The sequence below is a fragment of the Gopherus flavomarginatus genome, chromosome 1 (assembly GCF_025201925.1).
Source record: "Gopherus flavomarginatus isolate rGopFla2 chromosome 1, rGopFla2.mat.asm, whole genome shotgun sequence".
Taxonomy (NCBI): domain Eukaryota; kingdom Metazoa; phylum Chordata; order Testudines; family Testudinidae; genus Gopherus; species Gopherus flavomarginatus.
Window position 1 is genome coordinate 327,907,617 of NC_066617.1, and position 270,313 is coordinate 328,177,929.

General features: G+C 42.2%; 2 protein-coding genes across 5 annotated transcripts; one reads left to right on the forward strand and one right to left on the reverse strand.

Moving 5' to 3' along the window:
• Window positions 1-18,839: 18,839 nt before the first annotated feature.
• On the forward strand, window positions 18,840-20,844 carry GPR12 (G protein-coupled receptor 12). 2 transcript variants are annotated; one of them, XM_050937291.1, is made up of 2 exons: window positions 18,840-19,020; window positions 19,761-20,844. In XM_050937291.1, exon 2 carries the CDS (start codon window positions 19,776-19,778, stop codon window positions 20,778-20,780), a length of 1,005 nt encoding a protein of 334 aa, XP_050793248.1. In that variant the 5' UTR covers window positions 18,840-19,020; window positions 19,761-19,775; the 3' UTR covers window positions 20,781-20,844. The 2 variants fall into 2 exon arrangements, with proteins under 2 accessions (XP_050793248.1, XP_050793249.1); XM_050937292.1 differs by having other exon boundaries at window positions 18,945-19,020; window positions 19,764-20,844.
• A 62,831-nt stretch (window positions 20,845-83,675) lies between these two features.
• WASF3 (WASP family member 3) lies at window positions 83,676-243,028 on the reverse strand. Of its 3 annotated transcripts, none has more exons than XM_050937260.1 (10): window positions 242,956-243,028; window positions 175,654-175,743; window positions 128,687-128,829; window positions 114,125-114,259; window positions 108,549-108,702; window positions 106,480-106,597; window positions 91,187-91,353; window positions 90,033-90,296; window positions 87,496-87,872; window positions 83,676-86,351 (listed from the first exon to the last, which is right to left on the reverse strand). In XM_050937260.1, exons 3-10 carry the CDS (start codon window positions 128,817-128,819, stop codon window positions 86,194-86,196), a joined length of 1,506 nt encoding a protein of 501 aa, XP_050793217.1. In that variant the 5' UTR covers window positions 128,820-128,829; window positions 175,654-175,743; window positions 242,956-243,028; the 3' UTR covers window positions 83,676-86,193. The 3 variants fall into 3 exon arrangements, with proteins under 3 accessions (XP_050793217.1, XP_050793215.1, XP_050793216.1); XM_050937258.1 differs by lacking the exon at window positions 91,187-91,353 and adding an exon at window positions 99,003-99,178; XM_050937259.1 differs by lacking the exons at window positions 91,187-91,353; window positions 175,654-175,743 and adding an exon at window positions 99,003-99,178.
• Window positions 243,029-270,313: the final 27,285 nt, after the last annotated feature.

Sequence of the window (270,313 nt, forward strand, 5' to 3'; positions counted from 1 at the left end):
CTTGATATGGGAGGTGTAAGGAATGGGAGAAAGTGGAGACAGAGATAAAAATGGCCATGTGAGTGACAGTAGAGTTACAGAAAGTTTTGAAGGTGAAGAGGAGCAGCTTGAATTTTACGACGAAGAAGAAGTGAATTTGGTGCAGGGATTCGAGAATTAGGGAGTTATGGTCAGAGCAGAAATAAAGAAAGATGATTGTTGTAGAAAGAAGGAAAAGGAGTAGTGAATGATTAAAGGAAGAAGCAGGCAACAGGAAATGCAAAACAGAATTTCTGCTATAGTCACATTAGAAAGAATCTTCCATGATCTTCATATTTAAGAAGGAATATTTGAAGAAGCTGTAGAATTAACAACTCGTCTAATGCATTCAATTATTTACATTAAGACCAAATTTTTCTCTCTGATGCGCACTGCAGTCAATGGCAGTTATGTTCATGCATTAATTTGGTCTTTAAAAGCTATATGTGATGCTACCTGTCCAGCTAGATATGAGTCTAGAGTAGGGATTCTGAGGACAAATTTTTGGTGGCCTCAGAGTGCGGCCACCAACTCTTGCTGGCGGTCACTCTCACACTTTTCCCTAAAATACTTAGTTAGCTTTAGGAAAAACAAATAAATATACACACATACACATCCAAATCATTGTAATTTATTTATTGCTAGCTAGTAAATACATGGTGAAAAGCGATATTAGCAAACATACAAGTATCACTTTTCACAGCAGACTTATTCAGCCCTGCCGAGCCTGGGGACAAATTAAGCCCTGGATGGGGAGTCGGGGGAGGCAGCGTGGGGCCAGAGCCTAAAGTCCCGCAGCCAGGACCCGAAGCCCCATTGTCTGGGCCTGGGGACGGAGCCCGAAGCCATGCAGATGGAGCCTGCCACCTCACCACTCCAGGGCTGAAGCCCAAAGCCTGAGCCCTGCCACTCCTGGGAAGGTGGGGAACTCACCAGTTGCCTGCTCCTTCAGTGTCGTGCACCAGGTGTCTCCAGAGGGGGGCAGGGCCCAACCCCTGCTGGCACCCCAGCAACCAACATCAAGACAGTGCATCCAAGAGCAATAGGAAGGGGGAGGGGCCACTACTTCCTCTCCTCCCTCCTCTTCCCTTCCCCGCCACATCACAGCCCAGGAGGCTGTGGCCACAAGAAAAGCCCCTGGTGGCCACATGAGGCCATGGTGGCCACATTTGAGAAATGCTGGTCTAGAGGTCTTCAAAGAAGCAAGCAGGATTCAGAAGAGGCTGTTTCACTAGAGTTCACATTCATGATGTAAATCAGCTACAGAAAGAGTATTGTGAGTACACTGAATCACTTACTCTGTCTTAATAGAATATCTTTGGCTTATAGAAAACAAGAAAGCATTTGAAAGCATTGCAAGGAAAAGAATAAGTGCATTCAGCTCCTTAAAAAGCAGTTGTGCAAGAAAGCAGCAGCTCAGCACAAATATCAAAAAGGACAATTAGAAAATTCATAGACTGATAGAGTTTAAGGCCAGAAGACACCATTCAGTCATATAGTCTGACTGTATATATATCACCAGCCATTAAATTGTACCCAGTTGCTCCTGTATTGAGCCCAGTAAGTTATGTTTAACTAAATTATAGACTTTAGCACTTCCCCCTCAATTTAGGGATTGCACTAATAAATAAAGGAAACACTGAGTTTGGAACAACATCTTGTTTATCTCACTTTATTAAAAGGGGACAAATTTAGTCCTGGTACAAAACTACTAATTAAAGCATTGCTTTTTAAAATATGAGTAAAAAAATACAACCTACAAATTGAAACAGTTCCAAACAATGATCTTTGCCCTGGGTTTCTTGAAATGTGTTCTTCTGCAACATCTGTAAGACATCAGTTTTGTCCTTGTGTACGTGTAAAATCATACATCAGTTGAGACATGATTGGCCCATTGTGGATCGAATCCATCTTTTAATACAACACTGACCTCTTAAACTACCCTTACAGCATTGGTTGCTGGTACCATCTGTCATAAACAGATAGCTAAGGGTTAATGTCTCTTTCACCTGAAGCACCTGACCAGAGGACCAATCAGGAAACCGGATTTTTTCAACTTTGGGTGGAGGGAATTGAGTGTCTAAGGTCTTTGTTTTCTGGCTGCCTGCTTTCTCTGAGCTTTGGAGAAGTAGTTCTACTTTCTAGTCTTCTGTTTCTAAGTGTAAGGACAAAGAAATCAGATAGTAAGTTATATGGTTTCTTTTCTTTGGTATTTGCATGAATATAAGTGCTGGAGTGCTTTGATTTGTATTCTTTTTGAATAAGGCTGTTTATTCAATATTCTTTTAAGCAATTGCCCTGTGTTGTATCATCTATACAGAGAGACTATTTGTATTTTTTCTTTCTTTTTTATATAAAGCTTTCTTTTAAGACCTGTTGGAGTTTTTCTTTACTGCAGGGAAATTGAGTCTGTACTCACCAGGGAATTGGTGGGAGGAAGAAATCAGGGGAGATCTGTGTGTGTTGAAGTGGCTAGCCTGATTTTGCATTCCCTCTGGGTGAAGAGGAAAGTACTTTTTGTTTCCAGGATTGGGAACAGAGAGGGAGATTCACTCTGTTTGGATTCACAGAGCTTGTGTCTGTGTATCTCTCCAGGAGCACCTGGAGGGGGGAAGGGAAAAAGGATTATTTCCCTTTGTTGTGAGACTCAAGGGATTTGGGTCTTGGGGTCCCCAGGGAAGGTTTTTCAGGGGGACCAGAGTGCCCCAAAACACTCTAATTTTTTGGGTGGTGGCAGCAGGTACCAGGTCCAAGCTGGTAACTAAGCTTGGAGGTTTTCATGCTAACCCCCATATTTTGGACGCTAAGGTCCAAATCTGGGACCTAAGGTTATTACATGGCGGCAGCTGGTGGGAGATAGACAGAATCCAGAAGCCAGTAGAAATATTATATTTTTCGTTTCTCTGCTAAGGGCTTTTTAGCAGAGAGAAACAGTTTGGTTTTAAAAGGGAACCAGAGAGAAATTTTTTTTTTCTGCTCTCTCTGGCAGTTTGTGGCTTGCATGTTAAGCAGAAGTCGTTAAGGACTATTAACAGTCTTTTGTCACACAATAGCCCTCCCATTAGGAGTCAAGTACCAGCACTTATAGGCATGCAAATAAAGTGGTTTTTCTGGTTTCCCTTCATTGAACATTAGCTAGAAAGAGAAAAAGAAAAAAGGCACTGTTGCTAGGCAGACTTCAGGAGGCAACAGAGAACCTGCAGTTCAAAAGATAAACACCGGAGGGCACCCCAACACAAGAAAACAGGAACCATGACTTCTAAGGCAAAAATAGACGCCGAAGAACAAATCAAAGAAGCTGAACACAGGCGAGAGATGGAAAAACACAAACAGCAACTGGAAATAAAACAAAAAGAGATGGAGATGAAAGAAAGAGAAGAACAGATCAAAGAGGCAGCCTACCAAAGAGAACAGGCAGCCTACCAAAGAGAACAGGCAGCCAAAGAGGCAGCCAAGGAGGCAGCACACAGAAGAAAACTAGAAGAAGAAGAGGTGGCCCACCGCCGAGAAATGGAAAAACCACCACCGAGAAATGGAAAAAACAACAAAAAGAGAATGAAGAGAAGGAAAAACAGAGAAAACATGAACTGGAGTTGGCAAAAGCTGGGCTGCCTGTGCCAGCCAACCCTAACAACCCGGCGCCAAATATTACTCCACAGCACAGGAAATTTCCCACCTACAAGGCAGGTGATGACACCGAGGCCTTCTTGGAAAATTTTGAAAGAGCCTGTCTTGGGTACAGCATTCCCGAAGACCAGTACATGGTAGAATTGAGGTCACAGCTCAGTGGACCTTTAGCAGAGGTGGCAGCTGAAATGCCTAAGCACCAAATGAATGACTATAAACTTTTCCTAACCAAGGCCAGATACAGGATGGGGATAACCCCAGATCATGCCCGTCGGCGTTTAAGAAACCAAAAGTGGAAACCAGAGGAGTCATTTCCCAAACACGCCTACTGCATTGCAAAAAACTATGAGGCCTGGCTAACAGGAAACAACATTCAAACCTTGGAAGAACTGAACCTCCTCATACAAATGGAGCAGTTCTTGGATGGTGTTCCTGAAGACATCACACGGTACATACAAGATGGAAACCCCAAGAATATCGCTGAGGCGGGGGAGATTGGAGCCAAATGGATGGAACTGGCAGAAAGCAAGAAAGCTACTGTCAAGGGGAACGATTACCCCAGGGGGCACACAGACCATAAACCCTACAACCGAGGACAGCCAAAGACCCCACATACCACCCAAGTAAAGCCACAGATACCCTACCCTTCAACCTCACCAGTCTCCAGTAACTCACCTCGGCCCAGGGACCCATCAGATGGAAGATGCTTTAAGTGTAATGAACTGGGACATATCAAGGCCAAGTGTCCCAAGAACACCATGCGAGTGCAATTCATTACACCACCATCACACCAAAGATCCCCAGGCCCGGATGCCTCTCAAATACCCTTGGAGCGAAGGGAAAATTTGAGAGTGGGCGGAAAGAAGGTTACTGCGTGGAGAGACACGGGGGCACAAGTGTCAGCTATCCACCAATCCTTCGTTGACCCCAAATTCATCAACCCAAAGGCCAAAGTTACAATTTACCCCTTCATGTCACAAGCTGTAGACTTGCCTACAGCTCAACTGCCTGTCCAGTACAAAGGCTGGTCAGGAATGTGGACTTTTGCAGTCTATGACAATTATCCTATCCCCATGCTACTGGGGGAAGACTTGGCCAACCAGGTGAGGCGGGCCAAGAGAGTGGGAATGGTTACACGTAGCCAAACCAGGCAAGCTTCCAGACCCATTCCTGTTCCTGAACCGTCCACAGAGGCCCCGTCTGTGTTACCAGAGACCCAGACAGAGGTAGAGGACCCGGATTCCATGCCTACCACTGAAACAGCCACAGCATCTCCAGTCCCAGGCCCGGAACTGGAACAGCAACCAGCACCAGCAAGTGCAACTACATCTTCAAACTCAACGCCAGAGGGCGCCAGCGAGCCAAAACTGGCAGAAGCAACAGACAGCCATACCCAAAAGGCTCAGCCAGAGCCTGAAATACCCTCAGGTGCACCAGCGGAGAGCGGTACACCAGCAACGGAAACAACCCCATCACCTACATCGCTTCCAGAGGGACCAAGCCCAAGTCCACAGTCTGAGGAAGAACTGGTGACCCCAGCCTCAAGGGAGCAGTTCCAGACTGAACAGGAAGCGGATGACAGCCTTCAGAAAGCGTGGGCGGCGGCACGGAGCACCCCACCGCCTCTCAGCTCTTCTAATCGATCCCGGTTTGTTATAGACCAAGGACTTTTATACAAGGAAATTCTTTCTGGTGGACACCGGGAAGAATGGCAGCCGCAAAAACAGTTGGTGGTTCCAACTAAGTACCGGGGGAAGCTCTTAAGCTTAGCCCATGATCATCCCAGTGGCCATGCTGGGGTGAACAGAACCAAGGACCGGTTGGGGAAGTCCTTCCACTGGGAGGGGATGGGCAAGGACGTTGCCAAGTATATCCGGTCTTGTGAGGTATGCCAAAGCGTGGGTAAGCCTCAAGACCAGGTCAAGGCCCCTCTCCAGCCACTCCCCATAATTGAGGTCCCATTTCAGCGAGTAGCTGTGGATATTCTGGGCCCTTTCCCAAAAAAGACGCCCAGAGGAAAGCAGTACGTACTGACTTTAGTGGACTTTGCTACCCGATGGCCAGAAGCAGTCGCTCTAGGCAACACCAGGGCTAACACTGTGTGCCTGGCCCTAACAGACATCTTTGCCAGGGTAGGTTGGCCCTCTGACATCCTTACAGATTCAGGGTCTAATTTCCTGGCAGGGACCATGGAAAAACTGTGGGAAACTCATGGGGTGAATCACTTGGTTGCCACCCCGTACCACCATCAAACCAATGGCCTGGTGGAAAGGTTCAATGGAACTTTGGGGGCCATGATACGAAAATTCATCAACGAATTCTCCAATAATTGGGACCTAGTGTTGCAGCAGTTGCTGTTTGCCTACAGGGCTGTACCACATCCCAGTTTAGGGTTTTCACCATTTGAACTTGTGTATGGTCACGAGGTTAAGGGGCCATTACAGTTGGTGAAGCAGCAATGGGAGGGGTTTACGCCTTCTCCAGGAACTAACATTCTGGACTTTGTAAGCAACCTACAAAGCACCCTCCGACACTCTTTAGCCCTTGCTAGAGAGAATCTAAAGGATGCTCAGGAAGAGCAAAAGGCCTGGTATGACAGACATGCCAGAGATCGGTCCTTCAAGGTAGGAGACCAGGTTATGGTCTTGAAGGCGCAACAGGCCCATAAGATGGAAGCATCATGGGAAGGGCCCTTCACGGTCCAAGAGCGCCTGGGAGCTGTAAACTACCTCATAGCATTTCCCAATTCCTCACTAAAGCCTAAAGTGTACCATGTTAATTCTCTCAAGCCTTTCTATTCCAGAGACTTACAGGTTTGTCAGTTTACAGTCCAGGGAGATGATGCTGAGTGGCCTGACGGTGTCTACTACGACGGGAAAAAAGACGGTGGCGTGGAAGAGGTGAACCTCTCAACCACCCTGGAACGTCTGCAGCGGCAACAAATCAAGGAGCTGTGCACTAGCTTCGCCCCATTGTTCTCAGCCACCCCAGGACGGACTGAACGGGCATACCACTCCATTGATACAGGTAATGCTCACCCAATCAGAACCCCACCCTACCGAGTGTCTCCTCATGCCCAAGCTGCTATAGAACGGGAGATCCAAAACATGCTACAGATGGGTATAATCCGCCCATCTTCCAGTGCATGGGCATCTCCAGTGGTTCTGGTACCCAAACCAGATGGGGAAATACGCTTTTGCGTGGACTACCGTAAGCTAAATGCTGTAACTCGTCCGGACAACTATCCAATGCCACGTACCGATGAGCTATTGGACAAGTTGGGACGGGCCCAGTTCATCTCTACAATAGACTTAACCAAGGGGTACTGGCAAGTACCGCTAGATGAACCTGCCAAGGAGAGGTCAGCATTCGTCACCCATGCGGGGGTGTATGAATTCAATGTCCTTCCTTTTGGCCTTCGTAATGCACCCGCCACCTTCCAAAGGCTGGTAGATGGTCTACTAGCTGGACTGGGAGAATTTGCAGTTGCCTACCTCGATGATGTGGCCATTTTTTCAGACTCCTGGCCCGAACACCTACTACACCTGGAAAAGGTCTTTCAGCGCATCAGGCAGGCAGGACTAACTGTTAAGGCCAAAAAGTGTCAAATAGGCCAAAACAGAGTGACTTACCTGGGGCACCAGGTGGGTCGAGGAACCATAAACCCCCTACAGGCCAAGGTGGATGCTATCCAAAAGTGGCCTGTCCCACGGTCCAAGAAGCAGGTCCAATCCTTCTTAGGCTTGGCCGGATACTACAGGCGATTTGTACCACACTACAGCCAAATCGCTGCCCCACTGACCGACCTGACCAAAAAGACCCAGCCAAATGCAGTTAAGTGGACTAATGAGTGTCAAAAGGCCTTTACCCAACTTAAGGCAACGCTCATGTCTGACCCTGTGCTCAGGGCCCCGGACTTTGACAAGCCATTCCTAGTAACCACAGATGCATCTGAGCGTAGTATAGGAGCGGTGCTCATGCAGGAAGCAACAGATCACAACTTCCATCCTGTCGTGTTTCTCAGTAAGAAACTGTCTGAGAGGGAAAGTCACTGGTCAGTCAGTGAAAAGGAATGCTATGCCATTGTGTACGCCCTGGAAAAGCTACGCCCATATGTTTGGGGACGGCGGTTCCAACTACAAACTGACCATGCTGCACTAAAGTGGCTTCATACTGCCAAGGGGAACAACAAGAAACTTCTTCGTTGGAGTTTAGCTCTCCAAGATTTTGATTTTGAAATTCAACACATCACAGGAGCTTCTAATAAAGTTGCTGATGCACTCTCCCGTGAGAGTTTCCCAGAATTCAGTAGTTAAAAAGTGTTCTTAAAATGTACAAGTCTGTTAGTTATATACTTAGGAGTATATGTAAAGGTGTATGTGTTGTATTAATCTGTTTATTTTCAAGTTCTAGAAGGAAATCGCCGCCAGTGAGCTTCCCCACTGTCTGCAATTTGGGGGGCGTGTCATAAACAGATAGCTAAGGGTTAATGTCTCTTTCACCTGAAGCACCTGACCAGAGGACCAATCAGGAAACCGGATTTTTTCAACTTTGGGTGGAGGGAATTGAGTGTCTAAGGTCTTTGTTTTCTGGCTGCCTGCTTTCTCTGAGCTTTGGAGAAGTAGTTCTACTTTCTAGTCTTCTGTTTCTAAGTGTAAGGACAAAGAAATCAGATAGTAAGTTATATGGTTTCTTTTCTTTGGTATTTGCATGAATATAAGTGCTGGAGTGCTTTGATTTGTATTCTTTTTGAATAAGGCTGTTTATTCAATATTCTTTTAAGCAATTGCCCTGTGTTGTATCATCTATACAGAGAGACTATTTGTATTTTTTCTTTCTTTTTTATATAAAGCTTTCTTTTAAGACCTGTTGGAGTTTTTCTTTACTGCAGGGAAATTGAGTCTGTACTCACCAGGGAATTGGTGGGAGGAAGAAATCAGGGGAGATCTGTGTGTGTTGAAGTGGCTAGCCTGATTTTGCATTCCCTCTGGGTGAAGAGGAAAGTACTTTTTGTTTCCAGGATTGGGAACAGAGAGGGAGATCAAAATCATTTTTTTTCAGCTTCACCACAACAGAAAACAGATGACATTTGGTTTGGTTGAGTGTGACCCCGTGTGCCTGGAGTAGCCCTCACTTGGAAATGCCAAGGTCCGGGTAGGCTGCAAAAGGGAGAGCAGATACTCCCAAGACTGGTGGGTAACACTGAAGTTTAACTCCCCAACCAGTCACAGACTGTGCTTCTGATCCCCCACACTGGTTATAAAGAAGCAAAAAGAAATCATACAGCCCCCTTTATTGCAGTCCAGTTCTCTGGCTCCCAATCAGCACCTAGGTCCAATACAAAAAGAATTTAAGTTATTTAAAAAAACTCTGCTCACATATACAAAATATTCTTCTGACCCCAAAGGGTCAGCCACATTATCAGGTCAGTATAGGTTTGGATCTTACTCAAAATACCATGCTGACAGCCAATCCTTTTGTATCTAAAACTAAAGGTTCATTATAAAGAAAAAAGAACAAGAGATATGTTAAATAGTAAAGCAGTCGCATACATACAAATGACTGCTTTACTATTTAACATATCTCTTCTTGTTCTTTTTTCTTTATAATGAACCTTTAGTTTTAGATACAAAAGGATTGGCTGTCAGCATGGTATTTTGAGTAAGATCCAAACCTATACTGACCTGATAATGTGGCTGACCCTTTGGGGTCAGAAGAATATTTTGTATATGTGAGCAGAGTTTTTTTAAATAACTTAAATTCTTTTTGTATTGGACCTAGGTGCTGATTGGGAGCCAGAGAACTGGACTGCAATAAAGGGGGCTGTATGATTTCTTTTTGCTTCTTTATAACCAGTGTGGGGGATCAGAAGCACAGTCTGTGACTGGTTGGGGAGTTAAACTTCAGTGTTACCCACCAGTCTTGGGAGTATCTGCTCTCCCTTTTGCAGCCTACCCGGACCTTGGCATTTCCAAGTGAGGGCTACTCCAGGCACACGGGGTCACACTCAACCAAACCAAATGTCATCTGTTTTCTGTTGTGGTGAAGCTGAAAAAAAATGATTTTGATGGTACCAGCAACCAATGCTGTAAGGGTATTTAAGAGGTCAGTGTTGTATTAAAAGATGGATTCGATCCACAATGGGCCAATCATGTCTCAACTGATGTATGATTTTACATGTACACAAGGACAAAACTGATGTCTTACAGATGTTGCAGAAGATTTCAAGAAACCCAGGGCAAAGATCATTATTTGGAACTGTTTCAATTTGTAGGTTGTATTTTTTTACTCATATTTTAAAAAGCAATGCTTTAATTAGTAGTTTTGTACCAGGACTAAATTTGTCCCCTTTTAATAAAGTGAGATAAACAAGATGTTGTTCCAAACTCAGTGTTTCCTTTATTCACATACATACAAAGATTCAAAGTCCATGAAGCTCCTAGCAGTATTGGATGGGTCATTCAATCCTTAGTTCAGAGCTTTGTTTGTAGAAAAGTTACTCCAGAGATAAGAAACACGACTGAAGACAAGAAGCAGGACTGAAGACAAAATGGAGAAGTTGCAGCTGCTTTTTATAGCCTTTTGCAATGTGGTTTGTGCTTCCTTTGTTCCAAACACAAGCTGCCCAGCACATGGCCTGGAAGCCTTAGAGTTCTGCCCATAGTCATGCCCCTGCATGCCTTGCTGAGTCATAAGGTGTAGCCCTTACCTTCTCTCAATGGGTCAGTTGTATAGCTGATGGCCCTTGGTGAGCTGTCAAGCTGGCTAGGCAGTGCTGATGCCAAACTGTCTCGGGGTGTCACAAGTTTGAAATATAGAGATACATACATATCTATAACTTATAATACAAAGGTGATACAAACATATAACCCAGATTATCATATTTGGCAAATTATAACATTTTTGCAGATACCTTACATGGCATATCTGGCACAACTCATTGCAATTTTACAATATTGATATTCATAATATCCTCAAGTGTCCCCCAAATTTCATATAGCGTCACACTGAGCAAACTGAGATATTTCTGAACTGACTACCTTGATTTTTCTGTAAACTGACAGTTGGTTTGCAATAAATGAAGCTGAATAATTAACCCATCATGGTTGAAACTGGAAACATACGCCAAAGAATGTCTTGATTTTGCATTCTGTTACATTTGGAGTTATGAGACTGTCAAGATTTTGAATAATTTTGTGGCCTTTCTGTTCACATCTTGATGGAATACTAGATATTGTAAAATCAATTACTTCAAATTAGATATCCTTATAAAAATTCAATTTCTATATTCGGGTAACTCGGTTTACTTGTCCCCCTATTTGCATTTTCTTGGGAACTTTTGTCTTCCTTGGAAGCATAGGCATTCCAATTATCTCCAATTTTAAACTGTTCCAGTGGATTTGCTCACACAATAAGTTGTAGTTTTTATCTGATTTGATGGACTGAAGTGAATTGTCATATTCATAACCAACTGGCCTTCCATTGCAGAAACGTCTGACTTTTGCAGACTTATGGACAGATTGTCTACCATGATCAGGACTTTTCAAGCTAGTTCAATACCAAAGAGGAAGTTAAATTTTTTCATTTGAGATGCTAGGCCACCAATTCAAGCTCTCCTCAGGATCTTTCACTGCATCCTTTGCAACCTCCCAAGTTCCAAACAATGCAAGGTAGTTCTCAGAAACTGATGTCAATACTTCTGCATAGAGAGTCCATCTTCTTGGATGCCTAATGATGCACTTAACACTTCATATATTATGCTGAAATATAGTATCTTGTTAGGGTGATTTTTAAAATATTTTTTATCATTTCATAAACAGTTTCAAGAGCATCTGTTAGATTTGTATTATGTTTAATAGTGTCCTGACATACCAAATTCGAAGTATGCCCATAGTAACGAGTATACGTAGCTCATGGTTCATCCTTTTGCTCTCTGATTGCTACATCTGATACTCAGATGTACTAATGGTATCATCATAGCATTTTCTGTGATACTTGTTTAACCTCGGATTTAGATGTAATGATATAACTTCAGTTACTCATCCAATTATCTCTGCCGATGTACAGGCTACAACATACAATCCAATGGACTCTTCAGGAACATTCATGTCATCATCCATATATAGTCTGTTCTTCCATCTAGCATAATTACATACCACTTTCTGAAAAATTTCTCAGAAATATCCCTCATGATTTTAAGATCTATGATTTCCATTATCTCATTTTGAAGTACAGGACTTCTAAGTGGCCTAGTGGATAGGGAGGAAGAAATAGATGTGATATAACTGGACTTTAGTAAGGCTTTAGACACAGTCCCACATGACATTATCATAAGCAAGCTAGGGAAATATGTTCTAGATGATATTACTATAAGGTGGGTGCATAACTGGTTGAAAGATCATTCTGAAAGAGTAGTTATCAATGGCTCACTGTCAAACTGGGAAGACGTATCAAGTGGGGTCCCACAAGAGTCTGTGCTGGGTCTGGTAGTATTCAATATTTTCATTAATGACCTGGATGATGAAGTGGAAAGCATGCTTATAAAATTTGCAGATGACACTGGGCTCAGAGGTAATGCAAGCCCTTTAGAGGGCAGGATTAGAATTCCAAAAGATCTTGATAAATTTGTTCCTGTTATGCCTTTTTCTACTAAATTATAGAGCTCTTGTGTACCTGATATTTTCTCCCCTCTGAATCTTTTTTCTGATAAGTTAAACAGATTGAGCTCCTCAAACTGTTCAGTGCAAGGCATTTCATCCAGCCATCAGCTCAATTTTGTGGTTCTTTTCTGGCCTGTCATCTTTGTTCATAGACATATAATGTTATCATTACCTGTATTTAAATGCATTTCATGTGAATGGGCTAAGGTTACCAAGCAATCTAGAAAGCTCTGTATGACTGTACTATCCTAGTCATTATTTACAATCACACCAGTCTGTTATCTGTAGATTTTATGAGCAGTGATTTTATGTTTACTTCTAGATTGTTGATGAAAATGTACCATTCCCTATGGTACATGACTAAAAACACCCCCATTTGATGATGATTCCCCACTGACAACCACTTTTTAACATGGGTCAGTTAGCCAATTGTTAATCCATTAAACGTGCTTATTGATACTGAAGACTGCAATTTTTTAAATAAACATGCCACATAGTACTAACTCTAAGTATATTACATCTACACAGTTACCTTTATCTATTAAATTTGTAATCTCATCACAGAATGAAATCAGGTATGTTTGACAAGACGTATTTTCCATAAAACCGTGTTGTCTGGCATTAATTATAATTTTTTATGCAATAAAGATAATGGACTGATTAAGGTCAAGGAATAAACCCAAATCATCACAGTGAAGCCTGCACTTAAGCAAATTCCTGTTGTCTTCGGCCTGAGTGATAGCTGAGAAAAACTGAGTTAGAAAGTTGGCAAAAATGAGACTGCACTGCGGGAAGATGGGGTACATAGTATCTAAACAAATTCTAATTTGAAGATTCTGGAAAGTCAATAGAATATGTATATACCTGTTCAAGGGCAGAGTTTTGCATAGATTCTAAAGCCAAAGGATAGGACTGTGAACATCTAATCTGACTATCTGAATAACACAAGAAAATTTAAAGGTACAGGATCATGCCTGGCCTTTATAAGGGCTTGTCCAGGATTTGAACCTGAAATCTCCAGGATTTGAACCTGAAATCTCTTACACCATAAGCAGGAATTATATTACCAGACCTATAAGCCACTTGTATTTTGGCCTATTGCATTTTGTATTTAGTGAGCATCCAACTGACACTTATATAATATTAAACTGAGGTGAAGCTCTCACTCTCTGGATGAAGAATCTTGGCAAGTAGAAAGAAATTTCAAAGAGCTGCTGAATACACTTATGAAACCTTCTCACTTTGCAGCTGTGAAGAAATTAAGAGGACAGCCCAAGCCGGATGGAGCACATTTGGAAAGATTAATGCAATTTTTTAAAAGAAAGCCTACCCATATGTTTGAAAATAAGTATATTCAATGAATGTATATTTGCTGCCATCTGGAATTACATATAATGAGCAATTGCAGGAAATATGGAGCTATAACCTTTGAGAGGCTAATTGATAGGGTTTGTCTTAATTGTGGCTTATGCCTTATATTGTGCTGATGGTTGATACAAGTTCGGTCTCTCAATCAGCTACAGTATCAAGAGCAACAAAGTGAGTATCACTAGCAGAAATAAAATAGAGACCCTAGTAACAAACGAGAAACACTCACAAGTAATCACATCTGTTTCTTAATAATTTCACTAAGCAGATAAACAATGCTACAAACAAGAAACCATAATAGAAGCAAGTGAGATAATACAGAATGCCCAGAATTAATACTTGCAGTACTCATACCTCCATGTGGGGAATCTCAGAGTATGGATAATCATCAGATGGGCATCAACTGGGCATCTTCTGATGCGTCCCCCACAGCACACAGGCCAAGTGACACCTTTAGCATGAGTTACGCTAATGTCCACAGAAGCTCATACATATGCTTACAGGTTTCCACCTCTTTCCCTTGTTTGTATTTCCACATCCCATTAACTTTGGTGTGTCCTGTTTTTCATAGACTAAATTATTAATTCCTCTTATGCTCATTAATATACTTATGTCAACTAATCATCATAGTAACTTGCAGTTAACACATTGCTGACTGACACCTTATTCCTACAGAAATTTTTAAAAAAATATTACAAACGGCTTTAACTGATTTCTTGTACATTTTGATACATTGCAATACAATCTTCACAAACATCAGCACTTAACACATGTATTTATTGTAACAGAACATTTTATGGTTCAAGGTTATTCATCAGTCAGCTCCTCAAGTCAACCTGTTTCTAGGCTGGAAACCTTATTTGGCTACAATAAATATCTTATAGGCCTGAAGCCTATAGGCCTTGCATTCCTGCCTTAATTCATACCTATACCTTATCTATCTTATCCCTACAGTAGGCTAATTCTCCTGTCAGTCTTATACCCTACTACCATTCTACTTTTTCCTAATCACACAAGCTAAGCAATTTTAACAAAGCCACAAATACTCTTACTTGCAAGGTCATACGCTACAAAGATTCAGAGTAACACTGCATGCATACATGTACATTAATGATACCTTGCATATTATATATACAGTAGAACCTCAGAGTTACAAACAAAAGAGTTACAAACCAACCAGTCAAACATTTAGCACTGGAAGTACACAATCAGGCAGCAGCAGAGACCAAAAATAAATAAATAAATAAAAATAAAAAAAGAAGCAAATACAGCACTGTACTGTGTTAAATATAAACTACTTAAAAAAAAGGAAAGCAACATTTTTCTTCTGCATAGCAAAGTTTCAAAGCTGTATTAAGTCAATGTTCAGTTGCAAACTTTTGAAAGAACAACCATAACATTTTGTTCAGAGTTATGAACATTTCAGTTACAAATAACCTCCATTCCTGAAGTCTTCATAACTCTGAGGTTCTACTGTATATATTGACTAGATGTTATTTTACTGCATTACATGACTTATTTGGTTCAAAATGTTTTACATCTCTGAGGTTCACCTTTCACTAAGGTTTTCTGTACCTTTCTGGAATTATAAACATATACTTTAAACTACTTCAGATATTCCCATTTGTAGAGAAGAGTCAATTGCCAAAGAGTGCATATTGATGGCAAGAGTCAAGTCAAAAAAGTACGTGTGGGTTGCTGTGACAGATCTGAAGCTGTCCTGTAATAATTTATTAATTAGCTTGGTTATTGAGATGTTTACTGTATGAATTTACTTGTTTAGCTCAATAGTGGAAAAACAGTCAGGAAGGAAATGATGGTTCAAGGCAAGCCACCGATCAGCAAACACTTGAGAGTTACTAAGGAACAATGCCAGAACCATTGGCTCTGAGGACTATCTCCTGGTAAACCTACAGGACTGAAGGATTGCAGGCACAGCCCAGGAACACAGAAGAACTAGAGAAAGATTTAAAAGGGACCATCTCTCAAGAGAAGGTGTTAGTTGTCCATGGGAACAAGATTGAGACATAGTACCCCTCTGAGTGTCTGGAGATGCTAGGTCTGTCTAAATCAGCATCAAAAGATGGCATGATGTTAGGAAGAGAGAGATCCAGGTAGAGTGTTGTTTTAAAATCCTTTTTTCTCTTTAAGCTTTGTTCCTACTACTAAAATAAATGTTACTTTGATTTTGAAAGGGCTGTCTGATCGCTGTATACCACTGATCACAAACTCCCGAAGGGGAGAACTGCAGGTGCCTGAACACAGTTGGACCTGCTGTGTAATAACAGTTGACACACAGGGCACAGTCAGGGCACAGTCTCAGAGTGGGAGAACTGCAGAATTCCACCCTGGGATAGGCAAAGCATGAGGCCTGACATGTGAGGGGGTGCACTCAGAGAGACCAGGGAGGAGACAACGGTGCAGCTAGTTCTGTAACTCTGACAGCTGCACTAATTCCAGCAACATGACTATGATGGGATATCTGGGATGCCGCTCCAAAAGATAATTGTGATGTATTTCAGCAGAGTGAAATCTGTGCCACTAGCCACCTGTCCTAATGGCCAGTACCAAATGATAGATCATTTACAATTTTCCATTCCAATTAAGCAATCATTAAAATAAATAAAAGAGCTTCAAAGTTTAAAATTAACCACTTTGTTAAAATATTAGGTTTCCCCCAATTGTTATACAAGTTTTAAAAGGTAATGAAAACAGTATTTGGCAATTGTAACTATTACAAATAACATTGTGACCGAGCTAACAAATGATGAAAAGCACCAGACATATTCAATCTAGATTGCAATAAAGCATTCTTTACACTATCACATGAAAAGCTGGTGGATAAATTAAGAGTACAGGCATCAGTCCTATTGTGATATCTTTTCTGAATCCATGTTATGAGCTAGGATGCAATAGGTCATTGTAATACAACTGAATAATCTTAAAAAGAATACATACAGAATACCTGAAACATGTGACTTCAAACAGCCTATTTTCCGTTTTGTCGCTAACATCAAAACTAGCACTCTGAGCTTGGTTCCCCCTAAGCCTGGCACCCCAGGCGGTGGTCACCTGCCCCTAAATCTGGCCCAGGTTGAGGCTCAGTATTTGCCAGCAGCAGTAAAGGCAGAGTCATAGGGTCAAAATCAGCCTGCTTTAGAAATAGATGTAAATGACACTGAGGTTGCAATCCCTTTTAGGGCAGGGTTTATCTTTATCTTTTTGCCTAGCACACCTCCAAAGATACACTCAGCACTAAACAACAAAAAATAGTAAATAATAACAGGGTTGCTTCCACTTATTCCAGGCCTGAATTTGACCTTTAGTATTCAGTATAAGGGGGTGCTCAGGGAGGTGGGGGGCTGTAGCAGAGTTGCTCGGAGGATTAATTATAAGTCAAGGAAGATTTGTATTATTATTGCACACATTTATAACGTGCCACTGTGGTATTTGGATGTCTTAAACTGAGGCACTAACATTCTCAATAAGAGCAGGAAAGCACCCACATATTTCTACTTCTTGTAGGTTTGGGGCAGACAACGAAGAAAGATATGGCCAGTCGGCTAAGCACCAGAATTCATACTTCCTTATATGAGTGCATGACATGTCTTGGCCAGGCTACCCGCACAGTCATTCTAATGGCGTCATGTGTGACATTTATGACCAGATGGAATATGCCCCCATGTGGGGAAAATAAGACAGGGCCTGCCCAGATAATCGGGTGCTCACTTTCAGATCAGGTGCCCTTAGGGTTGCCAAGTTGCAGTGCCTAGGGGCAGAATCCTCTTGGCACCACAGGGACTAGGGCTGGGGTAGTGGGTAGTTGGAGGGAGCTATAGCAGGGGGATGCTCAGCAGCAGCAGGTGGGGATTGGAGCCCCTGGCTCAGGGTGGTTGGGGGCAATGTAGCAGGGGGATGCTCAGGGAGGCTCAGGGTGGCTGGGGGCGGGCTCAAGGAGGCTGTAGCAGGGGAGACTCAATATGGCAGAGAGCTGTTGCAGGGAGGGCTCAGGGAGGCGGGGTGCTGAAGCTGGGGATTGCTCAGTGAGGCGGGGTGCTGTAGCTGTGGGATGCTCAGGGAGGTGGGGGGCTCAGGTGGCAGCGGGGGGTGTAGCTGGGGGATGCTCAGCAAGGCAGAAGGCTCAGGGTGTGGCAGGGGGCTGTATATGGAGGATGCTCAGGATGGCAGGGGCTGTAGCTAGGGGATACACAGGGAAGCAGGGATGCTCAGGGTGGCAGCAGGGGGCTATAGCTGGGAGGGCTCAGGACAGCAGGAGGGTGTAGCTGGGGGATGCTCAGGGGGGCTCAGGGCAATGGTAACGGGGGAGGCTCAAGGAGGCAGGCGGCTGCAGCTGGGGGAAGCAGGGATGCACAGGGAAGCAGGGGGCTGTAGAGGGGATGCACAGGGAAGCAGGAAGTATCAGGGATGCGGGAGGCAGGGGGCTGTAGCTGGGGTGGGGGATGCTCAGGGAAGTGGGGAGCTGTAGCTGGGGTGGAGGTGCTCAAGGAGGTGGGGCTGTAGCTGGGGGATGCTCAGAGAAGGGGGGAGGCTCAGGGAGCTGGAGGCAGGGGGCTAGCTGAGGGATGCTCAGGGAGGCAGGGGCTGTAGCTAGGGTAGGGGATGCTCAGGGAAGGGGGAGGATCAGGGAGGCGGGAAGCTAGCTGGGGGATGCTCAGGGAACCGGGGGGCTGTAGCTAGGGTGAGGGAGGCTCAAGGAGGCGGGGGGCTGTAGCTGAGGTGGGGGCTGCTCAGGGAGGCGGGAGCTGTAGCTGGGGCAGGGGAGGCTGTAGCGGGGCTGCTTATGGAGGCGGAGGGGGAGGGGCTCAGAGCGCAGCACCCGGCGCTCGAGCCCAGCGGGGCGCGCAGACAACCCCTCATTCTAGCCCTCCTCCCAGAAGGTCGTCTGGGGGCAGGGACGGCTGCTTCTGCGCCGGCGCACCAGGGAGCAGCAGGTGTCTCCCTGTCAGCGCGTGCCTCAGCTCCTCCCCACCAACTTGGGTCCGTGCGCGCGCCGCTCACGCGACCCCTTTCCACTGCTGCGCACGTGCCTTCAGCTGCTCTTCCCGCGGACTGGCAGCGCCGCCCGGCGCGCGCCCCCGCCTCTGTTCCTGTGTTGTGCGCGCGTGCCTGCGCCTCTCTCTGCCTCAGCCCCATGCACCAGGCACCGCGTCCAGGGGCCAGCGCGGAGGGGATTGCACCTGCGCTCCCTACTGCACAGCCAGGAGCTGGCACTGCCGCCCCCTCCCCGTGTCTGTGCAGTGCTAACAATGAGCCTGCCAGGAGCAGCCTGCTCTGCTGCATAGAAAGGACCTGGAGACTCTCCTCTTCCAGCAGGGGAGAAGCCAAGGTGACCACCATGCAGGGCTAGTCCCGCTGTCTGTCTGTCACTGTCTGTTTCCATCTGTCTGTATGAGATTGTGTTACCCTCGCACAGATGCTTGCATGGCATTGCTCTGTCTCCCCCACCTCATCACCTCCATTGCTATTAATTCACGGCCAAGGATGCCCTGCAGGGTAAATATCCCCCAGCCCGAATTTCTAGCTGAGGTAAATAGGACGGTGGCTCCGGGGGTTAAAAGAATTTTGCAGTATTGTCTGCTCCAGGTTTGAATCATGAGCATTCTTAACAAAATGGTAAAAAACCTTGATGTTTAATTGCAAACCCAGCTGGTGACATGATTTTATTTCATGCATCATGCAACAATTGCTCTTTTTCGGTATTTAAACTCATGTGCTGTGGGTTTTGTTCATCTTGTTAAACCAAAACACCTTTCAAACAGTTCTAGCTATGTTAACGGGTTTTTATTTCTTTAGTTCAGTACTATGTGTCCATACCACATTTCACTTGTTCTCCTCTTCCATTTAATGAAGAAAATCTCTCTAATTACTTCATGTCCTGTTCTTTTGTTTTCTTTAAATAATTTTAGGCAATTTTAAATTACATATTTTTCTTCATCATTTGTACTGTCACGTTTATGTAACATGTGCCTGCCTGCATATGAGATTAATAGAAATAGCTAAGGTATTGCATGTTCTTGAATTCACTAGTACTGTATCTGAACATTAAAAAATGTCTTTTCATTGAAGAAGACAGGGGTTAAAATGAATGAAGATCTGAAGGTTAATTTAAGCTGGCTGCCTCAAGATCACTTAGAAGCCAGCTCTCCAGAGAATGTCTCAACTGCAGTCTCCTCCCTGATTCCTGTCGTAGACCCAGAACCAGAGCTCATAGTAAACCCCTGGGACATTGTTTTGTGTACTTCAGGAACCCTTATCTCCTGTGAAAATGCCATTGTGGTCCTTATCATTTTCCAAAATCCTAATCTTCGTGCCCCCATGTTCCTTCTGATAGGCAGCCTGGCACTTGCAGACCTCTTAGCAGGAATTGGATTGATCATCAATTTTATTTTTGCCTATCTTCTACAATCAGAAGCTACAAAACTGGTCACTATTGGACTGATTGTTGCCTCCTTCTCTGCCTCTGTCTGCAGCTTGCTGGCTATTACTGTTGATCGTTACCTCTCATTGTATTATGCTTTGACTTATAATTCAGAAAGGACTGTCACTTTTACTTATATCATGCTTATTTTGCTCTGGGGAGCATCTATCTGTATTGGACTGCTGCCTATAATGGGCTGGAACTGCCTCAAAGATGAATCCACCTGCAGTGTTATCAGACCGCTCACTAAAAATAATGCAGCTATCCTTTCAGTCTCTTTCTTGCTCATGTTTGCTCTCATGCTGCAGCTCTACATTCAAATTTGTAAAATCGTGATGCGCCATGCCCATCAGATTGCCTTGCAACACCATTTCCTGGCCACATCCCATTATGTGACCACCCGAAAAGGAGTGTCTACTTTGGCCATTATTTTGGGGACCTTTGCTGCTTGTTGGATGCCTTTTACGCTCTATTCTTTAATAGCAGATTACACATATCCTTCAATATATACCTATGCCACTCTCCTGCCAGCCACCTACAATTCCATCATCAATCCAGTAATATATGCTTTTAGAAACCAGGAAATACAAAAAGCATTTTGGCTCATCTGCTGTGGCTGTATCCCTTCTAGCCTGTCTCAAAGAGCAAGATCACCTAGTGATGTTTGATTAACAGCTAAGAGGACTTTATTTAGCATTTTGTTTTTCAGAAATTCCTGCAACGCTCTTTGGTTAGATACATTCCTTAGATTGTACATATCTAATTCATATTCAAGCCACAGGATGCACTGACCCTTTTGTAAAGAGAAACGCCATTAACCAAAATGAACTCAGTGGTTTAAGGAAGATTTCAAAAATCAAAATGATTAGTGTTCTTTCAAATTGTATTGCTGCTCAGGTTCTATCAATAGACTAAACCAGTCATTCACATTCACTATGATTCTAAGTTAACTTTATTAGTTAAAAAAGGTAGACTGAAGAGTTGTAGCCTTTTTAAAATAGTTTATGTGCTTGAGCTCAGTTATACTGCATGATTTTTCTGTTGTCAGAAATTCTCTCTCTTAGCCTTAGTGAAACAGTAAAGAAGACTATGTCCTTCGTTCTGTTGACATAAACTAAAATGTATATCATCAATTTAAAACAATGATCCAATAACTACTGATTCATTTGGTATTTATTGTAATACTTTCTGGGCCATTAATTTGCTAAAATGAGGAAGTACTTGTGCAGGTTTACTGTTTTATATCTCAGTATAAATTGATCAGTATTTTAAAATGTTACCTATTTTCTCATGAGTTCTGGATAGATGCTAGAATAGAATGTACATTTTGTCTTTACTGCTGTTTTGTTTCTTTTAAAAAATCAACTATACATTTTTAAAAATATAAAACATCAGGGCCTATTATAACATTGATTTTTACGCAGAATTCCTCATTTAAATTGATGTGGAGTTCTACTCAGAAATCTATGGCACAATATGGCCTCTAGGAATTCTGCATTGTAATAGGTGCAGCATTTTAAGTTTCTTTGACAGATTAATATTTTCAGAAGTGTATGAGGAAATATTTAATAAAATAACTTGCTTAAAATAGTATATTTTTAGTACCTACAGTAAATGGTTCCCTAAAGTTTGCTATTGATACACAAGTGTTATTTCATTGTTCTGCTATGGTTTCAGATTCTGAAGTTTGAAAATTCTTTGAGGATGTCAGGTGCATAATCGTATATAGCAAAAATGCCTACAGAACATACTTTCTGCTATTCTAACAATTTAATCTTTGAGTCCATCACATATTATGATTCTCAGTACTATATGCATATCATTTCACTTCATTCTAAGATAATACTCCTTGTGTAAAAGGCAAAGCTTCCTTTCATGAATGGTTTAATTTAAGCTGCTTCTGATCTTTTCCCTGAAGCCACATTAGATTATTAGAACAAAAATGTTGTTTTCTAATAACAAGGTTGTATTGACAGAAGAAAAAGCTTACCGGAAAAAAAAAACCCTGATTTTGGATTTCTGTGTTAAACTTGAGGTATATTCTTTCATCAGTGAATGGGAATTTATAGTAAAACTTCCATTAGTGCTGATGGAAGTTACATGTGTAAATGCCTAGGCACCAATATTGGGGTGTAGTCCCCTGAATGTCAAAGTAAATAAACTATATTGTTGCTTTAGTATCTTCCATTATACTTTAAAAAAAATCTCAAATTTTGATGAAAAATACCTGTACAGTATAGAGAGTATACACTACTATACTGCTGTCACTCAATCTTTTCAACTGGTATCTTTCCTTTCATTTAAACTTTTGGAACACTGTAGCTTTTGTGGCAAAGTTCTGTGACATTAATAATCCATATGCTATACCCAGAATTAAATTTCAAATGTGAGTCACTTCTATATTAGCAATAATTTATTTTAGTTTCAATGCCAGATTCAAATTCCATTATTTACTTGGTTCATGATATCTGGCTATTACTTTACATTAATCTAATCAAATTTAATATTGTATGGTGGCGGCCTTATCTTGACAGGACTGTGCTCTTGCAACTCCCGTTGGCTTCACTGGGATTTGTAGGTGCTCAACATCCACTGAAATCTCCCCTCAAACTATATAGGATATTTGTGTTCTTTATCTATCCCTGAATATTAATGAAGTTCTAGTAGTTACCAGTTTTCTATTGTTTTTAAGAAATCATCACTTCATAAATACCTATGATGTATATATACCTGATTGTTTAAAATGTAGATATACACACATGCACACACACACAAGTATCAAATATTCGAAATCGTTGCTAGGATAATTTGTTAAAATTTTGAAATGAATTATGCATAAGGGTCACAAATGCTATTTGCTTGTTAACAAACACAGATAAGACTTGTTAAAACTATACAAACAAAACCTACCCCTCTCTTCCTCTTTCCTTTCCATGAGTTTGGTCAGTTGCATCAAAGTGCCAAAAACTGATCAGGACAAACACCTACAGTTGTGACTAAAATTCTATCCCAAGAGGAACTGAGTTTTGCTCCAGTTCTGTCTAGGTACTAAAATGCCCCTCCATTACTAGAGTATCTGAGCACCTCACAATTATTTTTATGTCTTTATCCTCACAATAGCCCCGTGAGGTAAGGAGGGACTATCATCCACTGTTTACAGCTAGGGAAGAGAGACACAGTGACACCCACTGACTTGCCCAAGGTCACACAGGAAATACATGGCAGAGCATAGAATTGAGCCTCAGTCTCCTGAGTAGCAATCTAGTTTCCTAACCACTGGACCATCCTTCCTCTGCTCTTGCCCCCCTTCTCTTCCAGTCTGGATCACGCCCTCCTGTGGCAAAACCCATAACATGGGGCTCTGGAGAAGAGATCTGTGATTTCATTGGTTGTTCCATCAGAGAGATTCCCACCCCCTTGCCCAAGTAGGCCATTGTACTTACCAACAAATCTGGAAGATCTCCAGAGATCTGTAGGAGGCCGCATCTTACCACATAGAGGCTGTATGCCTCTGCTCTGGTCTGATAGGAGGATTCAGCAGAAAATATCCAAGGATGCCAGAGGGGGACAATGTGGGTCCCCACCATAACCTTACCCTCTCCTCCGCTTCTGGCTTACCTGATGTTCACCTCTTCACTCAGTGTGGAACTTAGACCTGTAGATCAGCCAGGGAAGACACTACACTCTTCTTCCATGCAGGATCAGAGAGATTTGTACCCAGAGGGTCCTCTTCACATGCAGATCTCAGGACACCATCTGGGCTGAATTTAGGATAGAGAAGGATTAAAATTACAGAGTAATGTTCAGATAGGGCTAGATTATAGAAACACTATTTGCCCCAAGTGAGGGGCAGTGCCTGTAGGTGCACTGCTTCAGAAACAGACCAGCAATTGAATTGTGACTTCAGAGTCATTACCTTGCCCTTGATGTTACTATGGTCATTTTAATAGCTTGAATGATCTGGACTCTTCAGTAATAGTCCTGACAGAGGCCAAAATTCTGCTAGAAGTCAGTAAGTTTGGCCTATGTAGGACTACAGGATTGAGTCCAAAATTATGTAACTGTAAAACTAATAGTCCTGAGGTAAATACTGCATAATATACATCCGAATGACCTTGTGTTCATATCTGCGTATTAAACACTTGCCTCATCAGATTCAATAGTTCAACGAGAAGAAATGCTTCTTAAAAACCAGTTGACCTCACAGAAATAGATGGTTCTGTCCAACATTCTATTCAAGTTTCTGTATCTAGACAGTTCTGTCTTGGGCCACAGTTCTGCAAATTGTTCCATGTGGGCAGAGCCCAGCACCACATGGAATCCCCCTGAAGTTAGTGGGACTCCACACAGACACAGGGACCTGCCCCCATTGAACAGTTTGAAGGAACATGTAATATTGAACAATACTAGTCCCAGAGGTGTTAAATTGACCATTCTTAGCAATATTGGGATTCTTCACATCTCAGTCATCAATTCAAGTGTTTTAAAAATGCACATGCACACTTTAATTAAAAGAATATTTACTTTGTTTTAAATTATTAACATGCTAGATCTATGGTTAGTAATAACTTGTATCTTTAATGTTGAAACCTGTTGCAGCCCGTGGTTTGTGTACCCAACCTAAAAGCTTTTGCTAGATTTTTTTTATTTTTCCTAGCATTTAACATTTTAGCAATAATGCAAAAAAAGGCTTTTGTTATAAGAGCAATAAAGTCCCAATAAGATACAGTTTATATAAGCTGTAGAGTCAAAGCAATAGTGAGGAAGCAATAAAATCATTAGATAAAATATTGTGTTTCAATAAGCAAATCTCACCTGTGCAAGGACTTTATGTAAGCAGAATTCATACTTTACTGTTAGGCACTGATTATAGTATTACATGGGACATTGTTTCAGGCTGGTTGCATTATGATCATTGAAGTTATTGTGTTGAAATTTTTGTGGATAACTGTTTATCTCAGTTTTCGTATCCTGAATTCATAATATTTCCAAGAGAGCATTATGTTAATGTAGTAGGTATTTCTATGGATTGTATTCTTTTATATCGTTTAAAATTTAGTTTATAGAACAGTGTTAGCATAATTTTAATTATATGCAGAGTTTCAAGTTTTAGGTTAATCTAAATAAAAAACCATAGGTTTTCACAAGACCTGCACTGAAAGTACCCCAAATTTACAGTGTTTGCAATGTTGAAAATAGTGGAGGGGCCAGAGGACCCTAGAGATCAGATTATCCATGCTCATTGGCCGCTGAACCCCAATTTTGGAGTATGAAAGGAACATGATTTTGGTATAATTGAAGAACACATCCTCCACCTCCCGCATGCCCAGCCCTGTTTAAAGCAAGCAGAAAGCTCTGCTTTGCAGTGTGCAGGGGATGCTGGCACACCATCATTTCTCGCTTCCCATATCTCTGTAATAGAAGCTAAGTGGTGTAAAGGGCCTTGTTCCATCCCTCATCATGGAGGGGCCTACTCTGAAACTTACTGAAGTCAGTGGAAAGTCTCCCATTGTCTTCAGTGGGTTTTGGATCAGGCTCAGGTTGAATTTCACACCCAGCTCATTCTTTTCTCATTACCCGCTTTTCCTCCCTACTATAGTTACTAAATATTGGACATTTGTGGTTTGATTTTGCAATGTTGCTGAGCACCAGCAGCTCCCGTTTGCTTCAAGGAGAGCTGGGACTGCTCAGCACTATTGATAATCAGGCTGTTCATGCATAATTGTCAGTTTCCTCACTTATGTAAATTTGTGCTGGAGCCAAAGGACCATATTTTCAAAATTGGGGAACTGACTTTCATCCACAGGAAGGGCGTGCGCTCCTGCTTTTGAGTGAAAATATTGTGTGGAGAGGTCACCATTTAAAAATCAACTGTTTTCACATAGTTATATCCAAGACACCAATTGTTTCCCTGTGTTTAAAATAGAAGATAATGCTGATAGCTCAGGTACCATCCAAAAATAAAAAAAGGTAATTGCATACATAACAGCGTGAAAAGCTTGAAAGCAAAAATAGGAGAACTAGAATGTCTGGCAATAGAAAGAGATTTTGACATTATAGGCATTTAGGTGGAATGGAGAAAGGAATGATATACCTGGCTGTATACTATATAGAATGGACAGACTACGTAACAGAGGCAGAGGATTATCACTTTGCCGGAAAGACTGAACAGCATCTCATGAGATCAGATTTCTGACCATAAGAGTATCTTACTGGATGCAAATCTTAAGTATAAGACTAAAAGTACACTGTTAGGGTACCACTGACCTCCTGATCAGGAGAAAGATATTGAGAGCTGTCATAAACAGATAGCTAAGGGTTAATGTTTTTTTACCTGTAAAGGGGTAACACCAGTAATCTGAAACACCTGACCAGAGGACCAATCAGGAAACAAGACTTTTTCAAATCTGGGTGGAGGGAAGTTTGTGTGTGAGTTCTTTGTCTTTTGTCTTGTGTCTGTACCCTCTCGGCTCTGAGAGTGATCTTTCTGTCTCCTGGCTTTCTAATCTTCTGTTTCCAAGTTGTAAGTACAAGGGTAGTAAGACAATAAATTTATATTGTTTTTTTTTGTATTTACATGTGTGTAGTTGCTGGAATGTTTAAATTGTATTCTTTTTGGATAAGGCTGGTTATTCATTCATGTCATAACATTTTTTCCCAGATCTGGACCTTAGCATCCAAAATATGGGTGTTAGCATGAAAACCTCCAAGCTTAGTTACCAGCTTGGACCTGATAACACTGCCACCAGCCAGGGATTTATACAGTGCCTAGCTCACTGTGGTCTCCCCAAAACCTTCCCTGGGGGACCCCAAGACTCAGATTCCTTGAGTCTCACAACAAAGGGGAATAAACCATTTCCCTTCCCCCTCTTCCCCTCCAGGTGTTCCCTCCCTGGGTTCCTGGAGAGATATACAGAAGCAAGCTCCGTGAATCTAAACAGAGGGACTCCACCCTCCCTGTTTCCAGTCCTGGAGACAGAAGTACTGAGAGAGCTAATCTCTCTTCCTCCCTCACCCAGAGGGTATGCAAAGTCAGGCTTAGTAAATCTAACACAAAGAGATTTCCCCCCTGACTTCTTCCTCCCACTAATTCCCTGGTGAGCTGCAGACTCAATTCCCTGGAGTCCCCACTAAAGAAAAACTCCAACAGGTCTTAAAAAGAAAGCTTTATAAAAAGAAAGAAAAATACAAAAAAATGGTCTCTCTGTATTAAGGTGACAAATACAGGGTCATTTGCTTAAAGGAAAAAAATGAATAACCAGCCTTATCCAAAAAGAATACAATTTAAACATTCCAGCAACTACACACATGTAAATACAAAAAAAAAACAATATAAACTTATTGTCTTACTACCCTTGTACTTGCAACTTGGAAACAGAAGATTAGAAAGCCAGGAGACAGAAAGATTACTCTCAGAGCCGAGAGGGTACAGACACAAGACAAAAGACAAAGAACTCACACACAAACTTCCCTCCACCCAGATTTGAAAAAGTCTTGTTTCCTGATTGGTCCTCTGGTCAGGTGTTTCAGATTACTGGTGTTACCCCTTTACAGGTAAAAGAACATTAACCCTTAGCTACCTGTTTATGACAAGAGCACACTTTAGAGAAGAATCAAAGATGCAATTAAATATAACAAATGAGTAGTAATGGGTGACCTCACCTACCCTCATATAGACTGGTTAGATGTCACATTGGAAAGAGGTTTAGAGCAGTGGTTCTCAAACAGGGATCCGGGGTTGCAAGTAAGTTTTAGGGGTTCCGCCAAACAGGATCAGTGTTAGATTTGCTGGGGCCTAGGGCAGAAAGCTGGAGTTCCACTGCATGGGGCTGAAGCCTGGGGCCCTGAGCTCTGCCACCTGGGGCTGAAGTAGAAGCCTGAGCAACTTAGCTTTACAGTGCCCCCTGTGGCATGGGGCCCTGGGCAATTGCCCCGCTTGCTACCCCTTAACGCCGGCTCTGGCTTTTAGATGCAGAAAACCAGTTATTATGGCACAAGTGGGCCGTGGAGTTTTTATAGCATGACTGAGGGGGCCTCAGAAAGAAAAAGGTTGAGAACCCCTGGTGTAGAGAATCAATTTCTTGACAACTTGATGGATCGTCTTCTTAGAACAGCCAGTTCTAGAGCACATAAAAGGCTATTCTTGAAATAGTTCTGAGCACTGTAAAGGAAATAGAAGGGGTAACTAAAATTGAGCTAATATATAAATTAGCCATAGTGTCTAAACTCCTCCCATTTTCCTTTCTTGTTCATCTGTGTCTACATTTCCCCTTGCTTCCTCTTCAGTCTAAGCTTTATTGCTGCTGTCAGTGTTAAACACCCTAAAGGAACAGAATATACAAGGTCTCTCCAGAGCAATATGTGAGGGTGGTGTCATTAGGCCAGTATATCAAACAGGGCCAGAAAGTGACCATCCACAAAAGAGTGGGACTAATTGCACAAAATACAGTCAAATGCACACGGTAAACAGATTGAAAACATAGAGCCAAGTTAAAAAAATCATTAATATTTTTCGGCTATAGTGATCTTAAGAGTGTTTTTCAATAATAGTGGAGCAGATCCAGTCTATTTCAAGTGTGTTTGTTGATCTTCAGGGTATACTTTACCCAGGCTTTTGAGGAAGGTCAGTCTTAATGTGTTGAGGCTACATTTGTTGAGGCTACATTTTGCTGGGGACCGCTGGAAGACTAGCGTTGAATTGATAGCAAAGCACCTAGAGCGTGAATAGGTGCCACTTCTGCACATTAGAAATCAAAATGAATAAAATATTTCCAATCAAATGCAATTCCCAAGGTGCAGCATCTCTGAACATTATGGTGCCCCAAGGAGCCCTAGTAAGACAATGCTGTTAAATACATTGATTTATGAACTGGAAACGCGGCTGAACAATATGGCAAAATTTGCAGGTGGCACAAAATTGGGCCCCTATCATGCAATGCATTGTGTATGTACCATTAACATCTACAAAGCTAGACAACTGGGCAGCACGATGGCAAGTGAAATTCAGTGTTGATACATACAAGTTACTGGTAGGAAGGAATAATACACTAGAATACATTGGAAGGAATAATTTGAACTACTTACCATCATTCCTTGGTTCTAAGGGTACGTCTACACTGCCCACCGGATCGGCAGGTAGTGATCGATCTATCAGGGATTGATTTATCGTGTCTAGTGTAGACACGATAAATTGATCCCCGATCGCTCTGCTGTCAACTCTGGAACTCCGCCATGGCGAGAGGCGGAAGCAGAGTCAACGGGGGAGCAGTGGCTGTCGATCCCGCGCTGCAAGGACGTGAAGTAAGTGATTCTAAGTTGATCTAAGATACATCAACTTCATCTACGCTATTCTCATATCTGAAGTTGCATATCTTAGATCAGTCCGCAGCCCCAGTGTAACCAGGCCTTAATGACTTGCAGCCCCTCACAAAAAAAGACTATGGCCTGGTCTACATGGAGGGGAAGGGGAAATCGATCTAAGATATGCAACTTCAGCTACAAGAATAGCATAGCTGAAGTCGACGTATCTTAGATCGACTTAGAATCACTTGTTTCACATCCTTGCGGCGCGGGATCGATGGCCGCTGCTCTCCCATCGACTCCACTTCGCCTCTCGCCGTGGTGGAGTTCCAGAGTTGACAGCAGAATGATCGAGGATCAGTCGCTACCCACCGATCCGGCGGGTAGTGTAGATGTACCCTATGGGTACGGGGGAATTTTTGTCAACAGCTCAGTAAAAATGTTGGTTTAATGCTCCAACAATCAAAACTTGGAATGCTGTGTTCAATTTTGGCCACTAGCAGTTCAGAGATGTTCAATGAAAATCATTAAAGATTGAAAAGATTAGGGCTATTTATTATAGAGAGTAAACTAACAGGGAAATAATAAAGGCATAGCTGCAAAATGCACAAATGTGATTGCAAATGAGCTGCCACTTTTCTGAAAATTTGACCGGGTGGGTTGTATTTTAATTATGAATGGCCTTGATCCTGCAATCCTGACATGCATAACTTCAGTTAAAGTCAGTGAGAGTTTTCTGCCAATTTAAGAACAGGCACAACAGCAGATTATTTTTTAGGGTGCCTCATAATACATTCCTATTTCTTCTGAAGAAGAGATGAGCCCTTAACTTTATTGTAGTTGTTTCCTTGAAAGTGATTTTAAATGTGCTACCAAACATATTACACAATAAATGCCTATGCTGAAGTTTATTATTTCAACTCTTGCAGATCTTGTAGGCTAAATTAGCCCTAGCCTTCTAGATGACATGAAATAAATATATATAGTACAAAACCTTCAGTAATAAGGGAGCCTGATGAGACTCAAAAGAGAAGGTAACTGACCCCCCCAAAAAAAAAATCTTGTTACAAATAAGTATTATAATACTTATGTGAAACAAACCTTTTCAGTGTTATTGAAGTTTTTCAGTGTAATTTGTGGGTCGATATTCAGCAGTATCTAGGGTTCCGAGGAGCACAATTCTCATTGAAAATTAATGGAATTTGCAATCCTCAATTCCTTAGGTACTTTTGAAATTCTCCCCCCTGAATTGCCTACTTTGTAAACTAACTAGTTTTTATGCAAATATTAAAAATAGTAATTGTATCACTGTATATTTAATCAAACATATCAGGTTTATCAATATCAAATTATTTTAATTAATTTTAACGTTCATTTTCAATAGAGCTCAGATTGAAAAAAGCCAGCAAGGACAATATCTGCAAGAGTCGTTTAGTCTTGTTTAATGTAATTTCTAAACAAAATAATTCATAATATAAACAAAATGAAATATAAAACAGCAGAGTACTATAACAACAGTTACATATTATGGGTTTGAGTCTCCTCACTTACATCAGCTTTATGCTGGTGCACTGCAATTCTAATGACTGCAATGAAGTTACTTTTTATTTACAACAGTGAGAGATCAAAATCTGGCCTCATATCTTTAGCTCCAAGGATCTGTCTTTTTATAATTCAGAGGTATCATAATCTTGCATAAGTAAGAGATCTACATTCTTACATTTGGAAGCCAAATGGTAGTACTTGTATATGTACATCCAGAAACCTTCTTTTTTTTTTAAACAAAATAAAATGCTTTAAAAATTATTTCACTCATTTTCAAATTTCCCAAAGACAAATGGATTGCATTAGATAATTGCCTGTACATTTGTGATTGACTATTATTCTGCAGTTTGCTATAACACTTTCCTATATATCTGTAGCAAATTTACAGTGAAAAAAAATCTGTATCAGTGGATGTTTTTCTTGCAGGAGATGTCTGTTTTAATTGCAAGGAAAAGTTCACGTGAATTGCTGCTATATTGATTATATTTATGTCGGTAGTATGTTCTCATCCTATTTAATCCTAAACTGCAAGGTATCCTACAACTATTTAAAACTGCAAGGATGTCTCAGTAAGGGCCTAATCCTGGAGTCCTTCCTCAAGGAAAACTGCAATTGTATATTAAAACACAAAATTCTAAGGACTCCACCCTGCAAGGTGCAGAGTGCTGCTCATCTTGGAATTGGAGGTGGGCAGCACTTTTTAGGATTGGAATGCAACAATAATTATATTTTCAGAAATTCAAAAAAGTAATGCATTAATAAATCTCTTTTACATATGCAAACTGACCTAAAAAAAACCCCCTAAATCCACTCTTCATTTTAAGAGCTCAGGCAATAAAACAATTATATATAGTCTGCTTTCTTGAAAGGACAGAAAAACTGTGTTCTAGCACATTTTGGTATCAGTTTAAACTAGATCTGTTGATTAATGACAGTTTTAATTGCTCTACTAAATAATAGAATACCTATTGAAATTTATTATATATTTTTGGATGTTATTCTACATTTTCATATATATTGATTCCAATTACAACACAGAATATGAAGTGTACAGTGCTCACTTTGTTATTTTTATTACAAATATTTGCAGTGTAAAAACGATAAACAGAAGAAATAGTATTTTTCAATTCACCTCATACAAGTATTGTCAGGGCTGGCTCCAGGGTTTTTGCTGCCCCAAGCGGCAAAAAAAAAAAAAAAAAAAAAGAAGCCGCGATCGGCTGCAGCTCTACTGCGTTGCTTTCTTCTTTGGCATCAATTCTGCAGCAGGTCCTTCCCTCCGAGAGGGACCCACTACCGAATTGCCGCCGAAGAGCCAGACGTGCCACCCCTTCCCCTTGGCCGCCTCCCAAATACCTGTTTGCTGAGCTGGTGCGTGAAGCCGGCCTTGAGTACTGTAGTGCAATCTCTTTATCATGAAAGTGCAACTTACAAACGTAGATTTTTTGGTTACATAACTGAACTCAAAAACACAACAATGTAAAATTTTACAGCCTACAAGTGCACTCAGTCCTACTTCTTGTTCAACCAATCACTAAGAGAAACAATTTTATTTACATTTAGGGGAGATATTGCTGCCGGTTTCTTATTTACGATGTCACCTGAAAGTGAGACAGATGTTTGCATGGCACTTTTGTAGCTGGCATTGCAAGGTATTTATGTGCCAGAGATGCCAAACATTCATATGTCCCTTCATGCTTCGGCCACCATTCCATAAGACATGTTTTCATGCTGATGATGCTCGTTATAAAAATAATGCGTTAATTAAATTTGTAACTGAACTCCTTAGGGGAGGAGTGTATCTCTCCTGCTCTGTTTTACTCTCATTCTGCCATATATTTCATGTTATAGCTGTCTCGGATGATGTCCCAACCCATGCTGTTCGTTTTAAGAACACTTTCACTGCAGATTCGACAAAATGGAAAGAAGGTGCCAATGTGAGATTTCTAAAGATAACTACAGCACTTATCCCAAGGTTTAAGAATCTAAAGTGCCATCCAAAATCTTGGAGGGATGAATTGTGGAGCACGGTTTCAGAAGTCTTAAAAGAACACTCTGATCCAGAAACTACAGAACCTGAACCACCAAAATGGTGGCATCTGACTCAGATTATGAAAATGAACATGCATCAGTCCGGACTGCTTTGGATCATTATCAAGCAAAACCTGTCATCAGCATAGATGCATGTCCTCTAGAATGGTGACTGAAGCGTGAAGGGACATATGAATGTTAGTGTATCTGGCATGTAAATATCTTGCAATGCTGGATACCACAGTGCCATGTGAATGCCTGTTCTCACTTTTAGGTGACATTGTAAACAATAAACAGGCAGCATTATCTCCTGCACATGTAAAGAAACGTGTCTGAGCGATTGGCTGAACAAGAAGTAGGACTGAGTTGACTTGTAGGCTCTAAAGTTTTACATTGTTTTATTATAGAATGCAGGGGTTTTTTGTACATAATTCTGCATTTGTAAGTTCAACTTTCATGATAAAGAGATTACAGTACGGTACTTGTATCAGATGACTTGAAAAATACTATTTCTTTTTTTTACAGTTAAATATATGTAATAAAAATAATAAAGTGAGCACTGTACACTTTGTATTCTGTGTTGTAATTGAAATCATTATACTTGGAAATGTAAAAAACACCCAAAAATATTTAAAGAAATGATATTCTATTATTAACAGTGTGATTAATCACATGATTAATCATAATTAATTTTTTAATTGAGTGATCTCAATTAACTTTTTAATCGCTTGACAGCCCTAGTTTAAACGTATCTCTTCTATGTCATGGATAGCTGAAGTGTGATCAGTGGACACTGAGACCAACAGTCTAATGGGATTCAAAAAAAGATTGGATGTTCTCGTTAGTCATACATTTCCAGAGTTACAGTGGCAAGAGTTTAAAATATAAACAAAAAACACAACCAAGAGTGTGGAAGGGATATAAACCCTCTTGCTTCAAGAGGGATGGGAAGAAAATTTCCCCACAACTGCCTGCTGTGAGGTTTCAGACACAACTAGTACTGCCCACTGTTGGAGATAGAATAAAGTGAGTAGATGGACCAGTATGTAGTTTCTGTGTTCCTGCATGCAGCATTCCATCATCACATCTCTGTCTCTCACTAGGAACGTAGATAGCTGCCATCACTACAGCATCTGAGCCTATTCCATGCATTTAAAAATAGAAGTAACAATTTTATTTATACACACACAGACATATAATACACATACACATGCAGAGTTTTCAGGGAAAATCCCACAGAAAGGAGTAAATCTTAAAATATCTGCATCTTGGGCCGAATCCTGAGAGTCATCAGTTGTCCTCAGTTCCCATTGAAGTCTCCTCTTAGATGATTCTGAGCACCTCCTGGGATCAGGCCCATTAAAGCCACAGAAAACTCAGCCAGTGCTCTTTTCAGGGTAGCGGCTATAGGAAGGGGGCAGGGATACCCCAAGATCTGCCAGGAACATACTGTTTTATGGCATTGGAATGTGGGGAATCGGTGTGTTGAATCAGCCCCATTTGTGCTGCTCCCTGACTCTGTCCTGCAGCTTGCTTTGCCCATTTCAGATCTGCGTAACTGTTGTTAGAGTAGTGCCTGCATGTATCTAATAAATCAAATGGAATGAGTGCAGAGATGTTTCTCCAGACCTGATAGGAATAGGGGATCATACTTTACTTGACTTGCCATGAATTCCTGCTCCTTTCTTCTGTCCCCCTCCCACCATTTTGTGCTTCCCGCCACTGCAAACAGAGAGCTATATCAGACCCAGGGTGCTCAGTGCGTCAGTAGACATGTTCAGATGTGTGGCTTTCTACACAACAGCTCTTCCAACATGGGTAGCACCTTATACATACAGTTATCTACTTTCATTTATTCTTGGTGTTCCTACAAGTTGTTAAGGATCGGAGTAGGAAATGGGTCGAGGAGAAAGCAGAAATAATTTAATGGTGTTTGCCAAAATATAGGCTAGAAATACAATTGCAGATAATTTTACTAAGCTCTATAGTATAAATCAAAGTGCAATAACAAGCCTATGGGACCAATTCCCCAATGCTCACACAAAGCCTGTGAAAGCCCTGCACATGCACTGGGGGGCATAATTTGGCTTTGTGTGTATTGGGCCTGATCCAAATCCCATTGAAGTCAATGGGCCTTTTATTTTGCTTGTTACTTTTAGGAGTATGTACAGTAGACCTCTGTCCACCTTTTATTCTGTACCCCTTCCTTCTGAACCAGTTTGGGGTTAAAACCTACAGTAGTTCTTCCTTTTTTCTCTCAGCCTTACTGTACTTGCAAAAAAACTATGAAAATTGATAAATAGGTTTATAAACAAATTTCACAGCACATAAATATTAAGACTGTGTCTATGACATCAAATTTAACTCTAGCCCATCAGTTTAGAATCCCCTGGGCTAATAGAATCATTTTACAATTTTCTAGAGTTATATACATGTTCACGAACCAGATCCCAGGGAACATTTCTTTTCACTACCATATGCAGTAAAAAAAATACTTTGTATAATTTACAGTGCTCATCCTCTTACATACGTTCAATGGGACAGCATTCCTTAAACTGAATATAATTCACCAAAATACATAATATTGGTGACTTCAATATGAGCATTGCATACTGTATGGTGAAATGTTTTAGCAACAGCAGCTGCATGGAGATGCTTTCTGAAATACACATATCACTAGGAGCCAAACAGCTTTAATCCCAGTAGTTTGAATTTTTGCATGAATTGCTTTTGATATTAATCCCAATTATTGGCTTAGTATACAAAGACCTGTGGTTACTTCTTAGACGGCCTATTTTTTTAATTGTGGTTAAAGTTTGAACCATAGGTTACTAGTGTGTAAAGAAATTTACAAATTTTAAAATTTTATTAGTTTCCTCCAAGGTAAAGCTTTGGATGGCAACTACAGCTCTTCTTGTTGTATACATGAATATTATTTAATGCACTTTATTTAAATAAAAATGGCACAATTCTTTATTTATAAAATGTTACAATTGCACTATGCTATAAGAATCAGTTACTAAATTTAAAATTGTACAGTTTTGTAATCTATAGTGTAACTGCTTATTCATAAATGATTGAAACAATTAGGTCTGTTTCAGTTATTGTTAATTTTATATGTGGTACATGTAACTTAAATAAATTTTCCTTTGTAAAAATGCTGTGTATGTCATCATACTGATTGGATTTTATCTATCTTCATTCTTTTTCCCACAGGAAAATAGTTGTGCTTTTTTTTTAAATTGAGTTAATACATACACAGCAGATACACAGGATTATCAAAAGGTGTTTGTATTTTTCCGGAATTCTAAGGATCAAATGAAAATGGAGAAGACCCCGCTGGATGCCCATAGAACTCCTGACACCCAGTGTACAAAAATCTAAGTTAGTGTCATTACCACCTTCTGGCTCACTGGTGTGAAAATTCAGGATGCGATTCTAACTTGCACTTCCTTCCACCTACAGTTTTGCCGCTTTTCTTGTTCCACTGCACCTCTCTTCTAACACCTTGATATGTGTCATCAAATTACACTCATATACAGTGAGCCAAATTCAGTGGGTATGTAAGATGTACTAGGTGCTGGGGGTATAAGTTGTATCTTGGTAAGTGTAGGAGAGTCTTAATACATGAGTTGTAAGGTTGAATAAGATGGGAAACTGGGTTATGAGTCCACCCAATTTAGAAATCTATTTTTACCTTTATTTGTAAATTTTAAGATAGGAAGATTGTCATGTACAGTTTCTGATAATATATTTATGACAGAGAATAAACAGATACAGTGGAACAGGTAAGGGTCCAAGTTGCCATGTTCTGGGGTACCAGAAGGCTTTTCTGTACTTCATGGCTTCTGGTCTGATTCTTCAGTCTCATTCCTTCAGTTTCCAGTCAGGTATTTCTGACTTGGGTCATTGATCACTTGTTTTCTTACATCTTTTCATATTACATATTCATTAGCTTTCTTCCAATCAGTGTCAAGCATTGTGTCTGACATAACCCACACAATATACATGCAAGCTTGTATGTACACAGCTTTTGCTGTCTACACTGTACCTTTAAAGTCAATATTTCTTATCTTCTCCAAACCAAAATAGGACATTTAGTACCTTAGTCAATGAATAAATTACCTGTGAAACTAAAGACCACTGATAGTTGTATTTATTATGAAATACCTTATATACTTTTTATAAAATACATTTTTGTGATTGTTTCCACCGCGACCCCCCAAAAAAAGTACTGATAGAACAGATTTTTTTAAATGATTTATTATTGATGCTAGTGCCAATCAAGCCCATTGTGCTAGGCATTGTCAAGTCAAGTAACGAAGAAGATAGTCCCTGCACCAGAGAGCTCATGCCAGACAGGATGCAACGGTAGGATGAAACAGGTAAATAGGACAGGGTGGTTTGGAAGGATTTAGTTACAATGAAAGAGTTTATCAGAGAAGCAGGGGTCTCAGTTTAGAGGTCAGTGTCAGCTGGGAGCAACTTAGGCATTGTGCTGAGTTGGGTTTTAAGGAGGATTTAAAGGAGGATACGGTGGCAGCTTAATGAATTTTGACAGGCAGTTTTCCCCATGCACAGGAGACAGCATATAAGATAAAGCATGCAGGTGCCAGAGAGTTAAATAGACAAGCAAGCCATTGAGGCTTATGGTAAGTGATACATCTTCATTTCTCCCCAGCCTACTGTGACAGATGTTGCAAATGTGTGCAGTATCTTTGAGGGAACATACTGTATGAAGTGTATGTATCACTGTGGGCCAGAATTGTATGTATAATTGTGTTCTACTTCATGGAGGAGAGTTACCACACCTCCTTCAGGACCTAAAAGAGTGGGGAGGGGGTGATTAGGGTGAATCTCTGACTTTGTAAACACCTCCAAAGAGGTACCATCTGCTAGGGAGGCTCACGTATGCTGGTTCAAACTGGGTTTCTAGAGACTTTGAGAACAAAGGGCTTGTGGCTTTAAAAGGCTGCATTTGAATTATCTCAGGGCCTTCATTCTGATCCAGCAGAAAGACAGGAACTCATGTCCAGTGGGTGCCTCAGCTCGTAAAGGGTTAGATGGATTTTGGCCTACTAGGGCCCCATAAGATTGATGGTGACAATTGCTAAGCTTTCAGCGTGTTGATAGGAACTTCTATTTTTTTTTTAATGTTTTCTCTAATGCTTTTACTTTAATAATAAATGTGCTTGCTTGGAGAGAACTATGTGTAATTTTCAACTGCTGGCGGTACACTCTTCACAGCCCTTGGAGAGAAAGCAAAGCATAAGCACTGGTCTTTAGGCAGGCTGGCTTGCTGGAGATATCAAAGTTTAAGGCAGGGAGTTATGCGGCCTTAACCCCTGCCCCCAGCTCCACCCCATGGTTTGAAGGGAATGGAACAAGGGTCCCTGCCCAGAGACAGGTGACAATATGGTGGCAACATGTATGGGATCTATGACAGTGGGGAATTGCCGGTATAGTTACAGCCACAGTGAAAGCAGGTACTATAGACAGAAAAATCTCAGTCTTTTCAGGAAAGGAATAGCAGAAGGGGAGGGGGGAGTAATGAACAGCTGCAAAAAGGAGCTGGTTGAGAAAAAGGCAGCTCAAAACTGAGAAGTGGACAACAGCACAACTAATTGACCTGGTATACTTTGAGGACCAGAAAAGGAATGATGGTCCAGGATTGCATGAAGCATCCAGCCCACTGACAGAGAGACCAGCAGTTGGGAGAAATCTTGGAGCCAACTTCCTGAAGGGAAGCAGGGAAGACGCCGACAGAGGCAGCAACCATGCTCCATCCAGATTGAATGCACCATTGCAACAGGGATCATGGACAGAACAACAGTTAGAGCAAGAGAGACTGCAGCTAGAGAAGATCAGAGTGTACCTGGAAACCCAGCTGCTTGCAGAACAGGAGAAGCAGCACCAGCATGAGCAAGAAGAGGACAAAGACCAGTAACATCAGCTCAAGATGGAGAAACTGTGACAGGAAAACCCATATCTGGTAGGTAGTGCCAGACCCCATGTACCTGTCCCAGCAGGTGACATGGGCTCCAAATTATTTCCTTGCTTTAAAGAAGGGGATGTGTTTCTAAGTGCTTTTGAAATGGGATGTGAATTGAACCAGTTGGAGCGGGCAAACCTGGTCTGGTATCTGGCTCTACCACAACCAGGGACAAAGACTTTAGACATTTTTGCCCACATAGACATTGAGACTGTAAAGATTTGTTGCAAATGTTTAAATTGACCCCCAAAGTGTACAGGAGGAAGTTTCAGGGAGTTCAGGGGGAAAAAAGGGGAATAGGACCTATGATCAGGTGTCCACTCAAATTAGAGATTATATAAGGAAATAGGAAACTAGCTGTGGGGTTACCACAGTCAGTGAGGCCTATGGGTTTAGAACAATTCTAATCACTCTGCTACCCCGACCTAAAACCATGGTTAATTGACAAAGATCTTAGAGATGTAACCACAGCTGGGAAATAGGCAGACCATTATGTGGATAGGACGCCTGGGTTTGATACAGACCTAGTAGGGATGGAATGGGATCAGAGGACAGGGATTCAGTCCAAGCCAAGACCTGCACCTGCAGGGTAAGGCATCATCTCCAAGAACCTCTGGGATGGGTGGGGAAAAGTGGTATGCCATATGTGACCAGCTGGATCACTTTGCCTAGGGTTGCCCTCTTTGCCCACAGAGGCCCGATGCAGTGCCAGAAAGGCCAGCTGCACCCCGAACTCACAGAGTTAACTGTGTGACTGAACCTTCAGAGGTAGGGAGTCACAGCTACTCCACCAATAGCATATAGTTTTCATGCCGAGGCATTCACACGCCAAATTACTGCCCACATGTCCTGCAGCACCCTCCTGGGTGCAGATCCATTGGATCTCCTGTGGGAATGGAAGGTGGAAATTAACAGAGAGATATTCACTGAATGGAGAGATACTGGGACTGCTAAGTAAGACTACAGTTAAGACGCATGTCATGAAACCCCATCAGATGCTACCAGGATGTGAAGTCTGGATTAAAGTTCCTGATGTAAAAGCCTTCGCTCTTCTTACAGCACAGATTCCTGTACGTACCCATGAAGGGTCAGATGTGTTGGTTGTGGTTGTATAGGAAGATATTTTTATTTTGTGCTTTTGGGGAATGATATTATGGCTTTAAATGCCAAAAGGGTGAATCAGACCCTCTTAAAGTTGCTCCAAACCTGCATGGGACTGTTAGCGAAAGTGCAAATGGAGTAGCTGACAGGGAGGAGGGATGATGTGGTTGTTTCCCTGCTGCCAGTACACAAGAGGAAAAGCTGTGGAGATGATCATAATCAAGTTACCTTCCTAGCGTATGCAGCCAAATACCTGAGACTGAGGGAAGGGTGTTGAGAAGTTTCCTACTCCATGGGAGCGAGGAACCATACTAACCTGAAGGGAAATTCTCTGAGTCCTGTAGCCCAGGAACCAAAGGCAGTAGAGAGCATGGTGATGGCAGTATCTCTAGCCAAAAGTGGGAGCACGGAGGCAGCTGCAGTGCACTGCCAAATCTGACACCCACTCATTGGTAGGACATGCCCAAATAAGGTGTACGACAGCTGCTTTGAGAGAGGATGGAGGTAACAACAGCCAGGAAGAAAGGGGAACATCTCCCAGTCTATGACTGCCTGATAGTCTGTGAAAATGTAAAGGACCCTGGAGGAAGAACGGCTGCACACCTTGACTCAGTATGTGAGTCAAAAGGTCACCTCAGAGGGGTGAAGGATCAGTTCTTTTCCCTTTCTCTCTCAGAGAAGCTGAGGTTAGGTCAAAGAGATCCTCTGGTGACCCTCTGAGGGGGTGGGTCAGAGAAAGGAATTTGACTATGGAAGAAGTTTGAAGATTCTCCCTTGCCCAACTCCTGTGCTATTAAAAGTAGTGCATGATTAAGAGCTGCTCCAGGAAGAGCCAGCCCTTCCTTGTTTCTCCCTTTTGTGTAAAGAGATGCTTCCTGAAATATTCCAGGGGAGGGTGGAGAACCCCAGGAAGCGTCACAGTTAGGGATGCTACAATCTCCCTTGATAACCTATTCCAGTACTTAACTTTCCTTATAGTTAGAAAGTTTTTTCTTCTAATTTCTCACCTAAATCCCCCTTGCTGCAGATTAAGCCCATTACTTCTTGTCTTATCTTCAATGGGTCTGGAGAACAAATGATCACTGTTTTCTTTATAACAGCCCTTTTAACATACTTGAAGACTTATCAGCCCCCGCCCCCTCCCGCGTCTTTTCTCAAGAATAAACATGGACAGTTTTTTTTTCTCCTTTCCTCATTAGATCATGTTTTCTAAATTTTTTTATCACTTTTTGTTGGTCTCTAATAATTTTCACTATCTAATAATCTTTATGTTTTGGGAAAAATACTGGAAAGTGTCATAATTCTTTGACATTAGGTTTTTTTGGAAAATGTTAGTGTGCCTTCAATTTGGTCCCAGCAGTGCTTTGCGTTTATAGGGATCACTTAATTATCAAAGCCAGATGCACTTGGTCTCGGCTTATTGTGTTGTATCTTTCCATGGTTGATTTTGCAATGGAGGCCATGGAGCACTTCTGGCACACCCATACAAGGCTTTCAGGCTTTGGTGTCTCATCACATTAAATATTTTTTTCAACATTTAGAAAATTTGTCTAAGAAATATGTCAGTTCTTCTGCAGAGATAAAATGAGGTGTTACTTAGGGCTCATAAATTTTCCTTTTCTGTTTAGCATTTTTCTGGTTCCACTTGATTCCATTATAATCTGGTTTGATGAGTGCTCATTAAACTTAGATGTATTTCAGTCTCTCCGTAGACCGTAAGCATGAAATCTCTGTGGTACATCATTTCCACAACTTCCTTACCTCAAAATGAAACCGGGCTTCATTCTAATAAGGTTAAAATGAAAGAACACATGGCTGTTTTTCTTTCCATCATTTTACCTTTAAGGGTGATTAGAGAAATGAGCCTCTTCTGCTCTAAATGTTAGAAGTTATTTTTGACACCTTTTAAATTAGAAGGCATCTTTTCCAGGCACATGTCTAGTCTGTCTTGCAAAATATAAGAGGTTTCCATATTTAACAGTAGAAACAGCTGCTTTGCAAGGATGGGTGACGTTACCCCCATGAAACATTTGTATGCTACTATTGTATCATCATGAAAAGCCCTTTAACAAGACACTCTATAAACGTTAGACCATAATTAAGTAATTCAGGAAATTTATGCTAAAATTTGAAATTTTGATTTAAAAATAGTTGTGAGACCTGACAATGTCATCTGAGCACTGATAGTAACTGGTACTATGGTGATCTGGAAGCAGGCTCCTCAAGCCATAACAAAAACCAAAGCCTACTAAAATGTTGACTATTCTTGCTTATTTGCTTGAAAAAAAATTATGTTATGAATGCAACATGAATGACTTGCATGTTTCAGTTACTATGGACTTGGTGGGTAAGTGCCTAAGATCGTGTCTCATATTTAAGTTAGAAAAAATTTGTTTAAACATTTTGAATAATTTCTAGTCTAGATAGTGATGCAAGTCTGTCAACAAGGTAGGGGTTTCAGAATGTTATCATGACTACCAGTTAGTTGCTTGTGTTTTCTTTGGATAACATTCTTGATATAACTGTGCAGTATTCAGAAAGCATAGAACAGTTCCTCCCAACCCTGATATTCTATGATGATGATAACATTCAACTATGGAGTATTCCCAAAACTGAGGACATGAAAGGGCCAGTCAGCAGAGCAGGTTATTCAGAAGTAGTCTCTGTTAAAGACAAGGTAGACCTACCAGCACACTGGAGTTTGTTATTCCACTGTCTGATCAGTTTGCTTTAATTTAGTCAGTGGCAAATAAATAGGGATCAAAAATTCAAACACTGCTTACTTAGATTGTCTATCTGAATGTCTATCTTATTGAGTCTGTTTCAGAGTACATAACAAAAGGAGAGAAAAAGCTAGTATCGGTTTTATCTAACAGACTCTAGAGTATTGTTGAGTAATAAAAATATGCTTTTCAATGAACAAAACCTTTAATATTTATTTCTGCTACCTGGAACATTTTAAGAGCCCCAATGAGTATATTGGCAGTATGCTTGCTGAATCCAAATAAGAACATCACAAATCTGAATACCACATCTACAACTGCCTGTGCTTAAGAGAAGTGAACAAGAGAAAATATTTATGCTTATTTCTATTAACTTACTTTCTTTCAGTTTAAACAATGATTTATTAAAAAAAAACCTACCCCAGGACCCAAAGGCATATATTCCAGCTCAAGGAGACATTCCCCCACTAGTTTCAATTGAACTAGTGCACTAAAAATAGAAGAGTAGCCATGGCAGCATGGGTAGTGGGAAGGGCTAGCCACTCTGAGCACAATCCCTTCCAAGACACTAGGCATGTACTTAGAGGCCTGTGCATATACAAAAATATGGATCCACATCCACCAGGATCAATCCACAATCTGATCTGCTAGCCATCTTTTATGTGTATCCGCACCCGTAGCAGCAAGCCCTCTCACAAGGGCGAGTGACGGGCAGGGGCTGGAAGGGAGTGAGGGGGAGGTGTCTTGTAGCAGGGCCGCCCGGGGGGGGGGCAAGAGCGGCAATTTGCTCCGGGCCCCGCAGGGCCCCCCCCCGAGAGATTTTCGGGGCCCCTGGAGCAGGGTCCTTCACTCGCTCCGGCGGCCCCGGAAAACTCTTGCGGGGCCCGGGCCCCCGGAGCTGCTTCTGCTCCTGATCTTCACTGGTGGGGGGTCCTTCTGCTCCGAGGTGGAAGGACCCCCTGTCGGCAAATTACTGCCGAAGGAGTACCCACCGCCAAAGTGCCCCGAAGGCCCGTGGCGGGGGCCCCTCACCGCCGAAGACCCAGCTGCACTTTGGCGGCGGGTCCTGCTTCGGCTTTAATTCAGTGGCGAGGGGCCCCACCACGGGTCTTCGGGGCACTTCGGCAGCGGGTCCCGGAACGGAAGGACCCCCTGCCGCCGAATTACCGCCAAAGCGGGGGCCCCCCGCTGCTGAAGACCTCAGGCTCCCGGAATCCTCTGGGCAGCCCTGTCTTGTAGGAAAGATGCAGTGCAAGAGTCGGGACTAGGAATAAGGGGCAGCGTGGGGCTGAGGTCTTGAGAAGAAGGGGTGGTATGGGGGGGCTGGGAGGAAGGGGCATTGCATCATTTGCGCTTCCAGGGGTTTGCGACCAACAACACATGGCAGCAGCAGTGCCTGTTACCTCACAGTGGGATGGGGCACCAGGGCCCTGCCTGCTCCAATCCCCATGGCCAGGGTGGGCCCTGCTGCCCAGGAGCCAGCGGGCCAGGCCCAGGAGCGCAGCCCGTGCTGCTGGCCCAGGCCATGGTGGGGATGCTGGCACTGCCCGAGGGGTCCAAGTTGCTGGACAGGAAGCGGTGTAGTTAGTGGACAGCCCCGATTCCACTCAGACCCAGCCACTGCGCCTGTCCCCGAGCACACTGCGCCCCCTGGGCTGCCCAAGCCGGATGTCGTGGGCCAGGTACTGCCGATGAGTAGAGCCCTGAGCAGTTGTATCTGTGTCTGATGCACTATGCGCAAAAATGGTCCGTGGATATGAAGAGGATATCCACAGATTTGAAGGGCTCTACACGTACTCAGGGCAGCCAGTCCCTACCACTGCTCGTGCTGCCACAGCTACACTTCTACTTTTAGTGTGCTAACTTAATGAGAGAATCACACTCCCAACTCTAAGTATTGACAAACCCTAAGTGTGTTTGACATATATTAGAAACACAATTAAACAAACATACAAAACAACTAACAACCTCTCCTCCCTCCCCACCTCCAAAAATAACCAAATAAAATTAAAATCAAACCTAAACAATACCCCACCTCACACCACGTGAATACCAGCTTCTAACACCTCTGCCCCCATCCTCAGTAGCCGGGAAATAGATGAGATTTGCAATGTGCCCAGAAAGACCCTGTCTAGACAAGGGAACAAGCAATTCTGCAAATGTATTAGCTAACACATTCTATATTCTAGCCAAGCATGCCCGAAGTCAGTAGTACAAGATTACTTCAGGTGTCGGGAATGAGTTCCAAAGTGAAGGGCTTTCATGGAGAACACCTTTCCAGCGGCCCCATCTCTTTTACACCAATGGGCATCTTCACTGGGAAAAGAAGGTGTTTTCTTAACTGGTACAAGGTAAAATCCTAGTGAACACAAGGCAGTTTGTAGACCAAGTGAAAGACTAGAGGGGAGCCTAGGGTTTACCTTGACCTGATGACACTTGTGAAAACTACAAATCACCATGTCTCTACTGGGATTTTACCTCATGCTAGTTCACTTGAGTTAAGATTAGAACACCTTTTTGTCCTAGTGACGACAAGGCCCAAGAGGGCTCAGCCACCCAGCTTCAGTTACTACACCTGCAGCAGTATCACATGGAGAGGGGTGGTCTCTCAGGTAAGAAGGCCCCAGTCCATTTAGGACTTTATAAGTCAAAAATCAACATTTAAAACTCCATCCAGAAACCAACAGGCAGCTTGCATGAATCACCCTGTATAATACTGTAATTGAACAATGTGCTTTGCAACAGTTAAATATGGAAACCAAAACCAGAAATCAGAATCCTGCCTGAAGAGCAAGCCATCAAGTATGACTGGGTGAAAACAGAGAACCAGATTCTGAACTCACACTGTGTGACAAAGTTCCTCCTCTGTCTTGGTGCGCCCTGCGCTTATTGGCGGATTTGCTCGCCTCACAGATTCACCATGTGGGTCAGGAAACAGCCCAGAGACCTTCCCCTCTGGTAGAAACCACAGTCCAGGTCAGTTCGTCCTGTGTCTGATCAGGAGTTGAGAGGTTTGGGGGGAACCCGGGCCCGCCCTCTACTCCGGGTTCCAGCCAAGGGCCCTGTGGATTGCAGCTGTCTAGAGAGCCTCCTGGTACAGCTGCGTGACAACTACAACTCCCTGGGCTACTTCCCCATGGCCTCCTACCAACACCTTTTTATCCTCACCACAGGACCTTTTTCCTGGTGCCTGATAATGCTTACACTCCTCAGTCCTCCAGCAATATGTCTTCTCACTCTCATCTCCTCTTGCTCCCAGCTCCTCACATGCATCCCACAAACTGAAGTGAGGTCCTTTTTAAACTCAGGTGCCCTGATTAGCTAGTCTGTCCAAACTGATTCTAGCACTTTCTTAATTGGCTCCAGGTGTCTTAATAATCCTGCCTGTCTTAATTGGTTCTAGCAGGTTTCTGATTACTCTAGTGCAGCCCCTGCTCTGGTCACTCAGGGAACAGAAAACTACTCATCCAGTGACCAGTATATTTGCCCTCTACCAGACTCCTGTACCCCACTAGTCTGGGTCTGTCACAACTGTTATAAACCCAGGGGAATCTCACTGGCTTCAACAGAGTGAGATTTACATAAGTATGAAATCAGGATCTGGTCCAAATAGCGACATGCAGACACTGTTGCTGCTAGGCTTTGTGGGGTGTTGATTTTCAGAAGTAATTTCGAGGATGAAAGGGGAGACATTTGTTAATTGCAAGGCTGTCCCATGCATAAGGGCACAGAAGAAGTCGTTGAGTAAGAAGTGAATAGAAGCTGTGGGTAGGAGGAAAGCTACAGAGAGCTTTAAAAGTGAGTTGAAGTCTGAACTCTCTGTGAAAGATGATGGGATGTCAGTAGAGAGATTCAGAAGGGAAAACTTGGCCAAATTTGTGGGAAAGGAAAGATGATCTTGGTCCAGTGTTTTGAATAGGATGGAAGACAGAGAAGTTGAAGGAGGAGAGACCAGAGCAAAGGAGTTACAGTATTCAGGACAGGAGAATTAACAGTAAATAGTGTTAGAGATATAGAGGAAAAGAGCAGAACTAATGGTAAACTCTATCATTATCATAAAAATATAATTTTAAAAACAGTGCAAGTGTACCCAGGGCTTACAGACTTCTGGATAAACTTAAAAACATTAAAACATTTTAAACAATTCATTACATAAATTTTGTTCACATTCAGCAGTGCCACATTTTTTAAAAACTCTATGCTGGGGACTATCTGACCTGGTTCTAAGGTTCTTTGTCACCTGCTCAGGTTCTATGCCAGCTTAGGCACAGGAGCAGTAGCTCAGATTTTCATTACTATTCATGTAAGTCAAATTAATTATAGATTTCAAGGTAAGAAGGAACCATTGTGATCATCTAGTCTGACTGTAGAATACAAGCCATAGAACTCTCCCAAAACAGTTCCTAGAGCATATGTTTTAGAAAAACATCCAATCTTGATTTAAAAATTGTGAGTGATGGAAAATCCGCCACAACCCTTGGTAAATTGTTCCAGTGGTTAATTAGTTTCACTATTAAAAATGCATGCCTTATTTCTAGTCTGAATTTGTCTAGCTTCAATTTCTAGCTATTGGATTGGATTATGCCTTTCTCTGCTAGATTCAGGAGCCAATTATTAAATATTTGTTCTCCACATAGGTACTTTTAGACTGTAATCAAGTCATCCCTGAACCGCCTCTTTATTAAGTGAAATAGAATGAACTAACTATAAAGCGTGTTTTCTAACCCTTTAATATTCTTGTGACTCTTCTCTGACCCCTCCACAATTTATCAACATCCTTCTTGAATTCAAGTATCAGAGGTGTAGCCGTGTTAGTCTGGATCTGTAAAAGCAGCAAAGAGTCCTGTGGCACCTTATAGACTAACAGACGTATTGGAGCATGAGCTTTCGTAGGTGAATACCCACTTTGTCGGATGCATGATGAATCTATAAGGTGCCAGAGGACTCTTTGCTGCTTCTTGAATTGTGGACCCAAGAACTAGACACACTATTCCAGCAGCGGTCACACCTGTGCCAAATATGGAAGTAAAATAACTTCTCTTCTCCTATTTGAGATATCGCTGTTTATTAATCCCAAGATTACATTAGCTCTTTTAGCTACAGCATCACACTGGAAGCTCAAGTTCAGTTGATTATCCACCACAACCCCCAAATCTTTGTCAGAGTCACTGCTTCCCAAGATAGAGTCTCCCATCATGTAAGTATGTCCTACATTCTTTGTTCCTAGAAATATACATTTATATTTAGCCATATTTGCTTGTGCCCAGTTTACCAAGCAATCTGGATTGCTCTGTATTAATGACGTGTCCTCTTCATTATTTACCACCTCCACATTTTTGTGTCATCTGCAAATTTTGTCAGTGATGATTCTATGTTTTCTTTCAGGTCATTCATAAAAATGTTAAATAGCATAGGGCCAAGAACCAATCCCCACTAGAAACACCTCTGTTCAATGACTCCCCATTTAAAATTACATTTTGAGACCTATCCAGTTAGCCAGTTTTTAATCCATTTAATAGGTGCCATGTTAACTCCATATCTTTCTAGTTTTTTAATCAAAATATCATATGGTACCAGGTCAAACACCTTACAGAAGTTGAAGTATATTACATCAACACTGTTGATCAACCAAACTTGTAATCTCATCAGAAAAAGATAAAGTTAGTTTGACAGATCTACTTTCCATAAAACTATGGCATTAATTATAGTACCCTCCCTTCATTCTTTATTAATCGAGCATCTTATACATAAAAATATCAATAATCAGTTACAATTTTCTGTAGTCTTAAAATATGGGAATAACTGGTATTGACTCTTCCCATCTGTACCATACAACATTTTAAAACTTGTGATGACATGTAGTATGTGAGAATTACAGACCTTTTCACTAGCTAAGCTCAATTATACTCCTTCTGCAAGACCCTTTGCTTGCAGATGGTGCTGGCTAATTATTATGCTACTATTTCTGTCTTGGCCTGAGAGGGCATCTTAGTTAGCTGCCCAGCATCCCTGATTCCTCTAGAAGAGATGGAAAGGATAAGCGTAACAGTCTCCTCTGCCAGAACTAAGATCCTGAGTCTGTTCCTATTGATCGCAGTGCGGTAGGGTTAAGCCCAAGTTGAGTTGCTGATGCCTCAGGTTTAAAACTGTGCTGCTCCCTAGTCAGTTTTATTATTAAGACAGCAATTGTCTCCATTCAAAAGGTGCTATATAATTGCACGTGCAGGGAACTAGGCAGTCATTAAAAATCTCTTTTTTTAATCATTTACCAATTGGTGGACTGGCAATAAGAAATTCAACCATTGCTCACTGCTGCCATGTATAGATTGTTGTCATTTTAGTAGCATGAGAGAGATTTTGGACAGGATTGATTGCATGAAATGTAATGGTCTGTGATATATAGGAAATCAGACAAGAAGATCTAATGGTCCTTTCTGCCCATAAGCTGTATGAATCTATGAAACTATGATCCACTGTAGCTGCAGAGTAAAGCTCGTATTGTGCAGTCTCTAAGTTAAATATTGTACCACTTCTCATTAAATATTAACGCCAAATGCCTTTGTAAACAAAATTAAACAAATGGCTTCACCATCTACTCTTTTAGGACCCCTTGCCACTTTATTTTAAAAAATTATGCCCTTTTTGTTTCTAAAAATATTTTCCCTGTGAGTTTTCTTGTACTGTTAATTTTATTATATTTGTAACCAGACTGAATTTTAAACAGGGCCTTGTACTGAGCTCCTTAGTGGAGTATGACCTTCAGAAATAAATTTACTTGAAAATATTATTAGATCCAGGTTTTCCTTGGTTCCCTATGTTTTATATACTGCATCACTGACAGAAATGCACCATGATGACGACTGATTTCATTAAGGAGAGAAGGTTAATATTAATAGTCTGTCTCATGATACTAATGACTTAGACTATAAGTTACTTGGGGCAAAGACCATCTTTTGTTCTGTGTTTGTACAGTACCTAGCACAGTGTGGTCCTGGGTCCATGACTAGAGATCCTAAGCACTGTGGCATATAAATAAATAAATAAATACAAATGACTGAAAGCTGCTACCATCTACCCACTGTTTGTTGCTCTCTGTGAAATGAGTTGATGTTTTCACTCTAGTTCATAGTGGTCCAACCCAAAATTTCCTTCACCATTGGCCCCTTTATTCACAGTATCAGTAGGACTGAAAGGAGAAATACAAAACAAATAACTTAAAAGATATTTCATCCAGTGCAGTAGCTAATATAGATAAAGTGAACACTTCGCTCTCCAGGGCTGTCAGAATGGCATGTTTGGGAGCCCTGAATTCATGGAGAAGAAAGGGAAATGCCAATCCTAGTACTAACAATAAAGTATCAAGAATCCATTTATTAACAAATACTTTTCTTCAGTACTCAATATCTTATTCTACTATACATTCACTAACATTGCTTTTTCCTGGAGTAATATCTCATTAACATCCAAGTGCAACATAATTTTGATCAACTAGTAGAATTAAGTGCTACACCTGTGCATTTCATAGAAATTCCTTTCGTTAGTTTCACAGTGGGTCAAAATATCCATATAATTTGAGACCTCTCTCAATGAAACAGTAAAAAAAGGTAACAGCTTATTAATTGGAGACACAGCTACTCTATAAATTACCTTCTAAATGTACCTGTTTGTAAAGAGCTTTGCTAAAAAGAGCCTATTGAAGAGTTTGGCTGATAGCCCTGAAACACCAATCAAGAATTTCAACCAACATGTGCGCCATAAAGTTTTAAAAAGACAGTATTTAACTCTAAACAAAAGTGCACGGAAAATCTAAGGGATTAGAGCATGACCATCACCATGGTATCTGAGCAATACCTGCTCATGCATCTGCCTCATTCTACACTTGATTAGAAGAGACATATTCAATCACTAACGTGCTAGTTTCCAGAAAATCATTGGAAACCGCAATGGTTTGCAAGCTTTGTGCCCTTCCTGCAGATCCTAAAGCACAGAACAGCTCATTTTGGAGCATAAAAGAGGATAGTCTTCATTTAACTTAATCCTGGGTAATACATATAGGAGTTTGTTCCAAGCAGTGAATATCGTCCAACCACTAACTGTGGGAACAATGAATACAGTGTAGATATGATTTTTTTATCCTTATTCCTTATACAGGGAAGAGAAGATTGAATTAGAACTAACAACTTATGTCAAATTTCAAGAAGAGATACTTCTTAAAAAATGGCAGAAGACAGAAACAGTTATTTCCTAAACTTTCTATGGGGAAAGTTAGGAAATAACAGTGGAGGAATTCTTCTCCTCTTTATCATGTTAGCAATCCCACTGGATTTGTTTGGACTACTGATAGGAATTAAACAAATAGAATTTTGCCCAAAATCAGCACAGGGCCACTAAAAAAATATGTTGTTAGAGTTCCAGAGAGTGTGCCTAAACTTGACACAAACAGAAGGTAAAAGTGAAGTACAATGTGGCTAAATGGCATAGTAGAAAAGTTTATTCAAGCCTCCCAAAGTATCCTTTAAAATATGAAATCTAGCCTAACTATACGAATAGAATGGAACAAACTCAAGTAGGGAATGCGCACGACAGAGATTGAGGACAGAGAAAATCTGAAGAGCTGCAGATATCAAGATAAATAGTACAAGATTATGGAAGTGCCTCAGAAGTAAGAACCACATGGATGTGTCTAAGAGTCCACTTGCCCACGAGGATGTGAGTAGGAAAATTAAAGCAGATACAATGATTATAGAGAAGTTACTGGTAAATAATACTTAGCACTTAGAATGTGCCTTCCATACTGGAAGTGCTTTATAGCTATTATCTAATCTTCACATCATCATCTATCTGAAGTAAGTAAATACTATTAATCTCATTTTAAAGATTGGGAAACTGACACAAGGAGAAATTAGGAGTTTTGCCTAAAGCCTCAGAGGGAGTGCCAGAGCTGAGATGAAAACCTAAGAGTGCTTGTCTACCAGTTTGTGTTTAGACCACCAGGATTGTCTCTCTCTTCTACCTGCATGGATCACGAGATTTATGGAGATACATCTGCCTCAAGGTAATAAAAGTGAAGCACCACTGTCTGAGAGAGTTTATTAGAGAAGGGATGGAGCAACAAACAAATATCTGTAGAATAAATGTGACATTTGCAAATCATCACATAGTTCTCTTTCTCTTGTCTGTCTGTCTGTCGCAGTGTTGTTGTGGCCATGTCTGTCCCAGGATATGAGAGACAAAACAAGAAGAGGTCTAAGGAGCTCTAAGCTTGTCTCTTTCACCAAAAGAAATTGGTCCAATAAAAGATATTACCTCACCCACCTTATCTTTTTTTGTCTGTCTTGTCTATTTAGATTGTAAGTTCCTCAGGGCAGACACTGTCTCTTATTCTGTTTGTGTCATGCCTGAGACAATGGGGTTGTGTCATCAGTTGAGATCCCTAGGTGCTGCAATAATAGTAACAACAATAAATAATAATAATAATACTACTACTAAGCCACATGGATAAGTATAACAGGCAAACTATTGCAGACAAACACACAAGTCAGGTGTATCTGCTTCACTACAACTCTCTTGAGAGATAGCTCAGTGGTTTGAGCATTGGCCTGCTAAACCCAGGGTTGTGAGTTCAGCCCTTAAGGGGGCCCACTTAGGAATCTCGGGCAAAAATGAACACTTCATTGCTAATGAAGGCAGGGGGCTGGACTTGATGACCTTTCAATGTCCCTTCCAGTTCTAGGAGATTGGTATATCTCCTATTATTATTATTATTATTAACTCTTTCTCTCTATGCCTCTTCCTATCTCTCTCTCATCTTATACCTTCAGTGTTCCAGTCTGAGACAGAAGGGAAGGTCTGGCTTGTGAGTTCTGCCTGCCCAATCTAGTTAACTAATGCAAAGGTTATCTTAGTAGCATTAATTCCTTCAAATCCATACAAAGCAGTGGATGCAACCAAGAGCATGGCTCAAGCCCGCCCAGAGGGGGAGGGCAAGTGGGGCAATTTGCCCTGGGCCCCACAGGGGCCCCCAGAAGAGTTTTTTGGGGCCCCTGGAGTGGGGTCCTTCACTCACTCCGGGGCCCCGGAAAACTCTTGTGGGGCCCAGGCCCCCAGAGCTGCTTCTGCTCCGGGTCTTCGGTGACAGGGGGTCCTTCCACCCCAGGGCAGAAGGACACCCCACTGCCGAATTACTGCTGAAGCGGGACCCGCCACCAAAGTGCCAGGTCTTTGGCAGTAATTCAGTGGCGGGGAGTCCCCGCCGCAGGTCTTTGGGGCACTTCAGCGGTGGGTCCCAGAGTGGAAGGACGCCCCACTGCCAAATTACCACCAAAGCAGGGGGCCCCCACCACCAAAGACCCCAGGCCCCCTGAATCCTCTAGGCAGCTCTGGCATGGCTTCCCTGTGAGTTGCTTTTGTAGCCAACCTTTTCAGGAGCTACTGGAAGGAAGATGGCTTTGAAGGAGTCACTTGCTCTTTTACACCCAGCTGTAGGGTCACATATTTCCATTGGTATCTCTAGAGGCTATTAAACAGAAGTCTACTGAAGTTAGACATTTTAAAATCAGCAGGTCCAGGTAACTTGCATCCAAGAGTTTTTAAAGAATTGGCTGAGAAGCTTCCTAGACCATTAATGTTGCCTTTCAGTAAGTCTTGGAGCACTGGGGATGTTCCAGAAGATAGGGAATAAGCTAATATTGTGCCAATTTTTAAAAAGGATAAACAGGATGATTCAGGTAATTATAGACATGTCAGCCTGATATCAATCCTGGGCAACATAATGAAGCAACTGATACAGGACTTGATTAATAAAGAATTAAGGAAGGGTAATGTAATTAATGCAAATCAAATGGGTTTATGGAATATATCCTGTGACATTAACTTGATATTTTTTGATGAGATTACAAGTTTGGTTGATAAAAGTAATAGCGTTGATGTAATAGACTTATGTAAGGTGTTTGATTTGATACCTACACAACATTTTGATTAAAAAGCTAGAATATAAAATTAATATGACACATTAAATGGATTAAAAATTGGCTAACTGATAGATCTCAAAATCTAAATGTAATTGAGAATGGAGGAATCACTGAGCAGCTCTGTTTCCAGTGAAGTCCTATAGGGATTGGTTCTTGGCCCTATGTTGCTTAACATTTTTATCAATGACCTGGAAGAAAACATAAAATCATCACTGAAAAGGTTTGCAGATGACACAAACTGGGGGAATGGTAAATAATGAAGAGGATATATCACTAGTACATAGTGATATGGATCACTTGGTAAACTTGGGTGCAAGCAAATAATATGCATTTTAATATGGATAAAGATATATGTATACATCTAGGAACAGAGAATATAGGCCATACTTGTGCAATGGGGACCCTACCGTGGGAAATAGTAACTCTGAAAAAGATTTGAGGGTCATGATGAATAATCAGCTGAACATTAGCTCTCAGTGTGAATCTGTGGCCAAAAGAGCTAATGTAATCCTTGGATACATAAACAGAAGAATCTCAATTACATGTAGAGAGGTTATTTTACCTCTATATTTGGCATGAATGTGATCACTGCTGGAATACTGTGTCCAGTTCTTGTGCCCACAATTCAAGAAACTTCTTGATAAATTGTAGAGGGTTCAGAGAAGGGCCATGAGAGCGATCAACAGATTAGAAAACATGCCCTCTAGTGATAGACTCAAGGAGCTCGATCTATTTAGCTAACGAAGAGAAGATTAAGGGTGACATAACCTTAGTCCCAGATTTGGACCTTAGCGTCCAAAATATGGGGGTTAGCATGAAAACCTCCAAGCTTAGTTACCAGCTTGGACCTGGTACCTGCTGCCACCACCCAAAAAATTAGAGTGTTTTGGGGCACTCTGGTCCCTCTGAAAAACCTTCCCTGGGGACCCCAAGACCCAAATCCCTTGAGTCTCACAACAAAGGGAAATAATCCTTTTTCCCTTCCCCCCTCCAGGTGCTCCTGGAGAGATACACAGACACAAGCTCTGTGAATTCAAACAGAGTGAATCTCCCTCTCTGTTCCCAATCCTGGAAACAAAAAGTACTTTCCTATTCCCCCAGAGGGAATGCAAAGTCAGGCTAGCAATCCAACACACAAATTTCCCCGATTCCTTCCTCCCACCAATTCCCTGGTGAGTACAGACTCAATTTCCCTGAAGTAAAGAAAAACTCCAACAGGTCTTAAAAGAAAGCTTTATATAAAAAGAAAGAAAAATAAGTACAAATGTTCTCTCTGTATTAGATGATACAACACAGGGTCAATTGCTTAAAAGAATATTGAATAAACAGCCTTATTCCAAAAGAATACAAATCAAAGCACTCCAGCACTTATATTCATGCAAATACCAAAGAAAAGAAAACCATAGAACTTACTATCTGATCTCTTTGTCCTTACACTTAGAAACAGAAGACTAGAAAGTAGAGCTACTTCTCCAAAGCTCAGAGAAGGCAGGCAGACGGAAAACAAAGACACAGAGACACAATTCCCTCCACCCAAAGTTGAAAAAATCCGGTTTCCTGATTGGTCCTCTGGTCAGGTGCTTCAGGTGAAAGAGACATTAACCCTTAGCTATCTGTTTATGACAAAGGGGTGACTTGATTATAATTGTGACATTCTGCTCGGGTCACCCAGAACTATCTTAGCAAGAGTGAACTTTACTGGAGATTAGATTTGATGTGTCAGCTCCCTGCCACACCACTCTGTCCACTTCAACAGCAAATTCCTTGAGACTCTGGCAGGCTAAACCTTGCCCTGCAGATAACAGACAATGAACTCTAGTTCCAGAGTTCCCCCCAGACATATTTTTCTGCTGTGTCCAGCACCTCTTGTCATATCATAGATTATTAGGGTTGGAAGGGACCTCAAGAGATCATCTAGTCCAACCCTCTGCTCAAAGCAGGACCAATGCCCAAATGACCCCCTTGAGGACTGAACTCACAACCCTGGGTTCAGCAGGCCAATACTCAAACCACCTCTTACTGGACACTCACAGAAATTATCAAGTTTGCTGCCACAAAAAGAGACAAAGTATACATCAGCCTGTTAGTCTAGCTGAAGATGCACACTTTACTTCAATATGACAGCACTGAGATACCTTATAGTAAAACTATTAACAAAGAACAGAGATTTATTCATAAAGTTAAGTGATACTAAACAAGAGAAAGAGACAGGTATAGTTACCAACAAAAGAAAACAAAACACGCTCTCTAGTGACTAAAACTTAATTACAAACTAAAACAAGTTATAATCTTTATCTGAGACTTTTTTTTCCCCACTTACATTGAGCTAGCAGCAGCTCCTGCTCTTCATGGGGGGAGGAATAGCTCAGTGGTTTGAGCATTGGCCTGCTATACCCAGGGTTGTGAGTTCAGTCCTTGAGGGGGCTATTTAGGGATCTGGGGCAAAAATCTATCTGGGGATTGCTCCTGCATTGAGCAGGGGGTTGGACTAGATAACCTGCTGAGGTCCCTTCCAACCCTGATATTCTATAATTCAGGCCAAGAAAGATTCAATTTTCTCAGGCTCAGAGGGGTGCTGTTCCCTATATCTCCTAATTGATGGCTAACAAGAATGGAAAATATAAGAGGGCACAAAAAGACAAAAGTCCAGGAAGACTTTTTTGGATCCCTGGTGTGCTCACTAAATTGTTCCCTCCATTGTTTGTTAGCTCAATTGTTTTACCTTATCTGTAAATGTACTTTCATTGTCCTCTGCCTGTAATCAAGCCAGTCACACACATGAATCCACACTCCTTTGTCTAGGGCAGACCTGGTTTATGCACTGCTTCCCAAACACATTTTAAGAACATATTTCCAGCACACACATACAACTCTTCATACACAATCTGTACGTACATCATACAATGATTTTCAGGACCAGCTGTCACCAGTTTATATACGATACCTAACATGACATCTTTTAGATACATATTATGATAACAGTATGTTGGGGATAATAAGTGCGTAAGACCTGATATGAGTTACACTGTGGTAGGCCTTCTGTCAATGGGCACAACAATCTATAAGTATCTACATGAGGAACAAATATTTAATAATGGGCTCTTCAGTTTTGCAGAGAAGGATGTAACATGATACAATGGCTGAAAGTTGAAGCTAGACAAATTTAGATTGGAAATAAGGTGTAAACTTTTGACAATAAGGGTAATTAAACATTGGAACAATTTACTGTACCCAAGGGTCGTGGGGGATTCTCCATCACTGACAATTTTTAAATCATGATTGGATGTTTTTCTAAAAGATATACTTCTAGGAATTATTTTGGGGAAATTCTATAGCCTATGTTCTACAGGCTGTCAGACTAGATGATCACAAGGGTCCCTTCTGGCCATGGAATCTGTGAATCTGCTTTGAGGAGCAATGCTGATCTGGGCTCACATTGCCCTTCTCCTCTGTGCCCCCTAGACCAGTCCTCCCCTTCCACCCACCCCCAGGTTTGGAAACACCATTGTCATCCAGTCAAACCAGTCAGACCAACAGCCTACGTGAGTCAGGCAGAAACTTCCACCCAGTGAAATTTCCATCTGGGAGCACAAGCTAACTAATTTAAAATTTAATATCTCATTCAAGCAAAAAGAAAAAAATTACAGTAGATTGAATCTTATTGTATCATGCATCTCATCACAAAACGAACATAGCAGAAACAGAAAAATTCAGAGAAAGGCAGCAAAGATGATTAGATTTTACTCTAAAGACCTACTGGGAAAAGGTTTCCAAAGATTGAGAGATTAAAAATACTCTAATTATGTAGCCTGGAAAGGAGAAAAGTAAGAGGAGATATGACCGGAATATCTACAGTAATGAATGGGAGTGAGGATAAGGCAGATGTTCCTGTAACCTTTATTGATTATGGTATTGAGTAATATTGGTAACCCTTTTAAACTCTAGTATTAGACAGAGGTCCTATCTCCATGGCTACAACAGTATTCAAAACATCCAGGCTAACACCACCACGTTGGCTAGCATCACTGTTTGGGTTGCAGATTTGAGGAGCATGCAAGTAAAAACAATTACAATCACAGGAGCATGCAAGAAACAACAATGTACCTTTATTAAAAACCTTATCACATAGAAAGAACCCAGTAAATATAACTGCCATGGAGATTGCAATGGTTTGAAAGTACAAAATGTTCAGCGCCAGTTTTTCTAATTCTTTCATCCTCCTATAGCCAGATAGAATCCTGAAGAAAAGTGGAGGTGGCTAACTCCTGTTGAGGGTGAGGAACGATGACCCCCGGGAAGTGACTGTCCTAGCCATCAACTAGGCCCCATTTATAGTAAGTTACGCAGAAGATCACCAAAGCTTATTTAATATGCATGAGGATTGAACCCCTTCATGTTCATCTTTGAGGATGTTACCCCGATATTATTGGGAGGCTTATTACTTGATAGGCCAATTGGATAGTCCTCCTTTCAACTAATTAGCATTTACGTCGCCTTATCACCATAGTAACATATGGTTACCTTAAGGAAGTTTCCAACATTTCCCCCCTAATCTTAAAGAGACGATGAAGTTTTACCTTGAAAAATGTACATTTGTTGTTTCTTATGTTGTCTACTGATCTCTCTTAGACATTATTATCCAAATTCAGCAGTTATTTTCAAAACATCAGCATAACACAAACAGACACAAGCTCTGCATGTTTATTATTAACCTCACTTATGTTAACTGATCTTTATAATATAGCTAACTTATCCTAAGGCCTAATTTGACTAAGCTAAATATCTTATAGACCTAAACCTGTAGATTTCTTGAATTTCAGCTTTAAACATTAAGCTATCGTTTATCTGTTACCTATCAGTTGTTAGTCTCTTATATCCAGCTCTTATAATGCATTCATTTATTAGTTACAAGCTACACTTCCATCTACCCGTATCCATCATTCAAGAGCAAGGAGACTTCTTTTGTATTAACTAATTAAAGGACTGGGCCAATCTTGCAAGGCCCAGACAGGTGATTTCTTTAATGAGAGATCCATGATGACACCTTTCCTAAAGTGTCTTCAAAATAAAAACTGTTGGCATTTGTTTTGTACAGAATAACTTACAAATCTGAGTCTGAAGTGACCCAACCCTAGCCAGCATGGCTGCAGCTCTGAGTGCACAAGCATAGGCCTGTTCATTTCTCTCAAATGTCTCCCTTCACCACCCCCTTATTATCTCTCTCCCTCCCCTCACTATGGTTACACACCACTTGGTCCCTATCCCCATTATCTCTTTTACCGCCCTGCCTGGCCTGCTTATGTGCTGACTCATGCTGAAATGGCTCAGCTGAAAGCTGTGCCTCCTGAAGGGATTCAACTCCGTGACTGAATTAAATAGAACATTTCTCTCACTGTTAGGCAGGAAGAGGGATTTTCAGTCAAGCCACTTTAGCAGCTGAGCATTTCAGCATATCACTGGAGTAGGTGTGTTTATACAAAGTATAAAAACAGAGGGCATCATGAATAGCTGATATACATGTGTGCAGCTAAGCATTCTCTCACCATGACATAGTAACGATGGGAATCTTAAATTCCCACTGTAGTTCCCTAAATCCAAAATTTAGGTACCACTGAGATCCTCATAACGCTTGCTCAGCTGCTGAACTCTGGATGCACCTAATGTCCCTTGACACCCATATTTTTTCTGTAGAAGTCCCCTAAACACATAGGTTCTTCCTCTGGGCAGGCGCACAACGTGTCACTCTAAATCAGGTGGACAAAATATGGCCTGCTGGCCAGATCAGCCCATCTAACATTTCTGTCCGGACCGCCAGGCTCTTTGGCTGCCCCCTTGTGATCTCTGGGCTGCTAAAAGTCCCATGGCATGGCGGGGCGCTCAGGCAGGCTGCCTGCCTGCCATGGCCCCCCACCGCTCCTGGAAGCAGCCGGCTGCTGCTGGCATGTCTCTGCGCACCCCTTGAGCTCCATTATCTTTCTGGGTACTGAAGTTAAGTTGACCTTGAAACTGTCCAACATTAAACAGTTTTAAACAAAGTTCAGGATTTGTTATGCAGAGACCTCTTCCTGCTTAGTACCATGGCAAATGTACCATTAAACTTCCTTGTAACCTTTTATTAAAGATACCAAAAAGAAGGAAAACCAGTAAAAGCATTTGAAATGTATCATACTAAGTAAGGCTTTCATTTTAACAACATCCCTTGTTCTGTAGCTGGAGAGTCTTGGACAGCACAGAAATGTATCTGATCAACCCACAAATAAAGAAAATTGCAAACGATCACTTTCTAGACTATAGGATTGTCAAAAGCAGCAAAGTGATTTAGGAACAGTAATGCCATTAAAAGTCAATGGGACCTGCATTCTTACATCACTTAGGCACTTATGAGTATCTCACTCCAGATCAGGGGTCGGCAACCTTCCAGAAGTGGTGTGCCGAGTCTTCATTTATTCACTCTAATTTAAGGTTTAGCGTGTTGGCAATACAGTTTAACCTTTTTAGAAGGTCCCTTTCTATAAGTCTATAATATATAAGCAAACTATTGTTGTATGTAAAGTAAATAAGGTTTTTAAAATGTTTAAGAAGCTTCATTTAAAATTAAATTAAAATGCAGAGCCCCTGGCCTGGTGGCCAGGACCCGGGCAGTGTGAGTGCCACTGAAAATCAGCTCGCGTGCCATAGGTTGCCTACCCCTGCTCCAGATCAAATTCAAATGTCTTGGCCTCACTGTTAGGCCCTTCAAAATTCTTCCCTTACCTACAATTGTATTTTATTGAAGTCTCCCACCCCCGTTCTCTTCACTTTGCCAATGCTGCCAGCCTTGGCAGGCTGTTTGGCCACTTCTCCCACAACTGCCTTCAACAGGCCCATATAAAAAGAGCCTCTGGGCAGAGTAGGGTCAGTAGCTGCCTGAAGCTTGAAAGGGAGGATTGTGGAAAAGGCTGCAACCCTGTAGCACCTTGGACAGCTCAGTGCAGGCAGGAACCCAGGGAGAAGAGCGGGAACTCCAGACAGGCTGCTGAGACTGAGGAGGGTGTTGTGGCCGCGGGGAAGTGGCCCAGGGAAATGCAAAGAAATGCAATAAGTGACTGAGGTTTGGAAGGTCCCTGGACTGGAACCCAGAGTAGTGGTCAGGCCCAGGTGTTCCTGCCACTTGCGAAGTAGCAGCACAATTGACTGCAGTTGCCACTGGGGAGGTGGCTGAATTAGTAACTAAATTCCCCCGGAAGGGGGAACAGAGATAGTGACATGGCCGGAGGACTGTATCACGAAGATGACTCCACAGTTCCTGATGCTGTGAGAGGGGCCGCAGGCCAACAGTGGAGAAGGACTGACAGTGTGCAGACTGCGGACAGGGGTGTCGATCTTGAGCTAATCCTCAGAGTGACCTGGAGGAGGTGCCAGTCCAGTGGTGAGTGACATGCTCCATGACACTCCCACTCCACCACCTCCCAGCCCCAAAAGTAGAAGGAGTAACTGCAAAAAAACTGAGGCATGACCAGTGCATATCTGTGATCTCCACCTCTGGAACAGCCTTTGTGGGGCTTTCAGCAGCTGATATAAAGCAGAGCGGCTTAGACACAGCTCCACTTTATAATGGGGAGGAGACCAGCCCCAGGTTAGAGCAAGCAGTAAAGGCTGCATTGCTGAGACACAGCCCAATCTGGGATCCATAATTCTATGAAGTTTTGACTTGAAAAATGTACATTTGTTCGGTAACAGAGTCTCAATGTTCTAAAGACATAACCTTGTCTTTTCCACTAGCATGAATCACAATAAACCTCACTGCATAAAATTTTATGCAGCAACCATGGATGTTCACTCAGTTTTAATTTTATTTCATGTTGTGACAAGTTATTGTAAAAAGGTACTTATTATGATGGAAATGTTGTATTGCAGTGGCACTTTTCCCCCCTCTACTAGGGATCAAAGCAAACCATTGAACATGGGAGCCTAAAAAACAGCAACAGTTGAAGCAGCTTATTGTACGGCTAGCTAACATCAACAGCAAAAAGAACAGCAACACTGTCAAGATATGTCAATCTGCTTCCAATACACAGTAATAGAATGACGCTGTAATTACCCTACAGCCAGGTCTGCGCTAGGAAACGCACTTTTATGCCAGTGCAACTGTGTCGACAAGAGGACTTTCACTGATATAGAAATGATACAAAAAAGTCCCACCCCATAGCCAATATTGCTAGACTGGCAAATCTTTCTAGTGGAGAGCTGACTGACAGCACACCTATATATTCATGGTAAAGCCCAGGTTCCTGTAGAGGACCTTGCTTAGCTGCCATCACTACAAGTATGCAGGGTTCTCTGCTCGGTGCCCCATCTAGTTCCCTTCATTTGACCCTTTGATCGCACTCCTGTCCCTGTTATCTCATTAGTTGTCCCCCGGAATTACTTGGTTTCCAGGTCCTGTGGATCTCCCTCTTAGGTTGAACGGGGGATCCTTAAGCAGTGGGTGGGCGATCCCAACAGGAGCACTACAACTGTGATAAATAGACCATAATCTCTCTGGGGCAGGGACCTTTTAGTTCTTTGTTTGTACAATATCTAGCATAAAGGGGCTCTGGTCCATGACTGGGATCCTAAGCACTGCCTCAACAGAAAGAAAGAAATAACGGTGCCCACTCCAGGTGTCATTGCTGTGACTAAAAACTCTCTCCAAAAGCTGTCTGATAATCATCTGCATTCATCTCAAGTATACTAGGTGAGGAAAATGGATCCTTTTATATTATTAGCACTATTGGTTTGTAATCTCTCTATAAACTTTAGTTATTATGGCACTCTGGACTTAATATTCTATCCAGAGAATGCCACAGAAGCCTCTATTGATTTCCATTCTCTCTGAGAGCTGGCTTCATATCTACTTAAATTAAAGGTTATATATATTCCAGCTATGGATTAGTTGTCATTCAAGTGTTGTTCTCTTGTTATGAAGACAGGCTGACCTACTAGCAAGTTCCATTTTAAATAGGCAATAACACACCTAATGAAATCTATATGAAACTAAGCTAAATAAAGAATCTTTATGCCTTAAATAAAACATCTCTGGATTGACAGCATATTTGCTATGGAAAATTTGGGATAGATTCCTCCAAAGCAATGAAGAATGTCTTCAATATATACACTGCAAAACCATGAATTCAGTGTCTGTGTTCATACAGCATCCAGCACAAAGGTGCCTGCTCCCCCAGACTAAGACTGAGCTTCTCTTTCCTCTCATCAGTTGGGGGACAGCGTAAGGTGCATTGTAAGGTGTGGTTTGATCTGCGTGTGGTATCACCATTCTGGTCCTACAAATGCTTGGGTCAAACCTACCCCTTCAAAAAAGCAATGCTCACCTGAGATTTTTTAAAATACAAAATAACAAGCACACAAACTTTAAAAAGAGTCATTAAAGCTGTCTGCATTCATCGTAAGGGAGCAGGGACACATCATAGTCTAGTCTCTTGTGGGCTGTAATTCTTAGGTCTCATTTCACTTGCTGGGTGTAGTGTGTGGGTGCTATGATTCTAGGTAAGGAGACAAACTTTGGCTTTTGTTTTTAATTCACAATTCTCCATCTGAAATAAATCAAAGGCACTTCCATAGGCCCAGGGAGCAGGAAGCAGAGAAACTTGCAAAATAAACTTGCAATTTCCAATCTTGCCCCAAAATTACTTAAATGCTTTTCCATTGCCTACAATGGTACGTGTAATTAATTAGGGTTTTGTTATAAGCTTTCTGCTTAGAAAGCTTTGTTTTCCATTCCACTGATGGAGGAGGAGGCAGTTGAAGGCAGCAGAAAAAACCCCTAGCACCAGCAAACAATCATCTCTTGCACTTTGGGAGGGGAAATTTAAAACCATGCCTACGATCCCCACTGGCTCAAGAGGAAACTCTTGCAGGAGTGGAGGGAGGATAGATATAAGTATCACCCCTCTGGTTCATCCGACCATCACACACAAACATTACTGCTCATGGGGATGGGAGAGCTCTGCATCTTATTGCCTTTGAATGTTGTTCCTACCCAGCTTGGGGAGATTGGTCCCAGTTGCCTCTCCACCAAAACCTATTCCTGGTCAGGAAAGGAGAGGAAAGCTCTTAGACCTACGAGACCCTCTCTCTGTCCCTCACCACATACCAGACCTTCTCCTACAAGATAACCTGAAGCTCCTTCCCTTCTCCTTGAAAAATATTCCTGCCAGGCTGAACTTGGGCACCTAAAGATGTTTCCCAATTGAGTGTTGGTCAGGGTTAGAAAAGAATCTCCCAAATTAGCAAAACCAACACTATGGCTACATCTGCACTATGAGCCCAGGTGTGATTCCCAGCTTGCATACATATGTACAAGCTCAATTCTCAACGGGGGGGATGTTACCAGTATAGATAAAGCAGTACAACTTGTGTGTAGACAGGGCCTTACCTGTGGCCAGTCAGAGATGACCTTTTGCTCCTATCCATTTTTATGGGTTTTATGAATCTCTGGAATTCAGACCAAGAGTCTGCATGCTGAGTTTCTGCCATTTCTACCTGCTCTTTCTTCTCCTCTTACTGACAGAGAAAACACGCCATAAAAATCTGTCTCCAGATGGCAATTCCCAGTTTCTCCCTCTTTGTCCTCTGGGAGGGGCTGTTGGGAATGCTCCCCACACAATCATACTTTAATAGTTGAAGGTTTCCTACTTCAGGGCTGATTGTGTGCATTCAGAGCTATTTGCTTCCAGGGATAATCCTTCAGGATGAAAGATGCTATACAGATATTATCTCACAAGAACATTTAAAGATTTTAAGCACATTGGAGTCATATTAAGTTATGTAGGAACAAATATTTCCAATTAGATGGTGTGTCTTGTGTCATGGAAGAAGAAATTGGTAGTGCCTGAGCTGTTAGTTGCATGTATGACCCTGGCCTCGTCTCTGCCATGCACTGCTGCTCTACTCTGGGCCTAACGAACAGCTAAATGTTGATTCTGAATAAACTATAATTGCCCCATCTGGCCACTGGAGGTCAGTGTCTTTCCATTGAAATATAGCTCCTTTTACCTGTTGTGTTTGCAGGCAAGTCTTTAATCCTCTCAGGCCAGCGCTCAGTTTATCTGGTAGTGGAACTTTTTAAGGCTGCAGTCTAAATGCAATGAAGACAGCAGACAACAGTTTTTGGAGATGGCCTCTGTTGCACTACAGGGACTGCAGTGGGATGGATTCCAGCTGCAATCTTTCTCCTTCAGTTTAAGGACCTGTACTTGCAGCCTGGACTCATCTGAGCCATATCATTCAGTGTGACTCAGTACTCACGTGAGTAAGAGCTGCAGAATTGGGCCCCACATTTGTCCTATTCCCCCAGTGGTCCCATAATAAACAGAAACTTCCAATCAGAATTCCACAGGCAGCTGTGTCGTTCCCCATCCCCCACTCCACGCTTTCCTAGTTTTATTTCTATTTTTTAAAATTTCAAATGTCTAGTCATCCTAACTCCCCCCCCCCACCGCCACCCCCCTCCGTGTCTCTTGAGACGTGACATCTAGTGTGGCACAGGATTCCATGGCATGGTGAACATATGTTCACAAATGTTTTTCATGCTTCCTGTAATACTTATCCTCATGAGTATTTTCAGTCAAATAATGTTGTAATTACTAGATCCTTGATACTTCCCAGCTTCAGTCTAATTAATCCTGCTTGGCTCATTTTCTAGGATTAGCTGCTGAGAAGCTGCCTGCTTAGGTGGCAACACAAGATGTATACGACAGCAATTCTGCATTGCTCCACTTCTAGAAACACTTTTTAATATTACTATTGTTTACTCATTAAGTGCCAAAAGTGTGCTAAGAACATATAGCAAAGACACAGTCCATGCCCCAAACAGCTTGCAGTTTAAATGATACATGATGCAATGGGGAGACAAAATAAAAGGTGGGGCAGGAGGAACAGTAACACAACAGCAAGATTACATAGTTGCTCAGCAAAGCTAAGTGGACAGTAAGGTTGAATCATTACTTTAAATTACCACCAGACCTCACCATTACTGGCACAGTACTTATGCTTAGCACTACAATAACACTTTTCATCTCAAGATCTCAAATCAATTGGGATCAGACTAATTTTTTCCATGGAGCACCCACAAAGTCAGCGCCTATGTATCAGAGAATAATAAAAAAATAGGGCTGAATTTTCATTTAGCAGGATCCAGGAGAATGTCCTGAGAGTTAGGACTGAGATTCCAGCCACATAGGGCCTGACAAAGCAGGAAAGGCCCCAGGAAAGGAAAAAAAATACACTTTATTTTGTGCGGACATTTTGATGGACTTTGTTTTGGAGTTTTGAGTATTATTTGAAGTTTATTTTATATTAAAAATCCCAGTCCCCCAGGAAAGATATTTTGACTACAAAAAGCTTGGGTGACATTTTATTTGAAGAGTTCAAGAGGGAAAACCGAGGCAGGCTACTTGTAGTGTGACCCTAGGCCACGAGGGAGCACATAGGAGGTGGCTGACCTAATGTCAACTTCATGTCTAAAAATCCCCTCTCCATAAAGAAAGTGCTTAATATTTTGTCTTATTCTCAAATCTATTGATTTTTTCTTAATGCAGCCACATGCTCTATGACATCACACAAAGAAGCTCCATTCTTTAAACATTACTATAGTTCCAAAGCGAAAGAAGATAAGTGTTTATTCTGAGTTATTGTGGAGATTTGGCCTGGCGTTAGTGCACTGCAACACGGCACAACCACAATTAGGAGGAAGATCCAGACTCCAGTTCTAGGTATCTGGAGATCTAGCATTCCACGTTGACTTTCTAAATCTGCGCTATTTTCCTTGGCCCCTGCACTAACAAATTCATGTTGTTGGCAGTAACTTTAGTGCTGTCCTGCCAAACAGATTGGTTCTGGGGTTAGCTTGCCTCATGGCTTCCCAGTACATGCCATCTTCTCTGTTACATGAGAAGTTCTTTGAGGCAGTGAATGGCTTCATTTTCTGTCCTGTACACCAGGGAATTTATTGTCAGCTCTTGACAAATAAATAATAGATGGAGAAGGATAAATAGTATCTCAGAATAAGAGGGGGAAGAATGCCAATGTAAGGTTGGGAGCTAGAGAAACTGCAGTAAAACTCACCCTTGGAAGCTTTGAAAATCGCTTTCCTTTATGAATTCAGAGCATTTGCCCTCTGTTCCTGAAATGACAGACGTTCCTGGATGCCCATATTCTGACAATTTTTCCATGAGAGAATCTGCCCAGATTACTACACTCTCCTCTTTAAAATTCATGACTTAAAAAAATTGATGAGGTATTTCTTTTTAATGTCATCTTTAAGATGGCATGTCCCAATGGGGTAGCAAGGCCAGCAGTTACTGCCAATGCTATTTGCCCTCTCATACATCTCAGCTGATTGATGAGGGAAATAACAGCTGAAAGAAGCAGATGGGTGAACAGGGAGGAAAAAATCATTAAGTACTGAAACAGATCAAGCAGACAGAATAAAAAGGGGAAGGTGATCTTTAGGAAAGAAGGTTTAACAAATTAAGGTTATCACTTAAAGGGCAGAGTTTCTCAGCATGTAATAAAATATACATGAAATAAAATGAAAATGTATGAATACACTGTTCACTCTGATGTTCTTACAGTCCTTAGCATAGCATGACGCCTGGTTTCTCACTTATTCCCTGCCTCACTCCTTTAATCTCTGCCTAATATGTTTTCCTCTCTCTCACTTATTTATTAAACTGACTAAAACCTACATAGTTCCTTTCATCAAATTGCTCAGCAAAGCTGGATAAACATTATTCTACTAATCTTATGGATGAGACACTGAATGGCTAAATTACTTGTCTAAAGTCACGGAGTGAGTCAGAATCAAAATTCTAAGTAGACCCTCTGATATCCTGTGTGTGTTCATTCCAGTACCTCACAGGTGCCTGACAGTTCTCTATATTCTACCTGGCTCTGAAGCTCCCCAGGGCTAGGGGCATTCTCCTATTTTTCTGCAGAGCACCAAGCACATCTCTGGTGCCATGTGAATAATTAATATGAATTCCAGAAGCGTAGCAAAGAATACGGAGTGACTAGAAGCACTCGGGTGATCTCTTGCTTTGTTTAAAATGCATGCTGCTGTGGGAGCCAAAATCAGTCTCTGAGACAGACTATCTAAACAAACTGAAAAATGGAAAGTGACCAGATGGTAAAGGGATGGTTTGGAATAAAACTCAAACAGGAGTCTTTGAAGGGAATCGAGATAGGATAGAAGTACTGTAGCTCAAAATGGATTCCAAAAAGAGAGAAAGTCAGTACTACGAATTTTCCTTACACAATCCAGCTAGAAGAGATACGAGACAATTAGAGTAACATTTAAAAAAAAAAAAGGTGGAAAAAATACTAGTGAGAACAGGAGATTTCAGCAAACAGGACAAACCATTGACCCACTGTGTCAACATGGACAAGGGACAAGAATTGATTCAAGAAAACAAATTAAATTGAAAATCCTGCTAAAGTGCTGCTCATAGAAAGGAAATATCTTTGGCAAGTAAAATGTAAACTCAGGCCCTTGGAGGGCTAAGGGTCTGTCTACACTGCAATTAGACACCCGCAGCTGGTCTGTGCCAGCTGACTCAGGCTCACAGGGCTAACAAGCTGTTTTATTATGATGTAGATGTTTGGACTTGGGCTGTAGCCTGAGCTCTGGGATCCTCCCATCTCACAGGGTCCCAGCTGTGAGTTTTTAACTGCAGTGTAGACATACCCTAAGAGGAAATATAAAGAACTAAGAGTCCAGTCTCCAGCTGATACAAATTCCGTTGACTTCAACAGTATTACTCCACTTTATACCAGCCAAGGAGCTCACCAAAATACCTGAAAGCTCAGAAGTAGGACGTGGACCCAGTCAGTCCACCATGTTATAAAAGGGACAAAGATGATGATGGTGGTGGCGGTAAGAAGATTGCTGGGAAGTTAAATTCACTGGCAGAAATGGAAACATTAAAGAGATTTTCAAATCACAGGCAAGAGATTGAAAAGACCTAATTAAATCTTTTCAGCCATTTTCCCATATAGCTACTGGGAGTAGCATAGGATTAATCCGTACTATCTATTTTTTCATGCTTTTCTTACCCTAGTGTAGCTATAAATGTCTCAAGCAATGATTCTTCCCTCAGTTCTCTTGGGAAATAAATCCTAAGATCACCTAGAGATCAGCTGCTCCTGAGATAATGTTGGGGTTCACAGGCTGGTTAATATTTGTCACCATTAGGCTGTGTTCCCATATTCGTTTTCCCATGCCCCCATTTAGCATCTAAGATGATAGGTAACTGTGACCACTGAAGGGATCAGAAAAACATGCCAACTGCTTGCCCCCTGAGTTCAAGTCACTTGTTTTTGACTATTACCGAGCACTCTGGCACACCAGATATTTTTATCTCAGTAACCTGCCCAAGATCTCAGATCCAATCTCAGCTTCCAATTTCAACTCTCCAGCATCCTTTTTATATGGCCTCTGACTCAAGATCCAAGCACAAATGTATTCCAGACCACAGCTAATCAGGCAAGTATTTCTGTATTTAACTATAACAAAGAATCTTTAACTTTAATTTTAACTAAGAATCCCGTAAAGGCTACTTGCTTTCTTAGGTAACTGAACAAAAAATCCAATGCAATGTGAATATGTGAGAATTCCCTTTATGTGTACAGTAATCACAAGTGTTATTCATAGACAGGCACACTCATTTCTCCACTACTCTTTCATTGTTACAGAACACATGGGCCTTCCTCAGTAAAGAGGACAGCAATCCTCTCCTCCCACTCAAGCAAGGTTATTAAAACACACCTTTTAGATCATGAACACTCATGGATTCCCTTCTCCCATTTCTTTCTCCATAGTACATTTCCCCACACTGCTGCCCATGCATGGAACACCCCTTCCATTCATCCCAGTTCTCCAAGCCACCATTATCTCTTCATTCAAGTCCTTCAGAAGACCTCACATCTTCCATAAGGCCAGCAAGAGCTGAGTTATCCTTAAACAAACCTCTAAAATCATCGCCTCCTTGATTTCCCAGTGCCTCCCATCTTCTGTGCTTCTCTAAGGTCTTCAGATCTTTGTGTATCGTACATCACTGTGCACATCATCTGTGCTAAACAAATAATAAACAAATTCCAAGTCTTGCACAAATCCAAACTGTTTGATGTTTGTAACCAATATCCCAGAAAAAACTGTTTCCATTCCTGCTCTGTCGGAGGAATCTAAAGTGATGTCAGAGACTCTCATCATGTGCTCAGAGTGTAAGCTCTCTGGTACAGGGACTGTCTCTGTTGTACCTGTGTACAGGGCATAGTAGAATGGGGCCCTGATCCCTGACTGGCGTATCTGGGCACTGTTACAGTATCACTAGTATGAATAATAATGTTCAGAGTCATAAATTCTCTAGCACGTATTAGTTGAGGAACAAATGACGACTGTTCTGTGTGTGTCCTTTGCGGGTTTTTCTGTTACTCGCTGCAGTTTGGCTGGGCATTGCCAATACTATCTGGAATTTTTACATACCTTGTGACAGAAGCAGCTTGTGCCCTACAATATAGCGATCTGGGTTGTGCAGACCATCACAATGGATCCCCATGACATGTCCCAGTGAGCGCCTTCCTCATGCTCATCAGCTGTCCTGATAAATATATATTTTATTTTCTTAAAAAAACAGAAAACAAACAACATAAGAATGCACTTACCAATAACCCAAGAGCCATACGTTAGATGAATCAAGTAAAATTATCAAGAGCTACACTACAAACATTATTAGAAACAAAAGAAAGAACAACTAAGCTCAAATATAGGTCCCACATAATCTTAAATGTCTCCGGCTGACCCTAGAGAGGCAAAGGGGATGAGGTAGTAGCTTCTGTTGGACCAACTTCTGTGGGTGACAGAGACAAGCTTTTGCGCTTACACAGAGTTCTTCCTCAGGTGGATGACCTGGGCATTGATTGGTCATTTGTTCTAACGTGATGTGTGCATTCATACCCGTAATCCATTCTGACACTGAGGGAAATGTCCTTTGTCCACTGACTCATTATCAGGGCCGGCTCCAGGCCACAGCACGCCAAGAGCGTGCTTGGGGCGGCATGCCACAGGGGCGCTCTGCCAGTTGCCGGGAGGCTGGCAGGCGGCTCCGGTGGACCTCCCACAGGCATCTGTGCGGAGGGTCCGCTGGTCCCGCGGCTCCGGTGGAGCATCCCCAGGCACGCCTGTGGGAGATCCACCGGAGCCACAGGACCAGCGGACCCTCCGCAGCCACGTCTGCGGGAGATCCACCGGAGCCACGGGACTGGTGAGCGGCAGAGCACCCCCCACAGCATGCCGCCGTGCTTGGGGCAGCAAAATGGCTAGAGCCAGCCCTGCTCATTATGCATGTTCTTGCTGGTCCCAATAGTTGTCCCATATATTTCTTTGATGCCTGTTTAGCAGGACTTCTAAATGATTCCGAATGCATACATCTGGATTAAATAAACAAAAACCATCCAGTAAACCTGCCTGGCTCTGACATTTCTTTTTTTCTGGTATTTTCTCAGGTGCCTGGCAAATTCTTTCATGGTTCATTGTACAGGCTATGTTATTGCTTTCGTGGCTAGATAAGGCCTCATTTCCCCCCACAGGACACATAATTGGCTCCTTGAAATAGCTTCCCTTTGGGGTATCTCTTTTTTTCAGAGACCAACATAAGGGACCCTTCGTGCTCAGACCTATTCTTGACAGAGAAAGCAACAAATCAAGCAGCTGCACAGTACGATTGACAGGAGAGATCTCAACAAGCCGCAAACATCTGTCTGAGGCTGTACTGAGTGGTCTCTGGAGCCCCTCTGTGTTGAGGAACCCTTCCTCCTCTGAAAGGATGGCTTATGGCAGAGGAATTTCTGATACTCTGATGCCAGTGGAGTCACACTGGCCAAGAGCTGGAGGGAGAAGCAGCAGAGCCCATAGCTGAGGCAGAGTTCCTGTCTTCCTTAATTCATTTGCATGTTGCAAATTTATTTCACTTTGAAGGCTTGTTATTTTTTTAAAACAGAATACACATCTCCTCCTAAGAAAGTCAGATTCGATCCCTTCATTTATCCAGCTCAGATAAGAACTGCTGGAGTCATTTGATGCCTGTTAAAACAAACATGTCAACATAATCACATTGGATTGGATCTCCAAATATTCAGAAAACTAAAGGCTAACACTGAAAATGGAGGAAACAACATGGCATGTGGACGTGGGCATCCATACTCATCAGCCGTCCTAACTCCAAACCACAGCTGGTTTACAATACACGCTTATGTTGTTGCTGAGGGCACCAGCCTGATTGTATTAAAACAGCCTTTAAGTGCCCAGAAAAGCCTAGTTTATTAGGCAAGTTTGCATTTAGAATAGGCGTCTTTGTCCTAAATTATTTGAATTCAGTTTAAATCAGGCATGGAGAGGGTTAACGGAATAAAAGTAAAACTAGAGCTGCATGCCAGAAGGGCAGGAATTGTCAGGGGAACAGACCTGAGATGAATTAATTTTCCCAGTAAGTTATAAGGCCTTATCTACACTACATAAATAATCCCACTTAATCACAGTTGGGCCACAATCACTTTTCACAAACTGTTTTATGAGATGCATTCTTCTTTCCAGAAAAAAACAAAAGACCTATTAGCATATCAGGGAATAAGGTTTTAGCCGAGGGCTTGGAGCCCCGCCATGCTTTACAACCATGTTTATTTAAACATGAGTTTTGCTAATGCAGCTAGGCATGCAGGGTTCATGATCTGGGAAGCTATTTCTGGCTGCCATTAATAACCACACCCTTCCCTAGAGAAAAGGCTTTTGCAGCTAGTAATTTCATCCCCTTTACACAAATGTTGGCTGCAGAAAGCCACGTTTTTTGTTTAATTTATTTAAATATTAAGGAATCTTTGGCTGAAAGATTAGAAAGGGCTCTGAAAAGAGCTACCAAAATGATTCAAGGGCTGTAAAACGCCTTGTAGTGGGAGACTTAAGTATCTCCTTGGTTTAGTTTGTCTGACAGAAGGGTAAGAGCTGAAAATCACAGTCTGCAAGTACCTACCTGGGGAAGATTTCGGATAGTGAGACTGATCTTTAATCTAGCAGAAATAGGCATAACAAGATGCAATGGCTGGAAGCTGCAACTAGACAAAAGTCAGATTGTAAATAAGACACAAAGTTTCAACAGCATTGGCCAGCTGTGCTAGAATAAGTACAGGAGACACTGGATGTGGTGTATTTAAGCCACAACTTTATTCCTAAATGTCTGGGGGTGGGGAGGACCCAGCAGAGAAAAGTGTACATTGCAGGTAATTCCATAATCATTTACATATATCCGGGGGAGAGGGTATTGTCAGTCCTCCCTCTTTATCCATCTTGGTCCTCAGCCAACCCATGGCTGGGAGACCCCCCCCTTGAATGAGGCTTCGGGGGGAGGGGTGGATTGGCTCCCTGCTGTATCAGTCATAGAAGCCCTGGACACACTGTTTCCATGTCTTTAAAGAATACCTTCTTTAAATTATTTACCAATCCATTTCATCTGATCATCGTATTCCTGCCCTAGGCAGTACCTGCACTGGACAAGGAGACACCAACAAATAGCTTGGCTGCCTCCCCACCACACCTAGCCAGATTCCGAGACATCTACTAATGCCCTCTTTAATATTGGCCAAAAAAGTGTTAGTTCCCATGTCTGACAGGTGGATCCCATCCTCTGAATAATTCTGGTGCCCCATATGCTATGTCCAGAGGAGAAGAAATTACCAACCCCGCTATGCCACCTATGAATTTGTCCACCTCCCTATTCATGTGTCTCCTACCATCCTCAGCCCAAAGGAGCTTCACAGCTCTCTGCCACACCCTGCCCAATACACTTGATACCAGACACCTCTGTTCTTGGGGAACCAGGGTGCAGTATCCAGCCTGACTCATGAAAGACACCCCACTCTCCAGCCTCTCCTTAAACCAAAACCCATCAGAGGGGAAAAAAAACTTGCAGAGAACAGTGAAAGGCATTGGGAGACACACCTAGACCCCTCCTGACAAGGGTGATAAAATTAAGACATCTCTATTAGCATACAGAATGGAGAGCAGAGACAACTCCCCTTGCCTCATCTGCATGAAAGATGGTACAGGAAGAGAATGGAGAACAGAGAACTACACTGAATTCTGGGACCAGAAAAGGCAGGGAAGCACTGCATCATGGAAATCTCTGCTCCAGATGCTCATGAACCTATGTCTGCACACATCCAGCTCAGCAATTATCAGACCAATTCTAGTAATGAATCCTTAACTGATATCCAAATAGTGAAGCCGCCTAGCTGCATTGTGAGCTCCCTGGAAGAAACCACCACCCATAGCCAAGAGTGATCAGCTCCTTTTGTCTAGTCTAAAGAAAACCCTTGAGTTATCAGCCTTACCTATAAACAAATCTATTGTTCTCCCTTGAACCATTGTATTTTCTCTACAAAAATCCCTACTCACCCTCCAGTCAGTGTTCTGATGCTTAGATCCAAACTCTGCATCAGTTCCACTGGGGCCATGGCTACACTAGAGAGTTGCAGCGCTGGTGAGGGGGTTACAGCGCTGCAACTTAGGATGTGGCCACACTTGCAAAGCACAGCCAGCGCTGCAACTCCCTGGTTGCAGCGCTGGCTGTACACCCGGTCGAGCCTCGGGTGTAGCGATTCCAGCGCTGGTGATCCAGCGCTGGTCAGCAAGTGTGGACCCCACCAGCGCTTTTATTGACCTCTGGGGTATAAGGAGGTATCCCAGAATTCCTGTCCACAACAAACCGGAAGAAAGGGAGAGCTCGGAGTTCAGCCAAACTGCTTATTTAAAAAACAAACACAGCTCCTGTTTGCTGAGCCAGCGGAGGCAGGCAGGGGAATTACTTTGGAATGTTCACAGCTGTTTGCTTGAAGAGAGAAACAGCACGCCCACACGGCAGAGGGGGAGGGGGAAGTCCATGTTGAGCAGATGCTTATCTGGTCTGACGGCTATTTAGGAGTACATAATTTGCATTTAGTGAATGAGAGAGGGGTGGGGGAAGGGGGTCAGAACTTTTAAAATGATTGAAGGTAGGCACTGTGTGTCTTCCAGTCCTTAGAACTTGCAAGGCAGGGAGCTGAGAACAGTGTCAACTCCAAAAATCCATTCTGTCTGTCTCCTCCATGCTCCCTGTCACATTCCACCCCACCCCCCTCTTTTGAAAAGCACGTTGCAGCCACTTGAATGCTGGGATAGCTGCCCACAATGCACCACTCCCAACAGCGCTGCAAATGCTGCAAATGTGGCCACACTGCAGCGCTGGTAGCTGTCAGTGTGGTCACACTGCAGCGCTGTCCCTACACAGCTGTACGAACACAGCTGTAACTACCAGCGCTGCAGAACTGTAAGTGTAGCCATGGCCTGGGACTCCATACTCTCCTGACTGATCATACTGGAGACTCTGCCTGCCTCCTGCCATCAGGACCTTCGGCTAACAGCATCATCTGGGAATCCCGAGCAGTTCAAGCTTCAGAGAGCGGTGAGATCCCCTTCTCTCTCACTTTTCATTTTTCCTTTCTATCTTAGGTATTAACCTTTAATAATGTATGTTATGTTGGTTTAGCCCTCCTTGTGTAGTTATCACTAGTATTCAATAAATAACTTCTATGGTTAAACTGGTTGCTTCTCTCTCTCTTGCTGAACCTTACTCTTTTGTGTTTTTAGCTTCCCCCATTCACTCTACAGCAACGCTTCTTTTACCTAAGCTAAAGATCCCTGCAGCACCCAAAATACTGTGGGGTTTGCTCATCAAGTAGGTTACTGCCAGTACGATTGTGATGTGAGAGTCGGGATAGAGACGTGCTGAATCTGGGACACATAAGGGTAACAGCTTGAAAGTGCTGCTTCATCCATCCCAGTGAGTCCAGGGACATATAAGGGGTCAGCTTGACAGTGCTGATTGACCCGGTCCGCTCAGACTTGCTCTGTTAATGTATGTGTGGGTGGGTGTGTGCTCATCCGGTTTTGGAGCTGGAGAAACCCAGCCCTAGGGAAACTAGGTCCTGCAGGATAGCTCCATTGGGAGGGGACTTGCAGAAGGGAGAAGTAGAGCTCCATATGAAAATACACGTGACACAAGCAGTACATTGATAGAATTACAGAATCTCCTTCCCCAGAAAAGTGACCCAGATAAATGAGCATTCCCCAAAGTAATGGGCAAATCTGGTAAAACATGCTCTGATCATTAATTCCACCCCTTTACACGTTCCCAAATCATTTCCCCCAAGGTGAACCATAAGCATATCTGGTGCCTTCTCACAGGCCACCACCGTGTACAGAAGGAGCATCTGCTAGTCCCGTAACATGCCCCTCCCTTCATGCCAGCTCAGGACTGCTTCATGACTAAAGCCCAGCTGCGAAACTCCAGATAAACTGTAAGCCTGCCTATGCGTCTAGTAAACAATACTGCACCTGAAGAGTCACACCACCTTCTGCTAGGCCTGTCTGCCAGCATCTGCAATGCAAACACAAACACTGATTCCCCAGCAGGGTTCTCCCATGCGTTCTGTGTGCTCCAGAATGCCAACATCCAACTGCCTGAATTGTGCTAGGCCCCAGACCCAGGTGGGCCACACTTTTTGGCCCCCAATCCTGAATGAGTGGGAACCAAATTCACATGCTGAAAGCCCCACCCTCATCAGTCCCAGTCTTAAAATGGTAAACTACTATGTTGTAAGGGGGGTCCTGTCACCATGAATCCAGAGGGACCCATCCCTCCCTGGCCTTATTGCCACGTATGCCCTCACAGCCTCCACAGGGCAACTCCTGGGCTCGCCACCCGCCAGTAGAATAATGGATTCATCCTGGCCTCTGATCCATTTTGACCTCCTCAAGGTTGATGTCACTAATCACTCCTCCCAATGTATATTCCTTAATTCCAAAGCCTGTCCAGAAGAGTCCCTACAGGACCCAGGTATTAGTCTGCTTATCCTAAAAGCTCAAAAAAATGCTTCCAGAAATGCTGCCCTTAAAAAGGCCACCCTTGTCACAATGACATATGGTCTCTAGGATCCACACCAGATCCATAAGCGTATTACCATCAGTGGGATGACGTGCATCTTCCATATGGTGCTTCAAGACCACCCACCTACAAACCTCATACTAAAAACCTGAAACATTCCACTCCTAAAGGTAGCATTACATGCCTGCCTGATTATAACCATACATCTGAACCATGCTGGGCTTCTCTCTGGGTAAGGCTCTGCAATAACATCTGCATAGATCAGGAACGTGGCTTCCCAGTTTTCCCATGTTCCAGCCACCCATAGCCATTTGGGCATTTCATTGTCCAGCTGGTTCTGCCCCAGATTACTCTCTGTCAGCATGTCCCCTATGCAGCAATGAGAATATCTATACAGTCACTTCTAAATATTATATCTTTAGTAGTACTGAACAGGTGAACTCCCATCGGGTCAGCCACCCCAGAGTGACTGACCACTGGGGCACCCTCAGGGTTGCTCCTCAGCTACTACCAGAGCAGAAATTCTATCCCATGAATTCACATTACCCATCAGTTGGTGAGGTGCAGCATGCTAATAAATTAACCCCACCCCAATTAAGGGTTCCCACTCCCAGACAAGGGGTCTGCCCTGCTTAGCACGTGACTCCCAAACTTGAGCCCATGATGCGTTTCCATTATTTCCACTTCTTGATCTCCACACTCCTGGAAGATCCCAGCTGCTGCAACAACCAAAGGTTAGCTTGCAACTGCAGTGTAACGCCATTAGTTTCTCTAGGCATGAGTAACCCAGACATCCCTGACGCAGCCCCTAGGACACCAGAGCCCTCCATAGCCTATATACTAGTTCTGCTATTACAACAGGTTCGATGTCTCGTCCCCTCCAGGCCTGGGGGAGGGTAAGTGACCACCTCTTCCTCTCCCACTTAGGTCCCCTGAGAACTAAAGTGAGCAAGTTCCCTGAACCACACCAAGGACCCCCCTTACAAACATCCATTGCAGCACTGGATGGAAGGGACACTTTCACCCCATCTGTGCAACCTCCATCTGGCATTGGTCACACTCACCCTGGCCAGCCATGTTGCTTTCCTCTTCTTCAACCTGTTTGTTCAAATGTCCTGGCTCTGGGCTACTCACTACACCTTGTAAGCCTTGTAGTGCTGTGGGAACAATTTTGGAAGCAACTTCCCAGACTTAGGGTTACCAGTTTTGATTGGACGCATTCCTGGAGGTTTCATCACATGACAATCTTTAATTCCTGGAGACCCCAGGACAATCCTGAAGGGTTGGCAACCCTACTCAGGCTACTTGAATCAATTCTCTGTTGGCTCCCCCTCAACCCCAAACGCAGCTAGTTCACCATTGGGGCATTTGCTTCCTCAGGATCCATGCTACTTCCCAGTAGGGAGGAACCCATTTGGTAGAGAAGCAGACCACACTGGGATCTGCCTATCCCAGTCCTGGGTCCAATTCCTTGCCTGTGTGGCCAGGATCCCAAACCTTTATCTCCCATGGCCCCTCAAGCCCCACTTCACCCACCCTGAGCTGGGTTTGGAATTCTCAGCCAGATCTGCTTTCCCACAACTGGTATGGCCAGCTGGCAGGGCGGTGGGCGAAGACACCTCCCACCTCCTGTTTTCACCAGCCTGCTACAGCCCCACCCCCGAGTGTGAAACTCCCTCCCCTTCTGCTACCACATGCCAAAGAGGAAGAGGGGAGGGCTCTCTCTCGCTGGTCTGCTACCAACTGGTGCCATGGGAGAGCAAAGCTTCCTGTGCTGCTGTTCCTATTGCTTTGCCAGGCACAGGTAAAAGTGGGCTTTTCCTGCACCAGCATGGCCTTAAATAGCCCCCCTTCTCTTCCGGTCACGTGCAGGGGGATGGGTCAGTATCCCTGCTGACGCTGCCACACTGAGTCACTCTGGCTCTTTAGCCCTTAAAGGGACCACAGACCTTTTCCTGTAGACTCATAGACTCATAGGTCAGAAGGGACCAATCTGATCATCTAGTCTGACCTCCTGCACAAGGCAGGCCACAGAACCCCACCCATCCAATTTTATACAACCCCTATCCCAGGACCGAGTTATTGAAATCCTCAAAAATGGTTTGAAGACCTCAAGCTGCAGAGACACCACCAGCAAGCGACCCGTGCCCCACGCTGCAGGGGAAGGCGAAAAACCTCCAGGGCACCTGCCAATCCGCCCTGGAGGAAAATTCCTTCCCGACCCCAAATATGGCGATCAGCTAAACCCTGAGCATGTGGGCAAGAGTCACCAGCCAGCACCCAAGAAGGAGTTCTCCGCAGCAACTCAGTACCCATTGCATGCAACATCTCCCCGCAGACCTGTCTGGTGGTAATTCAAGATCAATTGCCCAAATTAACGATCCTATCATAACATCCCCTCCATATACTTATCAAGCTTTGTCTTAAAGCCAGGAAAGTCTTTTGCCCCTACTACTTCCCTCGGAAGGCTATTCCAGAACTTCACTCCCCTAATGGTCAGAAACCTTCGTCTAATTTCAAGTCTAAACTTCCTAATATCCAGTTTATACCCATTCGTCCTCGTGGCTACATTAGTACTAAACTTAAATAATTCCTCTCCCTCCCTAACGTTAACCCCCTTGATATATTTATATAGGGCGAGCATATCCCCCTCAGCCTTCTTTTGGCCAGGCTAAACAAGCCAAGCTCTTTGAGTCTCCTTTCATAAGGCAGTTTTTCCATTCCTCGGATCATCCTCGTAGCCCGTCTCTGAACCTGTTCCAGTTTGAATTCATCCTTCTTGAACATGGGACACCAGAACTGCACACAGTATTCCAGATGGGGTCTCACCAACGCCGTATACAACGGTACTAACACCTCCTTATCCTTGCAGGAAATACCCCGCCTGATGCATCCCAAAATCGCATTTGCTTTTTTAACAGCCGTATCACATTGGCGACTCAGTCATCCTGCTATCAACCAGTACCCCAAGGTCCTTCTCTTCCTCCGTCGCTTTTAACTGATGCGCCCCCAACGTATATCCAAAATTCTTATTATTAATTCCTAAATGCATGACCTTGCACTTTTCACTATTGTATTTCATCCTATTTCTATTACTCCAGTTTACAAGGTGGTTCAGATCTTCTTGAATAGCATCCCTGTCCTTCTCCGTGTTAGCAATACCCCCCAGCTTCGTGTCATCCGCGAACTTTATTAGCACATTCCCGCTCTTTGTGCCAAGGTCAGTAATAAAAAGGTTAAATAAGATCGGTCCCAAAACCGATCCTTGAGGGACTCCACTGGTGACCTCCTTCCAGTCCGACAGTTCACCTTTCAATACGACCCTCTGGAGTCTCCCCTTTAACCAGTTCCTTATCCACCTTACAACTTTCATATTCACTCCCAGCTTTTCCAATTTAACTAACAGCTCCCCGTGCGGAACCGTGTCGAACGCCTTACTGAAATCTAGGTAAATTATATCTACCGCATTTCCTTTATCTAAGTAATCCGTCACCTTCTCAAAGAAGGAGATCAGATTGGTTTGGCACGATCTACCTTTAGTAAATCCGTGTTGCAATTCGTCCCAGTTACCATTGACCTCTTTGTCCTTAACTACTTTCTCTCTCAAAATTTTTTCCAAGACCTTACATACTACAGACGTCAAGCTAACAGGCCTATAATTACCCGGATCACTCTTTTTCCCTTTCTTAAAAATAGGAACTACATTAGCAATCCTCCAGTCATATGGCACAACACCCGAGATTATCGATTGCTTAAAAATTCTCGCTAACGGGCTCGCAATTTCACGCGCCAGTTCCTTTAATATCCTCGGGTGGAGATTGTCCGGGCCCTCCGACTTCGACCCATCGAGCTGTTCAAGTACGGCCTCTACCTCAGTTGCAGTAATATCCACTTCCATATCCACATTCCCGTTTATCATCCCTCCATCATCGCAAGGTTCCTCACTAGTCTTATTAAAAACCGAGGCAAAGTACTTGTTTAGATGTTGGGCCATGCCTAGGTTATCCTTAACCTCCATTCCATCCTCAGTGTATAGCGGCCCCACTTCTTCTTTCTTTGTTTTCTTCTTATTTATGTGGCTGTAGAACCTTTTACTATTGGTTTTGATTCCCTTTGCAAGTTCCAGTTCAATGCGGCTTTTAGCCTTCCTCACTTTATCCCTACATGTTCTGACCTCAACAAGGTAGCTTTCTTTACTGATCCTGCCTTCCTTCCACTCCCTGTAAGCTTTCTGCTTTTGTCTAATCCCCTCTCTGAGTTGCTTGCTCATCCAGTTTGGCCTGCAACTCCTGCCCATGGTTCTTTTCCCCTTTCTCGGGATGCAGGCTTCCGACAGTCTCCGCAGCTGTGGAGCCAGACTGCCTCCACTGTTCAATGTGCAGTGAGTTCACTGGAACAAGTTACCTTGGGATGTGGTGGATTCTCCAATCACTTGAAGTCTTGAGAAAGACAGACTATAGCTCAGACATTATGGGATTGATGTACAAGTTACTGGATGAGGTTCTAGGGCCTATGGTTATGGAGGAAGCCAAACTAGATGATCATAATGGGCTTAAAAACCTATGAATCTATATTCTAAGCTCTAAGTTTCAAATCTGAACTACTGGACGTTTGTTAGGTTTAACCACATTCTGAAAACCCCAAAAACTTTGGACAATTGAACTCTTAGGCCTTGTCTACACTGGCAAGTTACTGAGCAGTAAAGCAGCTTTCTGCAGTGTAACTCCTGAGGTTTACATACTGCCAAGCCACTTAGTGTGCAGAAACTCTGCAGTTGCAGCATTGCAAAAACACCACCTCAAGGAGAGTTGTGACCCTTAAAGCGCGGAGGTTCCAGCACTGTATTGGCAGGGTAAACACATTACAGCACAGAAAGCAATCAATTGGCCTCCGGAAGTGTCCCATAATCCCTCAAGTGGTTGCTCTGCTCATTGTTTTGGACTTGGCTGCCCCTCCCCTTTCAAAGCTCCATTTGTGACAGCCTTTGCTTGCTGGGCTGAACTGCTCTGGGAAACAAAGCAGATCATTAATGTGGAATGCTCCTGCTGTTGAACACGCAGGCAGCCACGGGGAGAGAGGAGGGAGCTGATGTTCTGGTTTCCTTCTCCCCCTGCTTCAGGAATGGTTGCTTCCTGCCACTGTCTGAACTTACAAGATAGCATGCTGACACACTCTGCCCCCCAAAACACATTTCTCTCCCCCCTCCATACACACACACACTTCCTGTCATACACTGCCATCCCCCAGCCAACTTCAGTTAAAAAGCAGGTGATGATGTAGTAGGATGCCCATGGAATACTGGGATTGGGAAACCTGCATCATGTGATACTGTGCCTGCCCCATGAGGCATTGCAAACTTTTCCCAAAGCACCTGTGGGTACTTGCACAGTGAGATAGCTACCACAATGCATTGCTCTCTTTGCCGTTGCAAGAGCTGCTAATGTGGATGTGCTCCACTGTCACAAGCAGCACAGTGTGGACATGCAACAGTGGTTTAATTCCAGAGCTTTAATAAAAGTAGTATAACTTGTTACACAGAAACTTACCAGTGTGGACATACCCTTAGATGACAAATATTCATTTCCCGTCCAATAAGAGTTTGGCTGACCTGTTCCCAGAACAGAATATTTTGGTACATTAACTTACTCTTTTGTAAATTACTTATGTGCCACCTGAAATGTTTTGAAATCTCCCTAAGAAGCATTGGGTGTTTCTATGTTGCAATTTATCCAAGAATGCATAATCTTTATAAGACGTATTCACGAGCTCTGTATGTTTGTCTCTAAATATTTTAGCATCCACAAGTCATTACGTAAGGCAGTACAGTAAGGAAGGTATTTTCTCATGTGGGCAACCTGAAGTCCAGATACATATTGTAGCTTGGCAGCAGTGGCTAAAGGAAAGCTCTGTAAAGAAGGAGTATACTGAAAATCAAGTTCCCGTTATTGGAAATGAAAGTTTGAATTAATAGTGCAGCTGATGGCTGCAAGCCAGCCTCTTTTTTTTCATAAATATGAACACTGCCCCATCTAGGAGTCCTTCACTGTGTCAGCATCACCAAAGTCAAACTCCAGCATCAGCAGCCCACCCCTTCCCTGCCCAGCTGGGGAGTAAGCAGAAGTGCCACCAAGGAAGACGACGTTGGCTGGTGTGTCAACAGACAACTTGTTCCTCCTGCTGCTTGAATCACGGTGGCAGGAGAAGCAGCAGCCCAGCAATGTCCCCTGCAGGCTAGCAGAAGCGGCTGTCCCAACAAGAGTCTGGCTTCACAGGAGGAATGGCAGCTCGTTACAGAGACAGTGCACCCAGCTTCCGACAGTAGCGTTTTCTGGGCTGTGGAAGAGGCTTGTAACAGTACAATATATCTATTGCTTCCCTCGCCCAATATGATCACTGATTAAAATTACAAGTCAAAATGACTTAGCAGACTATCTACATTGTGTGTGCGCACAAATTTTTGAACGTCGTCTTCGAAACAGTGTCAAAGGGCATCTTTCTTACTATACTAATTATTAACTCAATTAGAAAGCAATTTTCCTCTGCAGTAAAGATACCTCAAGCCAGTTGCATTCTTTAGGATTTATTATTAATTAAATTATACTGTTTTGGCAACTGAAAAACACAACTGAGTAGCTATTTGTATAGGACAAGCTGGTGGAAACAAAAATACTATAAAACTGATGAACAAGTATCTCTATTAGTCCATCTTTACAAGTGAGTGAGGCAGGAGGAAAAATTAAAGGGATATTATAGGAGCATAACTATTACATAGTGGTTCAAAAGTATCAGGTTATCACTGATGCTATTATTTAGCAAACCAATAAACTAATCAAGCTAAAAATAAATTAGAAGCAAAACTCATGCAATGTATTCCAAGGAAAGAAACACAAAGGCGCAAAAGTGATACTTTATTCATATTTGTTACTTTTATATACCCAGAGTAAGATATACAAACAAATAAAAATGACCTAAGAGTTAGTTAGTTTACACATCACTAAATTCAATTTCAATTTGTATTGATAAAATACTGAACGGAGATGACAAAATACTCCAAGTTCAGAAAAACAGATTGGCTACTATGGCTGAAAAATTCCAGTTATCTTTAACTGATTACAAATTATCACTTGTTTTATATTTATCATTTAAAATTAACTGATGCATATTACAAAATTTCCATGGTACACTCAGTCTCTGTGCTCATAAAATATATTTTAGTCATATCAAATTTCATTACAATGGAAAGAATTATTTGTGATATCAGAATATTTCACCTCAACACAAAATCAAAAGAATATTGAAAGTACCTCTCTCACCCATACAGTGACACTGGATAATACTGCAGTATTAGCTAGACTTTTATTCATTTTATTTGCTCACCCACAGAATCATTTTAGTGCATTTCGCAAACTACTGTATAACACTTATATCCTTATGACCAACACACTGTCTCTCACATGTTAATGAGGAACCACCAGCCCAAAAGTAGAATTTAGCCCCGTGTTTTAAGGCAAAAACAATCCTATAAGGTGCCGTGTGCCCTCCTTTCCCATTGGCTAACCATCATTCAGCACCTCATAGGATAAGGTCCTTAATAGGCAGTTACACAAACAGGGAGGCAAAGCCATTTTTGCCACACTAGTATAAATCATAGTGAAATCAGAAACTCGCATGCAGATTAAACAGTAATAAAGTAGCCAATAATGTAATATGCGAACATTGGGACAGGCTGAATATTATTCTCTTTGGACAAAAATACAAACTACTGTGATTGGACATGGATTAACAGGAAGGGAGGTTCAAAGTGAATGAAGATAAAGGCTAGATGCATGTTCTTCCCTTCCTTCTTAAGAACAGAAGGGCCTTGCAGAACAAAAGAGCTTTACCAAATATTTGACCTGGAATTAGAGAGATCTCTTCTGTTACAAAGATTAAAATTGTAATCTGGGAAGGAAAAAAAAGACCAACCCTTCCCACTCTCTCACACACCATAAAAAAAGCCTTATTAGGCAAGGAAGCAGTCTGAGTCGCAGTGTACAAAAGAAAAAATACATGCAAATTTCAATATTGTATTGAATAAAGTATTAATTATTTTTACAGGGAAAAGAGAAAGAGCAAAAGCAGACTGTATGGTAGCCTTCTTTTCTAGAAGAAACTGAAAATATATACAGCATGGTAACTAAACACCAATTAAGCCATTTTAATTGTCAGTGTTATATAAATGGGATATACTGGGATAGAAATACATTCAAGAACTAAGAGCCTTTAATGAGTGAGTTATAAGAAACTGAAATGACATTACATGACTACACACATTCCATATAAGCAAAAGTCTATCCACATACATTTGTATCTACAGGAATAAAAAACTAAGTTTAGTACTTGTGAAATGTATCCAATTGCTAGCACTGAACTGAAACCATTCCATTCATCCACATAACAGACATAGTATTACCAGTAGCCGAGTAAGCTTCCCACTCTGTACTGACAAAGTGGCTCCACTCAGGTATCTAAAAACTACTCCTGAGTGTAACAGGGCATTTCAAACTTCAAGTATAGTCAGTCCAGGTCCAGAGACTGCCAAAAAGACTGTCAATTCCAATTGTGGTTTCTGTAGTATGGACACGTGTCTACTACATACTGAACTGAGACCATTCTGTTATTTTACTGTCAAACCACCAGCCAGCAACCTCCTGTTACTGACCGAGTCATCCAGTCCTCTAAAAAATAACGAGTAAATCCTGTGAACTGACTCTTCAAATTTACATTTCATTTGTGATTTTTTAATGGCCAGGATGGGTAAAGGAGATTAAAATAATATAAGCAACTAAATCAAGAAATTACTTAAAAATAGTATAGTAAGACGACATTTCGTTGCTGTCTGTTACATTTTAAGGTTCCATGATTAATTTCTGAAAAATGCTAAAAAGATGACATTTAAGGAACTGAAGACATTGCCCAGTCATGTATCATTAACTTTCCTCAAATACCTACATGACTAACACCCAGACAGTTTCACAAGTATCCAGATTACATCTTATTCTTTACAATGTTGCAAAGTAAAAGTATATAGTTATACCTTCATGATCAAGAAAGTAAAACAAAATGCTGGTTTTGTAACAGTGCAACAACTGCAGCTTACTTTGCGTGCAGCACACGATTTGCTACTAGTGGCACTTAGTATTATGCAGTAAATACTGAAAATAAGACTGAATTTTTGGATCTGCATCAGCATAATCACATTATTATTACAAGAACTGCTAAGCTACATCATTCTGGATACCACCAATCCATATTTAGTACTTAGATCGCTAGTTTTAATACATTTCAACACCCTGCCTTCTGTCCTGCTAATGGTGTGATTATTGGAGCAAAGCATTTCATGAATTCTGCTTCTGCACTTGGACCAGGTCTTAGTCTGACCAATCATTTTCATCAAATTCTGAATCATCATCAGAATCGCTGTACTCCACAGCAATGCGCCTTGAAAGAATAGTTGCCACATCATTTCCAACAGGTTCTCGCTTTGCTTCTTGTTCACGCTGCTCTTGTACCTTTTTCAGCTGAATTCCTATAGACAGGTAGACAAGTCTATTCACAAACAGTTCTTTGCACCTAAAATATAATTTACGGTTGCTGCTGCATTTTCTATTTTAACTAAAGTTGAGAGGCATTTCCAACAGGTGAAGGAAAAAAGACAGATTGGAAGTCATGAAAACTTTCTTGATCAAGAAAGAAAGACACACATACGAAGTGGACTGACATCAGTTTTTCCAAGAGTACGTGACCGTAACTTTCTAAAAAACGCCTGCTATGGTTTAAATTAATGTTCTAAAAGACTACAGGACACTTTCAGTAGGAGTGATGTCAAAATTCTGTCTGGAAGCATTTTAAAGAGTTATGCTTTTTAAAGCAAGCATAACTGAATGAAGGCTGCAGCACCTGATTACAAAATATTTTTCAACTGTTAAAAAAAAGCCAAATCAAATGCACTGGAGTCAATGTTTGGATTTCACAGCTGTTGCAAGTGACCCCATGGAACCTGCACACTTTTTAAGAGGCTACATCATATACTGAAGATGAGTAGAAGTTTTCATTTGACTTCCTTCAAACAAGCACCTGAATTCATCTTAAATCAGTTGTAAGCCTTGGAATGTATGACTTGATGTACAGATCCCACCCCAAGCGTTGCAAGGAGGTTAACACCCTGAGGGCTTGTCTTCACTACCAGGGTAATTCGACCTAAATTACACTAATCCAGCTACATGACTAATATAGCTGGAGTCGACATATCTTAGGTCAACTTATCTCGGTGTCTCCACTGCGCTGAGTTGACAGGAGACGCTCTCTGGTTGACTTCCCCTTACTCTTCTTGGAGAGCTGGAGTATCAGGGTCAACTGGAGAGCACTCTGCCACTGATTTAACGGGTCTTCACTAGCTCTGCTAAATTGATCCCTGCTGCAATTGACTGCAGCAGCATCGATCTCCCTGTAGTGGAGACCAGCCCTCTGTCAAGGCACACCAAAAATGTATGTCCAAAGAGCAGAGGCTGTCAAGATACTTAGGCTGGGCCAGCTGTAGTGAAGTATTTCTCTCAGCAATTTATGAAGACGAAATTGTGGCTTGTGGTTAACAGCAGCCATGAACACAAATCATAGGAGACACTGTAGTCTTATTGTGTAAAAGGAATAGCTCTTTAACTGTGTTCACTTACCCATTCGAATAGCAGCAAGAAGATCACTTCGAGCATCGCTGATCGGCGGCTGTGTGGATTCATGTCGTTTTGCCTCAGGAACTGTAAAAGCATGCATCGGGGAGGACGTGAGAGATGAACCTGCAGCAGGAGGACCTGGTGGGGGAGGAGGTGGGCCGGGGGGAGGGGAAGCTGTAACAACAAGCCCAGAAGGAGGAGGAGAAGAAGGAGCAGCAGCAGCATATGCAGACCCAGTCACTAGTCCAGAATGGGAAGGTGGCACAGGAAGCTGAAGAGGACTAACAAAAGCAGTTTGTGCTGAAGGAATCATAGGAGGAAGAGGTGTGGGGGGAGGTCCAGTAGGATTATAATAATCCACCATCTGAGTTGGGAGCATCCTACATAAAAAAAGAACAAAAATAATTTTAAAAGAACTGAAATATTTGTCAGTAAGAAGAGTGTTTTTCTGAAATGACTGAAATATTTAAAACAGCAAAGAGTCCTGTGGCACCTTATAGACTAACAGACGTTTTGGAGCATGAGCTTTCGTGGGTGAATACCCACTTCGTCAGATGCATGTCATGTGTTTAAAACAATTAACACTTACACAGTGGTCTCTCTTTAAAATGTGCTCATTTTGCCTCAGGTACCATTAACTCACTCTTCACAGCTTTCCCCAGCCAATTCCTTAGATTTTCATATAGGGAATATTGCAAATACTGAGGGGTAGTGTTATATTGTTATCCAAGGCAGTTAAGTTTTTTAAGGGCAAGCACTATATAGGTCTTTTCATATTCAAAGTGCTTTTACAAACACTATCTGAATCTACCTTAATTCTCAATCTGTCTGTGAGGTAGGTAAATAGATGCATTTGTTTTTAAAGAATTATTTTAATCTCTCACATACGTAATGTGTGAAATAATATCAATATATGCATCTACTTCTATTGTTTTCTTGCAGTTTTCAAAATTTTTTGGTGCACTACCCTGTGGCTATTGTTCCTCGTGTACAAGAAAATCTTGCCATTATCCCTTTGTTTGGCAATGCATTGAAAGCTTTTCACATTTTACAGACATATCAATTGTGATGTTACACCCCATATTCTTTATGGAAATATGCTTATGATATGGATATGGCATAATAAATATATTTTATGCAAGATGGGTCTTGTAAGGTATCTTCAGAAAGGTTATAATTTACTGAATGTGATTATCCAATTTGTATGCATGACTCATTTCTGCATCTAAAGTTAGGAATACTGACTATGTAACAATTAAACTGTGTGTATTTGGGAGACACCCCCCAGACAACAGGCCATCAGGCTTGATGGGCCATTAGGAAGAAACAATAAGACTGTGAAGATACTAATCTCTCTCCTTCCTGAGAGGCATCCTGGGACGTAACTGTGACACTATTAGGTCAGGTGGTCCTGTCACCTGGTACTAAACACCATCTTGGACTTCTAGTAATTTTCCACTAAAAGGCGAAGGGGGGGGGGTCAAGACTGGGAAACAAAAGATTCCCACCTTATGTAAATCTTATTTAAGGCCGGGGATTAAGGCAAACAGGACTCTTCTCCATTGCCTTCCTCCCCAATAAGGAAGACTGCTGAAAGTATCTTAAGAAACAAAGGAACTGAGTTGTGGGAAAGACAAGGGCTGAGTCCAGACTAAGACAGAAATCGAGTCTGTAAAGATAAATAACTGGAATTCTAAGTTACAGAAACTCTGCAACTTCTCAAAAACAACATTTAGGGTGAGAAATTATTTCTTGAAGCCAGTCTCTAAGATTTTAAGCTTAGTATATGTGTTTTGTTTTATTTGCTTGGTAATCTACTTTGATCTGTTTGCTATCCTTCTAATCACTTAAAATCTGCCTTTTATAGTTAATAAACTTGTTTTTGTTTATTATTAAACCTAGTTTGTGCAATTTATAACTGTGGGGATGGGGGGCAAGAAGTTGTGCATATCTTCCTCCACACTGAGGGAGGGGGCAAATTTATGAGCTTATGTTGTATAGATTTCTCTACACAAGACAATATTATTTTGGCTGTACTTTCCAGAGGGGAGCTGTACTTGAGTGTTGGTAATTTCCTAGCTGAGTCTTCTCATAGAGAGCTATTAGCAGACTGTGTGTGATTCTACAGCCGGTGCATCCCTACCCGTGTGTGTGTGCTGCCAGAGGCTGGAGAGCCTAATTCAGCAAAACAAGGAGAGGGAGCCTAGGCTAATGGAGCAGGCAGGCTCAGTGAAATCCCAGTACATCAGGTGGCATCCAAGAAGGGGAGTCCAACCGGTCACATCAGTGTTATTAAATACATTGTTCTGTATTTCAGTTTTTGACATTTCCCCACCAGCATTTAGTTCACACTGTTAAATATACTTTGCAAATTAGCAAATTTCCTACTATCTACCTTAATGAAGTGTTAACAGGATTAGTTAAGTTTGTACAGAGTTTTGAACATGTAAAACAAGTCCTAAGTATTGAATTATGATGATGAAAAATCCACATCCTATTGGTTTTTCCAAGAACCCACACCAGTAAATCAGAAGTTTTACCCATAGTCTGCTGGTACCAAAGGTACAGAGCTGTGTGGGCCATCTGAGGCCTGGGGTGGAGGTGGCGGTGGTTGTTGAGGTCTGTTTAAAGTAGCATGCCGCACTGTGGCAGAAGATGGTCTATATTCATGTTGAAGTCCCTGGTTTACACCCATATACTGTGGTCCATCTCCTGTTCCATATGAAGACATTACTGGTTGCTGGTGGAGGGAATGATTCGGAGTAGCAGGATAAGAATAATCGGTAACATCGGATGCATGGGACCTGAAATTAAAGTAAATGGGATGAGGTGGAACAGAACACATGAGTGTAGTAGAACAGTGTCTCCACTGCTAAGCAGTAAGGCTAATGACTGCATTGGGAATGACTTTTCTTGTGATGGGTTTCCCTACTGTCATTATCAAGCATTTGTCAGACCATGCAAACTACAACAGCAGCAAAATAATTATTAAGGCAACAGCCAGCCCCTGTTCAGATTCATGTAACATCAAAATGAATTAATCTGACAAACTAGAGTACAGAGAGACTAAATCTTAATCTGCAGGGCTTGCATCTTTTCAATATTTTGGCATATTGACTCTGTGACAGAATACTGTAGAATAAATCAACTCAAATTAAATTAAAAAAGCAAAATCAATAACAGCTTTTTTTTTAGTCCTCTCCTAGTTGCAAGGAAACACTGATTTTTTTTTTTGACAACACACAATTAATAACTGTGAGCAACCAGCTAAGAATTAACAGTGAAAGCAGAAAGAGGAAGCAAGAATGGAAGCAGACAGTTATACAGAAAAACATATTTTACCAAAGCAGAGAGAACTAATTTCAAAAGCTTAATCTTTAAAGGCTTTCTTGCTTTCTTTGCATAAGTAGTTTGGTTGGAAAGGCTGAGAGAGATTGAAAAATGCACATATTAGTTGAGCAGAGAGTTCATAAAGATGCAAAGTCTATGATGCTTTGTCAAATAAATCCAAGAGAGGGAGCAAAAGGATCTCTTCCTCCCATAACTGCACAGAGCTGTACTACATTAGTAACAGTCGTGCGGCCTGTCACTTGGTTAAAACAGATAGTCAGTAAAATGATGCATGTCATCTCTAAGACTGGAAACAAGGCAAGCAACAAAAAGCCAGGGGTTTGAATAAAACAAAATGACACACCCTTTGGGCATTTTGTCCTTTTTCATACTTCCTGCCTGCTCCAGTTTCTTTGCGTCACTCATGAACTCAATGCCCATTTTCCTTCTTTCCCACTCTTCTTTTCTTGTTCTTACTTTTCTCACATTTATTTGCTGGTTTCTATTTGGATTCAGCTTGTGTCTCTCTCTCTGAAGCACAACAGGTGTAACATAAATGCAATGAAATAAGTAGACACAGTCTGGAAACGTAGATTTCAAACTTTATGGATTTGACTAGGACAGCATAACAACAAAGGCTTTTTAATCACCTAAGCTCTGTATTAAAATATAACAAGATACTATGAATAAAAGCACATCTTTGTATTTTGTCAAATATTTACAACAAAGCTAAAATGATTTGTATTTTATGAGTTAGTTATACATAGGCACTCTATTTATAGGCATTTCTATTTGCACTTATCACCATAAGTCAACTTTTGTGAAAACTGGACTCTTCCACATTTACTTTTATAGCCTCACTCCCACAACCTTCGCAAGGTAGACCAAGGTTAAAATGGTGCATTATACAAATTACTAAATCTCTTCCTCAACCTACCACAGTCCCAAAACTAACACATAGTTGAAGAGGAGATTTCTGCAATGCAGCACCGTTGTAGCCATGTTCAGTTCGAGGACATTAGAGAGACAAGGTGGGTGAGGTAATATCTTTTATTGGATCAATTTCTGTTGGTGAGAGAGACAAGCTTTCAAGCTACACAGAGCTCTTCTTCAGGTCTGGGAAAGGTACTAAGGGCTTGGCTACACTGGAGAGTTGCAGCGCTGTAAACCCACCACCAGCGCTGCAACTTACTCACCGTCCACACTTGCAAGGCACATACAGCGCTGCATCTCCCTGGCTGCAGCGCTGGTGGTACTCCTGCTCTGCCTCGGGTATAAGGATTGCAGCACTGGTGATGCAGCGCTGCTCCGCAAGTGTGGCCACCAAAAGAGCTGTAATTGGCCTCCGAGGTATTCAGAGGTATCCCAGAATGCCTGTTCAGCCACTCTGCTCATCAGTTTGCACTCTACAGCCCTGTCCTCAGGTGATCCGCCCTTTAAATGCCCAAGGAATTTTAGAAATCCCCTTCCTGTTTGCTCAGCCAGGTGGGGAGTGCAATCAATCAGTGAATCTTTCCAAGTGACCATGCCTCCACATGCCAAACGAGCCCCAGCATGAAGCAATGGCAAGTTGATGGACCTCATCAGTGTTTGGGGGGAGGAAGCTGTGCAGTCACAGCTGCGCTCCAGCCATAGGAATTACGATACCTATGGGCAGATCTCAAGGGCCATGCTGGAAAGGGGCCATGACCGGGACGCGGTGCAGTGCAGGATTAAAAGTAAAGGAGCTGCAGAGTGCCTATTGCAAAGCCCGTGAGGGAAACCACCGCTCAGGTGCTGCCCCCACGACCTGCCGTTTTTACAAGGAGCTGGACGCGATACTTGGAGGTGACCCCACTGCCAATCCGACGACCACGATGGACAGTTCAGAGCGGGGAGAAGAGGGGGAGGTGGGGGGGGAGGAAACTGAGAGTGAGCGTACTGGGGTAGGGGGAGACACCCTGGAGTCCCAGGAGGCATGCAGCCAGGAGCTCTTCTCAAGCCAGGAGGAAGCTAGCCAGTCGCAGCAGCTGGAACTTGTTGGTGAAGAAGAAGCAGAGGAGCGGGTTCCCGGTAAGCAGCTTTTATTTTCAGGATGGAAATGTTTTGAGAGAGGAGGGGGGGTTATGGCTGCATGCATGCCTAGATGTGGAATAGCCCACTGATGTGGTCTATCACGTCGCGGTAATCGGCCTTGGTAATCTCTTCAGAAGTTTCTGCCAGAGCGTGGGCAATGCGCTTGCGCAAGTTTATAGGGAGAGCCACTGTGGTCCTTGTCCCAGTCAGGCTAACACGTCTGCACCACTGTGCCACGAGGGGTGGGGGGACCATTGCTGCACACAGGCAAGCTGCATAGGGGACAAGGCGGAATCCGCATTGCTGTAGAAGACCCTCCCCTTGCTTCCCAGGTGACCCGCAGCAGCGAGATATCTTCCAGGATAAACTCCTGTGGAAAATGTTGGGAGAGTGTTCAGTGTAGGTCCCCCTGCAGCTGTTTGCTTTTCCCAACGCACAGAAACCCCAGTACAGCCCTGAACCAATCAGTCCCCCTTCCCAGGTGACCCGCAGCAGCGAGTTATCTTCCAGGATTAATTAACTCCTGCACCCATTCCCCCTTACTCACCATTTCTTCGCTGCTGTGGGTTCTGTGTGCTCTGTTTGGTATGTGGAAAGTATGCTAAAGTGAGACTGTAAACTCCTTCACTGTGATTATACACAATGCTGCCTCTCTGTTAAATGTTTCAATTTTTATCTTTCTAATAACAGTGTCCTTGAATTCTTAACTGGCCGTATCAGAGACTGCTGAGAGGCTACAAAACCTGAGGAAGAAGCCATGGAAAAGCAAAGAAGATATGGTGAAAGCAGTTATGAATCAGTCTGCCAGAGAGAGTTAAAAACTGCAGGAATGGAGGGAAAAAATGCAGCAGTGGAGGGAAAGAGAAAGCAGGAGAAAGGCAGTGGCTAAGAAGAAAAGCACGAAGCAGCTGATAAGCATCCTGGCGCGCCAAACGGAATGTATTCAGTCACTCATAGCCATGCAGGCAGAGCACTACCGTGCCGCCCCCACCCCAGTCCCAAAGCTCTTTCCCTTGTGCCCCAATGTCAGCTCCAAACCCCCTTCTCCAGCATCCAGGTTCTTACCACCACCAGCTGCCCCCAACACCTGTACGTTCACCTACCAGCCCTGAGAACTACGACCCTTACCCTCTGCACTCAACCCCCATCACCATGCAGCATTTCCATTCTGAAGTGCAGCAGTCATTGCACAGCACTCCAGGCAGGACATATTCAAACCTCTGACTGTACAGTTCACCACCCCACTCCACTGCCCTTTTAGTTATTTCCTTTTCAATAAATGAATTCTTGGCTTTTAAAACAGTTTTTTTTATTGCAGAAAGTGAAAGATACCGTAGCCCCGGAAAAAAAACAGGCACTGCAAATCATTGTAACCACTGCACTTCACTCCCGTGCAAGGCACCAAACATTACTGTTGGTGTTCAGCCTCAAATTCTTCCCTCAAGGCATCCCTTATCCTTGAAGCCCTTTGCTGGGCCTCTCTAGTAGCCCTGCTCTCTGGCTCTGCAAATTCAGCCTCCAGGCGTTGAACCTCGGAGGTCCATGCCTGACTGAATCTTTCACCCTTCCCTTCACAAATATTATGGAGGGTACAGCACGCGGATATAACCGCAGGGATGCTGCTTTCCCCCAAGTCTAGCTTCCCATAAAGAGATCTCCAGTGTCCTTTTAAATGGCCAAAAGCACACTCCACAGACATTCGGCACCGGCTCAGCCTGTAGTTGAACTGGTCCTTACTCCTGTCAAGCTTCCCTGTATATGGTTTCATAAGCCAAGGCATTAACGGGTAAGCGGGGTCTCCAAGGATCACAGTGGGCATTTCGACGTCCCCTACTGTGATTTTGCGGTCTGGAAAAAAAGTCCCGGCCTGCAGCTTCCTGAACAGGCCACTGTTCCGAAAGATGCGTGCATCATGCACCTTTCCAGGCCAGCCTGTGTAAATGCCAATGAAACGCCCACGGTGATCCACAAGCGCCTGGAGAATCATAGAGAAATACCCCTTCCAATTAATGTACTCGGATGTTAGGTGGGGTGGTGCCAGAATAGGAATATGCGTCCCATCTATCGCCCCGCCACAGTTAAGGAAACCCATTTGTGCAAAGCCATCCAGAATGTCCTGCATGTTCCCCAGAGTCATGGTTCTTCTTAGCAGGATGCGATTAATGGCCCTGCAAACTTGCATCAACAGGATTCCAACGGTCAACTTTCCCACTCCAAACTGGTTCGCAACCAATCGGTAGCTGTCTGGAGTTGCCAGCTTCCAGATTGCAATAGCCACTCGCTTCTCCACTGGCAAGGCAGCTCTCAATCTCGTGTCTTTGCGCCGCAGGGTGGGGGCGAGATCCTCACACAGTCCCATGAAAGTGGCTTTTCTCATCCGAAAGTTCTGTAGCCACTGCTCGTCATCCCAGACTTCCGTGACAATGTGATTCCACCACTCAGTGCTTGTTTCCCGAGCCCAAAAGCGGCGTTCCACGGTGTTGAGCATTTCCGTGACTGCCACAAGCAATTTAGTGTCATACGCGTCAGGCAACTCGATATCGTCGGACTCCTCACTGTCACTTTGGAGCTGAAGGAATAGCTCCACTGCCAAACGTGATGTGCTGGGGACACTCATCAGCAAAGTCCTCAGCAGCTCGGGCTCCATTTCCCACAGAAATGGCGCTGCACAGAAACCATTGGGAGAGTCACAATGGCGCCAAACGTGGATGGAAAAACAGTGACTGCTGGGATGTGAAGCGATGCACCACAGGGCGTTGGGACAGGAAGCAGAATGAACCGCACCCTTCCATCCCCTTCCCGCAACCCACGGCACCAAAATGGGATGAGGTGCTCTGTGGGATAGCTGTCCACAATGCACCACTCCCAACAGCACTGGAAATGCTGCAAATGTGGGCACACTGCAGCGCTTTCCCTAAACAGCTGCATGAAGACAGCTGTAACTCCCAGCGCTGCACACCTGCAAGTGTAGCCAAGCCCTAAGAGTGACACAGCTAAATACAAGATCAAACAGATAGAATGTGCGCTAACTACTTATGCTAAACTAACTTTTATTTACCTGTGACACACTTGGTACCTTTCCCAGGCCTGAAGAAGAGCTCTGTATAGCTCAAAAGCTTGTCTCTCTCACCAACAGAAGTTGGTCCAATAAAAGATATTACCTCACCCATCTTGTGTCTCTAGACTTTGCAATACAGACAGGTATTTGATTCATGCAAAATTCATTGTTCACATTGCTATGAACATTTCAAAATCTGTAATAAGAAAGGGATAGTACAATATCATAACCAACTTGATACTACAAATAATCCTCCTTCCTCCACCCACACCAAAATACCCCAGATCCTAGTGGAGGGTTGTCATAAACAGATAGCTAAGGGTTAATGTCTTTTTCACCTGAAGCACCTGACCAGAGGACCAATCAGGAAACTGGATTTTTTCAACTTTGGGTGGAGGGAATTGAGTGTCTGTGTCTTTGTTTTCTGGCTGCCTGCTTTCTCTGAGCTTTGGAGAAGTAGTTTTTTTTTTTTAGTCTTCTGTTTCCAAGTGTAAGGACAAAGAGATCAGATAGTAAGTTATATGGTTTCTTTTCTTTGGTATTTGCATGAATATAAGTGCTGGAGTGCTTTGATTTGTATTCTTTTGGAATAAGGCTGTTTATTCAATATTCTTTTAAGCAATTGACCCTGTGTTGTATCATCTTAATACAGAGAGAACATTTGTACTTATTTTTCTTTCTTTTTATATAAAGCTTTCTTTTAAGACCTGTTGGAGTTTTTCTTTACTTCAGGGAAATTGAGTCTGTACTCACCAGGGAATTGGTGGGAGGAAGAAATCAAGGGGAGATTTGTGTGTTGGATCGCTAGCCTGATTTGCATTCCCTCTGGGGGAATAGGAAAGTACTTTTTGTTTCCAGGATTGGGAACAGAGAGGGAGATTCACTCTGTTTGGGTTCACAGAGCTTGTGTCTGTGTATCTCTCCAGGAGCACCTGGAGGGGGGAAGGGAAAAAGGATTATTTCCCTTTGTTGTGAGACTCAAGGGATTTGGGTCTTGGGGTCCCCAGGGAAGGTTTTTCAGGGGGACCAGAGTGCCCCAAAACACTCTAATTTTTTGGGTGGTGGCAGCAAGTACCAGGTCCAAGCTGGTAACTAAGCTTGGAGGTTTTCATGCTAACCCCCATATTTTGGACGCTAAGGTCCAAATCTGGGACTAAGGTTATTACAAGGGTCTTTACAGTTCCTGCTTGGGGAAAGTTACATGTTACAACTATTTCCCAGAGCTTGCTTTCTTCACATTAAAAAAATCTGAACACAAAGAGTGATGAACACGTTTTGACATTACAGGGAAATAAAGGGGAAAAAAAGTTAAATTAAATGTGACTCTTTAATCTCAAGGTTCCTGGAAGCCATGTGATAGGTGTGTGAAGGAAGAAAATGTAGAGATGCAACAAATCTACATCTTGCAGTTGAGTAATGGGCACTAATATCATCCCATCAGTTCAATCCGACCTAGATCAACCAATGTGCCCTTGGTAAACTTACACAGGGTCCCTGTCTCAGGCCCCTTCTCCTCCCTCCACAAACACTATGGGTTGTGAAAGCCACATATACACACAAAAACACCAGTGCTGTGAAAAAGGTGGGGTGCAGTGAGGGCCCTGTCTGCATGCTCCCAAAGCTGGGAGGCTGATCAGCCCCATGGCACAGGAGCTGTAGCAGGGTGAATGCAGGACAAGCTCACTCTAGAATACCCTCCCTCTCCCAGGGCCTCCCACCCAGGAAGGTGGGAGCCCGCCCATTGCCATAGTGAACAAGGCACCGAAAGTCTTTTATCTGGCACTAAATTCAAGCAAGAATCAGTTCAACATTTTGAAAATACTAACTTAAAAGAACTTTGCATAAAAAGATAAAATAGAGTGATTAGCAGGACACATTTTTGGCTGTCGAAATTATGGTAAACTAAAATAAACTGGTAAAAAAACAGACAAGGGAAAAAGTCTGACAACAAACTCTTTTTGAAACTTAAAATTGATGGAAAGAGAAGATACAAAAAAAAAAAAAGCCTCTGGCTGGTTTCCAAAGAGTCGTCATCTGGCAGAAGACTACAGCAGACAAAAAATATTCAGTGTTGAAGAAAAAGTTCTGAGCAGATTCCCCTTCATTAATCACAATTATCCAGTGAACCGAAAACATCAACCCCACTCCTGCTCAGTGGCTGTTGCCCAATGGCCACAACAAGTAAACAACCTAAACCCTTACTGGAATTGTGAAATAGTTTGGCTTTTCACTAGATTCCAATTATTTCCTATGTTTCTTCTGCCTATCAATTAAATACAACACACAGAACAAACGTTTAGGGAAAAATTCTCTACCTAGACCCACTTGATGAACAGCCTCAGATGTCTGGCTCTCCCTTGCATACAGATCTCCTACTGAGTTCAAAGGGAGTTTCATACACATGGTGGGTGCAGAATTCTGAAGATGAGCTCTGTTGTGTGCACCTGAGAGGAGATTTTTGTTCAAAGTGACTTGTTTTAAGCCATAACAATGCAGCTGGTTTTGTAGCTTGCTTTTGTAAAAAAGCAGAGTGACAAAGAACTGTTTCCCAATTATAGCATCCCAAAAAAGGCAAAATTATATACATCACCAGGTATTTAAAGTATTTCTCACTTAAATAGAAAAACACTAAGATCTCACAGATGACTAGATCCTGAAATGATTAACAGTCATCTTGCACAGAAAAACAACATTACTGTCAGTAGCAATAAAATATATCAAGGTCAAAATGAAGGAAGAGACACTGGAACTAACAATTATATACAGATCTAAATCCTTCTTCAATTACACCTGTACAAAATGCAAAAATAAAATATGAAACAAACACCATCACACAAGTTAAATACGACTAAAGTTCAGACAACAAAAACATACGGAGTGGATGTACAGAAATTTCAAGTAATTAGTACATATTTCTTAAATTTCATAGTACTTTAAAAGCATTTCTGAGAACAAGTTTAAAATGTTTATGGTGTCTTTTCTATACTAACTTCTACATTCTCAATCTAAGGCTACTCAGAATCTCTGAACATATAACTGTGATATAGCAAAGGGTTTGTAAACAGACCTAGTATCTGGGGACAGTGATCCCTCTGAAGATGCTCCATGGTACACATTTTGAGACAACCTGTTGTCAGGTCTAAGCTCTTTGTCATATGCCATCATATTCCACTCCTGGCGCCTGTTCCTGGCTTTTCTAACCTTTTTCACCTCACGGGTTGTGCCATCTATACGCTTTTGCTCCTTATGTTCAAAAGAGAGAAAGCAAGCATGCAAAACAGAGAGAAAAGGAAAGGAAAAGAGGTTAAAATGCAGTTAGCGTGTATAGAAATAAGACTAGAATTACAGATAAAGCCAAGTCTACAAAAAATTCCTCTGCAGTAACAATGGCAGTGAAAGAGTTAAATATCTCCTTATACTATGGGCCTGATAGAAGGTAATGTTATTCATTACTGTACTATTACTGTTTCTTTGACATACTTTTGTAGAAAATTTTAATTTAAGTAATGATCTTTACCTATTTCCCCAACCCAGTAAACACAGAATAATTGTCATTGTTAAAAAAGATACATTTTTAAAATCTTTGCTCACAATACACGGTAATGATGTATTCAGACAATTCTGAAACGCATCTGGTAACACTTCTTAGACCTATAAATAATAAGTGTGTGTGTAAAACATAATCAGAACGAATTGCATATAAACACCAATGGTTTTGCATGCCTATAAAGCACCTAGAATTTTGAAAGAAACATGGAAAAGTGGTAACTCTTTCCAGCTGCTATTGCATGCCACGATTTGAGATTTCCTTTTCTAACTTGTTTGGCCTTTCATGTCTGAATAACAAATAAGAAAAAGAACAAAATTCCTCCCGCTCTCTCCTCACTCTCATTTCACATTCTCTTATAGGAAATGAGTCACATTAATCATATCTGCAACACGTCAGTATTCAGTTCAGTAATTTATTGTATCACGAAGCTATCAGTCTGTTTCACATACTTGAGATTTTGATGTAAAACTCCAAATAATTTCAGTGAATTCTCTCTTTCTTCCTGTCTTTCTAGTGCTATTTTAGTGCTTTCACAAACATCCACAATCCCAATGGTAGCTATCCTGCCCAACCAAGATGATGAATACATTTAAAAAAAAAACCTTAGAAATTAAAAAAAACAGATTTATTAGAGGGTCAAGTTTAGGTTGTCTAGTTGTTCCAGATTATTTAAGATTTGTACCTTTATTGAATGAGCACTGGATAGACTGGATAACATTTACCTCTAACTTTCTTGATTTATTAGTTCACTTTAAATCTAGAGACATCTCGAATACATTTAATTTCAGTCAAAAGGATTGAGAAGGCTTGTTACAAAACAGAACTATATCTGCATATAGGGCAGTTTTATTTTTATCCTATTTCAAGTGACATTTCTTTTTATTAGCATGCAAACGTCGGGCAAATAATTCCACTGCAGCTCTGGTGATGGGTATGTGGGGTAATGAATGCAGAACTCTAGAGGACATTACTACTTTCAAAGAGCGTGGTCTCTCTCTCTCTCTCTCTCTTTAAATAAAATATATAGAGCCCTGCGTAGATACATTTGTATACGCATCCGATCCGCAAAAATGGTCCGTTGATATAAAGCAGATTTCCGTGGATTTGCAGGGCTCTAAAAATGTAGTAGAAGCCATGTAAACAAGTAGGTGCTATAGATTAAAGACAGGGAAAGAGTGTATAGTCTGACTTTCAGAAAATAAATGCTTCAACAAATATGGCAAACATATTGTTAGAGACCAGAAATAATTACCTTCAGCATAACACTTGCATTAAAAAGGTTAGCAAAAATTATGCACAAAAAGCATTTGCAATGAAGTGATAGGGGTGATATAAGAAAATAGCTTCAGCATGTATCTGCAGTACTTTGAAGAAATTAAAAAAGTTCACCAATAGTTAATATATTAATTTGAGTTTACCAATTGACAGCATAATATCACATCAGAGATCACTGACTGACTTTTTAAATACAACTATAGAAAAATCACTTAAACACCTTAAAGAATAGACGTACTTGTGGCACCTTAGAGACTAACAAATTTATTGTAGTATAAGCTTTTGTGGGCTACAGCTCACTTTACCGGATGCATGTAGTGGAAAATACAGAAGGAAGATTATAATTTTATTATATATATATATATATATATATATATATATATATATATATATATATATATATATATATATATATATATATATATATACACACACACACACACACACAGAACATGAAACAATGGGTGTTACCATACACATTATAAGGGGAGTGATCAGTTAAGATGAGCTGTTGTCAGCAGGAGAGAAAAAGAACTGTTTGTAGTGGTAATGAAAATGGCCCATTTCCAGCACTTGACAAGGAGATACAAAGAACTTGGGGGGGTGGGGGGATAAACATGGGGAAACAGTCTTACTTTGTGTAATGGCCATCCACTCCCAGTCTTCATTCAAACCTCATTTAATGGTGTCCAATTTGCAAATCAATTCCAATTCAGCAGTCTCTCCTTGGAGTCTGTTTTTTAAGTTTTTTTGTTGTAATATTGCAACTTTTAGGTCTGCAATCGAGTGGCCAGGGAGGTTGAAGTGTTCTCCAACTGGTTTTTGAATGGACACAAATCAGACGTCAAGAATTATAACATTCAAAAACCAGTTGGAGAACACTTCAAACTCCCTGGCCACTCGATTACAGACCTAAAAGTATAACAGAGCAGAATAGGAGACCTTATAGTAGTTTTTAAACACATGGAGGATTTTACAAAAATACACTTTTGTTCAGAGAGAACACTGTCATTTGAAAGAACCATCATATTAAATGTTCATGCATGCCTCCATGAGTTTCCTAATCCTGTAAAAATAGGGTCAAAAATGAATAATAGGTATCAAGAACTTCCTATGGCCAATACCTCAACCATTTAAGGCAACTGCCCCACAGATACTCTGAAAACCTGAATCTACGAGTGATGATCACCTTTTATCTCTCATTGATTGCAATGGAAGTTGAGGCAAAGAACCTCACAGGATTAGACCCTAAATTAGCATTCTATTTGAATGTCTGTTTTTTAGCAGACTACAGAGTACTACACATACTTCTCATTTAGAAGACTTGTAGAGATTTTACTCTGATAAGATACAGGTCATTTGTGGAATTCTCATGTACTGAATTCTATGTGGAATTTCAGCTATAAAAATGTAATTTGTTGTCATTGCCGCTTGACTAAATACACTCAAATACACCTAAAAAGTTGTCATTCTGTGAAGTAGTTAAGTATTATGACAGACCCAGATCAGTGAGGTACAGGAGTCTGGTAGAGGGCAAATATACTCATCACTGGATGAGGAGTTTTCTGTTCCTTGAGTGACCAGAGCAGGGACCGCACTAGAGTAATCAGGAACCTGCTAGAACCAACTAAGGCAGACAGGCTGATTAGATCACCTGCAGCCAATCAAGGCAGGCTAATCAGGGCACCTAGGTTTAAAAAGGAGCTCACTCCAGTCAGGTGGTGGGGGAGCCAGGGGAGAAGAAGTGCGTGTGAGGAGCTGGGAGCAAGAGGCACAAGGAGCTGAGAGTGAGAGGGTGAGCTGCTGGAGGACTAAGGAGTACAAGCGTTATCAGACACCAGGAGGAAGGTCCTGTGGTGAGGATAAAGAAGGTGTTTGGAGGAGGCCATGGGGAAGTAGCCTAGGAAGTTGTAGCTGTCATGCAGCTGTTACAGGAGGTACTATAGACAGCTGCAATTCACAGGGTCCTGGGCTGGAACCCAGAGTAGAGGGTGGGCCCGGGTCCCCCCCAAAACTCCCAACTCCTGATCAGACACAGGAGGAGTTGACCCAGACTGTGGGGGAGATCACTGAGGTGAGCAAATCTGCCAATAAGCGCAGGACCCACCAAGGTAGAGGAGGAACTTTGTCACAGTATGCTCATGCTGTCTTTAAAACTGCAAGTGCTATGTTAATAAGATTTGTAACAGAGATCTCAATATTCCCGAACTTTGTTTTTATTCAAACGTACAGTATATAAAACAAACAAAAAATATTCAATCTGAATTACAATTTTTTTTCTTAGTCTACACAGGGTCTATTGTTGATCAACAAGTTAGTTTAAGAAGACAGCATCATTCTTAAAGTGCATGGGTATTCAACAGGGATGGATAATTTGTCTTAAACACATATGGTATGTAAAGCACTAAGATCTCAAAGGAAAATCATATATAAAAAACGATATAAGTAACAAATTTAAGAAATAGTCCTCTAGTGGAATTCAAGACACAAAATACAATTCTTCAACTAACAAAACAAAATATTGTCATCTTCTTTCAACATTCTAAGGGTTTAGGGCAGTTTCTCTCAAACTTTTGTATTGGTGACCCCTTTCACACAGCAAACCTACGAGTGCGACATATATTAAAAACACATTTTTTTGTATTTAACACTATTATAAATGCTGGAGGCATAGCAGGGTTTGGGGGTGGAGGCTGACAGCTTGTGACCCCCCCCATGTAATAAGTTTGTGACCCCCTGAATGGTCATGACTCCCAGTTTGAGAACCCCTGGTCTAGGATGATTTAAAATGCATGTCTTCACAGTGGCATCAGGAGAGCTATTCGGTATGTTTCTGTCAATCACCTGAGGTAATGCCCTATTTCTCATAGTAGCTTTATATTTTTCCTTTTTTCAATTTTGTTTACTCAATTCAAGTGCCTCATAAGGTGAAACTGTGAAGGTATATGGATTGCATTTTTGGAGGTTTACTATATTACTCTTACCAGAAATACACTAAATCATAACTTCGGCATTGTGGCTCTCCTAAGAAAATAGTTAAAATCTGCACACACAGATATAAACATAATGAATAAATTAAATTATCTAAAAATTTGCCCCAGAAATGTGTTTATGAGAATTCTCACGTTTATAGAAGAATCTCTGTAGAATGGGTTAAAATTTGCCAAATGAAAATTATTTTTTATAGAATGATGGCCTTTATAAAAATTAGACACATTTGTGAAAAATTGTTTTTTCTAAATTATTTTTTGAAAAAACTGGAAAATGAAAAATTTACTTGATTTTTTTCAGTTAATAGATTTTCCTGTCCTTCCTTTTTTTCCAAAAGTAAAATGTAAAAAAAATAAAAAAAAATAGAAGGGACAAAAGGATTGGAAAAGAAAAAAAATAAGAATCAAAAGATGCAGTAAATAATTTTCTATAAAAATGTTAATGAAAAATATGAAACTAAATTACTCCTTTTCTAACCTGAAGAATGAAAATTATTTCTAAGTTTGTCACAAAAGTGTTTTCCATTTTTCAATAAGGAGCAGGTATAAATACATGAAAAGATGGGAGTTGCCTTAGCAAGTGTGAGGTTAGTGTAACGAGACAATTCAATTAACAGTAGAATACCAAAGAAGGAATAATAACTTTTGTAGTGGTAATGAGAGTGGCCCATTTCAAAAAGGTGTGAGTAACAGTAGTGTTACTCACACCTTCCTGCCAACTTTTTGAAATGTGCCACTCATGTCCTCTGGAATGGTGGCCAAAGCATGAAGGGGCATACGAATGTTTAGCATATGTGGCATGTAAATACCTTGCAATGCTGGCTACAAAAGTGCCATGTGAATACCTGTTCTCACTTTCAGGTGACATTGTCAGTAAGAAGTGGGCAGCATATCTCCAGTAAATATAAACAAACTTGTTTCTCTTAGAGATTGGCTTAACAAGAAGTAGGACTGAGTGGCCTTGTCAGCTGTTTTACATTGTTTTGTTTCTGAGTGCAGTTATGTAACAAAAAAAAATCTACATTTATAAGTTGCACTTTCATGATAAAGAGATTGAACTACAATATTTATCTGAGGTGAATTCAAAAATACTATTTCTTTTATCATTTTTACAGTGTAAATATTTGTAAGAATAATAATAATATGAAATGAGCATTGTACACTTTGTATTCTGTGTTGTTCTTGAAATCAATATATTTGAAAATGTAGAAAACATCCAAAAATATGTAATAAATTTCAATTGGTATTCTATTAACACTGCAATTCAAACTATGATTAATCACGATTAATTTTTGTAATCACTAATGTTTGAGTTAATCGTGTGAGTTAACTGATTAATTGACAGCCCTACTTTTAATGCACAGTAATTTCCGCACAGACCTGTCTAGACAGCTGCAAAGAAGACTTGTGTTCTCTCTCAATGCATGGTAGAATTCCCTACTGACTACTGGGACAAGTCCTTGTGGCTCAGTCTTCAGGTGAGTGAGCCTACTGACCAACCCTTCCAGTTCAATCTATTTTTATTCTTGCAGGCATCCTCCTCCTTCCCACCTCCCTTCTGATATCAGGCTCCTTGTAGGCTCTGTGGGCAGCAACCTTACATTATGTTCACAGACCTGGTGAATGTTCTATGTGATTTATGATGCTGAGAATCCTGGGGGGTCAGAAGGAATGAATTTCACTTTATGAATCTGGAGGAGTGAAGTTTCAGTATGGTGACTCTTCACTTTGATTTAGAGGCAGGTGGCATATGTGCATTCTAAGTTTTAACATGCGACTCTCCAAATCAGCAGTCTGATGGTCCTTACTTGGAGCTCTTTTCTTCTGGAACCCTTTAGACCAATTAGACCCATTCCCTGGTATCCAGGAGGGCATCATGTTGGATAAGACAGGCATCTGTTGATTCATCTACCTTTTCTTCTAATTCTCCTGTCTTAGGATTGCATGAAGAACCTTATGGCCCTTCCAGAGCTTCCTCAAACCAACCAGCAGCAAAGCAGCAACATGAATAAGCATCCACTAAACTCTTCATCCCATGCAAGCTAAAAACTAACACTTTAAAAAATATATATGTGTGTACACCCTCATGATAGATGCCTCTGACCTGTGCTACTCAAATACCTGAACACACTAGTAAAAATTTGGAAGATTCTTCTCTATGAAGAACTTTAATTTTTTTTTGGCTTTGAGGGACAGCAAGGAGTATCATTCCTAATACACATCCACTCTAGTTGCCAATCCATGAAATATCTGTGCTGTCTTCCAATAGAAGCAAAAAAGTGAAGAGTCACAATTAAAGAATATAAAGAAATAGGATAATTATCTGAAATTTGTGTTCTCCTGTGTGTGTAGGGTAGCAGGATAAAGAACCCCTAATAATGAATGCAAAGATAAAGAAACATCATAAAACATTACAATTTAAACTTCATTCCTACCAAGGCATATACTGTTCCCAATGAAGCAAAGATGGCTGATTTCCTGAATACTAAAAAAGCAGATAATAGTAAGGATTTAAAGAAAACTATAGCTCTGTTTATTCCATTTCCAAGCCTCAAAGTAAAGAGAATAAACTGTAACCAAAATTCTAATGCGAAACCTACTATTTCAGTCATATCTAAGTAGCGAAAGACTTTAGATATATACATAAGCTAAGCACAACCTAGCCTGGACAAGTGCATATGCATAAATTCTGTATATATATTCTACACATTTATTATACTGCTATTTACCTTTTGTCTCCTCTTCTCTTTTCGTTTGTCTTCTGTATCTTGTAACATTTTTTCTTTCCAAAGATCAAAAAAATAGGAGGGATCAGTATAGAATTTCAAACCATCTTTCTTATCATCTCTGTAAACACAATGGAAGAAAAGCTTAGTAAATGTCAATAATACGTTATTTAAAACTCAAGAGGCTCAGCTTTGAGGTTTGTTGGTTTAAACTTAGTCCCCTTCTATTGTTTAACTGTAGTAAGCCATATAAAGTACACTGCACGTAATTTTAGTTCAACGTCTATGAAAGAGTTCCAGAGCAATGTCATCTGTGTAAATGAACTACACTACTACTCTGAAACTACAATATATTTAACAGAATTAAAAGAAGTTTTTGAATCATGATTTGAGGACTTGAGTAACTCAGACAGATGTTATGGATCTATTACAGGAGTGGATGGACGAAGTTCTGTGGCCTGCCTTTCTGGCCTTAAGGTCTATGAGTACAGTAAAGCAAAATCTCTCAATTACACTGCTATAACACTGTCACCAACATATAATTATGCAGCACAAACAGATACACAAAATACTTCATTATTCAGCTATTTATGAGCACTGGATTAATAAAATTTTAATTTCATTTTAAAATATTCAGCAATTAAAATTATCTACAATTATTCCTTCAAGATAATGATACTAAAAAATACGCTGCAATCACTCTGATATGTTATTTATATAGAGCTTTTTCAGATAAGTTACTGAAGCACAAGCATATACTTTTTGCAGAAATATTGTACAATCAGAAATTACAAGGCATCCTGTTATAAGCATTAGTTATATTAGCAATCACTCATATTTAAGCAATTTAATACCCAAGACATTTTAGGGAAAGAAATGATAAGTATTACCCAGAACACCTAGAAAAGGACTTAAAAATGAGATTCTTTAAACAGACTATTATAAATCTAATGGAAGCCAGAGAATGAAGTCCTGTTTACTACTGCTTACTGTACCTGTCTATTTGCCAGGAAAAAGTCAGGTAAGCAAACAGCAGCAGCACCCAAAACTCAAGATAAACAGAATAAAATGGTAACTACTATATTCTTCCTTTTCTTTACAGTATTTATATACTCAATGACAACCTCTATTTCGTACTACCAATCAGGTTCAGATTTACATTATTCTGAAATGGGACGATTTCAACTAGAGTGCAGAAATGAGTACAATTATTCATCACAACCTGGTAGCTTACAATTATTTTACAGTATGAAAATCCAGTTTGTCCATTCAGTACAATCCACAAAACTCGCCGTATTATATGTTCATGAAAAAATTACCCATTTCCACTTCTTAGGTTCACTTTCAGATGTTAATTTTTTGAGAGAAGGAACTATCTGCACTTGACAGGTAGGCAGACAGTGTCCCTTTTCCACTCCACCAAGGAGGGGCTGTTGCTCTCTATCTAGGTATTTATGCCACCACATTCATTGTTGAAAGTCATCTAGTATGGCAATAACTTACAACACTCCTTTGCACATGGATAAATTAAAATAGATATTAAATGACTTCTCTAAAGCTATAGAGGAAATTAGTGTAAGAATGAGCTTTAGAAATTGGGTGTGTCTGGCTCAGAGTCCTGTGCTCAGACTGTGTAACTTTAATATAATAATTTCTATAGCTGCTTCCATATACAAAGCACTGCAAAACCAAATTATGTTACATTATATCCAATGAGCCATTTTCCACATTCACAGAAATCCACTCTATGAAACTAATAATTTGGTTTTCTTTTCAAATACCAAAAATATTAACACCTAGAAATTAATAAATTGTTACCATTCAGTCTGATGGGGTCTTGCATTATTTATATTTATTCCATTTGTTAACACTGTATTATCTTGCAATGTGAAAAGGGTGACTCAGACTATTACCTCATAAAACCAGAGGATACACCTGAAACCGTGTATTCAGAAACGCATCTGTACTATATAGTTACCTATCCATTCTCCTCTACACTGCTCAGAATGTATCTAGCATTAAATGAGATGAATAGCACAGTACAAGAATTTAGGCACTGACTGTATCCATACCGATACGGTGTAAGAATATTCAGTGGAGGTGGTTTGTCACTCTGATTGTAGATGTCAGCCACTGGATTAGGAATGCTGTTCTTTGAAACAACTTGCTGGTCCTGTATTGTTGAACTTTTGAATGCTTTTTTCATGTTGATATCCTGTAATGATACTATTAGAGAGGAAAAGAAGATATTTAATTGTGGATATTTTCTAATATTACTACAAACCGAAAATTAGATCTAATTTTTGCAACATTAAAGAGCTCTTTATTTGAAAATATTTCAACAAATTTTTCAGTACTCATATGTAGTAGCAAAACTGAAGTAATATTTATATATTTAATTTGTATAGTAAATCATGTCAATTTATCACGTGAGAACATAGGAATTACCATACTGAATTGGACCAAAGATCAGTGTACAGTAACTCCTCACTTAACATTGTAGTTATGTTCCTAAAAAATGCAACTTTAAGTTAAATGATGTTAAACGAATCCAATTGTCCCATAAGATTTAATGTAAATGAGGGAGTTAGGTTCCAAGGAAATTTTTTGGGGGCAGACAAAAGGAATTACATACTGTACAGTACCGTATTGTGGTTGGGAAGTGCCCCTGGCTTACCTCACACAGGCACAGTCCTCTGCAGGCAAGGAAGCTAGGAAGCACCTTCGCAGCAGCAGCTTCCCCGGAGAAGAATAGGCGCCGATTTTGCCGGGGGATGGTCCAGGCCTGTCTCCTCCTGTCTCTGCTCCACTCCAGACCCACTTCTTCCTGCTCCCCGCTCAACCTCCTCTCCGTGGCATGCCACATCCCCATTCCTTCCCCCTACCCCCCAAAAAGTCCTAAGCACTGCCAAACAGCTGTTTGGCGGCACTTAGAACTTTCTGGGAGGGCAGGAGGAGGAGTGGAGACATGGCACTTCCCCACTCTTCCCCCTCCCTCCCAGTGCTTCCTTGCCACCTAACAGCTGTTTGGCAGCGCTTAGGACTTTCTCTGCTCCTCCCCCAGCCCTCCCAGACACAGCGCTTCCCTGCTCTTCCCCCTTCCTCCCAGAAAGTCCTAAGCGCCTGGGGGAAGTGCTAAGAGGGAGGGGGAGGAGGTGGAGAAGCGGAACTCATGCAATGCTCCCTTGCAAAGTCGCTGCTCTTCCACAGAATCTTACAAGCAGTGGACAGAGCGGGCAGCCAAACGACATTATAAGGGAGCACTGCACAACTTTAAACACACATGTTCCCTAATTGAGCAGCAATGTAATTTTGAAACAACATTAAGCGGGAGGACATTAAGTGAGGAGTTACTGTAGTACACATCCTATCTCCAACAGTGTCACCAGATGCCTCAGAAGGTGTAAGAACCCCAGATTTGATCTCACCCTGATCTCTAATCGTTTTCACGCTTTCTCTGTATGAGCGTTTTTCCATGCCCTTGACCAGTCCTCTGAACCACCCTAAGTTCTGCAATGTCTATTTTTAGATGGGGTGACCAGTAGTGAACACAAGATCCTAGATGGTTTATATAAAACTACTGGTTTATATTAATTCATTAGAATATTCTTCACATTGTTCACCAACCCCATTCTTTATGCAACCTGACCACAGCTGAACCATGAGCAGAGATTTTTATTCATTGGGTATATTTACACTCCAAGTTGGGGGTGCGATTCCCAGCTCAAGGAGATGTAGGGTATGTTTACACTGCAAAAAAGACCTGTGGCTGCAAATCAGAGCCCAGGTCAACTGACTTGGGCTCCTGCTACAGAGCTAAAAACATCAGGGTAGACATTAGAGCCTAGGTACCAGTCTGAGCCCAAAGACCCTCCTCGTCAGGCTTCAGAGCCTCAACATCTATACTGCAATTTTTCGCCTTGTAGTGCGAGACCTGAGAACTCCAGTCAGTTGACTCGGGCACTGAAACTCATTGCCATGAGTCTTTTTCTTTTTGGCAGTGCAAGCATACCTCTACTCACGCTAGACCTCATGGAGCTGCTACACTAAAAATAGACCACCACTGCGTTAGTATGAACAGCACGAGGGGCTAGCCACCCTGAGTGTGTACCCATCAGAGAAACTGGGTATGTACTCAAGGTGGTTCATGCTACTATGGCTATATTCTATTATCAGCACACTTGCTCGATGAAAGCTAGCACAAGTATGTCTCCTTGAGCTAGGAATCACAGCCCCACCTCAAAATGTAGACTTACCCAGGTCCATTTCTTGAGTTGATATAGGTTCACAGATTCTAGGACTGGAAGGGACCTCGAGAGGTCATTGAGTCCAGTCCTCTGCCCTCATGGCAGGACCAAATACTGTCTAGATGATCTCCGATAGAGATTTATTCTACTCTTAAATATCTCCAGAGATGGAGATTCCACAACCTCCCTAGGCAATTTATTCCAGTGTTTAACCACCCAGATCCAATGTTATTCCTAGGAAATCATTCCAAGATGGGAGAGAGGTTAGCATGAGTGTACAGATCAGCAGGAAATTCTTTATCTAAAGTAATAGCATTCCAATATTAGCAACTTGTAAGTGTGTGAGTTTAGATTTTTTCCCCCTCCAGTGTGTACTGCTTTGCATTTATTTACATTTAACTTCATTTGCTATCATGTTGCCCATTCACCTAGTTTGTTTAGATCACTTTGAATTCCTCTCAATCCCTCTGGTCCTCAGTGATTTACATAACTACATTATTTGCAAGTTTTGTTACCTCACTATTCATTCTCCTCCTTTTCCAGATCATTAATATTTTAAATAACGTGGAGCCTAATATAAAATCTTGAGGCATCTTGCTGCTAACCCTTTGCCACAATAAGAACTGACCACTTAATCCAAATCTTTGCTCCGTCTCCCACCTCATTTCTGAGCTACATTTAGCCTCCCACTCCATGATTACCTAGTTTCTTTGGTAGCCTCTAAGCAGATGGAGGATTTAGGAACAAAACCTTGAAACTTCAAGTCCCTCTTTCATCTGGCCACCACATGTGGCTATGCAAACATTTGTTTTTGAAACTCAATTCTTTTTTAACCTACTTGAATGTGAAATGATATGATCAGAATTACAGGCAGCTTTTTCAATCATACAGTCTTGAATTGTTATATCCTAGTTTAGGAGTAATTTTTTCAAACATAGAGATGATTCAAGAGCCTAAGCCCCACTGAAAGTCAAATGGGACTTAAGTATCAGAGGGGTAGCTGTGTTAGCTGGATCTGTAAAAGCAGCAAAGAGTCCTGTGGCATATATCCGACGAAGTGGGTATTCACCCCTGAAAGCTCATGTTCCAATACGCCTGTCAGTCTATAAGGTGCCACAGGACACTTTGCTGCTTTCACAAATTGGACTCAGGAGCTTTTGAAAAAATTATCCTCAGCAATTAGCTATCCCATTCACTATGTGTTTCCAACAACAACTTTAGGATGAAATCTTCCTAAAAAACATTTTTCTACTGATATTAAACCGATTGGGAATACAATGATGCTTTCAAAATTGTGTCGGATTAATAACTGATTTTACTGAAGTGAATTTTAGGAATTAAAAGAGTTTGTGTGTGGCTCATTAATTTGAAAGGTTATTAGCAGCGTCGGGGTAACTATGGAAAGTACTTTTGAGTGGAGTCTCCTGTGATCCTCAGATCTAGTCAATCGTGAACATCAAAACAAAAGCTGCTCTGAGTGTCTCTCTACAGCCTCACAGGCTAACCAGAAACTATCCATAATGGAATAAATGGGCTGATTTTTTTTTAATTAAAACTAGTTAAGTGAATTTAGTGCTCCTGAAATATACCAGATCGAAAGACCTGAAGATTTAGGTCCTCTAATTTATCAAAGAACAGGTTCAATATGGACTTGAGTAGTGCCAGTTTCCTCACATTTTACCATAGCAATAAATGGTGCCTCGAACCTAAGATGCAGGAGCACCTGAAGATAGCTCAGTTTCTCAGACTACTTAGCTCTTGACCTCTCTCCTGAGACGGCCAAAAAGCATTAAGGCCAATTCTGGTATTTTGCAAAGCAGGTATCTGTTAACTAGCAACTGGACTGAAATAAGCAACTCTTTACACACAGCAGGCAAAACAGTCATCCCATATAAGAACTTTGAGTCACTAGCAATCTAGATGTGAATGGTTTCATATCTTTCCAATCTCCTGAGCCATCTAAAAGTTTGCAAAATTATTTGCTAATTTTAGGGAACCGTAATTTACAGGGAAATATTGATAAGACTTCCATAGTATGTTGCCATACTCTTCCAGGAAAGGGAGCATGTTCAGCAGCTGCTTCAAACCCTCATGTGGTTTGTGGCCTGAATGAAAAGTTGGCAATTTGTCCTGCCAGCTTGATGGGTTCCAGCTGACTACACTCAGTGCCGGCATTAGAGGCGAGCAATCAGGGTGATTGCCTTGAGTGCCATATTAAAATCTAGGACGAGAGGGGCCAAATTCTTTTGTTTTGCTTGGCGGTTAAGAGGCAAAGTACCTAGGGCTGGCCCTGACTAGGCTGACTCAGACATGGTCTGCCTCAGTAATCACTGAAGCCTCACAAAAGACTGATTTATATTTCACACTAGATTCTTCTGGCAAATCCAGTTGCAAGATATGAAGAACAGAACAATTCCTGAAAGCAAACATGTGATTACAGTTGTATATCCACAGTGCATTACTTCCTTTAATTCAACTTGAAGGTATCCTTTGTATCTGAATGCCATCTCTGGTGTACAAGTGAAACATATATCCTAATATAGCCCTAATTTTTTTAATCATTAAAGTCAGCAGCTTCTTTTAAGAGATCCATTTTTATACTTACACAGTTGGCATTATGATTCTAGTAAAAACCAGCATCAAATTATATAGAGCCTTTGAATTGTTTCATTTAAAAAAAAAACCCAAGCTTTTCAATGTTAGGAAATTGAACTTGCAAGCAAGCTTGTACATTACAGGGTTTTTTTTTTTTTTTTTTAGGTAGGACACAGGAATATGTTTTAAAAATTATTTAATACAATTTCCTCAAGTTTCTAATTCATATTATTAATGTGGTCATTCATTTGTAATTATACACATAAACAAGTGATGCTGTAACTTTGGTGTTGATCCAAGGATGTGCAGTCTCTGGTGATTCGAACTTGTATCACACTAGCTAGCTGATATCACTTAAATCTCCATTTTCTTTAGGGAAAGAAGATTATACCAGCATTGATTAGAGCCAGCCATATTAGAGACACACTGATAATGAACATCAGCTCTAGGCTGCAACACCTCCCTTTTAAAATGCCCTAAACCTTTTTAATGATTTTACGATTTGGAAAAATTTCACTGATGACTAAATTAAATAACTTCTGATTTATTAAGATGACCTGATCATGAGTGTAAGAGCTATGTCTCCTGTTCCGAAAGGCAAGGAGTGTATCACAAAGATCTCAAGAGGTTCAAAATATTTTTCTCCAAACAACCTACTCTGATTTTTTCCAGGAAGCCCTCCTAGTAAACATGATGAACTATCAGCTCAGCATTATTCCAAAGGAAAAGCAGTGATTGTTGTGTAATTAATTACTGTGACCTTGTCAACATCACTTCTGGTTCAGTGCTTTTATGCAATTACCTACCCTCTTCCACTGTTGAATCCAGCTGGGTAACTTTGACAGCAAGGCGATCAATTCTGTCTTGAAGAGAATTTGCTCTGATGTAGAAGTTGTTGGCCTCATTAAACAACTCACCAAATATGTCTTCAGCATGCTTGCCTGTAGAGAAAAATAGAGAATGCCATCTGTTAAAGACTTATAAAACACAGGAAATACGGCTTCAACAGCATGATATTACAGTTAAATACTCCTAACAGTATACGGACGTACTATGCACTTTAGCAATGCAGTATTACATCCAGAACAGTTAAATACAATGCAAATAGTTAGACAGATCAAAAAAAAATTAAACCATCTTCTTAAGTAGCTGAGCTGCTAACAAAAACATGTAATCATTAAAATCCACTTCTGTGCCGAAAACTCCATGTTAGCCAATGTTATTGCTATCTTCTAAAAAGTTCCAGCATCAATCCTGAGAATAATAGTGAGCCACAGTAAATCAGGAGTAATTTAGCATATTTATTAATCGTCTGAACAAGAGTGAGCAGCACGAAGTGGCAGAAATATGTTAAAGTTTTAAGTTGTGCCCTATAACCAGGCTTAACTGTACACATGGTTAATTAAGGACATTCCAAAAATGCCCTTCAGTGCTGTGTATTGACTTCTGGGTTGTTCAATGAAATCTTTTTGGCTGTTTTGGAATCTATTGCTGGAGAGTGAAAAATGTCCACATTCTAGAACCCTGGAGGAGTCTTCCCTTTCCTGGATCTTTTATTTGGAAAAGATAGTCTATTATTTTAACAGTGACAAGTGACGCTCACAGAATAGGGATGAAGGAAAATTTACAATATTCTGATTTTATTTTCTCTCTTTTCTGAGTGGGGGTTTCCCAGTAGTAGAACCTCCACTAAGTGTGGTGTCAAAATCTGTAGATAACATGATGAGCTAGATCCTGAGGTGCACCCAAGCTCTGCTTAGTGCACATAGTGGGGAGATAGATGTGGCGTTGTGCCATCTTTCTGCCCTCCACCTCCCACCCCCACAAAAGTCTTGGGGACAGCTGACAAACAGTCATAAGGACCAGAAAAAAAAAGGGGAGGGGAAACAAACTTTTAGCAATGCCTCTATTTAAAAGTTCATCTTCAGACTTCAGAATTAACTTTCCATTAAAATGAATGGTCTGTTTGCAGCTCAGAGTTATTGTTTCAGTGCACTTGTAGATTTAATAAGATAACACTGCATCTGATCACATTCAGAAGATTGTCTTTACAACCAGAAGACCTAGGAAAAAGTATGTTAAAAGTTTGCATTTTGCAGAAGTTATCTAGATGGGAGAAACTGCTCCACTACCCTTCCCCGGGTCCTTTACTGGCTTTCACAGATTTCCTCTGATGTGGCTAAAAGTTTATAAAGTGTTTTTAAGAAGAAAAAACAATATATGTGTCAGTTACCTTAAAAGAGGTAAAAGAGATTATTGAAGAGCTGCTTGTGAATAACTTTCTCTTTTTAACATTGAAAAATATTTTTCAACAGTATTCACTGCTCTAAAAATGAATGGTGAATGGAACACTAACTTCCCGCTGACAACAACAATCTGGTAAAACAATAGTGTAACAGATAACTCAAATGAACATAGCTGCAAACCATTTCTTAGACACACACACAGCTTTTCTAGCTGCTCAGAACATTATTTTTTAAATTAGATTTTTTAATAATACATGTAGTTGATAAATTGCAAAGCTGAGAACTTGAAAGCTGTCTAAAGTTAGGATCATAGCTTCCATATTAAAAACTGATTGTGCTATTAAAAGCCAGCCATTTAAAAATAGTATTACATAGCTTCTGGAAAAGCTAATTATTAATTTGCAAAAAAGAAAAAAAATAGTTACTTCAATTTCAAAAACAGCAGGAAATCTATGCATAAGACATTCCAAAAGTCAAATTGCAATCACCCATTACTATTTCTGAATCAGGGTTTTTACAAGCAGGGGTGATCTGTTAATCCTTAATTTTAAAAGCTCCTCCCCAGCCACCCCAAGTAGATAAATAAATTGAAAGTCCTCTCCACTTCACGCAAAAAAATCCTTTCCATCTCTGCTGTTTACTTATAGTTACTGTAATATATGACACCACAAGGCAGTTCCTCCCTGCAGTTCTATGTATCATCCTCGCACGACTCCATATTAGACTCTCCTTGATAAAGCGGCTTGCAAAATATACTTAAGTCTTTTGAGACAATCACTACTACTTTTCATCAAATAATATGTATCATGATATTTCTCTCCAACATCTGCAGTAAATAACTTGTGGGATATTTGTCTACAAAATGTTCATGAATCTGTAGTTGATCTCTAGTAGCAATCTCTGCAAAAATCAATTGTAATTAATTCCCTACAAAAATCTGTATTAACACATTGAATAAGATGTCTCTGAAGTTACCTTCTGAAAGAAATGAAAATGGTTAGTGCTGGTTACAGAAAAGAAACAAATCAATGATGCAGATGAGCCTGAGAAGTAAAAACCAATCAGTGTTAATTACAGAGACTATCTTCCTTTAAGCTTATTAATGAAAGTATCTGAGACTGAAAAAAATAGTATTTTTTTTCTTGCGCCTGAGGCCGCTAATATGCTACTAGTATTTAAGGCAGGGGTAGGCAAACTACATCCACAGGCCATCAGACCTTTTACTCCAGCCCTTGAGCTCCCACCAGGGAGCTTGCCCCACTCCAGCGCTTCAGCCAGGGGGAGAGGGGGAAAGGTCCGGGGCTTTCCCCGTTCTGCGCATGCTGCCCCTGCCCCAAGTGCCGGCTCTGCAGCTCCCATTGGCCAGGAACCACAGCCAGTGGGAGATGTGGGGGCAGTGCCTGCGGACAGAGCATGCTTCCAGGAACTGCTTGAATTAAGCATCACCTGGAGCCTGCACCCCTGAGCGCCCCAACCCCCTTCCCCAGCCCTGATCCCCCTCCAAACCCTTTGATCTCAGCCTGGAGCACCCTCCTGCAGCCCAAACCCATCATCCCTAGCCAAATCCCAGAGTCCGCACCCCCAGCCACAGCCCTCACCTCCTCCCACACCCCAACCCCCAATTTCGTGATCATTCATGGCCCGCCATACAATTTCCATACCAAGATGTGGCCCTCAGGCCAGAAAGTATGCCCACCCCTGATGTAAAGTGACATCAAAGTAAGAGTTTCAATGCATTAACTGAACAATTATCTAACTGTGAAAGCCTATTACTAAAGATAGGTGGTAAGCAATGGGGAAAGGGCAGCAAAGCAATCTAAACATACGAGAGAACACAACATTTTAAAAAATGATAAAAAGGAAATGAATGTAGAAGAACTAGCAATTTAGTTTAGTACACTAATGAATTTATAAACTAAATTCAACTTACGAAGTATCCAATGCAAAGAGTACCAAGGGCTTTTTACATTTACATTTCAGATATAATCAGCAGTGGACAGCAACTGTTCTCCCTTCTCTGTGTACAAACATAGATAAAATCAGAGAACAAAAGAATCTGTTCCCTATAATGACTCCTATCTGGCAAATACAGTAGAAAAAAATATTTAAACTCCTTATCAGCTGTGTTAGAGAGACAGGCGGAAGAGAAGTTTCATAAATCAATCAATGAACCTCACTTAATTCTTGGTGGTATCGTTCAACACTTCAACTAAATGGATCCCCCAAAGAAGCATTTGCTCACTATACAGAAGGGCCATGAACATGAATGTAGCTGGAAGTTCTCATCTTGCATAGCTAAAACTATTGAGAGGCTGCCAGGTTATGGGCTAAAAGAAGAGTCCTCACAATATTGTGTAAGTAACAACAGTATTATTAAAGGAAAACAGTGTGATCCAGTGAATAAGCAAAGAGTCATCTGCCCCAGACTTCGACTTCCTACTGGCTGAAGTCCCGCTATCACACTGAACTCCACTAATCTGAGGTGATGAATTTCCATCTCTTAAGAAATTAAATAATTATCAAACAGGTGAGAAGAAGGATGCAGAAGGGCAGAAGGATTCATTCCAAGATCTCGAGAGCTTCATCAAAATTCCTTCTCTGAAGATGTAGCTTGTGAGTAAGACAGACATACTAGAAACAGATGTTGAAGACCTATGGCCAACACTGAAGTTTTTTCAATATCATCAAGCCTTTGGTAATTGTTGATCTTCAAGATCCCCACATGTACCTTTAAAGCCTTCCCCAACACGACTTGGGCAACTAAATCAAATGCAGTTTTCAGACTGACATACACTACATACAGGGGCTTCTTGAGCTCGTAGTGTATCTCCAATAACAAGCGAAGGGCCAAAATGGTGTTTAATGTGGACATGTTAGTTGTAAAGCCTGACTGTTGGTGGTGCTGCTTCCACTGTAGCAAGGGCTCAAAACGCACCAGCAGAATACATGCAAACACATTCCCTGGCATGAACAACAAGGTGATCAGTCTGTAGCTCTTACATTTGCTGTGTGGCCCCTTGCCCTTATAGAGTCAGATCACAATACTGTCCCTCCAGGTGATTGGCAAGGTTCCAGTTCTTCACACCAGGCAAAAGATGACCAGAAGTGATTCCGCTACAAGGTCAAAAGAACATTTTAGCAGTTATAAGGAGATGCCATTAGTGCCAGATGTGTGTCTCTTTTTCAGTTTGCAAATAGCATGCTTCACTTCATCCAAAGTTAGTGCATCTGTACAAGCATCTGGGTCCAAAATCACAGTGGCTGCTAAATGATTCAGCTCTAGGCAAGCTGTGGCCAGAGGGGATGTTTCAGAGCACTGTGAAAATGTTCCACCTAGCATGAGAGGATGTCATCATCTGATTTACATGGATGGCCTTGGTTGTCATTCGGGATGCTGTTTGTAGCGACTACCTCTTGACTATTGAGATTGCAGATCACATGGAATGCCAGCTTTAAGTCTCTCCTGGCATCTGCCATTTGGTTATAATATGCCTTGCAATTGTGAAGTGCCAGGGCATTGAGCTTTCGCTTCAGCTAATTATGATCATGCCTATTATCTTGCTGGTGGGCTGTGGCTTTCAATTTAATTGTCTGAAAGGCCTCCTCTGTAAGCCATGGTTGAAGAGATGGACATCTATAGCTGATTGGTGGAGGACGGAGGCGAACAGAGAGCAAGTGCCCTCAACATCATCTGGCAGTCAGCTAGAGACAAGAATCTATTGCTGATTTCGATATAAAACCTGTTACCTAAACCTGGCATGCAGAGAAGTGCATCAATGGCTTGGTCTACACTACAAGTTTAAACTGATTTTAGCAGCATTAAACCGATTTAACGCTGTACCCGTCCACACTATGAGGCCCTTTATATCGATATAAAGGGCTCTTTAAATTGGTTTCTGTACTCCTCCCCGACGAGAGTAGCAGCACTAAAATCGGTATTACCATATCAGATTAGGGTTAGTGTGGCTGCAAATAGATGGTATTGGCCTTCAGGCGGTATCCCACAGTGCACCACTGTGACCACTCTGGACAGCAGTCTCAGCTTGGATGTAGTGGCCAGGTAAACAGGAAAAGCCCCGTGAAATTTTGATTTTCATTTCCTGTTTGCCCAGCGTGGAGCTCTGATCAGCACGGGTGGCGATGCAGTCCCAAATCCAAAAAGAGCTCCAGCATGGACCGTACGGGAGATATTGGATCTGATCGCTGTATGGGGAAACAAATCTGTTTTATCAAAGCTCCGTTACAGAAGACGAAATGCCAAAATGTTTGAAAAAAAAAAAATCTACAGGCTACACAGTGCTGCATGACAAGCGAAACGGGAAGCCAGAGACTCAAATGGACACTCAGGGAGGGAGGGAGGGGGGTACTGAGAACTCCAGCTATCCCACTATCCACAGCAGTCTCCGAAAACTATTTGCATTCTTGGCTGAGCTCCCAATGCCTGTAGGTTCAAACACATTGTCCGGCATGGTTCAGGGAATAGCTCGTCAATTTACTCCCCCCCACACGTGAAAGAAAAGGGAAAGAAATCGTTTCTTGACTTCTTTCAGTGTCACCCTATGTCTACTGAATGCTGCTGGTAGACGCGATGCTGCAGCAGTGAAGAGCAGTATCCACTTCTCTCCCCTGCCCGGTGGCAGACGGTGCAGTAGGACCGGTAGCCGTCCTTGTTATCAACCCATGAATGCTCCTGGCTGGCTTCAGGTGAGGCTGGCCAAAGGCGCCTGGGTGAAAATAGGAATGATTCTCGGTCATTCCCAGTAGATGGTACAGAACGGCTGGTAATCGTCCTCATCATAGCAACTGGGGGCTGAGCTCCATCAGCCCCCTCCCTTTCCTGTGTAAAGAAAAGATTCTGTCCTGCCTGGACTGTCATAGCAGCGGCATGCTGGGCTCCTCTCCCCCACACCGCTTAATGTCCTGCCTGGACTGTCATAGCGGCAGGAGGCTGCCTCCCCCTCATTTTATCTCACTAACAAGTCACTGTTTCTTATTCCTGCATTCTTTATAACTTCATGACACAAATGGGGGGGACACTGCCACAGTAGCCTAGGAAGGTTGGGGGAGAAGGGAAGCAATGGGTGGGGTTGTTGCAGGAGCACCCCCCATGAATGGCATGCAGCTCATCATTTCTGCGGGATCTGGCACGGAGCAGCTGCGCTCTCTGATACACTGGTTCTCTAGTACACTTGCCCCATATTCTAGGCAGGACTGACTATTTTTAGAAACCATAAAGGAGGGATTGACTCAGGGAGTCACTCCCATTTTTGCCTTTGCGCCTCCGGCCAACCTCAGCCAGGGGCACCCATGATAGCAGCAGACAGTACAGAATGACAGATAACCGTCATCTCATTGCCAATTTACACTGGCAGCAGACGGTACAGAACGACTGATAACCGTCTCTGCTACCATGCAAAAGCAAATGAATGCTGCTGTGTAGCGCTGGAGTATCACCTCGGTCAGCGGCATCCAGTACACATACAGTGACTGTGAAAACAAAAGCTGAACGGGCTCCATGGTTGTCATGCTACGGCGTCTAGCCAGGGCAATCCAGGGAAAAAGGGCGCGAAATGATTGTCTGCCGTTGCTTTCCCGGAGGAAGGAATGACTGACGACATTCACCCAGAACCACCCGCGACAATGATTTTTGCCCCATCAGCCACTGGGCTCTCAACCCAGAATTCTAAGGGACGGGGGAGACTGCAGGAACTATGGGATAGCTACGGAATAGCTACCCACAGTGCAACGCTCCGGAAACTGATGCTAGCCTCAGATCATGGAAGCACTCCGCCGAATTAATGTGCTTAGTGTGGCCGCGTGCACCTAACTTTATATAATCTGTTTTATAAAACTGGTTTATGTAAAATCGGAATAATCCCGTAGTGTAGACGTACCCAATGTCAACCTTCTTCAACTGGGAGTTGAAAAATCTGGATTCTGTGTACCCATCCACAAGTCATTTAATCCCTCTGTGCCTCAGTTTCCCAATATTCAAATAGGGATGGATGTTACTTTATTTTGTAAAGCATTTCCGTAATAGTGCTTTATAAAGAACCAAGTATTATCATGTGTTTTTAATATTTCATGAAGTTTTTTTAAAAATCTTGTTTTGTTTATTTCATCCCTGTCATATCTTTCATAGCCATTGTAATTTTCATGCAATTGTACTTTTTGCTTAAGATTATTTCTGTTACACTTTTCCAATTTTATTTTCTGTGTGATCTTATTTATTTGCTCAACTTCCTCCACACGTTTGCCCACGTTGTTGCAGTTGTGCCTAAATAATCCCCTTTCTTCAATTTGGCAAGCCCTCTCCCACCTTTCAGTCTGACAGGATTTTGCTTTTCCCCACCAAGGTCCACTAGTGTTACTACCAACCTATATTTCTCTGCCTGCTCATCTCCCTTGTGAGCACCTCTACTTCTCAGCCAGGCAGAATTATCTAAACATTAGTTGACTGATTCCCCTGTCAAGCCACATTAGGGAACACTTGACTGGTGATTCCAATGTGGGAATCTGGGAAGCACCCTGAAACCATGGAAAATACAGGAATTCCTATATATGCCATGACTGCTAACAGATCTGCAAATTAGAATTACTGGCAAATATATCTTTTCTTTTTGACTAAACATTGGTTTTATTTTGAATTTGTAATGAATACTAAATTAAGATGGCATTTGCTACTATTGAGTTGTCCATCACAAGGATGGAAAAATGACATTACAATGTTTAAGTAGCTCAAATTAGCACAACATTAACCTCAGTTGAGAAGTAATGTAAAAGCAAGCATGATAGCACAGGATAGGATATTAGCATTCACAGGGCAGCAATCTGAGAAAGTGAAGAGACACTTGCAGTATATTACTACTACTACTATAAAAGTAGGGTTGGCAGAATTTGATTTTTTTATAGTTTTTACTGATAATATTTATTTTTAAGCATTTGTTTATTTTTATCTATTTAAATTTTCGCAATTGTGGGAAATTATGGGAGGTCCGACAATTATTTAATAAGTAGATTATTAGATTCAAAATGCTGAAGTTTTATAACTGTTACAAAACAAACTGTCAACATCACATGCAAAATATAAAAATAAAATATTCTTAAATCAAACCCTAATAAGTTCTCAAGCAGCATTTATATTTTTCCATCAGTGTCTGTGTATGTCCTGAACAGGGCCAGCTTTTGGGGTGGGCAGCCAGGGCGGTTGCCCAAGGCAGCTTCCCAGGGCAGCCTGCCAAAGAGGGCCCCAGCCCAGTGCTATACTTGCATGCTGCGGCCAAGGGTCCACAGCGCTGGTTCCTCTCCACCTGGCCCAGCCCCTAACCCTCACTTCTCTCTGCCGGCACCGGATGGAGAGGAGCCCTCAGCCGCTGCGGCTCCTCTCTGGCCCCACCTCCTGCCTCAGAGGCTCATACCATTGGGTGGGGCTCGGTGGCAGGGTTTCTGGCTGCCCTAATTTCATGCAAAAAATTAATTAAAGCCCTGGTAGTTCACATGAGAAATGTGAAAGGATGAGATAGTGTGATGGTTCCCTTTTAGTGGGAGCAGCACATGGCTGGTGTTTTGGCCAGCTTTGGCTTTTACTAGCTGTTTTTACACACAGTCCTCCCCCCCCCCCCAAAACACACACCAGGGCTCCCTGCATCCAGTCACTTTCCCTATGTGAAAGCAGCAAAGAATCCTGTGGCACCTTATAGACTAACAGACGTTTTGGAGCATGAGCTTTCATGGGTGAATACCCACTTCGTCTGACGAAATGGGTATTTACCCACAACAGCTCATGCTCCAAAACGTCTGTTAGTCTATAAGGTGCCACAGGATTCTTTTCTGCTTTTACAGATCCAGACTAACACGGCTACCCCTCTGATACTTTCCCTACGTGGGCTGTGTTCTGAGGCATCAGCAACTGCTGCTCTCATTCCCTCTCTTTATGCAGCCCAGGCGGGGAAAGTGACCTGGATGCAGAGAGCCCTGATGTTGCTCCTCACTCTCCCTTCACACCACATCCCCCTAGGGGTGTGCAGGACAGCCAAGCAACAGTCCCGAGGGGAGCAAGCAGCAATGCCAGCTGCTTCCTGCATCCAGGTCAGTTTCCCCACACAGGTGCAGGGTTTAGGAGTGAAGGGGGTTCAGGGATTAGGAGTGCAGGAAGAGGAGCAGGCCTTTGGGGTGAAGGAAGGGTGAGAAGCCTGGCGAGCCCATGGGGGGCCAGAGGCACCAAAATGCAATTTTGCCCAGGGTGCCATTTTCCCTAAGGCTGACCCTGAAATCAACATTTACCAAACAAAATCTAATCCTTCCAAGTCTATATAAAAGTATCCAAGATGGAGAGTTAGCAGCCAGAATTTTGTATGCACAAAGCTCAAGGGAGAGGTCTGAATCTTACTGGGGTCTTGTTTACACTTAAAAAGCAGCTGCGCCACTGTAGCGCTTCAGTAAAGACACTATCTATGCAGACAGAAGAGCTTCTCTTGTCAGCATAGGTACTCCACCTCCCCAAGAGGCAGCAGCTAGATTGACAGGAGACTTCTCCCATTAACCCATTAATCTACATAGTGGATTAGGTCACAGTTTAACTAGATCGCTCCAGGGTGCGGATTTTTCACACCCCTGAGCAACATAGTTGTACTGATCTAATTTTCTAATGTAGACCAGGCCTCAGTATTAACAATGAAGGGGACAAAGCCCTGGGGAATAGAGATGTGCATTTCACTTGTGCAATGAAATTCCAATCTGGTTTGTCCAAAATATATTAATTGTTAAAAATTTCTATTTCCCTTCTCTTGTGTGGGTTGCTCAGGAATTCTCAATTTAGCAGCATGTCAAAATAACTGACCATGGTTGTTCTAATCTAATCAGCAGCAGCACACTGCACTGAGAAATCCTGAGAGCTGTCAGAGCAGAAGGAGAGGGGATAGAGCTGGATCAGGCCCACACCACCATTAACTCCATTCCTCCCTAGACCCAGCAAACAGCACCAGTGGCTCTTCCCCAATACCCCTCCGGGGGCACCACATGGGGCAGAAGCTCCTTTGACCTCCCAGGGATGGAGAAGAGATGGAGAGAGACGGCGTACACAAGCTAGGTTAGTCTTTCACTAGCCATCCCTGAGCCTAGCACGTGGCCCCAACAGTCCATGCCTCATTCTGGGATAACAGCTTTCTCCTAAATCCCGACGCTTAGGTGGTAAGATTCTGTGCTGTGGTGCTAAAGGTTCAGGACTCACACCTGACCGATAATACATGATAGGAGGAAGCTGTTACAGTTGAACATAATATAATGGTTTCTTACCATTATCTTTTTTTAAAAACTAGGAAGTTACTTACAAAAACCTACATTAAGAATATTATTCAGGCTGTATAATCAAGCACTTGACAGGCAGACTTATGGGTGCCCGTCGTCGTCTTCTTCAGCATGGCTTGGGTAGCTAGCAATGATTACAAATTTATCGCTAGATTTGACAGCTAGCACATTGCCACAGCACTGAGCTGGTGAATGTCCTTCAGGTCCCTGGCAAAAGAATGAAGGGGACCACTCAGATATGATGTGCTCCATCATTTGTGCTGGTGACCACAGTTGCATACAGGTATTTGCCTCATTTTCCATTTAAAGAGGGTTTGTCCACATCTCTGATGAGATGTCATGATGTGATTCAATCAGCACCAGTCTTTCCAACATAAATCAAAACCTGGTGGTTCCTTGGTAGGGTCAGTGACGAGCTGTTTGCTCTAAGCCATCAAAATGCTCCATGTGGCGCTCCACTGAGCCTCAGCATCAAAGTTGAGCGTAAGGGTCTTGATGCAGTTCCAAAGAGAATTGCAGGATTTTCATCTGGTCTTTGGTGGGTTCTGCAGGTCATCATGCAACAGATCCTCATGTTTGCATTGACATGACTGAGAAAGCAAGAAGTCTCAGCAGTTGTGTATCAAGGAACTTAGTGTGATTGCTGTGGGAAAACACTGGTGCACAGCATTCGGCTGCAGAATATACCAAGGCAATTGCTGCAGTTCGTAGGGTCCATGGACTGAAGCCCCTTTATGTTCTGGACAGTTTCCTGATAAGTATGACACAAGACCTGACCTTATCATAAGTGTTCTTGAGGTGTTGTCGAAAGGTCAAACTCCGGTCCAGTGTAACACTGAGATACTTTGGGTTAACCTCATGGCTGACGTTCTTACCATAGAACTGCATATTGAGTTTGGTATTCGACATTTTATTGTTCAGATGGAAAGTACTCACCATAAGCCTAACCCGAAAAAAACTAAATTTCCCAGGTTGGAAATAATCTGTCACTGTGCTAAGATCTTGGGTTGGAGTGCAGTTGACGGTATGGAGGCTTGTGTGCTGAACAGCTAGGGCAATGATATCTGCACACATGGATTTCCTCGACTCTGTTGCTGGCATATCCACAGCGTATAGATTAAAAAGTATCGGGGCCATACAGCATAGTTGCCTGTGAAACTTTAATTCTGCCCCTTCTCCATACATATTATCAAACAGTTTTTAGTTATATAATCACACAGTTACCTAATCACATATTGTTTTTTCTACAGGACCCCAGTGTCACTAATTTATTATTGCCTAGTGGGCCAGGATGATCTCACCACCACAGAAACTAAGGAAGTGGGGGGAGTGAGAAAGAAAATGGACAATGCAGCAATACTTAAAACAAAGGAGGTATCATATTTATTTTAAACAGAGTTTTACATCCATTCTACTTTCAGTTCCAAATATCTTTAAGGTCTACATGCTCCATGATTTTCAATTATAGTTACAATCTTTTATTCCTTTTGGGAACCTGAAGTTTGAGTCTTAAGAGAAGCAGGCTGTCTGTGTCTAAACTCTTCCTGGTGCAGTACCTTCCTTTCCAAGGGTCTGTCATAGATTCATAGACTCCAAGGCCCAAAGGGATCATTGTGATAATCTAGTCTGACCTCCTTTAGAACACAGGCCACAGAACTTACCCAAAGTAAATCCTAGAGCATATCTTTTAGAAAAACAGCTTATATCAGTGAAGCTCTGCAATGGGGACTTGTCAAAAGTTGCAACAACTACATGACTCTGACATAAGTCCAAACTGTTACCTCTGGGAGGGGGAGAATTCCAGCCTCAGGTTGTCCAAAACTAAATCCCTAGGTTTTTCTGTGAGGAGGGCAAAAAAAACCCAAGCAGCCTCAGCCAAGCTTGTGGTATGGGGAAAAATTCCTTCTCAGCTCCGCAGTGGCAACTAGCACAGCCCACAGCAACCTAGTACAGGAAGGGAGGCTGAGTTCACTACTGGTAACCAGCAAACAGGAAGTGACTCAGAGCACATTGCTCTCATCATGGCTCCAAATCTCATGCCAAACCCTGCAAGACCTTATGGCTCCGAATCACAAGCCAAATCTCACGAGACCTCAAGCCCAGCCCAGAAGTCCTGTGGAGGCTGGAAATCTCTCAAGACCTGATCCATCTTGTTCTTTTTACCCTCACTGGGCTCAGGGCCCTCTTCTGGATGGAGGATACATGCTTGGTGTATGAGATAAAAGACAGTATTGTACTACTTCCTGAAGTGGTCAGAAATAATCAAAATTTTGCATAAACAAAGCTTTATGCTTTCTTTTGAGAATAAACATGTTGATGTTCTCTACTAGCCAACCCTTGCACATAAGGATTCAGATATGATCCTAATACTACTAAACGAAGAGGCATCTGTTTCAGGAAATACAGCTGAGCAAGATGCACATATTTGAACCCCAGCAGGGTTCGGGACCTGACAGCCTTGGGGTTAACTTCAGGCCGAATGGCTCCCAACTACACTTTCCTGAACAATATAGTTGTAATAGAACACTGGGGGAAAAACAAACTTATGGATAAGAGAGGCAGTTCTGTTAGCTCTCAGCCGCAATGGCATGCACTCTCTTGTACAGATGGAGCCAATGACAAGCACCAGCATACGAGCATTCCTGTGCCCCTACCAACAGACAAGTTTTTTAATGCAGTTCCATAGCTTGATACCACAGGTGCCAAATCCTGTAAATGGAAATGCACAGAGGCCCTCAATATAGAGCCCCTGCTTTGAGTGCAAAACAGAACAGGACACCATCTTAATGTCAGCATCACAATAACTGCCATAATATATATAGAAATAGAATCCTGAGGACATTCCCCATGAGATTCACTCACATTAAACAACATTTAGAACTGCAGTCAGATATTTAAACATGATACTTTTCTTGAACACAGTTTAGTACAGGGTGGATTAGTCAGAGCTCATTGCTCTCTAAACAAGTTCAGTAGACTCAAACTTTCCTAATAAATGTAAGCTGAAAAGAATAATATCTAGTGCCATTATCTTACAGAGCTGGAAACCTAGTGAAATCACATGACAGACTTTTTAATTAAGAGCTTTACCTGTATAAATTACTTCATGAAACTATTTGTTTCTGGCAGAGAAGAGTCTAAAGTCAAACATTTAATCGATACCTAACGTAAATATTGTAATTATCTGAATTTCTAAAATACACAAAAATTGAAGCTCTTTCTTGAAATAGATCTAAACAAATCTAGACTCTCTTTCTAATAGTCTCTTAAGTTACCCTAACTTTTCTCAATTACTGTTTGCCATTCTGTTTACAAGGGGACAATGGCATCCATTCTCTTCCTGATGTGTGTGCTTACTTCCCATTACTATTAACGGGTTACGTGCACATAAAGGAAGACCAGATTCCTAAGAAAAAATAAGTTTCTTAAAAGACAATTGAGCCAACTTCCTATGGCCATCTAATGTCAAGAAGCAGAGTAGTCTACTGGACTGAGCAAGGGACTGGAAGCCAGGAATTTGTGATGCATGTTCTAATCTTGGCTTTTACATTGATTTTTGTGGCCTGAAGCAAGTTCACTTAGTCTCTCTGTGCCACAATTTCCACATCTAAGCTCTAGCTACCTCAGGGAGGTGTTGTTTGCACAGACCTTTGAAGATGTAAAGCAGAATATAAGAGGAGAAGTATTATTATGATACATTTTGCAAATGGCAAAGTCTTAAAATTTAATTTGTCCATTTAAAACAAGCAAACTTAAAGCCTTTGTGCTAGTTAATTTTTCATTAATAAACAAAAGCACAAAACTATAGAGACTTACTCAGACTGCTTAGTTGCCGTATAATAGCAGCAAGGGTACTGTTGGTTACACATTCCAGTTCACTAGTTATTCCTTCAGGAAGAGCTCCTCGGCAGAGGTGCCTAGGTTCAATGTTTCTCTTTACTAAAGGCATGGCTCACAATCTGCAATTTACAAAAAATAAAAGTGTTACAGTTCAAGCAAAATAGGAAGTTACAATGTACACTGGACATTTTCCTAATATACCTTAAAAAAGTGTTTCCTTTATTGCTTATTTTAGATCACCCTCAAGTGTTCTAGGCACTGCTCAGAAAACACAAGAATGACAAGCCCCTGCCCTGAAGAGTTTATAGTCTACTCGGACTTAATAGACAAATGAAGATCTAACAACCAAAAGTAATGTGCTGGGGGACAGGAGGCAGGTTACAGAAATAAGATTCCTCAGTTAAGGTTTTATTGGTTGTACAGCTGTTGATTGTGCGGCTGTTACAGGGTTTGGTATTTTGTAACTAAATATACTTGTTTTTCTAGATGATGTTGCAGAAATATGCTTTTCAGAATGATCTGAATGAGGTAACAATGCAGACTTGACAAACAGAGTTTGGAAGACCATTTCAAGGATAAAAGGCAATATGGAATGTGCAGAGACATTTATTGGAGTAAACAAAAGGGACATCAAGGCTTGTGTCCCTGCAGGGGTTGAGGATGGAGACAAGCAAACATGTGGCAAAACAGAGCAGACTGAAGGGATTGTAAAAGGGGACAAGAGCATGGTGGCTGCATACTACAGGTCCGTAAGAAAGTGAAGACAAAAAGTTTGAACTTGATGCAACATTCAATGGAGATACAGTGAAGTGACTCGAAGGTGGAGGTAAAGGTAACAAGTTAGTTTTTTTAATATATCAGTTAATAAATCTTTGTAAATTAGCAACTGAAAGGCAAGAAAGATGATTTTGAGATGGGCATTTTGGAACGAACCAAGGGAACGAAGCAAAGAAGATTAGAGAGAGGAGGAAGTTGCAGTAGTCAAGCAAGGTAACAATCAGCACGTGAACCAATGATTTTCCTGCAGAGATTGAAAGCTCAGGTATTTTCTTTTTTTAAAATGTCTGATGACAACAGCCATGCACTATTCAAGAATAAATGTTTAGCTTTGTAGGATCACAGATATATTCTAGGAGGACACATTTTTGTACAGAAATCTGGTATCTACCTTAGGAAAACTAAGTGGCAAGAGTTTATTTAGAGGCAAATATTGAAGTCTTCCTTTTTGCTGCACTGGAGCAGTAATAAAGTAATAATCTTTCACCTTTAATTTACTCCTGAGAGAATTCTACACTACTGCGCAATGCAGAATTTGTACAGAAGGGGAGATTACTTCCATGTAACTGGAGGTTCTTTGAGATGCGTGGTCCCTATCTGTATTCCACTGAGGGTTATGCACATGTGCTGTGTGCTTGGAACTTTTCAAAGTAGGAATGTCCATCGGTCCACGCATATGCCTTTGTACTGCCCCATGGTTTCTCAAGACGATAAAGGGTAGGGCGGACTGACTGCACATTCAGCTCTTTCTCTATCATAAATCTAACAAATCTGCAGCAGAGGGAAAGGATGGCGGGACCAGAATACAGATAGAGACTACACATCACAAAGAGCCTCCAGTTACATGTAAGTAACCTTCCCTTCTTCTTCGAGTGATGGTCCCTATTGTATTCCACTGAAGGTGATTAACAAGCAGTACCTAGATAAGAGAAGGATGAAAGGAAGATGACTGCACCATAGAAGAGAGACCGCTACATCAAATGAGGCATCTGTCAGAGTCTTGCACCAGGGGATAGTGAAAAGAAAAGTTGTGTACCAAACTCCACGTGGCCACCTTACATACATCCATAAGGGACATACTGTGGAGTGCAGCCATAATTGATGCTTGCGCTCTTGCGCAATGGGCCTGAATCCCACTTGGTGGGGACTGCCTCAACAACTGATAGAGTGTAATGCACTCTGAGACCCACTTCAAGATTCTCTGGGTGGAAATGGCCTGCCCCTGAATCTGTCTGCTATGGCAACAAATAGCCTAGGAGACTTCTGGAATGGCCTCATCTTTAGTAGGTAAAAGGTCATAAGAACAAAAAAGCAGCCATACTGGGTCAGACCAAAGGTCCATCTAGCCTAGTAGCCTGTCTTCTGACAGTGGCCAATGCCAGGTGCCCCAGAGAGAGCAGACAATCCTCAAGTGATCCATCCCATTGCCCATTCCCCTCATATGGAAGCTATTCCATACCCCCTAATCACTATTGTTGCCCTTTTCTGAAACTTTTTCAATTCCAATACATCTTTTTTGAAATGGGGCAACCACATTTGCGCACAGTATTCAAGACGTGGGCGTACCATGGATTTATATAGAGGCAATGAGACATTTTCTGTCTTATTAGCTATCCCTTTCTTAATGATTCCTAACATTCTGTTCGGTTTTTTGACTGCCACTGCACATTGACTGGGTGTTTTCAGAAAACTAGCCACAATGACTGTAAGATTTCTTTCTTGAGTGGTATCAGCTAATTTAGACCTCATCACTTCATATGTATATTTGGGATTATGTTTTCCAATGTGCATTCCTTTGCATTTATCAACACTGAATTTCATCTGCCATTTTGTTGCCCAGTCACCCAGTTTTGAGAGATCCTTTTGTAGCACTTCACAGTATGTCTGCGTATCTTGAATAGTTTTGTATCATCTGCAAATTTTGCCATCTCACTGTTCACTCCTTTTTCCAGATCATTTTTGAATACGTTGAATAGTACTGGTCCCAATACAGACCCCCTGGGGGACACTACTATCTATCTCTCTCCATTCTGAAAACTGACCATTTATTTCTACCCTTTGTTTCCAATCTTTTAACCAGTTACCAATCTATGAGAGCACCTTCCTTCTTATCCCATGACAGCTTACTTTGCTTAAGAGCCTTTGGTGAGGGACCTTGTCAAAAATTTTCTGAAAATTTAAGTACACGATATCTACTGGATCCCCCTTGCCACATGCTTGTTGACCCCCTCAACCAGTAGACTAGTAAGGCATGATTTCCCTTTACAAAAAACATGTTGACTCTTCTCCAACAAATTATGTTCATCTGTATCTGACAATTTTGTTCTTTACTAAAGTTTCAACCAGTTTGCCTGATACTGATGCTATTATTATTTTTTGACTCTTTAGCTAGCTGTTCTTTAGATTTTTTTGGCCTTCATAATTATATTTTTACACTTCATTTCCCAGAGTTTATACTCCTTTCTATTGTCCTCACTAGGATTTAACTTCCCCTTTTTAAAGGATGCCTTTTTGCATGATTTGGAAGCAACCAGAGACTTAACAAGCCAGTAGTTTATTGCATCACTGATACAAGCCTGATCCAAGAACTTTGCAATTGTTGTATGTATTGGATTCCTTTCGCCAATTTTAACTCTCACCTTTCTTTCTTTTTTATAAATAAACCGTTAGATTTTAGATACAGTGTAATTATTGGGTAAGATCTGAATTGTATATTGACCTGGGTGTGTGGCTGGTCCTTTGGGATCAGAAGAACCTTTTATTTGATTAAATTAGTTTTACAGAACCACTCATGTTGAATTCAGGATTGGAAGACCTAAGGAAACTGCTTTTTCTGACTTATTAGCCAGTGTGCTAAAACAGAAGCTTACTTTTGTTGCTGGTTTGGTAGATCTTATGGGAAAACCACCACCCGTTTTGAGGTGTGTCTGCCCCATTTCTCACCAGTTTGTTCTGAATTTGGTATTCTCAGCTGTGACCCACACAGGCACAGTGATAGCCTCTCACTGCTTCTTTTATTTTGTTGTTTAGCCACGGTGGCACTTTTTTGGTTCTCTTACTATGTTTTTTAATTTGGGGTATACATTTAAGTTGAGCCTCTACTATGGTGTCTTTCAAAAGTTTCCATGCAGCTTGCAGGGATTTCACTTTTGGTGTTGTATCTTTTAACTTCTGTTTCACTAACCTCCTCATTTTTGTGCAGTCACCCTTTTCCATGTAGTTCCCCTTCAAGGGCCCTACATACATAGAGGGAGTGAAGCCACAGTTCTTCCTTTGAGGTTTGGGAAAAAAGGTGGGAAGATTTATGGGTTGATTGAGGTGGAAGGGGGAACGAACTTTTGGTAGATATTTGTGAAGCAAGTGCAATGAGACTTTGTCCTTATGGAATGTAGTGAAAGGAGGGTTTACCATCATGACACCCAGTTCACCAACCCTTCTTACAGAGGTAATAATGATCAGGAAAGTGACCTTCCTTGAAAGAAGAGAAAGGGAGAAGGAGGCCAGAGTTCAAAGGGCAAGTTCTTCAATACTGAAAGGACTAGGCTGAGATCCCACTGAGGAGCAAAATGCTGAACAGAAGGATATTTGCACACAAGGACCTTCCGGACAAAGGGTGAGTGAAAACCAAATCCCTCCCCTCCCCCCCCCAATCAGGAGGATGAAAATCATTGATAGGTGCTACGCCCACCTTGTTGGAGCCGAGAGCGAGTCTCAAGGCCTTCAGAGACAGAAAATAATCAAAGAGCATTGGGATGCCCACAGGCTTTGGGACAAGACCTTTCTGCTGGGCCCAGGAAGTGAAACATGTCCATTTGGTTTGGTAGGATCACCTCGTGGAGTCCTTCCTGCTACTCGAAAGGACATCTCGCACTGCCAATGAACGTTCCTATGCTAGCAGAGGTGTCCATCCAAAAACCAAGCTCTCAGTGAAGTGTCCACAGATCAGGGTGCCTGAGCCTGCTGTTCTGTTGTGTGAGCAGTTCCAGGAATATTAGAAGCAGGAATGGAGGATGCTTCAAACAAGCAGAAAAGAGAAGGAAACCAGAACTGGCGAGGCCAGGACGGCCATCGCCCTCTCCTGTCAGAGTTTGTGAAGGACAAGGAGCAGAAGCACTAGGGGAGGGAAGTGTAATTAATTCAGTCTAACCAGTCAATGACCAAGGCCTTGTGCTAAGAATGGTGCCGAGACCTCCCCTGGAACAGTACTGGATGCAATTGGTGAGGGTATGGGAGGGGAAGAGATCCCTGATTGGGATCCCCCAATGACCAAAAATACCTACGATTACCACGTCATGCAACTCCCATTTGTGGTCAATCACAAAGTTCCTACTGAGAGCATCAGTAATCACATTCTAAGCCCCCAGGAAATAGGCTGCCAAAAATAGGATACAGCGTGCAATGTACCAATTCCAGAACTCTATCGCTTTCACACCCAGCACTGGGGACCTTTTTGCCTCCCTGCTTATGTAGTAAACTGCAGTGGTGCTGTCTGACATAATCAAACTAGGGAAATGCAACCTAGATGGAGTTACTATAAGGTGGGTGCATAACTGGTTGGAAAACCATTCCCAAAGAGTGGTTATCAGTGGATCACAATCATGCTGAAAGGGCATAATGAGGGGGTCCCACAGGGATCAGTTCTGGGTCCGGTTCTGTTCAATATCTTCATCAATGATTTAGATAATGGCATACAGAGTACATTTATAAAGTTTGCGGACCATACCAAGCTGGCTTGCAAGTGCTTTGGAGGATAGAATTATAATTCAAAATGATCTGGACAAACTGGAGAAATGGTCTGAAATAAACAATATGAAATTCAGTCAAGTACTCCACTTAGGAAGGAACAATCAGTTGCACGCATACAAAATGGGAAATGACTGCCTAGGAAGGAGCACTGCGGAAAGTGATCTGCAGGTCATTGTGGACCACAAGCTAAATATGAGTCAACAGTGTAACACTGTTGCAAAAAAAGCAAACACTCTTCTGGGATGTATCAGCAGAAGTATTGTAAACAAGACACGGAAGTAATTCTTCCACTCTACTCTATGCTGATTAGGCATCAGCTGTAGTATTGTGTCCAGTTCTTGGTGCCACATTTCAGGAAGGATGCGGACAAAGTGGAGAAAGTCCAGAGAAGAGCAACAAAAATGATTGACGGTCTAGAAAACAACCTATGAGGGAAGAGTGAAAAAACTGTGTTTCTTTAGTCTGGAAAAGAGAAGACTGAGAGGGGACATGATAACAGTTTTCAAGTATGTAAAAGGTTGTTGCAAGGAGGAGGAAGAAAAATTGTTTTTCTTAACCTCTGAGGATAGGACAAGAAGCAATGAGCTTAAATTGCAGCAAGAGAAGTTTAGGTTGGACAAAACTTTTTAACTGCCAGGGCGGTTAAGCACTGGAATAAATTGCCAAAAGAGTTTGTGAAGTCTCCATCATTGGAGATTTTTAACAGCAGGTTAGACAAACACCTGTCAGGGATGGTCTAGGTAATACTTAGTCCTACCATGAGTACAGGGGACTGGAATAGATGATCTCTCAAAGTCCTTTCCACTTCTGTGATTCTGGATGGACGTTAAAAATGCCTGGCATGCCCTGCGTACTGCCTGAAGTTCCAGGACATTGATGTAAATCCTGGTTTCCCGAGTGTTCTGGAGAAAACTTGGAGCGGTCCTGTCCCCCACTGAAGGGAAGATATGACTTCTGGTGGAACAGTGAGAACAGTGTCCATGGGTTGGTGCATAGGGGAATAGACTTCCTGCAGCCATAGCTGGCTAAACAGAGAGCCTCTCCACCCCCACAGATACCTGGAAGAAACTGAAACAGAAGATAGTGACCGCAAAGGGTGGGAGTGATTGCTGGACCAAAGACTAACAGGAGATTAGTCTGTAAAAGGAAGCATTCTGGAACTGGTGAGGATATTATCTGTATTCAGTTTGATTAGACATAGATTTGCATGTTTTATTTTATTTTATTTTGCTTGGTAACTTACTTTGTTCTGTCTGTCACTACTTGGAACTACTTAAATCCTACTTTCTATATTTAATAAAATCACTTTTTACTCATTAATTAACCCAGAGTATGTATGAATATCTGGGGTGGGGCAAACAGCTGTGCATACCTCTCTATCAGTGTTAGAGGGTGAACAACTCATGAGTTTACCCTGTATAAGCTTTATACAAGGTAAAATGTATTTATTTGGGTTTAGACTCCACTGGGAGTTGGGTATCTGAGTGTTAAAGACAAGAACACCTTTGTTAGCTGCTTTCAAGTAAGCCTACAGTGGTTAGGGGATGTGATTCAGACCAGATTCTCCTATGGGTCTGGGTTTGCAGCAGGCTAGTGAGTCTGGCTCAAACCAGGCAGGGCAGTGAAGTCCTAAGCTGATGGGGCAGGAAAGCAGGGGCAGAAGTAGTCTTGGCATATCAGTTGGCAGTTCCCAAGGGGGTTTCTGTGATCCAACTCATCACAATCTCCATACCCCCTTCTTCTTGGGCACCAGGAAACAGAATAGAACCCTATGGCCTGAAAGGTTGCGTGGACTGGCTCTACTGCTCCTCTCTGCAGTAGGGAGTGCACCTCTAGGACAAGGACACTGTCATGAAAGTGGTCCCTGGAAGAAGACTGGGGTGGGAGATGTGGAGGAGGTAGTGTCAAACTCAATCTATAGCTATGTCAAATGATATCCAGGGACCACTTGTCCACTGTTATCGTGCTCCATGCTGGCAGAAAGAGTTTGAGATGGTCCCTGAAAGGAATGGCTGGAAAGAGCATTGGGGTGCAAAGTGGTTGGTAGGTCTCTAGATGCACTCAAATATCACTTATGTGAAGACTGAGTGTGCTGCGCAGATGACTGCCCCAGAGGACCAGGCAGATGGGATCTTTGTACCTTTCTGTACTTCTATGGAGGCTCAATGGCTCGCTGATCGTAGAACTGGGGAGCTCTATAGTATTGTATAGACAGTGAGTGATAAAATTTTCATTTAGGCACTGGCATATAAATGCCCAGTGATCGCAGGGCAGCTCTAGAGTCTTTCAGTGAGTGTAAAGAATCTTCCATCTTCTGATAGAAGAGCTGTGATTCATCAAAAGGGAGGTCCTCAGTCGTGGTCTGTAACTCCCTAGGGAAGCCTGAGGAGTGTAACCAGGATTCCTTCCTCATGATGATTCGAGTTGCCACTGTACACGACGACTTGTCTGTGGAATCAACCACAGCCTGAAGTATGGTTCTAGTGATCAACTTTCCCTGCTCCAAAATATCTTGGAAGCAGGCACGATCCTGATGTGGTAACTTGTTCACAAAGTTCACCATCTGGACATAGTTCAAAAAGTCATATTTGGCCATCAGCAGAAGGCAGTTCGAAATATGAAACAGGAGGCTGGCTGAGGAATAGACCTTCCTACCCTTAAGGTCCACACTCTTGCCCTCCTTGTCAAAGGGAGTGGAGTAGAGATGCTGTTGTTTGGCCTGCTCTGTGACAGCCTGAATCGCCAGGCAATTAGGCATAGGATGGGAAAACAGAAACTCAGACCCATTGGAGGGGATATAGAATCTCTTTTCCAGCCCTTTTGGGTGTGGGTACATGTGGTCTGGGTATGTCACACAGTACATGCTGATTGGAGAATGACATTGTTGATCAGTAGAGCCACTCTGGATGGCACCAACACATGCAAAATGTCCAACAGTTGGTGCTGACTGTCCTGCATCCCTTCCAATGGGATCTGAATAGCATTAACTAATGTTCTTAGCAGCTCCTGAAACTGATGATAGTCATCAGGAGGAGAGGAAGCTGTCAATGGCACAGCCGCATCCGCGGACGATGAGGGAAGCCTCTCTGGACCTAGAGATACTGATGCAGCTGGGCTAACTGGTGCATGGTCTGGCCCCAATTCCAAATGTCTACTCAACAAAGGATAGGTCAGTGAAATTGGGGACTCCTCCTGGATGGATTGGGACAGTTCCAAAGGCAGATACTGGCACCACAAGCTCCAATATGGCCAACCTGGTTGATCCTGATACTGCAGTGTCAGCGCCCATGGAGTCAGATACCAGTGGCTCCTGAGCTGAGACAATGGAAGGTATTGCCACAGCACTGTCAGAAGCTTTGGGTAGTCATGCCTTCAGAACAGAAGCAGCAGACCATGCGTATCATCAGAGTCCACTGACTCAGAGAAACTGGAGTCCTGTACAAGTGGAGGTGCAGACAAAATAGGGTGTATTATAGGAACATGACCAGAAGGCAGCAGATCCGACATAGGAGGGAGGCCCTCTTAGCAGGCAGAGACCTCATCAATTCCAGGGCAAACAGTTCATGAGGTCCAAGAACACATCTGAGCCTCCCTGGAGTCAACAGCAGAGACATATGGAACTGGAGCTGGTAAGGGAACCTGTCTCGGTGCATACAGTGGGAGTCCCAGCCAAGTGACATTTCCTGAATCTTTTTTTTTAATCATCTCTATTGTTACAGACATACTCACTGACAAGTATTTTGAAATAAATTACCAAAGTATTTGCATCTGGTGTGATTATATTGTGTTATTTTGACAGATAAAATATGCAGAATTTTTAAGGCATAGAATTCCCCCAGGAGTATTGGTAAAACAGAAATGAAATCTTTCTGCTTCTAAGACAAAACAATACAACCACTGTTTTTGAAATAAATCTTTAGAATTCACTTGTAGCAAGCTGGGAAGAAAAAAAAACATTTTAGAGCACTCCACTGAGTATTTTGCAAAAAGAGTTAAAAGATAACTGAATATTAAACACACAAATTATTTAATTTCAAGAGGTTTTCAAAACAGGATCTTAATAAAAATTATTTAAAAACAGAGACTTGAATTTTAATATCTTAGTCCTCCACAGACAGGAAGCTTTTTTAAATATTTCATGTCTTAAAGCTGTTTCAGTCTGGTGATATTTTGTTTTAAATCTGATGTTTCAGAATGGATACAGGAAACTCATTTTTTATTTAATACAAGAGCCACATGATGATTTTTTATTCCTGTTTGATGTTTTTGTACTCCTCGAGGACTGGATTATTAGTTTTTAAAGCACTATTTAACATGTAAGATTATTCAGTTTTATGATGTTGGCCTAACAAAATACTTCTGGACGTTTAGAAATGCTAAAGCATATGCACACTTAATGCAGGGTACAGCATGCTATTTGCGTAGAACAGAGGTCGGCAACCTTTCAGTAGTGATGTGCCGTGTCTTCATGTATGCACTCTAATTTAAGGCTTCACGTGCCGGTAATACATTTTAACTTTTTTTAGAAGGTCTCTCTCTAAGTCTATAATATATAACTAAACTATTGTTATATGTAAAGTAAACAAGGTTTTGAAAATGTTTCAGAAGCTTTATTTAAAATTAAATTAAAATGCAGATCTTATTAGTTTAGTGTGATCCTTGCCCTTGCTTTTCCTTGCTGAGTTTTCCAGTGTCTGGTGGCGCGTATTTGGATACTTTAAGCTGCACACAGGCTTCGGAGTGATCAGTTGATAACCAGCTGACAGTAGGTTAGCGGCTGGAACCCAGAATCAGCAGCTGAGGTGAGTGGAGCTGGCGGCTGTTAGGGCTGTGCAGGGCTGGAAGCCTGGACCCTGCCTGGCAGGGGGCCTGCGCAGGAACTCCAACTGGAAGCAAAGTGAGTGGGGCTGCAGTGGGGACCCCGGCTGGCAAGGGGCCAGCAGCCGGAAACCCAGAATGACAGCAGGCTGAGCGACTCTGCCCGCCCCACTCTGGGGTTTCAGCCGGCAGCTTCTGCCAGCTGGGATCTCGGCCCACTGCCAGCCTGGGGTTCCTTCACCCAGGCCAGCAGCGGGCGCTAAGTGAAACCGGTGGCGGGACCCTGGATGGCAAAGGGCCAGCAGCAGGAACCCCAGCCTGCCCCCGTGCCGAGTGGCTCTGCCCACCCCGCGTGCCATCAAAAATTGGCTCACGTGCCGTAGGTTACCAACCCCTGGTGTAGAACATGAAACTACTTATAAGGAATTATTTAACTGTGTGAGAAAGGGATAAAACTGAAGCTAGTAGGAAGTAAATTAATAGGCCATCATTAGTATAACTGCAGATCCCAAATCTTAAAATTACTTCAATACATAAAACACATCATATAGTTACCTATAACCTACTCATAGGCAACATCATCATACAGGCTAGTATTCCATATACAAGCAAAGTTTCTGAAATTCTAGTGCATGATTAATGAACATGTCACAAAAATATATTTTCTTAGAATTAGTCATTGTGATTTGCAATTTAGCAGTAATGTCCTCTACTTGATAAGTGAGAGTATTTTTTTAACTAGGTAAATATAGTGGAATTTATGTTTAATTGTGCACAGCTTTTCTTCTTTCAGATGGGCTTTCTTAAACGTTCTGCAGCTCAATAAAGAAAACACACTAGTTCCAGTTGCAAGTTGTGCTTTTGGGTGTATATTCTTTGAGCTTATTTAACATTTATTTAATACGTTTCAATTGAAAGTTAAATTCCAATATGTATGCTCAACAATAACCATTAAAAATATACACTATGTTAAAAGAATATACTAGTAATTCTTTGTTTTATTTATGCAACAGGGCTCATTTAAGATGAGCATTGAAGATACATTTCTTAAGCAGAGGAGGATCAGAAAAAAGTACTCACTTGAACATATAATTTCCTCAGAAAATTATACTTCATCTATTCGATTCAATCAAATATGACACCTACAATATGGAGGCACACAGACCAGATTTTTAAAGTAGTCTACAGGCTTTTCTTAATTAAAGTCAATACATAAGCATAAATTCTAATACCATACTTCATTCAGCTCTGATTAAAAATTAAGACAGCACTTTATTGAAAAGAACAATTTTCTGCTTGATTTGGTATCAATTCATTAACATAAGGATCTTTTCAATTAAGTGTCTCTTAATTTACTTATTATCCTAGAACTTTCCAGTGGTACAAACTTTCGCATACAGCTAGTAAAAAATATATCTATTCTTCATCCCATTTTATTCACTACCATACATGTTTTAACAAAATGTAACATGTATTTCTTTGTGAATATATAACCCTTCTATCATTTTATCATCACTACTCTGCATTTCACACACACTTTCCAAGCCAAGTAAACAAGTTAGAAAAATCTTATGGGTTCATGGCAGCACTGCAGGTAAACTCTCTTACAACAGATATTAACAGCAAGTAGGAGTAGGAGATGAAATATGTCTCTGCATTACTAGAGCATAATTCAGACTGAGAAAAAGCATTGCCAGGTGCAGATTCTTTTTATATTAACCTTTTATTATTTGTCTAAAACATATATAAGCAAAAACAAACATAAAATATACATAAACTTCTCATGATATATTAACCATTTGATACCTAACCTTAGCTATACTTTAAACATTTAATTATTTACAACATGAGTGATTAAAATATAAAGCAATTTGCTTATAAAAATCCAACCAGTTAAAGAAAAATTATTAAAATTAGAAAGAATAGAAGCAAAATTCAGAGGAGAGGAATAGAGACTGGAAGGAAAGGAACTGGGTGGAGAAGAGTGGATGGTCAGAAAGGGCCATGCATTTAATAGGATCATTCAGATACTTGAAAGCTTGGCCACCACAGAAAGAATTGTATACAGTAACAAATACACAATGTGCAGATGGTTTTCACAAAACAGAAAGAGTGCTTCAAGTGATCTTTTGACTAATAGCATTTTCTAGAAAATGTAAAGTCCTTTTATAAATATGCTTTTAGTATAACACACAACCATTCTCACTCTCAAATGGAACCACTGAGAGGAGACTAAGGCTCAAAGAAAAGAGATCATTTTTCTATAGCTCTATCCTATTGTATGACCAGATGCTGCAAGACTTGCACGAAAACTAAAGCTTGCTGGTATTTTTTACTATTTTATTGAATTAGTCCATGTAATCAGACTAATATACTGGTGGTTATTCCACAGTGACTACTGTGTTAGGATACATTAGAGAAGATGAAATACTGTATTTTCAAGAGAACTGAAAACCTATAGAGGAACTTTGTAAAAAGAACTTCTTACACAGTTATTAAAAAGAAGTTATTTTGCAGGAGGTCAGAGAAGGTGACCAGAAATGGTCCCTTCTGGCCTTAAAAATCTATGAACTTCCATGTTCTATCTTCATTTTTCCTCTACATTGCCCTTTCTGCTGTTACAACTTACTCTCTGTGGCCCCAGAGAGTTGTTCTGCCAGTACAAGTGAAGTTGTGCAGAATGAAGCATACTGCATTCTGGTATAACACAAAGCAAACTACTTCATTGTTAATTACAGTATTTTTAGCAAACATTTTGTGACCGAGAAGGGAGGAGAATACTTTTTTAATATATTGACATTTTTCAGAAACAAGCAGAAACATAGGGCAAAGGAAGTAATGCAGCGAATTGTAATTTTTTCAGGTAACTGACCAGTTTACCAAAGTATGACCATCAGTTATACCAGCCACTGACTTACATATCATTCATTCTACATACTCTAGAACAGGGATCGGCAACCTTTCAGCAGCGGTGTGCCGAGTCTTCATTTATTCACTCTAATTTAAGGTTTCGCATGCCAGTAATATATTTTAACATTTTTAGAAAGTCTCTTTCTATAAATCTATAATATATAACTAAACTATATCAGTCTGCACGTGTGCCATAGGTTGCGTACCCCTGCTCTAGAATTTGGAGACAACTGAAGATGATGCAGGACAAAGAGACATGATAAAGGGAGAGAAAGAAAGGAGGGATTCTTCAAGGTTCTCATCATATTGGCCATGATCTAGGAAATCACATCATAACTTTAAACACAAGATTAGACCTGTTCACTTCAATGGGATTACTCACATGCTTAATGTTTAGACTGTGCTTATGTGCTCTGCTAGATTAGGGCCAAAATGCTTAGCACCTTTCAGGATTGAACCCTTAGAGTTCAAAGCTTGGTTCTGAGCATATTTTATATTGGTGCCCTATAGTGACGACATCAGCAGGAGAGCAGAAAACATTAAAAACAGTTAAAATATATTTTATGGGAATACCATTTAAAGGGTACTCTCAGAAACATGGATAATTTTAGCTCCCGAAAAGCCGTCATGTCTTCACTCCAGCTCCCATGCATAGGCGCAGCCAGGGGGCTCCGCACGCTGCCCCCCACCCCAAGTGCCGTCCCCGCATCTCCCATTGGCCAGGAACCGCAGCCAATGGGAGCTACAGGGGCAGCGCCTGTGGACAGGACAGCACATAGAGCTGCCTGACTGCGCCTCCGTGTAGGAGCTGGAGGAGGGACATGCTGCTGCTTCCGGGAGCTGCTTGAGGTAAGCACAGCCTGGAGCCTGCAACCCTGACCTCCTCCCATGCCCCAACCCTCTGCCCCAAGCCTGATCCCCCTCCTGCCCTCTGAACCCCTCGGTCCCAGCCCAGAGCATCCTCCTGCACTCCCAACCCCACCCAGAGCCCGCACTCACAGCTGGAGCCCTCACCCCCTCCCACATCCCAATTTCATGAGCATTCATGGCCCGCCATACAATTTCCATACCTAGATGCGGCCCTAGGGCCAAAAAGTTTGCCCACTCGTGCTAGAGTGTCCTTTTAATAATGTATCTTTAAAAAATGTAGTAACCCCACCTGCACAATTTGTTCTAAATTATAACAGTTATTCACCAGTTATTTCTGTAGAAATAGAAGAACAATAAGAGGTAACTGGTATTTTTTTCCCCAATGCTTTTCCAGCTGTTTCAGCACTGCGTTGTTTCAACTCAGTTCAAGAACATGTCCCTACAGTAAAGAGGATAATTGCAAACTACAAGGAATGATTACTGCATGTAAAAAGACTGCCACGCTGCCATAGCAAGACAGACTTAACATTCGTCCAGAAAGCAGATGGAAAGTAACAGGCATGAAAGACTCAAAACACAATGCACAATCCTTCTGAATAACACCAGAGCGTGGCTATTCTAAGAGACGAGTTGAAGCTTCTAATTCTAAACAGTTTGAAGATCTTTCGACAACTGGCAAGAACCCAAACCAACAGCTGTTACTAAAACCAACATCCTTGTCCCTCCCACTCTCTCTAAGAATGACAATACATTTTACTTTAAAAACAAATAAATGCAACTGGGAGTTTCAGGAATCTAGACAGATTTTGTGCTCATGAAAAGGTGAAATTTTTTTTTCATACATTCATAGAGTTAGAGTTGGGAAAAAAGCCTATTCAATCATCTAATTCATCTGCCTGCAAATGAAGGATTGTTTCCTATCACACTTTATTTAGGATATGTCTAAATAGAGAGCTGCACCGATGCAGCTGCACTGCTGTAAGATCTCTCTTGTAGCTGATATGACATCTCTATGCTGATATGAGAGAGCTCTCCCAGCTATACAATTAAACCACCTCCAACAAGCAGCAGTAGCTATGCCAGCAGGAGAAGCTCTCCCACCAACACAGCGCTGTCCACTCAGGTGCTTATGTCCACACAGCCCCGACATTTTACTGGTGTCATGCAATACTGCTTGAAAACAGTTTGCTAAGTGCAGAAAGATCAATGGGATCATATCATCCCACTTATCATTCTCTAGGCCAGTGAAGGCTCCCCTCTCCTGAGGGAGTTTATTCTGGTCTGGGATGAACCATGTCGGTTTTTGACTCCGAACTCTCTCTAATCATGTCTCTGCCATCCAGATCAAGTCCCGTGCTTTGCCATGCCTTGCAGCTTGCAGACAGGAGGAAATCATTTTGCTTCTGGTTCAGTGCCTGAAGTTAGACAGAACTGACTGGATATTGGCAGAAACTCCACAGCCAGTTAATCAGAGAATTTTTAATCAAACCGGAGATTTTTCTTCAAACCAACCACATAAAGGGGAACAAGCAAACTTGAACTATCAAGGAGAAAAGCGAAAAAAGCCTGCCATGGGAGCAGCTGGTTGAGAGCAGAGCTATGTCTGCTGATCCTTCTTAAGCAAGCTAGGAAACTGCCTCTTCCGAAGCATTCTTGTTTGAATACAGGGCAACATTTTTGTTTGTTACACATATGCCTTCTACCATGTAAGGTGGAAGATACAAAATGGTCATGAATATCAACAGAACATCATCATTCCATAGGGCCTGATCCATGACTTATCAAAGTTGATGGGAGTCTCTTCCATTACCTTCAGTGAGCTCTGGATCAGGCCTATAGTGTGGTACAAATGTCACATTAATATGTTACATTAAAATATGAAGGTTTCTAACCATCAGAAGAGTGAAGTTCTGGAACAGCCTTCCAAGGGGAGTAGTGGGGGCAAAAGACATATCTGGCTTCAAGACTAAGCTTGATAATTTTGTAGAGGGGATGGTATAATGGGATAGCCTAATTTTGGCAATTAATTCGTCTTTGACTACTAGCAGCAAATATGCCCAATGGCTTGTGATGGGATGTCAGATGGAGTGGGATCTGAGTTACTACAGAGAATTCTTTCCTGGGTGTCTGGCTGGTGAGTCTTGCCCACATGCTCAGGGTTCAGCTGATCACCATATTTGGGGTCGGGAAGAAATTTTCCTCCAGGGCAGATTGGCAGAAGCCCTGGAGGGTTTTCGCCTTCTTCTGCAGCGTGGGGCACAGGTCACTTGCTGGAAGGTTCTCTGCACGTTGAAGTCTTCAAATCATGATTTGAGGACTTCAGTGGATCAGACACAGGTTTGATACCGGAGTGGGGGGGTGAGATTCTGTGGCCTGCATTGTGCAGGAGGTCAGACTAGATGATCATAAGGGTCCCTTCTGACCTTAAAGTCTATGATTCTATGTCATTCGGGGGGGTGTTTTTTTCAGACCCTTGAGGGACACAAGTTATACCAACATACGTGGTAAACAGTTGAAGTGTTTTTGTAAGATCCTGTCAAGGTTCCTTCCTCACTCTGAACTTTAGGGTACAAATGTGGGGACCTGCATGGACACTTCAAAGCTTAATTATTAGCTTAGATCTGGTAACTCTGCCACCATCCAGAAATTTCAGTGTCTGGATCACTTCTTGTCCCCCCCGCCCAAAAACCTTCCCCTCCCTGGGCAGCCTCGAGAGGCTTCACCAATTCCCTGGTGAACACAGATCCAAACCCCTTGGATCTTAAAACAAGGAGAAATTAACCATCACCCCCTCCTTTCCCCCCACCAATCCATGGTGAGTGCAGATCCAATCCCCTTGGATCTTAAAGCAAGGAAAAATCAATCAGGTTCTTAAAAAGAAAGCTTTTAATTAAAGAAAGAAAAGTAAAAAAAATCATCTCTGTAAAATCATAATGGAAAAATACTTTACAGGGTAATCAGATTCATATAGCCCAGAGGAACCCCCTCTAGCCTTAGGTTCAAAGTTACAGCAAGCAGACGTAAAATCCTCTCAGCAAAAAGGGACATTTACAAGTTGAGAAAACAAAAATAAAACTACTCTGCCTTGCCTGGCTGTTACTTACAATTTTGAAACATGGGAGACTGATTCAGAAAGATTTGGAGAGCCTGGATTGACGTCTGGTGCCTCTTAGTCCCAAGTCCCAAAACAAAGAGCACAAACAAAGACTTCCCTCCACCAAGTTTTGAAAGCATCTTGTCCCCTTATTGGTCCTCTGGTCAGGTGTCAGCCAGGTTTAGCGAGCTTCTTAATCCTTTACAGGTAAAAGAGGCATTAACCCTTAACTATCTGTTTATGACAGATCCATTTTTAAAAATCCAGAAATAAGACTTCAAGTTCATCTGGGAAACAATTACACAGCTGAACAAGAGGTCTCATCTTCACCCTGTATTTTCCCTTTGTAAGTTTTATCACTATTAATTAGGTGTTATACAGAGCTCTTCATTCCTAGATGGCAAAGCATCTTACAAAGGGGAATAAGTGTCAAAATCCTCACTTTATGGAAAAAGAAAACAAAAGGACATATAGTTTAGGTGACCACCTAATGGTCACATAGTAGGTCAATAGCAGAGCCAGGAAAATAATGTAGGTCTCCTTACTTCTAGTTCCCTAACCTACCCACTGGACTACAGTACTTCCTCTAGTGATGGCTCTTCGTCTTTGGTATCCACATCTTTTAGATAATTGGAGACAGTTACATAGGCACAGACTCCGTGGCTGCTCCAGTCCCGGAGCACCCACGGAAAAAAATAAACGGTAGGTGCTGAGCACCCACTTACAGCCTTGTGAATCAGTGCCTTCCTTCCCCCCAGCCCCACTGATCAGATCTTCCCTCTCCCTCCCAGCGCCTCCTACTCACCGCGTATCAGCTGTTTAGCGGCATGCAGGGCGCTCAGGGGAGGGGGCAAAATGGGGCTGAGCAGGGGTGGGAAGAGGTGTGGCAGGGGATTGGGGGAAGGGATGGAGTGGGGTTAAGCCCTGGGGCACAGTGGGGGTCGAGTACCCCCCCAGCATATTAGGCAGTTGGTGCCTCTGGACAGTTATGTCTTTCCTATACCCACTCTGTCATCACTTTGCCAAAGCTTCCTCAAATCAAGTCCCCTAATAATTCTCATTTCTTTTTCCTGAACTGCATTCAATTGTTAGTATTTCCTACTCAGGTTAATTTTCTCTACGTCTCCTTGCACTGGAGTAATTTGACTCCAAAATTGGAGGAGGGGAAAGAAGTGAGGACGTAGGAATACAAATTATCAAGGCCCCATCAACTCTGCATATCTTTCTGCCCTTTCCTATCAATTCCCTTCCTTCTTCCTTCCAAACTTAGCAAATCCTCCAGCCCCACATTCTTTGCAGGTGCCCTTTAGAGGTCTCCTTATCCCTCCTCCCCCCCCATGCTCTCTGTCTGCCTGATTCTCTGCTGGAGTTCCCCCCACCCCAGTCTGGTTCTCATCTTCCCCCTCAAGTTCTTCCTGGTCCCCCACCTCATATTTCCTACCACCAATCCTCTCCCCAGTACCTTTTCAAGGAACAGCCTTCTTCTCTGCCCCATCGGCTGAAAGTAAGATTCTCCAGCCACAGCAGTCTGGAAGAAAGCAGTCACCTTTTCTCTGATCCTCCGCCTATCCCTTTGCAAGCAGACTAGCTGTCTCTGTGCTGCTGTTCTGAGATGTCTCCAGTGAGCCACGGATTTTCAGTGGTATAGTAAATGTGTTCATAATAGCCTAGAGAAGTCACATCTTCCAAAGCATATGTGTAAACTGTTGCCAAAAAAGCAAACATCATTCTGGAATGTATTTGCAGGACTGTTGTAAGCAAGACAAAAGAAGTAATTCTTCAGCTCTATTCCATGCTGATAAGGCCTCCACTGGAGTATTGTGTTCAGTTCTGGGCGCCACATTTCAGAAAAGATGTGGGCGAACTGGAGAAAATCCAGAGAAGAGCAACAAAAATAAGTAAAGGTCTAGAAAACATGATTTATGAGGGATGATTTAAAAAACTGAGTTGGTTTCATATAGAGCAGAGAAGGCAGAGGGGACATGATAAAAGGTTTCAGGTACATAACAGGTTTTTACAAGGAGGAGGGAGATCTCTGAGGATAGGACAAGCGACAGGACTTAATTGCAGCAAGGGCAGTTTAGGTTGCCCATTAGGAAAAACTTACTGTCACGATGGTTAAGCACTGGAATAAATTGCCTAGAGAGGTTGTGGAATCTCTGTCATTGGAGATTTTTAAGAGCAGGTTAGACATGGGGATGGTCTAGATAATACTTATCCTGCCTTGAGTGAACTGAACTAGAAGACCTCTCGAGGTCCCTTCCAGTCCTATAATTCTATGAAATTTTCCAAGTAGTACCTTACCTGCTCTTTATCAAATTATTTCTGGAAGTCTTCGTTTCTTACTAACTCTACAACCTTCTAGCCGGGAAAGGAGTGCAAGATGGTCACGGTTTGATCAAATAGTTTGTTCCTCTTAGTATCAGGTTTTCATTTTTGATCTTCTCATGCTACATCTGTCTGCATACTAGACAGCTGCGAAACTGGTTCAGATGTCCCTAAAGCAATTTTGTTTCTTTGTTAAAAGTTTTTTTTTTTTGCTCTTCTATTGAGAGGAATTTTTCTTTTCTGCAGCTTCACAAGCTTAATTTTTTTGTTCACTTCTTCAGGTCAGATCTGATGGTCCAGTGATATCATAAAGGAGATCAAAACAGTAAATGGCATGGGGGAAAAACAGGCTCAAGCTGCAGTGTGTGTAGGCCTGAATGATTTTCACCTCAGATGTTCTCAACCAACCTCCATGCGTCCACAAATCACCTAAGCACAAGCCTAATTAAAAGTACATAAAGAGTCCCTTTGACTTCAATGGAATTACTGAAGGTTTATTATGTCCTTTGGTACCCCTCTGAATCAGGATAATTAAGGGGAAGTTTACTACTTTTGTCTTCTCTTCAAATAGAGATTAGATGATACAGTGGTTCGGGCAATCTTGACAAAAAACGTTGTAGAGGAGCAAGGTTGTGTTCCCAGGAATTCCTAGGGAGACAAGCCTAAATGTTATTAGTGGTTTTATAAACAGATTGTGGTGAGAATATCTCCCTTTTGTGCCCATGCAAGTGTTATAAGTTAACAAATACGAACATCTGATTCTGATCAACTGGCAACATTAATCAAAAATAAAGTAAAGCAAATGCAATTAGTAAAATAATCTATTTCTTTCCAGGCACAATTAAGTAAACAGATGGGAAATTAATAATATGACTGGGATGACTACAGTGTTTGCCTTGATTTCCTGAATACTCTGATAGCGTACTTGTTTTCAGACAATGATGGGGTGTATTTATATACATTTTATTTCTTGTTCTGTTTTGGTCTATTGCAATATTAATGGATTTTTAAATTTACAGTATTTCTACATTTCACACCACAGTTAGAGAACTTTACTAGGAGTGTTTATATAAGTAAACTGAAAACAAAAGAGCAAGGTTTTTCTTAAATCTCTTTTCTAATATTACAATGCAAGTATTTTGTACTGATTTTCTTGTTGAAGAAAAGGTTTGTTAAAAAAGGAATTCAGTTTCCTTGCCATTTCTGAGTCACTAATTTCATCCCTCTCCTCATTTATTAAGAGACATCTTCCCTCAGTCCTACTTTTCCTGGTCCATTTGTGAATGCCCCTCAGCTAACATTAACTTATTTCTCTCTCCCTCTCCCCTTTTATTTTTTTGGCTGCACTTCTCTTTTCCCTACAATGTCTCTTTGACTAAAGTAGTCTTTTTGTTACCTCATTCTCCTCCAACTCATTGTGTTATCACTTAGAGTATCAGTTTGTTTGTTTTTTTAAGCCTCTGATCTTTGAATACCCTTTTCACATCCACAACAGGTGAAATTTTACACTTGATTTCCAATCTGAATTTTCTTAGCTTCAACTTCCAGCCATTAGGCCCTGTTATACCTTTCTTTCCTAGTTTGAAGAGACCATTATCAAATATTTGTCCCCCATATAAGTATTTACACACTAAATCAAGTCACCCCTTAAACTTCTCTTTGTTAAGCTAAATCAACAGAAATCCTTGACTCTACCACTATATAAAGGCAGGTTTTCTCATCCCCTCTTTAAATAGTCTTATGGCTTTTCTCTGAACCCTGTCCAATTTTTCAACATCCTTCTCAAATTGTGGGCAGAGTATTCCAGCAGCAGTTGTATCAGGCATAAATACAGAATTAAAATAATCTCTCTACTCCTACTCGAGACACCCCATTTATGTATTTAAGGATTACATTCGCCCTTCTGGCACAGCATCACGCTGGGAGCTCATTTTTAGCTGATTATTCCATACCACTCCCAAATCTTTTTCAGAGCCACTGCTTCCCAGGATACAATCTCCCACCCCAAGTATGGCCTACATTCTAGATATACACATTTAGCTATATTAAAACACACATTGTTTGCTTGCACCCAGTTTACCAAGCAATCCGGAGTGCTCTAAATCAGTAAACTGTGCTCATCATTATTTACCACTGTCCTAATTTTTCTGTCATCTGCAAACTTTATCAGTGATGATTTTATGTTTTCTTCAGGTCATTAATAAAAATGTTAAATAGGGTAGGGCCAAGAACTGAACCCTGTGTGACCAGATTAGAGATATTAATTTTATTATGTTCTATTTTTTAATGAAAATGTCATGCAGTACCTCGTCAAACAGAAGTGTAAGTATATTACATCAGCACTATTAACTTTATCAAACAAATTTGTAATCTCACACAAAAAATCAAGTTAGTCTGACAAATTTTATTTTCCATAAACCTATGTTGATTGGCATTAGTGATTTTATTCTCCTTTAATTCTTTATTAATCAAGTCCCGTATCAGCCACTCCATTATTTTGCCCGGGATCGATATTAGACTGACAGACTTACAATTACTAGGACTCCTCGTTTACCCTTTTTAAAATATTGGCACAACATTAGCTTTCTTCCAGTTTTCTGAAACAACTCCAGTGTTCCAAGACATTGAAAATCAAAATTAACGATCCAAGGAGCTCCTAAAACTGTGATGCAAGTTATCTGGACCTGCTGATTTTAAAATGTCTAATTTTAGTAGCAAGACAAGATGGGTGAAGTATTATTTTTTATTGTACTGACATCTGTTGGTGAGAGAGAGAGAGAAGTTGGTCCAATAAAAGATATTACCTCACTCACTTTGTCTCTAATATCTTGGGACCGACAGGGCTATAACTACATTGTATATAATTTTAGTAACTGCTGTTCAGCAGCCTCCTGAGATACTGGTGGAACAGACCCTGTACAACAATATTATTTTATTTTTACATTTCCTTTTTTAAGAACTGACAAAAGTGTATGTAAAGGTAATAAAGAGTTACTAAGATTATTGGAAACCAAACTCTTGAATGAAAAATGGAATTTTGACACTCTCTTAAATTTATTTTGAACATACACATTTTTCAACACTGGGCAACCAGTGTACACTGGGTGGGGTCAGACTGAATGATACACTATGAAGCAGTGGAGAAGAGGCTGGAGACCTTAATTCGCTTCCGCAACCCCTCCATTCCTCCCCAATCCCTTACCTCCTTTCAATACCCTGGACCTCCTACACAATATCATAGAATCATAGAAGTACAAGACTGGAACGGACCTCAAGAGGTCATTTACTCCAGTCCCCTGCACTCAAGGCAGACTACACAATAACTAGACCGTTCCTGACAGGTCTTGGTCTAGCCTGTTCTTAAAAACCTCCTGTGACAGAGATTCCACAACATCGCTAGGCAATTTCTTACATTTAGGATGTTTTTCTTCATGTCCAATCTAAACCATCCCTGCTGCAATTTAAGCCCACTGCTTCTTGTGCTATCCTCAGAGGTTAAGCAAAACAATTTTTCTCCCTCCTCCTTGTAATAACCTATTATGTACTTGAAAACTGTTTTGTCCCCTCTCAGTCTTCTCTTCTCCAAACCATAACCCAATGTTTTCAATCTTTCCTTATAGGCCATGTTTTCTAGACCTTTAATCATTTTTGTCGTCGTCTGGACTTTCTCCCATTTGTCCACATCTTTCCTGAGATATGGCACCCAGAACTGGACACAATACTCCAGTTGAGGCCTTATCAGCGTGGAGTAGAGCGGAAGAATTACTTCTTCTGTCTTGCAAATACATCCCAGGATGATGTTCACTTTTTTTTTTTGGTAACAGTGTTACAATGTTCACTTATATTTAGCTTGTGATCCACTATAGCCCTCAGATCCCCTTTTGCAGTACTCCCTTCTAAGCAGTCATTTCCCATTTTGTATGTGTGCAATTGATTGTTCCTTCCTAAGTGGAGTACTTTGCACTGGTATTTATTGAATTTCATCCTATTTATTTCAGACCATTTCTCCAGTTTGTCCAGATCATCTGAATTTTAATTTTATCCTCCAAAGGATTTGCAACCCCTCCCAGCTTGGTATAATCCGCAAACTTTATAAGTGTATTCTCTATGCCATTATCTAAATGACTGATGGAAATATTGAACAGAACCAGACCCAGAACTGATTTCTGTGGGACCCTGAGACACCCTGGCACCCCAATATTCATCACTGTCATATAAATAGGATATGTTTTGTACAAAGTATGCTTTGTGAGGTATCATTCTAAAGGTCTTGATGTGCTAGCCATTAATATCTCGTTGGACTGTGTGTGCTACCATCATATGTGAATTTATAAAGTTTAGCTATTTATGCGTTCCTGAAACATGTGAGGCTGAAAACACTCACAAGCAGCCTTTCAGGTACAACAGTAAAAAGGCCAAACAACATTAATGGCTTAGTGAGAAAAAGGAGATACAAGGATTACCATCTCAATATAAACCTCTCAGAGATAGCACTACACAATGGGAACTGTTTGACCCAGGTCACAGCAAAATAGCTTTTCAACAAGTGGGAATATATAGAAGTGGGACAATGACATCATGATGGTACCTCACTCTCCCTACAACACACCTGGAAACACCTGGGAAACGAAGACTGAACTATGGGAAGTGATGGCCCCAGGCTAGCAGGATTTTTAGCCTGTGGATGAAAACCTGGGAAAGCCAAGGCAGCTTGTGCCTTAGGAATCTGCCAGCCTGTTTATCACTCAGGATGAGAATTTGCCAATTCATATCCTACTTATTTAGTATGTTAAACACTGTTTGCGGTTTTGTTTGCTAAGGTAATCTGCTTTGATCTGTTTGCTATCATTTATAATCATTTAAAATCTATCTTCTGTAATTAATACACTTGTTTTTGTTTTATCTAAAACCACTGTGTGGAAAACATAACTGTGGGGGGGTGAAGCTGTTGCATATCTTCTTCTACATTGGGGGGGACAAATTTTATGAGCTTATGCTGTACAGCACAAGACAGTATAATTTTGGATTTACACTCTAGAAGAGGATGTGCAATTGAGTATCAGACAGGTCCTTAGCTAAGCCTTCTCATGCACAGCTGATCTCAGCATCTGTGTGTATAGCTGCAGCTGGGTGTGTCCCTACCTGTATGTGTGCTGGTTAAATGCAGTCTGAAGCATGAGGGAGGGCTTGGCTGGCTTGCTTCAGCAATACAGTGTAAAGGGAGCTCAGGCTGGTGGGCTCAGTGGTACCCCAGTTCCAAGTGGTGCCCTAGGGGGAACCTGTCACAGGCCCCACTTGATATGCCCTTCCAGCTTGACTGTGAATAACTGATGATTACTCTCTGGGAACTGTTTTCCAGATACTCTTCCAGTTCTCTGGACTCTCTTCCATCTTGCATAAGTTTTCAAAAATAATTGCTAATGCCTCAGATATCTCCTTAATCAGCTTCTTGAGAGTTCTAGGATGGATTTTTTCAGGCTGCTGATTTGAAGATATCTAGCTTGTCAAAGTAATTTTTAACTTGTTCCTTTCCTATTTTAGCCTCAGATCCTACCTCACTTTCACGGGCATTCACTAGGTTAGACATCCAATTGCTACTAACCTTTTTGGTGAAAAGAAACAAACAAAAGTCATTTAGCACTTTCGCCATTTCCATATTTTCTGTTATTGTCTTGCGTTCTTCACTGAGTAATGGCCTACTCCATTCCTGGTCTTCCACTTACTTCTAATGTATCTATATTATCATAGTACCTAGGAGCCCTAGTCATGAAGCAAGACCCATTGTGCTAGACACTGTACAAACAGAGCAGTAAGACAGTCCATCCCTGCCCTAAAGAGCTTAACATCTAAATACATCAGGCACAGAATGGGAGAAGGGGTATAGACACATCCTTCAACATCCCCCTCCATACCCTGTCTTTCTCCTGAATGTCTGAGATACTCATTCTGGCAGGCAGGCAGGCAACTGCAACTGAACTCAGAAAAGGTATTCAAGCTAATAGTCTTCTTATTTATTTGGGAGAGAGCTTAAAGAAAGGTGCGTTCAGGATCCTTTTGGGATGCAATTTTCCACTCTTCGTCTCAGATCAAAGACAAATAATTCTGGAAAGATAAATAGATGAAGTGATTTTGCTCTTTGAGTTAGACAAGCATGAAAAAAGTTTCCCACTTTGACTATCAACTCTCTAATTATGCAAAAAAATGGCTGAAGTTTATAATTGCAAACTTTGCATGTCTCTGGACATCTCCTTTGGTTTAGTAATTTTCAAAGGTAAAACTCAGTTAAAATGAAATGGAAGAATTCACCCACTATGTGAATGCAGTAGGTAGCCTATACTGATACAACGCTGTCTATAACCTACTGGCTGTGCAGATGGTAACTTACTGCAATAGAGGGCTGGCAGGACAGTAAAACACCTTCCCTGGGCCAAAGAGCCCTCCCAAACCTGCCGAAAGGAGTCTTGCTATTCCACACATCTCATGCTTATAAAGGTACAAATTACACAACATAAGTGGTTCACATGATGTGTGTTACCTACTACACTTTACTTGTATAGGTCAAGCTGGAAATTAGTGAAAAAAGTCTTTACTTGATATAGCTGCAACACAGACAATTATACATTTTTTAAAAATGTAGTTCTCCTTTAAAGGGATAAATAATTCAGTTTTATTACTGGAGGTTTTACTGGTGGTACATGCCAGATGTACCACCACTACTAGAATTTAGGATAGTAGAAGGATTTTGTTTGTTTTTGCCAATAAGAAAAATTAGAGCAGATAATATCTAGTTGGTCCTCTCTCAGGATGGGGGTTGGTTCACAAAATTTGCAGCTATCAGGATTGTGAGGAGGTATTTAGGGGCTAACAGGGTTTCTTTTCCCCAGTTTGCTGGTGTCCCCATATTTCATTTCAGTAATTAGCAGGTCCCCCCTGTCTCTCCAACTATGAAGACTGCCCCCCTCCATGAAAAAAGAGAGTGCAGATCCCAAATCCACCATGGCTTCTTTTCCTTAGTCTCTAGAAAGGGTAGCAAAGAAGTGAATTGCTGGTGGGGTTGAAGATGGTGTCCTTAGCCTCTGTTTGTCAGAAACTGAGAATGGGAAATGGGATCAACCACTTGATGATTACCTGTTCTGTTCATTCCCTCTGGGGCACCTGCCATTGACCACTGTTGGAAGACAGGATACTCGGCTAGATGGACCTTTGGTCTGATCCAGTATGGCCGTTCTTATGTATAATTTCAGCCAGTACTGGCTTCACCCCCTCCTCACAAAACTCTTTCCCTCTCCCCATGACACCTTTCCTTTACCTTGATTCTCAGCTTCTGGGTGGCAACTCAGAGGTCTTTTATTCCTTCTTCATGCTGAAGTCTTAGGAAGGGACCTGCTGGCCCTACTTCCACATTTTGCTTCTTCAGTGGGCCAACAGTCAGTCCGCTCCTGTTAACAAATTCTACTGGCTGCATCTTCAGGGGAGTGGATGGTTCTTCTGCCTATCTACCATTCGTTCTCCCTGTTCCCATTTGTATCTAGCAGCAAAGGCATTGTTGAAACATGTCAGCTGCATCTAGCCCTAAAATAATCTGTGGTTCCAATGTCCTTGTGCACTGAGATACTAAGAAATCCTGTCCTTCTTACCATACCTGCTCAATTTCTCAAAGGATCCTTTTGCCCAGCACTGAATTTTAGCTATTACTGGATTGAAACATCATAACTGGATGGCAGGAGAGAGATCATTTGATCATTACATGTTAGGTTCACGCCCTCTGGGGCACCTGGCATTGGCCACTGTCAGTAGACAGGATACTGGGCTAGATAGACCTTTGGTCTGACCCAGTACGGCCACTCTTATGTTCTTGACCATTTCACAGCACACAATAATACTACATACATATTTCAGGTAAGACAACCAAGGTATCCAACTGAAACCTCATGCATAATTTCAGGAATGCAAAATACAATTATCCAAATTGGATTTAACCTAGCACAGCAGAGTTACATCCCTTATCTTTTAAAAAGATCTGTAACATTTGTAACGAACACCCAGTTTTTCCATTTCACCAAAAGAACTAACTCTTGCAGCATACAGTGTTTCCCTCATACTATTTGAGGGGCACTGGTCAAATACTGACATAAAGGGAAAGTAACACAAATACTCAACACAGCTCCCTGCAGCACAGTGACTTTTTCCTGGGAAAAGTTCCTTTCCTATATAAGTATTGTCCTAGCACAACCCTCCTTATTTCATTAAATCTGACAAGATTACAACCCAGGATAGTATGGCTGCAGGCACACAAATACCATTATAACCTGAAATGATGAGCAAGGAAAGAAAGAAAGAGTACAAGATCATTAAGAGGGAGTTTGGATAAAGCTCAACTTCTTTTAAAAAAATGTTACAGTATAGCTGTGAATGTTTAGGTGTGCTCCTTCGAAGGATACAAACTGCACATCTTAAGAACCCATAACAAAAATCAAACAAAGTAATGAAATACAAATTTTTGCATTTCAATTTCATTGAAACTGAGGGAGGGATCAGTTTTCTTATCTAAATTACAGTGTTCTTGCAATTGTGTAATGCAATAAATATAAGAAACTCATCTGTTTACTATGTATTTTTAATGTTATGTTGGGGAATTTACTGATAACAAATCTTGTGATGGAGAATTTAAACACATGCCAACAATCTGCATGCATGAATCTGCATTACTACTATTATTTATACTGCAATACAGACTGAAGTCCATACATATTTCAAAGACAGTTTAGAATTTACCTAAAGCTGTTTTCTATGCTGGAAAAAATAAGATTACTCCAGAAACTAAAAATGTCAGAATGTTTTAACAGATGTAAACTGCAGAGTTGACTTATATTGATCCTATTTAACACTGTCTTATTGGATTTCAAGTGCTTAGAATATCTGTCTGGGTCAAGACCATTGTGACACCCACAGAATGTTAAGGTCTTTAAGATCTACACTGCAATGAAAATGTGCAGTTTAAATCCTCCGAAGACCTTAAGCTAACCAGCAGTAAAATCAATGGAAGCTTCCTTTTGATTCTCAGCATTGCAATTAACCCTAACTTAAAACATCTGCAGGAAAATGATGACAGGTTCTTTTTTCCCCTGATAAATTCCTTTTGTCTTTTGAAAATGATCTGTAGATACACAGTGTTTTCTATTTTTATTTCCTTGCTACTTAAAATTTAAAGGACAATAGGTCTATCAATGGCTGTTAGCCAGAATGGGCAGGGATGGTGTCCCTAGCCTCTGTTTGTCAGAAGCTGGGAATGGGCAACAGGGGATGGGATCACTTGATGATTACCTGTTCTGTTAACTCCCTCTGGGCCACCTGGCATTGGTCACTGTCAGAAGACAGGATACTAGGCTAGATGAACCTTTGGTCTGACCCAGTATGGCTGTTCTTATGTTCTTATGTAAAAGCCTAGGCAAAACGTGAAGTTAGACAAAACAAAAATAAAAAAGATCTAGAGCTGACGATCCTTTGGTCGTCTCTGTCTTTAATTTGATTTATGTTTTCTGTCTTCACTAGCTGCTCAAACTAACACTTACGACTTACGCTCATTCTGATTTAGCATCTTTTTAGAAAACTGTAAATGTCTTCCCTTTTAAATTCAGTACTAGAGATGTTCAGGAAAAAACGGTTACCCATCTTTTAGTAACTTTTGTTCTTCGAGATGGGTTGTTCATGTCCATTCAAAGTAGGTGCGTGCGTGCCGCGTGCACGCCAGCCGGAAGATTTTCCCCTAGCAGCGTCCATAGGGTCGGCCCTGGCACCCCCTGGAGTGGCGCCACTATGGTGCCCTGTAAAGGGGCCCGCCGACCCTCCACCCCCTCAGTTCCTTCTTGCCGGCACTCTGACAGAGGGGCAGGAGGGTGGGTATTGGAATGGACATGAACAACACATATCGAAGAACAACAGTTACTAAAAAGGTGGGTAACCGTTTTTTCTTCTTCAAGTGGTTGTTCATGTCCATTCAAAGTAGGTGACTCACAAGCTTAACCTTAGGTGGCGGGGTCGGAGATCACTGCTCACTGGAGTACTGCATGACTGAAGGCTGCATCATCCCTAGTCTGGTGCGTGATGGCATGATGTGACGAGAATGTATGGATGATGGACCACGTGGCTGCTCTACAAATCTCCTGAGTCGGGATCTGAGCCAGGAACGCTCCAGAGGAAGCCTGCGCCGTAGTGGAGTGGGCCGTGACCGGAAGGACGGGGTCTTAGCTATGCGGTAGCATTCCCGGATGCAGGTAGTGATCCATGAAGAGATTCGCTGAGAGGAGACCAGGAGCCCCTTCATCCTATCCGCCACTGCGATGAAGAGCTGAGTTAAGCATCTGAACGGCTTGGTACGCTTGATGTAAAAAGCCAAGGCCCTGCGGACATCCAGGGAATGTAACCTCCACTCCTCATTGGAAGAGTGTGGTTTCGGACAAAACACCGGGAGAAAAATATCTTGACCCATGTGGAACTGTGAGACGACCTTGAGTAGGAAAGCCGGGTGAGGTCTAAGTTGGACCTTGTCCTTATAGAAGCCAGTGTACGGGGGCTCGGACGTTAACGCCCTGAGCTCCGACACCCTCCTGGCCGAGGTGATCGCCACCAGGAAGGCAGTCTTATAAGACAAGTACAACAGGGAGCACGAAGCCAGAGGCTCAAAGGGAGGTCCTGAGAGGACCAGGTCCAGGTCCCAAGCAGGGGCCGGCTGATGAACATGAGGAAATAGCCTGTCCATACCTTTGAGGAAACGCCTGACCAGCGGGCTTGCAAACACAGAGGTACTCCGCCCTCCTGGATGGAAAGCCGAGATGGCTGCCAAGTGAACACAAATCGAGGAAAGGGAGAGGCTCAGTTGTCTGAGGTGGAGCAAATAGTCTAGGACATGGGGATTGGGACACCCAGCGGATTGTGACCTCGCTGACCCGACCATATGCAGAAGCGCTTCCATTTGGCCAGGTAAGTGGCCCTAGTTGACAGTTTCCTACTACCGAGCAGCACTTGTCTGATCTGCTGGGAGCACTGCATCTCCACCAGGTTCAGCCAGGGAGCATCCATGCTGTGAGGTGAAGGGACTCCAGGTTTGGGTGGCGGAGGGAGCCCCGGTCCTGCGTGATCAGGTCCAGGAGCAGGGGCAGCGTCAGGGGTGCCTGAACAGACATGTGCAGGAGTGACGTGTACCAATGTTGGCGCGGCCACGCCGGAGCTATCAGTATTACCCGTGCGTGGTCCCTGCAAATCTTCAAAATCACCCTGTGTATCAGGGGGATCGGAGGAAAGGTGTAGACCAGACCGAACCCCCAAGACCGTAGGAAGGCGTCTGACAGAGACCCCTGACTGCGGCCCAGGAGGGAGCAGAATTGTTGGCACTTTGTTTTCCCTCAAGGCGAACAGGTCTGTTGTCAGAGGTGTTATCAGATGCTACCGGTGTGGTGCTCTGCTCTCTCCTTGTTGGTATCACTCGGCTGAGTGCGTGTGTTCCCTCTGTGTGCTGCCCCAGTTCTGCGCAGATAGCTGACACAGCAGATCCGAAGAGAACCCTCAATGACCACAGAGTCTAGTAAGATGCAAAGGCACGTCAGCCAGGTTTATTGTCGAAGAAAAGCACAGGCTCCAGCTCCCCAGCAAACGTAGTCCAAGGTGCTGCTAAGATACAGCTAGCTAGTACATATGTGCTCCTTGACAATGGACTCAGCTCAGTCAGTGGTGGGACTTTCCACTGCCCCCTAGGCTGGACCCAGACACTGCCGCAGGGATGCATTCTTATACACAGGTACAAACAAGTTACACATCACTCCTGACGTATTGAGGTGCAACCCCTTTAAGCAGTAAGGTACAACCTCTCTTCGTAGTAAGGTGCAACCTCTCACCTTGTACATGTTAGAGTTGTTTTGATCGAACCATCTATCATTTTACCCTTTTGCCCCAGTTATTGGGATGGGTCGGCCTGTTCTTTTTTATCTGTGGAATGTTCCAGTATAAGTGTTCTGGTACCGTGCTTATACTTCGGTATGCTAGGTGAATATATGCTTATGCAGCATCAGCCCTTTCCTTGCCAGCTTCTATGGACCAGGCCGGCTTCCAGCTCACAGCTTGACTTGCTTTTTAGCTAAATCTTGATCATTACTTTAGTTCAGGCCTCAGGCCTCATACTGGGTCTTTATCAGGGCCCTCGCTTACTACACTACCCATGCGTGGTCCTTGAAAATCTTCAAAATCACCCTGTGTATCAGGGGGATCGGAGGAAAGGCGTAGAGCAGACCAAATACCCAAGACCGTAGGAAGGCGTCCAACAGAGACCCCTGACTGCGGCCCAGGAGGGAGCAGAATCGTTGGCACTTTGTTTTCCCTTGAGGCGAACAGGTCTAACCAGGGAAAGCCCCAGAGCTGGAAAATTGAGCGTACCACGTCCCATCGGAGGGACCACTCGTGACCCCGAAATGAGCGGCTGAGGGTGTCTGCCAAACCGTTCTGCTCCCCTGAAGGCAGAACGCCGTCAGGTGGGTAGCATTGTGGACACAGAAATTCCACAGCGCGAGGGCTTCTCTGCACAGGGGAGAGGAGCGTGCATCCCCGTTTGTTGATATAAAAGACTGCTGACGTGTTGTCCGGGAGGACTGAAACACATCTGCCGACCAGGTGGGACTGGAAGGTCAAACAAGCCAGGCGAACCACTCAGCTCCCTGACATTGATATGCAACTTGAGGTCCTCCGGCAACCACAAGCCCTGCATCCTGAGGTGTCCCAGGTGCGCTCCCCAACCCCAATCCGAGGCATCTGTTACCAGGGAGAGGGAGGGTTGAGGGGCAGTGAAGGGGACACATTTTCTGTGGGTCGAGCTACCACCACAGTGGGCTTAGCACCAAGTGGGGAATGGACACCACTGAGTCCAAGGGATCCCTGGCCGGGTGATATACTGTTGTTAACCAGGACTGTAGCGGGCGAAGTCGGAGTCTGACCTGGTCTACCACATAGGTGCATGCCACCATGTGACCCAACAGCCAGAGGCAAACTCGCGCAGTGGTAATTGGGGCACGGTGCAGTCCGAGGATGAGCTCGGAGATTGCACAGAACCTGGATTCTGGCAGGTACAATCTGGCGTGGGTGGAGTCCAGAACTGCTCCTATGAACTCTATTCATTGCGTTGGAGACAGGGTGGACTTGGCTTCGTTCAAGAGGAGGCCAAGATCGAGAAAGGTCCGCCTGATGAACAACACCTGTGTCTTCATCTGCTCCTTGGGGCGGCCCTTTATGAGCCAGTCATCCAGGTAGGGGAATACTTGGATGCCCCGCCTGCACAAGAATGCCGCCACGACTGCCATACACTTCGTGAAGACCCTTGGAGCAGCTGACAGGCCGAACGGGAGCACCGTGAACTGCAGATGGGCGTCAGCCACGACAAACCTGAGGTACCAACAGTGTCGGGGAATTATGGCAATGTGAAAATAAATCGAGGGCGGCATACCAATCTCCTGGATCCAGGGAGGGGATAATGGAGGACAGGGAGACCATGTGGAACTTGAGCTTTCGCACAAATTTGTTCAGCCGCCGCAAGTCTAGGATGGGTCTCAGGCCCCCTTTCGCCTTTGGTATTAGGAAATCCCGGGAGCAGAAGCCTTTGCCCCTGAGCTCCCGGGGGACTTCCTCCACCGCCCCTGCCTCCGAGAGAGACTTCACTTCTTGAGTTAGAAGGTGCTCGTGAGATGGATCCCTGAAGAGGGACAGGGAGGGGGGCTGGTGGGGCGGGAGGGAGGAGAACTGGATAGAATACCGCCTCTCTACCGTGCGGAGCACTCAGCTGTCCGACGTGATTTGGGACCAGGCACGGTAGAAGGGGGACAGACGTGACCAAAGGTAGGGGAAGATGGATCCAATGTCTCGATAGGTAGGTTGCCCTCGACCGTACCATCAAATAGGGGGTCTAGGCCCCGATGGTGGTCTCAACTGACCGGACGCCTGGCCGGAGGGGTGGCGTTGGTGATGCCTCCCGCCATTTCTGCCCCGCCTGTGCCCCAGCTCCTGGCGAGTCTTAGGTTGGTAGGGGCGTGGGCCCGTCTGCAGCCTAAACTGCCTGCACTGGATCACTGGGGTATGCAAGCCCAGCGAGCGAAGCGTGGCCTGCAAATCCTTTAGGCTATGCAGACGTTTGTCTGGTCTTTTCTGAAAACAACATCTGCCCCTCGAAGGGGAGGTCTTGAATGGTCTGCTGGACCTCATAGGGCAGGCCTGAGACCTGGAGCCAGGTCCCCTGCCGCATATCCAGGCCCGTGGCCAGGGTGCACGAGGCTGAGTCCGCCACACCTAAGGCAGCCTGGAGAGAGGCTCAGGAGATCAGCTTTCCCTCCTCCACTACGGCCAAAAACTCTGACCTCGAGTCCTGGGGAAGGAGCTCCGTAAACTTCGACATGGATCAAACACGTGTTATGATCATAGCGGCTTACAATTGCCTGTTGGTTGGCAATGCGGAGCTGTAGGCCTGCCGTGAAGTACACTTTTCTACCAAAGAGGTCGAGTCTTTTAGCGTCCCTCCTCTTTGGTGTTGATCCCTGGAACGCCTGACGCTCCTGCTGGTTGGCCGCATCCACCAAGGAGCCTGGGGCGGGGGGGTGTACAAGTGTTCATGCCCTTTAGAGCTGCTCGTCGGAGCAACTGTTGGAGGATTCGAGTGTCCTCCAGGGCCGGTGCCGCAGCCGTGCCCGAGACCACTTCATCCGGGGAGGAAGACAAGGAAATTTCATGGATCAGCCCTTCCTCTGGTGCATGCGGCCCTTTGGGGTCCTGCGGCACACAGTACTGTGGTTGCAGTGCCGGTTCCAATTCTAAATGCGGCACCGCGACCGGTACTGGGTTCGCCAGCGAGTGGCTTGGCGTATCAGGCGGTGCCTGCGGAGCCCGAACTGAAGCCGCTGCCAGTGCCACTGCCCGGCTAGGGGGTGCTGAACTTGGATATGGCACACCCCTGCTCAGCGATGGTGCTGGTGGAAGAGGCAGCTGCGCCAGGGCCACCGACGCAGAGGAGACCGAGGCCAACCTCGATCGAGGACCAAAAGCCTGGCCTACCGACTGGTGGTAGGCCCAGGGGGTCCAAAATGGCCACCGCGAGGGCGGCTGCCATTGCTGCTGCCACTGTGGGTAACTCTGGTGGCTCGCCCCCGAAACCAATCTCCTGCTCCGCGACTGGCTGGAGCGGTAGGAGTCCGCCTCTGAGTCCAAAGTCTCTGAGTACGAGGACCTGGGGGGAGCAGCACCCGGTGCCGTTGGAGATCGGTGCTGAGGCAGCGGGGAGCCCCTTATTCAGCGTGGTGCGGGGAGGGAGGCGACAGCATGGCCGGCTTGCCCCTCGATTGTACTGGGGGACGGGCCACGCTAGGCAACTCCCTACGGTGCGGGGAGGCCGGCGCCAGGAGTCCCATCAAGTCTGAGGCCGCCTCGAAAGCCTCCGGCATCGAAGGGAGGCGCAGGTCTCCGCTGAGGTCCGGGGATCTAGGCTGGTCCAGACACGACCGCCCTCTCTGCAGTGTGGGAGTCAACAGAGCAGCCGAGGGCTGTAGCCCAGCATGTCCACTTGCACTCGCGGATGGCGTCGGCCTCGGATTCTGGTGGGGTGACGGTTCCCTCACCGGCTTTCTCTTCTTGGCGGGCACCGGCGATGGTGAGCGGTGCCGCACTGAGGCCAACTTTCTATGACCCGACTCCGTCTGGTGCCAGGTTTTAGACAACTCGGGCTGGGCCCTAAGTCCTGATGCCGGTGCCGGGGCGCTCCGCACCGAGGAAGACATGCTGGGCACCGCCTCAGCTAGTTCCAGGTCCAAGGGTGGCCTCAGAGCAGCCTTCATCAGGAGGACTCTAAGTCTTTGAGCTTTGTCTTTGAGAGTTCTTGGGCGGAAGCCTCTGCAGATAGCGCACCGGTCCTTTCGGTGGCTCTCTCCGAGGCACCTCAAACAAGCAGAGTGCGGGTCACTGTTGGGCATGAATTTCCCGCAGTCCTTGCAGAGTTTAAACCCGGGGGACCCGGGCATGCCCCAGCAGGCGACACAAACTCGGGGGGGGAACCCCCCAACTACGAAGAACTATATACAATGATCTAAGTAAACTAACTATAACGCAACTATATATATGGACTATACACAAGGATAGGACACTGCTAACTTGCTACGCGCAAGAGAAGTTCCAGCTAGCCGTCACCAGCGGTAAGACAGAACTGAGGGGGTGGAGGGTCGGCAGGACCCTTTATAGGGCGCCGTAGTGGCGCCACTCCGGGGGCACCAGAGCCAACCCTATGGATGCTGCTAGGGGAAAATCTTCTGGCTGGCGTGCACATGGCACGCGCACACCTACTTTGAAGGGACATGAATAACCACTTGAAGAATTTTTCTTCTCAACACTTTTTCAGTAGAAAATGCGGCTACTGTAAAATTGAAATTTTCAATGGGAAAGTGTCAATTTGGCTGACATTTCTCCATTTTCTATTGGGAAAAGCAAAACAACGTATTTTGTTCTGGTTTGGGTCAACCTGATTTGAAATATTTTAGTTTGTTGAACCACATTTGAATATTTTCTTTTGTGCAGGGGTGGCAGGTTTGTAGAAATTTTGGTGTACCCAGAACCCGTCCACCCAAACTCCACCCCCCACCTACCTAAGGCTCTGGGAGGAAGTTTTGGTTGGGGGATGAGGTCTGGGGTGCAGGCCCTAGCCTGGGGAAGGGGATTGGGGTGCAGGACGATGAGAGGTTTGGCTCTGGGAGGGAGTTTGGGTGTGGGGGAGGGGTCTGGGTGCAGGCTCCAGGAGGGGGTTTGGGGGCAGGAGATGGTTTGTGGGAAGGGGGTGGGGGTGCAGGCTCTGTGACAGATTTTGGATGCTGGGTGCAGGCTCGGGAGGCTAGGGTAGGGGCTGGGTGTGCAGCAGGGGGTGAGGGGTGCAGGATCTGGGAGACAGGTTGGGGGCCAGAGTGGGTGAGAAGGGAAGAGATGCAAGCTCTGAGAGGGAATTTGGGGATGAGGGGTGAAGGGAGGAGGTGCAGGCTCTGGGATGTGGTGGGTGGGTGGTACTTACCTGTGGCTCCTAGATAGGGCAGTCCAGGAGTCTCCATGTGCTGCTACCCCCAGGCACTGCCCCTGCAAGTTCCTATTGGCCGCAGGGGCACTTGGGGTGGGACACAGACCCACCCCACCCAGGGGCTGCAGGGAGGGGCCGGCAGCCAAATGGAGGGAGCAGGCAGGAAGCCACTCAGCATTGCTGCGCTGCCGGTGGTGAGTGGGGGCGCCAGGCTGTTTTAAATGGCCCAGGGGTAGGGTGACCAGATAGCAAGTATGAAAAAAAATGGGACAGGGATTGGGGGATAATAAGTGCCAATGTAAGAAAAAGCTCCAAAAATCAGGACTGTCCCTATAAAATCGGGACATCTGGTCACCCTACCCGGGTGACCTAAAGGGGGGAAGGCGGGGCTGAGGGAGAGACCTGGCCTCAGACATTGCTGGAGCTGGGCCCTGAGCCAGGAATATTATTAGTGCGCAGGCACCATGGAGCTGGGCCCTGAGCCAGGAATATTACTGGTGCGCAGGCACCATGGTCCCATAGGACTCGCCATCCATGGTTTTGGGTCAATTCAACATTAATCTGTGTCTGCTTGAGCTGCTGCAGTGCCTTGTGCCCCTTTCCGCCTGACTCCCGCAATGGGCCAGGTTCCCTGGCTAGACTACATCTCATGATGCACCGCAGTCTCCATTCTGGCTGCACCCACATGGTGCTTCATAGGAGTTCTGTGACTGTTGTGCATCACAAGGTGAGGTAGTCTGGCCAGGGATCCTGGCCCACAGAGAAGAAAGGGGGCATAAATTACAAGACATGTGAACACAGTTTAATGTCAAATTGTTCCAAAACAAAATGTTTCAACATTTCAAAGGATTTTACATCAAAACAGTCAGGGCTGTTATCGTAGAGATGTGTGCTGCTATCAAGAAGATTCTTTCCCCTCAGGTCATAAGACTGAGCAGTACACAAGCAGATCTAACTAGTTTCCACATTTGGGGGCCCTGACTTGTACTGGGTCCAGGAATGGGACCCATCTGCATATTCAGATACTCCCCCCACCACCACCACCACATTCGAAGCCATGGAGTTCTACAACAGAAAGGGGTATTTTTCTACAGTGTGGCAAGGCCTGGCTGATCACCACAGAAGGTTCACCAATATTTACATGGGGTGGGCTGGAAAGGTTCATACCACCAGGTTCTTTGGAAAATCTGGACTGTTTTCTCCAATGACAAATGTCAATTTTGCTGCTATTGTATCACTGAACATTGGTGGCATTGCTATTCCATCACCTATTCCAGAGACTAAGTTTAGCCTCTAATGCCTTAGGCTTATGAAACTGAACTGTAACTAGGCTCTGAGTAGTTGCAGAATGACTGGAACATGCATTTGGAAAACTGAAATCTAGATGGAGCATCCTGATAAGAAACATCTTCGTTAGCACAGCTGTTCGCTGTGTTTTGTGCAACTATTGTGAAGGCAAGAGAGAAAACATTGCAAATGGATGGTGGTGGGCAGATTTGGCGAATGTTTTGAATGGCCTGATTGGAGGCCTCTATGAAATGATGCAACTACTCAAGGGCATAGAGTAATAGCCAAATTACGCTCACAGTTAAAGTATAGGTGACACCTGTAAAGAGTGTACATGCTTTTGTAGGGGACATTTATCAGCATTTCTGACTGTGCACATTTTCTTGTGTACTTCCTCGTAAAAGGAGTTAATCAAACTTGGTGTGTACGTTATATCACATTTCTTGTTGAGTTTTTAGTGCATGATATGTGAATGTCATATAATGCTTGTAAACAGGAGGCTTTGTGCATGTGTGGCTGTTATGACTGTGATGATGCATATTTCAGGGAATGGTGTAAGATTCAGAACCATGAATGTAAACACATTTTCAGTGCTTCAGTAGCAATGAATACACCAAGTCAAATGTGATAAGCTTCTGAACAGTAAAAAATGCAAAACAAAACCAAAAACTATTCAAAATTCAAAGTTGCTCAAAGCTGGAAGGCTTCAAAGGCCCTGTGTTCCAGGAGTGTTGTTTACCTCTCTATCATCCACAACACATGGGTCTGTGATGTGCTAGCCATTTCCCTGCCCTTCCCTCTCTCTCATGCCAATACTACTGTGGAAAAAGAACAAGTTAATGTCCAAGTTGTAGTCTCCATGCCAACATTGATAAAACGTTACTTTTCCCTCAGTTTTGGAATTCCATTTCCATTGGATATTTCCAGTCTTTGTGGGCTTGGAGATGGCAAGATGTTTACTTAGTTTCTCCCCTTTGCGTAGGATCCTCTGGGCCTGTGATATGATGGGAGCGGGTGGAAGGTGTTTGTTCTGCCAAGTTGGGAATAGGATGATAAATTCCAGGTAGCTGTGGGCTAGTTAAAGTGGGTGCAACAATGGCTAGCTAGTAATTGCATGTGCACTTCTGTAGGCTGACTTACTTTGGAGAATGTGACCCTGAGGCACATCCCCAAAATACAGAAGGCTCCTGTTCAAAAAGGTATTGGGCAAAACGGGAAGATATGCTTGCTGCTGTTTGTCAAGATACTTCCCCCAGGATGGTTTCCCCTCCACAGGTTAGGTTTCTGCCTGTGGTTCAGGCTGATCATCCAGCTGTGATTTGGGGTACTCCTGGATCTCCATCACTATATCTGTCCAAAGGTTCACAAGGTCCAATGATGCAGCAGTTTAGGTGGATGGTACCACTGACATGGAGCACGTAGGTGCCAGGACCAAAGGTGTCTGACAATTCAATTTTGCAGGTACTGACAATAAGTCTGATGGAGACAGGGCCATTCTAGAGGAGTGTATGTCCTGGGCCTCCCTGTTCTTTACAGATAGTGTGGGGAAGGGATAGCCCAGTGGTTTGAGCATTGGCCTGTTAAACACAGAGTTGTGAGTTCAATCCGTGAGGGGGCCATTTAGGGATCTGGGGTGCGTGCGCGCGCACACACACACACACACACACACACACACACACACAAAACACCTGTCAGGGACAGTACTTAGTCCTGCTAGTGAAGGCAGGGGACTAGACTTGATGGCCTTTCAAGGTCCCTTCCAGTTCTATGAGATAGGTATATCTCAAAATATTTATTATTATGGTCTGGGGGGAAAGGAGAGGCTTGGCTTGCTGGAGCTGCACTTCTCCTAGTGCTCCAGGATCTCTTGGCTCTCACAACTCTGGAGGAAAAATTCTTCACCTCCATAGTACTGAGTTGAGAGGTCAAAGCCTCTAACACTACAGAGTTAGCGAGAAACCAGGGCCTTCTGGGAGCCAGCCCCTTATGGAAACCAAGCTCCTCTTCTTTGGAGTTTTCCTCGAGTCCTCCAAAGTCTCCCACTCTTAGGGGACACCTTGGCCAAGGTCAAAGAGGCACTGGGTCAGTCCAGAGACAGAGGTACAGGAGGTGGAGGTCTTCTGATCTGACTCAGAAGTAGGTCAAAGGGAACACTCCATCATCAGAAATCTCAGTTTAATCTCTTGATTCTTCCATGCTCTAGTTTTGAGAGCTAGGCAGAAGTTACACTTTTGGTAGACATGGGACTCTCCTGAGCAATGGATATACTTAGTGTCCGTCACTGACCAGCATAGCCTCCCGACAAGAGAGGTAGCATTTGTAACATGTCGAGGCATGCACACTGGACGCGCTACAGCTCTGTCGCAGGCCAAGGAGAAAGAACCACCCAGCCAGCTCTATACATCCTCGGTATGCGACACGAAGTTGTATAGAGCACATGCGCAGGCTGAATGGATACTGCTAATAGAAAATCTCCAATGAAGGTCTCCAGAGGTGCACGCACACCTGAAATACAGAATTCATAAGGATGCTACTCGAAGAGGAATTTCTGATATTTCAGCCTTTCATCCTCATTCAGTACAAAACTATTTCAAAGTACTTGAATTTTCCACAGAACAGAAATGCTAGCTTTTGCTGAGCTGTAACATTTTAAAAAGTAAAATACTGTAGTGTTTATTTTAGGGAAAATGTACATTTCCTCAAAATATTAGATTTCCCCCACACACACTCATAACATGCCATTTTAGTAACAGCAAAAAACTGAAGTTGTTTTAAAATACATTTCCCAACTAAGCATATACCCAGGTTCACTACCTTCATACAAGCTGTGGAACAGAGCACAGACCAGTTCACATATGACATTGACAATAAATGAGGGTGGAGGAGAGTTCAATATTTTGCTACAAAGGGACTCTACCTCGAAAGAACAATGATCCATAAAAAAGAAAAATACATATAAAGAGACATAAGTAAAAATATTTTAAATACATTATTAAAAAATAAAAACAGCTGTTTTGACTAGTCCAGTGCAAATATGTGGAATCTAACTATAGTACATTTAAGAGAGTTTAGGTTATTAGAAAGAAGGGGAGGAAAGAAAGATTAGCCAAAGCTAAGTAACCGTGTGGAAAGGAGGTTTGATACACAAGCTCTTCTCTCAAATCCCTTTGTATATATCCAATAATTTAAAATGCAATTTACATCAATTCAGTTAAATAAAATGACAATAATTAAGGACAACATGACAAGATGTCAAATACTGAGTGTAAACAAGCCCCATAAACACCCTCAGAAGTGAATTATAACCTAACAATGAACATGCTTAGTGCTTGTTAGCAATCCAGCTGAATCATTCCCTTCCCCAAACCCCGCATCAGTATTCAAAATGGCTTTTAAAATGAAATTAGGATTGTCATGCATATCTTTCAAGAGGAATAGCAGCCTAAAACAGATAGATACGAAGTTGGGGGTGGGGGAGGAAATCAGGCTTCCTTAGAGCTTTCTTCTATTTTACAATCAATGTAAGTACACAGAAGGTATAGAAGGTTAAAGTCAATAGCTGGGTGCAGACAGCTGCAGCAGCACAGGAGCCGCAAACAGAGCTGTAAACAGTGGGAGTTCTGTTGGAGGAGGAGGTTTTTGTATTTTGTGTATTGTATTTTGTAGTTATCTGTGTGGAGGCTGGTAGGGGCAGTGTGCTGGGAGAGAAGCTGAGCCCTGATTAAGGGGCAAGGCTTCTCTGCTTAGGGGTCCTATAAAGGTAGCCAGCCAGACTGGCAGCGGCATAGACAGCTGCAGCAGTACAGGAGCCAGCAAACAGAGGAGTTTCAGTGGGAGTTTGCGAGGGAGACTAAGAGACCTAGGCAGAGAAACTGACAGGCTAAGGAAGGGAGGGGGTGGTGTTCTGTCACTGGTCTAGTGCCTGTTGGGGGTTTGTGTTGCTGTAGGTGGTGGCGGTGGTCTGCTTTGACTTGTGTTTCCTGGACTAATAGGTTTTGGGTGGGAATGCTATGACCAGTACAGAGGCACCAGTGAAAGACACAACGAGAATGACTGGATGTGGAAGCTGCAGCATGCACATGATCCTGGAGGACGTACCTGAAAAGGGTTTCATCTGCATGAAGTGCCGACTGATAGAGCTGATGGAAGAAAAGATCCGAGGACTGGAGATGCACATGGAAACTCTGGTAGAGTTTAGAAGGGGGTCTGAGCAGATGATGGAGTAAAGATATGAGGAGGCTGAAGGGATAAACTCAGACTTGCAGATGGAAGCAGGACCAAAGAATTCTGAGGCGAGACTGCTGGGTGAGGAAAGTGGATGGTGGAAGCATGTGACTAAGACAACCAGGCAGAGGAAAAAACGGGTCAGTGAAGGAGAAATAGAACTCAGGAACAGGTTTGCAGACCTGGAAAATGAAGAAGGGGCACAGCAGGTGTTCGCTGAAGGCGAGAGGGCAAGGAAGAAGAGAAGAGCAGCTAGTCCTATAGGAAGAGGGGAAGAGTCAATGGAGACACCACCAAATATGAGCCCCAGGAGGATATGGGATAGGTTGCGGAGGATTGCAAGGAACAATAGAAATCGAGAGGACTTGCAGCCAGATGGAACAGGGGATAGACCAGAGAATCACACTGTCACCAGGAAAAGGCAGGTCTACGTGACTTGGGATTCCTTACTGAGAAGAATACACAGGCCTGTAACTACAGCTGATCTGGAGAACAGAAGGGTGTGCTGTCTGCCGGGTGCAAAGATATGGGATGTGGACCTGAGGCTGAAAAGGATCCTAACGGGATCAGGAAAGAATCTGCTGATTGTCCTTCATGTGGGAACAAATGACCCAGCTAGATTCTCGCTGGAACGTATCAAGGGAGACTATGCCAGGCTGGGGAAGATGCTTAAGGAAATCGAGACTCAGGTGATCTTCAGTGGGATTCTGCCTGTTCCGAGAGAAGGGCAACAAAGGTGTGACAAGATTATGGCAATCAACAGATGGCTCAGGCAATGGTGCTATAAGGAGGGCTCTGGGATGTATGGCCACTGGGAACCATTCATGGACAGAGGACTGTTCTCTCGGGATGGACGTCACCTCAGTAAGGAGGGAAATAGACTTCTAGGATGGAGGCTGACACAACTGATTAAGAGAGCTTTAAACTAGGAATTTGGGGGAGATGGTTGGGAGATGTCCAGGTAATCTCCATGCTGGAATTTAACATTGAGAGGGAAGAAAACGAAGTAAGAAAGGATACAGCCGTGAGTATGAGAATGGACATAAGGAGGAAGGGTAGTGTAAATACCAGTCTAATAGGTGATACTGGTGGTAGAAAGTCTGTGCCTAAGCGGGTAAAACGTGTCAGTGAAGCCAAATGGCAAAAATTAAGATGTTTCCACACTAAGCAAGGAGCCTAGGTAACAAAATGGAGAAACTAGAGCTACTGGTACAGAAAGTGAAACCAGAAATTATAGGGATAACCTGGTGGAAACATGGTGGAATAGTAGTCATGACTGGAGTACAGGTATTGAAAGCTATGTGCTGTTTAGGAAAGACAGAAATAAAGGCAAAGGAACTGTAAAGAAATAAGAAGGGATGGAATAGATAAGAGAGTATGTCTGGGCAAAAATCACATTGGGAAAGTAAGCTACTAGAGCCTCCTCTGAGATAGTGCTTGGGGTGTGCTACAGACCGCCGGGATCTGATCTGGATATGGATAAAGACCTCTTTAATGTTTTTCATGAAGTAAACACTAATGGGAATTGTGTGATTGTGGGAGATTTTAAAGTTCCCAGATATAGACTGGAGGACGAGTGCTAGTAATAATAATAGGGCTCAAATTTTTCTGGATGTGATAGCTGATGGATTTCTTCACCAAGCAGCTGAAGAACCAACCAGCAGGGATGCCATTTTAGATTTGGTTTTGGTGAGTATTGAGGACCTCATAGAAGAAATGGTTGTCGGGGACAACCTTGGTTCGAGTGATGATGAGCTAATTCAGTTCAAACTAGATGGAAGGATAAATAAAAATAGATCTGGGACTAGGGTTTTTTTATTTCAAAAGGGCCAACTCTAAAGAATTAAGGAAATTAGTCAGGAAAGTGGATTGGACTGAAGAACTTGTGGATCTAAAGGTGGAGAAGGCCTGGAATTACTTCGAGCCAAAGTTGCAGAAACCTGCATCCCAAGAAAGGGGAAAAAAATAATAGGCAGGAGTTGTAGACCAAGCTGGATGAGCAAGCATCTCAGAGAGATGATTAAGAAAAAGCAGAAAGCCTACAAGGAGTGGAAGATGGGAGGGATTAGCAAGCTACCTTATTGAGGTCAGAACATGTAGGGATAAAGTGAGAAAGGCCAAAAGCCAGATAGAGTTGGACCTTGCAAAGGGAATTAAAACAAATAATAATAGGTTCTATAGCCATATAAATAAGAAGAAAACAAAGAAAGAAGAAGTGAGACCGCTAAACACTGAGGATGGAATGGAGGTTAAGGATAATCTAGGCATGGCCCAATATCTAAGCAAATACTTTGCCTCAGTCTTCAATGAGGAGCTTAGGATAATGGTAGGATAACAAATGGGAATGAGGAGGCTATGCAAGTAGATATTACCACATCTGAGGTAGAAGCCAAACTCGAACAGCTTAATGGGACAAAATCGGAGGGCCTAGATAATCTTCATCCAAGAATATTAAAGGAACTAGCATATGAAACTGCAAGCCCATAAGCAAGAATTTTTAATGAATCAGTAAACTCAGGGGTTGTACTGTATGACTGGAGAGCTGCTAACATAGTTCCTATTTTTAAGAAAGGGAAAAAAAGTGATCCAAGTAACTATAGGCCTGTTAGTTTGACATCTGTAGTATGGAAGGTCCTGGAAAAAAATTTGAAGGAGAAAGTAGTTAAGGACATTGAGGTCAATGGTAATTGGGACAAAATACAACATGGTTTTACAAAACGAAAATTGTGCCAAACCAACCTGATCTCCTTCTTTGAGAAGGTAACAGATTTTTTAGACAAAGGAAACACAGTGGATCTAATTTACCTCAATTTCAGTAAGGCATTTGATACAGTTCCACGTGGGAATTATTAGTCAAATTGGAAAAGATGGGGCTCAATATGAAAATTGAAAGATGGATAAGGAACTGGTTAAAGGGGAGACTACAATGGGTAATACTGAAAGGTGAACTGTCAGGCTGGAAGGAGGTTACTAGTGGAGTTCCTTAGGGATCGGTTTTGGGACCAATCTTTTTTATTACTGACCTTGGCACAAAAAGTGGAAATGTGCTAATAAAGTGTGCGCATGACACAAAGCTGGGAGGTATTGCTAACACAGAGAAGGACCAGGCTATCATACAGGAAGATCTGGATGACCTTGTAAACTGGAGTAATAGTAATAGGATGAAATTTAATAGTGAAAAGTGAAAGGTCATGCATTTAGAGATTAACAACAAGAATTCTGGTTATAAACTGGGGACATATCAGTTGGAAGTAATGGAGGAGGAGAAGGACCTTGGAGTATTGGCTGATCACAGGATGACTATGAGCCGCCAATGTGATATGGCCGTTAAAAAAGCTAACGCGGTTTTAGGATGCATCAGGCAAGGTATTTCCAGCAAAGATAAGGAGGTGTTAGTACTGTTATACAAGGCACTGGTGAGACCTCATCTGGAATACTGTGTGCTCCCATGTTTAAGAAGGATGAATTCAAACTGGAACAGGTACAGAAGGGCTACTAGGATGATCCAAGGAATGGAAAACCTGTCTTATGAAAGGAGACTCAAAGAGCTTGGCTTGTTTAGCCTAACCAAAAGAAGGTTGAAGGGGGATAAGATTGCTCTTTATAAATATATCAGAGGGATAAATATTAGAGAGGAAGAGGAATTATTTAAGCTTAGTACCAATGTGGACACAAGAACAAATGGATATAAACTGGACACTAGAAAGTTTAGACTTGAAATTAGATGAAGGTTTCTAACTATTAGAGGAGTGAAGTTCTGGAACAGCCTTCCAAGGGGAGTAGTGGGGGCAAAAGACGTATCTGGCTTCAAGACTAAGCTTGATACGTTTATGGAGGGGATGGTATGATGGGATAGCCTAATTTTGGCAATTAATTTGGCAATTCATCCTTGATTATCAGCACGTTAGTATGCCCAGTGGTCTGTGATGGGATATTAGATGAGGTGGGATCTGAGTTACTACAGAGAATTCTTTCCTGGGTGCTGGCTGATGAGTCTTGCCCACATGCTCAGGGTTTAACTGACCACCATATTTAGGGTTGGGAAGAAATTTTCCTCCAGGACAGATTGGCAGAGGCCCTGGAGGTTTTTCACTTTCCTCTGCAGCATGGGGCACGGGTCACTTGCTGGAGGATTCTCTGCAGCTTGAGGTCTTCAAACCACGATTTGAGGACTTCAGTAAATCAGACATAGGTTAGGAATGGGTGGGTGAAATTCTGTGGCCTGCATTGTGCAGGAGGTCAGACTAGATGATCATAATGGTCCCTTCTGACCTTAAAGTCTGAGTCTATGAAGTGGATGCCATGTCAATTTCCCTTGGTATCTCTGGCTTGTTTGCCACAAATCTTCCTCCTTCCCAATATCTCAAGTTCTGATTTCAACAGGTTCTGCACACAAGCAGCTCACTAATCATTGAATTTTAATGATTCCTGTCTCAAAATTCAAAGAAAATGAAAACGTAAGGCAAGACCAGGCACAGGTGAAGCACCATTGAAAGTAGCACGTGAGCCAATATGACTATAGTAAAACGAGGACATGTATATGCAGCTACAAAAGCATTTGAAAATGCAGCATACACAATAACTCCCATTATGAGATAAATAAGCCATTATAAACCCAACAGACATCTCAGACTGAATAATTCAGTTGGGATTTTTAGAAGAAAAGACTTTTTCAAGACTTCAAGGCTGAAAAGCTGTGCACCATGAAATCAGATATTGTGTCAATGGATCTCCACTGAGCTGGCAGGATAGAAATGTTCCAGAAATTAATTTAGAAACAAAGGCAAACCGTGTTTCCAAATAATCACTTACTAAAGTGAGACTTCAGCAACTTTCTCCAGCTAGGGTCATCAAAATCCTAGCTTACGTTCCTGCAGATCCTGGAGATTACCACGGATAACACTGAAAAGTCAGAAAAATATTAAAATCAATTTTTATTTTAATATTTAAAAAAAACTAATTGAAAAATTTTTTGAAAACTTACATTTTTTTTAAACAGAATCAGAACCCCTAAATTTTTAAAATGAGTTTTGGAAATGAAAACTCCTCATGAAAACTCATGAAATAGCAGAGCTTTAAATTAGCAGAGCATCTGTGAATAATGTACTGGTTTACAGCCGACCCTGCAATTCTGCTCTACCAGAATCAGTGCTAAATGTGCATGTTGGGAGAGCTCAGTTCCACTTAGCTTTTCAGCCAATCAGCTGGTCAAACGGAGTTATGGAAAGGATCTCATGCAGCTGTGAGCAATGGTGCTACATGGAGGGAGCAGCTAAAAAGATACTGAAAGAACAAGGGCTACAGCTTCACCTCTCTTCCCAAAACATATATTCCTTCTCAGCCACTGAATATCTGAGGAGAGAGAGCAGCTTTAAACCCAACGTTCCCATCTAACGAGCAGTAATTCTGCTCTCCGCCTGCCTCCCCGAGCCTTCAACATTGCAGACTCTGCTAGGGAGGTTTAGGTGCTGTCTGAACTATTTTCAGGACAGGAGTAGCAGATGTAAAAGTGGCCTCCATAGTCTTTTTTGAAGATCTGACACAACGGAGTAATTAATTAGGGGGAAGACTAAAGCCAATATATGGTAGTTAGAAGAGACCAGTCCCCCCAGGCAGCTACTGTTTTTTTTTTAAACACTCGCAATTTAATGTAAACTGATGCATTTGAAAAGGCAAAATAACTAAGGTGACACTTGAGATTAAGTTTTTAAAATCTAGGGATGAAAAAGTTCTTATCTTCCTAGCCCATCCTGATCATCACTGGAAGCTGGTAGGAGGTGGAACTAAGGTAAAACACAATCCAGAGTTGTCATTTTCTCAAATTCTCTGCCTTCCCCACTCAAAAAAAATTTAATCCCTCTACAAATCCCAGCAAAAGACCCAGAAAAAAACCCTATAAAGGTTTCATGGAACAAAAAGCACAATGTAATTTACTTCTTAAACATATTTATTCCTCAAACATACAAAGGCATACACTGTGTTTTGAGATTGCATTATGTTACTTCTTTCACAACAAAATTTTAAGTAGCATGTAAACAGCCATACATAAGTATGTTAGGATGACTGCCCATAAGTTCTCTATTCTTTCTCATTTTATTTTCATTATCAGAGAAATGGCAAAGATACTTTTCTGTGCATTCTTTAATAGCATGTTCAAATAATTTGATTCAATATTCTGTGATTTTTTTTTCAGTCACAGAATCAACAACATTAAGTAGGAACACGTTTTTCCATATGTGGATTCTAATAGCAATTATCAGGTCATTTCAACCAATCATCTTGCATTAAACATCAATGTTGATTCTTCTAGTTTCTCTCTATCTGGATTATATCCAGGGCTAAGCATATCAATCATTGCTATATATTCCTCATTCATACTATAGATTCATGTCTTTGAATTTCAATTCTCTTTGAAACTTCTGGGGCATGAAAGAAATTGATTACTTCCAAATGGAGATATTGCTACAGAGCTAATGGAAGGATAAGAATAGAGACTTAAATTATAATTGTGGCTACATTTCATATATGACAATAGCATACAGACTCTGTCTACTGCATGATCAAACTTATCAATATTCTGATGTTCCTCTTCAACAGACTAAGACTAATTCAATGGCACACTTTACCCTGAAAAATCCAAAAGGCATCCATTTTCTGAACTTTTTCAGATGACTACAAATCTTCTTGCTTGATACTTAAGACAGAATGTTTACATTCTACATAAGAGATATTGGTTTTAATTACTTCAGTACTTGTTTCCTATTGCTTAAACTACAGACAAATTAAATTGGATACATTAATGTACTGATGTTGGTAATTACCCAAAGGGAGGACTGATCACCAAATTTCATATTTACTACAGTTAGAATGAGAAATCGCCACGCAGTGAATTCAACAAATAAAGACTTAAAAACGAGTGAACTAATCAGCGTTACATAGAACCATGTTATCAGATGCCCTGCCTGCATTCCAGAAGCTTCTAGAATCTAGAAAACTAAGTCCTCACTAACATTTAGCAACTTTGCCTACTCCTATACAACATCTGACAGTTAACATGCCTCTTTTCCTGATCTCTTATGACTCCATCCATTTCCCTTCCCTCCTATTATTTTCCCTATAATTTTCTTATTGTACAGAAGAGCCAAAACAGGAACAAGAACCTTGTTCTTTTCACTTCCCTTTTAACAACAATCACAGATTGAATTTAAAGCCTGTTTCTATTATCAAAAATCTTTACTCACACTCTAAAAACAAACACTAGATAGATCATGTGTGTGTCTGTGTCTTCATTCTTTTCAGATAAGTATACTGCAGAATGACAAATTCAAACTCCAGAAACAAGACTACTGAGATGAAGTATTTGGTTTTGAGTGTTGTCACGTGGGGATGTTTGGAGGAGTTTTTATTAAACAAACAGAACACCTACTATTCGCCACAAGAGTATGAACATGTTTATCCTAGGGCTTTCAATTAATCATAGTTAACTCACGCGATTAACTGAGAAAAATTAATCGCAATTAATCGTAGTTTTAATTGCGCTGTTAAACAATAGAATACCAATTGAATTTTATTACATATTTTGGAGGTTTTTCTACATTTTCATATATATTGTATTCTGTGTTGTAATTGAAATCAAAGTATATATTATTTTATATTACAAATATTTGCACCATAAACACGATAAAAGAAATAGTATTTTTCAGTTCACCTCATAGAAGTACTGTAGTGCAATCTCTGTCCTGAAAGTGTAACTTACAAATGAAAGCTTTTTTTTTTTTAAAACACAAACTGCACCCTAAAACAAAATAGTGTAAAAACTTCCAAGCCTACAACTCTACTCAGTCCTACTTCTTGTTCAGTCAATCGCTAAAACAAGTTTGTTTACATTTACAGGAGATAGTGCTGCCCACTTTTATTTACGTCACCTGAAAGTGAGAACACGCATTTGCATGTCACTTTTGTAGCCGGCATTGCAAGGTATTTACATGCCGGATATGCTAAACATTTGTATGCCCCTTCATGCATCAGCCACCATTCCATAGGACATGCTTCCATGCTGATGACACTTATTAAAAAAAGAATGTATTAAATTTGTGACTAAACTCCATGAGGGACAATTGTACGTCCCTGCTCTGTTTTACCTGCATTCTGCCACATATTTCATGTTATAGCAGTCTCGGATGATGACCCAGCACGTTGTTCATTTTAAAAACACTTTCACTGCAAAATTTGACAAAACACAAAGAAGGAACCTGTGATGAGTTGGATCACAGAAACCTCCCTGGGAACTGCCAATTGATGTGCCAAGATTATTTTTGCCCCTGCTTTCCCTGCCAGCTCAGGACTCCAGCACCCTGTCTTGCTGAGCCAGACACACCTGTCTGCTCCAACACAGACCAAGGGTCTGAACCACGTGCCCCGAAGCTGCAGAGTTAACTGAAAGCGACTTACAGAAGTGTTCCTGTCTTTAACACTCAGATACCCAACTCCCAATGGGGTCCAAACCCCAAATCAATTCATTTTACCCTGTAAAAACTTGTACAGAGTAAACTCATAAATTGTTCATGCTCTATAACACTGACAGAGAGCATGCTCTATAAACACTGACAGCTGTTTCCCCCCTCCCCCGGTATTAATGAATACTCTGGGTTAATAAGTAAAAAGTGATTTTATTAAATACAGAAAGTAGGATTTAAGTGGTTTCAAGTAGTAACAGACAGAAGAAAGTGAATTACCAAGTAAAATAAAATAAAATACACAAATTTAAGTCTAATACAGTAATAAGACTGAATACAGATAAAATCTCACCCTCAGAGATGTTTCAGTAAGATGTTTTTCACAGACTGGACACTTTCCTAGTCTGGGCACAATCCTTTCCCCTTGTTCCAGCTCAGGAGGTAGCTAGGGGATTCCTCATGATGGATGCCCCGCGTTGTTCTCTTCCATCCATTTATATATCTTTTGCATAAGGCAGGTGTCCTTTGTCCCTCTGGGTTCCCATCCCTTCTTCTCAATGGAAAGGCATCAGATTAAAGACGGATCCCAGTTCAGGTGACATGATCACATGTCACTGTAAGACTTTATCACTCACCTGCCAGCATACATGTATACAGGAAGACTTACCAGTAAATCAGAGCCTTCTACAAACAATTGTCCTGGTTAATGGGAGTCATCAAGATTCCAAATCACCATTAATGGCCCACACTTTGCATAATTACAATAGGCCCTCAGAGTTATATTTCATATTTCTAGTTTCAGATACGAGAGAGAGACATTTATACAAATAGGATGACTACACTCAGTAGACCATAAGCTTTGCAATACCTTACAAGAAACCTTTTGCATGAAGCATATTTCAGTTATATTATATTCAAACTCATTAGCATATTTTCATAAAATCATATAGAGTGCAATGTCACAGTACAATTGGAGATTTCTAAAGATACCTGCAGCACTCGACCCAAGGCTTAAGAATCTGAAGTGCCTTCCAAAATAAGAGAGGGACGAGGTGTGGAGCATACTTTCAGAAGTCTTCAAAGAGCAATACTCCGATGTGGAAACTACAGAACCCACACCACCAAAAAAGAAAAATCAACCTTCTGCTGGTAGCATCTGACTTAAGATAATGAAAATGAACATGTGTTGGTCTGCTCTGCTTTGGATTGTTATCAAGCAGAACCCATCATCACCATGTCCCCTGGAATGTCGGTTGGAGCATGAAAGTGTTATGCTTATACAAAGCACGCGAGATTTTTTTTTTAATAGGGAAGAAGGCAACATGCCGCATTTATTGAGAACACAGCAGTTAGCATATGCTTTTTAGTTACATATACACACACCATGCACACTGTTTCACCAGTCGATGTTATAGTTACCAGTCCGGATCAGCCTAGTGGCCAGCTAGGTTGATCACCAGTAGGGAGGAGCTGGGTTTCATCAGTTGCGACATGATGCTTTGGGGAAGTCTTGGCGGGACGAACCCAAAAGTTTCATGGCAAGACAGCCTGTTTATATGGTGATTTTTTTTTAATTGGGACCAATAAGTTTTGCTTTGTTATGCTGTAATTAATTGTTTTTCGACAAGAGCTTTTTAAAAAAAATGTATTTTTATTACCGCTATTTTGTTTTTATTGATAGGTGCTTGCTTTATTTTTAGAGTTGTTAATTTGCCCTTTTTTGACATTTCAATAGGAGCATGTTGCAGCCGGGGTGGCTCTAGACATTTCGCCGCCCCAAGCACGTCGGCATGCCGCGGGGGGAGCTCTGCCGGTCCAGCGGCTCCAGTGGACCTCCCGCAGGAGTGCCTGTGGAGGGCTCACCAGAGCCGCGGGACCAGCGGACCCTCCGCAGGCATGCCGCCAAAGGCTGCCTGCCTGCCGCCCTCCCAGCGACCGGCAGAGCACCCCCCGCGGCATGCTGCCCCAAGCACGCGCTTGGTGTGCTGGGGCCTAGAGCCGCCCCTGGTTGCAGCCTCCTGGCACCCTTTCGTCTGTCTTCGGTTCCTTCCTTATACACTTGATTCAGCGATGGCTTTTACACTTATTTTTTTAACACATAAAACAGAAGTAATTTACATAGAACAGTTTGAACAGGAACATCAAATTGCAATGCAAAAGAAAAACAATTATTGTATTATTTTACTTATTTTAAAATGCTAAGCCTACAAAAAATTGATGACTCTCAAAGGTTTGTTAGTGCCTTGAAATCAGTCCAGATACAGATTCTGGCAGATGTATTTTTACCAATGGCCCATTAGGCCATTCCTTTCTGTTATTTAAAAGGGATGACTGGCAAGGGATGATCAAATCATACACTAATACATTAAATACATGCTACATTTTTTTATTTTTCATTTTAAATTATATTAATACAAACAAAATTTTATTACTACTTGTCTCCCTTTTGATCCCTCAAGAACAATTCTTGAGTGGGTCATATTTTATACAATTGTTTCATAGCAATATACTGAGAGACAATTTGAGCTTGTGGTTGTAATGTAACACACTTTTTTTTGTTTAACAGCATATACAACACATTTCCAGCAGGCAAACACAGGACAATGTTAACATAACTAGTAATGGATGAAACAAAATAGGTCAGGGACCAGCCTGTAAAAGCACTGATATGCTGTAAGTTCTTTTTCAAACTGTTAAGGTAAGTTCCTGTCTGCATCCTAAAAACTTGCCCATACCGGTATTGCCCTGGCCTCTTCTTTTGTCATTCAGTGTTAAACGCATTCTAAACTATATGCATTTCCTTACCTTTTGGGGGCGAAGCCAGACTTTTAGGCACCCGCTCCCCTACTTGGTGTAAACTTTGCTTGTACCAATCAGAAACGAACACACACAGTTTTTGGGCCCCGTCCCCATGACACTTCTATGATGTCATAGTGGGTACTTTAGGCTGGTCTGCCATGTGCAGGCAGAAGAGGAGAAAGAAAAACGAATCCTGTATACCTTGTGCACACCTGTAACCGATCCTGATCACCTCGAAGCCTCTCTCAGCTCACGTGTTTTAAGCAGAGTTTCTATGTTTGCCGGTCGTTATGAGTTGCTTTGTATTCGTACATATTGGTTATTACTAAATGCTGCATCTGTGTTTATAAATATTGTTTACTGCATCTTTGTTTATAAATATTGTTTGATAGTAAATACTTTAGCCATTGTATGTTTTAAGTTCCATTAACCCTATTAGCTAATCATACGCTACTCCCCTACCCCTTGTAACTATCCCCAATAAAACTTTAAATTAATTAATTTTAGCTGTGTGCGTGCCTGCAGTTTGCATCGTGACCCATACTCTCCTTGCATCCCTTACCTATACAGTCTATTGCCACGTGCAGCCTGGAAAATAACAGGTCTACATTTTTCTTTCGCCCCTAAAAGTACGTGGCAATCTATACAAACTTAGCAATTTTTAGCACATATCCATTGGCATGTAATATTTGAATGACACGCTTCCCTATATTTTGTTGTGTTTGTTGTAAAAACTGAGTTACCTTTTTTAGTTTATTTTATACATATGTTCCCAGTTATGTGTTTTTGCTGCATGGTTCTGTGGTGACAGGTAGGGACAATCACACCCATTTTTGAGGGCTCCATTTTGTACACCCTTGATTTAATAATATATATATATATATATTTTTAAAGTTTCCTGACCTATAACCAGGGTAGCTAAAAGGATTCCATGGTTAATTTTGGGAGCGGGCTCACATTTTATATTTTTGTTTTTACAGATTGATGGCAAGCAATTTTAACAATAATTTCACCTAACAAAAAATCAGGCTTAACCATGCTGGAAATGTATTGCATTTATTTATATTTGTACGTGTTAAACAAGGACCTTTAAAATATGCACTAATACCCAAACATTCCCAGATATTACCCAAAACATTTTCTGTTCAAGTGATGATGTACTAAAATGCAAATTCTTAGTCTATTTCATGGCCAAAGCAGTTTTATTTTTTATTTTTGTTTGTCCAATACGTACTAATTTTTATTTTTACTAATAGTGGATTTAATAAGACTTTTACTGGATTACCTTGAGTTACAAGCAACTTTGGTTTTTTTATTTTAATTGGGGTACCTTTTTTGAATGCACAGTTTTTGGCCCAGGTTTTGGTGCTTATGTTCCGGAACAACAGGTTCAATTCACTATGGGGTACTGGACAGTATCCCACAACAACAGTTAGTACTGTTCCTGTCTTAACAGGCTCACTCCACTGATATGTTAATTGTGGGTAGTTGGAACCCCAGGTGGTATTCCCATAGGGACCCTCTAGCTAAACCCCTATTCCCCAACGGTTTGGTATTTTTGTGGTGTTTATAAGGTGAACCTTAAGTCCCTCTCTTTTTTTTTAGGCATACATATTGGTATTTTTTAAGAGTTGGTTAGCATTTTTATTATACCATTCCTTGAGGATCACTGGAAGGAATTCATGATTAGTTGGTGGGGAGTGAATTATTTTTTAAATATTGGCTTATAAGGAGGGGTGCATTTTCTCCCATTATTGCTCTAATTATCTGGGTTAATCTAAATTATCTAAATTAATCTTTATCACATTTGGCATGTAAATATCTTGCAATGCCAGCTACAACAGTGCCATGAGAATGCCTGTTCTCACTTTCAGGTGACAATGTAAACAAGAAGCAGGCAGCATTATCTTCTGCAAATGTAAACAAACTTGTTTGTCTGAGTGATTGTCTGAAGAAGAAGTAGGACTGAATGGACTTGCAGGCTCTAAAATTTTATATTGTTTTATTTTTGAATGCAGTGTTTTTTGGACATAATTCAACATTTGTAAGTTTAACTTCCATGATAAAGAGACTGCACTTGTATCAGGTAAGTTGAAAATACTATTTATTTTGTTTTTTTACAGTGCAAATACTTTTAATCAATATATAACGTGAGCACTGTAAACATTGTATTCTGTGTTGTAATTGAAATCAATATATTTGAAAATGTAGAAAATATCTAAAAATATTTAAATAAATGGCATTCTATTATTGTTTAACAGTGCGATTAATCACAATTTATATTTTCAATCGCTTGCCAGCCCTAGTTTATCTACACAGTAAACTATAGAATATTCACAGGCTTCAGATTAAGTAACTTCCTGGAAAGACAGTCTCAATCCAACATCAACGCATCTCTCTGAGTTACAATAATTCATTATTATTAATGCCTGTTTAAGAGGTATGGCAGCCTTTACTGTACAGACAAAGACTGTAGTTCCAACCAGCTGAACAGCAACTTTAGGACAAGCTGCGTAGTCAGCTTTATCTTATAAATACAGCAACTAACAAACTAAAAGAAAAAAGAGGAAGTTGTGGCTTAAATGTTAAGAATGTACAAAAGTCAGATGGCTGATACTATGAATATTTTTACAGTATACGTTTTAAGTTTACACTTTTTTGTGTCTGCAGCTTTAAAAGGGAATAGGAATTAATCACTTGGATATAACAAGCATTTTAATATTACCAGAAATTTAGTAGAAGAAAGCAGTTTTTAATTCACTTAAAACTAATTTGTCTTTCCAGAAAGAATTTTAAATCCTTGAATTGTATTCCTTTTCCCAGCCCAACTCCATACTGTTTAATCTTAACTTGTGCGAAACCACAAGGAGTTTGCTTCAGTATCTTCTTCTGGATTGGACCAAAACATTTTCTTGATAGTGATTTCATACTAAAAGTTTTGCCCAGAAGAGCTGTCCTATAAACCCACTCCATCAACATGAATACATGGACAGACAGGTCTTTAGAAAACTATCTGTAAATTAATTCTGATAATGTGGTAACAATGAATCTGACAACTGACAGCTCCAGGAGAGCTGGCTGTAATTTAAAGAATCCTTATTGAGGCTGCAGGAAAAAAACATCCCAATGTGTAGAAAGAATAGTAAATATAGCAGGCGACCAGCTTGGCTTAACAGTGAAATCTTTGCTGATCTTAAACACAAAAGAGAAGCTTACAAGAAGTGGAAGATTGGACAAATGACCAAGGAGGAGCATAAAAATATTGCTCAGGCATGCAGGAGTGAAATCAGGAAGGCCAAATCACACTTGGAGTAGCAACTAGCAAGAGATGTTAAGAGTAACAAGAAGGGTTTTATCAGGTATGTTAGCAATAAGAAGCAAGTCAAGGAAAGTGTGGGCCCCTTACTGAATGAGGGAGGCAACTTAGTGACAGAGGATGTGGAAAAAGCTGATGTACTCACTGCTTTTTTTGCCTCTGTCTCCACAAACAAGGTCAGCTCCCAGACTACTGCACTGGGCAGCACAGTATGGGGAGGAGGTGACCAGCCCTCTGTGGAGAAAAGTTATTTGGGACTATTTAGAAAAGCTGGACGAGCACAAGTCCATGGAACCGGATGCACTGCATTCGAGGGTGCTAAGGAAGTTGGCGGATGTGAGTGCAGAGCCATTGGCCATTATCTTTGAAAGCCCATGGCAATCAGGGGAGGTCCTGGATGACTGGAAAAAGGCTACTGTAATGCCCACCTTTAAAAAAGGGAAGGAGGAGGATCCAGGGAACTACAGGCCAGTCAGCCTCACCTCAGTCCCTGGAAAAATCATGGATCAGGTCCTCAAGGAATCAATTCTGATGCACTTGGAGGAGAGGAAAGTGAACAGAAATAAGTCAGCATGGATTCACCAAGGGCAAGTCATGCCTGACTAACCTAACTGCCTTCTATGATGAGATAACTGGCTCTGTGGATGAGGGAAAGCAGTGGATGTGTTATTCCTTGATTTTAGCAAAGCTTTTGATACTGTCTCCCACAGTATTCTTGTCAGCAAGTTAAAGAAGCATGGGCTGCATGAATGGACATAAGGTGGATAGAAAGCTGGCTAGATCGTCAGGCTCAACAGGTAGTGATCAATGGCTCCATGTCTAGTTGGCAGCCGGTATTAAGCAGAGTGCCCCAAGGATCGGTCCTGGACCTGGTTTTGTCCAATATCTTCATTAATGACCTGGAGGATGGTGTGGACTGCACCCTCAGCAAGTTTGCAGATGACACTAAACCGGGATGAGTGGTAGCTATGCTGGAGGGTAGGGATAGGATAAAGAGGGACCTAGACAAATTAGAGGATTGGGCCAAAAGATACCTGATGAGGTTCAACAAGGACAAGTGCAGAGTCCTGCACTTAGGATGGAAGAATCCCATGCACTGCTACGACTAGGGATCGAATAGCTAAGCAGCAGTTCTGAAGAAAAGGTCCTAGGGGTTACAGTGGATAAGAAGCTGGATATGAGTCAGTGTGCCCTTGTTGCCAAGGCTAATGGCATTTTGGGCTGTGTAAGAACGGGCACTGCCAGCAGATGGAGGGATGTGATCATTCCCCTCTATTCGATATTGGTGAGGCCTCATCTGGAGTACTGTGTCCAGTTTTGGGCCACACACTACAAGAAGGATGAGGAAAAATTGGAAAGAGTCCAGCAGAGAGCAACAAAAATGATTAGGGGGCTGGAGCACATGACTTATGAGGAGAGGCTGAGGGAACTGGGATTGTTTAGTCTGCAGAAGAGAAGAATGAGGGGGGATTTGATAGCTGCTTTCAACTACCTGAAAGGACGTTCCAAAGAGGATGGATCTAGACTGTTCTCAGTGGTACCAGATGGCAGAACAAGGAGTAATGGTCTCAAGTTGCAGTGGGGGAGGTTTAGGTTGAATATTAGAAAAAAAAAACTTTCACTAGGAGGGTGATGAAGCACTGGAATGGGTTACCTATGCAGGTGGTGGAATCGCCTTCCTTAGAGATTTTTAAGGTCAGGCTTGATGAAGCCCTGGCTGGGACGATTTAGTTGGGGATTGGTCCTGCTTTGAGCAGGGGGTTGAACCTCCTGAGGTCCCTTCCAACCCTAATGTTCTATGATTCTATGAACTCTGCTGAAAAGAAAAATGAAAAACTGAAGTAACACCACAAGTCCTAGAGTATCTGCACAGTACAGCAACACTACTATATTCAATATATTTGGTCATGAATATTTCTTCTTTAGATCACAGAACTTTAGAACATACTTCATGTCAATCTGCATCGCTAAAATTTGTTCTCTTTTCATTACTATTAAAAATCTTCTCACTGCCTAGAAAAAGCTCTTTTAAAATGTTACAATTCCACTGTTTTAACGGCTTAAAAATTCCACTTCAAACTTCACCAACAATATCAATATTTTATATTTTTGTAAGCTTAGAGAGATCATGCAAATACTTAAGTATGTATTTCAGTTTTGTATCTCCTACACATTTTATTTAAACACACGTTTAAAAGATAATCAATTTTATGTTTAAAATCCCTGACAAAATTCTCTACTTCTAATATCACAAAGCACCTGAAAATTGGCCAAACATCTGTAAACTAGTTAACTGCAACCAGTCAAATGTGAAGGAATTTCCATTTACATCCATTCATAACAGTAAGATATTTATGCTGTGAATAATCTGCATTAATTCTTCTGTGAACAATAAAAAAATCAAGTGTAATTAGCACCAGAGACACAATTATAAGAAACCTGATTTGACAGAGAAAAATATGCAAATTTAGTTGTATATTCCATTACCGTGCCTCAAAAGATTAGTCTTCCTAAGAAGACAAGAATATAGGACTGGAACAGACCTCCTGGGTCATCAAGTCCAGTCCCCTGTTATTGCAGGAAATCCTATCATACAACCCCATTCATAAACTTAAGCTCTATCTTGAAACCAGTTACGTTGTTTGCCCTCACTACTCCTATTGGAAGGCTATTTCAGAACCTCACTCCTCCAGTGGTTAGAAAGTGTCTTCTAATATCCAGACTAAATTTACTCATGGCCAGTTTATACCCATTTGCTCTTGTGTCAACACTGTCCTTTATCTTAAATAGCATTTCTCCCTCCATGGTGTTTATCCCCTAGATGTATTTATGGAGAGCAATCATATCTCCTCTCAGCTTTCATTTCGCTGGCTAAACAAGCCAATCTCTTCAGCCGCCTCTCATAAAGCAGGCTCTCTATTCTCCTGATCTTCCAAGTAGCCCTTCTCTACACCTGTTCCAGTTTGAATTCTTGCCACCCTTTTGGCTCCTTCTCATAGCTGAGACATTCTACCAGGTATCTAGTTTGATTAGCACACACGGATGGTCATATAAACTTTTATATATTTGACTACTGCAATCAAGAAGTTCTCTAGGATGCTAAAAAGAAAATACTTTGAGATCCCATTGTGTCTTAGGTTACTGGGTTATCATACCTTTCCTGTGGTAGGTTTTAAGGTGCTGAAATATATTCTATTTAAAAACATCCCTTCTGTTCTTAAAACTTGAAAAGTTGCCCCTAAAAGTGTGCTAGTAGGACCATTACTGGGTCCCTTCTCCCTTCATACATACATGGCCAGTGATATGTGATAAATAAAGGACCTTGTCATAAACTCCATTTACATGCACCTTTGCCCACTTCCCCTCTACCATATTCTCTACTCCATCTGAGCCAGGACTGCTGCCAATACTCCATCTCTCTAAACAACTTCCATCAGTCACTGCATTTTTTTTTAAAGCCAGTCCAGTAGGGAAATATTTCTATCTACATCTCCACATATAGACGTTCACCAAAATAATAGAGCTCAAGTCCAGAATGGACAATATTCAGTCCTAGACAAGTAACGAGTTTAAAATCCAATTTCTCAATCCATCAGCACTATAAAAACACCACACTGGCTATAGAAAGCCAGGCAGGCTTGCTTTCAGATGGGCATCACAGAGTTAGGGGTGCAATGAGGAGTTGTGTCATCACTTGCCCTGCAAGTCTGGATGCCTTCCAATGCTTTCCTGCTCTAACTGCCAGCCTGGGAGGCTCACAACCAGTTTACAATTATGTGGGTCTGTCATAACCTATTCCCAGATTTGGACCTTAGCGTCCAAAATATGGGGGTTAGCATGAAAACCTCCAAGCTTAGTTACCAGCTTGGACCTGGTAAAGCTGCCACCACCCAAAAAATTAGAGTGTTTTGGGGCACTCTGGTCCCCCCCAAAAACCTTCCCTGGGGACCCCAAGACCCAAATCCCTTGAGTCTCACAACAAAGGGGAATAAACCATTTCACCTCCCTTCTCCCTTCCAGGCGTTCCCTCCCTGGGTTCCTGGAGGGATACACAGAAGCAAGCTCCGTGAGTCTAAACAGAGGAATTCCACCCTCCCTATTTCCAGTCCTGGAAACACAAGTACTTCCCTCTTCACCCAGAGGGTATGCAAAGTCAGGCTAGGAAATCTAACACACACAGATTTGCCCCTGACTTCTTCCTCCCACCAATTCCCTGGTGAGTACAGACTCAATTCCCTGGAGTTCCCCACTAAAGAAAAACTCCAACAGGTCTTAAAAAAGAAAGCTTTATATAAAAAGAAAGAAAAATACATAAAAATGCTCTCTCTGTATTAAGGTGACAAATACAGGGTCAATTGCTTAAAAGAAATATGAATAAACAGCCTTATTCAAAAAGAATACAATTCAAAACATTCCAGCAACTACACACATGTAAATACAAAAGAAAACAATATAAACCTTACTGCCTTACTATATTTGTACTTACAACTTGGAAACAGAAGATTAGAAAGCAAGAGACAGAAATCCTCTCATAGCCGAGAGAGAGACAGGCACAAGACAAGAACAAAGGACTCACACACAAACTTCCCTCCACTCAGATTTGAAAAAGTCTTGTTTCCTGATTGGTCCTCTGGTCAGGTGTTTCAGGTTACTCCTTTCCAGGTGAAAGAGACACCCTGAAGCCCTAATATGCTATAGAGTCCTAGCTCAGCAACTCTAACTCTAACAGCCTGTCTACAGCCCCACAGCTCTACTCTGGCTTCCACCAGGCTTGGTTAACAACTAGCAAGATGATCCCAACACACTCCTAGTCCCAAATTTTCCCAAAACTGTGTGTTCTGCAAAGTCCAGCTCTCTCCTGGACAGTTCAGAGAAATAATACGGTTCATTTGTCTCCCTAAAGACACAAAAATATATCACATCTTATTAATTTAACTGGGGTAAAAACACCCTTCCATTTAAACACTGCAGTGCATTAGTTTATAATAAATAACACAAATGTATTAACAACAAGGATATAGGTTAAATGATGTCAGGTAAAATGAATAAAGTCGAAGTGTTAGAAGCAAATAAAAGTGAAAACACACGCATTTAAATTAATCTAATCTAACAAAGTACAGGCTTTATTCAAGATGGTTTCTCACCTATATTCACTTTCCAGAAACGTCAAATCCTCCCCGGTCCCCACTTGGTGGAAGGACCCAGCTTTCTCAGCTTGCAAGAGCTCTGCTCCTTTGTGGCTGTCTAATGATAGAAGCCCTCTTTGGCATCTGTCTATCCTTATATATTCCAAGGTTCAATTACTTGGTTTCAAGAGGCAGGATGACCTCATGCTGCTTTTCCCCCATTTTGTGGACTTCCTATCCCCTTGTACGTAAATAGAGAGTCCACTGTTTTGATTCCACTGTACTTAATTTACATAGGAGACAGATAAATAGTTGCCTTCTCCTGTCTGGGAGGGAACCTGTTTCTTATCTGTTTGGACAGAGACTTTAAAGCATAATATAATTAAGTATCCATATTTCCTGGTACAGTGTTAATACATACATGTCACAATATTAAATTACCGGTGTGGTATTAGCTTCCAGAAAAGACCACACACTACACACTTTTATAATACTTAATACACATCATGTACATACTTCATGTAAGAATATTAATGATCAACAATTATTACAATAGTGTGTAGGGGCATGCGTTCTCAAACTGGGGGTTGGGACCTCTGAGGAGGTTGCGAGGATATTACATGGGGATCGCAAGCTGTCAGCCTCCACCCCAAACCTTGCTTTGCCTCCAGCATTTATAATAGTGTTAAAAACACTTTTTAATATATTTAATTTATGAGGGGTTGTACTCAGTGGCTTGCTATGTGAAAGGGGTCACCAGTACAAAAGTCTGAGAACCACTGGTGCAGGGTGTGAATTCAGGGTGCTTAGTGTCACAACGGGAGATGGGTTTTGTGCCTACTCCTTGTAAATCGTATGGTATAGAATCTTAAAATCACATTTTTAGGTCATATATAGGTTTCAACATGTTATAATTTTTTACATACACATCCCAATCAAGCCTATTCAGTTTGCCTCTGGTACTAAGGCTGCCTGGCTTTACAGACAGAGAAATGAAAAACATTATCCATTATAAAATTTAAGTCTCCAACATCTTTTCTCTAAAATGTGAGCCATATACAGAATACAAGATTTTGTTGTATGATAAAATATTTTAGCAGATCGCATGTGGTTTTGCCACTTGTCAGAAATATGGTGATCCCAAACTAGTTCCAATACAATTTGTTACAAATATACAGAATGCACAACGATGTAATACACTACTTAGCTCTAATACAGTAATTTCCATCACAGAATCTCAAACTTCCACAAACTAACAAGCCTCCACAGGCAACAAGTAGATATAGTACCTCCTTTTTACCGATGGGGAAAATGGAAGTTCAACACTGTTAAGTAACTTACCCAGGATCTCCCAGACCCATACTCTAATCATAAAATCTTGCTGACTTTCATTATTGTTTCTCTACTTGTACAGTGCCCAGAAGTATGTACACAAGAGAAGCACCAAAAACGAGGACAGGTATTTAGAATTTTTTTTAGCGTACTCAGAAGAGGAGACCTCCCGAGCCAGCAAGCCAGAATCTTTAGCCATGTTCTCTGACTAGTAACATGATCCTGAATCAGTAATAAGTAATGTATGATGTAGTATAGTAATGTTTTATTGTAACTTTGTCTTAGTAAGAAGTTCACAGAAATGAAACAAACAACTCTGTCCCTCTGCATCCGTAAGAAAAAACTCTGAAATATGTGGCCAAATGGATTTAGGTACTAATCTGATCTATGTGAATGTTGCTAATAGTAAGAAGGTCTGAGATATATATAAAAAACACAAATTCTTTGGCTGCTGGGAACTATAGTCAAAGAGCACAAGTTGCTTAAAAGCGCACTGAAAAGTCTGCATCTGAACTGCAGGATAGTCAAAGCTTCATTCTGTTCATAAAAGCTTTTTGAAAGATCATACAAATGGGAGAGCACATGGGTAACTTCCAGGCAAAAGAAAACTACTACTATAATGAGGTATTTGAAGAAGCCTCTCCTAGTGCAAGTAATCCAAAAGGAATCAAAGGTAGGCATGGACTTTGCAGAGGTGGAGATGAAATAGGCCTCTTTTCAAATTACTTGAACAGAAAAAAATCCTTGGACTGAAACCTTTAATGTGAAAATGTGAGGCTCTACATCATGAAGTATGTCATCTTAACTGAAACATTTAAAAGATGAAGGATTGGCCAGAATCTAATCAATAATTTTGGGAAATGTACCGACTTTGTCCTTTTAAGACCTTCTATAAATGGTGAGAGACATAACTAAAAGGCTACGTATCTGAAGTAACCTCTCTACAATGAAAAAATCTAAAGGGGATTTCAAGGAAAAGTATCTACATGGCTCAAATCTTAAGTCCAATGCTAAAAAGTAAAGAGAGTAACAAAAGATAATCATCATCCTCAAAGATAGTCCTCGGACTCGGACTCCATTACAGAAGTTGAGAACAGGAAGCATCCAGTTCCCTAACACAGTGGCTCTCAAACTTTCTAGACTTTCAGGAGTCTTATTTTGTATTGCATACCCCTACATTTCACCTCACTTAAAAACAACTTGCTTACAACATCAAACATAAAATCCAAAAGTGTCACAGCATACTATTACTGAACCATTGCTGACTTTCTTATTTTTACCATAAAATTATAAAATAAATCAATTGGAATGTAAATATTGTACTTATAACTCAGTGTATAGTATATAGACCAGTACAACCAAGTCATTGTCTGTATGAAATTGTAATTTATATTGACCTTGCTAGGACTTTTTATGTAGCCTGTTGTAAAACTAGGCCAATACATAGATGAGTTGATGTATCCCCTGGAAGATCTCTGCGTGCCCCCCAGGGTATGTGTATCCCTAGTTGAGAACCACTGCCCTAACTCCTGAAGGAGGAAAAGATGCTTAGTCTAGCTTTAACGGTATCACTACAATCTCATGGAAGGGTTAGTGGCTTGAGGACCAGGTGTTCCTGCAGATCAGTCCACAGCCAGCATTACTCAACTAACAAAGGATTGCCCAGTGACCTGTCTTTACCTGTTAGGAGCTGGGATTGGCTGGGAGCTCCATTAGTGCTGCCTAGAAGGAGATGCACTAAGCAGTAGGTGGAAGCAGCCTCACATCCACTCTATCCAAGGTCTAAAAGATTTGGAGGCTTTTACTTCATCAGTCATCACTGATATGGCAGTTGCTGAGGCTTCCCCATCCTTCCACCGTCATTGTTAGTATATTACCAGCCACTGTCATGGACTGCATGATCTTTTCTGCTCTTAACTTCCTTTTCTTTCCTAAAAGCAGCAAAGAATCCTGAGGTTGCACTCAACCCTGACACACTGCAAGGACTGAGCCTGCCCCAGAAACACCTCAGGGCCCTGTCCCTCCATGCCAGGTGCACCAGGTGTGGGCAGGCAGGCTCAGCAAGGCAGGATCTAAGTGTGGGTTGAGAGGGTTGTGTGTGGGGCAATCTGGGTGTGGCTGGCTCACTGAGGGATCCAGGTGCAGGGGGGAATCAGGATGCAATGGTAATGGGACTCTGCAGGGGGCTCCAAGTGAAGGTGGTTGGGGCTCAGCCGAGGCAGGTCTGGGTATAGGAGGGATAGAGCCAGGCAGGAGAGTAAGGCTCAGTGGGAAGGTCTGGATATCAAGGGGTCTGGATGCACAAGAGTTGGATGGATGGGGGAGCAGCTCCTCATATAGTGATCCCTCTCTCTACAGCTGAAGAGCGATGGATGCAGGAAGTGCGGGGTGGGGGAGGGCAATCTGCGGAGCTTCCTACAGCCAGGGGAGAAATCTGGGGGTGGGTCTGACAGCCCCAGATGTTGTGCAAGGGAATAGGAAGTCCTGTTCTCCACAGCCCAGCCAGGACTAGCAGCTGAGCCCAGTGCAGGGTAGGAGGCACCAGCCAGGACTTTCCCAGTTCTGCCACTTGCCCCACAGTGATTTACCTCTCTGCCGGCTCCCCTGACACCTGAAACATACTGCTGGGAAGAATCATATGACCGCTCTTGTGGCTTCCCTTTCCTTCCTCATCAGAAAGTCATTTTTCTACAGGGAAGCAAAGAAATCTCTGGGGGACAAATTCTGCACATGCATAGTGGCGCAGAATTCCCCCAGGAGTATTTTACTAATGCTTCTTTTCTCAACATGATATAAGCTTTACTGAAACTTCTCTGTAAAGGTCAGATTTAGTGTTTTGCTTTGGTGGTTTACCAGGTAATTGAGACATTTGAATCATCTGGGAAAGCGACAGCACGTTCTACTGTGGGGTGACTTAGAAATCAGACTACATGTAGGACCTGTTGTGGTAATGTGCTGAAGAGAAGAGATGATTCAAATAACTAAAAGTCACAGAGTCAATATACATATAAGGATTACTTGCTACCATGTCTGTAGACTCTACACCCGGTGGAATCTGTTTAGAAGTCTCTGGTGAAATTAGGACTTGTTTAAAAAGAAAAAGAAATCAGACAAATTAACATTTTATGGTGGGATGAGAGGAAAGGCATCATGCCAGACTGGGGTGGGGGAGTCCAGGTCTCTCATAAAGAGTGTACAACAGAGCCTTCTAGTTAAACTTGGGCACCTCTTAGGGCTAGTCTACACTGGCAACGCTAATGCACTGCCGCGTGCCTTGTGCGGTCACAGTGCACCACTGGGAGAGAGCTCTCCCAGCACTCTTTAAAAAAAAAAATCCACCGCCACAAGAGGCATGGTTCCCAACACTGGTGCCCTGTCTACACTGGCGCTTTATAGCACTGAAACTTGCTGCGCTCCAGGTGGTGTTTTTTCACACCCCTGAGCAAGACAGTTGCAGTGCTGTATATTGCCAGTGTAAACAAGCCCTTAGTTTTATTTTATGCCATGTCAGACTGCCGTGAAACAGATACTGATGATACTGATTCAATAACATTCTTTTCAGCATATAAACAGGCAGACAACTTTGGTTTGGCAGCACATTGCCCTATGGAAGAAAAATATCTCGAATTCCTTCTTCTGAAGACAAAGGTGCCACCTATAGAGGGCGGCTTAATATTACTTGGAGAAGGGAATTGTAAAAGATGAAAAGGAGAAAACCTTTAATGGTAGAAAGACAGGAGGTGCAAAAGCATGTACAAACTGGTAATTAAAAAAAAAATAATCTGTTGAGTTGCCCCATGTCACAGATGGGTAGGATCCAGACTTGAAGATGCACTGAGTAAGAGAACATATAGTAAATATATGATGCACCTGTATTTTCTAGGCTATGCAGCATATCAGAAAGATTTTGCTTTCAAAAAGAGCAAAAATCATGTGTTTTATATACTGCACTCGTCAATATTTTGACTCAAATACTGTAGTGATACTACCATAATATAGAAATACGAAAACAATCCAAACACTGATATTTTTGGTTTAGGGAAGTAATCACATCAAATGTAGAAAGAAATTTAAAGTATGTGGCTCTCACTTTTTTCCTATAAATCGAATCAGTCACATGATTCTTGCAGTTAAAAAGGCAATAAAAAGACAAAATCTTCCCTCCCTCAAAGTCTTAACATTTCAGCCCAAATTACTTTTGGCAGAAATTAAAAACTAATGCAGGAAAAGATGTAAAACATAAGCATCAGACTTCAGACAGCAAGATTAGACATTTAACCACAAACAAACCTGTGTCTGATTATTATTTATTATTATTATTGGTTTTGAACTGTAATAAGCCAATCTAATAATGTATATGTCACAGATTTAACAACCTTATTTTAGCTCCGCCTGCTAGAAGGACCCCTTACTGTACAAGCCCTTCTTTCTAGAAAGCTTCTGTATTTTCCTACACCAGCAAAAGGACCAACTGATCCTTTACCACATTTCTTACCTATGTATGTATTTTCTTGTTTTGTTTTTTTTAAGTACTTGTTCTATTCCAAACCTAGACAAGTTGGCTTCCTTCAATCTACCAAAAGGAAATTAATGAAGAGCAAATCCCACTGTTTCTCTCCATCGAGTAAAAACTGCCAACATTACTGAAACAATTAATACTGTATTAGAGAACTCAGCAACAAGATGGGATTATATAGTAAGGACTCTACCTTTTTATGCCCACGAGTTGAAAGTCACATAGTTCACTCTGACCCCATTGTAAGTTTCCATATACTATAAAACCTTCTGAACACAATCCTTACATGACGTGAAAAAAAAGTCAACCCTTGAGTTATTGTCACTCTCTTCTAAGCCCATGAAAACCACTGAAAACAAAATCAAACAATTGGTCCACCCTTCTGAATGTTCATCTTGCTTTAAAGTAAGTTACATTGAGCTTGATAACTCAGTCAATGGTTTAAATTACACCTTGAAAAAGTGCAAAGAAAGCCAGAGAAGTGTGGAGACCAACTAATATATGTGCCTTAAAGTTCAAATGTCTAACAGTTGGTCCACATACAGTTCAAACAATTTCATTGTATCAATTTAGAAACTGATTTAGTTAAATCGTTGCTCAAACTGCATATAGACAGATAAGGCCTAAGCAGGAAGGTTGTCCAGATTCAGTACTACTGAAGCTTTCAAATTATCTTCCAGAGGATCCCCATATACAACAAGTCACATCTATTCTGCAGGGAAGCAACAGTGGCATAGATGACTATGGTAAGAGTCCACACTGGCAAGAAATTACTGCCATTATCTGTGTAAACATATATGGCAATACATATCACTGCCACCTGTGACTTCAAGAGCAATAAAGTACCACTCCCATACTGCAAACTACCAAAACAATGGATGCAAGAGACAAGGAGGATGAGGGAATATCTTTTATTGGAGCAACTTATGATGATGAGAGATAAGTTTTCGAGTTTACACAAAGCTCTTCTTCACATCTGTGAAATGAACCATATGCAAGTGGTATGGTACACTTTCTCCAAGCAACCGCTATAGCCAACCTATCAATCCTCATACTCAAAGGAAACCTGCACAACACTTTCAAAAGAGGAGTCAGAGAGCTTAAGTTCTAACTTTGCTAAATACTAAAAATGATGGACTGAACAGATACACTGGACTTATGGTTTACTACAACAATCTGTAACCTTCTTAACCCCTACCCCCACCTCCTTTCAGATCTTCCCCCCTCACCACTTTCCTGGCCCTGTACAGATGCTAACAGGCCACTTCACCTTGAATGGTCCCTTGAAATATGTATTAACTACTTATGCTAAACAATCTGGTTTCTGAGTACATTTCCCAGACCTAAAGAAAAGCTCTGTGTAAAAGCTTGTCTCTCTCGTCAATAGAAGTTGGTCCAATAAAAGATATTACTTCACCTACCTTGTCTCTCTAATATCCTGGGACTAACACAGCTACAACAAAACTGCACGTTAAAATGGATGAACATATTCCACCAGTAACATGCACAGATGACACCTTTTCCAATTTCTTTCTCCTTCTACAAGTATTATTTCTGTTTTGCCTGGGTTAAACTTCAATTAAATAATTATATCCAAGCATCACTTTTCACCAGGCATTGGGAAAGCACAAAGACTGCACCACATGGGTATACGAAAAATTCCATGTTGAGTAAAGATAGCATCCACATATTGACGATATTACAGCCCAAACCATCTCAGAATCCCTTCTAATAACCTTAACATGACAGTAGAATCCTGTGAAACACCACATATACACACACACACACGAACCCTCAACTCAGATAAGCAAATGCCCAATGTCATTAAGGTCAGGCTTGACAAAGCCCTGGCTGGAATGATTTAGTTGAGGATTGGTCCTGCTTTGAGCAGGGGATTGGACTAGATGACCTCCTGAGGTCCCTTCCAACCCGGATATTGTATGATTCTATGAATGTAAACCTTTAATCTCCCTGTCAGAAAAGAGAACCACTTCTGAGGAATTCTCTTTGTTACAGCCTTGGTCAAGCTCTCTTGTCTGGACACTCACCAGACTGTTGTGTTTAGGTCCCACACACTGGACCTATGCTTTTTAAAGCTTTCCTCAGTCTGAGCTGAGTTCAAGCACTTGTTTCTGTTTTTGAGTTTCCAGGCACACCCTCCAGGTGCAAATCTGCTTCCTAGCACCCCCTTCTTAGTCTCCATGGTCTGCCAATTATGTAGGCCTCAAGACTACCACCAGCTCCCCAGTTGCTTAAGCACACCCTTTCCCAGAGCTCCAACCTTGTAGACACACTCATTTACAGTTTACCTTTCCAAGACTGGTGACAGTTGAAGTAAAGAGACTCAGGCTTTCCATGGGGTTTCTAAAACAATTACCCTTTACAGTAGATAGCATAAGAGATATACAGACCTAAGCAAAAGAAAGGTGTAAATCATTCCCTGCTTCAGTTTCCTCACTCTTGAGTATTCTTCGGGATTTGGTCAAAGTCTAAGAAGTATATGTCCCTTCCTCTTCCCCGTCCCTTCAGCACAAATGCTTTCAGGATTAATAAACTTTTATATTCACTGATACAAAGTTTCTTACTGATCTTTCGTTTGGTGTGTCTGTGAATGCGTATCGATTGCTGTTTTTTTAAACTGTGTGAAAATCATGCTTCTCTGTCTTTTAAAGATTAAAACGGTCTAATTATTACCTTTTACTATTTGAGAAGTCTGCGTGTGTACTTGGCAATATACCAGATGCCAAAAATGAACATACTTGCCCTAAAAAGCTTGGTCTAAAAGAAAGAAAAGACATGACTCGTTGGGAAACCCAGAGGAGGGAGTTAGCATGGAAATGAAACACTTTTTATGTATGTATTGTGGCAGAACTCTGACCTTGTCCCCATGGGTCCCATGTTTCTAGGCGGTTTATGATAGCTTCAGAGGCTCATTGCAACCCTTCACGTAGCCCTTCTCTCTCTAGGGCCAGGGATACAGGCTACTGAGCCCTTTTCATCACAAGGAGGTTGGTGAGAGAACTCCCACAGTCTCTGTTGCTCCTACAGCCTCATACCAAAACAGTTTAGCCTCCTGTCCTGACAGGGGCTTGTCTTCCCCTCCCAGGAGATGTTCCTATAGTGGTGAGTTGGGAGTTTCCGGCCCAGGGACCCTAATGGTAGCAGCTGTTGGCAGTCAACCTTTCACTGCCAGAGTTGCTACATTTCCCTGGGCCACTTCCCAACATCTCTCCTGCTTCTCCCTTCTTCACCCTTCCTTACCTTAGGGCTCCCTTTCCAATGACTTGAGGGAGTCTTCATTAACTAGCCCTTCAGCTGCACTTCCTCTCCTCTGGGTCTCCTCAGCCTGACTGGAATGAGCCCTTTTATAGTATCAAGAAGGGCCTTAATTGGAGTCAGGTGTTCTCATTAGCCTGAAGCAGCCCCTGATCTGGTTAGTCACGAAACAGAAAACTGCTAAGCCAGTGGCCAGTATATCTGCCTTCTACTACTTTGTTGTACCCAGCTGGCCTGGGTCTATCACAGTATGCCTATTTCATAATAATTAGCTTCTTGTAGACATGTGGTGGAACCAAATTTTCTTGTGTTACTTAAAGGAAAGGATAGTAGCTTGGCAGAGCATGGTACTTGCATTTGATATACAAAGAGCAGTATGGAAAAAGGCATCGAAGTGGAGTGGGAGTAGGGGATAAATAAGACACCAGCACAATTTATCGCATAGCTAAATAAGTTACTGCTGTCTCAGATCAGATAACTCTTCATACTATGCTAGTCTGATTCAATATGGAAAAGAAACTATTGTTTGAAATGTTATAGTCATTCAAAGTTCCACCATTTTATTGTATATTTCATCATCTTACATTTCCTTGTGGCTTTTCTTCTATTTTTATATCTGTATAGCTGAAACTGAAACCCTTTGGAACATCTGTAACTCATTTGTAAATCTGCGTCTCAAAGACAAAATAAGGAATGATCATGAAGAGTAAATTCAGTTATTTGCAGAATATAAGAAATGAACAAAAAAATCCCATACTCAAGTTCTCAGTGAGGTCTGAGGTCTATAGTGCTGTATTTCTCAATCAGACTAGCTCTAGATTAACATAACATTTATTCTGTGAAGCAGTCTGAGACTTTATTAAAAGACGGATGTACTGTATTCTACAGTTCTTTGTACCTGAAAACTCGACAAAACTTGCCTCTCCAAATACCATGGGTCCAAACAATGGAATACTGAAACTGTAATACAAATAATAAATAACATTGTGAAAAATCTTTAAAATATATTCAGGGAGATTATTGGGAAGTTTACTTTTTAGTCTAATATATTATGTAGAATTGCCTGATGAAAATGGACATCTGTGTAACAGTTTGCATACTTGCGTGCTAACATTGTAACTGTTCTTATTGGCAGATATTTGGTACAGAAATATAAATCTTAAGGTACTAAAATGGGATTTGAACACTTTAAAAAGCCAAGTTTTCTGCTAGAAAGGATACCAATAGATTACATTATGGACTGAATCTTTAAGTACACCAGAATGATACTCCTCCCACCTGAGGCGGCGGCAAATGGGGTATTCCACAACATTTACACCCTCCTGATCTTGACCGGGAGCCTGGGGCATCAGTTGCTTGCAGCAGCCTCAGGATTGGTTTAAGGTGTGCCCACAAGTGAAGGCCTCCTAGGAGCCCATGTCCCCTACACTGGAACACAGGGAGCAGCTTAAATTCCTTTTTGCGCTGCTCCTTTAGTGGGGCCAAAGATCTGGTTTTGTTAAAGGCCAAAGCCATTATTTCTTTATGCAAACCTGAAAAACTGAAGCTGTAAATAAGTTAGGAAAACCCTATCTTAAATGTACCATTAAATGATTGGTCTGACTATTTAGAAAACAAAAATGATCACCAGCTCTGCAGTAGATCTTAGAAAGTGAACATGCTGGCTCTTTTTCATAAGCTAACTTCATAGCTTTACAAGTACAAGTTAAATGGCAGGGAAAATACCCTAACATTCCAAAGTCTTTAATGTAAAAAATGTTTAAAGTGTGTTTTTATGTGAAAAGTATACTTGTGTTTTAGGTTGGAGTCCTTGGCTATCTACTCTGCTTTTTTGTGTCTGTTTAAAACCACTGGTCCTCCTGGGAATAAGGACTCTATTTTTACTTCAGATAGTTAAATTCCAACTGTTTGAGGAAATTAATTAACAGTTATGCTTCAGGCTTAATATAGAAAACATTTTTAGTCATCAGTACAGACAACCCCATCTACACTGTCCTTTACTTTACTCATGCCAGGTTGTTGAAGGGGACCATTACAGGAATGTGTGCCTCTGCTGAGGAACATAATTTATACACTTCATAAGCATTTATTAAATATAATATTTTAAATGTTTATAAATATTTATTGTGATTTAGCCACATCCAGAGTTGAACAACATTTGGGTTTTCTTTGCAACTATTACTTAGTTCTGTTACATTGTTTTACACAAGCACAGGCTTCATTTAGTTTAATATATTTTTTTTCTTTCATAAGCTGGACTTAATTTTGTTTTATACTATGTTGTGTTCTGTGCCTGAATACCTTTCAGTCGGTATTTGAATTTACAAAAGCAGATCTTTGATGTGAAGAAAGCTACAAACTTATTTATATTGAGTTTTCTCTTTGATCCTTTTCATCTAAAACAAATTTAGTAAACATTAAATTGCAACTCAGAAAAGTTCAGTATTAACCATTCATGTATAACAAATGTCCTAATTTGACACACAGTTTAGAAACACTACATGATCAATTGAGTCTATATTCAAACTCTCATTTACTATGCTACACAGAAAAGTAATTTAATCTACAACAGTTCCAGTTAGATTTGTAGCATTTTACACAAATAGTTCATAATATAAAATGAAAATTACTACCTTGGTCTGATCCTGTAGTGTGGTGAGGTATTTTTGTTTAAATCAGTTCTATTGTGGTTTTCATCATTTCAGTTAACTTTTGTTGTGTCTCAACCACTTCTCTCTCTCCTCCTCTCTCAATTTCTCAGTTTTTGCCATGGGGCATTGTTTAAAAATGCACAGATAACGTCAAGGTGCTTACCACTGTAATATGTAAGATATGATGTCTGAGGGCCTTTTAAATATATACATGTGAGAAAAAGCATTTAACATTCAACTAGAAAACATCTGGCTATATGTGGGAAAATACTGTTGGTCCCATAACATGCTATTTTATGGAAATCAATGCAAAATTACTTACAAATTATTATAACCCAAAGATATGGATTATAAAGACAGGACAGTTGGGGGGTGGAGGGGGAAAGGAGGAAGCCTGGCTCAGTTAGGGGCTGACTGGCGAGGAAGCAAGTTCTCTCTGCCTGCATGAACGAACAGACCGGCAACCTGCCAACCAACATAGCCACTGAGGCAAGTAAGCCTTCCCCTGCCAAAGGGAACCTGTGGGTACACCCTAACGGCGGGGCAACTGGATCAGCAGGGCCACACCCCAAACTAAATAACTTTCATAGGAAGCAGCCCAGGAAAACAAGTCCTGAACAGACACACAGAGCCAAGCAAGAGACATCTCCCCTGTTTAGAGGGTTAAAAGCAACACAGGACCTTGGGCCAGGACTTGGTGGAGAGGAAGGGGCCAGGTCCCCCTTCAGCTTCCCATCACTCCGGACCAACAATCCAGGCACCAGGCCATCGAAGGCTTTATCACACCAATCTTATAGTAATTTAATCTAGACATTTTCCTAGTTTGCTTTTGATAATGTCGTGTGGGACTGTGTCAAAAGCCTTACTAAAATCAAGACATATCACATCATCTGCTTCCCCCCATCCACTAGGCCAGTAACCCTGTCAAAAAAGGAAATTAGATTGGTTTGGCAAGATTTATTCAACAAATCAAGCTGGCTACTACTTATCACCCTATAATACTGAGAGGCTTAAAAACTGATTATTTAACAATTTGTTCCAGTACCTTTCCAGATATCAAAAGTTAAGGCTGACTGGTCTATACTTCCCCAGGTCTGTTTTGTTCCCCTTTTTAAAGGTAGGTACTATGTTTACCCTACTCCAATCTTCTGGGACTGCACCCATCATTCATGAGTTCTCAAAGATAATCACCAATGGTTCCAAGATTGCTTCAGTTAGTTCCTTAAATACCCTACGGCGAATTAAGTCAAGTCCTGTCAACTTGAATATATCTAACATGTAAATATTCTTTAACTTGTTCTTTTATTCACCTTTGCATCAGGATAGGTTGTTGTTGTGCTTTAAATATTGTCCGAGAAACTGCCAGCTCTCCTGAACATTTTTTCCCTTCAATTTTCTTCCCATGGGACACTACCCTATGAGTTCTGAGTTTGTTGAAGTCTGCTTTTATTCCTTATTCTGCTACTCTCACTCCTTCCCTTCCTCAGAATCAAGAAATCATCATTTCATGAGCACCTTCACCAAAACTGCCTTCCACCTTCAGATTCACAATCAATTCATCCCTGTTGGTCAGAATCAAGTCTAAAATGGCTTCCCATGCAGTTACTTCCTTCACCTTCTGAAACAAAAAAGTTCTCTCTGACACATTACAAGAACTTACTTTGTGTTTTGCCAAATTATTTTTCCAACAAAATGTTTGGGTAGTTAAAGTCCGTTCTATGCCTCCCCGCCCCCCGCCATATTACTACCAGGTCTTGTGTTCTGGATACTTGTTATTTGTTCTAGAAATGCCTCATGCACCTCATCTTCCTGATTTGAGGGTCAACAGAAGACCCTTACCTTGATGTCACCCTGCTTTCCCCTCCTTTAACTTTACTGAAAGGCTCCCCAATTATGTGGGGAGAAATGTGATAGTAATCAGAATGTGCTCTGAACATCTGATATCTCAAACTATTCAGACCAAAAATGTGTGTTGTTTTTATTCCTGATATTTTACAAAACAAGATCCTAAATGGTCAACAATCTCCTGGATTAGCAATGTTTCTGCCATTGTTACATGCCTTAATATAGCAAGTCTTTGACCTCGGAAGTGTTATTTTCACCACTCAATTCCTCATAATTACAAATCAAAATGTTTCAAACCTTTATAAATTGTTCTATAGTTGAAGGCACCCTAACATATTGTAATTTTAAAAGCCTCTTGTAATTTATCACACAACCTTTCAATCACAAGAGTGAGCAAAATGAAAGCTTGCTCAATAAAGGGAACAATAGCTCCTATTAACTACTTATCTTTTAAAGCAGTGGTCCCCAACGCGGTGCCCGCGGGCGCCATGGCGTCTGCAGGGGCATCTTAACGCGCCCGCTTCCTGACCCCCGGGAGAGCACCCAGCAAAATGCTGACGAATTTCAGTGGCATTTCAGCGCGGACACCTCTCAATGACTACGCTTGTCGCCAACTAGTAATGTCATCGAGAGGCGTCGCCCCAGAATTTCGGTGGGGACGCCTCTCGATGACGCCACTTGCCATCGACAAGTGATGTCATTGAGAGGCGTCGCTCCCGAATTTCAGCAGCAACGCCTCTCGATGATGTCACTTGTCAATGGCAAGCGGTGTCATCGAGAGGCGTCATCGCCGAAATGCCACTGAAATGTGGTGGCATTTCAGCAGGTGCTCCACCGCCGCAGTGGTCCTTCATCTGGCGCCCGTCAGACGAAAAGGCTGGGGACCAGTGTTTTAAAGGAAGCTATAATGAGCAAATATTGTTTCTGGTCTCAAAATGAGAAAAAAAGCTGTTCTGCAACTGGCTAGCAAGCCTCAGATTGTTTTATCTGTAAATAAATTTAAAAAATTAAAAAAGAATCAATACACAATTTGTATATAGCCCTTCAACTACAAACAGGAAGCCAAACTAAAAGCACTGAAACTAGGTACACAGACTGATTTAACACACTTGAAAGGAACACAAACACTGTTTTGAACGAAAAAGTGTTTGTCTACACCGGGAGTTTAGTCCACAGCTTTTTGCAGCATATCAGTTAATACATATCACACAGGCCACAGTATTAGCATCTGCAACAGAGGATGGTGTGCTCTGTTAATGTGCATCATTATTTTTACAACCGGGGGTGGCTTGCTATGAACTGAGGACATGGCATTCGCATAGGGTAATCCATGCTCCTTTACTTCGCTGCTGAGAGATGTGCATTCTAGAATTTGTCTCACTGTGCAATATCCTAGGATTTATCTGTCTCCACCTCATACTTCCTTTGTGGCCAAGTTAGCACCATTTTCAAATTGCTGTCAACCAGCAAATATTCAACAATGCTGCACCACTATGCTAGCAACCTCAACGATACAAAGGCTGCTTGAGCTGTATTTCCGCATTCAAAGCTGTATGAATTCAGCTTTGGACTTCAACTGCCACATGACCAAGCAAATGATGTGACAGTGATAGCAGCTTCTCCAGCAGCAGGATGGTCTCCAGCACTGTATAAACCAGGACACGGATGAGGAAAACACTGAGCAACTGATAAAGGACTTGTTCCTGGAGCAGTTCACAGCATGCAGTGCTGTTCTGAGCACAGGAAACCAGCATGGACTGGTGGAAAGCGACTGCACTGCAGACCTACAATGGCCAGCAATGGTGAGAGAATTTCAGGATAGGGAAGGCAAGCTTTTTGAAGACATGTGCTGAACTAACCTCAGAGCTACAGCAGCAGCAAATCAACATGCAGTGCCCAATACTGAGTGGGTCACAACTGCAGTCTGGAAGCTAGCTACCCCCGAATGTTACTGGTACATAGCACACCAATTCAGTGTGGGAAGATCAACCATTGGGCCATCCTCATGCAAGTGTGTGATTCCATGCAAAATGTATGATGCACCAATTTAGTCATGCTCAGGATGTTGATGGCTTTGCATGCATGGGGTTCCTAAACTGTAATGGGACAACTGATGCGACCCATGTGCATATTATTTGTGGTCCTGGTCCCTTCTTCTCCAGGCTCAGAATTCATAAGCAGGAATTGGTATTTCTCCATGGTGCTCCAAGGGCTTGTCAATCACTGTGGCAGATTTACAGACTAAGGCCATGACTACACTTACAGTTTTGCAGCGCTGGTAGTTACAGCTGTGTTCGTACAGCTGTGTAGGGCCAGCGCTGCAGTGTGGCCACACTGACAGCTACCAGCGCTGCAGTTTGGCCACATTTGCAGCGCTGTTGGGAGTGGTGCATTGTGGGCAGCTATCCCAGCATTCAAGTGGCTGCAACGTGCTTTTCAAAAGAGGGGGGTGGGGTGGAATGTGACAGGGAGCGTGGAGGAGACAGACAGAATGGATTTTTGGAGTTGACACTGTTCTCAGCTCCCTGCCTTGCAAGTTCTAAGGACTGGAAGACACAGTGCCTACCTTCAATCATTTTAAAAGTTCTGACTCCCTTCCCCCACTCCTCTCTCATTCACTAAATGCAAATTATGCACTCCTAAATACCCGTCAGACCAGATAAGCAACCCCTCCCCCTCTGCCGTGTGAGAGTGCTGTTTCTCTCTTCAAGCAAACAGCTGTGAACATTCCAAAGCAATTCCCCTGCCTGCCTCCGCTAGCTCAGCAAACAGGAGCTGTGTTTGTTTTTTAAATAAGCAGTTTGGCTGAACTCCAAGCTCTCCCTTTCTTCCGGTTTGTTGTGGACAGGAATTCTGGGATACCTCCTTATACCCCGGAGGTCAATAAAAGCGCTGGTGGGGTCCACACTTGCTGACCAGCGCTGGATCACCAGCGCTGGAATCGCTACACCCGAGGCTCGACCGGGTGTACAGCCAGCGCTGCAACCAGGGAGTTGCAGCGCTGGCCGTGCTTTGCAAGCGTGGCCACATCCTAAGTTGCAGCGCTGTAACCCCCTCACCAGCGCTGCAACTCTCTAGTGTAGCCATGGCCTAAGTGCTCAATGGTCTGGAAGGATACAAGATGCTAAGATCTTTCAGAACTCAGCTGTTTAAATTAATGAAGAAAGGAGTGTTTGTTCCCAGGAACACTATGGACATTAATGGTGTGAACACTGCTCCCAGTTATCCTGGGACACCTGGCTTACCCTCTGCTTCCCTGCTTAATGAAGCCATTCACAGGCTGCTCAGACAGAAGAAAGGAACTGTAACTACCACCTCAGTAGTTGCAGAATGACAGTGGAGTGTGCATTTGGCTGCCTGAAAGGGAGATGTTGCTGTTTGTGGAATAGGTTGGAAGCAGCAGGAAAAAAAATCCCAAAGATTTTAGAAGTAGGTTGCATTTTGTGACGTATTTGGGAAATAAGGGAGAAAGCCTTAGCAATAGGTGGGAGCTTGAGTTGCAGATTCATTCAGTGGCTGGAGCAGTCAGCAAGGCGTCCAATACGAAATGCAAACAGCTGGAGCAATATTATCAGAGATGTCTATTGTTCTTATTTTGAGTCTTTGGCCTGAAATTGTGCAGCTGTACATCTAACTGTTAACCCAGGGAGGGAGGTGGGACAAATTTTTTTTTGTAGTTCTCCATTAACGGGGGGTCGAAGTGCAGTGTTGTGGCAATCTTTGTTGTACCTTGTATCTTTGCCTATGTGTTTGTAAAAATCTTACGAATTACTGCAAAACTATTATTTTCTGTGTGAAACAAACAGTCAACTCATTATGAAACAAATTTTAAAGGATTTTATTAAACAGTCTATTATGTAACAAACAAATCAACCTTCAACTGAAACAATAATGGCTTTTAATTATGAAACAATATGTTAAAAAACCAAGAGTGAAACAAAACAGTGCGGGCCAGGGCACAAAGGGCAGGGCTCAAAATCACAGGCAAGTATACATCTTTGCTCTGCCACTTCTGGTACTTTGGGCATGGAACGTCAAGGATTAAATTTGGCTGGGGCAACAGAGGGCTCAAAAGAGCTGGAGCTACAGATGCTACTGTTCTCAGTACCCTGAGCTGGGGCCTGGAAGGGGAATGTCCTCTGGAGTAATGGTGTGGAGGTGCAGCAGGGAGGAGGAGTTATTGTTCCCAGCAGCCTGTATTGTTCAGGGGCTGTATAACATCGCTAGGTTCTGGTGCACAGTACTGCATTGCCTGCTGCCCTCATAGTAACATGCTGCAACAGTGCATTTTAGCTTTGTATTGCCTCCGAGATTCACTTCCGCATTGCCCTCTTTGGCCATAGCAACACTTTCCCTGGCAACTGTCACTGTCCTTTGGCACTGGAACAATTTCCCTGGAAAGCCCCTTACTGAATTCACTCTCTGTCCTCAAATCTTGTTTTGCCTTCTCTGCATTTCTATTTTTTGTTTATTTTGGAGGGAAGGGGGACATAGTTAATGTGTAGTGTACCAGCGTGGAGGGGGGCAGGGTGCAAACCAATGGAGGGGACTAACAGAAGGAGGGAGGTGGGGACCGCAGACTCGAAAAAGCTTCCAGCTCACTTCCTACTACAGCTGCTGCCATGGGGCACCCAGAAGAGAAGCTAGTATGGCTATGTAGCATAATTAAAACTTAAATAGTAAATTATTAAACCATATAAAAAACATGCTAACATCCACGCCATAGGATCAGCCTCTTTGGTGACAGTGTGGGCTGCTGCCTAGGAATCAGGCTTTCATTCTACCTGGCCAACATCAGGATCCTGAGTTCCAGATCCTGGCTTTTCAGGGAAAACTCTTCTTTGTGGACTGCTTATGCTCATCTTCCGATGAAGTTTCCCAGGTTGGGTGGTCATGTAGTTCTGTAAAATGTTGTCCAGCTTACCAAAAAAAGAAGTTCACAGGCTACATGTTCACTGCTGGATTTTTTCATGATGTTCCTCATTTTAATATAGGTGCTTCTGACCTGTTGATTCTGTATCCAGCACTGTTTGACATCCCAGACATTGACATTCATAAGAATCTGCCGTGTAATGCCACAAAACAATCTTTATTGAAGTGGCTGCACTGATGCATCTTCTCCCCAGATGGTGATGAGATCCAGGGTCTCGGCACTGCTTCAAGCAGCTACTTGAGGTGTGTTCCTGGGATACTGTCACAGATATTGTGATAAACTGGAATCCAGGAGCAAATGAACAAAATTAGGCTGTGCGCCAACTTAAAAACAGGGGTGGGCACAACAGGTCAACTTGGCCTCAGAGCATGAGAGGGCACACTGGTAAAACAGACAAGTCCGTAATGGTCACCAGCAAAGCAGTATGGGATAGCTATTGGGCATCTTCCAAAGTAGTTCACAGAAGCACTGTATACTCACAAACAGACAGGACTAATTTGCTTCACAGCAAAAGTTAGTTCCCTTTGAAAGACGACTCCAGAATTTGCAATAAATGCAGAGTCAGAGCACTACAGTGAACTGTGTCGTGTAAACAAGCATTTTCAAAGTGGATTAACTTGAAAAGATGCAGATTAAATCCCCTGTGTAGACAATCCTTCAAAATGTTGAAGTATTATAAACAGTGTAATGCAGGAGTCTCAAACTTCTGGCTCGCAAGCCTCCCCGATGTGCCCCACGGGGCTCCAGCAGTTTTGGGGCCGGGTCTCTCCCTTGGCCCCACCTGCCGCTCCCGGGTGCCCCCCTCAGGAGACCTGGCAGTGCAGCAGAGCTGAGTGGCATCTGCCTGCTCACTCCAGTGGCTGCCAGCCACGCCCTGGGGCAGGGCTGTGCCTCAACACGCTGTGCCCGCCCCAAACGTCCCCTGCGGCCAATGGGACGTGCCAGGGGCGGCGCCTGGGGGCGAAAGCATGTGGAGGCCCCCGGCCCACCCCACCTTGGAGCCCTAGGTAAGTGCCGCATCCCCAACTCCCTCCCAGAGCCCGCAACCCAAACTCCCTCCCTCACCCAAACTCCTTCCCAATACCCTACCCTAGACCTTCTCCCCCACCCAAACTCCATCCCATAGCTTTAGGCATGTGGGGGGGCAGAGTTTTTTTGGGGGAGGGCAAAGTTTTTAGGGGGCAGGTTCTGGCAGCACACACTGGCCCACTGGGAGAATTTGAGGACTGGCACTGGCCCAAATGTAAAATGAGTTTGAGACCCCTGGTGTAATGGCTCATCTCAACTGTAGTTACTGTGGTTATACCAGTGCATTGTTAAAATCTTTGCTTCCACCTCTAATTGTTTCAGTAAGGGTCAGAAGCACTCCCCTTCTTAAAAGGGCTCGATCATAGTGGGAGAGCCATTGCATAATGCTCATGGTAAAAATAAATAAATTAATTTAAAAAGTTTACCAGGTTTATCTCATTTAAAAAGTTATATTGAGATCTTCCCTAAGATAGGTAAAATATTACTCAACACAAAATAAACCCACTAACAAAAAATAATCAGAAGCATTCATCTGTGTATGAATGAAGTATTGGAGGCAGACCTTAAGCATACTGCAGTTTTCCCATTAAACCCACCATGAAGGCTTCATTTATAATTAAGGATAAGATTTTGTTGCGACGGTCACAGAAGTCATGGTTTCTGTGACTTTCAGAGATAACCAAGACATTTTCCACTTCAGCCTCAAACCACCTCAGACAGCGGGTACCCTGGCAGTCCGAGCCCTCCCCCACCCTCCTATGGAGCTCTGGCTCTCATCCCCTATTGGGCTTAGGCTTCAGTCATTCCCCCCTCCAACCATTATTCCCTCCTCACCACCATTATTTTTAGTAAAAGTCACAGGTTTCCATAAATATTTATTTTCTGTGACCTATCCATAACTTTCACTAAAAGTAACTATGACAAAAATCTTAACATTATTTATAATAAGGAAAGTGATGTAAGTGCCGTAGAAACGTCTATAACAAGTGATTTCCATAAAGATAACCTCCACTGGGAGCTTGTTTGCCCATGAGAGATTGACAGTAGAGGCATATTTTTAAAGTTATATTTTCCGTATCTTAAGGATCCATGATTGAAGAAATTATGAAGTTGGATGAGATGCCAGAAAATACTCTCCTCCTGCAATACCAATGTTTGGAAAAAAAAAATAAAAATAATTTGTTAAAGCAATACCCTCAACACATATACAGGAAACAAGACAGTCAACCATCATTACTAGGTACCTTATAGGCCAAAAGTTATTGCACACATGCTAATTACTAAATAACCATAGCAATATCCTATACAGTGACCTGTCTTTAGCTGTCACTACTCTTATTAAACTTCCTCTTTCCTGTTCTCCATAAAAAACTAGAAGCCTTACGTGAGATTCCCATTTGCAGTATTTTTGTTATGCCTCCAACCAATTAAAGTGCTTTTACAAGAAGTCAGAGGTGAATATCATCCACTTTATTCATACAGAAAAACTGATGCAGAGAAATATATCATTTTACACTGCAAATATTTGTAATCACAAATATAAAGCGAGCACTGTACACTTTGTATTCTGTATTGTAATAGAAATTAATATATTTGAAAATGTAGAAAACCATCCAAAAATATTTAATAAATTTCAATTGGTATTCTATTGTTTAACAGTGTGATTAATCACGATTAATTTTTTGAGTTAATCATGTGAGTTAACTGCAACTGACAGCCCTAGAAGGCAGCAATTAAAAAATGAAAAAGCAATATAGCATGAATGAAAATAGATAGCAATTAACATAAATCAGACATTACAAAGTGTAGAAAATTGATAAGGGAAGCTAAAGGCATCAGGAAAAAATTCATGGTTGGCAGGGTTAAGGACAATTAATTTTTCGAGTATATTAGGGACAATATAAATCATAGCAGTGGTATAGGTCCATTACTATATTGAGATGGTAAAATATTTAATGATACAAAAAAGGCAGAAGTTACAATAAATATTTTGTTCTATATTTGGAAAGAAGCAGGATGATGTACTAGTACCACATAAGAATGAAGTACTTTCCCATGCACTAGCAACTGAGGAGATTAAAGAACATCTACTAGGGAAGAACACTTTGAAAATCGACAGACCCAAGTAGCATGCACCCAAGAATCCTAAAAGCGCTGGCTGAAGAGATCTCTGGCCTGCTGATGTTAATTTTAATAAATCTCAGAATACCAGAAAAAATCCAGATGAATGGAAGTGTGCTAATGCTGTGCCAATATTCACATAGGGCAAGCAACATGACCCAAGTAACTATAGGTCAGTTATCCAGTCATCAATTGCGCACAAAATAATGGAAAAGCTGATACATGATTCAATTATTAAAGATTCAATTGTTAATTGTTAAAGAACTGGATATAATGAACGCCAGTCTATACAATTTTTTGGAAAACAGGACTTGTCAAACAAACCTGATTTCATTCTTTGAGATTACAAATTTGGTTGATAAAGGTAAGAGAAGGTTACTCACCTTGTGCAGTAAATGAAGTTCTTCGAGATGTGTGTCCCTGTGGGCACTCCACTTCAAGTGTCAGTGGATCCCAGCATCATCAATTGGAGATTTTCAGTAGCAGTGTCTGGTCGGGTGTGTGTGCACAGTAGCAGTCCCATGGCGCCGCTAATGCCTCATCTAGCATGAGCACGCTCCGACCCTTTCAGTTCTCTCTCTAGCATGGAGTGTTTAAGCTCGTACTCAGAAGTAGAGGGGAGGAGGGTGGATAGTGGAGCACCCACAGGGACACACATCTCAAAGAACTTCAGTTACTGCACAAGGTGAGTAACCTTCTCTTCTTCTTCAAGTGCTGCCCCGGTGGGTGCTCCCCTTCAGGTGAATGTAGAGCAGTGCTCTCATGAGGATGAATGGGGCTTTCGAGTTGAGTTCATTGCTGAGGCTAGTACAGTGAGGCCTAGTCTTGTGTCTGAGCTTGAACAGAGAGTAATTGCAGAGTGGTTCATGAATGCGTGTTCAAAGGCCCAGGTGGATGCCCTACAGATGTCTAGAATGGGCACCTTGTATAGGAATGCTATGGAAGTAGATAAAGCTCTTGTTGAGTGGGTTCTGATGCCTGGAGTGGCCTTCAGTGTTGTGTAGTGAATAGCACCTATGGATATAGCTGGATATCCATTTAGACAATCTTTGTGTAGCTATGGCGGAGCCCTTTGATCATTTTCTTGACACAAAAAGTCAAGGTGATTTTCGAAAGCACTTTATTCTGTCCAGATAAAATGCTGACACGGAGCATATCCAATGTGTGCAGGACCGCATCTTGAGCATTAGTGTGTGGTTTTAGATGAAATGTAGGTAAGCAAATTGGTTGGTTGAGGTGGAATGAGGACAATATTTTGGGCATAAACTTAGGATGTGTTCTACATGTCACTTTATCCTTGAAGAATAATGTGTATTGGGGGTGAGTCATGGGAGCCCCTATCTCGCTCTTTGTGTGGATGTAATGATGACCAGAAATGCCACTTTCATAGATAAGTGAAGTAAAGAGCATGTGGCTAAAGGTTTGGATGGGGCTCTAGCTAAACTTCTGAGCATCAGATTTAAGTTCCATGCTAGCACGGGTTCTCAAACATCTGTATGCCTGTCAGAAATCACTTAGTAACCGAGTGAGCGAATATCAAAAGTCCTGTCTACCTGTTGATGGAAGGCCGTGATGGCAGCAAGATGAACTCTAAGCGAGCTCGTAGGAAGCCCTCAGTTCTTTGGGAACATTGCAGAATTAGTGGAAGTGGTGCCTGGCTTGCAGATATTTATTTGTTCTGGCACCGTAGGAAGAATCTTTTCCATTTTTGGAAGTAAGTAGTATGCATGTTGCATTTCCTGCTGTTTATCAACACTTGTTTTAGTTGTTCTGAGCAGGTTAGTCAGTCATGGTAGAGCCATGATGGAGTCGCACCTTCAGGTGAAGTTTCTCTGGGTCCAGATGGAGGACTTGACTGTTGTCCTGACAGAGAAGATTTCACAGGTGAGGGAGAGTGAACAGTGTGCAGATCGCCATGCGTGTCAGGTTTGGGAACCATGTCTGTCTGGGTCACGTCGGTACTATGAGTATTATTTTGGCCCTGTCCGTTCGTATTTTATGTATTACTCTGGAAATTAGGGGTATAAATGGGAATGTGTATACAAGAGGAGCGTTCCATTGGATGAGAAAAGTGTCCCTTAGGGATCATGCTCCTAGTCCTGCTCGTGAGCAAACTCTGGCCATTTCTCATTTACTGATGTCGAACAATCTATGTGTGGGGATCCCCACATGTGAAAAATGTGTTGTGTAATTTCGCCGTTCAGTTCCTGTTTGTGCTCTTGGGTAAGCTGTCTGTTTAATGTGTCTGCCATCATGTTCAGTCAACCCAGGAGCATGCTGCTGTACTAGTGATGTGTTTTATGCACCAGTTCCACAGTTTTAAGGCCTCTGTGCATAAGGAGTACGAACATGCTCCACCCTGTCAATTTATATAGAATACAAACACACACGCACACACACACTGTTGTCCGTCAGGACCCTTATCGTTTTGCCTAGTATAAGAGGGAAGAAATGTAGGTACACACTGCAGACTGCCCGTAATCCGAGCAGATTGATGGGTAAATGTATTTCCGTGGCGGACCACGTCCTTGGATTATATGCTGGTTTAGATGAGCTCCCCATCCAATCAGTGAGGTATCTGTTGTAATTTGTAAGGACAGTGGATCCTGTTGAAATGGGATGCCTGAGCAAATGTTTATTGGGTTTGTCCACCATCATAGTGAACGTGTGAGTCTTTTTTTAGGGTGTGCTTTCATGGAATATTACCAAGCTCAGCAAGCCTTGAAGGCAGCACATGTGTAGTCTGGCATATTTTACAACAAAAGCGGTGGCCATCATATATCCCAAGAGTTGTAGGCAGGTGCATTCAGACACTCATGGATTGTCTGAGACCACTGATATAAAGGAGGTCAGTGCTGTGAATCAGGGCATTGGTAGTGATGCTTTGGCCTTCACTGAGTCCAGGTGAGCTCCTACGAAGTCCAATGGTTGTACTGGAGTTAGGGTAGATTTTTTTGTTGTTGTTGTTTATTTGTAGCCCTAGGGAGTGAAAAAGAGATGTTTTGTCGAGTAATGCGTAATGTTTCTGTCAGGGTAGGGCCTTTTAGCAGGCAATCATCTAAGTATGGGAATATCAATATTCCCTATCTGTGCAAATGAGCAGCTACCACCAGTAGGGTTTTGATAAAGACTTGTGGAGCCGTCAACAGTTGGAATGGTAGTACTCTATATTGGAAGTGATCTTGTCCCACCATGAATCGTTGGAATTGTCTGTGAGAGGGATGGATAGTAATGTGGAAATACGCATTAAGCCAAGGCTGAGAACCAGTCCCTCTCTTCCAGCACAGAGATGACAGAGTTCAGTGTGACCATTTTGAATTTGTGGGTACAGACAAATTTTCTGAGATCTAGTATGGGTCTCCAACCTCCGGTTTTTCTTTCGAGTCAGGAAATAACGGGAATAAAATCCCTTCCCTCTTTGTTGTGTTGGAACTTGTTCCACAGCCCCTAATTGCAGATGTACTTCTTGTCTCAACAGGTACTCGTGAGAAGGGTCCCTAAAGAGGGATGGGGAACGGAGGTGGGTAGGTGGAATGGAAGTAAAGGGGATGGCATAACCCATTCTAATGATCTCTAAAACCCAGTGGTCCGTGGTGATAGAGGCCTACATACAGTAAAATGGTCGAAGGTGATGGCCAAAGATTCGGGTTTTTCATTCCATTGGCACTGGTGGTAGATCAGACCCTTGACCAGTGGTTCAAATTTGTGTCTTGTTTGGTGGTGCTTGGGACGTAGGAGCCTGGGATTGGGTAGGGCAATGTCTCTTAGATCTGTGCCTCTGTCTTTGATTGTTGTATGGTATCTGCTAGCGTTGCAACATGCTGTCTGTTACAATTGTAAGGCTGGTATCTCATCTCCAGTTAGGTGGTGTGTAGATTCCGAGTGTCCTCAGTGTGGCTCTAGAGTCCTTCAAGGAATGGAGGACCTAATCCGTCTTAGCACAGAAGAGCTTGTCCTGTCCAAGTGAAGATACTCTACTTCGGTCTGGAGTTCCCTTGGGATACCAGATTAGTGTAACCAGGATGCTCTGCGCATTACGATGGCTGTCACCGTCGTGCATACCACTGTGTCTGCTACATTGAGGGATGTCTGGAGCACTGTTCTAGCAATAACTTGTCCCTTGTTGACAATGGCGCGCAATTAGTCTCTTTTTTCCTCCGCAATTTCCAGGACAAAATCATTCATTTTTGCATAATTGTCATGATCGTAGTTAGCAAGAAATGCTGTGTAACTGGCCGCACAGAAGTGAAGAGTCACAGAAGAGTAAACTTTTCACCCCAAGCGGTCTAGTCTCTTCCAATCCTTCTCATGCGGCATGGATTTGAATTGAGGATGTTTGCCCCATTGGTTGACCGCACCCACTATTAAGGAGTTAAGTTGTGGGTGCAAAAAAAACAAAAACAAAAAAAAAAAAGGAAGGCCATGCCTTTATTTGGCACATAGTTTTTCTTGTCTATACACTCAGCTGGTTGGAGGGATGGTGGCAGGTGTTTGCCACACAGTTTCTACAGATTCCATTAGAGCGTCATTTATAGGCAAAACTATGTGTATGTCGTGGATGAAGTGTGTAGGATCTTGAAGAGTTCATGTTGTGTCTCTGGTACCTCCTCAAGATGAATATTCTGCTCTGTGCCACTCGCCAGAGTAATTCCTGAAAGTGTTTGAAGTCATTTGTAGTAGTGGGAGGCAGGAGCATCAGAGGAAGAAGAGTTGTGATGGGGATGTTTCGGGGTCTCATCCCCATCTTCCTCCACCTCCTCTGTCACCTCAAAGGGCTCAGGTATAGATTTTGTCACAGAGCATATAGGTTTCCTGTGAGGAGTGGGAGGTCTGTGGAATTGAGACCTGTAGGCTGCCCATGAGTCCCATTGGGGCCATTGAATGGAAAATAGCATAGGAGGGCACATCCATGGGTTAGTGAGCCCATGTGTGCAGGTCCCTGATGCTCTGTTCCCTAGCTGTAATAAGGTTCCGTGCCTGCTGGGGAGGAGTGTCCAGATGAGAAAACTGCCTCCTCCACATCGTCGTCCTCATCGCTCAATAAAGGTAGAGCATTGGGAGATTCTGGCTGGTCCAGTGCTGTTAGTACCAGAAGCAGGTGATGCTAAGCAGAGGACACTTCCATAACTGACGAGTGAATAAGGATGATCGGTGCCGTCGTATACAGTGCCAAATCCTTCTGCGCTGTTGCCTTAGGTGGAAGTGAGGCCAGTGCCAACCCTTTGTATATAGCCTTCTTCGGTGCCATGGGTGCCAGTCTCAGCAGTTCTGCAGTCAGCGTCGATGAGCTTGGTGCCAGTGGGGGAGTCATCATAGGTGACTGATGTTGCAGTACCGTGCCCTTTGCGGGGATAGTTGGTGCTGTGGAGGAGGAGGCCGCTTTTTGCCTGCTACTCAATTCCTTTCTCTTGCCAGCTGAAGTCCCAGAGCAGACAGTGCTGGAGGTGCCTGGTGCATCAAAGGTGCTCACTCTGGAGGAGATCAACACAGCAGGTAGTGATCTTGCCAGAGACCATTTCTTTCCCGGTTTTCGGCTTGGAGGAGACGTGGCCCTTTTCCTCAATTTTGTAGCAGACTTAGCACTTAGTCTGCCCATGAAGGATGCACCCGGGGAGACCCTTGTGGGTTGCCTGGGGACCAATGTAGGAGTGAGGGATTTCTCCATTAGAATAAGTTTAAGGCGAAGATCCCGATCTCTCCTTGTTCTAGCTTTGAGATTGTTGCAGTGAGCACATTTCTGAGTTTTGTGTGACTCACTTAAGCATCAGACACATAAGGAGTGGCCATCAGAAATTGGTATTGCATCCTTACACGAAATACATCTTTTAAACCCTGGGAAGCCAGGCAAATTGAAGGTGTTCCTTTTTGTGCAGGGGGGGGGGAGAGGGGGGGAAGGGACGAGAAAAACAGAAGTTTTTTTCTTTAAACAGCTATTTAACTAATTAGTATAGTTATAGTTAGTGTTGTTTATTAGTAATTTGTTACTGTAAGATTAACTAAGGGTAATAACTAGGCTAACAATCTAATTGTTTTGAAGGTTTTTAGTGACACCACTAACAGACTCCATCTCAAAAGGAGGATGGTTGAGAAGGAACTGAAGGGGTTGGGGCATGCGTGTGCTAGATGAGGCACCAGCAGCGTGGCAAGACTGCTATTATGCACCCCGACCAGATACTGCTACTGAAAATCTCTGATCAACAGCACCAGGACACACTGACACCTGAAGCGGAACACCCACAGGGACAGCACTCAAAGAAGAACAGCATAGATGTTACTTAGACTTTTGTAGGACATTTGACTTAATATTTTATGACATTGATTAAAAAGTTTGCACTCTTCAATATGAATAATGCACACGTTAAATAGCTTAAGAACTGGCTAACTGACAGAGTAGTTGTCAACTGGGAATCATCATCATCAAATGGTAATGTTTTTAGTGGTAATGTTTTAACCTTCCGCAGAAACCAGTGAGGAAGCAGACACTAGTCATCATTTTTATCACTGATTTAGAAATAAATATAAAATCATTGGTGATAAAATTTGTAGATGACAAATATTGGCAGAGTGGTATATAATGAGGAGGACAGAACCTTCAAACAGAGCATTCTTGATTGGTTGGTAATTTGAGCCCACAAGGGGAGGGATAGCTAGTTTGAGCATTGGCCTGCTAAACCCAAGGTTGAGTGTTCAGTCCTTGAGGGGGCCACTTTAGGGGATCTGGGGCAAAAAAAAATCAGTACTTGGTCCTGCTACTGAAGACAGGGAGCCGGACTCGATGACCTTTCAGGGTCCCTTCCAGCTCTATCGCCTCTCTTTGTCCACTCTCTCCACTTTCCCCCCTCCCTTCAGACAAGTGGGGGGAAGTAGCTTCTCCAAGCTCAAGCAAATCCATTGTCCCAAGATGCTTCACCCTGAATAGATGGTTGCTGAATTTTCATGACCCATCATTGTCTCTGCTCTGGCAGAGAGCATGACCTAGGCCCACTAGTCCATGTTGGATTCCACATTTACATAGAGGCAGTGATAAAACAATTTTCCATGAAGTAAAAACTTCAATGTCTTCAACTACCATTCATAAGCTGCATATAGTTTCCCCAAATCACGCCATGTCAAATGCATAATGTTTAACCAAAGTTAGTTGATTGCACCACATAGCTGCCTTGCAGACCTCAGACTGACAATTCTGAAGCAGGGTGGCAATGTTTCCTGTGCCCTGATGGCATATGTATTGATGTTCAGAGGGAGAGGCTCGCCAGCCAGCTGACGGCAAGTGGAAACATGCTACGACCCATTTTGCAGTATTCTGAGACAAGATAGCTTGGCCTTTTGATGAGCTGGATATGGCTGAAATGGAGATGAGAGAGAGCCTAGAAGACTTAGTCTTGTTGAGGCAACAGACAGCAAAGCTCTGTAGATGACCAGAGTACAGAGCTTCTTTTCTTCTAGTTTCAAGTGTGGCTTCAGAAAGAAGACTGACAAGGTAATGGATTGGTTCAGGTGGATTTCCAAAAGCACATGAGCGTGAAAGCTGGAGTCTGGTTTCATCACCACCTTGTCCATGTGAAAGGACATAGAAGGTGGTCTTGGCCAGAAGAAGAGCTTGGAGCTCGCTGACTCTCCATGCTGATGCAATGGCAACGAGAAAAAACTTTTAAAATGGTAAGATGATATATTGAGCACTCTGATAACAGTTCAAAAGGAGACAGCATATGCTTCAGAAGGATGACACTGAATTCCCACATTAGAGTTAGTCTCTCACTGGAGGGCAAACATGAAGGCCATTGAGGAATTTTGATATTGTAGGAAGTGAGAAATACACATACGACTGTCCTGGAGGGTGAAGCAGAAATATTGTGATGAGGTGGACTTTCAGGGAGCTACACATTAGTCCTGTATGTTTTCAGAGCAGGATATGGTCTAAGATGTTTGGTAAAAGGCTTCCGCAGGGTAGATATTATTTTGAGTTGCCCAAATGGAGATTCTTTTCCATTTTGAGGAGGATGTTTCCCTGGTGGAAAGTTTCCTGCTCTGTATAAGAATTTGCTGAACCTGTAGGGAACAATCTCTGTCACTGTTGCTCAGCCAGCCAACATCCAGGGTGTCAGATCCAACAACATTAGTCCACATGCATTATCTGACATGGTTCTGGGATATTAGGACCTGGCAGATCAGAATGTGCATGAGGCCACTCGGACATCTGTAGCAGATCTGATAATCAATATGTCTTGGCTAATAGCTCACTATCATGATGATTAAGTCCCTGTCCCATCTGATCCTGGGAATCTGTGCGAAAGCGCTTGAGACCACTGAAGAAAGAAAGCATCTAGCAGAGATCCTGGGCTCATGCTTCCTCTGGAGTAGAAGTTCCAGTACTTGCTCATCACCAAGGAAACCACCAAAGTCTATGGTGGAAGTCCCCACTGATAGAACGCTCCATGTAGGATGGATTTCTGCAGTGACCACTCATGATTGGTTATGTTTCTGCTCAGAAAATCCACTAGGACGTTGCTGACCCACAGGAGGTGTAGAGCTAGTGAGGTCGCTTCAAAACTTGGTTGCTTCCAGACAGAGGGGATGATCAAGCACTCCTTGTTTGTTTATAGAGTGCACCACCAATGTACTATCTGTCAGGATTTGCACCATGCAGTTCCACAAAACAGGCGGGCATCTTATACAAGCCACTGTGATAGCTCTCCATTCCAGGATATTCATATGTAATTTTTAAATCTTCCTGAGATCACGTGCTTTGCTTTTGAAGATGGTTCAGATGGGCACCCAGTCTGTCCCTGATGAGCATGACTGTTGGTGACAGGACTGAAAATTTCACTTATCTAATCAGCATGTGACCTGCCACAGGACTTGAGGTAGGACTGTGACCTATCTGCTTATATGATGTCTGGATGGTAAGTACATGTATCTCAGCCATAGGCAAAGTCTGGCAAGCAGTCTGACAGACAACTAAGGGGTTGGGGTGGATGTAGAACTACAGAATGGGGTACCTGATACGTCTTCAACACATTTTGCTGTTGGTGTTATAGTGGATGGAGTCTGACACCGAGCTTTTACTGGGTCTACTAGTCCCTTGTTAATGAGGAGGGTAACCCTGGCAGGACCAAAATCTTACAGGATGTAAAACCACTTGTAGGACTTCTCTGAGATAACTGATGTCTTGATTTCCAGAGTCTCAGCAATCTGCACAAGTTGCTCCTGGAATGCATTCAAATCATCTGGTGCAGAAACCAATGCTAAGGATTGGACTTCATCTGGCAAAATGAGGAAAAGATCTTTAGAAGGCAAGACAGAGTACTGATGTTGTTTTGCCCCTCGACCCTATTCCTCTCAATATTCCAGCATCAGCGGTCAGGGAGCTGGAGAGGGAGACTTTTTCCTTGAGGAGACTAGCTTCTTGATGCCTGTGAATGTAGGCCCAGTACCCCCAAAAGGACCCTGGTGGCACCTGGTATGCTTACATTTGACACAGGCTGTTGACTTGACCAATACCAGTCCCAGCTGGTAGCTGCAGCCCTCTTGGTGGCGTAGCTCACAGACCTCAGAGGGGAAGGCTCCCTGTTTAATGACAGGAAAATTGGTGCCTTGGTGAAAGCAAATGGTAGACATCTTCTAGGGGTGATGCCAATGTACAGGACTACATCTATACTAGAGTCTATGACAGCATAGTGCCTTAGTGTGACGCAGGGTACACCTACAAAAAGGAGGAGTTCTGCCAGTACAGTAACCACATCTCCAAATGATGTTAGCTATGCCAATAGAAACCCTCCTCTGTCAGCATAGCTTTGTCTACACTGGGGGCGGTTTGTTGGCATAGCTGCGTCATTAGGGTGTTTTCCCCACACACACACACACGCCTGACCAAACACAGCTAAGCTGGTATAAGTTTTATTTGTCAACAAGGCCTTAGGTCCTTTCGGTACCAGAGTCTATACTGACGGATCTCTCAGCACACCAAGGGGGATCTGGTTCAGTTCCACGCTCCTTCCTCCAAGCCAAAGTTGACACTGCTAGTAGCACATTCAGCAGCAGAACATATGCCAGCCGCATCTGCTCCTTCTCTCCATCCCTCAACACCATGTAAGCTTAGAGGACTTACCTACAGATGTTTTGCTGTGCATATCCTTGTGAAAGGACACAGAGCTCCTGTCTCAGTGCTCAGAGTAGCCCGTTTCTGTGCTCGCCTTTGAAGCCTTCAATATCGAAGCTAAGGTCAACTTCAAACCCAGTGCTGGTGCTGATGCCACTGTCAGTGCTGGCTCTTACCTCAGTGCCAACTTTTCCATGGCAATCTTATCACCTGGCTGCGCTATGGCGATACAAAGAAGTTTTTGGCACACGTTTCCTCTGGTATCAACGAGACCTTCATGGACTATTCCAGAACTTCAGCCTCATTCATAACTTGTACATCTTCACATCGAAGGATAAGCATGCTGAGCAGCTGCTTGGAATACAGGCTTCTCTCAGACACGAGGCACTGACTGTGCCCGTCCTAAAGAGGAATTATAACCATCTAGTCTGACCTCCTGCAAAACACAAGCTCACAACTATACTAAGTGATTCATGCATTGATCACAGTAATTGTGGTTTAAGAAATTAATCCAACCTAGATTTGAAGACTTGATTTACATTGGCTTTTTACAGCACCCAGTGTATATATATAAATTACTGTTTCAGACTGTATTCTGTTTGAAAGAAAAATATAATCACAGCATGATCGCTAGCTCCTAGGCAACCACCAATTTTAGATTAGTGCTCAGCTCATCATTATTAGGACGTCACCCAAGTTGAAGTCCCACATGATAAACACAATTTTTCTTTCTGTGTGTTACAGACTTATACTTATGGAGCCATTTGCCCTGTTATCCATTCTGATTTTAGAGGCCTATAAGAGATCCCCGCTCAGGGCCAGCTTTAGGCCGATTCCCTGGAATCGGGCCCTGCATCTTAGGTGCCTTTTCTTATTTTATTTATTTAAAAAAAAAAAAAAAAAACATTCACCTGGAGGTGGTCCGCTCCAGGGGTCTTTGGTGGCATTTCAACGGCAGGGGGTTCTTCGGTGCTGCAGAAGACCTGGAGCGGACCCCATGCCACCGAAGTGCCGCCAAAGCCCCAGACCACCACCAGGTATTCAAATCGTGCCCCACAATTCATCAAGCCAGCCCTGTCCCCGCTGGTACCCCACCTTGGCTTTATCAGTTAGAATACTGAGCCATAAGATCCTGTGCTTCCAAGTTAGTGATAATTCTAACAGATTATAGTAGCTTTCAAACAGACCACCATCAACTGTGCTTTTACTAATTCCATCCTTGCTCAGTAGGTTGGGATGTTAAAAGCACAGGCATTCTCCCATCAGGTTTCAGTAATGCCAACTATGTCAATTTTTACCCCCTACAAGACCATTTCAAATTCCTCTCATTTGTTAATAAGGCTTCTAAATCACTGGAGTGCCATTTAAATACCAGCATGACAGACATCTTAAATAAATTCCTCAGACTTGATACATTTCAATTTACAGTAGCTTTCAATTAACAGTTCTCCAAGTAATTTTCAATCCATGTGATGATATCCATATTTAATGCAAATTCAATTCTTTTCTTGGATTTTTGAGTCATTTCTCAGTGCTTTACTAATATGTTCTATTCATCTATTGATTTAGTAATTAAACACAAAAAAACAACAACTGATTGACATTAGACACCCAAGCTGCTCATTGCTAATAGCGTCATTATCCTTCAGGCATGCACTCGCTATCTCAATATTGGTTCAATTATTGTATTATTTCTAAATATTATCAATAACATTCAGTACAGGTCTAAATTTCAGAGGTGTTAAGCAACCACAGCTCCAATTAAAGTAACAGGATTTGTGGATACTCAAAATCTTCGGGGGGGGGGGGGGGGAAGGTGGATTAGATCCCAAGGCTATGTTCACACTACCCCACAGTTCAGACTATAGGGTGCAAGAATAGTGGTGGGCACCAAAGTGCCGAACTGTAACTCCACTGGGTGAACTTCTTCAAACAGGGTTACGTAACGAAGTTAGAATATTTTAGTTTATGCCCTCAGCACCCATGTGGGGGGAATTAATGCAGCACTTTGCTGCATACTACTGTTCACACCACCATATCTGAACTGTGGGACAGTGTAAACAAGCCCTAAATTTTAGTGTACTTTAAAAAAAAAAAGTTTTCAATGCAATACCACAATTCCAATAATCACATAGACAAGTAAAGCTTGACTTAAGTTGGAGCCTCAATATTTAAACTTAGCTCTGAAAATTACTACAGGCTGATTGTTCCCTGGACAGGCATACACAGTAACTCCATGTAAGACAACTCTTGACACATAGATGAGCATTTACAAGAGTAATGTGCTTGTCATTTCAACCTTGACAACCAGCATGACGACATCATTAAGCTTAAGCTTCCAAAACATTTAACACTTGATTCTGCAGAAAACACAATGCTAGATGTTTTGAAAATAGATCACTTTTTTCCCCTCTTACAAATACATGGTGATGCCAGACATATGCTTGTTTTCAAAACAACAACTGTTAAGAAGGAAGAACGCTCTTTCTGAGGTTCTTGCCAAAAATAACATTCTATGGTTTTGTGAAATATGACAGCAGGCAGCTTACTAAACTCAGAGAGTAATGAAGAGGGGGGCAGTTGCATTTGGCATAGTATCCCATGTTTTACACCCCTTTCCGTCATTTTTAAGATTTGCATTGAGCATCTTTTAGGATCAATTGGGGGGGGGGACATACCTTGCATTGCTCTCCAGTAAGCATTTCCAGCAGACCAAAAATCCCCACACAGTGTCAGATAGTCCAGAGGAAACCATATAAAACAGAAAGGTGTCATGATGGCTTTTTACACACCACGGGGGGGGGCGGGGGGGGGGGACAGGGGAGAAAGAAGTAGGGTGAAAAGTGAAGTAAAAGAGTTCAGAAAAACTAGGGAAAGAAAGAGAAAGACTGAGGTGTGACGAACGAAAACAGGAAAAAAACCCACAAAACCCAAGTGAAGAGAAGAGACAGATAACTCCACCCCCCCCCCCACAAAAAATAGAGAAAAAAATTAACAGCTTCATTTTAAGTTGTAGGATACAAGGGGAGAAGGGATTGTATCAGGGCTTTTCAGCTGCCACCACCACCCGTTTTCAGCAAGATGGGATAGTAATCCCAATGAAAATTGAAATAAGCCCATCAAAAAATGCACAGAAATTAAAAGTTTAAGCAAAATCACCACAAAGTAAAGAAGTTAATATTTCAAAACACTCCAATTCATCCACAAATATTTCTTGCAACAAAATCACTGCTCAAATACAATTGACAGATCAGTTGACTAAAGTACTTTGAGAACTACTGCTGAAAAGCACTATATAAGAATAGGTATACTTAGTAATAAAAGATAAAATACCTGGTTAATTTGAACCTTTTCTGCATAAGCAGTAATACATTTATATTAACTAAAATTCCTATTTGGGTTAAGATTTCTTTATGCCATACAAGAGGATAGAATTATAATTCCAAAACATGCCCATTACCATCTCTGCCACAAAACCTCCTGAAGATTGCAGATCCTGCTTTGGCAACAGGCCACCTTACTGAGCAGAAAGGTCAGACTGCTGAGAAAGGACCACAGGGCTCCTTGAAGGCAGACTTGTGCAGGAGATACAGACCCTAAGTACACCCAGTGAAGTCTTTAGGATGGTAATGAAGTAATAACTTTATTTTTAAAAAATCCCCTTTTTCATGGGTATTACAACATACAAGAGATTTTAGATAATTTAAAAAAAAAAAGTCCCTGCCCCAAAGATTTTATAATAGTATTTCAGATGCAACTAAACAAGCAAGAGCAATATTGGATTCTCTGACAAAACTGTCAATTAGGTATGTTAATTGGCATACCTCTACTGGATGGATGCTCCTGCATTTAGTTTAGCAGTCTGTTTATGCTCGCCCAAGTTTTACTCCACATAAATGGAATGATGGAGCAGAACAGGATGACTTCCTCACACACCTGTCTATAATGTGTGGGGGAGGGGAAATGGGGAGAAGGAGAGAGAGAGAGAAATGCATGATCATGAGGGACTTCAATTTGACTGACATATGCTGGACGTCTCATGCTGCCAGTGTTAAAACATCCCTGGAATTTCTAAACATTACAGATGACAATTACCTAACTCAATAACTGTGGCAACCAACACAGAGGAATTCTATATTAGACCTTGCCCTAATAGACAAAGAAAGAACTGATTACAGATATAAAAGTTAATGCTAGTTTAAGTACAAGTGACATTACTCGATCACATTTATAATGTGGAAGAAGAATAAAGTCCAATAATATATAGACTTGGAGCTTTACTAGGGTCAATTTCACTAAGCTGAAAACAAATACAAGCTAAATCAGCTGCAAGAAAGAATTTAATCAGAAAAATGTGAATGATAATTGGCAATCATTTACAAACACCTCACCAGATGCCCAAAAAGCGGCAATGAAGGAAGAAGGCTGTGCTGATTAAAAACCAACTTGGTTTAGAAGGGACATGAAGGCAGCTCTAAAAACCAAACTATATATACATACATGTGGGGTTTTTTTATTTTTATATTTATTTGGGGGAAGTCCTATGTCCTGTGCTATACAGGTCAGACTGGATGATAACAATGATCCCTTCTAGGCTTAGAATCTATCAATCTTTGAAGAGGGTTTCCAAATGGTCTTTCAAGTTTCTAGGCACAGTAAACTTTCCAAATCCTCTCTTGTAGCTCATCATTCCCTGCCAGTCATTACTTTGCTCCTCAGTCAAGAGATGACAGAGCAGGTCCAGGACACAGGTGGATGGTTATTCCAGGCCTCAGGAGGGAAACTTCTCTCCTCCCCTTATTTCCACTGAAGAAACTCAAGCAAGTAATCATCTTCCAATGCCACCACAGCATGAAATAATGTTAGGAGCATCACTAGTATTGGTCTGGTGTTCCAGGCCTCCCTCACTACTCATGCATGCTCTTTAGGCCATTTTTTGGTAGGGGATGGGGGGGTTAATAAATGTAAAACACTTGCCTTTGTTAGGATGGACAGTAACCTTGGAATCCAGCAGCTACAAAGTGGAGAATTTCAGTTATGGAAGGAATTACAAGCCCTTGAGACAGGAGTTGCAACTTTTGCATTGACCTGATGCGGAAAAGTTAAAGAGAAGAAATTTTTCCCTTTTTTTTAACCTTAGGCAGAAAAATTATTTACTATCTGTGTGCTTTATAGGCACATATTGCTCAGGTGCAACCCAGCCCCCAGAACGCCACTGGACCATCAGTGCCACAGTCCAGAACAACAGAAGCAGAAGGAAAAGGACATGTGGAGATCTGCAGGCACTTTGGACGAAGGTTCAAGCTTCTAAAAGACATGGTGGAGCAGGAATGGCAATCCCTGGCTGAAGCTGAGAGGATGCTGCAGAAGTTGGCAGGGTGGCCAAATACATTGCCCATGACTGTGCCATGAGACAGCAGCAGTCTGAGGTTCATGCTGGGCATCAAGATCAACAAGAACCAGAACAACATATCACCTGCTGTTATGAACTCCCCTCCAAGCTATCATGACCTGCAGCCAGTTACTTCTGTGTAAGGCTGTTAATCACTCCCTAGATGGAAATGACCATGAGCAGTTTTATCCAATGCACTCCACCTCTTGCAGGCACGGTGGAGTGATGATAGGTACTTCCCATACATGTGACACTGTACTGTACACCTTGTTCATCTACCATGTTTATGTGCATAGCACTTTTTTAAGATAGCTGGACTACTAATATTATTCACTTTGATTACATTCTCTTTGTTCAATCCCTTTGAAAGAGTACTTGGACAGCAACAAAAAGGGTGAGGAACTTCACAACAATCATCTTCACAATACATGCACAAGTAGTTTTCCTATATAGGTACACTGAGCAGATTACTGCGCTATATCAATCTAATTTTCCCATTCCTCCCTCCAAGCCTACAACTAACACCTGTTAGAGCACATTCTGGCTGCTTGCAGGAAGTCTGTAAAGAAGCACAATCATCTCCCCAGACTGGGCCAAAGTATCCTCTCTAAAGTAAGCCTGCTCAGAACACAACATTTCCCTATTGACATGAATGGCATTATAGATGGCGCTGCAGTTCAACCAGCTCTGTAGGCAGCACCATCTGGTATTCGGTTGGCCACAATCATACTGAACAGGGTCTGACCGAACCTTTTTCTGCCAGGTGCTCTCATGTCAAGGTACAGCTTAATGAGCCAAGGTAGTAGAGAGTAGGCTGGGTCTCTCAAAAAACAGTGGGCACAGACACCGCGCTGACATCCATTTTAATTGTAAATTCCTGTTTGTCCCAATTCAAAAAGGTCTGATCTTCAGAATACTCTGATAGCATGCACTTTGCCATGAATCCCACAAAATTATACTGAATATCCCGCTGTAGTCCATCAAAGCCTGCAAAACAATGGAGTAGTACCCTTTGCAGTTGACAATCATAAGCACTCTTGGGGGAAGGGGAAGAAGAGGAGGGGAGGGGAAGAGGGGATGAAGGGCAAATAATGGGCATGAGTGCCATCAATGGCTCCAGCGCAGGTCAGAAAGTCTATGCATTCAAAGCTGCTACTATATGTCAAGGATATTAGTAATCTTAACTACCCATTGGTGAACCAGTTATTTCTGTCTTGCAGACCTCTCTATCGCCACAGTACGGACTGTTTACTTGCCATACCAAAATGATTAGTCATTGACCTGTAACTGTCTGAGGTAGTCAACTTCCAGATGACAAAAACTTCTGAACTGACCTGCGTGTCCTGGCACCAAATGGCTGGGAAAAGCTCACTGCACAGTTCCAAGAAGGTGCCTTTCCTCACGTGGAAATTCTGGGTCCACTGCTGTTTTTAGTCCAAAACTACCAGTCTGAATAGGGCAGAGGTCCACAAAATGTGGGGCACAGAGGAACGTTTGGGGGGTGCAGCAGGGCCTGAGCCAGCCCCTATAAGGGGCGGGAAAGGAGTGCCACCCCACTCCTAGCTGGGGCCCTGCCACTAGCCTCAGCCCCCTTACCCCTGTCCACATCCCCCCAGCCCCTTCTGGAGCCACAGTCCTACTCCCAGCCCCAGCTCCAGGGAGAGGGGCATGACCCTGAAAAGTCTGGGGACGATTGGAATAGGGACATGGCACAGCTCTAAAAGCCTGCATTACTTGTCTCCAGTGGCTCCAACCAGAATGCAGACCACAAACACAGGCAAAAGATATGTACTTTAACAAGTTGCCAGGCAAATACCACATCCACCCATGTGCTCAGAATGGATAAAAAAAAAATTCCCCTAAATTCACCGCTGAAGTCTGGAAGGAGCAGCTTGGAACAGTGCAATGATTCAAAACCAAGAGATATGGTCCCAAGAAGCAAGTGCCTCCACTCAAGTCAGTACTGGGACAGTGTTCATTCAGTAACTCCAGGATTGCTCAAGTTACCCTTTGCAATGTGGCTGGGCTTACTCAAACTAGAGGTATTCCACTCGAGCTAGTCAAGTATACAAACCCAGGCTAACAATGCAGTGAAGTAAAGCCCTATATTCCATTAATAAAAATCCAATCCTTCCAGTCTCCTGTCCTTGCTTTCTTTGTCAACAGAAATCTTTAGGGGTGGAGCAGTTTGTTTAAATAGCTGAAAATGAGGCACAACCACATGAAATGATTTCAAAATGTATATGTACCAAGAGCAATTTGAGTACTGCATGTGCTCATAGCTGAGCTAGGCAAGAGACACATGACAATGCTGTCAAACAATGACTCATAACTTCTAGATACAAGGAAAAGCAGATCGAAGAAGACAGTTGCAAGGTAGAAAAGTAAAAAACTAAATACTGTAAAGAACATTTTACTTTACACAACTTTAAGTTTAGCAGTCCATTAAATTATAACTTACAATTGTCTGAAATATTTTACCTACTGAAGCCACAAGTAACAGAAGAATACAAGATTAATAAGATTAGAGAAAAACTATTTTTCAGTTTCTTTACATTGTGCATTCGATATCACTTCCACTGTTTTCCATGCACACTCCCATAGAGTTCCCCATTTATGTGGATCCTTTCAGTAAGCAAGCAGAGGAGAGAAAACATTTTAAAAAACAAGAAAATACAATTGTAAAACAAGAACTGACAGATGACTCAGCTGAAAATATTGTTTTTACTCTTTTTTTAAAAAAAGCATACGTCCACACACAAAACATATTAGAAATGATTGGTTGGTTGCCCTAACTATTCTCAACTCTGCCCTATAATGATACAATGAAAGAGGGAAATATATGTAGCTATCTAATATGCTATCTTTCAAAATCAGTTTCACAAGCTGTGAGATCACAAACACTGATGTACATAAATCACAACTGCAGATTTAGTTCTGCCAATCTGTGTGTAACCACCACCTAATCTTGGATCAATCGGAGGAAAACAACCCAAAAAAAGTCTGATTCACGATGCTATATTTCTTAAAGGATTTATTTTTGAAAAAGTAGCTGCAACTTATACAGGTTTACTTCTACATTCTGAGAAAACTCATTCTATATTCAAAGAGTAAGTTGCTGCAATTTTGGGGAGCAAACTATTTTTCCACACAAAGTGACTGAACCCCTACTTTGAGTGCAAAACTCAGCTAAATCTTAACTCTAGAGATGAGAGTGCGCCTTCATAATATTAAATGACATTTTCAGTTGATAATCTCTCTTTAAAGGCAATAAGCTGAAAGTAAACATTTTTGAAATATTTACACTCATTCTTTATACAAAAAAATTAAAAACAAACAAAACATAAGGCACGTGTTGCATGCACTTTCTGTATATACACCTCTAGCTCAATATAACACTGTCCGCGGGAGTCAAAAAATCTTACCGTGTTATAGGTGAAACCGCGATATATCGAACTTGATTTGATCCACTACAGTGTGCAGCCCCGCCCCCCCGGAGCGCTGCTTTGCCATGTTATATCCGAATTCATGTTATATCAGGTGGTGTTATAATGGGGTACTTCAGTCACTGCCAAATAATGTCAAAAGTGTCTATCTGGATCTGGACAGAGAAGAAAAATTACTTTGACAAATCCAGATTTGATACATGGGGTTTTGTGTCATTTATGCATTCCAGGAAAGAGCAGGAACCTATAATACCCGAAGGAGAAATAAGTTTTGCAACACTATAAAAAGTAACCAGTAAGGTGGAACAAAAACAAAACAAAACAAAAAGAAGCAGCCCTCAAGTCAGATACACAACTTGATCTGTAACACAAATTACAAAATAGTTGGCCTTACTACACTGGTTGCTTTTTCATTACTAATGTAGTTACTGTAGTAGTATAATCCAGACTGTTTTTGAATTTTTGCCTGCTAGTTGATGAATCCACGCCAACTAGAGAATATCACCATGTCACAAAAAGATAGCCACCACTCATTTGCTAACAATCTACTCCTGGGGAATTCTGTGCAAAAAATTAAAAATTCTGAAACAAAAAATTAAAAATTCTGCACAGTTAAAATTCTGCAGAATTCTGCCTATTTTATTTGTCAAAATAACACACCAGTTTCAATTATTTTTGGTCATTTATTACATACATACTTGCTAACGGGTGTTTTTAAACAAACAAAAAAGATTCAGGAAATCTTTTTTGACATTTAAGATTCCTGACCCCCCAGCGCCCTACCCTATCAGTCTCCCCAAGGCCATCCTTACCCATGCGCAAAGTACGCAGCTGCGTGGGGCACCAGGAGCCCTGCACAGCTGAATGCTGCTCCAGTCCTGCTCTGCCCCTTCCCCATGGACCCCACCCCTGCTCCACCCCACCTCTTCCCTCCCACACCCCAACCCCACCTCTTCCCAACCCTGCTCTGCCCCAGGCCCACCCACACTCCCCCGAGGACTGCAGCAGGGTTGGGTTCCCAGGTTCCCCCAAGCCAGCCCCTCCCCCCCCCCATTGCTCTGGGATATAACTCCTGTAATGGTGAGTTCTGAGAACAGAATTTGAGAAGTAACTCCTCCTCAATATCTTGCCTCGCTAAAGTGCCTATTACCAAACAGGTGTTTTATCCATTGCAAAACATCTTAAATTTCTGGCTGAAGGGGATTATTTAAAAGGGACTGTACCCTTTGTGGTATTTACACCAAAGTGTCAATGACAAATGAGCCACAGGCTAATGGTATCATTTATGAAGGAGGCCATGGCAGGGACTCAGAGACCAGATCAGAGTTCTCTTTTCAAGGTGTCCTCAATCTAGAGTGGTCATTCTTTAATCCTTTGGAAACAGAGACAATATTTCACCTCTTTTGAGTAGAGCAGCAGAATTTTCTAGAGGATCTGAATACTGCTTTGATCTACCTGAGGTGGTTGTGCCTAAGAAGAAATAGAAGAATGGGCATTTGGATGGACAGGACATCTTTCTTAGTTTCCCCCTACCCTCTCACTTCCTTCTCATCAAGTTACAAGTCATTATGCTAGTGCAGACTGGCATTTATAGCTTGTCTATATCAGTCCAGGTTCCTTGCCCTAACTCAAGAGACCTTCTCTCAGTTTCTTAGAACACACATTTTCTTAGAATATTGCTCCTGGGGGAATTCTGCATTACTGTGCATACAATTATTGAGCCCCGCATATTTTTAGCTTTTGCTCAGAAAAAAGCTTCTGCCAAAATGTTGCTGCAGTTCAGCCTTTTGCCCACCAATCAGGGCGCTGTGGGGCTAGAACAAAGCAGCAGCTCTCCCCTACCCCCATCCAGCAAGGTAAGAGAGAGAGCCTGCTTTCTTTGCAGCGGGCCAGGTCAGGAGACGGGGGCTATGGGGAGACCCAGGGCCATCCCTCACTATTCTGGGGCCCTATGCAGCTCCCTTCTTGCCCCCCCCAGGCCTCCAATATTAAGGGGGGGGGAAGGGAAGAACACTAACAGTTATTAAGGTTAACATAGGAAAGAACTGTAGACCTTAACCTCCAAAGTTGGCAAACAGACAGTAACTGAGAGACAATCAAGGATCAGGTTTTTCATACCCTCCCCATTCCAGAAGACTGGAACAGAAACCTTATCTACACTGAGTTTTTCCCTAATCTCCTATGGTTGCTATAGCTCCATCAGGGTTGCAATGGTGTAGACCAGTTACTAGCATTTTTATTGTTATGAACAGGTGTAGATGACAGTGACCTACTACAATTGTGGGATGTTACGAAAAAAACACCAAGTAGACTCAACCCAAGGGATATTATGCATGAATGCCCACCAACAGTTTTTCTACAATAAATGATTCTACAGTTCACGTTAAGACACAATACGCCTACAGCGACAATCTGAAGAAGGTAATGTCATGAAGGAAAACTTTCAGCTACTATCCAGTTAGATGGAAATTAATTTTATATGGATACATAGAGAAAATGACTATATTAAATGCAAATGTCATGCTTTGGGCAACCTTTAGGAATTTCGTTGCATACTTGCACTGTGGAGAAATGCACATAAGTCATACTAAAACTCTGTTCATGATTATTAATAGAAGTTATGAGAGTTAGCACAGCATGGATTACTTTTTTAATCAACAGTGATGTCTGCAGAGTATGAACTCAGAACAGATGTTAATGATACTTTCTGCATCTGTACATAACGCTCTCTTCCAATTACCAGCATTTGTTTCATGTCACACCATATTTAACAAATTAAAAAAGTCTCCAAATATCTACAGAATCAGTATTAATCTACAAACTACAGAGAAACTATTTGTATGCTGCCCAACTCCAAGACAAAACGTGAAACTAATGCTTTGCCAATTTCATACAAAGCCCATTCTGAAACATCAGCATTCTGTTGAAGTTCTTCCAGATAGTTCAATGTAGAACTAAGATCCAAGCAAACACAAAAAACTCCACAGGCTTGTAAAGAAAGTTGTTCCCCTACATACTATCAGTATTCACAAAAAAAACACTAATTTTTTAATACAATTACTTTGGCAATATGTAAATTACATATCTTGTGTTTTAGGCTTAATAGTTCATGTGTGTTGTTGTGCTAAAACTTAAATGAATTTGACCTAAAATAGTTACTTAGTAAGCAATCCTTAATATCTTGCCATCTTAAAACATACAATGTAAAACATCAAAGATTGTTACATTTCCAAGTTACGCCCAGTCAAAAAAGTCCAATAAAGATCATCATAAATATGCAGAAAGAAAAGTGTTTTCAATATGTGTGGCCTAGAAGTGCTGCTGGACTTAACACAGTTATTCTTAACCCTATATAAACATTCAAATTATTCCAAGACCCTTATTCTGATACCACACACATCTATTACAATGAGTGGGAGCTGATATATATCAGTAAGACAAGTCCCCAAAGTATTGAGAAAGCTAAAAACTTCCATGAAGTAGAAATTAAGGATTTTTGAAAAAGCTGAATCTAGACCAGAGATCGGAAACCTTTGGCATGCAGCCTGCCAAGGTGGGCCAATTTGTTTACCTACCGCGTCCGCAGGTTCAGCTGATTGTGTCTCCCACTGGCCGCAGTTCACTGCTCCAGAACAATGGGGGCTGCAGAAAGCAGCATAGGCCAAGGGATGTGCTGGCCACTGCTTCCGGCCACCCCCATTGGCGTGGAGTGGCGAACCGCAGCCAGCGGGAGCCACGATCAGCAAAACCTGAGGACGCGATAGGTAAACAAACCGGCACGGCACGGCCAGCTAGGGTGCTTATCCTGGCAGGCCACGTGTCAAAAGTTGCCAATACCTAATCTAGACCTTTACCAGGTACGACTACATACAAAATCCTAAATTTAAGTAACATTAAGTTTATGTTAAAACCAGTCTGATTTGCAAAATGGGTAAAATTAAGTATGGTGTGTCGGTTTAAAGGTTTACTGACAAGCTTTGGTATTTATTGTTTGGTAGGATTTCAAAGGAGAACACATTCAGTTAACACTTATCTATTTAATAGTTAGCACTTTAATGTAACTTGAATCAATAGTCTGAAGAAATCTCATTTGCAGAATTATCCTGTTTCCTCTGCAAGAATGTCACATATCACAACTGTTATAACAGCAAACAAAAGAACCATTCCACAGACTTTCATTTTGATCCTTAACTTACTGTCTAGACAGTTGACATTAGCAACAACAAAAAAAAGGTTTCTTGTGCTCTGAGAAATCAAATATCAATTTTTCTGTTAAAAATAAGCTACTGTGCTACCAGTGACAATAATCACACTATGGGTTGGTTTCCAAATTATAAATTTTGCAGTTTCTCATGAAGATGTGAAGAAAAAAAAATCTATGCACAAATTAAAAAAATAGTTAAGCAAATGGATGTGATGCAGTTTCAGACAATATTTTCATTAATGCTTCCACGCATTCAGTTTTCTGGGATAATTTTCAGGGATAAGTGGAAGGATGGCTACAACACTGAATTAAGGTTTGTCCACAGTAGGATAATACCCACTACAAGGGTGCGATTTCTAAAGCACACTAACATATTGTACATTAACTGGTCCGAGACCCTGTGGATGCACCCTAAATGTTTCCCAGCATGCTCTGACATACTACATTAAAAGGCAGTAGGGAACTTTTAGTGTGCATCAGCAGGGTCTACTAGACCAGTTAAAGTGCAACATCGTGTGATTTCTCAAATGCACTCCCATTGCCACTCTGTGTAGATAAGCCTAAAACTCAGGGTCCTACTTTGAGCAGGGAGTTGGATTAGATGACCTCCTGAAGTCTCTTCCAACCCTAATCTTCTATGATTCTATGATATCTGGGTTCAATTCCTAGCACTGTCACAGGCTTCCTGTGTGATTATGGGTGTACTCTCTATGCCTCAGTTCCCTGTCTGTAAAATGGGGGTAACAATACTCCACTTCTACCACTTCTTGTTCCCCTAACTTATTTAGATTGTAAATTCTTTGGGGGCAGGGACTGTCTCTTCCTCTGTGTTTGTCCAGTGCCTCACACAATGGGGCCCTCCAAGCACCATCACAATACATATAAAGATAAACAGAAGAAATTGTCTGGAAAATGCACATTCATATACTGATCTCTCTGAACAATGAGAATGTATCCAGATCCCTACCCTTAAGATTACTACTAGATGTCAGAAATATCAATTAAAACAATGAGCCCCAGATTTCCTACTTCTCATGAAGGGTGTCCTGCTGGCACTGAGAGGATCAACAGAGCTCAACATCGTTGTAGCAAAGCATGCTGAACACCCAAAATATAATATATTATTGGCATAAGTGACGTAACACACCATTTACAATAGCTGTGAATTGGCTGCAAAGGATATTGAACTATGTTCACTCTGTTCATACCAGTGGTGCTACCATTTTCAAAAACTTGATGGGCACTATATTGTAAAATATGAATTAATGTAACCTGTTAAAAAAAAACAAAACAAACAAAAAAACTGAAGTACTATGCAACCTGTTTCAGCATACAATACAGTGGTACGTAGACACCAAGCAGAGACACTACTGCAAGAGCAGAGTACTAGCCAGCAGAACTGCAAAAACACTTCTTGCTCACGCTTTCCCACAAGCAAGAAAGGGAGATTTGGGAAAGCATACTATGGGAGGATTTAGAACCAACACAGAGATCTGAGTGCATGCACTACACAACATATTTAAATCCCTACCAGTAGCTCAGGGAATCAGGGCACACATTATCCTACACTCATTAACTTAAATTAGAGCAAGATCAGGCTCTCAGAGCAGAAGCCCTGAACTTCAAAGAGAAGATTTTAAAAGACAAAGGCAACAGTTAGGCACCTAACTCTCACTGACTTTCAATGGCAATTAGGTGCCTAACTACCATTAGCTTCTTTGAAAATTTCCTCAAAAGAGTCTATTCTACTGAGGTACTTACACTGCCCTCCTAAACATAGCATGAGTGTCATCCAGAAGTGTATAAGTAACATGATTAGCATCTGTCACATGCAGTTCTTCCTTCTTTCTCCCCGTAATGGAAGATTGTGTGAGTATTCTGTATTACATCTCCACCTCGATAGAACGCTGCCCTCGGGAGCCAAAAAAATCTTACGGCATTATAGGTGAAACGACATTATATTGAACTTGTTTTGATCCACCAGAGTGTGCAGCCCCCTCACCCCAGAGCACTGCTTTACCACGTTATATCAGAATTCGTGTTATATCGAGTTGTGTTATATCGGGGTAGAAGTGTATTTAATAAATGAACACCGTGCTTACATGTATCATGTGTTTATATTAATAAAGGTAAGGTTGAGCAAGAGTGCTTTGCACTTGGAGCAGAAGGTGGTAAAGTTTGTGGTGGGTCTCAGATGCTGGATTATTTCATCCTGCAGTTCTGGAATCACTCTCCAAGAAAGCCACATGTCCTGCACAGAAGAGTCTATCCTTGGGGTAGACAATCTTATTGTACCTGAGAAACAGGGCTGTTGAGAGCAGTCTTATCCACAGTATCTTATGTATGTGCTTCAGAGCTTGCAGGAATTGTTTAAATAAAATAAAATCAGAGGAATCAATGCAATAATATTTGGAAGCCAACCTTATGCACAACTCCACCAGAGAGGTCCTTTGGGGCCATCTGCCTATCCCAAGTCAGGATAAAGGAGGAGGATTGGGCGTGGGGCTAGCAACTCCACCCCGTAAAAATCAACCTGCTACAGAAACGCCAACAATAGAGACAACAGAGACTTTTACACTGGAAAAAGAAGGGTCTTCAATTCGAAGATGCATGACACTGGGTGGTAAAAGCCATGAGGAAGCCACTAAGCCGATTACCCTTCTTGCAACCAGGAGGATTACCATGGGCACATGGAACGAGAGGACCATGTACGAGTCAGGAAAGATGGCGCAGGTTGCAGCAGAGATGAGGAGTAACAACCTGACCCTATTAGGCATTAGCGAGACAAGATGGACGCAAGCGGGACAGAGACGACTGTTGACAGGAGAGCTCTTGCTGTATTCAGGACATGAAGAGAGCGATGCACCCCACACACAGGGAGTAGGCTTCATGTTGTCCAAGCAGGCACAGAGAGCACTGATTGGTTGGGAGGCACATGGTCCCAGGATCATCACAGCATCCCTTAGAACTAAAATGAAGAGGATTAAGATGAATGTTGTTCAGTGCTATGCTCCAACTAATGACAGCGAAGAGGAGGACAAAGACTATTTTTACAAACAGACTCCAGAAAATATTAGCGATTCTCCCAGATAAAGACATCATCATCCTTATGGGAGACTTTAATGCCAAAATTGGACCTGACAACACAGGATACGAACAAGTCATGGGGATCCACGCTCTGGGAGAGATGAGTGAGAATGGAGAGAGAGTTGTGGATTTGTGTGCACTTAACAACCTGGTCATAGGAGGTAGCATCTTTCCTCACAAGCGGATCCACAAGAGTACCTGGGTATCACCAGCAGGCACGACAGAAAATCAGATCGATCATGTCTGCATTAGCAAGAAGTTTAGAAGATCCTTGCAGGACGTTAGAGTTAGAAGAGGAGCAGACGCAGCGTCCAACCATCACTTAGTAGTGGCCAGATTGAAGCTGAAGCTGAAAAAGAACTGGATAGACACCTCAGACAGAAGAGTGAAGTACAACGTCAGCCTTCTGAAGGACTATAAGACCAAGGAAGATTTTGGACTGAGGCTGAAGAATAAGTTTTCAGTATTACAGGATTGGTCTGAGGAAGAGGAAGACAGTGTACTAAACAGATGGCAGAAAGTGAGAGAGACACTTATGACAGTATGCCAGGAAGTGCTTGGAATTAAGAAACACCAGCAGAAAGAGTGGATCACAGCAGAGACCTTGATCAAGATAGAAGACAGAAAAAAGAAGAAGGCAGCAGTCAACAACAGCAGGACTAGAGCAGCAAAGGTCAAAGCTCAAAAAAAGAGTATGCTGAAGCCCACAGAGCAGTGAAGAGGAATATCAGGAAGGACAAGAGAGAGTATGTGGATGAACTGGCAGCAGAAGCGGAGCAGGCAGCATATAGCTGTAATATGAAACAGCTGTATGATACTTCAGCAAGCCAGAACGTCCCGTTAAAGACAAGCAGGGAAAGTCTATAACAGGAATAGAACAACAGATGAACAGATGGGTGGAGCACTTTGAGGAACTCCTGAACAGACCAGCACCACCCAATCCACCAGATATCAACTCAGCTAACGAGGACCTCCCAATTAATTGCGATAAACCAACCAGAGACGAGATCAGAAAAGCTATCACCATGATGAAGAATAGGAAGGCGGCTGGACCTGATGACATCCCAGCAGAGGCCCTGAAAGCAGACCTGGATGCTTCAGTGGAAATGCTGTACCCTCTCTTTGAGAAGATATGGGAAGAAGTGATTCCAGTAGACTGGAAAGAGGGATATCTCATCAAAATCCCCAAGAAAGGAGACCTTAGCAACTGTGCCAATTATAGAGGAATATCACTCCTGTCGGTGCCAGGGAAGGTCTTTAACCAAGTCCTCTTAGAGAGAATGAAGGATGCCGTCGATCCACAACTACGAGATGAGCAGGCAGGTTTCTGGCAGAACAGATCATGCACAGACCAGATAGCAATGCTTCGCATCATAGTCGAGCAGTCTATAGAGTGGAATTCCTCGTTGTACATCAATTTTGTTGACTATGAGAAAGCGTTTGATAGCGTGGATCGAGAGACCCTTTGGAAGCTCCTTCGGCACTACGGCATCCCAGCAAAGGTGGTCAACCTGATTAAGAACTCATATGACGGTATACACTGTAGAGTGATCCATGGAGGGTAGCTTACTAACAGCTTCCAGGTGCAAATTGGAGTCAGGCAAGGATGCTTGTTGTCACCACTTCTCTTTCTCCTCGTCATCGATTGGATTATGAAGACATCCATCTACGAGCGTAGGAACGGAATCCAGTGGACATTGTGGACCCAGCTTGATGACCTGGACTTTGCTGATGACCTTGCACTCCTTTCGCACAGTAAATAGCAGATGCAAGAGAAGATCAACCTAGTGGCAGCCACGTCATCACAGGTTGGCCTCAACATTCACAAGGACAAGACCAAGATCCTTAGGATTAACTCCACCAGCAATGACCCAGTCACACTGAAGGAAGCCCCCTGGAAGAAGTGCAGTCCTTCACCTACCATCATCGACCAGCAGGGTGGCACAGACGCAGACATCAAAGTAAGGATTGGTAAGGCAAGAGCAGCCTTCTTACAGCTCAAGAACATCTGGAGCTCTAGAGATCTGTCTTTGGCAATAAAAATTCGACTGTTCAACTCCAATGTGAAATCAGTCCTACTGTATGGAGCTGAAACCTGGAGGACAACCAAAACAACCATCAGGAAGATCCAGACCTTCATAAATAGCTGCCTCAGAAGGATTCCCAGATCCGCTGGCCAGACACCATCGGTAACATCCACCTCTTGGAGAGGACCTGTCAACTCCCAGCAGAGGAAGAAATCAGAAGGAGAAGGTGGGGTTGGATAGGACATACAGTACGCAAGCAGCCAGCTAACATCACCAGACAGGCACTGTGGTGGAACCCCCCAAGGCAAGCAGAAAAGAGGCCGTCCAAGAAACACCTGGCGACGTGACCTTCAAGCTGATAGCAAAAAAATGGGCTATACCTGGAACCAGTTAGAACGAACGGCCCAGGATAGAGGACTCTGGAGATCTGTTATTGGCGGCCCATACCCCGATTGGGGTGACAGGCATGAGTGAGTGAATCTTATGCACCATACAAACAAGAAAAATGTAATCAAAAGGCTATTTTATTAAAATCAACTATAATTTTTCAGTGCAGAACTGAAACACTTACACAACACTTCTACCCAGAAATCTTATAGCTATATCCAACATTGTTGTAGTTAAGTATTAGTCACATTTCACAGATGGAGAAACTGAGGCACAGAGACTATGTCTATACTACAGTGGGATCAAGTTGCCCAGTGCAGTAGACAAACTTGCACGAATTGGGCTTGAGATACCATGCTAAAAATAGCAGCATGGACATTCTGGCTCCAGTGGTAGCTTGGGCTCCCAAGCCCACCCGAGCTCAAGTAGCTAGTCTAAGGGCAAGTCTACACTACGGCACTACATCAGCCAGCTGCACCAATGCAACTGCTCAGCTGCAGCATATCTAATGAAGACTAGCTATGCTGACAGGACAGCGCTCTCCCATCAGCATAATTACTTCATCTCTGTAGAGGCACAAGCTATGTCGGCAGGAAAGCATCTTGGTGTGAGAGCGTCTCCCACCTACATAGCAACTGTGTGGGCAGCGCTTAAGTCGATGTAACTTGCAGTGCTCGGGGTGGGGTCTCTCTCTCACACTCATAAGTAAGTTATTACATAAATTACATCTACTTACACAGTAGTGTAGACCAGCCCCAAGTCTCAGTAGGAGCCAGCCACACCATTTGTTCACACCGCTATTTTTAGAAATAAACATTCAACTTTTTTTTTTAAATCACAACTTCTGTGAAAGTTTTTAAACTACTTTTGTTACAAGTAACACCTACTATTACTATATGTGAAAAATTAGAGGAAAAAGTATTCCTCTATTTTTTCAGTTTATTTTGTGCATTTGACAACACTGGGTATATTGAGTTCACAGCTCTCCTGCATGGGCTGTCTGTCTCTCAGATTTTTGAATAGCTCTTTCCCACAGCAAGGCACAAAGAGAAAAATATTTTTAAAAAGGGAAATGCAACTGCAAAGCCACAAAAGCTGACAGAAGGAATATTTAAACTTTTTTTTAAACTGCCTAGATTTTAAGACAGTGTGCCTTTAATGGACAAATTAGATTCCTGTTAAGTATTACCACTAACTTCAACGGAACTGAAGTAAATAAGCCAAAGACATATAAAAAGCGGGTGGCAGAGAGAGAAATCAGAAGCCAAAGTAGCCTTTTTGTACTCTAACCACTAAACCACACTTCCCCCCACACAAAAAAGAAAGATTTCAGAAAAACAGCTGCTCGGATAAAGCCACAGGTCGCATTTGAGATGTCTGGAGGGGCAGTTAAGGGACATCTCTAATGCGCATTTTAGGAAACAAAACCTATTTTAGAACTCATAATAACGAGTGTGATGGGAGCCAGCAGTACCTCGGGGACAGGGGAGAGATTCACGCGCGCTGGCCGCAGCGAGGGGCACCCGGCACGGCTGCGGGCTACCTCTACCGTGTAGCAGCTGGGGAGGCGTTCCGCGCGCGAGAGTGGCCGGGACAGGGACGCGGGGGGGTTACACTATTATCCCCCCACCCCGCGCCGCCCTTCCTCGTGGGGGGTCCGCAGGGCGGGCTCACAGGCACTTCGGAACCGCGGGGCGGAGGCGAAGCCTTCGGCCGGGGTCCCCTTTTCCCCCAGCCGGAGCCCGGGATCCAGCTCCGCTCTTCCCACAGCCCTCGCCCCTCAGAGAGCCGGGCACCCGCAGCATCAGCCTCTGAGTGGGGCGGGGGGGCGCCCCTCACAGCCCCACGCGCTCCGGGAGGAAGGGGCGCGGGTCCGGCAGGAGGCCGGGGGCTGGCAGGGGGGATTATCTTTCCGGGCTGGCGGGGCGGGACCAAACCGCCGCCCTTTGCGGAGTCTACCTCGGCGGCAGCTGGTCGCTCACCGTAGGGGGCGGGGGGTGGCTCAGGAGAACCCCCAGTACCCGCTGCGAAGGATGCGCGTTCTGGGTCGCCAGGCCCCCACCCGCACTCACCTCGCGCCGGCCCCTCACCCGCCTCCGCAGACAGCCTCCCTGCGTACGACTCCTCTCGGCTTGCCCCGTGTCCGAGACCCCCACCGCTGGCGGCCCGCCCCAAGACACGCCCACTCACCCACAAGTCCAGGGGGCGGGGCAAGGTCCACCAATGGGACTCGGAATTCTCGGGCACACAAAATGATTGGCGTGCGCGAATGGCCAATGGGGAAGCCGGAGGATGCGGAGGGCGGGCGGAGAGGCGGCCTGTCACTCAAGTGGCTCGATCAGGGAGCCCTGAGTGACCTGCGTGGGGAGTGGACCCTGAGGGAAGTGGGAGGAGGACTCCTTTCCCCCGGCTCACCCATCCCGTGCACAAAGGCGGGCGCCCCCTTACGGGATCCCAGCACAGTCCGTTCTTCTCCCCACGCACCCAGCAGCCCCCTCCCCGCACAGTTACTAGGACCTCTCACCACCACACACACAGTAGCCCCCCCCAGTGGCCAGAGTCACCCCACACACAGTTACCTGCTCCTCCAGTAGCCAGAGGTTCTCGCACACACACAAAGTTACCAGCCCTCCACCCCAGGTTGCCAGAACTATTTGCCCCCCCACACACACACACAGTTACCAGAGCTTCTCTCCCCCCACCGCCCAGTTACTGGGGCTACCTCCACAGTTACCAGCTCACACACAGTTACCAGAGCCACCGCCACGTCCCCTCCTACACTGTTTCAAGGGACCCACCCAGTTACCAGAGCCCCTACTTCCTCTACGAACACACTACGCACCTCTACCAGGGGCCATCTGCCCTCCCCTCCTCTCCTCTCCATACACACAGTTACCAGGGGCCCTTTGTCCTGCAGCCAGGGCCGGCGCTTCCATTTAGGCGACCTAGGCAGTCATCTAGGGAGCTAGGATTTGGGAGGGCAGCATTTTGCGGCCCTCAGCGGCAATTCGGCGGCGGGGGGACCTTCCGCACTCCATGTCTTTGGCAGCAATTTGGCGGCAGGGGGGTCCTTCCGCGCTCCGGGTCTTCAGCGGCAATTCTGCGGCTGGTCCTTCACTCGGTCCGGGACCCGCCACTGAAGTGCCCTGAAGATCGGGAGCATGGAAGGACCCCCGCCTAGGGCACCAAAAACCCTGGTGCCGCTCCTGCCTGCAACCCCCCTTTAAATACCACCCTTACTTGGAGTCTGCCAGAGGACCTTGTTTCCCTCCACCCACCCCCCCCATCAGTACCTCCAGCACAATCCCTTCTATGGATCTCCAATCCCTCCGTTTACCAGGGCGCCCCACAGCCACCTCCTCTCCATTTCCAAGGTCTCCCCTACAGACCCAGTCCTGGAATCCCTCATTCTATCCCAGTTACTAAAACTCCCAGTTACCAGGATTCCACATGCGGATACTCTACCCCTCAATTCCCCGGCCAATGACCTGGGAGGGCCCCTTGAACAGTTGGACCTTGTGGCCTTTGCCCTGCCTGCATTGTGAGAGCTGCAGCTGCTGACACAATATGAACAGTATTTCCTTCTTTTCTGGGGTTTTGCCCTTTGTAGTGAGTACTGTAACTGGGTCTTTTCTTTCCCAGTGCAAAGCCCTTTATAAAAAATTAAATGAGACTCTATCATGTGAGTAAGATTTCGGAGAGAGGGAAAAGCAACTGCCAAATGAACTTTAATGGCTCAGGGCACTTTATTAAATAATCACCGCTGAAAATAGAGGATTAATGAAAGACATCTTAAGTCAATGGGTACCCAATCTTTTCAGGCAACTGCAAGTTTACTCAGCTGAAACCTTATCTGTACCATCTAGAGCAGTGATTCTCAAACTTTTTTTTCAACGACCACTTGAAAATTGCTGAGGGTCTCAGTGGAACACTTAATGATCTTTCCAAATGTTGTTTGTACCGTTAGCTAACTATTGTAAAACCCTTTGGATAAAAGTGCTATATTAAAAAATAATTAACAGGGTTTTGTTCTACAAATAAAAGCACATAACTCATATTTTAATATCAGTAGTTTTACCTTTCTAATGCAATGGATGTGCTCTCTCTCCTCCACTGCAGCAGCCCCTGAGTTTGGGCTGGGAAGAATGGAGGTCTTTCCTCGGCAGCTGCAGCTCTGGAGCTGGGGAAAGTCACCCCTTTCTCTGGCCAGCACAGCCCTGCACATCCCAAATTCCTCCGCCCACTCTTCTCACTCCACTGTCCTCGCACCTACCTCCTATTTCCCCCACCTCAACCAACTGCCCCCTATTCCTCCCAAGGCACCACCTCACCTTACATGTGCGTCTTCTCCAGGGTCCAGGCACCTAATTAATGGAGCCACACCTCCGTGGCTCCACTAATTAGGTGGGTGGCCCTTCATTCTCTTGTGTGCAGCTGCCCAGGCATGCACCTTAGAGGGAACTTCCACGGACCACCTGAATGGAGCTCGCAGACCACAGTTTGAGAACCTCTTATCTAGAGTCCACCAGCTTCCCATTCAGTTATACATACTTTGCTCCATAGTGGAACAGAGTACAAAACTGGGGTTTGGAGCACATCATTCTCCAGTACAGGGTAAAGCACACACAGCTACATGAGAAGCAAGCAGCAGAGGGGCTGGACCCCATATAAACCACTAAGACCTTGATTCTTCCACTTTTTTATGAAATAATATCTTATGCAACTGCTACCATTAATTTTGGAAGAATGGCTTGGATATTAAGATTCTACTCAGTGTAAAGACAGCAGAATTGAGCCCTAAATTGAACCTAGGGTCAGAAAAGTTGGAAGTACCAATAATATTAGGAACCAGCAGTTGGAAACGATTGATCTAACTCTCCACGGTTATGGGACAAAAACCAGTAAGCAGTATGGCTTTTTACATTTTTCAGTACAGATGATAGTAGCTTTAAAATCACTGAGGCAAAACAGACAGAAGGCTAGGTGTCATTAGGCAACATCACTTACATGGGGGAAGGAGATGGCCTCTTCCTCAGTATTAGGTTCCAATGGGGCAAAAATCTTTAGAGAGGATGGTCTCAGAAGGTTTTGAGAAGAAATCGTTTTGCTCAAAAGGTGATTGCTTCCCCTAACACACATACAGCAAAGAGAAAATTATTCAGAGACAGTATCACAAGACATCTGGAAAATTACTCAGCATTGTTAAAACACTAGTACATTAGCACCGGTTCAGTAACATTTTATAGTTGCATTGAGAGTCTAGGGTTTAAGAAACATTAATTTTAAATGGACCTATTACTACCAGTAATTTTTCTCTGCTACAGCAACAGAAACTGTAAGTATTCTGCATGAAGCAAGAAATTAATGCATATTTATTCCATCCACTTTCCAGTCTCCTGGATTTCTTCTCAGCTCACATTCTTCTTTTCATACTTTAGTGATATTGTTACACCAATACTTGTTTTTGTACAATAATTTCTAAATGTTTGTAGAAGTGGAAATCAGAAGCAGTTTTAACATTGCCATTTTGACCTGGTCTTGGAATTTGCTAATAATGCAAGCTGCCATGCCACTTATATTTAATCTGTCCTACATTTATAACCTGCTGTATATTAAGGGACAAAAATTGCTGGATAAATTATTTGCAATGAAACATTCAACCAGTTCTAGTTATAGGTATTGTTATTTTGGGGTGAAATCCTTCAGTCCTAGATTCTGGAAAACCCTCTGTAACTAATGTCTGCAGGACTGGGCTATTAAGAGATGTCCAGGAACAGGGGCTTGACCCTCCATCTCATTAAATCAATAGTAAAACTCCCTCTGGCCTCAGTGGGTGCAGGATCAGACTTCAATTGGAACTGATAATGCAGGAATATTAGACATCAGGATTGAGATATATTAACAGAGCTATTTGTGGAAGTGTGCATAGTAAGCTGTTTGCAATGTCACTGACTCATCTCAGCATTATGAGGCCCTCACTTTCTTGAATTGTGTATTTCACACAAAAATATAATATTAAATACATTTCTGAAGTCTATTCTCTGCTGTAGCTTATGAAGGTGGCATCAAAACAGTTTTTATAGACAACAAATTTCAGTATCATGAAAGTATGCCATTGCTGAGTAATGTTAAAATAAACAATCTTACCACAAATTATACAATCCCCTGATAATCATTAGAGTGCCTCTTATTATTAATAGAACATCATTATGTCTCAGAAGTGTTCAGTGTTGAATCAGCATTTGAAATAGATTGCTTTTTCCTCCAGCCATACCCTACAAAAAGGACTTCATGTCTTAACTGAGGTAATTGATTTAGTACAACTAGAAGATACTTGCAAAGCACAATATAAGATGCATTATTACATTATGGATTACTACACATCCATTAAAGGAATTTAGTTTTCAGGGCTGGTTTTCCTTAGCTTTCATAAGTATATCCATATTAAAGACAGCAAAAGGCAAATTTTTATGAGATCACTGACTATTCTGTAATTTTATTTGCAATTTTTCTTCACTACTTCTCCACAATAATGCACTCAAATTACTGGAATATGGACAAACTAGTAAATTATATTAAGATGAGATTCAGCTAGGTCCTTAGTAGAAAGATATAAATGCGAAGTGGCATTATTTAATCTCATTTGTAACTGATCTTGTGAAAAAATGCAGAAAAGCAAGAACAAAAGGTAAGACCAACAATTTTTCAAGCCACTTGCTTTCATCAACTGCACAAGATCTGTAATTACACAGTAATGAGTAAGGCCCATGAAGTTTAAACTCATACTAAGTATTTGCCATTTAAAGCACTTACGTTATTTCTGTAGGCTAGCTCCAGGGTCTATTAGTGTTCTGTGTTAGGATACCATAAGGGGTGGGAACCACTGGTCTGTAGCAGGAACAAACATTGGGCTACAAATCCATTAAGAACCTATCTGTTGAGCAGACTCCATTTTTTAAAATAAATATGCAAAACCACTCTTCTAAATCAATCAGGAGATCTTCAAGAACAAAAATATACCCTGTGGAATATAGGAATCACCAAACCATGAAACACCTATGGTCCAATTAGTCCAGTAACCATCTCAGATAGCAGATAGTACCAGATGCTACAAAGGAAGATACAAGAAATTCCACAGAGGACAAGTGTGCAATAATTTACTTAAAGAAAAAAGAATGAGGAGTACTTGTGGCACCTTAGAGACTAACAAATTTATTTGAGCATAAGCTTTCGTGGGCTAAAACCCACTTCCTCAGATGCATGCAGTGGAAAGTACAGTAGGAAGATATATATACACAAAGAACATGAAAAAATGGGTGTTGCAATACCAACTGTAATGAGAGTAATTAATTAAGGTGAGCTATTAGGTAAGCTATTATCAGCAGGAAAAAAAAAGCTTTTGTGGTGATAATCAGGATGGCTCATTTCCAACAGTTGACAAGATGGTATGAGTAACAGTAGGGGGGAAAATTAGCATGGGGAAAACCATTTTTACTTTGTATAATGACCCATCCACTCCCAGTCTATAGTCAAGCCTAATTTAATGGTGTCTAGTTTGCAGATTAATTCCAATGCTGACATTTTTCATTGGAGTCTGTTTTTCAAGTTTTTTTGTTGAAGTATTGCAACTTTGAGATCTGTGATTGAGTGACCAGGGAGGCTGAAGTGTTCTCCGACTGGCTTTTGAATGTTATAATTCTTGACATCTGATTTGCATCCATTCTTTTGCAGATACACTGTCTGGCTTAATTTGCAGCAAGAAAGATTTAGGTTATATATTAGGAAGAGCAAAATTAAACAAAATAAGTCTCTTATCTTGAAACATTCTAACTATAAGGATAGTTAAGTGCTGGAATAGAAGTACTATATGGCTCAATAGCATTCATCACCATGTATTTTTGACAGGTTTCCATGTCCCATTTAGGGCTTATGTCCTGCCCTCCATCCTCATTTCCATTGGCGCTGAAGTTTGGCACTGTCAGCCATTTTGGAAAAAAAATGTTTAGGTTTGAATAGAGGGAGTATTGTGTGCTTGTGCTTTGATATATTTAGAAAAAAAGATTGAAAGAATAGAACAGGGGTTGGCAGGGTGTGCTGAGTCTTCATTTATTCACTCTAAATCAAGGTTTCGCGTGCCAGTAATACATTTTAACATTTTTAGAAGCCCTCTTTCTATAAGTCTATAATACTTAACTAAACTATTGTTGTATGTAAAGTAAATAAGGTTTTTCAAATGTTTAAAAAGCTTCATTTAAAATTAAATTTAAATGCAGAGCCCACTGGACTGGTGGCCAAGAACTGGGCACTGTGAGTGCCACTGAAAATCAGCTTGTGTGCTGCCTTCAGCATGTCCGCCATAAGTTGCCTATCCTTGGAATAGAGTGAGAGAGTTTAAAGATAAAAAACAGAAAATTTTGGTAAGGTTGAGAGGAAAAAAAGGAAAGAAATGTTATTTGGGGAGGTTGAGTAGGGAGAGATGCTTTTAAAGGCCTAGTCTTCTATGTTATTAAAGAATAGAAAGTGATCTTAAAGAAAAAGGAGATTTTTGTTTTTAAAGTGCTAGTTTGAAAGAAGAGAGATAAGTTATTAAAGAAAAGAGAGATTTTTGGTGAGGTTGAGTAAGGAGAGATGCTTTTAAAGGCCTAGTTTAGCATGTTATTAAAAAATAGAAAATTTTCAGATAAATGTAAAAGGTGTTTTAAATAGAAAGGAGGTTAAGAAAAAAACATTTAAAAAGAGTTAAATAAAAGAGAAAACTAGGTTTAAAAAGAACACGCATGGCCAAAAAAAGGGAATGTACTATGGCAAAGTCTGTTTAGTAAACACATGGTAAAAACTATAAAGGCAGGTTAAGAAAAACACAATTAAACTATTAAATACCAGGGTAGGTTAAGAAAAGAGCATTTTAAAACATTAAATAATATTAAAAGCTAGGTTTAAAGAGGGAATTTACTAAGGCAGAGCCTGTTTAGTACGCACATGGTAAAAAAGTTAATAGAAAACCATTTAAACTATTAAATACAAAGGTAGGTTAAGAAAAAAGCATTTAAAATGAGTTAAATAAAAGAGAAACATATGAAGAGAGGTTAAAAGAGAGAACAGGGCAAGAAAAGGGAAAAGAAAGCCCTTTTGCAAAGGGCAAAGATAGATAGCCCGTGGCTGAATCAGAGAGAGAGAGATCTTACCATTCTAAGTCTTTTCGCAGAATGAACCAGCTTCCCAGGTTTACTCCCCCTCAGACTTGTTATCACTGTCTTTGGATCGGACCAATCAGATGTTGTTCTACAGCAGCATCATAGAATTTATTTTCCTGAACCAATCCTAGAGTCTCAAGATTTTAAACAAGAGTCAACTCCCTTCTCTCCCCTCCCCCTCCTCCTCCCTTAACTGCCTTATTCTTATCTAAAAAAACAGATCCCAAGCATTTTTTCCACCATCAAGCACTGCCTGAGAGAGAAACAAAATGAGGATTGTCCTGGGTGAGCCATGATTCCGGTCAGAGGCATTACGACTGCGTGTACTGATCTTTAGATGATGTGAACTGTAAAATTAAAGAAATTTTAGCAGTAGTTTGTGTATGAAGAATGTGTTAAATATCATCATCACATTGGGATATGCACTGCAGTGCCTCTGTTTAACCCAGGAACATTTAGCTCCAGGGGCAGAATTGGTGAACAAAGTGACAGAGGCCAAGGACCCAAATCACATTTTAGATTAAATCATCAAACCGACAGATAAACGTTTATGCGAAATGTTGAACATCTGCTTCATTCAGCAAATTACAAAATCTTGCTAAGAAAAAACACTAACGGTTAGAGCGTGTTTTGGGAACAAAACAAGCCGTGTTGTAAAATAAAATGTCAGTTGAAAAAAACTGTGTAAAGCGTTATTATGGAGTTCAAGGGATGTGGGGTTTGCCAAAAGGGTAGTAGGTTGCGCCCGTAGTATATGTGCAGTTAGGTTACAGTTTGTCAACAACAAGAAGAGGTATATAAGCAGTCTGTTCCTCTAACAATGGCTCACTCAGCCCTGGAGTTTGTGCATGAGGGATGTAGGCTGTTGGGTCATCTGGACTATTGCAAAGCAGCCCTAGAACCCCTTTTAAATTATACCCTCTTCTGCTTCGGTCGTACCTTTTCATTTTCCATCCCAGGCCCTCTGCATTAGCACTTAATCACGACCTCTCTGATTTCAACAATGTCTCAGCTCTCTCGTCTACTGTTTCAAATTATTTAATGCTATACAGCATCTAGGGTTACAGTTTGCATAAAAGTGTTTTATAAAAACAAAACCAATAATGTATTTTCTAGGGACTCCGACAAGTTAATGAACAACCAAAATGTCATTGTTGCTTTGCAGGCATTGCTACAAAGTATATTTACGTTTGTTCTTGTTAATATTTCTGATAGGCTGAAGGATGGGGGAGATAATACCTCATAAAGTGTGAAAGTGCTTCCGAATGACAAACACTTGCCCATGCTAAAGCATAACAACTAACACAGAATGGCTGCCTACAAAACTGTTTCACTAAAAGAGTTATCAACATTCCCCCTAAAACTCAGAGCAGCATTCTTACCCCTCATGACCTGATCTCTGTGGCTGTGGCCTTTTTAAAAATTTGTTTGTCCTCAATTTATATTAAAAAAAAAAAAAAGAAAAGGGGAAAATAGACTGAGCGGTGTGTGTTTGGGAAGACTCCTTATCTTTGGTAAAAAACCGCGAACTTTTTTATATAAGCTAATTTTTTCTCTCTCTTTCTCTTATTTTTTTTGTATAAATCCAAACATTAAAAAACAATCTTATTTATTTTTTTGTTAATTTTGTTTTTTAATAAAACACATATGTAAACTCCCCTCAGTTACCAGTTTTCATATTCTTACCCAGTTGCTGTTTTGGTACTTTAAAAACACTATTTTTGAAAGGATAGGCTAATATCTTAAGCCTTTTTAGTTCACTAAACTTCTACAAAACATCCCTAAAAGGGGCCTTGTTTTGCTACAGCTCAGTCAATACTGCTTTTTCATGTTAAACTTTAAAAAAAACAAAAACATAATGCTCCCAACAGGCCTCATTGCGTACAGAATATCCTTTAAAAAGGTCATGTTGTGTTACATCTCAGTCAATGCTGAATTTTCACATTAAAATTTTTTTAAAAAAAACTATTATATAATGCAACACTGCATGTTTAGCAAGTGTTAAAAGTCTGGGGGAAAGTGGAGGGGTGGGGGGTGTTCTTCAGATCTCTGAGCTTCAAGCAGTCACAAAGTGACGGGTTTTGTCTTTTACAATCAGTAAATGAAATAAAATACTTGTTATAACTTTTATAAAGTATCTTTCAATGCAATTTGATAAAACTTTAACAGCATTTAAAAAGTTAGGAAAGAAGTCTGTGTGAAAAAACAAGCAAACTGAAGCAGTGACCCCTAGAGCCTTGCTAAGGCAGACTATAGAGCATGGATCACTGGCTAGCCTAATTACTTTTATCTGCTTTTTAAAATGTAGAGAAAGCCACAGCTCCAGCCTGTGCTGTATTATTTTAATAAAATCTATGGATCCAAAACAAACACAGGAGCTTGTACCTGTGTCTCAGCACATAGGCTGCAAATATTTAAAAACAAAGATATTCTGATAATGCAACAGAAAAAATCATACTTAAATTTAAAAGTCCTAAAAAAATGTAAGCTTAATATAACTTTCACATGGATTTGGTAAAAAGTGGAGAGGAAAATAAACTTCTCTCTGATCCACTGGATTACAGAATAAGGAGAATATAAACTAGCTGTTACTAAGGTTCTGTAGTTTTCACTCTGGTGTTTTCTGCATGCTCATTTTATTTTATTTTTTTTATGGAAACATGTAAAAATGTTAAATAAAGGGCTCTGTCGTCAAATAGGCTTGTCTTTTCAAGTGTTTATTCCTTTACAAAACTTAATATAATTTTCACTTGTTATTTGTTAAAAAGCAGGCAAAGAAGCAGCCTTCTTATCTCTGATCCACTGGCTTACAAAGGCTGTTTTTGCTGACAGCAGCTTTGCTTCAAAAGCATGCTGTTTCAAACTGTCCTTCTGAAAAATAACCAGTGCTAGTCTAAAACATAGGGGGGGGGACTTTTTTATCACTATACATTACTTTTATAAACAGGTTTTCTGTGTTTTTAACCCCGGATTGTTTCTGCATGCTCTCTTTTTATTAAAACACCTATGCAAAAGGGTTAAATGAAAAATTGTGTCTTCCTATAGACTCGTGGTTCAAAGTGGTCTTCTTTTCTAATCCATTAATTTAAAAAGGCTGCTTCAAATTGTTCTCACTAAAAACATAGGGAAAAGCTTTTATAAACTTTTTCTTAGTAAGGGTTTGTGTGTTTAGGCCTGAGGTGCTTCTGCATGGCCTTTTTTTATTGAAACATATGCAAATGTAGGGATGTGTCTTCATATAGGCTTGTCTTTTAAAGTGTTTGTCCCTTTACAAGCCTTTCATCTCTATTTGCTAAAAACTTTAACAAATTACTTTTATAAACTAACTGGCTGTGGTTTTAACCCTGAGATAATTTTTTTTTAAATTTACATTGTTAATGAGATTAGTTACAAAGCAATGTCTTCTTCACATAACAAAAGAAAATGTTCATTTCAACAAGTATTTGGTATAATTTTGTTTTAAAAGCAGGCCTAGGGCTTTCTTGTTATGTTCTGGCCTTCTTATCTCTGATCCACTGACTCACACACGTTGTTCTTGTTGAAAAAGCATGCTGCTTCACATTTGTTCTTACTAAAAAATGACCCATGTTAGTCTAAAACATAGGGGGAAACTTTTTTATCACTATACATTACTTTTATAAACAGGTTCTCTGTGTTTTTAACCATGCGATGTTTCTGCATGCTAGTTTTTTATTGAAACACATATGCAAAAGGGCTAAATGAAGGATTATGTCTTCATAAAGGCTTGTCCTTTAAAGTGTTTATTCCCTTACAGGCCTTAATATAACTTTCACCTCTATTTTTTAAAAAGTGGGGGAAAAAAGCAATCTTCTTTTTCTCTCTGATCCACTGGCTCACAAATGCTGTTTTTGCTGCAGCTTCAAATTGTCCTCACTAAAAGCATATGGAAAAGCTTTTAAAAACTTTTTGTTAGTAAGGGTTTGTAGGTTTAACCCTGGGTTCTTTCTGCATGCTCATTTTTTATTACAACACAGACAAAAGTGTTAAATAAAGAAATATATCTTCAGACAGGTTTGTCTTTTAAAGTATTTATTCCTTTACAAGGCTTAATATAACTTTCACTTGTGTTTATTAAAAAGTGGGGGAAGAAACAAACTCCTTCTCTCTGATCCACTGGCTTACAGAATAAGGTGGATATAAACTGGCTGTTACTAAGGACCTGTGGTTTTAACCTTGGGGTGTTTCTGCATGCTCTATTTCAATGTTTCCTAAAGTGTGGTACACGCACCCCTGGTGATACATGAAAGAGTTTCAAGGAGTATGTGGCCCGTTCACCCAGGCCAGCAGTGGGCTGAGCAGGGCCAGTGGCTGGGACCCTGGGTGGCAAGGGGCCGGCAGCCAGGACCCCAGACCCATGGCAGGTTGAGCGGCTTAGCCCGCTGCCGGTCTGGGGTTCCAGTCGCTGGCTCCTGCCAGGCGGGGTCCTGGCCGCCAGCCCCACTCAGCCTGCTGTTGGTTGGGGGTCCGGTTCACACAGGGCAGCAACGGGCTGAGCGGGGCCAGCAGCCGGGACCCCAGCTAGCAGCAGCATGCCAGTAAAAATCAGCTCGCATGTCAACACAAACCACACGTGTGCATTACCGCGGGTTGGGCAATACACTTGCCTTTGTGGCATGAGCAGAAGTCATACTGACGGATAAAAGATAAAAGTGAATAACTACTCATAGTAATCTAAAGATCGTAGCAAGTACACAGTTGGTGTGTATTAATATACAAAATTTCTCTCTTTTTGTTTCTGTTAAACCTATTTATAATGGATCGCTGGCTAAAAACAGGAAGTTTGAAATGTACAAAAGAAAATTATGAAGGAAATACAAATGTTAGTGATAATTATGCCGAAAAATGTAGTGATGTGGCTACATCAGACAATTGTGATGACAAAATTAGTGAACCATGTGAACCATCTGTAAGTTTATTGAACGTATCAGCTGCAAAGAAAATGAAAAAAGCCCACAAATATGTTGAAGAAGATCTTAAACTGGGATTTTCGTGGACCAGTGATGAGGTGGAGCCTGTTCCACTATGTGTGATTTGTTACGAGACTCTCACAAATGAAAGTATGAAACCATCCAACCTAAAATGCCATTTCGATAGCGAACAAAGAATACTAGGGAAAACCTGTAGAATTCTTCAAAAATAGGCACAAAGATCTCCAAAAGTCTCAGAAAACAATTCATAATGTGACGGGAGGTGAAAATATGAAAGCTTTGGAAGCTTCATATAGTGTGGCATACTTAATTGCAAAGTCCAGAGCTGCTGGACTTTGACGAGACATTAGTAAAATCTGCAGCCAAAGTAATGGTGCAAGTGATGATTGGAGACAAGGCTAGCAAAGCTATAGATCGTGTCCCCCTCTCAAACAACACTGTTCATCGTAGAATCACAGATATAGCCAAAAACATAAAACAGCAATTATTGTCAAGAGTACAAAAGAGTCGCTACTCTGCACTGCAAGCAGATGAATCCACTGATGTGAATTCAGCTAATCTTTTGTTGTTTGTCAGATACGAGCTGAATAATGAAGTCCACGATGATATTTTGTTCTGCCAACACATACAACTGGAGAAGCTCTTTTTAAAGTTATTGATGACTTGATCAAAAACAGTGACTTGGATTGGAGATGTTGTGTTGAAATAAGCAATGATGGCACCACAGCCATGATTGGTTCAAAGAAAGCAGTTGTTGCACATATTAAGCTGTTGCGCCAGAAGCAAAATCAACTCTTTGCATTCACAGAGAAGCACTCGCCACCCAGAACATGCAGGCAGATCTAAAGCAAATACTGGATGAAGCTGTGAAAATAATCAATTTTGTGAAATGCCATGCTCTGAACGCCCGACTGTTTTCTCAGCTTTGTGATGAGATGAGCAGTGATTACACACAACTCCTATTTCACACTGAAGTGAGTTGGCTTTCGCGTGGAAAAGTTATGAATCACCTGTTTGAGCTGCGAGAAGAACTGCAAGTTTTCTTAGATGAAACCTTTAACCTGTGAGACTGTGTACACGATTGGAAATGGCTATGCGAACTAGCATATATTGCAGATATCTTTGCTCATTTAAACAACCTCAATCTATTCTTGCAAGGGAAACTCATCCATATTCCATGTTCAAGACAAAGTGAGTGCCATGGTCGCAAAATTATAACTGTGGCATAAAGGTTTTAATCATCGTGAACTGGATTCCTTTCCATCTCTTCGTGACTTAGTAATAAACTCAACTAACGAACTTGATAGTGATGTGTTGCAAACCATGAAGCAGCATTTGGAAAGCTTGCAGAAAGAGCTTCATAATTATTTCCCTGAACCAGATGGCACCTTTGAATAGATAAGGAACCCTTTTATCATCAATGTTCAAACACTGCCAAATAACCTCTCTCCTTCAGAAGAAGAACAGCTCTTGGAGCTGGCTTCAGATAGCTTCCTGAAAACAACATTTGAGCAAAATACACTGACGTCATTTTGGTTGGGGGTGAGCTCTGAATATCCAGCTCAATCAGACAAAGCTGTCAAGTATCTTCTGTCTTTTCCCACCTCGTATTTGTGCGAGATTAGATTTTCTGCGCTGGTTGGCATCAAAACAAAAACACGAAATTGTCTTATTGACATGGAGCCTCATATTTGACTTAAGATCACAAACATCAAGCCAGATATCCCCGCAATAGCGTCTCGTCAAAAGCAGTTCCATCCCTCGCACTGAATAGTTTGGTTTGTACTGAAAATTTTTCAATACTGAAATAGTAAGTATTAAAACTAGTGCTTTCTTCACTAAGCTAACCAAACCAGCGTATTTTAATTTCAGAATGATACGAATTCACCATATATGCATACATATATGCTGTTCTGCCAGACTGTTGATTCGCTTCTATTATTTTAATTATTTCTAGTTCTATTTCTATATGTAACTATTATTTCTATTAAGAGTTTTGTTTCAACTCTATGTAATATAATTTTGTATTTATTTCTAATAAACATTTAATCCAGAACGAAATGGATTAGGAATGTGTTATAAAAATGTGGCTACCACCCTCTCCCCCCAAATTATCTTCACCGGAGAAGGGGTACGCCGGTAAGACAAACATCTCAAAAGGGGTATGCAAGTGTTGTAAGTTAGTGAAACACTGCTCTATTTTATTGAAACACACCTGTAAAAATGAAGGGATGTGTCTTCATATAGGATTGTCTTTTAAAGTGTATTTTCCTTTACAATATTTAATATAACTTTCACCTCTCTTTGTTAAAAAGTGGGGGAACAATCAATCTTCTTCTGTCTGATCCACTGGCTTACAAAGGCTGTTTTTGCTGATAAAGCATGCTGCTTCAGATTGTGCTTTCTGAAATATAACCAATGTTAGTCTAAAACATAGGGGGAAACTTTTTTATCACTATGATTTACTTTTATAAACAGGGTTTCTGTGTTTTTAACCCTGGTATGTTTCTGCATGGTCACTTTTTATTAAAACATATGCAAAAGTGCTAAATGAAGGGATGTATCTTCAAGTGTTTATTCCTTTACAAGACTTAATATAACTTTCACCTCTATTGGTTAAAACATGAGGGGAAGAAACAAACAACTTCTCTCTAATCCACTGGTTTACAAAATAAGGGGAATAGAAACTGTCTGTTACTAAGAACCTGTGGTTTTAAACCTGATGTGCTTCTGCATGCTCTTTTTTATTTATTTATGTGTTTTCATTTAGGCTTGTCTTTTCAACTAATTATAAAGCAGAGCTTTATTCCTTTACAAAACTTAATGTAACTTTTACTTGCATTTGTTAAAAAGTTTGGGGAAAAAAGCAGCCTTCTTATCTCTAATCCACTAACTCACAGATGCTGTTTTTGCTAACAGGTGTTTTGCTGCAGCTTCAGGTTGTGCTTACTGAAAAATAGCCTCTGTTAGTCTAAAACAGGGGTCGGCAACTTTTCAGATGTGGTGTGCCGAGTCTTCATTTATTCACTCTTATTTAAGGTTTTGTGTGCTGGTAAAACATTTTAACATTTTTAGAAGGTTTCTCTCCATACGTCTATAAACTATTGTTGTATGTAAATTAAACAAGTTTTTTTAAAATGTTTAAAAAGCTTCATTTAAAATTAAATTAAAATACAGATCTTATCAGTTTAGTGCAGTGGTTCTTAACCTGGGATGCACACACCCCCTGGGGCAGGGCCAGTGCAAGGATATTTTGTATCCTAGGTGAAACTTCCATCTTGCACCACCACACCCCCCTTGCACATCGGTTCATTGAGGTGCAAATCCCAACGAGTCTTTATGGACCCCAGGGACCAGCCTGCCCAGGGGCCATCCATGCCCATGGGCTGTTCCCCAGACAGGTTCTCCCCTCTCTGCCCCCTGAACTCACCTGGAGGGTGCAAAGCCCCCCCCCCCCACAAGTCCTCCCCACCGCAGCCCGGTGGCCCCCACCCCGAGTCCACTCACTGGCTTTGCTGGGCTTGGGCCGCTGCAGCAGCTCGGCAGGGAGGAGCCAGAGAACCAGAGCGTACTGCTTGTGGCAACAGCGAGCCCCAGCCATGGAGGAGCCAGCGCGGTGCAGGGGGGCAGCAGCCCTGTAAAGGCAATGGCACCGCTAGTGCGGATGCATGCAGGCTACAGTTCCCAGGTACCCCCTGGCTCCTCCCTTGCCACACTCGGGCTCTGCAGCTCCCAGGAATGTGAGCCGCTGCCCCTCCCACAGCAGGCTCAGGGCCCCGTGCCCCGGCAGCTCACACTCCCGGGAGCCACAGAACCTGAGTAGGGAGGGTGCCCCTGTCACTTATCTGGGGTCCCGGCCATCAGCCCTGCTCAGCCTTCTTCCGGCCTGGGGTTCTGTTCACTCAGCCAGCAGAGTGCCAGGCAAAACTGGCTCACGTGCCACTTTCGGCATGCATGCAGTAGGTTGCCGACCCCGGTCTAAAACACAGAGAAAAACTTTTAAAATTGTTTGTTACTAAAAGCTTATGGTTTTAACTTTTATTAAAATCCCTATGTAAAAGGGCTACATGGTGGGAAAAATGCTTGGGGTCTATTTTTTTAGATAAGAATAAGGCAGTTAAGGGGGAAGTAGGGGGAAGGGAGAGAAGGGAGTTGACTCTTGTTTAAAAACTTGGGACTCTAGGATTGGTTCAGGAAAATAAATTCTATGATGCTGCTGTAGAACAACATCTGATTGGTCCGATCCAAAGACAGTGATAAAAATCTGAGGGGGAGTAAACCTGGGAAGTTGGTTCATTCTGCAAAAAGCCTTGGAATGGTAAGATTTCTTTCTCTCTCTCTCTCTGATTCAACCACATGCTGTCTATCTTTGCCCTTTGCTAAAGTGCTTTATTTTCCCTTTTCTTGCCCTGTTGTCTCTTTTAACCTCTCTTTATATGTTTCTGTTTTATTTAACTCTTTTTAAATGCTTTTTTCTTAACCTACCTTTGTATTTAATAGTTTAAATGGTTTTCTATTAACTTTTTTACCATGTGCTTACTAAACAGGCTCTGCCTTAGTAAATTCCCTCTTTAAACCTAGCTTTTAATATTATTTAATGTTTTAAAATGCTCTTTTCTTAACCTACTCTGGTATTTAGTAGTTTAATTGTGTATTTCTTAACCTGCCTTTATAGTTTTTACCATGTGTTTACTAAACAGGCTTTGCCTTAGTACATTCCCTTTTTTGGCCATGTGTGTTCTTTTTAAATCTAGTTTTCTCTTTTATTTAACTCTTTTTAAATGTTTTTTTCTTAACCTCCTTTCTATTTAAAACACCTTTTACATTTATCTGAAAATTTTCTATTCTTTAATAACATGCCAAACTAGGCCTTTACTCAACCTCACCAAAAATCTCTCTTTTCGTTAATAACTTATCTCTCTTCTTTCAAACTAGCACTTAAAGAAAAAGGAGATTTTTGTTTTTAAAGTTCACTTTCTATTCTTTAACAACATAGAAGACTAGGCCTTTAAAAGCATCTCTCCCTACTCAACCTCACCAGATAACCTCTCTTTCCTTTTTTCCTCTAAACCTTACCCAAACTTTCTTTTTTATCTTTAAACTCTCTCACACTATTCTTTCAACCTTTTTCTCTAAATGTATCAAAGCACAAGCACTCAACACTCCCCCTATTCAAACTTATTTTTTTTTCCAAAATGACTGACAGCACCAAATGTCAGAGTCAACGGAAACGAGGATGGAGGGCAAGTGGAAAACTGGCAAAATACATGGTGATGAATGCTGTCAAGCCGTATACTACTCCTATTCCAGCACTTAACTCTCCTTATAGTTAGAAAGTTTCAAGATAAGAGCCTTATTTTGTTTAATCTTGTTTTTCCTAATATCTAACCTAAATCTTCCTTGCTGCAAATTAAGCCCATTACTTCTTGTCCTATCTTCTGTGTGCATGGAGACACTTAAATACTGTCCCCATACAACAGATGCATTATCTGGTCTCTCCCCAGTCTTCTTTTCTCAAGACTATACATACCCAGTTTTTTCCCTTTCCTCCTAGGTCTGGTTTTCTAAACATTTTATCATTTTTGTTGCTCTCCTCTGGAGTATCTACAATATGTCCATATATTTCTTAAAGTGTGATACCCAAAACTGGATACAGTACTCAAGCAGAGGCCTCACCAGTACTAAGCAGAGCAGAACAATTACCTCTTGTGTCTTACATACAACACTCTTGTTAATTCATCTCGGAATACTATTAGCCTTGTTTACAACTGCATCTCACTGCTGGATTATGTTTAATTTGTGATCTACTATAACCCCCAGATGCTTTTCAATAGTACTACTGCCTAGCCAGTAATTCCCCATTTTGTAGTTCTGCATTTGATTTTTTCCTTCCTAGAGCTGAGTACTTTGCACTTGTCTTTACTGAATTTCAGACCAATACTCCAATTTTTCAAGGTAATTTTGAATCCTAATCCTGTCCTTTAAAGTGCATGCGACCCCTCCCAGTTTCATGCCATCCACAAATTTTATAAGCATACTTTCCACTACAATATCCAAATCATTAATGAAAATATTGAATAGTACCAGACCCAGGACAGACCCCTAAGTGTCTCCACTAGATAGGCTCTCCCAGTCTGACAGCAAATCATTGGTAACTACTCTTTGAGCACTATCTTTCAACCCATTGAGCACCCACCACCACAGCTCCTGGGGGTTGGGTGTGCAGATAGATTCCACTATGGGTAAGGTGGGGTATGAGAGAAAAAGGTTGGGGACCATTGATTTAAGGTAATTATATGTGCAAGATGTCTGAGTACATATTCCTCATTTTCAAATTCCTAGTTGCACAAGCAAATCTTACATATGTGTATGCAAAATGGACTGTGTAAGAAGTTTTGTGCTCAGATATCCAGGAACTGTGTATATAAGAAACACAAATGCAGTGATTTAATCTGGACCACATTGTCCTAGTTTGCTGCTGCTATGACTAAGCATTCTCAGGAGTATGCTATTAGATTGTAACCTTTTCAGAACTGGCATCAGATCTATGTGTTTGACAGGGCCGGCTCCAGCTTTTATGCCGCCCCATGTGGTGAACAAAAAGATATAGCCTGCACTCCCTCTCTTCCTCTTCAGCTGAAAGTTAAGACTGAGGGACCCGCTGCCGAATTGCCACTGAACACCCGGACGTGCCGCCCCTTTCCATTGGCTGCCCCAAGCACCTGCTTCCTTCACTGGTGCCTGGAGCCGGCCCTGGTGTTTGAACAGGACCTAGCACAACAGGATCTGATCCTGATTGGGGCCCTTGGGTGCTATCACCATATAAACTAATAACAACATAAATCCTAGGTGAGGAGAAGTTTCTATTAAACTAAAGATGGACATTATTTGTATGATCAGTACACTACCCTTGTATTTATTTTTATATTAAATTTGTTTAATTTTATGCAGCCCCCAAACATAAACCAGGCCACATGAATTTATACTGGCAACATAAAACTACATGGTAGCATTGTCAAAGGGGTGTTGGAGTGTTTGACAAAGAGAAGGCAAAGATGGGATTTTGGTACTAGGGAGGCATTGAGGCATTGAGGTTTTGGGCATGGAGTCGGGGGTACAATTACTCTTTCCCTCCATCATGTGAATAGGGCTGAAGGTTACTTTACATTTTAGGGAGACTAGAACCCCTAGTGTCACACCCCAGCACTGCTATTTGCCAGACCCTCAGCCAGTATCCACCAGTAATGCATTGGTAGGTTCACTGGCAATTTCTGTTAAGATATCAGCAGTGAAACAGTTAAAGTTTTAACTATTTTGTAATTTCACAGTAGGCTTCAGATACTCAAATAGCCTGCTGAACTCCCCATCTGAGCAGGCTCTGCCCACAGGGCTAAACTGGCTGAGTAACCCAGAATTGAGTATAAGCCATAATTAATAGTGAAAGTTCATATTTTAGAAACACCAGTGATCATTTTGATCACAAACACCAGATTTTATTTTTTAAAAATAAGCAGAAAATACACATCTTCATAATATCATAAAAATATTTTAAATAGTCCTGAACTGGGAGAAACATCTTATTGAGAATAATAAGGTAAGCTTGTTTGAAAAAGAAGTACATTTTTGATAATGCAAAATTTAATATATAATTAATATGACATAGCAAACTGGGGGCAATTTTCAGCAAACAAACATAAAGCGAAGCTTTTTAACTATCAAAGCATATGTTAGCAACTTATTATTGCTTCTTCCAATAAGATATTCCTCACCAGTACTCTTGCATTACTTCTCACTGTGAAATTAGATAAGAGTGAGATGAAGTTCACAATTCATAGATTAAGAATACATGGGGAATGGAAATGGGATTTTTCACCAATAAATATAAACATACATTTAAACTTAAAAACCAGAATCCCTTTTAGTAACAGTTTAAGAATATCACATTCCATGGATTTTTGGTTTTAAACATATTCTTTAATTCAGCGGTTCTCAAACTGTGGGTCACAACCTTGTTTTTGTAAGGTTTCCAGAGCTGGCTTGAACTTGCTAGGGCCCAGAGTTGAAGCTGAAGCCCAAGCCCAACCACCTGGGCCGAAACCTGGGGGCTTCAGCCTTGGGTGGTGGGGCTTAGGTTACAGGCCCTCTGCCTGGGGCTGAAGCCCTTGAGCATCAGTTCCCCCTCACACACACATGGGGTGATGGGGCTCAGGCTTTGGCCCCCCAATCCTGGGCCACAAGGCTCAGGTGGGCTCAGGCTTCAGTACCTCCTCTTGGGGTTGTGTAGTAATGTGTTGTCAGAAGGGAGTCACAGCGTAATGAAGTTTGAGAATCCCTGCTTTAATTGTTTTATACAAATGCATTTAAGCACTTTCTAAACTTCAAGCACCAGAAGAATCCTATTGATTTCAGCATGGATATTAGAATGCTTAAAGTTAAGAATGTGCTTTGCTAGATTGAATCAGAGTGCTTGGCACCTTGCAGGATTGACCCCAGAATTTAAGGCAGTGGTCCCTAAACTGTGGGGGGTGTCCCACAGAGGAACATTCAGAGAGAGCACAGCGGAGCCCAGGCCAGCCCCCACTGGGGATGGGGAGGGAGCAGGGGCCAGCCTCACTCTGCCCCCAGCTCCTCTCCGTCCCCAGCCTCGGCCCCTGGTTCCCAGCTCTGACCATGGTCCCACTCCCAGTCTTAGCCACAACTTTGCTCTCAGCTTCAGGCCGACTGTGGTTCCACTCCCGGCCCCAGCTCCTGACCACAGCTCCTGGGGGTTGGGTGTGCAGATAGATTCCACTATGGGTAAGGTGGGGTATGAGAGAAAAAGGTTGGGGACCATTGATTTAAGGTAATTATATGTGCAAGATGTCTGAGTACATATTCCTCATTTTCAAATTCCTAGTTGCACAAGCAAATCTTACATATGTGCATGCAAAATGGACTGTGTAAGAAGTTTTGTGCTCAGATATCCAGGAACTGTGTATATAAGAAACACAAATGCAGAACTTGCAAATACAATTAAAACTTGCTGAAAATTTGAGCTTACATTGTACAGAAAACGCTGTTTCTCCTCTCTCCATTTCTGTTATGGAAAAAAAAATGTACAAACTGTATAAAGGAAAGATTTAAACAAGTCCTAGGTAGGCACAGATTTTCAGTTGTAGGAAGATCTGTCATTTAGCTAATAAAATCATCGCGAGAGTTGGTAAAGGAGTGAATGAGTTGATGTGTACCAAGGCAGAGCAAAAACCCATAACAAGAGAAAGAAACAAATATTAGAGGACCTTCAGAAAGGGAGATTGGAAATTTCTGAGAGAGACAGAGAAGCACTAAAGGGGGAAATAAAAACTAATTTACTTGTTTAGTTTTAATTGGAATCTGAGCTAGATGGTTTTTCTGCCATACATCAAACTGATTTCTGGGATTCAAGAAACAAGACAGTTCAATACAGACTGTCTGCTTTTGTGTGTCTTTTTTGTTTTTCCTTTTAACTGTTACCTCATGGGAAACATTACAAAAAACATTCTGTTTAGAAACAACTGTCATTACATTACATTTATTTAAAGACATTTTAAGAACAGAATAAAAAGGTAATCTTCTGTAACTTGTCTACTCTTTTCTGTTTAGAGTAATCCAAATGTCTGTTTTTTTATTACAATTCTCAATTAAATCCTTCTCTAAAGCCAAATCTAGGTTTGTTTTATTTTATTCAAACCTTCTCTTTCAATTGCTCCCCTCTTGGTATTTTATTCCATAAAGTCATTGTATAAAAGAGTTTCGCCTAATTTCCTTGTTCACTTCTCATTGCCCATCAATTCTTCTTTGGGGTAGGGGCTTGTCTTCCTATGTGTCTGAATTGCATCCAGCACCTGGGTGCTGTAAGTATAGTAAAATGATAATATCCCTTGTTCTTTTTTAAAAATAATTTACTGTGGTATCTGGAGTTAAGTAACTATTCTTATTTTGTTTTCTGTGTACTGGACCACTAAATTTCTAGGAGACTGCATGAAGGAGCAGGAACAACCTATCACAGAAGAGTCACACACTGCTTTTTCTAATGAAGACTTTACTTTTATTCTTTCAAGTTTTGTTCTTGTCTGCTCTTCTAAAACATAAGTAATTTAGATTGAAAGACGCTGCTGTTTGTATGGAAAACATAACACTACTATCAACATTTTCTAACATAACACTACTATCAACATTTTCTATCAATTATTTGTTTTTATCTTTGTCTATTCATTAATGAAATGTTAGTGCAATAATAGCGTCCTTCTACTGGGCATACTGACAGCTTTTATCATTTTTCTCGTAGTCCAATAAATGCATCTTGGAGAAGCTCCAGACTCTCTAATTAATTCACAGTAGGATCTCATAATGGTCAGCGTGGATCAGAAAGGTCAAGACTTTGCCTGTGCCTTTAAAACATCAGTAAAAATAAAATTCATGTCTCTCACAAAGGTCACCATAAGCTAAATGTACAACATTATCCTCTCTCAATCAGTCTCATGCTCCCTGCTGATTATCATTATTTCTGCAGTTACCTTGAGGATTTAAAAATTTAATCCAAAAACTAAAGGGAAGTAGTGTTTGTCAGCTATGTTGGAAACAGAATATTAGATAGGTAGAGAGATAGGATAAGACAGAAAAAGTGAAATAGGCACTGTAAACATGTACAGTCCTTCACTGATGAGACACTGATTTAATTAATCTCATTTGATTCTTAGCAGGACTAAGACAGAAAAATCCAGATTGAAAAACATCTGTTGCACAGTTGTTAGAATAGTAATTCAAGGTAAAAGACTATAAAATGAGGCAGAATATTAATCCAGCTCCTTTAAGGGAATTAAGAAGTACTCTCTCCATGACCAAAACAAGAGAAAGGTTGTGCAATCACCAATGTATAGGAACACGGTGATCTGTAAAGGATTAAAGACACAGCACTAAGGTCAGTTACTTAAAGGATGCAGAGAATAGCTCCAGGACCTAGTACTGCAGAAGGAGGGGAGCAGTCACTGGAGGCGACATCAAGTACAAGCCCTAGGAGGATTGTAAGGGCGAATTCAAATCGAGAGGAATCGCGGCCAGCTGCTGTGGGGGATAGACCGCAGAATCGCACTGTCGCCAGGAAAAGGCAAGTCTACGTGATTGGAGACTCTTTACTGAGAAGAGTAGACAGGCCTGTAACTAGACCTGATCTGGAGAACAGAAGAGTGTGCTGTATGCCAGGGGCTAAGATACAGGATGTGGATTTGAGGCTGAATACGATCTTAGCGGGAGCGGGAAAGAATCCGTTGATTATCCTTCATGTGGGAACGAATGACACGGCTAGTTACTCGCTGGACTGTATCAAGGAGGACTATGCCAGACTGGGGAAGAGGCTTAAAGACATCGAGGCTCAGGTGATCTTCAGTGGGATTCTGCCGGTTCCTAAAGCAGGGCGACGAAGGAGTGACAAGATTATGGCGATCAACAGATGGCTCAGGGAGTGGTGTTATAAGGAGGGCTTTGGGATGTACAGTCACTGGGAAGCATTTACGGATAGACGACTGTTCGCTCAGGATGGACTTCATCTCAGCAAGGAGGGAAATAGAATTCTAGGATGGAGGCTCGCCGACCTCATCAAGAGGGCTTTTAAACTAGGAAGTTGGGGGAGATGGTTGGGAGATGTTCGGGAGATCTCCACGCCGGAATATAACCTGGAGAGGGAAGTAAACAAAGTGAGCGGGGATACCCTTGCGACCCCAAGATTTGATCCAAGGAGGAATAGTGGAGTAGAAACCAGAGTAATGGGTGATGCTGGTGGTAGAAAGTTTGCGCACGACGGGGGAAAGAATGTCACTGACGCCAAACGCCGAAAATTATAAGGTCTGTACACTAATGCGAGGAGCCTAGGTAACAAGATGGAGGAACTGGAGTTACTAGTGCAGGAAGTGAAGCCGGATATTATAGGGATTACCGAAACCTGGTGGAATAGTACTCATGACTGGAGCACGGGTATTGAAGGCTATGTGCTGTTTAGAAAAGACAGGAAGAAAGGCAAAGGTGGTGGAGTAGCCTTGTACATCAATGATGAAATTAAATGTAGCGAAATAAGAAGCGATGGAATGGACAAGACAGAGTCTGTCTGGGCAAAAATCACACTGGGTAAAAAAGCAACTAGAGCATCCCCTGAGATAGTGCTTGAGGTGTGCTACAGACCGCCGGGATCGGATTGGGATATGGATAGAGACCTCTTTAATGTCTTTAATGAAGTAAACACAAAGGGGAAATGTGTGATTATGGGGACTTCAACTTCCCGGATATAGACTGGAGGACGAGTTCTTGCAAGAATAATAGGGGTCAGATTTTTCTGGATGTGATAGCGGATGGATTTCTTCATCAAGTAGTTGAAGCACCTACCAGAGGGGATGCCATTTTAGATTTGGTGTTGGTGAGCAGTGAGGACCTCGTAGAAGAAATGGTGGTAGGGGACAACCTTGGTTCGAGTGATCATGAGCTGATTCAGTTCAAACTAGATGGAAGGATAAACAAATGTAGATCTGGGATTACGGTTTTTGACTTCTCGAGGGCTAATTTTAAAGAGTTAAGGAAATTAGTTAGGGAAGTGGATTGGATGGAGGAATTAGTGGATTTAAATGTGGAGAAGGCCTGGAATTACTTTAAGTCGCAGCTGCGGAGACTGTCGGAAGCCTGCATCCCGAGAAAGGGGAAAAAAACCATGGGCAAGAGTTGTAGGCCAAACTGGATGAGCAAACAACTCAGAGAGGGGATTAGACAAAAGCAGAAAGCTTACAGGGAGTGGAAGGAAGGCAGGATCAGTAAGGAAAGCTACCTTGCTGAGGTCAGAACATGTAGGGATAAAGTGAGGAAGGCTAAAAGCCACATTGAACTGGAACTTGCAAAGGGAATCAAAACCAATAGTAAAAGGTTCTACAGCCACATAAATAAGAAGAAAACAAAGAAAGAAGAAGTGGGGCCGCTATACACTGAGGATGGAATGGAGGTTAAGGATAACCTAGGCATGGCCCAACATCTAAACAAGTACTTTGCCTCAGTTTTTAATAAGACTAGTGAGGAACCTTGCGATGATGGAGCGATGATAAACGGGAATGTGGATATGGAAGTGGATATTACGGCAACTGAGGTAGAGGCCGTACTTGAACAGCTCGATGGGACGAAGTCGGAGGGCCCGGACAATCTCCATCCGAGGATATTAAAGGAACTGGCACGTGAAATTGCGAGCCCGTTAGCGATAATTTTTAAGCAATCGATAAACTCGGGGGTTGTGCCGTATGACTGGAGGATTGCTAATGTAGTTCCTATTTTTAAGAAAGGGAATAAGAGCGATCCGGGTAATTATAGGCCTGTTAGCTTGACGTCTGTAGTATGTAAGGTCTTGGAAAAAATTTTAAGGGAGAAAGTAGTTAAGGACATAGAGGTCAATGGTAATTGTGACGAATTGCAACACGGATTTACTAAAGGTAGATCGTGCCAAACCAATCTGATCTCCTTCTTTGAGAAGGTGACGGATTACTTAGATAAAGGAAATGCGGTAGATATAATTTACCTAGATTTCAGTAAGGCGTTCGACACGGTTCCGCACGGGGAGCTGTTAGTTAAATTGGAAAAGATGGGAGTGAATATGAAAGTTGTAAGGTGGATAAGGAACTGGTTAAAGGGGAGACTCCAGAGGGTCGTATTGAAAGGTGAACTGTCGGGCTGGAAGGAGGTCACCCAGTGGAGTCCCTCAAGGATCGGTTTTGGGACTGATCTTATTTAACCTTTTTATTACTGACCTTGGCACAAAGAGCGGGAATGTGCTACTAAAGTTTGCGGATGACACGAAGCTGGGGGGTATTGCTAACACGGAGAAGGACAGGGATACTATTCAGGAAGATCTGAACCACCTTGTAAACTGGAGTAATAGAAATAGGATGAAATACAACAGTGAAAAGTGCAAGGTCATGCATTTAGGAATTAATAATAAGAATTTTGGATATACGTTGGGGGCGCATCAGTTGGAAGCGACGGAGGAGGAGAAGGACCTTGGGGTACTGGTTGATAGCAGGATGACTATGAGTCGCCAATGTGATACGGCTGTTAAAAAAGCAAATGCGATTTTGGGATGCATCAGGCGGCGTATTTCCTGCAAGGACAAGGAGGTGTTAGTACCGTTATATAAGGCGTTGGTGAGACCCCATCTGGAATACTGTGTGCAGTTCTGGTGTCCCATGTTTAAGAAGGATGAATTCAAACTGGAACAGGTTCAGAGACGGCCTACGAGGATGATCCGAGGAATGGAAAAACTGCCTTATGAAAGGAGACTCAAAGAGCTTGGCTTGTTTAGCCTGGCCAAAAGAAGGCTGAGGGGGGATATGCTCGCTCTATATAAATATATCAAGGGGGTTAACGTTAGGGAGGGAGAGGAATTATTTAAGTTTAGTACTAATGTAGGCACGAGGACGAATGGGTATAAACTGGATATTAGGAAGTTTAGACTTGAAATTAGACGAAGGTTTCTGACCATTAGGGGAGTGAAGTTCTGGAATAGCCTTCCGAGGGAAGTAGTAGTGGCAAAAGACTTTCCTGGCTTTAAGACAAAGCTTGATAAGTATATGGAGGGGATGTTATGATAGGATCGTTAATTTGGGCAATTGATCTTGAATTACCACCAGACAGGTCTGCTCAATGGTCTGCGGGGAGATGTTGGATGCGATGGGTACTGAGTTGCTGCGGAGAATTCCTTCTTGGGTGCTGGCTGGTGACTCTTGCCCACATGCTCAGGGTTTAGCTGATCGCCATATTTGGGGTCGGGAAGGAATTTTCCTCCAGGGCGGATTGGCAGGTGCCCTGGAGGTTTTTCGCCTTCCCCTGCAGCGTGGGGCACGGGTCGCTTGCTGGTGGTTTCCCTGCAGCTTGAGGTCTTCAAACCATTTTTGAGGATTTCAATAACTCGGTCCTGGGATAGGGGTTGTTATAAAATTGGATGGGTGGGGTTCTGTGGCCTGCCTTGTGCAGGAGATCAGACTAGATGATCAGATTGGTCCCTTCTGACCTATGAGTCTATGAGTCTATGAGACCTTTTATAGCTGATTCTTGATTATTATATAGCTGATTCTTGATTATTATTATAGTGCTCTTTAATCCTTAAACAGCTGATTATTCATTTCTTTGTTAACCTCTACTCAGCACCCTGGACAGTTCGTGTCTCTCTCAGCTATATACTGCAGTACAAACTCAGATAGATTGGCATTAGAAAACAGCTTTGATTTTTTTTAATGTTTACAAAGCAC

Coding starts and splice junctions, on each gene's coding strand:
- GPR12 (XM_050937291.1), top strand. CDS start 19,776: ATGAATGAAGATCTGAAGGTTAATTTAAGCTGGCTGCCTCAAGATCAC.
- WASF3 (XM_050937259.1), bottom strand. CDS start 128,819: ATGCCTTTAGTAAAGAGAAACATTGAACCTAGGCACCTCTGCCGAGGA. Junction 90,297..99,002: donor TCACTGTCCCCAGATACTAG/GTCTGTTTACAA, acceptor CTTTAATTTCAG/GTCCCATGCATCCGATGTTA. Junction 87,873..90,032: donor TTGGTACCAGCAGACTATGG/GTAAAACTTCTG, acceptor TTTTTTATGTAG/GATGCTCCCAACTCAGATGG.